At 42.5% G+C, this 288358-nt stretch overlaps 4 protein-coding genes, 1 long non-coding RNA gene and 1 pseudogene across 16 annotated transcripts in view; 2 read left to right on the top strand and 4 right to left on the bottom strand.

Annotated features, from left to right (window-relative positions):
- Window positions 1-26310, top strand: part of Pld5 (phospholipase D family, member 5) — a 355705-nt gene extending 329395 nt beyond the window's left edge. For 3 of the 6 annotated variants that reach the window (XM_087580311.1, XM_087580310.1, XM_087580312.1), the window contains exons 7-10: window positions 4489-4625; window positions 8945-9113; window positions 13732-13846; window positions 24217-26310. In XM_087580311.1, the coding sequence (XP_087436437.1) occupies window positions 4489-4625; window positions 8945-9113; window positions 13732-13846; window positions 24217-24473 (678 nt within the window). In that variant the 3' untranslated portion in view covers window positions 24474-26310. The remainder of the gene's footprint in view (window positions 1-4488; window positions 4626-8944; window positions 9114-13731; window positions 13847-24216) is intronic. The other 3 variants (XR_015635137.1, XR_015635138.1, NM_001191674.1) reach the window with 2 other exon arrangements.
- A 2250-nt stretch (window positions 26311-28560) lies between these two features.
- Window positions 28561-73048, bottom strand: Becn2 (beclin 2). 2 transcript variants are annotated; one of them, NM_001398868.1, is given in 3 exon segments: window positions 28561-28796; window positions 70214-72358; window positions 72471-73048. In NM_001398868.1, coding segments are annotated over 2 exon segments (1287 nt in total). In that variant the 5' UTR covers window positions 71461-72358; window positions 72471-73048; the 3' UTR covers window positions 28561-28756.
- A 10674-nt stretch (window positions 73049-83722) lies between these two features.
- On the bottom strand, window positions 83723-106343 carry Exo1 (exonuclease 1). 2 transcript variants are annotated; one of them, NM_001107198.2, is given in 15 exon segments: window positions 83723-84035; window positions 86477-86670; window positions 87700-87801; window positions 90928-91498; window positions 92687-92930; window positions 95265-95490; window positions 97690-97783; window positions 98451-98638; window positions 99571-99783; window positions 100769-100906; window positions 102151-102274; window positions 102814-102933; window positions 104151-104327; window positions 105835-106046; window positions 106278-106343. In NM_001107198.2, coding segments are annotated over 13 exon segments (2511 nt in total). In that variant the 5' UTR covers window positions 104312-104327; window positions 105835-106046; window positions 106278-106343; the 3' UTR covers window positions 83723-83899.
- A 27-nt stretch (window positions 106344-106370) lies between these two features.
- On the top strand, window positions 106371-208006 carry LOC103692325 (uncharacterized). Of its 2 annotated transcripts, XR_015635672.1 has the most exons (10): window positions 106371-106465; window positions 107137-107236; window positions 111899-112056; window positions 122720-122860; window positions 131755-131880; window positions 155461-155585; window positions 182006-182098; window positions 183412-183555; window positions 186616-186778; window positions 207285-208006. It is a non-coding gene; the product is annotated as an uncharacterized LOC103692325 (long non-coding RNA). The 2 variants fall into 2 exon arrangements; XR_015635673.1 differs by lacking the exons at window positions 122720-122860; window positions 131755-131880; window positions 155461-155585; ... (2 more) ...; window positions 186616-186778; window positions 207285-208006 and adding an exon at window positions 113608-117730.
- On the bottom strand, window positions 167544-284499 carry Wdr64 (WD repeat domain 64). Of its 4 annotated transcripts, NM_001430829.1 has the most exon segments (28): window positions 167544-169331; window positions 171708-171818; window positions 173381-173461; window positions 175334-175439; window positions 177829-178017; window positions 183702-183811; window positions 184846-184904; window positions 186657-186762; window positions 188872-189008; window positions 189831-189867; window positions 190690-190759; window positions 191905-192006; window positions 196752-196882; window positions 208017-208193; window positions 211998-212173; window positions 214518-214641; window positions 217616-217764; window positions 220695-220821; window positions 226516-226655; window positions 238469-238548; window positions 250332-250466; window positions 253013-253227; window positions 255579-255689; window positions 257361-257390; window positions 262008-262111; window positions 264581-264683; window positions 276231-276361; window positions 284092-284441. In NM_001430829.1, coding segments are annotated over 28 exon segments (3267 nt in total). In that variant the 5' UTR covers window positions 284237-284441; the 3' UTR covers window positions 167544-169250.
- Window positions 183420-183600, bottom strand: LOC120096392 (U2 spliceosomal RNA; annotated as a pseudogene).
- Window positions 284500-288358: the final 3859 nt, after the last annotated feature.

Genomic DNA, 288358 nt, shown 5'->3' with positions numbered 1-288358 from the left:
AATCATTAGCAGTTACATCCTGTTTTCCCCTCCCTAGGCCCTGGAAACAAAATCTTGTCTTTAATGACTGTTTTGTTTTGTTTTGTTTTTAAATTTCACCTAGCAGGTTCCAAGAAGTTCTTAGCATGGCTTTGTGTATTTATAGGTAACTCCTTTGTTTCTCTTTCTGGCTAAATAATATTGCATTGTAAATATGCCGGATTTTGTTTGCCTGTTGGTTGGTAGACGTTTGGTGTTCCTACCTTCTAGCTCTGTGCATATGGCCCCTGTGAACATTCATACCCAGGATTCTATCTAAAGACCTTTTTTCAGGTCCTTGGGGTTTACAACTAGGAATAGAATTGCTGGCTGATGATCATTTGCTTTCCAAGTGGGTTGTACCCATCTAAAATCCCACCCTTCGTGTGGCTGTGTTCCTGTAAACACTTATTATTTCTGTCTCATGTTAACCATCCTGGTGGGCATGGTATAAACATCACTGTGTGCTGATTGCATATTTCAGTTGTACTCAGTGTCCAGTGGGAGATCTCCTAGGGAGGTTCTACATTCTATATTCTATACATTCTCCATAACATTCTATTCCATAACATTCTATACATTCTCCCTTAACAAATGGGTGATTTGTGAACCTTTTCTCCAATTCTGTGGGTTTTTTTAAAGCCTGTGTTTGGTTATATTTCAGTGTGTATGTTCCAGAAAGATAGTGTGAGCTTTCTAAAAACTAGGAGACCATTACGAACTATCAGAAACCTACTAAATTCTCTACAAAGTGCATACTGAATGAGTGTGCAAAATAAAATATGCCTACATCTAGCACTTACTGATCCAAGAGAAAACCCAAATTAAGCCAGACACGGGGTGCCTCGATAGTTCATGATGGGGAAAAGTCAGCTTAAACATAAACTGGGCTCTGCAGTCCCACCTTCTACTTCAACTGTGGAATAAAGAAACACTCCGAACCAGGCTTCTAGAATATGGAGGGGAACATAGAAGCCGCCTCTGCACAGTGGGGACTAGTGAGCATCCTAGCCAAACAGTACATCATTCTTTGTGTTGTTATAGATTAAGGAACATTTAGACTGTTGATAACAGTAGAGCCAAGCCTCTGGGTGCAAAGACATTGGTGTAAACAATTATGCCCTCCCTTAATGAACAGATGAGAGCCTGCCAAACCCCAAGCATCGTGAGGCAAGGGGAACTCAGGGAAGACTAAGGCATATAAATACTAATAAAGATGTCCACGTGTGTTGGGGGAGGGGAGATAGCATGAAGGAACGTTCCAACTAGGAATGAAGGGAGGTTGGGATGAGACAAACCTGTGACATTTATCACTTCATGAAATACATTCATGTTCATTTCATGGCTACTTACTGGGTCTATAATGTGATGATGTGTGCATGGTACAATGTACAGGAGCTGTACAAAAAAATAGTACAGCCCAAGAGCTGGCAGATAGTCAAGCATACCAACAAATGAAGCTGAGCCACGTAGAGGGTGCTAGAACGAAGCTCTACAATGCACAGTGCTCACCTTGACCACTAACACATGCCAATGGCCTAGACCTGAGTCCGGAGCGTGACAGGCACTTGGGAATATCTGCTGATCGAGCAACAGCATGCCTATGACCCAACCAGGGAGCAGGCTTTCCTCCTCTTCAGTCCTCAGAGCATACCAGTGTAAGCCAGTGAGACTTTTATTAACCCCATTAAGAAGTAAACTAGCTAGGCCTGGTGATGCCTGTAGTCCCCGTACTTAAAAGGTTGAAGGATTGCTACAAATTCAAGGTCAGCTCAGGCTACAGGGGGATTTCCAGGACAGCTGTGGTTACACAGTGAGACTCTGTCTCATGGAAGGAAGGAAGGAAGGAAGGAAGGAAGGAAGGAAGGAAGGAAGGAAGGAAGGAAGGAAGGGAGGGAGGGAGGGAGGAAAGGAGGGAGGGAGACAAAGGTGTGGTGGTGGTTAAGGTGAGAAGGGAGACGAAAGGTAGAAAGTGTATGCTGACATTCATTCTTGGGCTGAGTGTGAAGTCTGGCCTAAGTCATCAATGCTCTCACTCTCTCCCTAACATCAGGGCACAGTGGCCTTCAAACATCCCTGACCAAAATGTTCTTCTCTACAAAGGCAACGCCCAGTTTGTGATCCCAAGATGAAATTCAGGAAGCTCTTAAGTGAAACGAACCCCTGGGTGTTTTGACACATTTCAGAGCCCAGGGACCTCTCCAGAGATACGTTCCTCAGCTGCTCCATGGCACCCAGAGGCATGCCTAAGACAGACCAAACAAGGCCGAGGAAATCAAATCATGCCCATGTATGATTTTAATGATATAGGAGAATGAATAAGTACCCCTAAAATCAAGCTAGAAACCGTCTGGCTGATGAGAGGCAAGAACAGGCAATTATATCTCTGAAAGTGATAAATAAAACAGGAAGCAAAATTCCGGAGGTGGATTGTGGGAAGGGTTGTGCAAGAGTACAAGTCACTCAACACCACTGGACCTGACTGAAATGGTGAAGACGGGACTGGGGATATAGCTCAGTGGGAAAGTGCTTGCCTAGCCTAAGGAAAGCCCTGGTTCCCACCAGCCCGGGAATGGAGAGACAGGAAGAATAAAGGAGGGAGGAGGAAATGGTAAGAAAGAAAAAGAAGCATATGGCCTGAGAAGCACATAGTCAAGAGAGGTAGCCTCTGACTGAAGATCTAAAAGAGAAGACATGGGAGACGTACACTTGAGCTGGAATTTAGAGAGCAGATCCAATGGGACAAACGGGGAAGCATGTCATCACGAGGGCCCAGCTAAGCAAATGTCCAGAAGCAGAGGCACAGCCATGGGCTGGGGACATAAATGGGGTAGAATAACAGCCAAGGGTACTCATCCCTGGGATAGAGAGGAGTTCATCCTGAAAGCCATGTGTACCCTTTGGTTAAACGCAAGGCAATGGGTTATATAACCATGCTTTTGATTACCTTATTGGGTTCTTTTACCTACCATCTTTCTCTACCCTTACCCCTTCCAACCCCCCAACAGTAGGTGGGAGAGAAGGAAGGTTAGAGCATAAATGGGGTGTCTATCTCATTAAACTACTTCCTGTTGATTAGGGGCATCAAGTTCCTTGGGCAAGTCTGATCATCATCAGGGTGTCCAATTTCTTCTCCCAGTCTCTTTGCTTGTGACTACTTGACAAATGCAGCTACAGAGGGAGCTGCCTCCTTCAAAGCTCTGACATTTTTATACCCTCTCAACAGTACCCAGAATTCCAATGTAAATGATCTTCAGCTGGCAGAATCATATCCCTGCCAGAGCACGAGACAAATCACAGTCAGCTGCTGTGGACAAACAGAAGCAGCCCCATATCCCACACCTGGGATTAAAACAGAAAATATATTCACATAAATAACTGAGATTTTAAAGAAGCCAAAATATCACTATGGGTTAGGAAGAGCATTTGCCATCATAAAGTCTCGACACCAAGGACTGAATGGTCCTGAGTAAGAGGATCTAACAGACTAGAAGCCCGAAGGTACAGAAATTCTGTGTTCCAGTGCGCTCTCGCTCTCCCCCCGCCTCTCTCTCTCTCTCTCTCTCTCTCTCTCTCTCTCTCTCTCTCTCTCTCTCTCTCTCTCTCTGTGTGTGTGTGTGTGTGTGTGTGTGTGTGTGTGTGTGTGTGTGTGTGTGTGTGTGTGTGTGTGTGCTTAACACAGGCAACTTCTTGTCAGATAAAGGCAGGACTTATAGGAAATACTCTTTTCAATCCTCCCCACTGGGAAAATAAAGAACGCTCTGAAGTATATCTTCCTCTTGCTGTACCAACTCCATCTAAAGACAGCCTATTTTTATGAGAGTTCAGGTGTATGAAAAGTAGCTCCAGCATAATTTTTTCTCTTTCCTCATTTTGCTGATGTCTGGCAGAATATCTGTTTCCTCAGCCTTTCTTGATGGATTTGGGCATCACGGTAACTTCCGTTTTCCTTGGAGGGTTGTTGATGGCATTCTATACAATCAGCACTCCTCTTTCTGACGCTATGAAAGATCCAGGGGAAAAATAAGATTTTTTGAATTTGTGTCCGGAATATTTTTATGGCCAATATCACTTCCTAGATGAAATGAATTTCTAAAATAAATTTCTTACTATATGTGTACATGTCTATAAACAATGTTTTAGAAAAATTATCAGCTATATACAACAGGGAGGGATCCTAGAATCATGTAAGATTAAAATAGGTTACTCTCAAAGTAGCAAGACCTGCACTGGAAGTAAAAATTCCCTCTTGAGAAAGACTTCAAGAACTTGAAACACATCCTGCCTCAGTTTTGACAAAACACAAAATATCTTTGTTGTTATCTGATCAAGAAGCAAAAAAGGTTTAAATACCATGTAATTAACGATATTCCAAGACCTACCAACACAAACAAAAAGGCACTTTAAATGTTTTTAACGTGTAAATGCCTATAATTCAGCTCTAACATCTTGGGTTTTATATCTTCACAGAACTCTCCCAAACTCTTTTGCCCTAAAAACAGAAGCTTTGACATTGATGCCATCTACAGCGTGATTGATGATGCCAAACAGTATGTGTACATTGCTGTCACGGACTACCTGCCTATTTCCAGCACGAGCACCAAAAGGTCAGGGACATTCTGACCCGTACAGTGCAGTCCTCAGGCCTCTGGGCCCTGAGATGCTGCCATGCTGTATCAGGAAGGTACCCTTCCAGTGGGCTTCGTGTGTATCCGCAATTTTCCCATCATGCCTTTCTTCCCCCGATGGATCCAATTTAAATGTTCAGGGTCTTACTCCACAGGAGTACATAACTAGTTTATCCTGCAATCATAGGAACAGTATCAGAAAGATTAGGTTATTAATAGAAAATTGTATCCCCCTGTGCCCTCAATGTGAAGGTGAAGGAGTTTTAAAACACATGCTTTTGGACAGCTCACCCTTCCTAATGAGAAGGCTATCGAATGAAAAGGCTATCTTTACAGTGAATGGCTTCTCAATTCCTGTTTGATCACACAGTAACTTGGAAATGATTCAGGGACAGAGGATACTACACAGCTTCAGGGAGAGTAATCACACATAATGCTCAACCACACCCAGGCAGTCCCTCTTTGCGGACTGGAAGGGCAGATCTTTGGGTGCTCGTCAGTGTATTCGACGATTACGTTTAACCAGGAAACGCTTTCCAAAACGCGTTTCTGACTGCCAATGAAGGCCTTCGTCATCCAGAAAATTATAATTTTAAAATAGCCATTTAGTTAGCTTAAATGATTAAGTGCACCAAATATTACTTGAATGCTTTTTCATCTCGCCAATGCCACATATGTGCAATATGTAGCATCTTTATGCAAATGGTTGTAAGACTGCAAAAAGCCTGCCAGAAACGCGCCACTCGCTCTATGACAGTGGGAAAGCTTTTTGAGCTGTAAGAGGCGTGACAGAGCTACTTTAAAACATTATCTGCCTTTTGAATGTTCATGGATTTTCTCACACACTTTTGGCTTTAGGCTAAATTTTAGATGTCCGATTCCCTCTGGAAACATAACGTGGTGCTTGGTTGTCCTGTAGCCAAGGAGGGTGGGGCTACGTTTATGGGGTTCCAGGATGATGATGGCCAAGACTAAAACTTTGTTCCCTGGCCTCCCAAAGTCCCTGGCAAAATAAGTCTTCCATAGGGTGGGAGGTTATGGTGGGTTGTGGTGCACACTTGGAACCCCAGACTTTGGGACGCTGAGACAGGAGGTTCATGAGTTTAAGATCATCCAGGGCTAAATAGTTTAAAACCTGGCTAGGCTACAAACCTTGTCTCAAAGAAACTAAAATCTTACAATTAGGGGGAAATGCAAAGAATGTTAAAGAGCCAGAGAAACTGAAACGTTGAAGAACCAAACTGAAATCTCATATCTTAATTATTTATCATTCTAGCTGTTATTTAGTTGTGTGTGGCGGTGACATCACGAAACTCACTGTTTTGTGTGCTAACCTTAAAAAATTAATTAAAAAAAAAGAACAATTTATTCACCTCAAATATAGAGAGTCAACAAACCGTAGAAAGTTTCCACCAAGCTCAGCTCAGCAAATAAATAAGATTATTTGGGGCTACCTACATGGACGTGGATGGAAACAAAATAAAATATCAAACCTATACTCACAGCTTTTTAAACAAAAGGGAAATGTGGAGGTCAGACATTCAGATTATAATTACATTCTTCTCAGTCCTATGAACGAATGTTATTGAGAAATAAACTGGCCTTGTGTTTACATAACCCTAAAAGAAAGGGAGATTCAAAGCGAATTCGGTGTGTTTGTAAAACTAATTAATACCTTCGACTAAAAATTTAGTCTCTTCACTGCCAAATACCGAAATGAAAGGTGGTAAGTCATGAACTCTTGAGTGAGAAATTATCTAAACATGCATTGTCTGTTGGGAAGAGTGTTGGAATTTCTGCCTTCCGGGGTAGCAGAGAGTCTGATGATAAAACAGTAAACCCTGCAAAGAAACAAAAAGAGAGAGAGAGAAGCCCAGACAGAGAGCCCTTGCCTAACATTTGAGAGGCTCCAAGTTCATCCCCAGTACCACAAACCAATAGTGACGGCCAAAATAAGGAATGAAAGCAAGGCGCAATGGCAGATGCTCATGGAGGAGCCATGGTGAAACCTGTTGCCTTGGACTCTAAACTAAAAAGTTATTTTTTAAAATTACATTTTAAAAAAAAAGCAAAAAGCAAAAAAATCCAGAAAAGCCAATCTCAGTTGTTCCCACAAGAGCAGACAAGCACTCTTTCTTTCTGTGATTCATTGCCTAGCTCTCAGCTTAGAGCTGTCCCTGATTAGTCTCTGCAGTCATGTGACACACATCTTTCAGAAGGAGATAAGTAAATGTGTGAAGGACAAGGAAAAACGTGACCTGATTCACCTTTAAGCTTTAGTACCCCTCTCCTCCTGCAGTTTAACCAGAGTCTAAAAATATCACATGGAAAGTTCCAGAAAAAAAAAAAAGCAGTTTGTGGAGGAGGATGGATAGGATCAAAATATATTGTATGAAATTCTCAAAGAAGTAATAAAACACTACTTGGAAAAAAGAATTTATGAGTTTTAAATCGATGTTATTATAGTATATTATATTGCTAAAATTGTGCGCTAAAATTGTGCTACTTCATTAGTTGTTAGTGCCAATTCCTTATTTGCTAAGTCTGCACATTGAAGAACAGAGGTTTTCCAAGGCTCCCCTTGAGGGGTAGATCCTCCGAATGTGGGGAAACTACCATGCTAACTGCTTTCATTCGTGGATGAATTAAACGGTGTCTGTTGACAAGTATGCATCTATGATTAAAGCATGAACATATGTGGTCCCAGAAATGCCATCTGACGAGAGCAGAGGGGTACAGAGAAGATTATTAGAACACAGATATGGGTATACATAGAGAACAGGACCGTGAAAGGCACCCACGATGCCATGTCAAATTTAGAGGTGAAAGGGACAATATGAGCAAGCATCAGGAAGGAGGAAAAGGCCTGCCAGGTTCAGTGCTGAATCGCAGAGTCTACTGTAAGGTCCTGGGAAACCACACTGGAGAAGAAGCAGGGATGGGAAGCAGGGGATGGGCATGGAGGAGGCTGCTTGCTAGAGAGTCTCCTGATTCTGGGGAGACTATGGTGTTCCAATGGAAGGAGTAACAGGACCACACTTGCTCTTAGACAGTCACATTGGTGGTCACAGAGATTAGAGCTGAGGCACAGGAACCCATGTAGAATACAAGGCTGAGATGACCGTTCCCAGCAGTCCCTGGAAATTGACAGAGAGAATTCTAGCACCACCCAGGATTTGGGTCATACAAAGCTCAAGAGGAAGGTAGAGGAGCATGTGTCCTATAGGTGGGCTTAACTGGAATTAGGTTGTCCTGGCAAGAGAGACAAAGAGGAGCTGAAGGAGCCAGAGATCATAAGTCTCTCACCCACCAGGACTAAAGAACAGGATGCTGGTGATAAGAGAGGAAGCTTCCAGGGTGTGAGGGTCAGATACAAGCAGTAGCCCCCTGGAGGGACTGTGGTTACAACACTGACAGACTACAGTGCCTAATAAGATGGCCTGAGTCCAAACAGCCACTATGCCTAGAACTGGAGCAGTATTTGGAGTACTTGAATGAGGAAACAGAATCCCTACAAAGAAATGAGAGAAGACAGCATGATTTGAGGCTCAGTTAAGACAGAACAATATCCTGATTTGTCTTACCATGACTCTTCTGAAGTGACTTGATGGAAAATAGGGCGAGCAGAAGGCTACACACACCTTAAGTGAAGGGACCAAGTGGTAATAGAAACATGGCAAGAGTCAAGAAGCCATGCCTTCTGGAAGAGTCCGCGTGGGAAGAGGCTTAGGTGATAGAGGAAACTGATGGAGGATTTCAGCATCCAGCCCAGAGGAGGAAGACAGGGGAGCTATGGAAGGCTGGGTTGGGAAGATGGCGCTAAGGAGGATCTGGAGCATGGGACAGCTCAGATAACCAAACAGAAGACCACTGGAGACTGGGGGGATATCAAAGAATGGATATCAAAGAATACACGTGACATGGGAATGGCATGACTTCCAGGAGGAGTACACGAGTCTCCTAGCTGGAATTCTGCTCAAAAGCAAATGCTTATACCATAGTGAGGCCTGAATAGTGTTTGAAGGTATAGTGAAGACCACCCAGAGTGGTGAGTCCATCTGAATACTAGATCCATATAGCTTCATCCTGGGAACCTGAGACTTTCTATGAGGCAGCAGAAAGTCCCAGAAAAGTTTCGTCTCTTGGTGCCTAACTCCACAGCCTTGTGTTATCAATCTGTCCTGCACAATGGTTGACATGTTACAGAATAAAGTGATGCACCAAAATGTGCAACAAAACATTCCGTTGTCTTGTAAAATTTCCTTCACAAATTGTTTCCTTCGTTTGTTTCTCTGCAGGACTTACTGGCCAGATTTAGATGGGAAAATAAGAGAAGCATTAGTTTTACGAAGCGTTAAAGTCCGGCTGCTCATAAGCTTTTGGAAGGAGACTGATCCCCTCACGTTTAACTTCATTTCGTCTCTTAAGGCTATTTGCACTGAAATAGCCAACTGCAGTTTGAAAGTTGTAAGTGTTATATTGACTGGATTATTATAAATAAAGGGGGCTTATTCCATTCACCTGTCTATAAAAGCTGTGTGTGTGCACACGCATGCGCACACACACACACACACACACACACACACACACACACACGCACATGCTTATGCATATATACAAACAGGAAGGGGGTGCACTGACAAAGAGCTGAATACATCCATCAATACAAACTGACCCTAGCCACTATCACGCTGGTCCAGACTCCTGGGCTTGCTCCAGTCTCTTGTGTCACATGTTAATCCACCTAGAGGAAAGCAAGGTGGGGAACTGCTGGTTCCTTGTTTCTGTGACTTTTGTCATTCTTGTGACAGAAGGCCTGACAAGAAGCAATTTAAAAGAGGAATGGCTGATCCGAGTCCACAATTCCATGGTGGCTAGGACTCATGCCTGGGCATGAACTGACCGTTTGATTTATTACCTCCTGCCCTGTCATGAAGTACAGATCTGGAACTGTTTCTAAGGATAAGGTGTAACACATAAATCGCACTCCTGGCCATAAACCGACTTCCTCAGATAGGCCCTCCTCCTAAAGGTTCCCATCCTCCCAAGAAAATACCACCCACTAAAGACTTAAGTGTTCAGACACATGAACCCATGGGAGACATTTCACATTCAAACCACAGGGCACATGAAATGTGTGAACTCAGCGCTCAGGTTCGCCTTTGAGTTTTCTGGCCTCCTCCCCTCAGGACCTTTGTGTGTGCTTTCCTCTCCTACAGTGCTCTCTTTCACCTTCATCTGACTGGTGAGTATTAATCATTTAGGCCTCAATTTTCAAATCGAGTCCTCTATACACGCAAGGGCTCCATGTTAAGGCCCCACTTTCTGGCAGGCCTGTGCTTCCTCAGACATTTGTCCACATGTGATGACAGGGTCTCTGAAGAATTCGTTTTGAATCAGCTTCCAGCAAGTCCCTGACCGATCGTATCCCAGAGACAGAGGGGAGAAGTGGGAGACTTGGTGGGTGGGCCTAGAGGTGTATGCGTCCTTTCAGCTTTTGTTCTGTGACAGACATGGTTCACAGGGAGATATCAAAGGGTAAGGAAGACTTAAGAGTATGTCTAGAACAGTAGCTGTGCCCGACCTGGTCAAAAGAATAGGCCTGAGAATTATCCTGGTAAGACAGTCTCGGCACCAACTATCTGTTTCCTTTCTTCCCACAGAGAGCCCTAGAATTTCCATTCCTGCTTCTGTAAAACTCTGTACTTAACTGTTTAGTTTGTAAAACTGAAGCGGACACCCCCATGTCCATGAGTTGACAAATCATTGTAAGTGTTGGAAGTATGAAAAACGGTCTGTGGTTACTACCAATCATCTGTCTTGTAGGTCAGATTTTAAGGTATATCTGACATGGCCACAGTATGGATGCTAACTGGGATGCAAAGTCAGATACTGGGGGCGGAAGCAGAGGTTAATAACAGGGAACCAGTCAAGGTCTAAAGACCGGCCCAGCAGTGTTTGATACTTCTTCCTAGAGAAGAGAATGCTGGGGTTGATTCAGCTCAAGGACAGCATCATTCAGATCATTGAAGTGGCATTCAGGACTCCAGGGATGTCAGATGATGCAGAAATCAGATGTCTAATCACTGTTCCTAATGCCTGGCACGAGGCTAGAAGTGTTCAAACTATATGCTAAACTGGTAGATTCATAAATGAAAGACAGTGAAAGAAAGGGGCTAGGAAAGGAAGTGATAGGAAAGGTCCTATCATCAGCGAGGAGAGAAAAGAGAGCCTAGAGCAATGCCCAAGTCTTCTCCCCACTGAGTCTCACTGTGGCTGTGTGCAGAAGCATGGATGAAAACTTGTTTAGAGGAACCTGGGCCCCATTATGAGTAGCTATGCCCCTAAAGGAAATGCCTCTCCATTCCCCCATCAGTCACAGACTGCATATAAATCATCAGGGAAGGGTGGAACCACACAATAGCATCCCCCTAGACCCCTACCCTCACCTCACTTCCAAAACAGTGTCGACAGACCCAGTTTTATGGAAATTTTATGCATGCTATCACAACTTTTTTTTTAAATTTTAAGGATGTGTAAGGATGTAACAATCATGTCATTGCCCCAAAAGTAAGGCTTTTCCACCTCTCGTCTCCGCTTCTTTCCCCAGCTCTTAGACTCTTTCTCATGTTCACTGTGCCTTGGAGGATAGGTGTCCCATCTGCTAGGCACTTAATAGTCATTTCTTCACTTTGACCCAATTATGAGTCTCTGTATTAACTGCTGACTACTGCATAAAAAATGCTTCACAGACCAAAGCTAATAGCAACACTAATCTGTGTGGGCAAACATAGCTATTTAGAAGGCAATATGATAGGCGCATCATGCTTGTTATGCAAAACAAAGGCAATAGCTTTCCTAATAGGGCATATGGCCTCCCAGAACATGAGCCTTTGCTTGGGTTTACAGTACCAGATGTGGATGGATTCCCTCCTGTGGGTCAATCATTGCCCAGAGTTTCCCTAATTGTCTTCTATGATCTGGTATTCCCACTGTGTATCATGCACCCTAGAGGTCAGTGAGGGAAATCACAGGGTCTGCTGTCAAGTTTATGACGTTTCCAGGAGCTGTGCATACAGCCTGGCACATTCATTCCCATGGTTACTCTTGACCTCCCTTCATCCAAAGTCAGGGGTCCTCCCCGACTCTGTCGCTTCCTGATCCACCGCATGCTTGAATCTAACCCCTTGCATCTGAAATCCTACAAGGAAAGAAAAATTCATGCAAAATCCAATCAGCTTCACCATTTGGACACAGATGGTCATGAATCTTGAATAAGCCACACATTAAGAGCTCACTGTTGGCCATTTTATAAAACAGAGGCCATGTATTTTTAAATGTCAAGACAAGCCGGGGTGGGAAGACAACTTATGGCCCCATCATCTAGGACACAGATGGCTACCGAGTACTTACAAGAAAAGTAGGGTACAGCAGCTTTGGAGACAGTATCTCTTCGGGAGGCATGGAGCCCTGACAAGGCAGATAGATGACCTAGGACCGGGCTGGATGATCTGTCCCTGGAAAGTAGATGATTACATCACCTACCTAGAGGTGGCTTGGTGTCATTGAGGAAAACAGAAAGAGAGACTGCTGCTTGGAAGACTGTCACAGTTCAAGGCTACAGAGATGGCTTAGAAAATAAAAGCATGTGTTGCTCTTGTGAAGAACGAGAGTTCAGTTCCCAGGACCAATATGAGGTGATTCAGGTGACTTACAAAACCATGTATACCTCCAGCTCTGTGGAATTAGACACCTCTGGCCTCTGTGGGCACTTGTACTTCTATGTACACACCTACACTTCAACATACATACATACATACATACATACATACATACATACATGCATGCATATATACATACACACAGATAATTTTTTAAAAATGTAATCCAAAAATATATTTATCATGGCTGACTTGAATTAGTTTATTTAATAAACCACCCAATTCTTTTTGGTCTTTTTGCTTTTCTTCCAACTCATTAGGAACTCTAATAATGTCAGAGACTCTCATCTGCTTTCTGCTACCTCACCAGTCTCCCAGGTAAAGCTCAGAATAGAGTTTGGGGGAACATCTGGAACCTTAGTGATCACCAGATCACCCTCCCCACAGAGGGAATCATAAGGCTAGATCAACTCTCATTATCTCTCTGAACCAAATGGGACAAGGAGAGTCTGAAATTATACAAAATCATCCATGAAGACTCATCTACCACAGATGCCCTCTGCCTCTTCCTTCCACATACAGAGGCTAGGGCTGAAAGACATTCTAGAATCCAAGTTCTCCACTGCAGCAAAGACCGGAAATCCTGGTCTCCAATGTGTGTCTCCTGTAAGCTCAGCCCTCCCAGTCCTATGGGCTCATTCACAGTGGACACTTAATCCAACATTGACCAAATTTCCAAAGGCTTTCCTCTCTATAGCTCATTTCCCACATTCCTCAACTTCCTCCATTTTGAGTCTTGGGTGAATTAGAATCATCATCATCATCATCATCATCATCATCATCATCAGAGTCACACTGACATTAGAATTACATATTTTGAATTTGTGATTTTTTTTTGTACTCGCCTATTCAAAAAAGTCCTGTGGGTTTAGGTGTTCCAATAGAAACTATTTGTTCTTGTGGCGAAAATCTTTTTTGACCTTTGCAGATTCTCAGATGAATCAGCTAGTCATTGACATAATGTATGTACTGGGTAAGAATATTCATTCAGTTCGTTGTCATGCATGACACAGAGCGCCTGGAGGCTGCTGTCAGTGCCAGTGCGCCCTGCTGAATAAGACCGTGAGAATTAAACAGCCTTCCATCCCTCACCCTGCTCAGAAAATGAATTTTGTGTTCATTTGTTAGCATTGCTGAGTTAATTATAGAGCTAGTTGAACATGCTAATTTTCTTTGTTGTTGCCTATATGGATGGAGAGTAAAAATAGCTTCCTCTATACAAAGTAACAAGAGTGTCATTTTAATAACCCAATGTGAGGTCTATTGTTGATATTTGGATAATGGACTCCTTTGTGCTTGTGAACAAGACCCAAAACACTCTCAATTGACCAGCTTTGCTTTCTTACTTTTCTTTTGTCTTACAGAAATTTTTTGATCTGGAAAGAGAGAACGCTTGTGCAACAAAAGAACAAAAGAACCAGACCTTTCCCAAATTAAACCGCAACAAGTACATGGTGACAGATGGTGCAGCTTACATTGGTAGGTGTGGGGACTGAAAAGCCCCTCAGGGGTCACAGCAGGACGGTAGGGGGAGGTGACTCCTTTGAACATCGATGAGGTTGTACAGGTAAGAAGCAGGAGGCTGGAGCCAAGAGCTCTTCAGCCCCATAGACCCTCTCTCTACTCCGTGGAAGGACATGATGGAAGACAGTTGTCCATCTACATTCTGCAGACATTCTCTGGTCCGTTTGGCTCATTTTATAAGTGAGAAGGCAAAGGGCTCATCAGAGGTGAGTTCCAGCATGGGACAAACACAGCACTCATTTGCCTGTCTACAGTGTCATGGGATACCTTGTCTCGGGGTTCTGGGCAGCAAAGACCATCTTCTCCTGACACCTCTGCCATTGTCTAAACATCTAATGTGAAACAATTCCCTGGTGCTCCCTGAATTTCAGTTCGCTGATTTGTAAGAGGAAGCCGGTGTTAGTTTTGACTTCACCGGGTGACGTTTACATGAGAGATAATATACACACAGCACCTGGCATGCAGACGATGCCCAATTGACGCTAGCTCTGACTACTGAGGCAATAAAGTTCCAAGGGCATACATCGCTGCATTGGCGGGATTATTCCAGGTCTTCACAGCGTGTGGGAGGTAATTCCTTCACTGGAATTATCACAGATAGAGCTGACATTGTCTATAAAAAGAAGACATTCAAACCTGAGGAATCGGGGTGATTATTACATCACAGAGGTGAAGCAGCAACCTCAGCAGAAAGTGTTTGTGGGATGCAGGAATGAATATGGGATCCATATCAATTATTTCTCAAGTTCCATGGGTGCGCGCACACACAGATACACACAATTAAAGGTGAAGAAAAATTTTTTTTAGAGAAGATTTTTGCCAGGCAGGTGGTACACACTTTTGAACTCAGCACCTAGGAGGTAGAGGCAGGTGGATCTCTGTGCGTTCTAAGCAAGTGTGTAGTCTTCATAGTGAATTCCAGAACTGCCAGGACAATATAGAAAAACCCTGTCTCAAAAAAAAGAAATTTAAATGTGTAAGTTTCTTGACTGTCCTGGACGTGCTTTGTAGACTGGGCTGGCCTCCCTTGAATTCAGAGATACACTTGTCTTTACTTCCCAAGTTCTAGCATTAGAATCATCAACCCCACTCCTGGACTTCTGGTTTAGTTTGGTTTGTATCTTTGAAGCAGGGTTTCTTTATGGTGTCTTCTCTATCCTGGAACTTTCTCTGTAAACCAGGTTAGCCTCGAACTCACAGAGATACGCCTGTTTTTACTTCCAAAGGCATGTACCGTCACACCAGGGCTAACTTTTTTTCTGTTTGTTTGTTTTGTTTTGTTTTTAAGCAAGTGAGAAGGAGCAGGGAGATGGCTCAGCAGTTTAGAGCACTTGATGGTCTTGCAGAGAAGACCTAGGATAAATTCCTAGAATCCATGAAGGGGACACAATATCCATTAAGTCCAGTTCTTGTGTATCCATAGCCCTTTTCTGACCTTTGAGGACACCAGGCACATAAGTGGCACACATATATACAAGGAGGCAAACATTCAAAAATATTAATAAAGGATAAACAACCGTAAAAATTTGAAAAGCAAGTGAAGAAAAACCACCAAAATTGCTTACTAAAAAAATAGAAGCCTCTAGCTGAATTATCTAAAACTTGGGGATGGATTCAAGTGTACTCAATGGCTTAAGACCCAAAATCAAGATATTCTATTACAGAATTTATTAAAAGTAAGGTGTCCTGTGTACACTTAGTGACTCTTTAACCAAAGAGGAATACAGAACTCAACCAAGACGAGATGTGGGTTGGCAGTAGTTTGTAAACTAATGTTTATTGGTCTTGAAATGGCTCACCTGATATCCAGACTTTTCTTGGACAAATTAAATAAGTGTTTTAGAATCAGAAACAGCTATATTTGAATTACAGCACGGACACAAACTGGGAGACAGTAGCAATCCCTGTAATCTCTCAGAAGTCTCAGTCTCCCTATCTGTGAAAGGAGGATAATAGCATCCACCCTTCTTTGACGGTGATATGGTGATTAAATGGGATAATATATGGCTCCAAACATTGACTTTGAGATTTTAGTAAACATGGGATGCTTACTCTCTTCTTCCTGAGCTAAGACATTATTAAGTAACTTCATTTTATAGACAATCGTTTTAGCAAAACACTGCTTCCCTAGAGAGAAGAGCCCCAATTCAAAAACATTTGAAGCATGTCAAAAGGGAAATTAACCAAAGTCTTAAATAATTTTTAGTATGCTTTGAGATGTCCTAAGTCATTTCTTAGATACTCATTGGTAATGTGGAACCAAACACACACACACACACACACACACACACACACACACACACACACACACACCCAGGGCATAGGAGAACAGCTCCATTAAGTTTGTATGAGCCTTCCAGAATACTCTTCTTTTTTTTTTTTTTTTTGTTCTTATGACCATTTATTCAACTATAATAAAAAATTCCTCAAACACTGACTGTTTAACAATGTTATGTATTCTTGCATTTAGAACTAGAGATATTTTATTCTACTGTGACATTTCTATGTATATTGTCTTCATCTCTACCACATTCTATCTCCCATCACCTAGGGATGTACTTCTTCCTTTTGGTCAAACCAACCCATTGCCAGACTATAGAACTGAAAACCTGAGAACCAGACTTCTGACTTTTGAATTCCAAGATTAGAAGTTCATATATAAGGCAATAAAGAAATACTAGTTTCCAGAGTACATCCTCTATCCTCTGTAGTTGAGGCATACTTTGTGCACTGTGCAAAATGGAAGAATGACTCAAGCTGTATTGAGGATCATGAAGCACCAAAACCAGTATTCTACCAGCAAAATTTGGAAGATGAAGAATCAACAAACAAAAGTTTCATAGCAGCAGAGGGTCATCCAGTGGTTTCATTAGCTCTTCTCACTAATTAAAATATATCATCTAGGTCATAAAAAGATCAAGGTTGGTTAGCTGTACAAATGTAAGAATTATAACTGAGGGCACAGCCATCACAGAGGACTGAAGAGGTTATAATTCATTGAAGGAGTTTGGTTTTCTGAGACAAAAATTTATTTATCACATCATTCTTTAGAAACCACAGGATCATTCCAAGTAGACTACCTTTCACACTTGTTCTCCTACTCTGTGAAGTTTAGGAATGGAATCATTTAAGTTGCATCTAATAAGGGAAAACAGAATGAAAGGTATATTTCTAAAAAGCATTATGCCTTCTGATTATGCCTGAGACTTTAGGAAGCATATAAATTTTAGCTCTGTCCAGAACCAAGTAGACACTCATGATCTGCATATTTTAAACAGTAAAGTCAGAAATGCTTGCTATGGAAGCTTGGGGACCTGAGATCAGATCTGTGTGACCCATGCAAAAGCTGTGTATAGAGAATTCATCTATAATCCCAGGAGTGAACAGGAAGAGATGGAAAAAATCCTTCAGACTAGCGGGCAAGCTAGTCTTACAAATTCTTGGGCTCCATGTTCACTGAGAGACCTTGTCTCAAAATCTAATGTGAAATACCATAGAGCAATGAAGATATAGACCTGATGGACAGTAAACACACGCACACACACACACACACACACACACACACACACACACACACACACACACACACACACACCAGTATTCTGTCTGAAAACAACTGCTGTTTCATAGACAGACAAATGCCACCCTCTCTGAAGTTTAGGCGCATGACATGCTACTAATATTGGTACACACAGGTCAAAGCATGACCTCTGCCCTTGGTTCTATATATTCTCTTTAAAGAGACAAGTCTAAAACTTTAAAGATACCTATCCTATAAGACAGAATTTTGGTTGTGCTAATGAAAGAAAATATTTTGAAAATGATTCATAGTGTGTTAGTAAAGGAGGAGAAAAACAATTAACGTGGATGAGGGTGAGGACCCTAGAGGCTGAAGTTTCAGGCTCTTGAGTAAATGCTACCAGAATCCAAATCTTGATCTTGATATTCTTATAAAATCATAGTTGTATCAGTTACTTGAATACAAATTGCCTCAGTTACCTTATTTCTAAAGAAAGAGAGAGGAGACTTTTGATCCCCTTGTTCCGAGAGAATTTGTAGATGAAATTTGTAGCATATAAAGTGTCTAATATATGTTAATTATCACTCTTTCCTAAAAAGCATTTTTTTTAAAAAAAGAGGCCTAACAGAATTTGTAAGTAAAAATTAGTGTGGTAATTTATTACTGGTGTTCAATAAAATATTTGTTGACAGAATATGCTCAGAATCTGAAGTAATAAAGAGAGTGTAAGATTCCCCAAGGAATAAAGTCTCAGATTTATATTCCTTTCATGCTATTAGACATCTGCCAATTTCCAGGTAATGTACTAAGAAATTTCATGCATGCAATTCCATTTAGATTTCTCAACAATGAGCGGTTGTGAGCTTGTAATATTGTTACCATTTATGGAGGAAAACAATCGTATCCAGGGCAGTGAACTGATTGCTGTCAAGTCCCATATTGTAAAAAGGATTGGCTATAGGTTCCTTGAATCACAATGTAGAACTTTCTGACATAAATACTCCTCATTCAGAAAACAAATGCATAGCAAGAATAAAACTTATAAAAAATAAAAGATTTAAGAGATGGAAGTGAGTCATTTTCCAGGAAAAAAAAACCCAAAAACCTGTGCCTATCTATCAATATAGGGACACCAGACTATAAACAAGTTAACATAAAAGTGAAAAAGAGGAAGAGGCTGTTCAGGCAAGACACGGTTAACACACATGAGTAATGTGGCAGGAATTAGGAGAATCAGATGGAGACATCAAACGAATGGTACTTTTCAAGTGGCAAGGATAATGATATTTATGAGTGGAGCCATATTGCCTCAAAAGCTTTGTTATAGAAGGTTCTAGGAATTAAGAACAAGTCATTCATGAAGAAGGGTGAGTGCGTGTGTGTACATGTGTAATACATGCTCATGTGTGTGAAGTTGATTACAAACATACAGAGCTAGAGGCAGACCTTGAATATCCTTTCTACTGTCTGTACTGTATCATTCAAGACAGACGCTCTCGCTGAAGCTCTGCTAGGCTGGCAAGCCACTGAGTTCTGAGGAGTATTCTGTCAGTGTCCTACATTTGACCTTAGAGATTCAAGCTAACCTATCCAGCTTTCATCTGAACACCAAGGATTACTCTCAGGCCCTCAGACTAGCATACCAAGCATTTTATGCACCAAGTCATTTCCCTGGCCCATGATATATTTTTTTTTCCTTTTTTTTTTTTTTTTTATTAACTTGAGTATTTCTTATATACATTTCGAGTGTTATTCCCTTTCCCGGTTTCCGGGCAAACATCCCCCTCCCCCCTCCCCTTCCTTATGGGTGTTCCCCTCCCAACCCTCCCCCCATTGCCGCCCTCCCCCCATAGACTAGTTCACTGTGGGTTCAGTCTTAGCAGGACCCAGGGCTTCCCCTTCCACTGATGCTCTTACTAGGATATTCATTGCTACCTATGGGGTCAGAGTCCAGGGTCAGTCCATGTATAGTCTTTAGGTAGTGGCTTAGTCCCTGGAAGCTCTGGTTGCTTGGCATTGTTGTACCAGAATACTCTTCATACAGCATGATCTTTCTCATTTTAAATTCTCCAGAATGTATCTGAGTTAAGCTCGGAAATTTTGCTAGGAAGGTACCTGAGCCATTAAACAGCAAAGAAGGGGTGGGGAGGTTAACTGAAGGTGCTGGAAAAATGCCCAAGGCTGCCTACCAAGAAGGTGAGCTCTCTGGCGCTCTAAGATACACACATGCACATGCACAAGATGGGGGGGGCACTACATTCTGAACACTGCAACCTTAGTGTGCATTTTGGGGAACTAAAATAGTCTAAAAGGATAAAAAGTAAAAAAAAAAATTATAACCCAGCTTCAGAAAAAAATTATGAGAGCATATGTCACCTTGAAGGTCCGCCAAAATTTTTGTGTCAGCATGAAGCTTCCCCGAGCTGTCGTGAAAGAAGCGAACTAAGGCATTTAAAATCCGCAAACATCCTGCTCTTGGCTCATTCTCTGTATGGCAGGGAAAAGGCTAGATTTACAGGTTAAGGTCCCAGACTCCTCACCCCCCTCTGTCCTCTTTTCTCAGAGATGCTCCTTTGTGCCCCTTTAGTATTTACCTTGTGTGTTTCCTCCAGAAAATTTGATCTGCCAGTGCATATAGCAGAAATCTCACTATGGCAGCAATGCCCCAGAGCCCGAGCTGAGGTCACTGTTCAGGGTGAAGTGGGCAGTAGATGCCCTTAGGGTCAAAGGTGAAGTGCAGGATCTGGAGTTAAGTTTGGCTTTGAACAGCAGCTCCAATAGTTGTCTGTGAAGCCATGACACGTGGGACAGCTGTAGGGATGTCTGTGAACGTCTCCTTTCTTGTGGCAAATCCCTCCCATCATACAAAATATTATACATAAACACAAGTACTATGCTTTGCCCAAAGTAGACAGTAACTCATAGTTGCTCTCCCCTCAGACTCCCTTGCAGCTTGACTACATCTGCTAATGTTCCAGACTTTTAACCTGTTCTCTGCCCACAAAGTATCAACCTCCTTCTTGGAATCTGGATCTCTCTTGAGGGCATCTCTCATTACTCAACGCACAGCCTCTCCTTGACACATTAAGCCAGGGATAGAAATCCTCCTCCCTGGTGCTTGTGGCACTGGGTGTGAAATCCTAGTGTGCTCATTTTTACCATCTGTGTTCCAGTGACTCTTTCTTTCCAGAACTTCTTGAAGGCAGGAACTTTTATTTTAGTTTTATATCTAGCTTCTTAATATCAGGCCTGGTAGACATTGGGTATTCAGTAAACAACACAGGACAAGGAAAATCCAATAAATAACTAGCACTGCCCCTACTAAGGACAGATGTTGGTTTTGACGCCAAAGAAAAATGCATGGGAGGCGAGTCATTTCCTGTACCTTTGTTTTAGCTGGTGTTCTATGGCTGTGAACAGACACCATGACCAAGGCAAATCTTACAAAGGAAAGTATTTAAATTGGGAGCTTGCTCACAGTGTCACAGGTTTACTCTATTATCACCATGAAGGACAGTATGGTAGCACTCAGGCAGGTATGGTGCTGGACAAGTAGCTGAGAACTTTACAACCTGACCCTATGGCAGCAGACACGCAGAGAGAGAAAGACACTGAAACCTCAAAGCCCACCCCTAGTGTCTTCATTGGTGTTTCCACCGCTGTGAAGAGACACTATGACCAAGGCAACTCTTATAAAGGAAAACAGTTTTATTGGGGCTGGCTTACAGGTGCAGAGGTTCCGTCCATTATCAAGGCAGGGAGCATGGTGCTGGAGGAGCTGAGAGTTCTACATCTTGTCCTGAAGCAAACAGAAGACTGGCTTCCAGGCAGCTAGGAGGAGAGTCTCAAAGCCCAGTGCCACAGTGACACACTTCGTCCAACAAGGCCACACCTACTCCAACAAGGCCACACCTTCTAATAAGTGCCACTCCCTGGATCAGGCATATTCAAACCACTACATCTAGTGACACCTCACCTTCAACAAGGCCAAAGCCCCTAAACCTTCCCTGACAGCTATCCAACTAGGGACTAAGAATGCAAATATGAGCCAATAAAGGCCATTTTTATTCAAACCACCTGAACCTTAGAAATGGATTCAGCACTAATGACATCACCATTTTCAGCCTCTTCTGCAATGATCCTGATTCCTAGTATGAGAGTATGTGGTTAAAGAAAATCACTCCCAAGTAAGGTCATTAAGGTAGGCATTAATCTAATGTGGCCAACATCCTTTAAAAACAAAACAAGGGCTGGAGAGGTGGCTCAATGATTAAGAACACTGACTGCTCTTCCAGAGGTCCTGAGTTCAAATCCCAGCAACCACATGGTGGATCACGACCATCTGTATTGGGATCTGACGCCCTCTTCTGGTGTGTCTGAAGAGAGCAACAGTGTACTCATATACATCAAATAAATAAATAAACAAATCTTTAAAAGAAAAACAAAAACAAAATAAAACACAGAGGAACTATGTACACATGGTGCTTCATGCCTGTAATCCCAGCCCTCAGGAGGCTGAGGGAGAAGGATTGCTGTGAATGTGAGTCCAGACTGAACTATGTAGTAACATCCAGCTTCAAAAATAAATAAGGAAGAAGGCTAGATAAGGTGGGGCACAGAGGAAAGATGATATGGAGCGACAGGGAGGAAGGAGCCACCCAGAAGGAGAGGGAGTTGGAACGCATCCTTTCCATCCTAGTTGGCTTCCCTGTTCCTGTGATAAACACCCTGAGCAAATGCACTTTGGGAAGGAAAGGGTTTGCCTCAGCCTGCAGATTGTGGTCTGTCATAAAGAGAAGCCAATTCAGGCACTCAAGTCAGGAGCTCGAAGCAGCAACCGCAGGCACAACACTGCATTCTGCCCTGATCCTGCCAGCTACCTTTCTTGTCCAGCTCAGGCCCCCTTATGGAGGACGGTGACGCCCACGGTGGGCTGGGCCCTCCGACATCAATTTGCGGTCAAGGGAATGTCCCATAGACATGGCCAGAGGCTAATCTGATGGTGGTAGTTCTTCCTAGAGGTGTTAAGTTGGCAACAAAAGTTAGCCAACACACTTCCTATAGTTCTCAGAAGTAACCTACCTTGACTTTTGTCTCCAAAGTCAGGAGAATACATTTCTTCTATTCAACCAGCTAGTTTTGGGCAATTTGTGAAAACAGTTCTTTTGGGCATATACCCAAAAGATGCCTCAACATATAAAAGAGACACGTGCTCCACTATGTTCATCGCAGCCTTATTTATAATAGCCAGAAGCTGGAAAGAACCCAGATGCCCTTCAACAGAGGAATGGATACAGAAAATGTGGTACATCTACACAATGGAATATTACTCAGCTATCAAAAACAACGAGTTTATGAAATTCGTAGGCAAATGGTTGGAACTGGAAAATATCATCCTGAGTGAACTAACCCAATCACAGAAAGACATACATGGTATGCACTCATTGATAAGTGGCTATTAGCCCAAATGCTTGAATTACCCTAGATCCCTAGAACAAACGAAACTCAAGACGGATGATCAAAATGTGAATGCTTCACTCCTTCTTTAAATGAGGAAAAAGAATACCCTTGGCAGGGAAGGGAGAGGCAAAGATTAAAACAGAGACTGAAGGAACACCCATTCAGAGCCTGTCCCACATTTGGCCCATACATATACAGCCACCCAATTGGACTAGATGGATGAAGCAAAGAAGTGCAGACCGACAGGAGCCGGATGTAGATCGCTCCTGAGAGACACAGCCAGAATACAGCAAATACAGAGGCGAATGCCAGCAGCAAACCACTGAGCTGAGAATAGGTCCCCTATTGAAGGAATCAGAGAAAGAACTGGAAGAGCTTGAAGGGGCTCGAGACCCCAAAAGTACAACAATGCCAAGCAACCAGAGCTTCCAGGGACTAAGCCACTACCTAAAGACTATACATGGACTGACCCTGGACTCTGACCCCATAGGTAGCAATGAATATACTAGTAAGAGCACCAGTGGAAGGGGAAGTCCTGGGTCCTGCTAAGACTGAACCCCCAGTGAACTAGTCTATGGGGGGAGGGCGGCAATGGTGGGAGGGTTGGGAGGGGAACACCCATAAGGAAGGGGAGGGGGGAGGGGGATGTTTGCCCGGAAACCGGGAAAGGGAATAACACTCGAAATGTATATAAGAAATACTCAAGTTAATAAAAAAATAAAAAATAAAAATAAAAAAAATATTATGTTAAAAATAAACCAAAAAAAAAAAAAAAAAAGAAAAACAAAAACAAAAACAAACCGGCCATCTATCCTAGCCAAGATGCTAGTCCCGCCCTGGGGGATGCCTTGCAGTCTCTGTAGGAATGCTGTAGTCATATCTTTGGCTTCCGCTTTGTCTCCATGCTGAAGCATCTCTGCATAATAATGTTTATACATATGGATTCGATGTTGTCTCTTTGAGAAGGTAGTAATTGTTCACAGGATTTTTAAGTGTATTCCTATATATTTTAAATGTTTCCATATTTAGTGTGTCTTGTGAACATCAATAAGAAATAACATTTACAGGAAAGGAACAGCAGATTTCTTGTTTTGAGTTTCGACTTGAGCAAAGCTGAAGAAAATGCCAAAATAATATGCAAATATTAATCCACCATATGTGGAGTTTCTTGCTATTTTTTTCCCCCTTGGGAGCTGTCAACACGATTCTCGGTATTCCTGGTGTTTATTTTATTATTTATTTATGTGTTTATTTTTTATTTATTTTTTAATCTGTTCTGCATTTCATTACATTGGGAATTTTCTCAGCGGACCGTACCTTCTCATCATAATTTCTTTATTTGCAGGAAATTTTGACTGGGTGGGGAATGACTTTACCCAGAATGCTGGCACGGGCCTTGTCATCAACCAGGCAGATGTGAGAGACAACAGGAGCATCATTAAGCAACTTAAAGACGTGTTTGAGAGGGACTGGTATTCACCTTATGCCAAATCTATACAGCCAACCAAACAGCCGAACTGTTCAAACCTGTCCAAACTCAAGACTCCCTCCAACCAACCTGCTATTTACAACACCACAGGGAGGGAGCCCCTGAGTGTATAGCTCACTAAGAGACAAGCAAGGCTTCAGACCAAATGCAGGAAGGACTAGAGGAAAGACAACGATTTGTTACATCTTTTTTTTAAAAGGGGAAATTAAAAAGCACACTTATTAAAAATGTTCTCTGAATGACATGTAATATCTAGCTACCAACATCTTAGCACTGTATATTAAATTTAAGACTTTTGTATCTATGAGCTCTGACAGAGAATGTTGTTCTGGCGTAGGAGTTAGTTTCTAACGACTGCAAACACATTTTACCACTTGGTTCTTGTCTCCTGATTCTTACGGTTTTAGAACCTTTTCTGCTGACCCACCTGCACTGATTTTAAGAAGCATAGCATGAGGTGAGCTCTTTCCTTTAATAGTGCTGACCTCTGGGATTAGAGGAAAGGAGGAGAAGACATAGACAGAACCAAGCACCTGCCTTGATACATCATCTCTGAGACCTATCCAGGCAGCTGAGCACAGGCGTCCTCATTTCACACCCGCCTTCAAGACTCCTGAAAAACACTCCTTTTTGTCCCCTTGTTCCTTGTCTTCTGATGCCAGGCTGTTTTGGGTATCAGTGCTAGTTAGTTCAAAGAGTGTGAATGTCTGGGGGAACGATATATGAATTCCCCAGAATATATACAAAATGGAAATCAGTCTTTCACTTTCTCCTTTCAATTACGTTTCTCCCATCCCAAATTGGTTACTTTTAAAACACACACACACACACACACACACACACAAACACACACACACAACATATAACACACACAACATACAACACACACACAAACACACACACAACATATAACACACACAACATTCAACACACACACGCACACACAAACACACAAACACACACACACAACATATAACACACACACAAACACACACACAACATATAACACACACAACATACAACACACACACAAACACACACACAACATATAACACACACAACATTCAACACACACACGCACACACAAACACACACAACATATAACACACACAACATACAACACACACAAACACAAACACACAACATATAACACACACAACATACAACACACACAACATATAACACACACAACATACAACATACACAAACACAAACACACAACATATAACACACACACAACATACAACACACACACAACATATAACACACACAACATACAACACACACAAACACAAACACACAACATATAACACACACACACACACACATATCCTTTCCTCAAGCTCGGAAAAATGAAGTGTCCCTGCTAGTACCCGGCAAGCCATTAAGTCTGCATTTGGAGAGCAGTCTCACATTTGTGTTTGGTTAATAATATTATAATGGAAAGGTCCATGCGTCGGTGGATTTTAATTTATTTAGAATTATTATGCTGTTAAGAGTATGCCAGCAAATGTTTATAATAGAGCTATTTAATATACCTTCTGCTATTTAATATACCAAATGCTTTTCAGACAAATGCAATTTAAATACTGTGCTTAACATATTTTACTAAGAAACAGAAAATATTGGATTCTTGTTCTATAATGTCATTGTGTGTTGTTGTTTTATATCTATATAATATATAATCCTGTATTAACGGAGACTGTTGCTACATGAGAGGTGTGACCTCTTCAGGGCCCAGAGCAAATGGCCAAGAAGCCTACACCCAGTATGGCTCCTGACTCCATGCTCTGAACAGAGCCCTTCCCTCTTTGGCCTCGGGTTTCTATTGTTAATGTAGACAATAAATACTCACCTACCTCGCGAGGATGCTGTCATGGTAGGCGATATTTCTAAGTTGTTTTTGAAATCAAAAGAACCTATATAAATGCTAAGCATTACGTTGCATAATCTTTTTCTTGAAATAATCTCTGTGGTAGAACCAATACCAGGCCCTCCCCGCAGGGATCCAGAGGGAAAAATAAAGCCCCTTCTATTTGCAAACACGGGTGGTGTGAACGGGGCCCCTGCGGGCGGAGAAGGTTGGTCTGAGTGATGATCCGAGTGGTAGATATTTGAATGGAGCATTCAGTCTGGTCACCGTGACATAAATAATAACACATAACTAGATGCTGTGCTGCAAACGGACCATTAGCACCAGTGTGTACATGTGTTTTTAGAACAAGGATGAGCATGCTCACTATTTAATCTCTCGAGACTTGGGTTTAACAATGCCAAAGAGATCCTTACTCATAGGTTTACTGACTCAGAATGGCTGTGCCCAGTCCTATTGATCGTACCTGTTCCTTTCCTGCCAGAGTCCCCTGTCACCTCACTGGGTGTTTAAAACCAATCACAGGAGCTGGGACAGTATCCAGGCATGGCAAGCATGCCTTTAATATCAGCTCTCAGTGGGACAGAGGCAGGAAGGTCTTTGTGGGTTAGAGGTTACATAGAGTTCTAGGACAGCCAAGGTTACATAGAGAGAGGCCCTGTCTCAAAAAAACAAACAAACAAAAATAATAGAGGAGAGAATAGAGGAAAGAGAGAGACAGAGACAGAGACAGAAAGAGAGACAGAGAGACAGAGAGAGAAAGACAGACAGAGACAGAGACAGAGACAGAGCATCTCACGAGAAAGCTGTGATTTCAGGGTACCAAGTTTTTTGGGCTGATCTCTGTGATATTGTTCATTAATAATGGCCAGCCCACAAGACTTAGTATTTTCCACATACTCCATCCTTGAATTGGGTGTCATCCTGGCAGTTGTCCAAAAGTAGTTTTGAGGATAAGTTTCGAAGGAAGGAAGGAAGGAAGGAAGGAAGGAAGGAAGGAAGGAAGGAAGGAAGGAAGGAAGGCAGGCAGTGGTTCGAGGTGGAGATAAACCTGCCTGTTTACTCTTGAACAGACAAAGGGAACCTGGGTTGGTCCAAAGGGGAGTCCAAGGTACACTTCAAAGGATTCCTTGTCAATAGTCTCATGAGACAAACAAAGGTGTGGGGGCCTGGGCCCTTTCCCTGTTGCTGTCTTGGGTATTGTGCAACAAGGAAAGAGAACATTGTCACTTTCAAAATGACCAGCATGTATGTCACTTATTCCCAAATCCACGAGCATGGCAGCCCTAGGCATGTGTCACAGGTATCACATGTGCCACACACCAGCATCAGTGGAACCCTGCCTGAACCGGTAACCCATATCTGTGCCATCACAGCTAAGCACCTCACCCACCATGCAACACTCTCCTTCAGCAGCACCCAGGGAAATGAGCCCTGTGCCGAGTGCCCATCTGTCCCCTGAGAGAATGTGTGATTCTGGAGACTCTCCTCTTTTGGCAGAATGCTGTCCTACAAAGGGGACCTTTAGCCTTTAGACTTTAGGTCTCTGCTAGATAAATAACTAGCTTCCATTCTTCCACTTCAAGTAGCCTAGGATCTACTTCTCAAAAACACTCTGAGACCACTTATAATTTGGGGATATATATCCTGATGAAAAATATGAAGGCAATTACGAGCCTACATTTTTTTTTCCATGAACATTCTGGGGGCTGTTCTACAAGGGGATGGAGACCAAACACAGTTTGAGATACATTTTGGGTGTCTCCACTACTAACAGTAACTTAGTGCCTTATTTATTCTCAAACATTGGCTTTCAAAATCCAGCAGTGACCCACCATACGGGCCACATCTGCTCACTTTGGAGTCCAGTATGGCCTCAGACAGACCAACTGGTTGGAAGCAAGCATGTGGAACCCACAGTTTCTATGCATCCCAGTTTTCTCAAGACACATAAAACGTATCCTCCTCTCCAGTCATTGGCACACTTTCCTATGCCTGTCCTATTGGCTTCCCCTACACTGTCACTGGCTACTCATACATGAGGTCACAGAACCAGCAAGCCACAGAAAAGGAAGGGGAATGTAGAATTGTAGCTACACTCTGCAAATGCTATACTTTGTGAGCCTAAAAATGACAGAACTGAGACACACTGGAAATGCCCCCAGCCCAACCCCCACTCCCATGCTGTCTTTAAGGAGCGTGTAAGAAATGCTACCAAGGTCCTGTGGAACATAACGTGAAAATTAATGTCTTTGAGTCTCACAAGCTCAGCAAGAGAAATGAAAGCTGTGTGGAAGCTTCTGCTTTTGTGTTGCTCCAGGCACTGTGTCCCTGGAATCTGCTCTGCTTTATCTGAGACTCTGACACCCTTCGATCACATTCTGTTGATTGATCTTACTCTTTGAAAGGGGTGTTTTATTAACGCACCATTACTGGCTTGTCAGGAGTATCTCATTGAGCATGGGATGGGCAGAGGCTCGTATCCCACTGACCTGTCGCTCTTCTCGAGTGACCTGGATTCCTTTAGCGTGGGATTTCTATTTGCTTGTAGAAACTTGTAGAACTAAGTTCCAGAGGGAGAAAATTAAAAAAGAAAGAGAAAAAGAAAGACAGTGAGAATTTCTTATAGAATTAGATCCAGGGTCCATCTGTCGCAGGAATTCTATCCTTTTGAAATGAATATTTCTGCCCTAAATGCGTGACTCTTGTAAGGGTTTCTCTCTCCAAATTCTATTCCATTACTTTTAAATTCCATTATTTTAAAGTTATTTTTAATTCCATTAAATTAAATTTCAAGTTCCATTATAATTAAATTCCAATATTTTAAGTTGTTTAAAAATCCCCTAAGTTTTAAATTTAAATATCTTAATTTTAAATATTATTTCTTCACATTTTCATGTGAAAATGTGCCTTTCTCCCTACATAGAGCTCCTGTAATGAAAATACAGTTATTATTATTGTTATTATTCACACTCCACCCTACCAACAGCCCTGTGGATACTGTAGAGTTTCTCCTTGCCTTTGAATTCCCAATGAACTGCTGTACTCTGTTATAAGCATTTTGACTGACAGCATAGATTGGATAAATTTATTCTGTATCCCTCGATTTCCAGTTTGCTATGGAGTCACACCCTTCCTTGTCCCCTTATAACCCGTTAACCAGAGAGCCGCCTGTCATTTCTAACCTTAATGAAATAAGGGAGGCTACCCTCAACCCCAAGCCTACGTTTTTCATTTGAGAGAATCCCCACCTTTGAATGAACTAGAATGCATTGCTTTTTATGGTAACTAGATGGGTATTCTAAAGAAGTTTCTCAAAACTGTGAAATTGAGTCCTCTTATTTTTGACCCTCGGGCAGTCTTATACTTGGGGTTGTAAAAGTTCACTGATCACTTGGCTTCTGTTGGAAATTAACAAAGAGAAATGTGATGTATGAGGAACTGCATACCTAGGATCCCAGAACTTAGGTGGTAAGGAGTCAGGAATTCTGTTATCTCTATCCACATAGCAACTGCAAGACAAACCTGGACTACATGAGACCCTGTCTTGCAAAATGGCTGTGGGTGAAGACACGCAACATCAAACCTAAAACCTGAGTTCAACCCCCAGGACCTGCAGGATGGAAAGAAACACTGACTCAGCAAACTACTCTTTGACTCCTACAAATGTGCCCTGGCACGCATGTTTGTGTGTGGTATACACATGCATATATGCACATACACACACACACACACACACACACACACACACACTAAATTAACAAATAACAAACATTTAAAATAAATAAACATAAAAGGTAAGAAATGTAAGATTTAATAAGTTCTCTGAATTTTCTTTTGTTATATGCAACTACTGACTTAATTCTGGTCCAAGGGACATTTGAGTTTCTAATACACCCTTATATAAACTGGATAAACTTATATCTGGGCATATCAATCTTCAGACAATTAACTAAATTGGTCAATAAAAGGCTGAATGGAGGGGGGCTTTATAGTGATCAATTCTTTTATGTAACCAAACACTAAGGCTTTCTTTTCCAAGCATGAGTATCATAAAACTTTCTCATATTGTGAAGCTAGCCATTTCTTTTCCCCTCAGCTTGATCTTGGAAGGCAGGTCCAGCTGTAAACAATGAATAAGGGAACTACAGTTGACCTGCAGAGCTTCGACCACTGTGGAGTTTTTCATCCAACAACCATCTTTGCAATACTAATCCTATCTGATGATTTAAACAAAAAAAAAAAAAAAAAAAAAACAAAAAACAAAACAGTTTGTCACCAGGATGTAAAGACTTTGAGAGAATAAGCAATCACTGTTGAGATGTCATATAGACCATATCCTGGACTATAGCTGGTTAGGAGCCTATAGTATTCACCCATTGCCCTATCTCAGATCCATGCCTCAAATCTATAGTAAATACACCCGTGTCTTGTCTGCAAAGTCCCTTTGGTTTCAAGCTCTGTTTGCAATGCTGAGGATCAAAGCCAAGACCTTGAGGACACTAACAAGTGTTCTGTCACTGAACTATACCCCAGCCCCACTGAACCCCATTTGGAGTCTGAAGTTTAGAACTTATTCTGAAAGACATCTAAGCCATCAAACTACCTTTGTACGAACCCCCTTTCCAATTTGCCATGCAGAGGCTGAAGAAGCTATCCCATTCAAAGAACCCAAAGCACGTAGTACAAAGCCTTGCTTGGGAACCACACGGAATACATTTTTGTTTTTCTATAGCAATTTGGATGCATGGCAGGACTTACTTCTGAAGGAAGGTATTCACACATGCATAAGGTGAGCGCCCTTGTAGGGAGAAGTCTAAGGCACACTTTCTTCAAAGTTGTCATTTGGGGTTTTAGCAGAGACTTAGTAAAGTGGACTTTCTGAATCTACAAGTCAGTAATCTTATTTGATCAGCTGTGTCTGGGTCCTATAGCTCAATGGTTTTTAAAAATCATGATAACATAGTTCTATAGGAATATATGCAGTTAAGTCATAGCAAGGTAAAGATTACTTATAATTCATTTTTATTTCCCTTAATAGGAGCATTAGTAAAGGGGGTATTGTTTTACAAGATGGATAACTGGGCCACAGATCTACTGAAAACTTAATTCAACTCAACTCTACCTTCCTCCACCCCACACTGCCATAGGTAAGAAATCCTTAGGTACAGCAGAAATACTGAGCAGACAGACAGGGTTGATTTCTAGTCCAGAACGTTCTTGTGTGGCTTCACAAACCGTCTTGGAAGCAATGACCTCAATCTCCAGGACCAAACATTTTGAAATTGCATCTGACTCTCCAACTTAAATAAAGATGGACATTATAAAGGTCAACTCAGAATGTCTAATTCAATGACATTCATGGAACAATGGCTTCACCTACACCTCTATCTTCTTTTACTTTTATTTCTTTATCAAGTGCATAGATGGCAGGCAGCATCCAAGACAAACAACCCCAGAACGGTGATGGCAAAGCTTCAGAATCCTCATAGCTCTGTGGGAGTATTTTCTGCCACTGGAAAACAAAGATCTTCAGCTAGCAGCATTACAGCGTTCTGTTAGTTTCTATACTCCAAAGCAGGACTTAAGTTTCCTCCGGTGATCAGGCAGACCTCCATGCAGGAAATCATGTTCTCTGCCTTGAGAGCTCCCAAGACTGACCACAGCTGCTCACCTTGCTTCCAGGGACAGATTGACAGACAGGGCAAAGGGAAGCCAGAGAAGAGATGATGCACCCAGGAAGTGGCTGGCCTAACCGTCTGAGTCTCAGTATGAGAGATAGAAAGTAAGCAAGAAGTAGTAAGATGCAGCCAAGGCAAGCCTCCCTCCCTGTGTGTCCATCTTCAAGTAGGAAAGATAGTTGTGTCTACAGAGACAGCCAGAGTCCCCACTGAGTCGTCATTACTATTCTTTATTACTGATGAAATGACTGAGTCTTAACAAGGACTTTGAACTTGGTGGGCACTGGGTTGTTTTCCTATCTTCTTTACTTTCATATGTATTGGCATAAATAAACTCATGCTAACTGGCATATTTTAACTACCTGTTTATTCTTTGTGGTCAAGAGGCTCGTGATGTAGAATGGAATGAAGTGAAAACCGTTCTTTCTTTATTTCTGTTTTTTTCCCTTTTCTTGTTTTGTTTTGTGTGATTGGTTAACTGGGAGGGTGGGAGGGGCTAGCTTAGTGCTCACTGCACAGCACAGGCTGATATCAAAGACAGGACAATCCTCCTGCCTCAGCCTCCCAAGTGTGGGAATTACAGTCAGTGCTACCTCACCAAGCTTGTCTCCCTAAACAGCCTCAATGTAGAGGTAGAAAAAGAATTAACAGTGAAATGTGACCTGTTAGTCATGGGTTCCTGTCTAATTGTCTTAGTGGCGAACCATGCTGATCTGTCCCCTAAGTATTAAATGTCAAATCAATAGTAACAAAAAATGCTAGACTCATGAAGATGAATTAGAGGCACAGAGCACAGAAAACATGCACACAAGCAATAACTCCATGACAGAAATTGTTGGATCAGTACTCAGGAGATAGATTCTACCTCTTCTGTATGGGTATGTATGGGTTCGAGGCCATCATCATCAAATAATGAGTTTCAGGCTAGCCAGGACTGTAAAGATAGCTCCTATCTCAAAAGAAAGAGAGGAAGAAAGGAAGGAAGAAGGAAGGAAGGGAGAAGGAAGGAAGGGAGAAGGAGGGAGGGAGAAGGAGGGAGGGAGGGAGGGAGGGAGGGAAGGAGAGAGAGAGAGAGAGAGAGAGAGAGAGAGAGAGAGAGAGAGAGAGAGAGAGAGAGAGAAGTTGTTGGAATGGAAGAGAAACTGGAAGTCTTGAAGCATCGGCCATTACTTTCCTCTTGAGGGCAATGCAGCACGAAACACACACTGAGTTAAGTAGAGGCAGATGTGTGACAAATTTAGATGATATTTTTAAGGATAAATTCTAATGACTAAGTAAATGCAGAAGATGCTAATAATATGCTAAATATTTGATATAAGTAATTAGTTTACAGGACTTTGTAAGAGACAGAAGAGAAAGCAGTTTTTAGAAACCAGACCGAAGAAGAAGTGGGGTTACCAAAAAAAAGTGAGCTTGGAAGTGACTTAGAAGAGACAGAAGAAGTCTTGGCAAGGTCACCACACATAGAATCTGGCATTGCTGTAGCCCAGTGCGACAAGAGGTTGGTAAGATCAGAGGTCCTAGAGTTAAGTTTGTCTCTCTAGTGAGTGAGCACACACTCAAAAGTGAAAGACGGTTATGAGCTATTGTCTTATTCTTTTTTCTTTTATGTTAGGATACAATGACCAAGGGAGAGCATTTAATTTAGGTGTCATGGTTTCAGAGGGTTAGAGTCCATGGTCATCATGGCAGTGAACATGGCAGGCAGCTATAGTGCAATAGCTAAGAGTTTACTTCTGATCTACAAAGCACAGGGTAGAAAGAAAGAGACAGGTGAGAATGGCACAGGCTTTTGAAACTTCAAAGCCTGCCTCCTGGATATGTAGTATGTGTGTGTGCAGTGTGTGTGGTGTATATAGAGTGTGTGTAGTGTATGTTCATATTCAGCATATGTGTATTGTATGTCTGTGTATATAGTGTGTGTATATGTTTCGTGTTTATGTTTTATTCCTATGGTAGAACACTGATACAGATGGCTATAAGCAGACTCAAAATCTTAATCACCAAAACCACCCACAAAAGATATTTTTCTCAAAAAAAAAAAAAGATATTTTTCTCAATAGTGAATATTTACTGTGAGTCAGCAAGAGTTTATTAATCAGGTCAAAATAGACCCAACTCAACAGGAAGGAGGTTGCTGGAGGGGCTTATATGCAAACAAATTCTCTAGCCAGGAAATAACATAAGTCACTTTTGCTGAAAATATAAGGATCTCACCCAGAATGATACCACGAAATGCCACCTAACAGTCTAACAGTTCTAAAATGGTAGAGAATCTGTGGCATTCAATGAGTACTCTGACTAACTCACACTGTTAACGACAAAACACAGACTTATTTCTTTCAAGGCAAAATCAGGGGGACAGACAGGAACAAACATTTACAATCTCTATTAGAAACACAGATTTATTTTATTGGATGATTCCAGGGATCCAAGACTGAGGGTCTGCATCAGGTGATGACCCTCTTGATTGGCAGAGTCCCAAGAGCAGTGTCATTTGACCGAGATAGCAAGCAGGGATACATATTTTCCTAAGAATGATTAACATTATAATTCTGGAATGAAGAATAGACAATGGGTCACCCTAAACTTCCATGTCAGTGTAATAGTAAAAGAAATTCCTGCTGGAGGCAGCTTGGCAATTACAAACTAAGTCTGACTCTTCCAGAGGACCCAAGGGCAACTCCTAGAGCCAACTGATCTGTAGGCTTATAAATGCCTGGAACTCCAGATCTTGAGGATCTTCTGACCTCTGAAAACACTGAACTTATATTCTCTATACACTAATTTCAAAAAATAATAGAAAATAAAATTGTTTTTAAATTTGTAAAAAAAAATGCTACACTCCTAACATGTTTGACACATCAACCAGATTATTTTATCATCATCATCATCGTAATTATATTTTTATTTATTGGTTTGGGGGCATCATGACATATGCACCTCATGAGAGGATTATTTCTTAAACTCTGTTCTCTCTTTCTATAATGTAGTCTTGGGAACTGAATTCAGGTTGTCAGCAATGACAGCAAACACCTATAACCACTGAGCCATCTCCCCAGGGCTTAGCACACTTAATAATTAGGCAAGAGCAAAAATAATCATGAATGTAAGGAGTTAAAAAAAGTTCTTCATTGTCATCAGGAATTCATTTAAGTCAGTGGTTTTCAACCTTCCTAATGCTATGACCCTTTAATACAGTTCCTCATGTTATGGTGACTCCCGAGCATAAAATAATTCTTCCTAAATTATTTTCTCGCCACTTCTAAATGCAATTTTGCTACTGTTATGAATTGTGATGTAAATATTATTTTTCCTGGTCTTAGGCAGCCCCTGTGAAAGGATCATTTGAGCCCCCAGAGGGGTCTCTACCCACAGGTTGACAACCACTGACTCTTAAGACCTTGGAATTCGTTGACATCTAAAATAATCAGCAAATAAGAATGTGAATGAGAGTTGGGTATGGTGGTGCACATCTTCAATTCCAACACGAGAGAGGAGAAGTGGGTGAATTGGTGTGAGTTTGAGGTCAGCCTGCTCTACAAACTGAGTGCCAGTACAGCCAAGGCTGCACAGAGAAACTCTGCCTCAAAAGAAGAAGATGGGGAGGAGGAGGAGGAGGAGGAGGAGGAGGAGGAGGAGGAGGAGGAAGGAGGAAGGAGGAAGGAGGAGGAGGAAGAGGAAGAGGAAGAGGAAGAGGAAGAGGAAGAGGAAGGAGAGAGAGACAGAGAGAGACTGAATAAAGAGGAGTGCTCTCCACTGAGCTTTGGAATTGCCCTGAAAGCCTTTCCACATAAGAAGCCTCAGCCTGTCCTTGACTTTCATGAATCCATCTCTCAGTATGTGGTACTTCAATGTGTCACTTCCCTTTACTGATCACTAATTTCACCTGTAACAAACAGCTTATTCTCTATCAAAGGTAATCTGCCTTTGAGGCTAACAAGGGCTCAGCCTAGTAAAGGACCCATAATTCCTGAACCTCCTCCTTCCACTTTGCATTGATTGTCCAATCACATCAGAATGTGAAATCAAGCTTGCCAATGGGAGGAGATGAAGTCATCACCTACAACAGGGATAAAAGAGGCCATTCTGGACAAGCGTGTCTGTCAGCTTGCTTCGGGTTGTGGGACAATCTTCTTTTTGACCTATTTTCACGTTGTATGTTCCTTTGTCCTTTTCCACAACGACTTCACTAACTAAAACCTCTACATCTTCAACTGGAACTTCCCTGCCAACTCTCTTTTTAAAAGCAAGAGTGTTCCGTTGGTTTAAATTGTTAATTCCTTTGGAGATTATCCCAGGAATATGAGAAATCTTTTAACATTTATTCTCTAAAAGAGTTATTTGTTTACTCTTCTTTATCCCGGGCTGGATTTAGGAGATAAACATGAAACAGGTTGTAGTACCTCTGAAGTGTGGCGTAGCACAGAGGGGAGAACCATGTGATGTAACTAACATCTATTAAGCACCAAGTCTCAACAATATTCAAGCTGTTAACGTAGAAGAGACAATAATTATGAGACCTTATCTGTCTTCAATAGAATTTATGCCTTAGCAGAGAAACCAAATTAAACACAGAGCCTATATTGAAGAAATAAATTTTGAGAATTTTCCTACCACAGTTTCCTGACCAGTTTATCAGAGTGTAAGACAAAACAATCTAGTCCAAATAAATGTTTACCCAGTGTGGTGGTCTGAATGAGAATGGCCCCCATAAGCTCGTATATTAAAATCCTTAGTCCCTAGTTGTTGGCTGTTTGGGAAGGAATTGAAAGTATAGCTCTGTTGGAGGAGGTGTGTCGCTGGGAGCAGACTGGGGGTTTCTGAATCTTCCTACCATCCCCGGAGTCTTTGTCTCCCGCTTACAATTTTGATGTGAGATCTCAGATGTTCCTGCCATCATGTCTTTGCTCATCATGGACTCTAACTCTCTAACACTCAATTAAACACTCTCTTTTATAAGTTGTCTTGACCATGATGCTCTATCACAGAAATACAAAGTGACTAATGACCCGGGGTTCTCATGTAGAAAGAGTCTAAGAGAACAAAATACTTAAGAGCATAGCCCTCCATAAACCGTCCCATTCTCTACTCACAACCCTACAACCTCCACTGTCTGAACATTGTTATATGAAGTGTCCAGGGCAGGTACTGGATGTAGTCCTCTTTAGAATTCAGGCAAGGGAAATTTTGTATTTTAAGATGGTTTCATGTATCCCAGGCTAGCCTTGTAATTCCTATGAAGCCAAGGATGACTTTGAATTTTTTTTGTTCTTTTTTCTCTAACCCTGGAGAGCTGGATTAATAGGCATTTGATGCTGTGGATCAAGACCAGGGCCTTGGTCTTGTGCAAGCTGTCTGGCTCTTGAGCTATTTCCCAAGTCCTACGTTCAGAAACTTGGAAGCAATAAAATGACTAAAGTCACCAAGTCAACAATGAACTGGTCATTCCTGTGTTAAAATATTCTTCCTCAGGGATAGAAATATTGACTGGTTTAAATTCTGGCCAACTGACTATGAATAAATCCCCTTGCCCTGTTTGGTATAATGTGTTCATAATTGACATTATTCTCAACTTCTGGCATGGTGGTTTGAATAGATATGACCCCCATAGACTCTTGTGTTTGAATCTTTGGCCCATATAGAGTGGTACTATAGGAGGTGTGGCCTTACTAGAGTGTGTGTGGCCTTGCTTGAGGAAGCGTGTCATGGTAGAGGTGGCCTTGAGGTCTCATATGACCAAGCTATGCTCCGTGTGACAGTCTAGTTCTGCTGCCTCAGATGAAGATGTAGAACTCTCAGCTCCTCCAGTACCATGTCTGCCTGTGAGCTGCCATGGTTTCCACCATGATGATAATGAACTAAACCTCTGGACTGTAAGCCAGTCCCAATTAAATGTTGACCTTATAAGAGTTGCCTTGGTCATGCGTGTCTTCCCAGCAGTAAAACCCAAACTAAGACATCTGATAAGTGGTTTTAAAAATAGCATAATATTCACTACATCCAAACCCAAGTGGAAAAAGAGGGCAGCTATTGATTTACTTATCAAATATTTACTTGCCATGTATCCTGCCATGCTCTGAAGTGAGAGCATATGACAGATAAAATAGTCTCTCATTTTAGAATCTGAACTCATTGGGAGGAAAGTAAAATAAAATACTTAAAAAATGTAGCCAGGTGTGGTGATGCTGGCCCAGTGCTTTGGAAGCAGTGGAAGGTGGGTCTATATGAGTTTGAGAACAACAGCTTGGTGCATGTACTGAGTTCCAGTACATGTAAACCAAGTTTACAAAGTATCTAAGACCCCATCACCAAAAAAAAGGGGGGGGAGGGAAGGAGGGGGAAAGGAAAAATAAGGCATAAAAAACATGTACCATTTGCTGATTAATTCTTTTTCAAAACTCAACTGAGAAGCTGAAGAAAATAAAGTTCAGTACCACAAATGCTTGAATACCTCATGGTATACTAATACAGGATGCGTTTGTGATCAGGAGTTAAGCAGGAGGAATTTGGAGAGAGGAATCAAGAATCTGAGCCATTTTGTCAGCTCCTACGCTTTTGGGCAAGATACTGCTAAGAGTAGCACAGAAGGAATAGGAAGAACCTGAAACAGACAAGCCCTAGAAAGTTCTAGGTCCTCTGCTCTGATGAGTTCTAGGTGATGGTTTCCATCCGAACTGCTGCTGCTCAGTCATGTGTAACAGCAGCAAACAAATTAATATTCTATCTGGAAAACTTTAGCAGTCAGAACCTTTTGGGTTTTCTTTCTCCCTGTTTTTGTTATTGTTTTGTTTGTTTGTTTTTAGTGTACTATGTATGACACTCAATGAAAAGTTACTAAGCATTCAAACAGGTAAGACCATGTGCCGAAAATATAGGAGAAACAGTAAATAACAAAAAGAAATCATCAGTATTCAAGACGATGAGAGAATGCACACAGGCTACAGAATGATTCTGTTTAATGTGTGAGAGGAACTAAGGAACAAGAACATTTTAGTAGAATACATGGAGAGAGAGAGAGATGGGGAAGGAGGGAGGGAGGGAAGGAGGGAGGGAGGGAGGGAGGGAGGGAGGGAAGGAGGGAGAGAGGGAGGGAGGGAGGGAAGGAAGAATCAACTATATGTTATGGCTTGAATCTTGAGTGTCCCCAAGTGGCTCACATCTCCAGTGATTATCTCCTGAGTGGTGCTATTTTGAAAGACTGGAACCTTTAGGAGGTAGGGCCCATCTGGAGGAAATAAATCACAGGGGTGGGCTCTTGAAGGTTATAATGTATCAATGTTTCTGCCTAGAGCTCCCTGCTCCCTGGTCTGCTGCCATGTAACTAGTTAGCCATGGCTCACCACTCCTGCTGCCATGGTGACATTCTGTGTTGTCAGCTGTGACAGACTGCCACCTTCTGAAAGAGACACAAAAATAACTAACACACTCTGGTGAAAAATTAAATTTGAGACTTCACATGTAGAAACCAAAAGTCACAACCCAACAATAACCAGAGAAAATGCCTACAAACTTCAAAAAAAAAAAATTAACAGTGGAAGCCTGGTGGTGGTGGTGGTGGTACAAACCTTAAATTCCAGCACTAGGGAGGCAGAGACAGGTGGATCTCTGAGTTTGAGGCCAGCCTGGTCTACAGAGTGAGTTCCAGGACAGCTGAGGCTACGCAGAGAATCCAGTCTCTGGTTGACAGGAGGCTGAGGCAGGTGGACCATGAGTTTTGAGTTGGAGACTTGCCTGAACCACTGTATAGTAAGATGCTGCCTCAAAAGAAGAAAAAATAGTATGATTAAACTTTCACCAACACAAATCTGGTGGATGAGGAAAGGAAGAAGTAGATTCAAATTATTTTAATTACTTCAAACCATTAAGGGAAAAGAAAAAAACAAAACTATTATTTGTTAGGCTTAAGGAAGTAGGTCAGGGGCAGAAGATTATCCCATCACTAGCAGAGCAAAACAACAACAGCAACAACCACCACCACCACCACCACAACAACACACCAAAAAACACAAAACGAAACAAAAAGCTGAGCCCAGAGGGATGGGGTGGGCATAGTGGCACATACCTTTAATCCCAGCACTTAGGAGGCACAGATCTCTGAATTTGAGGTTATATTGGTCTACACAGAGTACCAGGACAGCCAGGGCTACATAAAGAGGCCCTGTATCGACGGTTTTCATGAGCAAGGTAAGTGAAGCTGGGCACACATACAGCACCACCCACTCAGGAGGCTGATGTAAGCCTGGACAACAGGGAGATCCTGACTCAGAATACACAAAAGTAAATGGACCCAAATGAAAGCTCATAAATGCCAAAAAAAAAAAAAAAAGAAAGAAAAACAAGGAGATTCAACAAAAAAGACCTAATATGTGGGTCTATCCTTTGAAAACTGGACAATATAAATACATGGGTTATATAGAGAAAGATATAAGAAGAGAAAATTTAAAGTCACATCATCAAGGGCATTGGTCTAGAATGAAGGTATTGATTGAGTTCAGATTTTAATAAATCTCTTCCCTTGGGCTGAGGAGCTGGCCTAGTCAGTAAAAGCTGCCAAGTATGACGGTCTGGGTCCATTCCATGAACACACACATAAGTTGTCCTCTGACCACATGCACACCCTGATACATGTGCGCACACACACACACACACACACACACACACACACACACACACACACACAATAAATAAATAAATGTAAAAGTATCAAAGATGCATATAATAACACATGTAAACATTCAATAAACAGTGAAAGGTTAAATAGCCAATAAGCTAATAAGAAGACAGAAGGTTTAAGAATAATTCATTCGGGGACTGGACAGATTCTTCAGTGGTTAGCGGCATTGCTACTCTTCCACAGTCCCAGATCCATTCCCAGAGCTCACACTGGGAGATCCACTTCTAAGTCCTGCTGCAGGGAATTCAACATCCTCTTATGGCTTTCATGGACAGCTCTGCTCACATACACAACCCCACACACAGACATGCATACCACCTATACACACAATTACATAAAAATAAATTATTTAAAAATAATTATTTAGAAGCCAAGGATAGGGGAGAAAGGATGAAAAACTGGGTTGTATAAATAAAAAGCAATAGACAAATGGTAGCTTAAAATCAAATTGACCTTTAATTATCTTTTATTTTAGACAGAAGAGATACCTATCTTCTCTAAAAGATAAGAGTTTCTAATTGTTTTTTCTTTGTTTGTTTGTTTTTGTTTACTAAGACAGACATCTTAATTTCCCCTGTGTAGCCCTGGCTTCCTGGCTTCCTGGCTTCCTGGCTATCCTGGAACTCTTTGTAGACCAGATTGGTCTTAAACTCAGAAAGATCCACTTGCTTCTGCCTCCTGAGTGCTGGCGAGCCCTCAAGTGCTTCTAGTTCTACCAGTTAAATCTTGACCATAAGCATCCGGTTCCTGGGGACTTCACAGAAAACTGTTTCTCAACAAATGAGAACTTCAGGATAGAAGGCTGCAGAGAGAGCGTCTCAGTCATAGATCACTGGCTTACTTAACGTAAGGCTCTACGCAGATGTCAGTAACCAGGGTAGAACCCACGCAGAGGCTGATGTCTCCCCTCCCCCTCATCCCCAATCCATTTCCACTTACGGTCTGTGTGTGCACTTCCATAGCCATCCCAGTATTATTTATTTGCTTCCTTGCATTTCCATGCCATCTTTTCTGGTGACACCCTGCTCCTACATCTACTGACACCTGCTTACCTTGGCTTCCAAACACCCTCCCGTCCTCCCAGCGCTCCTTCCGCACTCCTCCAGACAGTGTGTGGTGCCTGCCACCATGCTCCTCAGATGCTCAACCACACCCTCCACCACACAGCTCCCCTCAACGCAACAGTGGCGGGGCAGAAGGCAGTGTCATTTCTCTGATCACTTGGGGCTCACTGCATGTTTGTGTGGATACAACCAAATCTGGTCATGAGAGCGACAGCAAATTATAGCATTGGCAAAGATTTGGATACTGGTTTTGCTACTCTGTATAGGCTTCCATCTATTAACTAACTCCGCACTTCGGTTTCAGCTGACATCCAAGCATCGTGAGAGACCTACTTCAGGCTTACGGGTCTTTCAGTCTGCACACCACATCACTCTTGTGGGATAACAGCATGCAGCATTCCTGAGACTACGCATCAGTCTCTATGACTAAGTGTTTTCTCTTGAATCTTTTCCACTATCATTCGTCAACAAGTACTCTGATTCTGCAGATAGTCTCACACCTAATGTCAACTTTACTGGTTTCTTTTTTCAGCAGATGGTTTGTTTCTAAGTAATTGCCAAGCACTTCATTGACTAGATGTTTGTCCTTCATCTCAGGGTCAATTTGGATGTCATTTTCACCCACATGAAGGTTCAATTGCCCCCCTCCCCTGCTTCCATAGTCAATGCTGTGGCAAGGCTCCTATGCACTTCAGTCGATTGATATGCAGGTCCCTGGTGCCACCTCAGTCAGTAGGCTAATGGCTGGGAATATGGGAACATCACGATGGATCCTGTCACTCTTATGATGTTAAAAATCACTCTGGATCACTGCCTAGCAGTAGAATGTTTATTCTGCTACTTCTCTCCTTTTCTCATTCTTTTCTGTCCCATGAAGGGGAATGGAGTGGGGAGCAGAAAACCAGAGAGAAGAAGACATTATTTTTAACCCTTCGCTATCAGTGGCTCCGTTCCCTTCCAGGGCTGTTCAACTCTCATATGGCTCAAGAAAACCGAGAATTTCAAGTTTCACGGGACTCTTAAATTGGATCCAGCCACTCAGAACCCGTTCACAAGTACCCGCATGTGTCACCAATTAAACGATTCTCCAGAGTGGAAAGAGGCAGGGTCTCTTCCGGAAAGAAGCGGAAGTATGTTGCCTCTGCCCTAGACTGTCTTCCGTGAATCCTCACAAACATGCCCTGAGTAGGAAGGCTGGAAATGAAGACAGAACACGCTCAGATATGCAAAATAGTCAGATGCCATGTGGCATTTTCAGGAAAATAAATACAACTGGAAATCCTTACATTAAGCAAAACAAGCCAGAGGCACAAACACCATATGTTTGGGGCTGGAGAGATGGCTCCGTAGTTAAAAGTGCCTACCATTCTTACATAGCAGTTGCCAGCACCCTCACAGTGGTTCCCAACCATCCATAACTCTGGTGCCAGGGGATCTCATGCTTCTTCTGCCCTCTGCAGACCCTGGCATGCACATGGTATATAAACATATATGTAAGCGAAATGCTCATGTAAATAATTTCTTTAAACAAATATTTTTCTAAATACCATATGTTCATATATGAGAAATACTTTAAGGATGCCAATGGATCCAAAACAAGGAGAAGAGAGCAAAAATAAATATGTTATTTCTTAATTTATTCTTTGAATTCCCCCTCACTAAAATATAATATATCACCAGACAATTCCATGCTGTCTTCGTACCTGTGAAGCATCCCACTGTACCAAAGGCTCGCACAGATGCAGGATGTAGTACAACTTTGAGACGCGGTACTTTTTGTTAGCTTTGGTTTTCTTAAAATGCCACATTTTTTACAGCATGACAGACCATAACACTATTTTTGTGTCCACGCAGGAACTGGGCCAGTATCCACACACTTTATTTTAATAACCTACTATATAATAGGTGTTAAAATCTATTACTGGGTTTTTCTGATGGAAAAGTTTAGAAATGTGTTGCAAGAAAAGAATTTCTATTTTCTCCTTTGAGAAGGAACTGAGGACTTTCTCACCACAGTCAAGCTTCCATGGTAAAAAGTGGTTGGATCTTGAGTGCCTCCCTGTGACAAGGACTACGGGACACAACTTTTTCTTCCTTTTTTTTTTTTTTTTTTTTTTTTTTTTTTGGTTTGTTTTTTAAGACAAAGCTTCTGTGTATATGTAGCCTTAACTGTCCTGGAACTTACTTTGTAGACCAGGGTAGCCTCAAACTCACAGAGATCCACCTGCTTCTGCCTCCCAACTGCTGGAATTAAAGGGTGCACCAATATTGCTGGCAGAACACACAAAGGAGCCATACAGAAGGTACAGCAGCCTCAGGGGAAATGTTGGGGTTGGTCTTGTGCGCTGTGTGTTCACGTGCTGTGCTCTGTGCCCCGAGATCGGGTTGCAGTCTGGACTTGGGCATTGTATTGACCCATGTGCTGTAAAGAATGCTGCTTCCCATAGCCTCTGATTGGGTAATAAAATGATAGAGCCTGTTGTGACTGGGCAGGAGACACATGGAGCAGAGCAAACACAGCAAGACTCAGTTGGCAGTAACATCCGGCCTACGGAAGAGATGAAAGTTAGAATAGCTCATAACCTGCCCAGTCTAGTTTGTTAATAAAAAATGCCAAGTATACATGTCCTTTATACAGGAGTTCCATAAAATTACTTCAATGGTTCCCAGAGTAGGAAAACCCACAAAAGCTCGCCATAGCTTTAACACCATGAGTCCCCTTTCTGACCAATAAGAACCCAACACAAATGGTTCCGTTGGGTCCCTTATCTCCTCCCTGAGTCCTGACAGCCCTGCCCATTCTCACAGTAGACAGAAGAGAGGGCTCACTTACAGATGTGATGGAACTCAGCAGACCCCAAAGTCCCTCCCTCTTAATCCGGAAGCTGCATCTCAGTGTATGTCTTGGAGGATGGGGATCTATTTGGCGGTTACTTGGGCCTCTGTTCCCAGTGAGTGACAGACACAACTGTGACTGCACTGTTAACTAAGGCATGACCTAGTTTAAGAAGATACCCTTTCCACATGGGACAGCAAAGGGAAAATGGGGAAGGCACTGGAACTTTTTCCGCATAGCTGTGAGGCCTAGAAAGTCCAAGATCAAAGTCCTGCTGGTTTGGTGTATGAAGGGGGCTTGCTTTCTCATAGCATCCTTACATATTAAAAGGAGCAAAGGGGCCTCTGTAGCTTGATTCTTAAGAACACCAATCCTGTGCACGTTAGCTGCTTGTCATGCTGTTGTCATAAAATACCCAACCAATGCAACTTAACTTTAAAAAAGGACTTATTTGGGCTCACAGTTCCAAGATGCCATCCATCACTGCAGGAAAACACAGTGGCAGGAGCATGAGGCAGCTGGTCACGTTGACTCCACACTCAAGAAGTGTGAATGGGCAATGAATGAATGGGTTTGCTCAGATCACTTTCTCTTTGTCGTGACTCTGCCTTGACTTATGTGGTCTGAGGAGGGGTACAGTATATATGAGGGAAAGACTGGGGAGTGAGGGGCCATCCACATGGCCATGGTCCCGTGTCCCAAGCTTTCATGTCTGATGGGTTAAATTTTTTTGGTGTAGTCTTTTGGGTAAAGAACACCCACAGCACTAAACTATAAGAAAGATCCAGAAACTTATTGCTCCCCAAGAATGAATTTTAGTAATCTTGCTTCTTAGTTTGTCATCAGATCTCTAAGGGGAAGAGAAAATGTTGCTTATGATTTCCTTGGGAAGGGATTTTAGCTGCGTGGGGTAGGGCAGTTAATTTTAAAAAGTTATGAGGGTGGAACCCTAGTAAAGCAAAAGCAAAATAGTCCTACAAAAGAGAAAGAGGCATCTGGAACCTCTCTCCCCACCACAGGAGGCCAAAGTGAGAAGATGCTTCTGCACAAGCCTGAGGGCAAACCCATCAGCAGCCTGATCTTGTACATGCAGTCTCCGGAACAGAGTAAAAAGAGACGCTCACATTGTTTGAACCACCAAGTCCATGTATTTTATGTCAGTCCAAGGGAAGAATTGACACAAAGCCACCCTTTGTGTCTAATACCAACTGCAAGTTCAGGGGGTTCCCAAACTATGTTCAGTAACTCATTAGAAGTACTCAGAGAACTTAGTGAAGGATATTGTTGTCTGTGATATTGCTGCAGGGGAAGACAGGAATTAAAATCAGCCAAAAGAGGAGACCCATGGGGCCTCTGGAACTGGCAGAAGGTGTTTGCATCAAGCAGTCAGCATCTTGTGATTCTGACAACTGAGAATGGAAGACACAGAGGAAGGATGGATGCTTGTTTTTTCTCATGCAGTTTTGCATGATTTGGCTGATTATAACAAGTATGCACAGATCCCTCCCCAACACATTGTTTCAAAACAAAAGTCCCAGAGCTGGGATGGGAAGGAACTGCCCACTATGTATCTGTGGCTTTTAGCTTAACATTTTCTGATGCCCAGAACCCAAATTATTATTAGCTACTCTCCTGGAAGATTTATGATCTCCAGTGCTCAATGGTGTGTAGCAACTATTTACTCAGAGTGACTGGAAGACAAATGAGGGAAGAGAGCCTGGTTGTCAGACAGGACAGATCTGTACAAGAAATAACTTTTCTTGTCTACCACCTACCCTGCCTTGAGGCTTGCTATACAACACACTTGTGCAAAGGTCACATTTACTTCACTGTAAGTACACCAAGAGGGTGAGTCGTCTATGCATACTGATATTTAATGCTGAGAAAATAAGTCTAAAAATACAACCTCAGTACATTCTAGAGTTTCAAAAATATTTTCACGCATTTTATCTCAATGGCTCTCATGACAATCTCTTGTGTATATTTAATGACAGACATTGCTACTGTGTATAAACATTACTATTTTGCATATCAAGATGAGGAATCAAGGCCTGGAGAGATGGCTTAGTGGTTAGGAGTGCTTGCTGATCTTCTAGAGGTCAGAGTTCAGTTCCTAGCACCCATGTCAAGCAGCTAACAACCTCCTATAACTCTAGCCCCAGGGGATCTGATGGCTTCTGACCTTTGTTGGCATCTACAAATATCCAAATGCATGCACCTAAACACACACACACACACACACACACACACACACACACACACACATGCACACACACACATACACCCACACATACACGCACACACACATACATGTACACACACATACAAACATGCACACACACATACGCACACACAAATACATGCACACGCATACACACACAAATACATGCAGACACACACACACACACAAATAAAATTTTAAAAAGATCAGAAATTGTGGAGAAACTAAATAAGAGAAAATGTGGGCACATTTTTTATAATTCTATATGCACTTTACTATTGAGTAAATCGTGTTAAAAGCACTTATGTGTAAACCAAAACTGTCTTCTAATTTATTTCGCTATGAAGCAGTTCCCTTGTGCAAAGTATAATTTCTGGTCTCTATTAAGCATGTGGTATATACCATGTACTGTTGCTAATCCTCATCTGCAAGGAAAACCTTTTTATCTCCAGTTAAAAGATAAAGTGAGGTTCTGAGTGACTTTCTGCTTTTCCCAAGGTTATACTGTTTAGTGCTGCTGTGTTAATCGACCTTCTACCACTATAACAATGTACTTGAGGTGGTCAAATTAAAAAAGATGAAAGGTTGTTTTGCCTCGCAGTTTTGGGGGCTCTGGTCCAGAAAGAGTCAGCCTTATTGTTGGATCTGTGACAAGATAGAATGACATGGTGAGAAAAGGTACTTGTATTCAAAACTTGTATTTGGTCAGGGACCAAAGAGAACAAAGAGACTGAGGTTCCACAGATGCTTCAAGGACATACTCCCAATGACTTAAAGACCTGCCAATCATCCCTGACTACTCTTAAAAGTAGCACACACTCCCAATAGCACACACTAGGGGCCAAGCCTTCAACCCATGACTCTGAAGGACTTAAGAGATTTAATTCCACCCATCTTTAATTTACAGACTAAGTTTTGTTTTTCATCCTGAAATTCCTGCAGCTGATAGGTTCTAGTATTGTTAGAGCAAACCTCTCTCCCAAAACCTGTTGCATTCCAATGATCTGTTTTCTAAGATCCATTGTCTGAGTGTCTGTCCTTTGAATAGAACTGCTAGTGATTTCTCCTTTGCCATGTTTCTAGCAGCTCCTGTTGCACTGGATTCCCTCTAACCCGAAAAATGGTTCCCAGAGCGAAACTGAAATCGAGTCTTGAGATTACACCACATTGATTTCTTTCTCGTCTAATAACTATCCATCCCACCTACTCATTGCACTTGGGGCTGCATCAATAATCCTTATGTTATTTAGAGGAGGGAAAAACACTTGAGTAGAAACAATTTATGATGTTTTGCCTGGTCACTAACAAAGACAGATGAGATGTGGGACAATGCACTGGGAAGACAGACAAATATGCAGGAGCACTTGGCTCCTGACCTTGGACTCTCCACTCTGTAGATGATAAATGATGATAAAGTGCCCATGTGATGCACCTCCAGCGCCCAGTGATAATCAGATCCTGAACTCACCAGACTCATCCGTGTTGTCCCAAAATGGGAACTGAGCAAAGAACCTGTGACTCCCTCTCCCACCTGGGGATGGTCAGCCAATATTGGTCCACAGGGGCAAATGGAACAGAGATGACTGATTGGAGGGTGAAGGGGGATTGGAAACCCTGTGAGTACATGTGGTAGTGACAACACACTGGGACCAGCCGTGGGGAGACAGATCAAGTCTGTCTTTGAGTGATTCAAGGGTTAGTTTGGGGGATGCAGGGTAGGAGCATCCAGGATGGGCAAAGGTCATTGGCTTTAGGGTACGAGATGCCTTGTTAGCATGGGGAGACAAGCCAGGAATCTCAGGTGCTAGATGCACAAGCTGTCAGGAGAAAAGAACCTGTAATCTAACTAAGGCTAACTGACGCAGGGAAAGACATATGGGGAGTTTTGAGTTTCCTAGACAAGGTCAGAGAAGGGGAAGCCCTGCTGGTAAAGGGAGTTCAGAATTCACTATTTTGTGCAGGGCCCAGAAGCCTACCTGGACAATGGTAGACTTTGTCCTTCATCAGCAGGACAAGAAGAACCCTCAGTTTTCTCTCCACCCTTCCACTTATACCCTATCTATCCAACTCCACCCCCTCAAAACAAAAATCTTAAAGTGGAGAATTTACTAGATTCGGGGCTGGAGAGATGACTCCGTGGTTAAGAGCACTGTCTGCTCCTCCAGAGGACCAGGGTTTAGTTCTCAATACCCACACGGCAATTAAAACTGTGTGTAACTTCAATTCCCCAGACTCCAGTGCCCTCTTCTGCGCTGTGTGGGCACTGCATACTCACAGTACATAGACATACATGCCAGCAAAGCATACACACATAAAATAAAAATAAAATATTAAAAAATGACTAGATTGTTTATGGGTTTTATACAGGAGATCTATAAAACCCCAACTCTCAAACCAAAAGGCATGTGAGATGAAGTCACACACCACTTTTGTCAAATGCCAGCATCACAGTGTGGCTCTGGAGGGATCCTCTGACATTATCAGAAGCAGCACTGAAAAAGCCACAAAACCAGAGTTCTGCAACCAGGCAGCTACCCCGTAACAATAGAGGAAGTGAGGATGAGGAGTGTGTGTATCTGCAAGCTGCTGTGTCACCTGGAGCTGAGCACTACAGTGAGTCCAATGCACCTTTTTGTTTGTTTGTTTGTTTTGTTTTTGTTTTTTGTTTGTTTGTTTGTTTTGATAAGCAAGGCATAGGGCCTTCACTACTCAAGCAGTGTGTTTCAATAAAACCCAAGTGACACTGTCACCCCTCGGTATCAGTGTGATTGGCTCCCGGACCACCCTCTTCTGCATATGCATAACCTACCACAGGGCTTATGTATGGCCAATGCCTGGCCTTCCACACACTGGAACCAGCTCTGAATAACTGACCATTCCTAACAGGAAGTAAGGGATGTCAAATAGCTGTTATTCTGCATCACTTAGAGACTGATGAGGACAGATGCCCTGTTTGTTAAAGTGTGATATTCCCCAAACATGTTTACATTGAAGGATATTGGATCACACTGTGGACTGTGAATCTGTGTTATTTGCTGAAAAGAAAAAAAAAACTGTTTCTAGTTGTGGTGTGGCTCAGGCCTTAGTACTCACCTTTGATCCCAAACAATGAAGGTAAAGCTGGTTTGTAGGAGGAAGCAGCCATGTTTGAAGAGTGTCTAATTGAGTGGCAGAAAAAGTGACAAATCAGAGAAAGATTTAACAGAATAAGATATTCCCAACTCTCCAGAGGGAGGAAAGGGATGCTCCTTCAGGGAGAGACAAACAGTGCAGGAGGAAGAGTATCATACAGGAATACAGTAGAGTTCATGGAGAGCAGTACAATAGAGTGGAGACAGAGAATAGAGCAGCACAGAGAGGGAGAAGGAGACAGAACAAGTCGGAGAACGAGGGGCCAAAAGATTAGAAAATATTGCTAGAGTTAGTTTGAGGCCAAACAGAACAATTCAGGAGAAACTGAAATAAGGAAGCCAGATTGAATCAGTGAGCTGAGAGAGGAGTTTGGGCCAAAACAGCTGAGTTAAACCAATCAGAGCTCAGAAAGAACTTAAATGGGTGAGCTTCTTCAGCAGCAAGTCTCAGACTGAAAACATTCTAGGCCCAGATATGATTGTACTGAGGCTGGAAACTTCCAGGACTAAGCCTAAGTTAGCAGACACAGGACATAAGCCTTGAAGGCAACAATTAAAAGGCAAATAAAAGCTACTATTACAGTGATCCACACTTGAAACCACTGAGCCATCTTTCCAGGCCCTGAATTGTGTTTTATGTTAGAAATTGGGACTAGAATTTCTGTTAGGGAGGGAGGGAGAACCATTTTTGTTTCAGGAAATACCTGAGTCGGCAACGTGGATGGAGAAGGTGAAGCTGTTGACATTGGATCAGCAACATCAGTAAAAGCCACATACAGGCAGAACTAACTGTGACACAGAACTAGAGAAAAAGTAGTTTTTGAAGGAGGATTAGTTCAAAGTGGCTATCGCCCTTCCTGGTGCAGGGTTGGGATCAGCATTGCAGCCACACTGGCCCCTGGTGGTTCTTGTTCTTTACAGTAACCATTTAAAATACTTTCCCCTAAAACACCCACATCCCCTTTTCTAGATTTGTTTTCCTTAAGTTACTGATGGCTTCAGATAAGGATCCTCTCTTCTACTTATATGCAATGCTATGGTTCTTGTCTCCCTTGGTCTCCTCCATACTTGGATTTTTTTTTCTTTTCATTGTGATGACTTCATCTTGGACCCATTTTCATAATGCAATTAATGTTATCCTCATTAATACAGTGATGCTGAGTCAGGTTAGGTGGTGTACCTGTAATCCCCAAACTTCAGAGGCTGAGGCTGGAAGACCATGAGTCTGAGACCAGTCTAGGCTACAGAGTGGGACCCTGTCAAGATCAGTCTTAGTTAACTGTCAATGTGATACTGACTACAGTTCCTTAACAAGAGAATCTACTGGTTAAGGGATTGCCCAGATCAGACTGGTCAGTCTGCAGACAAATCTGTGGGGATTGTCTTGATTGTTACTTGATGTGGTGAGACCCAGGCCACTGTGGACAGAACTACTGCCTTGGCTGGTGGTCCTGGGGTATACAAGAAGACTAGTTTAAACATGGAACTTGGGGAAAGCCAGTAAGCAGCATTCCTCCATATTTTCTGCATGGATATCCTACGTGGGTATTTTCCCTTATTTCCATCAATGATGGACTGTAAGCTATAAGCCAAATAAACTTTACTCTGCCCCTAGGTTGGTAATGGCCATGGTATTTGCCACAAGAACAGAAAAAAAGTTAGAACAAAGTCCATCCTTGACCTCTCCTTTTCAGAGGTTCTTTCAGATCTCCGTGCTCTTCCTTGGAGCGCTTCCTTTTGCATGTCCTATCTTCCAAAGCCACTTTCCCTTCCATTGACAACCTGCTCTGTATTCCCAACTTCCTCCCACTTCTACCTGCTTTTAGGCGTGGTCTCACTGCACAGTCTGTGCTGGCTTCAAATCCATGATCCTCCTGGCCCGGCTTCCTGAGAGCTAGGTTTACAGGTGTGCATATTGTGTCAGGCTCCCAACCTCTTCTTACTACTTCCCACCTCTAGTCTTGTACTTCACAGTAACAGGTAAACTCTTCATAAAACACTTATCTATGTACCGAAGTATCTATGTATCTATGCATATATCATCTATTTAGCTATCATCTTTCTGTCTTTTATCAATCAATCATCTATCCATTCATTTATTTATTTATCTCACTTTATACCTCTATCATTTCCTGGCCACAATGAGGTGAGTAGTCCCATTGGCCAAATACTTTCTACCAAGTGTTTCTGTGTCATAGATCTAAAAATTATAGGGCAAAGTGAGGACTGAAACCTTGAGCCAAAATAGACTTTTCAACCTTTAAGTTATTTGCCTGTGTGTGTTTCGTCAAAGTGATGGAAAGCTGCCAATGCTTTCATTATTTCCTGATTTAAAAATCCTTATAAATCTTTGTCAACTTGTTAGAAACCGAGCCTTATTTTTAATTTTTGCACTCGTGCTCTTATTAATGAATCTGCATGAATTTTCTTGTCTATTAGCTACTTTATTCCATCATCTGTGAATAATCTTTCCATATGCTTAGCATTTCTCTTATAAATATGCATAAGCTCTTTATATATTAAGGTTATTATCGTTTGCAGCAATCATTTCCCCAGGTTATGATCTGCCTCTCCTTTCTATGTGGTTTCTTCTAATTAAAAGTCATAGAACCATATTAAAGCCACATGCTTCCAACAATAACAATTCAACAGGTATTTTCAGCGGCTGTCACGTGTGATTATCAGCAGTTCCTCATGAGTTTGGTCTTTCTGATGTGGTGTCTATAGTTTATAAATCAAGCCCCTAAGAGCAATTCAGAGAATTCAAAACACGAGGCTAAGGCTATCACTAGGACTCTAAAAGTCATGGCTCAGAGATCTTCTGATAGGCAGTTATAAAGCTGGACCTCTCTCTCTCTCTCTCTCTCTCTCTCTCTCTCTCTCTCTCTCTCTCACTAGACAGACACAGCTTGACCAGTGGACCCAAACTCCTAGCTGTATGCCTCTCCTTTCTGAAACAGACAGTGAGAAGGCAGTCTTAAACCTAAGTAAACAAACAAACAAAATTAAAAAGCCAACCTTACTTTAGAGATTTAATTGAACTTATAGCTCTTCCTATTTTACATTTAGTGTGTGCCTGCCTGCCTGCATGTGCGTGTGTGTGTGTGTGTGTGTGTGTGTGTGTGTGTGTGTGTGTGTGATGTTAACATGCACAAGCACTCCTGAATGTGCAGTCTGTGCCCCCATGATGCATGTGTGAAGATAAGAGAACAACTCAGGGAAACTGATTCTTTCTACCACATGGGTTCCAGAAACTGAACTCAGATCATCTGGGTTGGTAGCAAATGCCTTTACCCACTGAGCTGGCTGGCTGGCCCAGATTTCCTTAAGTAAAAGACAACTTTGCCTTGCTAGGTGTGGTAGCACTTGCTTATATCCTAGCATGCCATGTGGTGATTGTAAGGTTAAACTGAGCTGTATAAGAACCTGTGTCTGTCAGGCAGGTGGTGGTGGTGCACACTTTTAATCCCCCCAGTAGCAGCTGAATCTCTATAAGTTCAAGGCCAGCCCGCTCTACAGAGAAAGTTCCAGGACAATCCTCTCTGAAACATCCTCCCCACTCCCCCGAAAAAAGAATCTGTGTCAAAGAAAGGAAGAGAAAGATTTGATGCATGCTTGCATACAAATCACTAAATTCTCTTTTAAAGAGATTTTAAAAGACCAATTACTGTGATAATTTCAGCTTGTGTGTTAAATTCTCATTAAAAGTGGAAGGTTGCTGTCATGTGCTCAAATTCAGGCAGCCACTATGATTAATAAGGAGAGGTTGAATTGGCCCTTAAGTAACTAGGGCTCACTGCTAGTATGGTGGTTGATGTTATTTGTTACCTTGGTAGAATCTAGAGTCACCTAGGAAACAAATCTCTGTCATATCTGTGAGGGAGTTTTAAACCGGGTTAATTGAGGTGAAAGGCCCACCCTTGGTGTGCCTGGCACATTTCATGAGGCAGCGTTCTAAGGAAAGTAGACTGAGCACCTGCATGCTGCTTCCCTAGGTGCCTCAAGCTCCTGCCGCTGTGATTTCCCCACCTTGATGGACAGTTCCTCAAACTATAAGATGGAATAAGTCCCGCCCCCTTTTAAACTTGTGCGTGTTGGGCGTTTTGTCCCAATGACAAGAAGAGGAATAGCACAGCTGAATTCCTGACTGTCACAGCGCATGTGTCTTTACACCCCCTTTCTATGAGCACTGGGTTAGTTGGCAAAGCAGAAATCCTAATCCTCCTCTCAGTGGCGTTGTGACGATGAAATGAGGTGACATTTGAGGGGCAGACAGTGTTTGTTCATGGTTAGCTCGCAGCACCTCTTCTTTGCTAAAGATAGATGGACACAGCAACATGAAGGGGTCGGGCTTCTACCTTAGTCACAGTCTAACATTCGACAACTAAAACCAACACAGATGTCCATCAGTGAATGAGGTTTCCTCCTAACAGACTTATCACAAGCTGGAGCTATGGTTAATATACCAAAGCCATGGAACACTGGCCCAAGGAATGCCCCATTGGAGAGCAGGCTGCTTCACCCCCACGTCCCACAGGATAGAAGAAGAGTTCACACGTATAACACAGACATGCACACTCACACACATGCACATGTGTGCACACACATGTGTTTATTATTATTAATGCATACCACAGATATAGGAAACATCCAGGTCACTATGGAAGAATAAACTGGGTGGGCTTGAATTAGAAATAGTGAAGTCATTAGAGTAGACTCGGTCAGAGAGAAAATGCCTATACTGTAGGCCTAAGGCCCAAAGCCACTACAGTAATGGCCCTTCGTAACTCCTACAGTGACAAAGTCTTTCTAGGTAAAATGGAAGGCATGAGTGTGTGTGCTGTCTTCAGCTTTGTCACAGTAGCAGGCAGACATTTGAAACCTCATGGGGTCTTCCCACATGCGGAAGTTCTTAGATTAAAACCCGAAGAAATGTCAACAGCCGCATGGCTAAGTAGACGGACTGAAGAGTCTGGAGGTGGCAGGTGAGGTTGGGGCAGCTAGAGGAGGTGTGTGTGGGCAGCACTGGGTGAGCTAGCAAGTGTCCGGGGGCACATGAGCCACCTGCAGCCTGTTCATCCTTCTGAAAGCAAGGGGAGGAAGGTGTGGCAGTCCACCAGTAGCTACTTGGCTGACTGAGGTGGGAGAATCACTCAAACTCAGAGTTCAAGACCATCCTGAACAATCTAGTGAGATTCTCAAACAAAGCAAAACAAACAAAAAGCCCAAGCAAACAAAAAAATATGGAATATAGCATCTGGGGAGATGGCTCAGTGGATAAAAGTATTTATTACTCTGACAGGAGGCCTGAGTTTGGTTCAACTCCAGATCCATGAGATCAGGTATCCTCTCCTGACCTTTGAGGATGTGGTCGGTTTGAATAACAATGGCCTCTAAAGGTTATATGAATGTTTGGATCCCAGTTGGTGGAACTGTTCAGGGAGGACTAGAAGGTATGGCCTTGTTGGAGGAGGTATGTTACTAGGGGATGTGCTTTGAGACTTAAAAGCCCACACCAGGAGTTGACCAAGCCAGCTCAGTCAGTCAATGGGTTCTCCAGGAAGGGAGTGAGGACTGAAAAGAAAAAGACAATTAGACAACACTATAACATGACTCCAGCCAGTGCTGAGGCTGTAGCGGGTTTATTTTTTTCCCAGTCTACTTTTACAGCATTTTAAATACATGCAAGTAATAAGGTCAGTTCTAGGTCAACGAACAGACAAGGCAATAAACACAGATAGCAAGGAACAAACAAGGCAATGAACGAAGTCCCATGATCACTGTTTCTAGGGGCTTATCAGGGTGTCCAAGGTAAAAGAAATGTCGCCTTCCTCAGCTGAGTTTACCTTGAGCTTTGTATTAGCCCAAATGTAAATATTTTTATCTGAGCCTTCTTCCCTGTCCTAGCCCAAAGTCAAATTCCTGCCTGAGCTTACTTTCTTGTCCTGGCCCAAAGTCAAATTCCTGCCAAGTTTCTAGAAGTGACCCCAAAAGCTCTCCACAGGAGTCTTGTGCTCTCGAGTTGTGCTTGTGGATGAGATGCAAGCCCTCTGCTATTGCTCCAGCACCATGCCTGCCTGCCTGACACCATCTTCCCACCATGATGGTCATGAAACTATAAGCAAACTGCAAGCTAAAATGCTTCCTTCGATAAGTTTCCTTGGTCATGGTCTTGACAGCAATAGAATATTAGCTAAAGGCAGAGGTCGCTCACACACACATGCATATGCACACACATACATATAAGTATAAAAGAAGTGAACAATGTACAGTATAAAAAGTGTAAACAATGTGGATAACAGTATAAAATATTTATTACATACTTGCAAATATACATAATAGAAAGGAAAATGAGCAAATGAAAAAAAAAGAAAGAAAAGAAAATGAGGTTTAATTCTGAGAATGGCATTATTGAAACGTTGCTGAATCCATTCCAGACTAACCTATTTCTCACCCCTAATTTCTAATACTTAAAAATGCAAATGAAGAGTGCAGAGCCAGGCTTGGTGGCACATACTGAAAACTCCAGCTTCCGGGAAGCTGAGGTGGAGAATCAGAAACTTGAAGATGATTTAGACTGGGAAAAAAGAAAATGAGTGAGGGCGGGGGGGGGGGGGGTGAAGGGGAGAAGAAGGGGAGGAAGAGGAAGAGGAGGAGGAGGAAGAGGAGGAGGAGGAGGAGGAAGGAAGGAAGGAAGGAAGGAAGGAAGGAAGGAAGGAAGGAAACCAACAGGTAAGGAAGACCTCCCATCATTATTATATTATCAATTCCAAAGCCAACCCAACTACAGGTGGTTGGAGCCTTTGCCTGCCCATCCTCTCCCCTTTACAAATGAGTAATTAAAGTAGACCTTAATAGGAAAGAAGAACCTGGACGGCCAGTGCTTTCCTAAGTATAGCCAGAGTAACCCAACCCCAGTGAAGTCCGGAGTAACAGTTCAGGAACTTAGCGTTGAGTATCAAGTGTGGTGCGACATCTAGTGGTGAGAGCCGCTAATTCCACGTCCCTCTTGACTCCCATGCAGTAGGAACAGTGTTCTCCAAGGACGCCAGAAAGCTTTGAGCAAGTACTGCCTATAAAATGCCACTCTGACGCTGAGGGAGATTCAAAGGTGAAGTGTGCTGCCAGCGCTGCCTTTGAAGCTTGCAGACCTGGTAGAAGGTAGATAGAGCAGTCTTTAGCTATTTCAACACTGGGCAGGCGCTGGAGTGCTTGCTAACTCCGCCTCCTAGGAATGAGGGAAGCCCCGGATGGAGGGAGAGATTCAGGGTTCAGCAACAAGCTAGTGACTGTGGAGACCTTAGTGTGGGTGATACACAGGAACACTCAGTGAGGACAGAATAGTACTTTAGTATGTATGTCCTATTAATAAAAAGTATTCAATTAAAAATGTCAAAATGTATTTGTGAATACGTACCCATAAGCCTGGCACTTGGAAGGTTGAGACAGGAGAATTACAAGTTTCCAAAGTTGTTGAGAAAGCCAGGCAAACTGAATTTAATCCCCAGAACCAAACTAGAAATAGAGAAGCTGGGCAGTGGTGGCACTGGGGAGGGAGACAGAGGCAGGTGGATCTCTGTGAGTTCAAGGCCAGCCTAGTCTACAGAGTGAATTTCAGGACAAACAAGGTTAGTTTGTCTAAAAAAAAAAGTCAAAAACAACAAAAACCCAAATAAATAAAAACAAAATAAATCTGTACTTTGTTATGACTAAAAAAAGCAAGTCAGGACTCTAAATTGAGTGTTTGGAAGATGTCCCCTGCTCTCGGAGATGTTCAGTTGCAAAACAAGGAACAGAACCTGATAGAAGCTATCAACTGGGATAGAGAACATTTGAGAAGGAGAAGTGAACCAGGCAGCACTGTGTTCACAGGAAATGTGCCTGGCGAGATGGCAGTATACAAGGAAACACCAAATACATCCGCTCACACGCAGGCACAGAGGTGCAGAGGCGGTCCCGGAAGAGGGGTCGGTCAATTTACTAAGTGTGTCTATTTGCCCAGAATGGCTTGATCTTTGCCAGTTTGGTTGTAGGTAATAATAAAGAATTTTCATGTTTGGTGTATGCATGTGCACTTGAGAGTGAGGGGTGGGGGAGAGAGGAAGAGAGGGAAGGAGGGAGGGAGGGGAGAGAGAGAGAGAGAGAGAGAGAGAGAGAGAGAGAGAGAGAGAGAGAATGAATGCGTGTTTGGAAACCAGAGGTCAACTACAAGTATCTCCTCTTTTACTCTCCTCCTGATTGATTGATTAGACAAGGTCTCACTCACTACAAGCCTGAAAGTCACTCTGTAGGTCAGGCTGACACTGAACTCATAGAGATCCAGCTGACTCTACCTTCTGAGTTCTGGGGTGAAAGGTGTGTGCCACATGCCTGACTTCTACTGTTTTGTTTTGTTTTTTTTTTTTTTTTCCCTTTGAGACAGGGTTTCTCTATACAGCCCTAGTTGTCCTGAAATTTGCTCTGTAGACCAGGTTGGCCTCGAACTCAGAGATCTGCCTGCTTCTGTCTCCCTAAGGGCATGGGCCACCTGGCAAAATTAGTTTGCTTTCATTTTTAATGTACATTGGTGTGTTGCGTGTATGTATGTCTGTGTGAGGGTGATGGATACCCTGGAACTGGAGTTGCAGACCATCTGGGAGCTGGGAGTTGAACCCAGATCCTGCAGAAAGAAGCCTGTACTTTTAACAGCTGAGCCATCTCTCCACCCCTCCATATATATTTTTACACAGATTCTCTCACTAAACCTAGAGCTTGTTTTCAAATTTCTAATTATTATTCACAAATACATTATCCTACTACTTTTGCTTAAAACAAAAAACATAAAACAGGGACTGGAGAGGTGACTCACTCATAGAGCCACTCCCTGCTCTTGCAGAGGGTCAGAGGTCAGTTCCCTGGACCCCTTGTAGCAGCTGATAGCTCTCTATAAACCCTAGTTCCAGAAAATCTTAATGCCCTGTTCTGACTTCTCTGGCACAGACATATAGGTGTGCAAACACGCATGCAAGCAAAACATCCCCACACATAAAATAAAAATAAATAAACAATGTAAAAGTATATAAGGAAAAGCCAAGATTTTAAAAGGAAATTCTCCTTGGGAGACTGCTCAGCTCACCCTCTTCAGTGGTGCTAATGACCCTGTAATGCTCTCCCCCTGGCTGGGTCCTGCACACCCTCATTATCTCTCGCAAGCCCCACTGATGGTTGGCTGAGAATAAGCCAAATCCGATCACGATCCGCTGAACCCACGAGCACGCTCAAAGTTAAATATAAATGTGTACCTGGTAACAGTGCCCCTACAGGAAAACCTGCCTTAGGAGAAAAAAAAAATCTTCCCTTGAACACAGTTAAGGCAGCAGACCGGAAGGAAACAGGTACAGCATGAGCACTCAAGGTGTGGGAGTTAAACCTAAAGCCTGCAGAAGGAAACAGGGGTGGTGTGGGGCCCTGAGCTGGAGAAGATGCTAGGGACGGTGAACTGTGGGGACAGATACTCAACTGGGGGTCCTGGCAGGGATCTGCACTTGACTCTGAGTATGAGGAGTCATAGTTAAGATTTTACGAAACGAGATTTGTTTCCCTTTTTCCACCCTTTATTTTACTGTTCCAAAGGAGGTTTTTCTTTCTAATGTATTGCATTAGTTAGTTTATTTATTTATTCATTTATATTCGGGAGAGGGATGCCATAGTGTGCTTCCTGATGTCAGAAGACAATGTTCTTTCCTTCCATCACGTAGGTGCTGGGACCTGAACTCTGGTCTTCAGGCTTGAGAGCAGGAGCCTTTATCCGCTAAGCAATTTTGCCAGCCCTCCAGGAGAAATTCTATAGAGAACAGATGTGAATATCCCTGCATCTCTCATTTCCTTTTTGCACTTAATCTCTCCTTATCACAGAAGCTTGGAGACTCCTGATAAGGCACACACAGCTGAGTGGGGTGTGGGATGACATCAATGACGGGAATGAGGGCCTTTGCCACCTCCCATGCCTTCCCTCTTCTCTTCTCTGTGTTCCTGCATTCTGTTACCCTCCGCATCATTCTGTGCCTAAGCAGAGTGCTGTTCCAGCACGCACAGAGCCCTGGGTTTTGTCTCTAGGATAACATAAGCCTGGCATGCTGGCACCCACCTGTAAGCCCGACACTGGAGGAGGAGGAAAAGGAGGGGGTGGGGAGTGGTGGTGGTGGTGGCAGCAGAAGAAATGGATGTTCAAGATCATCCTGGACTTCACAAGGAGTTTGAGGCCAGCCTGAGCTATATGAGACTGTCTTATCCCAAAAACTTTTTAAAAGAAAACTTTTAAGTAAACAGCATATGGTAGTGAAACTACAGCTGTTGCCATGGTGATACATGAGCTAAGACACAGTCGAAGGAGCCGTACCCAGTTGCACTGGGTCTTCAGACTTAATCCACGTTAATCCATACGCATGCGGAGTGTTCTGTCTTCAAGGTCAACACAACAGAGTAGCTCAGCCCAGGGATCTGCTTATTCTGTTTTCTACGTAGTCATGCAAATCATACCATGGCTACGGCTCCCTTGATTGTAGACCCTTAACTCCACATCCACCCGCCTGACCCCTCACCAGCTGCAGTCACCTCACTCAAAGGCACTCCAATCTAACCATGACTGATACCTATCATCAACTTGACGCTAGCCCAGTTTTCCAGGCAATTGAACACCGCTCTTGCAGCTGCTGCCCTAAACGCACTGATTACAGACGCGTGGCTTTCCCTCTGCTCCGAGCTGTCAGTGTTACCCTGTTCCCTTATTTCCTTCGTAACATTCCCACAGTGTCTAATATTTCAATCTAGTTCACCGCCTTCTTAGGCCAAACTTTCATTTTTCCTTCCCACACCCATTTCCATGCTCTGCTTCCTGTCTACACTCCATATTCCCATCCGAACAGATTACTTTCAAGATAAAAAGTTAACCCATTGTACTTGAACCCATGGACTCAACCTTAGAACAGCTGGTGGGATTCACTGGAGCCCTTCACCCCCTTTTGCCTGGGGGTCTCTTGGGACGTTCGGAACTCTTAACTCCAATGCCTTGGATTGCTTAAACATACAGTGTGCCTCTTTGTTCGTAGGCTCTCGCTGCCCTCCTCCTCAGTCTCACCCCTGCCTCATATTTCCAACCTCATCCCTGCTTTGTTCTGCCTGGTTAATAAGTTCACATCCCCATGCCTTCAGAAAACTTTCTCCCACATTTCTCTATGTCTAAGGAATTATATTTCCTAGCAAATCCTGCCCTAGAACCTAGACATCTCCTCTCATGACTGGCTCAGCTGTGTGTTCCCTTGGCCATCTCTGCCTCCCCAGTCTACTGCAGGCTTTTTGCCTGAAGCCAGAGACCACGCACATGTTTTGTCATCATCTCAGAATCTCTGAGGGTATCAACCACAGGTAGGCAACCACTAGTTTAGAAGGTAGGTGTGACAGTCTATGCATAGAATCCCAGCACTTAGAGATGGAGGGGAAAGATACCACTTTCACCACTTCAGGTTGCTAAAAATTACTACTCCTCTTGCAAAACGAGTACATTTTCAGTGTCCTCGAGGGTTATGTAGACCCTGAGTATAGTAGGAAAAGCCCCTGGCTCTCAGAAAAGCAGACTTAATTCTTCTTTTCTGGTTGCTTGCAGAAAGGCCACTACCAGAATCAGAATATCTTTCCCTTCACATGAGTTTTCCTTCTTCCTTCTCTCTCTCTCTCTCTCTCTCTCTCTCTCTCTCTCTCTCTCTCTCTCTTTCTCGTTCCATTTGTGTCTGAAGGATTAGTCAAGCACGGAATGCTTCCTTTGCCAGTGTATCATTTTCCACCCGGGGTGGTTGGGATTGGAGTCAAGAACCAACAGCTGCACAGCTGAGTCAGGGAGGAGAGGAGCCAAATTCTCTGACTGTGGATGTGGGATCTGTGAAGCCAATCCACGGCTCATGTCCCCTGGCAGTAAAGACCGGAATGAGCCTGCTCAGCCCCAGTCTGAACCACTCAGGGATTATATAATAAAAGAACAGTGGCTTGATCAGGGCTTGGTGTATTCAGGGGGCTATCAGGCACACAGTAGGACCAAAGTCAGAGAACTTGTCAGCAAAGGAAGAGGTTTCCGTGCATGTGACCTCGAAATCCTGGCTCTGCCGATAAGAATCCTGCAGGAAGTGCTTTCCCAATGACCGTCATGGTGCCACTTGAAGCTAGCATGAAATTCTACAGTCCAAAGCCTTATCTCTTGGAAAGGTTTGGTAGCATTTGGCCTTGAGCTCAAATCTCACCATCTGTGTCAAGCTGATCAAAATACTTCAACCCTCTAAGCTACAGGTGCCTTTTCACCACCCCAGGAGAATTAAATACTAAAGTGTATTGGCCATCCCAGTGTGTAAGAGGAAGCTCTGTGAATGCTACCTGATGACCTGGAAATGATTAATTAGAGCACGTGACAACAGTGGTTTCGACTGAGGTCCCGGCTGCACTGAAAGGAGCTCTAGTGAAATAGGTGGCAAATGGTGGAAGGAAATGCAGTGTGTTTTTTTTTTTTTTTCCTTTTCTTTTTTTCCGGAGCTGGGGACCGAACCCAGGGCCTTGTGCTTGCTAGGCAAGCACTCTACCACTGAGCTGAATCCCCAACCCCTCAGTGTGTTTTAAGAACTAAAAACCAGGGGCTGGGGATTTAGCTCAGTGGTAGAACGCTTGCCTAGGAAGCGCAAGGCCCTGGGTTCGGTCCCCAGCTCTGAAAAAAAGAACCAAAAAAAAAAAAAAAAAAAAAAAAAGAACTAAAAACCAGAGTCATCATATGTATTGCGGAATTTCGGGTCTAGGGCTAATGATGTTTTCCAGACCAGAATAGATGAAATCATGTAATTGTAATTGTGTGATGAATCCCACAACTAAATGCAAAGTAGAAAACCCAGAGGGCCTCCTGGCAGAGACTGCGCTCATGGTCTGTAAGTACAGAATACACAAAGGTAAGGATCAGGCCCAGAGCATAGATGTACTAGCAATAGAACATTCAGGAAGGCTGGACTCTCAAACTAAGCATGTTTGCTATGCCAAGGTCAGGGTACTCAGGCTGGAGCATTTTGGAAACTGACATCTGGAATGGATACATCCGGTCCAATACCCCCGGAAAATCCTGAGCCCCAAAGTTTGCTTGAAAAATCTGCTCTGTGCTGTACAAGCCATGGTAAATCCTTTCCCTTCGCCTAAAATCATGAGACTTAGAACACAATATATGTCCCTGTGTAGAAGATAGCCCATCTCTCCTCCTGGACATTCTACTAACAATTAGGTTCCATTAGGTTAGGACATAAGCCAGTTGCATAAATTGTACCTTAAATCTGGTAGTAGGAAAATGGCCAGTTGGAAGGCTGGGCACATCCTTCTCATGTGAGCTGGAAGACCAAACAATAAAATGTGTGTACCCCAGGAGCCTAGATTGGGGTTGTAATGGATGAGAGGTGTCAGTGATGGGAAGTCATTGATTACAGGGATAAGTTCTTTATAGATGAACATTCTCCCATAACATGAATTTGCTTTACTGCCAAGAAATAGAGAAGATGCTGTTGCTAGAGTAGTGGCAATGTGGGTCTTGGAAGCTCACCTAAGCAGAAGCCCCCACTGCCACTGCTACATATGGAGTACCTGTTAGAGAATACTGGGATGGCTTGAATGTGCTTGACCCATGGGAAGTGGCACTGTTTGGAGGTGTGGCCTTGTTGGAGGAAGTGTGTTACTGTGGGGGTGAGCTCTGAGGTCCTATATGCTCAAGCTGCCCAATTCAGAGAAATTCTTCTGGCTGCTTTCTGATCCAGATGCAGACCTCTTGGCTCTTCCAACACCAAGTCTGCCTACGTGATGTCATGCTTCCCACCATGATGAAACTATAAGCCAGCCCCAACTAAATGCTTGCCTTTACAAGAGTCACCTTGGTCATGGTGTCTCTTCACAGCAATGAAACCCTAAGACAAATACTAATGTTACTTCAGGCATGGGATGAGTAACTCTAGATCTTGTAAAGTGATTTCTTTTCCCACCCATGTAAAAGGGAACTGAAAATGGTTTGCGTTTACTTGGGTCAGACTGTGACTTACTGGGCACACTCCAGGGCTGTGTTAACTTTCCCCACCTCTGCATACTACAATCCAAAGAGATATAAAATTCAAGTGGGGAGGGGGGTGGATGAGGGGTAAAGAGCGAAGGAATGTGTTAAACTTAAGGGCCATTTGGAAAACTAATATAATAGAAGCTTCCTAAAATATACATATATGAAGGCGATCTGAATGAAACCAAATAATGGGGGAACAGGCTGGAGAGATGGCTCAGTGGTTAAGATCACTGACTGCTCTTCCAGAGGTCCTGAGTTCAAATCACAGCAACCACATGGTGGCTCACAACCATCTGTAATGAGATCTGGTGCCCTCTTCTGGCCCGCAGATATACATGCAGGCAGAATGCTGTATACATAATAAATAAATCTTTCAAAATTTTCAAAAAAAGAAAAAGAAAATGTCTTATAGCTGGATCGCACGAAGGTATTTTTTTCTGTTGAGGTTCCCTCCTTTAAGATAACTCTAGCTCGTGTCAAACTGACATAAAAAATAGCTAGGACAAAAAAAATGATCATCAAATACAAGAAAATAAAAAAACCCAGAGCAAAGCGTAGGCGGGATCTGTGATGAAGACTCAGAGGAGGCCATCTCTCATGAAGAGGAGCTGGTGGTTGACAAACCTCTGTGAAGCAGTTAAGTCTCAGAGAAGCTGCGCTCTCCCTATGGTTCCTCAGTTTCTCAGTGGTGCTTGGGCCTGGTGCGTATCCCCATTTCCTTCCTACGTGTCCTGTCTCCTGCTCTAGGGATCTCCTGGGGATGGCTGATGGATATCTATGGTAGTTTGACTAAGAAATGCTCCTTGTAGGTCCAGGTATTTGACTACATGGCCCCAGTTAGTTAAGTAATCTTTAGAGCAGTGGTTCTCAACCTTCCTAATGCTGCGACTCTTTAATGCAGTTCCTCACCTTGTCGTTCCCTCCAACAATAAGATTATTTTGTTGTTATTTCATAACTGTAATTTTGCTACTGTTATGAATCATAATGTAAGTATCTGATATGCAGGACATCTGATATATGACCCTCAAGTTGAGAATTGCTGCTTGAGGAGTAAGCCTTACCAGAGGAAGGCTGCCACCCGGGACAGGCTTCGAGATTTTGTAGCTTGGCTCTATTTCCTGTTCCCACTCTTCTTTCTTCATGAAGATGAAAATATGATCGGCCAGCTCCTTGCTTCACGCTGCCCTGCCTGTTGCCACATCCCACTCCCCACTGTACCCCAAGATAGAACTCTAACCCTCTAGAACTCTAAAACAAACTTTCTCAAGACAGAAAAGTGATAGGCACCATCCTTGCCCTCTGTGATGTCCAAGATCTAGGCAGCTTCCTCCTTCAAGCCTCCTTGACATATGTCAGACTCTTTATCCAGACACATCTTGCTGCTGTTCTCTGACCCAGTGGTTTTTGTCCTTGAATTGACTCTGAACTTAATGAGCAGACTGGGGTTCTTCACACCCACCTGAGTGTCTGTGGCCAGCTCTGTCTGATCCTCTTGAGGCCAGCCTTCCCTACTTCTCTGGCTTTCCTGGGATTCCAGCTTCTAATATTGTGTTGTCATACAGCAAAGACAAGGGTCTGACTTGGGTGAGCTTTTGTCTCAAAGGCCCTCCCTGATGCAGCTTCCTCTCACATCATAACTTCCTTGGCTGGTGATTGTAAGAATGGCTTGAGCCCCTCTGTTGGGGTTGGCATTGCTCATTACCACACAAACCTCAGAACATAAAGCAAACGGTGACCATTGCTGCATACATCTCAGAGCCTGTGGGCAAAGGGGCTAGAGTGAGCTTTTGTGTCATGTGCATGTCTCCGTGCACACGGAAAGCTAGACTCTGCTCATGTGTGTATAGCAACTCCGCCATGAAGACACAGAAGACTCGGTATTGACTCAAAGGACTGACAGCACCAACCATCTGGAGGCATTTCAGACTCAAGCCCAAGCCCAGCAGGACTGAGGGCTGGAGTGACTCCAAGAGGCTTCTCAGTACAGTGGCTGGATTCCAAGTCCTTTAAAGTGACAGCTGGAGAATGTGTGACCCAGGAAGGCAGGAGAATAGCTGGCCTGTCTATAGGAGACAGTTTCAGACCACTCTTAGTTTGGCTACAGTCTTTCTTTTCTTAGCACCCACTCACATAACCAAAACTAATTGGCCATTTGCACGTTATAGATTGTATCACTCTGCATTTAGGTTTATGATTTTGTTAGGTTTTAGCTGAGTAATCCCCTCCTTGCAAGCCATGTGTTTTAAAACTAATTCCACATTCCCTCTGACCATCTTCTCATCTGATCTTTATTTTGTAGCTTCTGAGGGTCATGTTTCTAAGTACACTCTCCCAGCTCTGATTTATATAAAAAAATGACTATCCATTCTGTATTCTCACAGTATGCTTCTACATGAGCTTTTGAAGCAACCATAATATATTTGAGTAACAGAAGAGCGTGCCCAGGTCCTGACATTTTCTCAAATGCACAAGCAGTTGTCAGTGTGCATTTACTGACTGATCTCTCCATGAACTGATCTCCATGATCTCTCCATGGATTCACTGAGTCTGTGTATCTATTTCAGCACCGTGCCAAAACCAAGAAAACCACCTTAAGACCTCGGAACAGAGCTGTTTAGGGAGTTTATCATGGCACCCAAGAAGGTTGAATGCAACTTAGATAGCAGGCCATCCGACCTAGACCTATTTATAGATTTTGTTCTGCAAGACTTTTCCTGCCGCTTAACGGAGACATACATGAAGAACGCACTTCTTAGGTCAAAAAGCATTCATAATTGTGATCTTGCTGTCCCAAAGTTTCCTCCAAACCTGAACCTCCTCATCTTTCTTTGCTCCTAAAATTTGTATGGAAGGTGTCTAATACGTATTGGTTTCTTTTTTTGTTTTGTTTTGTTTTGGTTTGGTTTTGGTTTTTTGGTTTTTTTTTTTTTTTTTTTTTTTTTTTTGCTTCTTTTTTTCAGAGCTGGGGACCAAACCCAGGGCCTTGCGCTTGCTAGGCAAGCGCTCTACCTCTGAGCTAAATCCCCAAACCCGGTTTCTTTGTTTTTTAAATTAATTTATTCACTTTACAGCCCCATTATCAGCCCTTCCTCTCCTTCCAGGATCCCCTCACTCAAATCCTCCCCTCCATTCCACCTTCCCCTTCTCTCTTCACTTCCTGTATTGTCTTCCTTCAATGGTGGGAAAAAAACAGTGGCACTTGTATTTAAAACTGCTTTGAGGTTGGTTATAACCGGACTTACAGAAGTCAGACTTGGGTTATGCCATACCCAATCTAGGGCAGAAATTCCAAGTTTTTATATATTATACACCCGGGCAAATAATTCTTAGTGGTGAAATGTTCTATAGCCTCCCTGGACTGCCCTGACTGGGGGACACAGGCTGTACTCCTATCGTGACACCAAAAGTGTCTCCAAACACTGTCAAGTGTGCTCTGAGGGGAGACTGAGGGTTTCTAAGAGTCGAGAGACAAATACCAGGATGAGAGGATACCTGGAGAGAGCAAGGGTTTTGGCATCAGATGGTCCTGAATCCGAAAGGGTCTTTGCTCCAAGTCTAACAATTTTATTCATATATTAATAAAAAATTCTACCCAGGTTTCAAAAAAAAAGAGAAAAAACTTTCTGAACAGGCTATGTGAGACCTGCACCCTTTGACGAAAAGTTACCCAGTCACTTGTATTTCCTTCCCAAGTGGTAAGAGCATCTAGCTCTTACAGCTCCCTTTGTCGGTCCGTTCAGAACTTGTTCGGAACTGACAAATACCACTAGGGGGCGGTCGCGACCTTCTTTAGGTTTAGGAGAGCCGGTTTGTGGCCCTCAATTAAAAAACAAGTTAGGTATATATAAACATCATAAAGATTGTCTCTAGCCAAGTGGAATACGACATAAATATTGCGGGTGCTGGCTAGTTCAGCTTGACACAAGCTAGAATCAGAGAGGAAACTTCCTTAACTGAGAAAATTCCTCCAAAAGATGGGGCTGTGGACTCCGCAGGGCGTTTTTAGTTAGGGAACCATTAAGGGTGTGTGTGACATCCTTGGCCGGGAGGTCCTAGGTTCTGTAAGAAAGCCGACTGAGCAAGCCACACGAGGCAAGCTAGTAAGGAATGGCTTCCACATCAGCTCCTACCTCCAGGTTCATTGACTTCCTCCAGTGACGAACAGTGATGTGGAAGTGTAAGTCAAAAATACCCTTTCCTCCCCAACTTGCTCTTTTTGCCACCATATGGTGTTTCACCACAGCAATTAGTAACCCTAAAAGATGGAATCAACAGAATAATAAATGTTTGCGGACACTCTGTACAACCGTGGTGGGCTCCTGATGCGGCTAAGGTAACCCTCACACAAGGGGGCGCTCGACTTCGAATTAAAGGTTGGGGAAGTGAGAGTCTAAGACTACAATAGCGAAATGAGGGTAAGGGTGAAAACAAGGAATCTCTGGCCCCTGAAATAAGTACTTTCCCAGATATGGATGTGACTTTATCAGTATAGGATGCCTCTGCCGAAAGATAAAGTTATAAATGAGAGTTCTTCCCCGAGCGCCTAGCAAGGAGTGTACAACCACTAGCTGAGGCGCTAAAACAGACTAGAGTTCTTGAGTTCGAGCAGGCGCTGGCTTGTAATCCTTCAGGAGATGGTATCAGCAATAGTATCAGGAATTTCCAGACCTGAGTTCTACCTAGGGCAGTTGGAGCAACTTAGAGAGACCCTGTCTCAAAAAGTAAATCGAGCTGGAATTCAGATCTTTCCCATTCTGCAAGCTACCACATTGGTTTTCCTTTCTTTTTCTTTTCTTTGTAGTTAAATTAAAAACAAACAAAAAAAAAAAAAAAACAGAGTCTCACTTAGGTAGCTCTAGCTGGCTTGGGCCTGGAACTTACTATGTAGCCCAAACTGGTCTTGAACTCACAGAGAGCTGCTTTCTGAGTGCTGAAGTTCAAGCCATGGACCATCATTCCAGGCATTAATACGTTCAAGAGACTCTGAATCAAACAGTGGAGGATCCAGATATGGTGGCACTGCCTGTAATTCCAGCACTGGGGAGACAGAGGCAGGCAGATCTCTAGGCTAGCCTGGTCTACATAGTGAATTCCAGGACAGCTTAGGGCTATGTAGAGAGGTCCTATTTTATAAAATATAATCGTTTCTCTGATTACGCATTTTTAGACATGTTAATTTCATTTGTGAGATGAAGCTGGGGGAAAAGTGATGCTGATTTTGTAATCAGCAGTCTTGCTTCAGAGTAGTGCAATTGTCCCCACTTGACAGATAACCAGACATGGACGGATGTCTCCCTGGAAGGCAAGTCCTTTTCCATTCCCGAGCTACTTTCTCTGAACCCTCTCACTTCTGGGTAACACTGTGGTAGGGAACAAATGGCCACAGTGAACCCATCTTTTGGCACTGCCTAATTAACAGATGCCTCTCAGTTGTCGTGGCACATAAATTCCAGCATAATAGAGGCGTAAGCAGCATGGCAATGTTGAATTGCCACCAGGGTAGCTTGAGCTTTAAGGCATCTCTAGTCTCTACACACACACACACACACACACACACACACACAGAGAGAGAGAGAGAGAGAGAGAGAGAGAGAGAGAGAGACTGAGACAGACACACATACACAGAGACACGCACAGAGAGGCACACACATGCACACACAGTCACACTTCTCACTTTTAATCATTTGAGAAAATGACATTTATTGAAATCATCTTAGAGACGAAAAGGGAAGGCTTATACTATACAACAACAAAAGTCCCTGAACAGCCCCACTCCATGACCTGTGCCCCTCAAAGGTCCACTGCACACAGTAGCCACCACAGTATTCATCAGGAAGTTCAGGCCTCAGCTGTCTTCCCCACGACTCCTGGAGATTCCTTCTCCATTGTTTCTAATGCAGGGGTATCTTACGTCTTCGTTGGGTTTTTTTTTCCCCCCTGTCATCTTGAACACCTGGGTGTAGGGGAACAAGAGAAAAAGATACAAAGGAAAGAGGGGAGTGTAAGGACAGCAGCAGTGACATCTGGGTCACCCTACACGTTATTTTAAAACCCATTCTCAGTTGGGGCACACAATCCGGGCACTCGGGCCTAAGGCAGTGGTGTCACCAGGGGTTTAAGGCCAACTCCAACTCTGGAAAATCTGTCTCAAAAAAGACAAAATGGAATCTTTCAATCACAAACATGTATTGTTGAGTCGGACCGCCCTATTTTTACAGTACTTTCGAAAATACGTTAATTCCAATCAAAAATACGTTAATCCTAACAGTACCTTGAGGAAGCCCAAGCAACAATCAACTTCAGGTCGGCAAGCATGAACTTCAGAGCCCTCGACCACTCCTCCTCTGTGTTCAGATGGGTCCTGATGGGGCAGCAGTCCCCGCTGTCTCCGATGTCCTCCATCACCCCTTCCAGCGGATGGATCCTGTAGGGCAGGCAGGGGTATCGCTCGTCCTTCTCAGTCTCCTCCACAAACTGCTGCAGACAGTCCAGGAAGGCCTTCATCGCACAGTCAAACGTGTTATTCAAGAAGACGCTGTGGTTCCCATCGGAGAACAGCGGCAGCACCTCATCAGCAGTCAAGGACTTGAGATAGGAATGGTCCCCCAAGGGCACCAACTGATACCTCTGGAACTGCAGGCCGGCCATCTTGGACAAGCTGAAGAGCAGTAAGGCTGTCTGTCCCCAGGCGGCATTGATCTCAGTCCACCCCACCCGGACCGCGGGGAGGCAGCCCAGCCTGAAATTGTTGATCATGCCCAAGGGACCGTCATCTGAAATGGTAAATGTGGCGTCGAAGATGCTGGTCTTTCTTAAGTGGCACAGCTGACCCAGGGCGTACTGCAGCTGGTTCTCCACACTGCTCAGCTGGTCCGTCAGCTCCAGCTGTTCCATCTTCAAAACAGAATAGCTGGCCCTGTGCTCTTCATTCTGTTGATACAGCTCCTTGCTCTCGGCCTGGGCTGCTCTGAGTTCGGCGGCTACCCTTGCATGATGGCCATCTAGGTCTTCTAGCTCCTGCACCAGCCTTGCCTCCTCCTGCTCCAGACCCGACAGTTCAGCACGTAGCTCCGCGTGTAGCGCCTCCGTCTCCTCCTCACTCACCAGCGACTGTCTCTCCAGGAAACCTTGGTAGCTCTGGTTGTCAGATGCAACGAGAGTGAGTTGGTCGTCTAGTTGCACCAGAAGATTGTCGGTACAGTCCACGCACAGCGGGTGGTCCACCACCTTTTGTTCCGAGAGGATTTCGAAGATCTCTATGGTGGTATTTTGGACAGTGTGCAAAGTTCTCACGGAGACAGACTCACCAAGCAGAGTAAAGGTGCAGCAGGCACCTCCCTGGCACGTCCTGCCACCGTCAGAGTGGGCTCTGTGAGAGGTCCTGACCCGGGACTGTCCAGAAACTGGCATCTCTGTGGGGAGATTGGCATGGTGCTGGACTTCCAAGGGCCCCCCCTGCTGCTGTAAGAGTTTCAGGGGCTCATTGCAGCGATGGCACAGGAAGAGGGCGGGAGACATCCTGGAGCTCCACACTCCCACCGGAGCTAGGTTTCTTTCTTTAGCATATTTGGGAACCGACCTTCCCTCTTTACCTTATCACACCCCCCTATTGGGCTACCTGTTGACCTATAGCATCCTTCGGGCCAGAGGCTCTCTGGAAAAAAAGAGGAAATGCTGCTTATCTTGTTTTTCTCCTTGAAAGTTTTTAAGACACACCTTAAACTATTTATAACCGTAAAACACTTTTTGCGTTTACGGTCATCTTTAGAAAAAGTCTAAACTGGGTATAATGGCACATGCCTGGAATCCTAACATTCGAGGTATAGAGGCGAGACCTTGAATTTGTTCATTTATGTATATTTGAGGTGGAGTTTGAACTCTCTAGGTCTGCCTGACCTTCACTTGCCTCTGCCTCCCAGGCGACGGGATTAAAGATTTATATCGCCACACCCACTGAACGTTGAATTTGTCGTCTGCCTAAACTATACAGTACCCGGAGGACCTGGAGTGCATACTGAGACCCTGCCCTAAAAGAAAAAAGAAAAGTCCAGGTGTATTGACACATCCCTGTGATCCTAGCATTGTTACCAGCTTTAGCTCCAGAGTAACAGACGATCCAGGTTCAGGGAGACTGTGACAAAAATGAAAAACAAAAAGACACAAGTGCCTGTATTAGCACTTGGAGAGTAGAGGCAGAAGGATCAGGAGTTTAAGCCCAGCCTGGGTTCTAAGCTGCCCTATCTCAAAATATAAACTCAACAAGAAGCCAGTCATATCAACCCAACTCCAAGGTCCAGACTGCCAGCCTCTCTTCCTGCCTCTCCACATGACTTGATTTTAGTTCACCAGTGAGTCATACTTCCCACCACCCAAATTGCTCTCAATTCCCTTTTAAAATCAGGATTTTAAAATATATTTATTATGGGGGCTGGGGATTTAGCTCAGTGGTAGAGCGCTTACCTAGGAAGCGCAAGGCCCTGGGTTCGATCCCCAGCTCCGAAAAAAAGAACCAAAAAAAAAAAATATATTTATTATGGAGGGAACATCAAGTAGAAGTCAGAAGACATCTTTCAAGAGTTGGTTATCTTGGGCTGGAGAGATGGCTCAGTGGTTAAGAGCACCGACTGCTCTTCCAGAGGTCCTGAGTTCAATTCCCAGCCACATGGTGGCTCACAACCATCTGTAATTGGATCCGATGCCCTCTTCTGGTGTGTCTGAAGACAGCATATACATAAAGTAAAGAAATCTAAAAAAAAAAAAGAGTTGGTTATCTTCTACCGTACAGAATCAGACTGCTTTCACAATACAGTCAGCATCCTCTACCACACAGTACTATGACAGGCATTCATGGGAAATATTCTCATTCAATTCATGAAACAAAAATAGCCTGGAGTTGTGCTTTTTACCATCAGTTTAGCCATGGACTAAAACACCAGTCAACACTGTAATCCCATATACTTCAGAAAATAAGGTGGGAGGACTGTGAATTGAAGGCCAGCCTGGGCTACATATTAAGAGTGGACCTCAAAATTAATGAATTCCTTAATAAGAGAACGGGGGGGGGGGGGGGCAAGAATTATCAGTTCTATTAACCCTTCTGACCTGTTGAAAATATCTCTGAAGTAATAAATAAAAAAAGAGTCTCTAAGTTAATTATAGAACCTCTTCTTCACTCAGTCAATATTCCAGAGCCTGGGGGCTGGGGATTTAGCTCAGTGGTAGAGCGCTTACCTAGGAAGCACAAGGCCCTGGGTTCGGTCCCCAGCTCCGAAAAAAAAGAACCAAAAAAAAAAAATATTCCAGAGCCTGCTGGGCAGGCTAAAAATAAACAAGGCTCAAAACCATAGTGGGGCAACCACTTGCTGTGAATTTAGCAGGAGCAGCTGCAAAGGCATTTGAAGCCTTTGTGCTCCAAGAGTTGGGCAGGATGTCCACAAAGATCGCCTTTCCTTTCCCAATGGTTTTCCCCAAAGGGTTAAATTGCTTTCAGTGTCACAGTCCCTGCACTATGTGAAGGATAAAGAAAACTCTGTGGTGAGATCTACACTCATTGATACTGACCCTCCATTAAAACTAACAACAAGCCCACCATGCCCTCAGTGGTGAGGACTACACCCATGCATACTGACCCTCCATTAAAACTAATAGCAATCCCAGCACGCCTGACTAAGTTTGGATCTTCTGAGGATAGTTCCTCAGAAGGGAGAACACAACAATCAGGGGAGACGGACAGTTTGGTTCTCTTTCAGTAGAGAAGTAAATGGAGCTAGACTTGCTTTTGAGAGAAGAAACCCCTTCTCATTTCTAATGGACACTGTCCCTGCCCACCCCACTCCACCCCCGGACCCCCAAGTCCTGCCTTCTCATTCTTACATCCTCAGGCTGAGGAGGAGGAGTCAAATGAGGAGGAGTCAATGAGATCTCCATGGGCTGGACAGTGACCCTGGGAACAGTTTTTTTCTTTTGCTTGCTTGCTTGCTTGCTTGCTTGCTTGCTTGCTTGCTTTCCTTTCTTTCTTTTTCTTTTCTTTTGTATTTTTTTGAGTTGCTGGTGCCGAGGAAGATCACAATCCCTCACTAATTCCCTGGGTCCTGTTGCTGAAAAATTCTGTGAGGAATTATCTAGTCACTATGTCCTCCCAATTCCTAGATCTTAAGCCCACTGTAGTCCACCTCTGTCCTCACCACTCCACTGACAACCCTCTTGCAAGACCACAAATGTTACAGAGTCACTAAGTTTAACCTCAGTCAACCAGGAAGCAGAGCTTGACCAACAATAAAGAAGAGGGAGAAAACACTGTGTGACAGTCAGACACAGCGAAGCTGGGTGCCTGCTAGTCAGCTGGAAAGAGGCAGATGCAACTGGCTTTTGAGAGGTGGTTTCCATCTCTCCAACCACAGTCACTATGTGTGTGGCCAACCAAGCAAGACTACATGGGAGGAAATTTCCAAATAAGGTATGGTCAGGAGGTTGATTGCAATGCCTGCTGGGAGGAAAGGACAGAATGAGAAGACAGTAAAAGGCCAGTGGATCACAACGAGGATTAGGAGTTGAGCTGTTAGGGCTGGAGAGATGGCTCATCAGTTAAGAGCACTGGCTTCTATTCTGGAGAACCTGAGTTCAGTTACCAGCACCTACATGGCAGCCCACACTTGTCCATAACTCCAGTTTCAGGAGATCTGACACCCTCACACAGTCACACATACAAGCAAAACAACAGTACACATAAAAAATTGAATTGTCAAGATATATGATAGATATGTGAGGTTTGGGGGTAGAAGAAATGAGAAGGACGTAGAATTTGTCTTCCCATCTGCCATCTTCCATCTCTGATACAAACAGCCAATCTTTAGCAGCTCCTGATATGATACTAAAAGAGCCAGAGTTGGGGCCAATCTGGGGCCAGTGGGAAAATTCCCACTATAAACCTCGGAACACAAGGACCCCCTCCCTTCCAGGAAGACAAAAGCTGGTTTAGTTCCTGGAACTGCTGCAAGCCAAACTATCACACGAAGTTACCTGACTCCCAACTAAAAGTCTTGAATGGTACACTGAGTTGATTTGAACGTTGTTTTGCTCCACTAAATGCGCAGAGTACCCTGCTAGTTACCATTGTGCAAATTCTGTCCCAATTGTTTGAATTCTGCCCCAGTTGTTTGCAAGGTATATAACTTCCTATTAGAGTCTGCTCAGGGTCGTCTCCCCTTGAAGTGGGATGACCCTGACATGTCTGAATGATTAAACTCCTCTTGCTTTTACGTCGACCACTGCCTCCATGGGTCTCATTCAAGAGGTCCTGGAGGAGGTTCAATTCTAACCTCACAGTACGTTGTTTGGACTCAGATAGCCTATGATGGTAACTTTATTTCACTAACAGTTTACCTAAGAACTTGATGCTCAACTTGTGTTTGGAAATGAAGGAAGCGAAAGCTCTCTTATAGCACAGCACCCACAATCAGGCTGTGTTCAACTAGACCCAATGGTGCTTAGAAACAGTTCCCTTGCCAGGTGTGTCAGTATGCCTGTAATTCCAGACGAAGGCCAGCCTGGGTCCAGAGACAAAGCAGGAATGAGTGAGTGTCTGTAAAAGGAGGCAGATATCGGAGAAGGAGGTGGGGGAAGAGGAAAAGAAACAGTTGCTCCATAAGGGCAGCTGAGCAGTGAGGATCCACAGGCACCTGTGCTGAAGGAAGGCTTCTCGGGTAGTTAAGTGAATATCTCGTTCCAGAGAGCATTATCATTCTCTTCTCATGACTTCATGTATCAGCTTCCGGCTGGCACTAAGCAAGGGAAGCTCCAGCAGTCTCCACGAAAAGTGTCTTATCTGCCATTGTCTTGGAGGAATCTGCAACTTGTCTTGGAGGAAGCCAGTTACTGACTGCCCTGGAAGTACTTGGCTACCAAAGGCCCTTATATTCCCTTCCTCCCTGCCTAGCTGAGGTTTAAATAAAAGAATTGGGATTTGGAGCAGGACTGTGTATAATTAGTCCCAGTCCCAGGGTGGCCCCATCTTTCACTGTCTCAGTCTATGTCCTGCAAAATCTCTATAAGATATTGTTGGGTATTGTCAGCTCACTTAGTAGGAAGAATGTTTGTCTAACATGCAGGAGGCCTAGGTTTGGCACCCAGCAGCACAGAAACCAGGTTTGCTGCAACATGCCTGTCAGGCTAGCGCTCAGGAGGTGGAGGCAGGAGGATTAGAAGTTCAAGGTTATTCTCAGATGCATAGCAAGCAGATTAGGATGTAAACAACTTGGCCTCCAAACGAACAAGCAAAAAGGAAGGTCTTGCAGCTGATAAGAAGTGGCTTCACTCCTGAATGGCTGTCATTGCCTGAGGGGACAATCTGGGCAGCTCTCAGATGCAGAGTATAGCCTGCCCATTTTAGATTACTTCCTCCTCTCCGGGCTGCTTGCCCTAGCCTGCCAGACCTTGGTGTTCCTGCAATCCACGGTGACTGCCGAGTTAGGACAAGGATTCTTTGTGGCTTCAGCCACAAAGGGGATAAAATAGGTTTGGAACCACTGGTTTTTATATAGTTATAGAGTCACTCTGTAAGTGATTAACATGCCTGTGTATGAGGGTAAGCAGATGGCCTGAAGTAACACAGAAGGGTGTCAAGTGCGAGCAGAGATGTAATCTTCCATCCTGCCCTTAGTTAGCCTGTAGCTTTTAAATCTTTTAAATCCTACGCTCCGTCCAGAGGGAGGTTGGTTTCTTGGCCACTCCCAGGTGCATCTTTGGATCTTCAGGGGTTTAGTGAATCCGAGTTCTGTCTGCAAGTACAGCCCAGTGATTCTCCAGCAGGTGGGTACTACAGCCCTTACAGCGCTGAGGATCTCCTGTTCCCGCCATCCACCTTTCAGGACTCTAGAGCGTCTCTGATGTCTCACCTTTGCCACCCATAGCATCTCCTGGGCCACAGCCCACCTCTCAGGTCCTCACACTGCTTTGAACACACTATGTTATCCCGGAATACCAGAGCAGAAAGGCTGCTGGGGACTAGGCACGGGGAGAAGCACATGTCGAGAGTGGAAAGAGGACAGGACAAGAGAGATGGCTCAACTATTAGAAATGCTTACTGTTCACAGAGGACCTGAGTTCAGTTCCTAGCACCCATAGCAGGAGGCTCAGAACCACTTATAGCTCCTTCTCCATGGCTTCTCAAGGCAACTGCTCTCATGCACGCACCCACATCATACGTGCATGCATAGACATAACTTAGAAATAAAATCTGTCGAAAACTGGAGAGAGCTGAGTGCTACCCTTGCAGCACGAACCCATGAGAGTTTGGTGCTGGGTGGGTGGGAGAGAAGTTCAGGGAACTGGACTCTGCATGTGGGTTGATTCTGAGTGTGGGAGCTAGTGCATTCTAACAGTGCCCAGATAATCTCTCTCTCTCTCTCTCTCTCTCTCTCTCTCTCTCTCTCTCTCTCTCTCTCTCTCTCTCTCTCTGAAAGGAGTGGGTAGTTCAAGATATAATGTCTTTATATAGTCTTGGCTATCCTGGAACTCACTTTGTAGGTCAGGCTAGCCTTGAACACAGATATCCACCCGCCTCTGCCTCCCAAGTAAGTGCTGGGATTGAAGGTGTGTCCGCACTGCCTGGCTCGGACCCCGATCTTAGTCGTACCTTAATACATGTCCCCGTGATGGAAGTGCCCTTCAGGCTGGAAAACTCGGCGCGCAGTTCAGCACCACCTGCCTGAATGAATACCAAAATCTATCAAATCTATCGAAGTCCATAATTCTGGAAACGTCCAAATCTACTGACCTTGTTTTTTGGCTTGTGTAGTTCCACTTTTGGTTAACTGTTCTTGTTAACCGAATTATGTCAACCCAGAGCATGGTTTTTGTGCTTAAAAGCTCACCCTGAGAAAGGCTTGAGGCTACATCGGTATCCTGAATACCCAGTGTAGTCCTGAGCTGCCTAATAAAAACTTTTTATTGTTTAAACCCATGTCTGAGCAGTCTTCTCTGGTGCATATCCCAGGACAACAGGTGATGTGTGTGATGTTTGTAGGAGAGGTGGCTGGGTCACTGCAGCTTTTAAAATAACCATAGGACTGGCCTTACCTTATCTTCTACTCTCTAGATAGATATGAACTTGCACACAGACGGGGCCAAGTTCCCATGAAATGGCCATGTAAGGAAGCCCTGGGAAACCAATCTTGCTACAGTTGTCCATGGTCTGCCCTTCCTGCCTAGCCCCAGCCTAGCTCGGGGAAGCCTCATGGGCAGACTGTGGGGAGGATGAGGAAAGTGTTAGCTAGCCTGCATAGCTCACCAGCAGGAGGTAGAGATTCAGATGCTGCAGCCCCGAGAAGGACCAGAGGTAAGCTGGCTGCCCAACTGCTCTGGTCAATGACCTTATCCCTCTCCCTCCCACCCCCCCATCCCCATCTGACCTGGTTACCAGTGAGGGCAGGACAGCCTATCTGTAGGGGATCAGAGGCCTGGGACTAAGTGGCCTCTGGTTAATCACTAGCCTGCCTGGGCCTAGGGCTTCCCTCTAACCTTTGTGGTCCAGAAGGGACTTCGGATCACACACTGTGGTACACAGTGGCCTCTCTTACCTAGGTTCCCTCTCTTTCTTCCTTGCCCAGTTCAGCTTTTTGAGCCCCAGCATCCAGAGAACTTCTGACCTCCGGTGTAGGCTTTCATCTTTACACAGAGCAGCAGGCCCCAGGCTTGTGACTAATGGCCTCTGTGTGATTGCTTCTAAGAATGGACACATGTTTGGCCACTGCACCCTCTATAGAAACTGACCCTTGCAGCCTCTCTAGAAACTTAATAGATTTATAGTATGGACTACTAGTAACACCTGTCATTTACCCCAATAGATACAAATGTAATACCAACATGTAATTGATATGTATATCTATATCTATATCTATGATTCTTTGGAGGCATTATCTCCCAGTAGGCTCACCGTCCCTTTGCCTCCTCAGTCTCCATGTAGCTGGGCTTAGCTATACAGCTGGTGTTTTGTTTTGTTGAGAGAGGGTCTCCCAATATAGCCCTGGCTGTACTGAATTCACTATGTAGACCAAGATGACCTTGAACTCAAGAGATCCACCAGCCTGTTTTGCAAGGGCTGTGATTAAAGGTGTGTGCTACCACACCCACCAGCACACTACACAATTTCTTTTTTTTTTTTTGGAAGCAAACAAAACAACTTTTACAGTTTGTTCTTACCTTGTGTCTTTGAAACCCCCTATGTATTTTGCACTTTCCCTGCCCATCTCAGTCCAGACCGTCCATCTGACCGTCCATCCTGCAACACTCCAGGGTCACTGGCAGTAAGGGCAGCCTGAAGGCAAGGGTGGAGATGGGGGATGTGTCTTCTCTCAGAGACTAGAATTCTGGTTTGGGAAAGTTCTTGGGTGTCCCTGGTTCATGCAGGTATTTAGTTTATTTTTGATTTTACAGGAGCCCACAATTGAATCTGACTTTGAATTTCAAAATACTTTTTAAAAAGATTTGGCAATTTTAAAGAGGTTGAAATGTTAAATTGTCGTAATTTGTAGACTATGGGACTTTTAAAGTTACTTATGATTTTAATGTGGGATCTTGGGGACGAAAAAGAAAGGAAGGACTGTGTCTTAATAGTGAGGTGTGTGTGTCAAGTTGACAAGGGGTCAATTGAGCTGGCTAGTCTTATGTCAACTTGACACATACCAAAGTTATTTGAAAGGAGGGAGCCTCAATTGAAAAAAAAAATGCCTTCATAAGGGGCCAGACATTTTCTTTTCTTTTCTTTTTTTTTTCTTTTCTTTTTTTCAGAGCTGGGGACCGAACCCAGGGCCTTGCGCTTGCTAGGCAAGCGCTCTACCACTGTGCTAAATCTCCAACCCCCAGACATTTTCTTAATTAGTGATTGATGAAGGAGCAACCAGCTCATTGTAGGTGGTTCCATCCCTAGGCTGGTGGCCAAGTTCTATAAGACATCAGTAAGGCTAATCAAGCCAGGAGGAGCAAGCCAGTAGGCAACACCCCTCCACGGCCTCTGCATCGGCTCCTGCCCTGTTTGAGTTCCTGTCCTGACTTCCTTCAATAATGAACATGGAAGTGTAAGCCAGATAAACCCTTCCCTGCCCAACTTGCTTTGGGGTTTCATCAAAGCAACAGTCACCCTAAGACACCACCTAACAAGCCAGTTTGCAGTTTTGAAAGTTGAGGCTCAGCTAGTAAGGTAACTAGCCGGAAGTCACATAAGGAAGTAGCGTGGCAGAAGGCAAAGAGTCCCCTTTAGCTGGAGACCATACACAGTGGGAGCTGGACAATCCTCTGCTGTTCTTACTCCTTCCCATCAGCTAGAAAGGGAGCTCAGGGTGAGCCCTCAGGGCTGACCCAAGCCTGTAGCTGCCACCTCGTCCAGCCACACCTATATTAGATTAGATGAAATAGTGCCTCGAAGCCTTGAGATCTTTTGGCATTTCTAATTAGTTCTTTTTTTCTTCCATTTAGTTATTTTGTGGATATCTGTGTGCACACGTATGTGTGGAGGTCATGTATGGAGGTCCGAGTACCACTTGTAGGACTCATTCTCTCCTCTGCCTTGGGGGTTTCCAAAATGCCTTGGTGGCAGGAGCCGGTACCTGCAAAGCCATCTCACAAGTCCAGTGTTTGATCTTTCACAAAACTTGAGCACCTTACGTGGTGAAGGCATATCTAACCTTTTGATATTGTAATAAATCATTTATTATCTACAAACTGCCCAAAAAAGTTACAGAAAAAGCAACCTGAAAATCTTGGGCTGGAGAGATGGCTCAGTGGTTAAGAGCACTGACTGCTCTTCCAGAGGTCCTGAGTGCAATTCCCAGTAACCACATGGTGGTTCACAACCATCTGTAATGGGATCTGATGCCCTCTTCTGGTGTGTCTGAAGACAGTGACAATGTATCCATATAAATCAATCTTTAAAAAGAGGCTTACAGTTTTGTGTTGGGCTGCATTCAGTTATTCTTAGTCACAGGCAGCCAGAGGGCTACAGGTTAAGGCATCTGATAGGCAATGAGGGACAGACTCTTTTCTTTAGATCCTAACAAGGAAAAGGTCTTAGTAAAGGTCTTCCTTCCTCCCTGTTAGCACAGCTGACTTCACGATGGAGGTTGGAAAACTCAGCACACCGACAGCAGTACCTGCCAAAACTAAAACAAAGCCCTAACCCACCTAGTCTCTAAATGTACTAGCCTTGCTTTTTGGTTTCTTCTGGCTAACTGTTCTAGTGAATTGAACTATGTCACCCCAGAATTATGGTTTTTGTGATTAAAAGCTCGCCCCAAGAAAGGCTCAGAGCTACACTGTGATCCTGAACACCCAGTGTAGACAATGGCTGGCTAATACTTTCTATTGGCTTAAACCCTTGTTTGAGTGGTCTTCTCTGGTTAATACCCACTATATTGATCCTCTCCATATCCAGCACAGAACCTGTTATCTCTAAGCTTCTTGACTGTAGCTGAGCATGGAACTGGTCAGCTCACAGCGCTCTATAACGAGGTAAAACCTGAGGGCTTCGTTCAAGTTTCACCTGGGAAATTCGCTGTGTGCAGTAGATGAGAGAACCATATTTAATTAGTGAACCCCAGCAGTGACACCCCTTGAAGCCTTCCTCTTTTGGTAATGCATTTTAAAAATATATTCTCCCTGAATTAATAGCAGGATCTCAAAAACTGGCTCTAAACTCAGCATGTAGCCAAGAAATGACCTTGAACTAATAATCCTGCCTCTGCCTCCCAGGTGGGGATAACGAGTGTGTCCCCTCTGTGTGGGACAAGATGGATATTATTATTGTTATTATTATTTATTGGGGTTTAGAGACAGGTTTTCTGTTTAGCTCTGGCTGTCTTGGAACTCACTCTGTAGCCCAGGCTGGCTCAACACAGAGATCCACCTGCTTCTGCCTCCTGTTTGCTGGGATTTAAAGCATGCACCACCAGGCTTGGTGTGGAGAAAGTTATTTTAATTCAGGACAATAGTTATTCACGAGAGACTTAGGTGCTACATTCATGACTGCAAGCACTGAGAGGTGCCAAGGACTGATTTTGCCACTCTCTCTCCATCTTTATAAGCACTTATAGCTTCCTAGGGAGAAAGGGAGAGAGAAAATACAGCCAAACAAAACCCAAGGCAAAGCTTTAGGTGTAACCTGGGATGAGATGGATGAGGGTTGGGTATCCTCACAGTGGAATACAATCCGGCCAAGCCAGAAACGCCTGGCCTTACCCATGTCTACCCTCTTCTGCCCACGCATACAATGGCTCAATGAAACTTCAGAATTAAGAATGGAGATGGGGAGATACTGGCCATGTGAAACTTTCTCTCATGGACTCATCTTGAGTCTATACTCCGGTGCCTGAACTTTAAAATCTGACCTACCTGAATTTTCAGCCTTTTTCTTGTCTCTTCACAGTGACACTTTTATTCACAAAGTTTCTTTAAATAATGGTTTATAAAATTAAAAATATATAAAATTTAAGGAAAACCTGGATAATAACCCAAACCAGAACTTTCCTTTTTATTATCAGAGGACTTATGCAGACTTGCTGGGAATGCTCACTAGACTAGGGAGGACGGAGATCAGAAAAGACCTGAGCCACACAGCAAGTCTGAGAGGTTGGTAAGGACAAGTGAGTCCGTCTCAAAACAGGGGTGGCAAACCTTACTGTTCCATCAACCTGCTCATGTCCCTTGCTCAGTGTGGCCCAATCCCCACACCTGTTCTTGTGAGCAGGAACCAAACATGGACACCAGTGGTCCAGAATAAGCCACAAGAAGCCACATTCAGAGGGACTCTGGCTGGCCTCAGTCCGTCCTGTCTCCTGCTGTGGCCTATCCTATGGCCTGTGGTCAGTAACTATGGAACAATTTCTATTTGGGGACTATGAAGACTGTCATGGGAGCTGTTAATGGGGCTTGACTTGTGCAGTGACTTGGAGACTGGAAAAGGTGGCATCGCCACTACCATCTTGCTATTTTTTAAAGATTTTTTTTAAATGTCTGTTTCCAGCCTTTCCCTCTACCCTCAGGGACAGAGCTCACCTGTCTGTCCACGGATGGGAGCCATCTACAACTGCCTGCTTGGCTGCTGCCAGTAGAGAACCCGCCCTTCCTTGACTGACACTCGTCATCCTTCCTTGATGGTTCCTTTTCCATGCTCTATAGAACATTTTCCTGGTTTCCTGACATTGCAGAGATGAACGCCTGTAGATGGCATCTGTCTGACAGGACTGCTCATGGTGGGGCTCAAACCTGAGCTTCAGATTAGGACTTTCCAAATCATCCCCCCTTTAAACATTCTAAGTCTTGTCTCTGCTCTGTACCACAGATGCCTTCACTATGCCTCTCCTTCTGGTTGTACTGGATTGGCCCGGGTGCGGCTGTATCTTTGCAGAATGCACTGACCACAGGCTCTGCAGCTTCAGCATCTTGCACAGGGTTGAGTAAATGCTAAGGAACTTCTGGGCCGTACTTCAGAGGTACACTGAGAGCTTCGAGACCTAAGTGTGTTACCAGTGTGTTACCAGTCGTAAGCAGACAGAGCCCCTCCTACTGCCCTTCTATCCCAGCAACAATGTGATTTCAATGTTTCTCTTAAAGGGCAGACAGAAAAGGCAGCTGGAGGGACTGGAAGCTGGTGAGTCATCTGTTCTTGGGTCTAAGTGGCTGTAGACATCTGTGGCTTTCGAGTTACAATATAATAGATGTTATACTACAAGGGAGAGTCCTTTAGATTGGTATCGATGCCAGGAGATTTGCCCAATTAGCATTTCAACTTCCCAGAAATGTCAAAGACAGATTTATTCTTCTATTTAGCTTTCTATGAAAATATAAAAAGCTGAGCAAAAGAAAAGTCATAAAGTTAATATACAAAATGTATCCCATTTAAAAAATGGCACTGAGAGTAATACATCTCTCCAGTTGATAAGATTTTCCTGTAGGCAGCGGCCGGCAGTTAGTGAAATATTGCTCTCTGAGCACGTGCACACTCGGGCTTGTTAAAGATCTCATCTTCTGTCTCTGGAGTGAGTTGGATATTGTCCTTGACTGGAGACAGGGGCTTCTTACAAGAAGGAAGCTTTTCAGAATCTCTGCAAAAATATAACAAAGCCAATTTGGTTCAGGTACTGACGATTAGAGAAACAACAACCCAAATGGTAAAAAGGGCACATAAACCCTTTAAACCCGTCACTGTGTCGTCTATGTCAGCTCCTAGGGAGCACATTCAAGGCTTCACTCAGAGTTCTTCCAATATACTTCTCTTCTTTGTGTCTCTTCTGCTTTTAAAACCACCTTCATGTAGGTGTTAGTCAATTAACACACATGCACGCACGCACACACGCACAAGCACGTATATACACACACAGTACAGTAGCAGAACCAAGAATGCAAAAAAATATATATATATGAATATACAGATATATTATTCTTCTGCTGTTGCCCCCCACGTGTTGGATTACAGGTGTGCATTTAACAGTTTCCTTCAAGTTGGCCATGGATGAACATAAACAACAAGGCTAACAACTGAGCTGTATTTTTTTCTTTTTTTGGTTCTATTTTTCCGAGCTGGGGATCGAACCCAGGGCCTTGCACTTCCTAGGCAAGCGCTCTACCACTGAGCTAAATCCCCAACCCCTGTATTTTTTTTAAAAAACAAATTAAACCAAATGCCCTTCTGCTGGATTAGTGCTCTACACACACTAAAAATCCTATTATGAAAATAACACAGTAACATTTTGTTTCCTATCAAGGAAAATAAAGAACCACTTAGTTATTTTCCCAATAGATCTTTAAGATCACTGTAATGGTTTCTTCTAACACCAACTCTATCAGGTCCCTACCCCCTCAAGATGTGAGTCCCTCTCAGGAGCTTTGTAAGGTCAATTACTTTTATGATATTTGGATTTTACCTTTCCCACTGTGCTCACATCAATAATACCAAAGCAGAATCTGGTAAGACTGCAGAGGCAGGAGGATTTCTGTGAGTTGAGGTTAGTCTACATAGTGAGTTCTAGGGCAGCCCGAGCTATACTGTGAGACTCTGTCTCCAAAGGAGAAAACACAAAAGGAAAGCAATTTAAGCCGGGCATGGTGGTGTAATCCCACCACTCAGAAGGCAAAGGCAGGGGTTTCAGCCAGGCTCTCGGGTCTGCCTGCCTTCACCTCCCAATGCTGGGGTTACAGGTCAGGCAACCACACCCAGATTTTATTAGATATTGAGGGTTCACACTCAGACCCGCATCCTCACAGACAAGTGTTCTCAGCGAGATCCACAACCCCATTTTAAGGAACTTTCCACAAATCTAAATCTATTGGCACACTTCTAACATTCATATGACATCCATGCCATAGGATGTGTGTGGAGGTCAAAGCATAACTTATGTGAGCTGATTCTTTCCTCCCATTATATGGGCCCTGGGACCAAACCCAGATCGGTAGACTTAGAGGTGAGCATATCTGATGAGCCATCTCAATGGTGCCTTTAAATCAACCAGTAAGTCTAACTTTTTTTGAGACAGGCTATTTATCTAGTTTTCTTTCTTTTTTAAAGATTTGTTTATTTATTTTCTGTATATGAGTACACTGTAGGTGTCTTCAGACACACCAGAAGAGGGCATCGGATCACCTTACAGTGCTTGTGAGCCACCATGTGGTTGCTGGGAATTAAACTCAGGACCTCGGGAAGAGCAGTCAGTACTCTTAATCCCTGAGCCATCTCTCCAGCCCCTTTATTTTTCTGTGTAGCTTGTTGTCCTAGAACTCGCTATGTAGACCAGGCTGGCTCAAGTCTGCCTTCTGAATACTGGGATTAAAAGCATGCACAACCACCAGACAGTTTCTTTTACATTTACGCATGTGTCTGTATCTATGAATGTGAGTGCAGCAAGCGGTCCCGAGGCTAGAAAGGATGCAGTACCCTTTAAAGCTGCAGTTAGTTACAGGAAGCTGCAGGTTAACCAACGTGAATACTGGGGAGCAGGAACTGAGCTCAGGTCTTTTGAAAGAGCAGCAGTAAGTTCTTAATGTAGATGCTGGAGGGATGGCTGAGTGGTTAAAGAGCACTGACTGCTCTTCCAGAGTCCTAAGTTCAATTCCCAACAACCACATGGTGGCTCACAACCATCTGATCTGATGCCCTCTTCTGGTGTCTGAAGATAGCTACAGCGTACTCATATATATATAAAGCAAATAAATAAATGTTAAAAACATTCTTATTGTATATAACAAGTACTGTTATAACAAACGGGCCCTTTCTATAGGTGCACCTAACTGAAGTACTTCTCCTGTTAGGTTGCAGAGTCAGTCAGAGAAGCAGTTTACAATTAAGTTTATCCCCCGTCAGCTCCTGCCTAACCCCTTTGCATTCCAGTCCTGAGCAAGGAGAAGGAAAGCAATGTCTGCTCTGGAAAAGAAGCTCCGCGCTGGATTGGGAGCTGAAGGTGAGAGACACGAACTGACTGAAGGCAGAGAGAGCTGGGGACAGGGCTGCAGAAGACAGTGTTCTGATTCAGAAGGGAACCAGGAAACTCACTTTTTAAACCCAAAGTTTTTCCAGAGCTCGCTGATCTTTATCTGCAGTCCTGGCTTGTTCTCGGCATCATGGTGTTTTCTCTTCTGGATGCTTCCTGGCTTCTTGCTCAGGCCACTGACTCTGGCAGGCACCAACGGCTTGATCTTGGTTGCAGACAAAGAGTCCATAGAACTAGACCGACAGAGTCCAGGAACCTGAAGACAGATCGGAATTTTTGTTACTTTTATTTTGCTTGTTAGAGATGTGGGTTTCCCCAAATGCCCAAATTCCCTGCGTTCTAAAAGAACTGCTTTTAACTCTTAGGTGTTCTTTATATACCATAACAGGAAAATAACCCACACGCAATGTAAAGATGACCTAACATGTCTACTACAGAAACTATCAGGTATTACTTTGTTTTCCTTGATCACACTTAATGGTACATCTTAGACATTCTTGCATTTCAACAGTAAACCGAATTGTACTTTAGGAAGTTTATCTGTAAGTTTATCTGCTCTGCCACTGTGTGAAGGTTGCATAGCTGTCCGTAGTTGACTTACACTTCCTGATAGATTTGTTTCTACTCCATGGCTGATGTTTGTTGGTTTGTGACAGGGTCTCTCTAGATAGTTGTGGCTGTCTTGGAATTCCGAGTTCTTCCTGCCACTGCCTCCCATGTGCTGGAATTAAAGGCAAGTGCCAGCACACTGGGACTTTAAGGCTAATTTTTGTCCTGTGCATAGTAACACTGTTTCTCAGAATGGAAAGGAAGGTGTGTAAACAGGTCTTTAAAAGTGATTAATCTGGCAGACTGTACACAAAAGTCGAAAACTTAAACAGAGAGAAGCCCACAGCTCTGCCTGGGTCCAGAGTTTAGGATTTTGGAAATACTCGGCAAATCATTATCACCTTAGGAACAGCCAGTCATCCCATGACCTCATTCTCAGGAATTAATTAAAAATCTTAGGGTAAACAATTATGATTATGTAACATATGCAGAAGTACTTGTTACTTACATGGAAAAAGCCTTTTAGGAAACAGAAAACAAATTCCAATTAACACATAAAGCACTCAGTTAAGTGCAAATGCCATCTGAAGATGCTTGAAAACGCATTTAAAAAAAAAAAAAGATCAGAACACAGGTATTTTAATTTTAATTTTCGATTTTTGCTTGTTTTCCTTTTTTTGGCAAAGATTACACACTGCTTCTGAAATCTGAAAAAAAATAATTCCAAATGTTTTACCTTGTTCCGCCCAAGTATGTCTTTCTTTGGAAAGTGAGGTAAGTGTTGCTTGGAATTCTGACTTCCTTGATTATCAAGTGACTTATTGTTACAATCCGATTCCTAGATTGCCCACATGGAAAAAAAAATTTACTTGGGTTTTTATGACATCATCCAACACTCAACAAAATATGCAAAATGAGAAAGAAATTCAGATAAATAACACAATTTCCCAAAAAGACATAAAAACATGGTTAAGAATAAGAGGCAATGAGTTAGAATGGAAAAGAGACTTGTCAGTTTCACTGAAGAAAGTACCAAAACATCTAACCTGAAGGAACAATCTATAAAGCACACACTGAAGGCTTGAAACCTTATCAGTCACTTCAGGAGCCTGTGAGATGCTGATGCTTATCCCCAAATGGGACATCGTTCTCAGTCCCCAAGCCATGCCAAGAGTCAGCGAACTCCTCAGAAGAGGAGGCAGAAAGTGCAGGAGGGGGAGGGAGGGGATGCTGTGAAACGCTGCCTGGCCCTGACATGGCTGCCACACAGCTCACAGAGCTGTGTAAACCAAGGCAGCAGAAACCCCAGAGCCGCCTGAAATGGTCCCAGGACCCACCCGTCCCTCTACTGAGAAGCTACTGGCAGGTTCCAACTCCCAGAGGGGGGTCAGTCCCCAGGCTGGGACTCTCCACCTAATGTGTTAAAAAGATGGACTTAGGAATGTCGGGTGCCAGGATGGAGTACGGGAGAGACGGGGTGAGGGAAGGTATATGTCGATCACATTTCATTATATGTATGAAACTCTCAAAGACTAAAACAAAACACATATGCTGAACGACAGGGGCTGGATTCTCCTGCAGTCCTGGCAACAGTTCTCAGTCGCTGACCACAGAAAGGCAAACCAGCACAGTTCTACGTCTTAGCTGTGTTGTAAAATGGTAAACACTGAAAACAAAGGCACATCTTCCTTCCAGGTGGGCCTACTCTGACATACTGTGTCAAATGCTTGACTTACTGTAACACTGACTGAGGGAGGGCCCTCTCTGCCTCAGCTCCATGCACAAGACTCTCCATACAGTGAGAGTCCCCCAGTGTTTACTCCCATCAGCAAACAGGAAGGTCGGGAAGTGGGGACTGTACTTGGCGCGTCTCTAAGGTCTCCTGTATTTCTCTTGGAATTCTGCAGTGTATCAGGACCTAAGAGCAAGAGAGACTGCCTGTGTCTTACTGAGTTCTCTGCTGTAGTCAACAGCAGTGGTGTTAACCGGTGAGTTTTGCTTTTGGAGACAAGGTCTCTCTTACTCTATAGCACTAAATGGTCAGTGACTCATACCCAGACCAAGCTAGCCTCAAACTTAGAGCAACCTTCTCACCCCGCTTCCTAACTTAGGAGATTATGGATACACAGTCACACCCATCTTAAGTGATTTATTTTTCAGACAGGGTCTTGGCGTATAGCCAAGGTTGTGTACTAATTTGCAGCCCTCGAAGAACTGCACCAGGCCCAACTGGCTGAACAGTTCTCACAAGAGTGTCATGAGCAAGATTCTGAGATTAGTTAAGTTGCTGCCTTTTAACAATGAACTTGTCACGAAGGCTCCAGTCCTGAAGGTCTAAGTATACAATGAAAGAACTGATAGTCAAAACAAGGCCCAAAGACAGCAAAAACAGAAAGGAAACATGGTTTGGGAGCATCTGTAAATCCAAGAAATAGTAAGCCTAATCGTATGAATTCCATTTTTGAGCATTAAAGCATCTCTCCCAAGTTGTTCACCGCACAGGGTGGCCAGGGGACAGTCAATTAATGAATCGTCCCTTAGTTTTTTGCAGGGAAAGTTCTATTTCTTTTCTTCTTTAGTTGTGTGAGACAGGGTCTTGCTATGTAGCCCAGGAAGGCCTCAAATTCATGATCCTCCTGCCTCACCCTCCCTAGTGCTAGAATTTCAGCATATATGCTCCCATCTGGTTAGGTCCCTATCTAACACCACCTCAGGGTAGAAGACATTTATTCAAGAAGACAGAATGGCTCTCAGCATGAGCAGCCAGCCTGTGTGAGCTGAAGGACCTCATTGTTCAGCTGAAAGCTCACAAAGTGAGCTGGAAAGACATGCTCTGGGGAAAGAAAGCCAAGCCCCCCTCCCCGCAGGAGCTCAGATGCTCGCAACATCCTCCATACAGATGCTTCTATGGAAAAATGGCAGAGAGCTGGCCAACTGTCCTGGTAACTCGAAAGGGCCCAAGAGGCAACATTCCACATGGTGAAGGTTCATTAAATGAAACAAAGACTTCCACATTACAGGACAAAAGTCAACACGGAGGAACTGAAGACAAAGAGAAAGAGAGCTGGTGAGGTGGTTCATTGAGGCCACAGGGCCTGACAACCAGAGTCCAGTCCCTAGGATGCATGTGGGTGACAGACAGCACCAACTCTCTCAAGCTGTCCTCTGATCCCTCCTTGTGCACCAGGGAACATGTCACCAGACAGACAGCCAGACAGACACATACACATGCGCACGTGCGCTCATAAGCGAAATAAACCTAAGTTAAAAAAGAAACAAAAGGAATGAGAGGCGGAAGTGTCAATGGCAGCCAACGGCAGTGCTGGCTGGCAAGGTCCTGAAAAAATAAACAATGTCAATCCAAACGTGTAACCTGATTCCAGTTTTCTCCAAGTTAAAAGAATTACTTCCACATTTTAATGGCTTTTTCTTTTTTCTTTCTTTCTTTCTTTCCTCTGTAGACCAAGCTGGCCTTGAACTCCACCTGCCTTTCTTCCCAAGCCCTGGATAAAGGTGTGCGCCATCGCTGCCTGGCTGATTCTTTTCTTGATTGAATCTGTCCACCGGAGTTCTGAGTGTGTTCAGGCTAGCGAGATGGCTAGGCTGGTAAAGTGAGTATTTTCTCAGGCTATATGCATTACTACATGCCATTCAATATTGAATATTGTTGGGCATCAAAGTTTTGCCAAACATTACTGTGAATTTACAACTTGGTAGTTCTGCTGGAGTCTTAAAGAGCTGTGAGCTGCCATGTGGGTGCTGGGAATTGGATCCAGGCTGTCTGGAAGCGCAGCCAGTGCTCTTAAATCCTGAGCTATCTCTCCAGCCCTGAACACAGGAGAATTTTAAATAAAAGTTGAGGAAAACCAGTTCATTTCTACATGATGGCAAAATTTCCTCAACTGTCTGGTCAACACCCATTTTCCCGTGTTTGAGAAAGCAAAGACTTCAGAAAGAGACTTACCTCTGAGTCTGAGTCCTTACTGGAAGGCTGCGAGAGGCTTGATGTGTTTAAGCTGCATGTGGAGTCTATGCTTTCCTGAGACCGTGAGGACCAGTCCAGCTCATGCAAGGACTGAGACTTGTCACCCAGTGTCCCACTCTTTGAATCACATACGTCAGTGACTGCACAGGCCTCAGGAAGACAGGCGGGGGGCTCACTCTTTCTCCGGAACTGCTGCAATGTAGTTCTCGTTGAGGGACTTGGAGTCCTTGAAAATTCCCCGAGAGTTCCAGACCAACTGAAACAACTTCTTAGTGTCCCCAGAGTGGGTGGGGACATGGTTCCCAAGAATTTGCTGGTCTCAGAAGACTGAGCCTCATCCTTAGGAGACCCAGTTGCATCGCCTGGAATGTGAGTGTTTGGACTGTGCGTCCCATTTGTGACAACTGGCTTTTGTCCTCCTGTGTCTGGACAGTCCAATGCTCCAAGGAGGCTGGTGGTGGCTTTGCCAGTGGCAACAGTTTCATTTGGAGGCTGGTTGCTTCCTTTTTTTGGTATGAAGTTGTCAAAATCTGGAGAACTGCAAAAAAACCTAACAAGAAACAGGACGATGGAAGACCTTAAGTACTTCAGGGTCTACTCCCAAATCTATCGAGAGTCACACATCTACTTTCATACACAAGGATCTTGCATTTTAATTGAGGTTTATTTTATATTATACTTTCTTTTGACAGTCTCTCTACATAGCTTTGACTGTTCTGGAACTCAATATATAGACCAGGCTGGCTTCAAACTCACAGATATTTGCCTCCCAAGTGCTAGGATTAAAAACTTGTGCCACCATGCCAGGATATATATATATATATATATATTTATTTATTTATTTATAATAACTACTACATTTTTAGAAACTTATTTACATAGTAACACAGAGCCCAGGATTCTTTAATCCTTATATCTGGAAGATAAGAGACGGGGAACTCTGAGTTTAACGTAAGCTTGGTCTACGTAATTCTACATCAAGCAGAAAGCTAAACAAAACAAAAATCAAACGCAAATAATCCTCTGCCTCAGTTCATAGCTGCTCTTCCCCAATTAGTCTACGGTGTTATTTAGTATATTTCTAGACCTTAAGAGATAAACTGAACTATTTATAGGGAAAATATTAATATTAATGAAGGTAATTAAGACAGATCAGACCTCAAAATACTGTAAGAGGAGAAACATCGAAAAAGGAAAACAGAATCCTAAAGGAACAGAATCCACCAGCGTGTATCTGCAGGAGCTAACAGTTCTTTTGCACTTTGATTCTCTGTGGAAGATCACAGAACTGACGGGTGTGGAAGGGAACAGCAATGCATTCTGGTCTGAACTACTATGGTGTAGTGACTCCTGCAGAACACAGAACCTAAGGAAGGAGCCTCCGGCAGGTCCGTGAGAATCTTCAGACTTAACTCTACATGTGGCTGGTAACATGTCGTGGGCTAGAGTCCTGAACCAGAAGACAGGGAGCTGGGCAGGGGTCCACTGGTTTCTTCTTCCTGACTGTAGGTGCAATGTGACCAGCTACCTCCCGCTCCTTCTCACAGACATGAGGTACTCTTGAAACGTGACTTGAGACAAACCTTTCCTTCTATAAGTTACTTTTGTCGGGCATTTTTGTCGCAGCAACAGTTCAAGTAACTGAGGTATAGGACATCTACGAAGGCCCACACGCAGCAGGCTTCTACTAGCTAGCTTCAACGGCCCGAACTCAAATGGTGCCCTGCAGCCACCATACCTGCTTTTGGTCCCGGGAACCACGATGGCACCACATTCTTCATTCCTCCTCTGTAAGAATGTTGCGAATTTATTCCTCGTTCTAGACGGGGTATGTGCATCTGTCTTGTGAGCAGTCCCACCATCAGGGCAGGGTACGGACATTTCAGAAGAGTTGGGTGAGGTGCCATTCCCACAGCTATTTTCCCTGATCTTCTTTGTAAGTGACGAATACTGGCTCAACAGGTCATCTTCAGACAGCGCTTCTAAAATAAACAAAGGCCCAGGTAAATGGCCGGGCGTCTTCCCTTCCTGGTTATCTGCCTTGGATGGTACACCCCAAACCCTGCTGCCAAAGGCAAACCGTGCTTTTTCTCCTGCACACGTCGAGCAAGGATTCTACATGCAGCTACACATTTAGTCCAGCTTTGGGTTTTGAAAGCTACACCTCATAAATTATAACTGAAAAATGATTACCTTAGCTCTATTTTACCATTTTCCAAATTTAATGTCAATTAACATTAATGTCAATTATATCCATGATTTCACATGAAATTATACTAGTAAGATTTTAGGGCATAATAGATTCTGAATGACTACATTTTTGTTTAAGTGTAGAAAAAAACTGGAGGGCAGCTTATATATAAAGCTATGATTAACGATGGAAAGTTTTTAGTGCTCCAATACAACCAGCCACCATTTACTGTTGTGGTTTCTGAGGTAAGTGTGACTGTGTTCCAGCTTGGCTCTTCATTACCAAGCTGGAGGCCAAAAAAGGCTGCAGGGTCAAACGTAAAATGCAAAGGTGACAGCCTAGGAAAGCAAGAACATGACAGTGCAGAGGACTTTAAGCGCAGCTAGCTGGAACTCCTAGTGTCTCACGGGGTCCCAGTGACAGCTCCTGTTACCTCAAGACAAGGATCTGTAGTGAGTTGTACACCCTAAGAGACTGAGTCTAGAGCTCCAGATTCCCGGACTTTCTCTAACTCACTCAAATATTTTATACACGAACACACTGTAATGAAAATGTAAGACACAGGGGCCACAGTTTCAACAACTACACAGAAGTTTAAAATGTCACAGCACCTGGCTCCAACAGCACCTGGAGAAACTCAACCCAAGCTCAGCCCGTAACAGAGAAAAGGATAAGCAGGCTAGCGGGAGTGATCAGTCTGTGCAGCAGGAAAGGCAGCCTGGAGCAGGCACCAGTGCACCTGACCCGTCTGCAGGAGCAGAGCACACCAACCACCACACCCACTGTCATGGCTACGCCACGACCAAGGAGCTCGATTCCATCCGACGCAACCCAATAGAAAGGAAACTTGCAGCCTGAAGAGAAATTTCCTTGGGTCACAACTGCTACCTCAAAATATCTGAAGGGCGGGGCTGGGGATTTAGCTCAGTGGTAGAGCGCTTACCTAAGAAGCGCAAGGCCCTGGGTTCGGTCCCCAGCTCCGAAAAAAAAGAACCAAAAAAAAAAAAAAAAAATATCTGAAGGGCAACAGGGACTGGCTTAGTCCAGTATTGGGGGTTTCAAACTACAAGACATGAGTCAACTGCACTGGGTTGGTAAGATGGCTCAGTGGCCATTTGCTATGCAAACCTAACGAACTGAGCTCAACCCCCAGAACCCATATAAAGTTGCACAGAGAGGCAGAGTTGTCCTCTGACCCCAGTGGTGCATAGCGGCAAAACTGCACTCCCCACACATACAATAGTAATAAATAAAAATAAATTAGCTGTATTTCTAATTCTATATTGGCATGGATTAGAACTGAAATATCATCTTCAAGAGGATAAAAACATCTGAAAATATAAGAATAAATTTGACAACTGATTCTCAACATCTTTATACAGAACAGGAGATCTGCCATTTGCTCTGAATTATTGATTTAGTTAGTTAAATCACCATAGTTTTTTTTTTTTTTTTTTTTTGGCACCTTGCTTCTAAGGGTGTAGTCTACCGTGTCTGCACAGTTCCTCTGAACTTGGTACAAACAGAGGACTCCCTTTTCTTAGAAGGGCTTCCTCTTCTCTGCCTGATCTGGGGAGCCTGAACCCCAATATTCTCCCTGAGCAATGTCACATTGTCTTTGGCAAACTTGTAAGTTTAACTTCCTCTTTCCTGATAAGAACCCACCCAGACAATACCTGGGATTCCTGGACTGTCTCTCTATACAAATGAGGCAATCACAATACATTAAACTCTAGCCGATGAAACATCACCCCTAAGAAGAGCAGTTTCCCACTCTTCAAAGGGAAGTTCATATACAGCCAAGGCTCACCCTTACTACGGTAAGAAAAGTGTGTTTAACAGGAGACGCAGAGTGAGCGCCCAGGTAAGGGGTGCAACATGTGCAAGGCAGCTACGTGAGAAAAGGGAAACTAGGGGCCAACAGCACAGACAATGGCACTGCCATAACAACTTGAGGAGCATGGGGTCTCATAGTCCACCTTCCATCTCCATCATCTCTAAATAGAAGAGTCACAAGGGAGAACTAACGGGCTAAGTCAGGGAAAATGCAGTTAGGGCTTAGAAAAGACCTCTGAGAACTGACCAACAACCACCAGGATTTGGAAACCATGACGTACATACATACCATTTCTTGGTCTCTTCAACACGCAAGGCTTCCTGGGAAGATTTAACCCTTTAGTACTAATCACTTGTTTAAGGCCCACAGTACTTGGCTTTTCCTTCAACTGAGGAGCATGGGAAACACTATTCACCTCAAGTCTAGGACAATAATTCTTGTGCCAAATGCTACTGGCGACAGGTGACTTCTGACATGCTTTGTCATTCCAGCTATGGCTTCTTGAGTGGGCTGGCTAGAAAAGAATAAAGAAAAGGTAACTTGAACAGGAGAAATGACCATTTCCCCATGTCTGCTTATAGTAATGTTCAATTACTGTTCAAAAAAAAACTTCTGAGGCATGTTTTCAAACCAGTCACCCACTTACTCAGAAATCTGTTTAATTCTATTACTATTATTTTAAGATTTATTTATTTATTTTATGTAGATGAATACACTATCACTCTCTTCAGACACACCAGTAGAGGACAGGGCATCAGATCCTATTATAGATGGTTGTGAGCCACCATGTAGTTGCTGGGATTTGAACTCAGGACCTCCGGGAAGAACAGTTAGTGCTCTTAACCACTGAGCCATCCCTCCAGCCTAAAATCTGTATCATTTTATTGATCTGTTTGAGGCAGGGTCTCCTGAAGTCTAGGCCTCCTGCCTCAGTCTCCCACATGCTGGGATTACAACCATGAGCTCCCAAGTCTGGATAGAAATTTGTTGAGTTCAAACCAGAACAATCTAGGTTACAACGTTCGAGTTTGTATCTGACTCACCATGCTGAAAAAGAGAAAGCTGTTCTGGTAGACATTGAATCTCCCATAAAACTTTGGAGAAAGGGCTTAAGCCAGTTAATACCCCAAGGTAACAGTTTCACTGATAGATTTATGATTACAACTGTTACCGAAGACTGCTAAAAATGTTGGTAATGCTATTACCATAGACAAAGGCAGACAAGACCAGAAAGTTAAGATACAGAAAATTGGGCTGGGTGGTGGCACACTCCTTTAATCCCAGCACCTGGGAGGCAGAGGCAGGCAGATCTGAGTTCTGCACAATGAGTTCCAGAACAGCCAGTTATGTAGAGGGACCCTGTCTCAAAACACAAAAAAGAAACAGAAAAATCTTCTGAATGTCACATGACCAATTCCCAAATGTACTAAAAACCAAAAAACGTCTTTTTGCTGAAAGGAAAAGAAAAAAAAAAAAAAAGACACCATTTAAATCACGTTCTGAGGACTGACAAGGAAGGTTAACTTAAGACTGGAGAACAGAAAAACAGCCTCAGCAGTGTGGTTCTCAGAATTAAATCCCACAGATGCATTTACTGAGAAAAACAGGCAAGAGAAAAAAAAAAAAAAAGACTAGAAACCCACACTCGAGGTCAAATAATTTGCTGCATAACTGACTTCCCTGTGAAAAGAAATGGCATAGACTTGAGTTTCTGAATCATGGCCATCTCAGCAGCTCAGAACCCAGTCACTGCAATGATTTGTGTCAAAGGCCTTCAGCATCACTGCTGGTGACATCACTGAACGGCTAATTCAGATGTGTAGATAAAAACACAGCCAGCACTCTCCAGACTTTCATCTCAGTAATGACTCCCAACAATAAGATAAGTTAACGCAGGCTCTGTGCATAAATGGCCAAGCACTATATACACGTATGCTGTCCTCCAAGAACAAAAGGAATTACAGTAGCAAAAAGAATGTGTTAAAGACATAAACATGACCTGAAGAGGTGGCAGACGGTAACGGGACACCGAGTTGTAAGGCGCGTATACAACGGAGACAGCAGTGAGGAGTTCAGACACACAGGCAGGGGGAGCTCAGAGTACTTGACAAATTAGCCTAAGAGCTCGTACTCAAGGGTCATGTTTTAGGATTCAACAGTGCCAAGTGCCAGAGTCTGAGTGATGTAGGATGAGACAGAAGGTGCTGACTGTATCACACGCTGGTCTTCAAGATAGCAGGAGTCAGTCTTTACTACTAAAGAGCTAAGACACCTGTACCTTTAAGAGATAACTTCCTAGGATCAAGTTAATAACTTTTTAAAGTAATTGGCTAGATGGGGTGGCACATACCTTTAATCCCAGTACCCAGGAGTCAGAGGCAGACGGAGTTCGAGGCCATCCTGGTCTACATAATGAGTTTCTCGATAGCTAAGACTTTACACTGAGAATCTGTCTTAAAAGAAAACCGGAAAGACAAGATCTCACTGTATAGTCTGGGCTAACCTTGAACTTGTGGCAATCCTCCTGTCTCAGCGCACCCAGTTCTGGGATTACAGATGCCTGCCACAACACTAGGTGAAGTCATTTTCACGCACACTCTGCATAGTGCTGAGTACAGAAGTACTTCACAGATGCTAAGCAAAGAAAGACCTGTCTCAAAGTTCTTGAGACAAAACTAAAACATGCTTTTATGTAACAGCTGTTAAATGTTACCATAGTGTCCGGACTGTAGTCATCAATCTGCTCAAAAGTATTTATATCTCTATTTCCAAGTGCTATTTGAAGAGCTACGGAATCATCGACATACCTAGGTTGGTGAGGTTAAGGAAAATGTCCCCATTAGCAGGCAACAGAACCATACCGCACTAAGATATGAAAATGCTCTCTATTATCAGAGAATCTTCAAGGTTTATGGTGTACATAAATCCCACTTACTGCTCACATCAGCACCACTGAGACAAGAAGCAAGGTTGCTGGCCTGTGTCTCTGCAGGACCTACCCACCTTCCTGAAGGGGAGCCTGAGTCAACCCCTGCCCCCCACATTTCCAGAGATATGGAGAGTTCTAGCTGCTACCTAAGGAACTCAGGCCCCTGCAGTGCCCGAGTACTGGAGACCAGTGGCCCTGGAAGGAGCACTGTGCCCTGGTGACTAGAGACCCTCTGAGCAATCAGGCTTCCCTCAGCAGCTCTCGGGTGGACACCTCTGGTGTGCTTACTCAGAGCACCTGACCTGCTGTGGGGGCTGTCAATTCCACTGGAGCAACCACTTGCCACCACAGACAAGCCTCAGGTTTACACTCAATTTTCACTACCACGGTTTTTTCAAAGATAAGTAAAATAGTACAATCTGCCCCATGAAAAATAACACCAATTTCCAAGGTTTTTTTGTCTTTCTTTTCCAGTAAAGGCCACTACTACTGATAACGTTAATAGAATAAGTGAAAAATTCAACCACACGGCTCAGAAAGGATACTGCCCAGCGTACGTGAGTGTTTCGGGATTAACGTCGTCTCCATAGGCGTTCAGAGGGATAAGCTTCCTTTGGATGGGGTCGAACACTAGCTGGTAGAGGAAAGTGTTGTTGGCGCGAATAAACCCTGTGATGTAGTCCTCTGGCACCGTTATGTTCATCTTGAGATAATGCCCAATTTTCTTGATAACCTAACAATGGATATACCAGTACAGGTAAAGCTAAAGACAGGAGTGACACTGGAAAGTCCACACCTGACACTGGAAAGTGAGGCAAAACCCAAGTGCTTTTGTCTACACTAAAAAGACTTAACAGAAAGAAAACACCACACCACATCACTCAAAGCTCTGATCTTATAATCGGTTTTGTACTGCTCGCCCAAATGCCAAACATCCAGCTTATGTCAAGTGCACACGTCCAGTTGTTAAAACATTTAATTCAGAAAAAACAAACAAACAAACAAACAAACAATAAATTTGAGAAATAAAGAGTTAGTTCAAGGCCATCCTTAGCTACATAGTAAGTTCAAGGGCAGCTGGTATTCATAAAACCTTTTCTCAATAAATCTTTTTCAGGGGCTGGGAAGATGGCTCAGTGGTTAGGAGCACTGACTGCTCTTCCAAAGGTCCTGAGTTCAAACCCCAGCAACAACATGGTGGCTCACAACAACTGTAATGGGATCCGATGCCCTCTTCTGACCTGTAGATATATATGCAGAACACTGTGTATATAATAAATAAATAGATCTTTAAAAAAAAAAATCTTTTTAGGGGTGGGGGTGAGGTCTGAGATGATGCAGGAGTCAGAGTGATGGCTTGGTGATTTCTATTAACATATAAAGAGCTTTTCATTTAGTGCATGTGAATTAATAGCCACATTTCTGCTTACACTTCTAATTCAGTATATTGATAGCTATAATCCACATAAACAAAAATCCCTACCACACAAAACTTTTAGACCAGAAGCCGGAGAACCATTCCCAGGTACTAGGACCCAGGAGTCAAAGTTCTTATTTAGTCACTTTCCCCTTCTGTTAACACTCACAGGCTTTAGACAGCATTTAAAGCCCAATTTGAACTCCTGCAAGTGAACTGTTGCCTCACAAAGTGAAGGTCTCTCCTACCTTCACAATGTCGGGGTTGTTGGCCAGTCTCAGGACTTTGCAGGCCTTTGCCAAGCCGATCCCACGCAGGGAGGCCAGGTAGTCACAGCCCGACAGAATGCACATGTACCGGAACTTCTCCTCCGTGAACACATCCCCCAGCTGCTTGCACATGCCTAGCCGTGCCTGGTCCACTTCCAGTCCATTTCCAAACTGATCCATTTTTAAAATCACCTTCACAGAGGAGAAATGGTCAATGCCCAGAAAGACACTTTAGTGCCATTATCTAAGTCACCACAGTAAGTCTAAGGAATCGTTCTGCTCTGCGCTGCAACATTCCTATTTTACTTTTACAGTGGTCAACCTTTGATTACTGGTACTGAGGCAATATCTGTTTATTGCAGGATATATGGAAATTTAAAAGAACCTAAAATTGTCCACACCCCATTTATCTGTCACCCAGTGTAATATTCTGATGGCCATCTTGCAAGCACTCTCTGAAGATGCATATACATATTATAGCTGTTATCAAAAGGTATACACACACCTATAGCTTTACCTCTTACTCTCCGCTTAATAGATCACTGTAAATTTCATTATGTTCATTTATACATTATTTCTAAATAACTGAGTAATACCCCAGTCACACATAAATTAGTTAACCAAACCTAATAAAAAATGTAAGGCCTGTGTTATTAATATTAAACAGTAAAGCTGGCGGCACGGTCTGGGGAGGAAGGAGAACGCAAGTTGAAAGCCTGCCAGGCTACAGTATGAGTCTGAGCCCCGTTAGGCAGCTTAGAAATTCAGTCAGAGCAGAGTAAAGAGGGCTGTAGCTCCGTGGTAAGGAGTTCTTGTCTAGCAGCCAGGACGATACACAGAGTCAATCAGGAGATGAGCTAAACACTAAAGAATCCATAGGCTGGATGCAACTTAGTGGGAGACGCTTGTCTGGCATGCGTAAAGCCTAGTGTTTGATCACCAGCAACCAAAAAAGCAAACCAAACCAAACTCCAAATGGTAAGAGAGCTCTCAATCTGGAAGAGCACAGAGCCTAAAGCATCAATTAGCAACAACAAAAATGAACGGTATTTAAAACAAAAATCAAAAACATAAAATGTAAGTCACAGACATTAAACAGGTACTCCAGGAGAGGAAGGTTTTAGCTCAACACCCACAGCTCTCCCCAACACCATGTGTAACTGGTGCAGTGCAATACCTTCTTACAGCCAAACGCGAGGAGGTCAGAGTCCTCTGTGATGACGGCTTGCACAATGCCAGCTTTGTTGAGGTAGGCCAACTGAGCGTCAGCTTCATAGGGAGCCACGAGGCAGTCCACTCCCAGGGCCCGAGCAGCCTGTAAGAGACCACAGTGAACAGAACCACACATGACCTGGGGACATAACCTGCCTCCAGTCACAGGTGAATACAACTTTCCAAAAAATGTTTCCTTTTAAGCAGAATACTTCTACTTTTACTTGTAAGAGTCCTGCCTTGTGCATGATGAGAAAGAAGGACTGACAGCCAACGCTGTCCTGACCTCCCTGCAATCGTGGTATGTGCACGCCTGCCCCCACCCCCACCCCACACCGTCACCCCCCCAGAAAAATCAATTTATAAATTGAAAAGAAATTATGTTATATCTTTGTGGTGGTGTAAGCTAAAACGTTCAATACTTTAAATTATATCTTAAGAGTTGTTATATCCTGAAAGTATGTAAGATATGTGGTTAGACCTGTCCATGCAATTTTCCTTGTAAATGCTGCAGACTGCCTTGTCAGGAGACAACTGTCTAACACAGTGCAGATAAATTCTAGACCACCGCTGCTGCAGCTACACGAGGAGGACATCCTGCTGCCTTTCTCCTTTTTCTCTTGCTCACCGAGTGTTCTCTTGGCACCTCTACTTGTGTCCAATCGGTTTGTCCTCTGCTATACATGGGACTCTCTCCAGGGGCAACAGAGAACATGTAGTTTCTCTGTACCCCACTGCTTTCCAACTCAGCCATCATTAATAGTCAAAAGAAATGTCCACATGATAAAGAAGCATGGGGTAAGCCTTGGGCGTTTATTTTAGCTCAGAACCAGGCAGCAGGACACAAAGAGCTGACCCTGGCTTTAAGAAGCAGTTTCAACACAAACCTAGAATGAGGAAAGTGGGGTCTGGGACTAAGAAGCTTCTCAGCAGGGCCAGATTACACAGGTTCTGCACAGCCCCTCAATCTGCGACCCCTCTGGCCATCATTTGAAATTATAAAACAAAAAACAAAAACAAACAAACAAACAAACAAACAAACAAAAAACCCCTCGAGTTGATGGTTAAACACAGATGTGACCAGTGGCCTAAGAAACCAGCCCACGGGCATCTGTCAAATCCACACACAACATCCCAAAGTGGTGCAGGCAGCGATGGGAGTATCACTTTGCATCCTGACTCCTCCTGCACTGACGCCCTCCTTCCTCCCTTTCTGACATCTGCCCTCTACTTGACAACAATCTCCTCCCCTGCTTTCCTTGCTGTCTCATTAATAAACGACTTACAAGCAGCTCAAGTGAGCTTAGCCATTTGTTCTTATGGCTTGGCTGTTTCTTACGAACTCACTTTTATTACTTTGTGGGCCATGGCGTGCGTAATGTTGACAGAGCGAGTGAAGCACTCTCGGGCTTCTGACACTTTCCCCTCTCGAAGAAGCTGCTTCCCTTTAAGAAGGTTGCTTTGTCGTCTCCTGAAAGGGAAAACACGACTAAATATAAAGAACCACCTATGGGCAGACTCAAGAAACAAAAATAAAACATGTAAAACAGCAGTTATAGTAACTTTGCTAGAATGGCATATCAGTCCAGACAAGAGTAAATGAGGTGGGCTCCTCCTCCTCCTCCTCCTCCTTTGGAGACTAGGTTTCATGTAGCTCAGGCTACCCTTACTCTCACTAAGTAGAAGATGAGCTAGAATTCCTAACCCTTCTGCCTCTACGTCCCAAGCACTGGGACCTCAGGCAGCATCACCAGTCTAGCTGAGCACGTGATTAATAAAGTGTGCAAGTGGTGCAGCACAAGTGATAGGAGATTCCCCACAGCCTTGTCTCACATCAAAAGATAACAGTTTTAACACGTGGTAACAATGTAACACAAACAGAACACTTGAGGGAATCAGTTGATGTACCATGCTATACACAAAATTAAGGCTTTAGAAATTTGGTATCATATGGCCGACAGCATCTGGCCTTCACACAGCTTAGCTAGATGTTAGTAGGAAGTCACTCACTCTCTTCGAGACCGCTCCACTTCCTTTTTAGAAGGTAGAGTACATCCGTCAAATACGAGAATCGGCTTGACCCCATAAGAAAGCAGCATATTAACAAACTTCATACAAAATCCTACATACCTACGGGAAAGAAAAGGAAAAAGCATTTGTGTGCTTTGAGTCTCTTAAACTTCTATATTATTATTATTATTATTTTGCTTTATTTAAGACCAGATAAAACAACTATAAAGAAGAATTTTGTTTTTTGCCACTAAACTTTCCAAAAGAAACAGAATTAGATGGGTTCAAATCCCTCTGTGAATATTTAGAAGACATGTAGTAGTAGTCAGGAAGTTATTTGATTCTTAGGCCTTTCTCAACTGTAGATGAAAAGGTTTTGATATCCTTCGATCCTCACATTTTATTGTTGTTCCAAATACCTTTTATTCTTTCATTTAAAAGAAAATGGTTTGAAACATCTCAAATCTATTGGAAAGTTTTAAGACTACAACAAACACTTGACTCCTTCCACAACACCTTATCACACCCAAGAGATCTGACAGTATTATTTACCATAGGAAATTTTGTACACCCTGCCAAGAATGTCTCTCAGAACCAGAGATCTCTTGGTTAGTGTTGAACAACATGGTGCTCAGGGTATCTGGTTTTCACCACAGTCCACGGCAATGTGTGAGCACTGCCAACATGCATCCAGAAGATGGGAAAGAGTGGATACGGAGCTCCTGAGGGAGGACACTAGTGCACCATGCCGTTACTGTTCCCAAATCCGGGATCTAATGGCACTTAAACTCTTCTTTCAAACCAAAGGTACTCACTTCTGGGAACACATGCTGGGGACAGTGACAAGGACGCTGCACAGAGAAGAGTGGCTACAACGATTAACTATCAGAGCAGATGGGAACAAGCAAGGAATTGTAGAGCTTTAAAGCAAAAGTACTCTTTCTCTAACTGCAAAGCATAGAGCACCAGGCGCCACTCACTCATTTTACTTCTAAGTCAGCACACATCGATGTCAACCTTTACAGTGTTTATTCATAAGTGTTCATCATTAGCTTATCCCCAAATTCCAAAGTGGTGACCATTTCTGACTAACACTGCTATCCCACAGGAAGACAAAGTAAAGCAATTCATTGTACCAAATATGACTTCTAAGTTGTCAGGGGAAATTTTTAAATCCATAGTAGATATTAAGCATTTTAGTTTCACATACAGTTTCAAAAAAAAAAAAAAAAAAAAAGCACATCCAAAACTAGAAAATAAGTTTTGTTGGTTAAGTTTGTGGTTGGAAAGCACGTCTTTCTAGTCCTTAGACAAACCAGTATACATTCCAAACCTACCTATCCGTAGGTTCCCCTTTGGCTAGCTTTTCAGCACAAGCAATAGCTCCTTTGTGAAGCCAGCAGTAGGTGTCCACCGCCACTGCCTGTCCTTTGTACTTCTTCACATTAACGGGTTCAGAAGCTTCTTTGATGAACTGAAGTAATCCTTGAATCCCCATGGTTCCGCCAGGTTAACTACACGATACAAAAGGAAGAAGGGGGAAACAAAACATTAAAGCAAGGCCTATCGACCAAAAAAGCTTTAGAAAAAGAAATTCAGCCTGGAGTCTAGGACTGAAACTAACATGACCGGCCCTCTCCCCGGAACTTCTGTAGCTCGGAACTTCATCAACCACCAACACTAACCTTAACACCACCAGGGAGTTCCTTTGTGGCTACTCTTTCCAAAATGCTTTCATACTTATAATCCCAACAGTCCTAGGCACTTGGAATTAGGCATTAAAACTTCCGAGTCAAAAAAAAAAAAAAAAAAAAAAACTTCCGAGTCTCTCCTTTGAAAAGGATAGCATTATGAGCCTATACAGCTGCATGCTACGGTATCATACATTCACCCTATATTAAAGGGCCACATCCAAAATTCAGTGAAGTTTGGAGAAAGACAGAGATGTCAACTGAAAAGCAACCAGAATTATGGGAACAGATCTGTCTGTGCTTTTATATGGCAGTAATCACACACCATCAGTATGGCTTACTCCAAACAATACTCTGGTAATTAGCCCTGGTGGCACCTAGGGGTAATTTCACCAGACTCACTGAAGGCTATACCTTTCAAAGCCACATGCAACAGCGTCTCTGTACAAAACAGCTTCAAACAACAGCAACAAAAAAACTTATAATCTCAGCAATTGCTTGACATTTCCCAATACAAGTATCTCTATCTAAGATCAGGTTATTTGTGTTGCTCTGTGTGTGTGTGTGTGTGTGTATGCAATGAGTGTGTGGGTTCACACATGCAGAGATCAGAGCAAGGCAGTGGGTGTCTTCCTCTATTGTTCTCTGTCTATCCCCTTGAGGCAGGGTGTTATTGAACCATCAAGGCCCAGTGAGTTCTTGGGATCAACAATCTATGCCTCCCAACCGCTGGGGTTACTAACAGGCAAAGGCGCACAGGGGGATTTGATTGGGGGTTGGGGAGCAGGGCTGTCTAACTTGGGTCCTCATGCTTGCAAGAGGAAGGGATCTTACCCACTGCAATTATTCTTTATGTGTACGATGCACATGTGGTGGAGTTTGAACTGGAGCACGTGAAAGGCAGTTCACATTGAGACAGTCCTTTAGCTGTTTGAGTGGCATATGCCTGGCTAGAAGGGCCTTAAGCTGAGCTTCCTGGGATTTTCCACTGTTTGCCTCCCCTCTCTCAGCAATGTGGTCACAGGGGCAGGCACCTGATTCAACAGACCGGAGATCATGTTCTTAAAGACTACATATGGGAACAGAGGTGCCCTGTGGACACGAGAATAAAGTGACAATGCTCTTGGCTAGCAGTCCTGACACTTCTGAGGTTCATTTACTTTTAAGGCCATCATGCCCATTAACTATGATTCCCTAGACGGGGCATCAATTCTTAATTTCAGGCAATTTGGGTGCAGGTGGGTCTGTGTAAAACCAGTCCACTACGTTTAAAAGACAGCGTCTCTAAAACGTGGTTTCATGCACACTGAGGGAAAAAAGACATAATTACATTTCGGGAAATTTCCGTAAGTTCCTTCTAGGCCAAGTAAATCTCGAATAAATATTTCCTCTTTAGTATAGTGGTGACTGAGCGCCATGTGGCGCATCAACACCAGAAGGTCGCCGGTGGTACCCGAGGTAACAGCAGCAGCGGCTTCACTTGTCTTCCGAATAAACAGGCATGGCCCGCAAGCCCATTCCAAGCGCCGTGGCTCCTCAAACCTGCATATGAAAGGACACATACAAAGAAAACTCGTTGCTCGATACCAGTGGAGGTAGGGACACTGGTCAGGCCGCCTCTGCGGATATCGGGAGACCCGGCTGCTAAGGAAGTTGCGAGCCGGAGTCCACCGCGCGCTCCACGCTCACTTCCCGGAGGTCCGGGTCTCGCGCCGAGGGGCAGAGGACAGACGGAGCGGAGCCGCGGGGACCCCACCCAAGGGGCTCTCTCACCTGGGGTTCAGAACACCAGCGAGCTGCTGTAGCTGCAAGCGCAGCCATGGACCTTTCAATTTGCGCGGGATCGAGAGGCCCCGCCCAGCGGACATGACGTTCTTGGGCGTCCAGAGCATGAACCTCCACCTCCCGTTTTCTAGAACCCGACCTTCCTCTTATCTGGGTCCTGAGCCCTTCCTTGCAAGGTAGGAACTCTGCCGCCAATGGCCAATGCCAGCTCGAACTCGGTGAAGCTAGAATCGAAAGGTCCGCTTGTCTGTGAGGGGAGGGGGACGATGGTAAAGGGGCTGGCGAGAGAAGAGACCCGCGCCCCGGAAGTTGCGTTCTCGCCGGTGCTGTTGGGAGTTGTAGTTCTCCTTTGATCAAGACGTCGGATCCAGGAACAGGCGCTCTAATGAATGAATGCCCAACTTGGTTTCAAACTTGTTTTGTTGTTTTAAGCCTGGAAAAAGAGCCCGGCTCATTTGTTGGTCCCTGGTCAACCCCACAGTCTTTCATCTCCGAAACGTCCTCACCTCTATGCAAATTGAAGTTGAGTTTTCTACAAGGCTTTCATGTTGCAATAGTATGATTATAAGCTGCTCTTACTCACTTTATCCATTATCTGGCCCTATCCCTGATACGAGTTGGGAAAATGTTATTTTTACAACTTAACAACTGAATGGCCTTATGGTTCACAGACATTAAACCTTGCATATTGTTGACTGTCTTGGGTCACATTTCCTAATGTTATCAAGGAAAGAAAAAACCCTCTGGTTTCACTTCCTCTTAATGGACTTTTAAAAACGCACTATTTTTAGAAGTCACACAGCCAAACTGTATTTAATTTAGTCTCTCACTGTCTTTGCCCCAGCAGACTCCTCTGACTGAAGCTATCTATCTGAGTGTGATATTAAGAATCTTCCCGCCCATGTCCTTGGAAAAAAGCTGTTCTCTCTCTTGCCCTCCATATAAAGGTACCATTTGCCATCCTCCCTGCCCTCTGGGTTCACCTTTAATATCCTAACAACTGAGTGAATTAGTTATTATTGGGGAAAGGAACTCAAAAGACACACGTTGATATTTTCTGTTGGATTACTTTTCTTTAGAATTATAAAACACCAAACACCCATTAATATACAAATATTAGTCAACACATAGCGGCTAGTGCACCAGTAAACGAGACCACTACCTGAGTGACCCTCCATATGTTCCCTCAACAAGTCTCTAGAGAATGCCCATGTCTGCAGCCCCGAGAGAGCTGGTCTTTGTTGAGGAGCTACTCCATCTAACTTTCCAAGTAAATCTTTTTCTTTGCCCAAACGAACTGCTTTTAAATCATTAGATTTTCTGAGTGAAGCAGTGAGTGTGGACTTACACTTATAGAAAATTCCCAGATCCGGCTAATGTCTTTTCTTTGTAATAAAATACTGTGGTAAAAAAAAAATGTGTATATATTCAACTTATGTAAAATTTAAAATGCATATTTTTAATTAATTAATTAATTTATTTTTATTGAATATTTTCTTTATTTGTATTTTGTTTTGTTGTTGTTGTTATTTTGTCTTTTTTTTTTTTTTTCTGGAGCTGAGGACCGAACCCAGGGCCTTGCGCTTAGCTAGGCAAGTGCTCTACCGCTGAGCTAAATCCCCAACCCCCTAAAATGCATATTTTAAATATGCCTATTTTATAACTCATAGAAGCAGAAGGATAGTCGTTTAATGTCAAGAAATCTGCACACATATGTGTATGAAGAAGGAAAAAAATGGGAGTCAAGAATGGAAATATTGCTCTTACCCTGTCTTACTTCTCTCTTACTCTTTGTTCTTCTCTGTTCTTGCCCCCTTCCCCTCCCCTTCCCACATGCCCACGACCGGATGCTTTTCCTCTCTTCTTCTACTCTTCTCTTATTAAACCTCTCCACATGAGAAAAAAAAAAGAATGGAAATACTGGGCTGAGAGATGGCTGAACAGTTTATAACTGGCTGCCTTTCCAGAGTACCTGGGTTCAGTTCCCAAAATCCTCATGGTGACTCACAACTGTCTATAACTTCAGTTCCCAGGGGTTCTGATCCCTCTTCTGGTCCACCAGGCACCAGCCATCCATGAGGTTTATAGACATACATGCAGGCAAAACACCCATACACACAAAATAATAGTTTAAAGAAAGCAGGGCATCCTGGGGCTGGAGAAATGTCTCAGTAGTTAAGGAGGAACAGAATTTGATTCCAGCACCAACAATGGATGGCTCACGACCACCTATACCTCCAGCTCCAGGGGATCTGACTCTTTTGGCTTCTGTGAACACCCACCCAGATACTCTCTCTCACACAGAAACACACACACACACACACACACACACACACACACACACACACACACACACACTTAAAAATAGGATAATTTATTTTATAAAGCAGGATATCCTAACACAGGCTTGCAACTCTAGCAGGAGAGTCTCTAGAGGAGACTAAGGCAGCAGCCTGAGTTTGAGGTCGCCCTGAGCTGTATAGTGAGACCTTGTTCAGAAAAGAGGCCTTAACAACCTAATGGAAGAGGATGGACAGAGAACCAGGAGGGATCTGCAAAATCAATGTAAATAAGGAACAAATGCACCTCTCTATTTCCCGGTATCCACTTAGGTTGACTTCTTAGCATTCATAGAAGTAAAATGTAAGAGGAGATTGTGTAATGTTTATACCACTCATACACTGAAAATAGTTTTGCCAAATATCTTGGATTTGGAGGGAATACCAAAAAGCATTCTCCTAAAGTGCTGGTGGTTCAAACAGACAATCCTTGCCTGCAAGACAATGTGGAAGTGCATGCAAAGGACATAAAAGGAAAAGATGATAAAAGTTTTTAATTCTGCAATTAGTCTTCAAGAGATTTATCCTAAGAAGATTGCCATTTCAGAGGATAAAGATGTAAGTGTGGGGTTGGGGATTTAGCTCAGTGGTAGAGCGCTTGTCTAGGAAGCTCAAGGCCCTGGGTTCGGTTCCCAGCTCCAAAAAAAAGATGTAAGTGTGTCCTTCGTTTACAGTAAAAACAGAGATAAAATATTCAACAGCAGGTGGAAAGTTAAATCAGTCTGGCCCACTTACAGTGAAAGAATGTAAAGTATGGCATTAATGCTTAAGAATGCTCAGGAAGGGGTTGGGGATTTAGCTCAGTGGTAGAGCGCTTGCCTAGCAAGCACAAGGCCCTGGGGTCGGTCCTCAGCTCCGGGGAGGGCAGGGGGCGGGGGGAAGAATGCTCAGGAAGTCATGATTAAAGAAGAAGCACCACACATTTCACATGAACTGTACACCAAAACTTATCAAAACAAGTTCATATACATTAAAAACAGATAAAATGAGCTGGAGGGATGGCTCAGTGGTTAAGAACACTGGCTGCTCTTCCAGAGGTCCTTAAGTTCAATTCCCAGCAACCACATGGTGGCTCACAACCATCTGTAATGGGATCCATGCCCTCCTGTGTGTCTAAAGACAGCTACAGTGTACTCATATATACTAAATAAATAAAAAATTAAAAAATTTAAAACAACAACAACCAAAAAAATCAGATAAAATAAGGAGTCAATATTTCTAAATAGTAGTATGACAGATTTTTCTTTTATTCCTTCTCCATGCATTTGTGGTTTTTAATCAGGCAGTTAATTAATATGCTGTATGTGTGTGTGCTTGCTTCTCTCTGTGTATCTTCCCTTCCCCACATTCCCCCCTCCCCGTGTGTGTGTGTGTGTGTGTGTGTGTGTGTGTGTGTGTGTGTGTGTGTGTGTGTTGGTCAGAGAACAGCTAACCAAGTCAGTTCTCTCTTTCCACTATGTAGATTCTGGGGATTGAACTCAGGCCTTGAGGCTTGGTGGCAAGTATACATGGCCCCTGAGCCATCTAGTCAGCCCACAGAAAATATTTGAGTTCTGCTATAATTAGAAAATAGATACTCGTCTAGAGGTCAGTGGACATCTGGACTCGTGATGGATTGGTGACATGAGAAGGAAGGACATGACATTTGTTCCAAGTGTCGTCCTACCTCAGATGACAATAGTCATTGCTGGATGTGTCTCTGTAGAAACTGTTCTTTAATAGCTGGAGCTTTATGTAATACTCAGGAGGAAAATATAAAATAGAATATAGAGGTGGGCAGAGTCACTACTGCCACTGCTGGATGATTTCTAAGGAGCTATGGCGTGCAAGATGACAGGAACAGACTGTTCTGTCCTGAAAGGTCATCCCAAAAATAAGGCATTGATGACAGAGACTTGAGCACCTTTTCGAGCATGAAGGTGTATAACAGAAGCTATAGTCTCTACCCCAGGGGTGATTTCTAAGTAGTTCTCACTGTTTCTAGGAATCTCTGTACAGCATTTCACCAGTGCAATTTACAGATACTCCTGGGTAGCCAGCATTTAAGTCATTCTATCATCTGAAGAGCTAGTGAGGATGGGATTGCAAAGATAAAATGTCACAGAGGAAAAAGCACTTCTGTGTTGTCCAAACTCAGAAATGTTTAAATACGTTAGAGAGTCCATACTGCCTTATAGGAATCGTGGAAAATCTAATCAGGTGCCTAACAGACACACTGTGTGGACAGTAATTTAGTCTCCAAAGTACAGCAATAGCTCAGTGTGGAAAGACTAGCATTGATGGTGTGTAAAGCAAAGGAAAACAACGTGGAAACAACTCAGGTAGCCAACAAACTCAGACTCAGTTCTGGGGAAGAAAGGGAGGTTATCTGACCCAGCAGTGGCCTATGGTCCTACCAAGGACACTCACTGGGCATCACAAAGACACAGATGAGCAATGCCATGCCACAGAAGAAAAAGAGATTACTGAAAGGAGGGAGGTAATGTGGGGGATATGGAAGTCAACCTCATGAAGGAAAAAGTGGGATGGAGAGCGAGGCACCTTGGGCTCCCACCACTCCTTGAAGAGTCCTGATCTCCCTTACATGGCATTAGATCTAGGATGGCTGCTCCCTCATGGAAGTCTTAACAGGTCTCTCTCTCTCTCTCTCTCTCTCTCTCTCTCTCTCTCTCTCTCTCTCTCTGTCTCTGTCTCTCTCCTTCTCCCCCCCCCTCTCTCTCTCTGTCTGTCTCTCTGTCTCTGTCTCTCTCTGTCTGTCTCTCTGTCTCTGTCTCTCTCTGTCTGTCTCTCTGTCTCTGTCTCTCTCTGTCTGTCTCTCTGTCTCTGTCTCTCTCTGTCTGTCTCTCTGTCTCTGTCTCTCTCTCTCTTTCCCTCTCTCTCTGTCTTTCTCTCCCTCTCTCTGTCTCTCTGTCTCTGTCTTTCTCTGTCTGTCTCTGTCTCTCTCTGTCTCTGTCTCTCTCTCTGTCTCTCCCTCCCCCCTCACATACATACACACACACACACACACACACACACACACACACACACACACACATCCTTCATCCCACTTCTGAATTACCTCATCAGGTAGGGTTTTTCTTGGAGCAAGGTGACATGGCGGCATGGTGAGATAAGATTGGCCAGGGATATAGGGGCTTGGGATTGGCTTAAACACTATATAAGCTTGTGCACTGCACAATAAACTCAAATCTGCATCCTGATGCTAGTCTCTGGAGTCTGATTCCCTGGATTCCTCATGTGACTCCATTGTCTTTCACCCTCCCATTCTAGGTCCTAATCCCACAAGGGAAAAAGAATAAGGAAGTATGGCTGGACACTGTGTGAGGGCTCCTTCCTTCCCTGTCATGGATTAAACCCTAATCATCCAAAGTCAGGAGAATTGAGATGAGAAATATGCATCTCCAACTGAGGCACAAAGGTTCCCGGAGGTCAGTGTGTTTCATAAAAATGTGTTTTCTCAAAGATTGTTTCTGAAAATACATGTATCGGCAGCAACAAGCTATTATGACTTAGAAAAAAATTGAAAGCTAAATGAGACAAACGCTTTAAAAAATATTCAGTTAATATGGGAAGTTGGTTCACCATAAAACAGCTTAGAAAAAGAGCAGAGAAATGCTGTCTGGTGTTCAGATGGAAAGATGGCCCATAACTCAGGCCTGTGACTCCCCTGTCTCAAGATTGTTGGAATCAAATGTGATGGTGGCCTTGAGTGATGTGGTTGACCCTGGAAATGATCAGGACTGTGAGGCATAGTGGCTCTCAGAAACATCCAGATCCTTGGAATAGGATCACCCCACCCTTCAATCTGCTCTCTGCCTCATTCCTCAAGCATTAATAAGGATTTTCCATCTACCAGACTACTGGATTGTTCACCTGGAGAGCCTTCCTGTGAAACACAATCCCCAGGGTTTCCGAAAATGCCATCCGTGTTCAGACATTACTTTATGCACAGCAAACAAAAGAGAAATTTAATGTAAAATGGCAAGTTTCTCTCTTGGTTCCAGATATATGAAGAAAGAGCAGCAACACACATTTTTAAGGTAGATGAAATATGACAAAACATCATAAAGGATAAAAGGATGAAATCAATATCAAGTCTTAATGATATTACTTATTCCCTTTTATCAATCTCCGCCAACACTCTGGAGAGAGGACCGAACTGCTGAAGAAGTTGAGGGTGTATTTTTTTTTAGAATTTAGCCATAGGCATTTATTGACTCATGATTCTGGAGGCCAGAAGCCCAACGTCGGGATGTCAGGAGGGTTGGTTTTTCCTGGTGCTGCCATGAGAGGTCTGTTTGCTCTTTGCTCCTGACTTGCACAGGCAGAAAGGTGAGGATGTACCTTAGAGGTAGGGTATTTGCCAAGCTTGAAGGAAGCCCTGGGGGTCCAAGAGCCAGCGCAGCATACAAGGAGAAGCATACAAGGAGAAGCATACAAGGTGTGCATGCCTGTAGTCTTAGCACCCAGGAGTTGGAGGCAGGAGGATCAGAAGTCCAAGGTCACTGTGTAAGCCATATTGGGTTTGAGGCCATCCTGGATTACATGAGGAGTCCCTGTCATAAAATAAAATAAAAGAATAATAGCTGGAACCTACGGACATATAAACCCAAACATGCATATGTAATCACGAAAGAACAGTAGAAAGACTGGCCCCAGATGTCTTAGTGCAAATACTTATTAGATTTTAAATGGCAGGATTAAGGCATGTGTTTATCCTCTGCTCTGGAAATAGAACTGCTGGCTGAGTAAGTCCCCCAGAGGCAGAAAGGCCAATAACTGGACAGAAATTCATTATGGTGTCATTCTGAGAACAGCTGCTGCATACAGATCCTGGCACTCAGCACCCTGCCCGGTGATCAATGTGACTCCTTCGTGCCTAGGAGCCTCTCCATCTTGCATTTCTCCTCACTAAGCATTCAGCTACTGGTTGTCTCACTCACGCTGTTGATGTATCGATGTTTGTTTCATGGTTCCAGGTTATGTTTCACTGAGGTTTCAATAGCAGGGTCCCTTCTGGCTATCTGCTGAATGAACGTCCTTCATCATCTTCCCTCCTTGGAGCTCTTACTCTGATAGCCCATCGCAGCTCTTCCATTAAATTCAAAAGAGCTGTCTTGTCTAATATTACCTAGGACGGAGTCCAAAGCTCACCAGGAAAATGAACAGCACTCCTTCAACGTCAGCATGTGTGTATTAACATTGACACACCAAGATGTATGAATTCCCCTGAGCTGAGACAGAGCCCTACCATCATGGAATCGTTAGAAACATGTCTGCCGCTCCGGGTGCTTTCCCAGCCTGGAACATTGCATAGTTATTAAGGATCTCACCAAGGATGAAGAATTGGACAGATGCTGTGGTTTGGAGGGAGTTTGTTCCCCAAAGGACTCGTGTTGGTCTGCAACATGACCGTAATAAAACATTGTGGAGTCTCTAAGAAGTGGAGCTTATTTCTCTGCCTCTGAGGTAATTAGGCCATCTGTGGTGCTGCTTAAGGAAGGGACTTGTGGGATGCCCACTAGTCCTGAAAGAGTTGTCACAAAAGGGAAAGACTGGCCCCTCCCTGCTCTCTGGCCTCCTGAGGTCTCACCATATGGCCTGTTCCTCTAGCATGCGTTTCCACTATCGTGCCATTGGCCATGCTGTAATGCAGCCAGTCCTTCACCAAAGGCGACTGGACCATGGCACCATAGTCCTGGATACCCAGAACAGTATGTTAAATGAGGTTCTGTTCTTTGCAAGTCATCCCTCCTTGGATATTTTGTCTCAGTGATGGAAAATGGACAAGGCACTTGAATATGACCCCAGACGACCTGCACCATTTACTTATGTTGACTTGTTGGAAAAAGAATTTTGAAGGCCAGAGTCAGAAAGCACAGAAGCATTATAGATGGTATTTCTAATCTGGAAATAAATAACTCAGATCCGTCAATAATAGAAAGAATGACTTGTACTGCATTTACATAATGGAGTGCTGTGTAGGAATGTAAAGAGGAAATTTACAGGTTCTCTAAATAATATGGGTATATTTTCAAAAACACTTTTGAGGTAAAAAGGTCAAATGCCAAGGTCTAAGGCCATAAAATCCTCCTAATTCCATGGCCACTGTGCCGCTACCGACTGGATCTGAGTATTCCTTCTCCACTCCGGATGTTCCCCGTTTCCTAGGTAACTGGCTCTAATTTATCATGGTGAAGAATACAGACTCCTGGAATGAGGCAGGTCCAGCTTGAGTCACATTTTACTCACATCCAATAATAGCCTTAGACCATAACAACACCTATTTTGCCTGGCTTCAGTTTTTCTCTTGCAAAAGAGCCAATAATAATAATAAAACATGTTTCTCAGATTTGCCTTGAAAATCCCGTGAGGGAACATATGCTAAGCATGGTTCTAAATAAAAGTTGATTCTTTCCTTTTTTAAATTCCCAAACCTTGTTTTTTTTTAAAAAAAAAAAAAACTCGTAGAAGGATTTGGTTAACTGATAACTTTGAAGAAGTTAATGTGGCCCCTTTGTGTCTCTGCCTCCGAATAGTGGCTACCCAAGGCACTGTGTGTAGAGCTGAAACACTGCCTTCCGGTCCCTTTGCACTCCAGCTGTGTCTCCTGTAAAACTGGGACCAAAAATGCAGCAACACCAGAGGGCGCACACGAGCATTAAATAAGTGTGACATTTGTATGACACAGAGACGGCTTCGCCATATGCCTTCTCAAAAATATATTTTTGGTGCCAGCCACATTAATTTTCAGAAATATCACTTGGTGTTAAGATGTTATGTAGTGATTCTATTTTCACAGTAGAAAAAAAAAAGGCTATTAAAATCATCTTCACAGTAAACGGTAAGAACCAACTCTTATTTCTTCCAAACCTTATATTCTACAGTGTTTGTATAATACTCACATAGATAATGTTTAGGTTAGTTTCCCTGAAAAACACTCTTACAAGTAGCTATCTTAGTCAAACGTCTAAGTTCTGAAAATGCCGTGAATGTTTTATTTTATTTATTTTTGAGACGGTGCAGTGGCCAATGCTGATTCTCATCTCAATAGAATCACCTCAGAGGCGAGGCTCTGAATCTGTAAGGGATTGTCTAGATTAATTTAACTAGAGATGGGGAATTCCACCTAAATTATGCGCGGCACCATCCTGTGGCCTCAGATCATGGTCAGAAGGAAAAGGAAATAGAGAGCGGAACACAGCATTCACTTCTGCTTCCTGCCATGGATATAGTGTGTTAGCATGCTTGGTTTACACAGTGCTGGGAATCAAACTCAAGGTCTTATGCCTGCTAAAGCAAGCACTCTAACAACTGAATTACACCCCCCAGCCCATCTGTGACTACTTTAGATTCAGGCTATTGACTAATTCAAATGTTTATTTATTCATTCTGTCAACATGGTCAACAGACAAATAATTAAAATATAAAATATGTCAAATTACTGTATGTATCATGGAGAAACATAAGCCAGAGAGTGGAAGATTTGGGTGACTCAAGCTAGGATTAGGATCTTCCAATTTAAAATGGCGTGGACAACTAAGAGACTGACTCACCAAGAAGGAGCCCATTGACAAGGAAGGGCCCAAGATAAGTAAAGGACATGCCAAGCGGGCATCTGTTTGAAGAGTAACCTCAGAGGAAGGAATGGAATCTGCAGAAGCCAAGCCGTGAACGTGTCCCAGAATGGCCGAGGCCAGCCTGGCTTCAGCACTACCGGAAGTTGCCGGAAGTCAGTATGGGACAGGGTGTTTCTTGGTTAAGTTTGTGACTCCTTCGCCAAAGAACGGAAGATCAGGGTTCATAAAGATTTGCAAAACCAAGGCGATAATTTTCTTGGAGCAAAGAGATAATGCAGGTTAAGATAGAGATAAGAGAGAAACACCGTCAAGATGGCAGCCGTGAGGCTACTCAAGGGCCTGGTTATTTCTTGCCCCATGTAGATGTCTCTGTAACGTTTCTATTTGTAAAACATGCCTTCCTCATTTATTTGTAGTTATTTTCATGGTGGCTAAAGGTCCATGAATATGCGTCTGTTTCTAAGCTGTTCTGCCCCCACCGACCATGTATGTGTTCTTTAAAACCCACGCTTTCTTATTGCTGTGAGTTCTGTATTTTGCCTATGGACAGGACAAGTTTTACCCTTATTTTTAAAATTAAACGTATTTATGTACTTGTTTATGTATGTTTGTGGACGCCTGAGGAAGTCATCTTTCTCCTGCTACCGTGTGGGTTCCTAGGATCAAACTCAGGTTGTCAGGCTTGGCAGCAAGCACCTTTCCCTGTTCACCCAGCTCACCAGTTGTTTTCTTCCCTCTAAGGGCTGAACCAGCTAGCGACGTATCCGTTCACAGACACATTTTAGAATAAGTTTCTGTGGTTTCCCTGAAAGAAGACTTAAAAGTTTAAATGTTATTGTTTTGTACTTGGGCGAATTTAGTTACTTTGGAGAATTTAGCATCTTTGTACAATTAAATCAACCCATTTAAACTCATGTGCATATGGAATCATCAGCTCTCTATACTTAAAATATCCCCCTCGCCCCACTTCCCTCGCCAGCAGACTGGGCATGCCAGGTTAGATCAGTTTTGACAATGTGTTGCTTTGCCTCTGTAGTTATTTTGTCTTTAAAATGTTCCTGGTTGGTTAATACTGATGCAGGAGAATGCTGTATTTTCAAGTGAACATTATGTACACTAACTTGTGGGAAAATATTGGTTCACACAGTTTGTTTATTTGTGAAAGCTCTTTATATATTAAGAATGCCCACTATTTATATGTCATGATTATTCTTCCCAGTTTGGATTTTTATCTTTTGTATTTTTTACCTTTTAACCCTTAAATTGACCAAAGGGTCAATTCTGTTGATAATAATATGTGATTTCCTTCCATTCATAAATTTTGCATATTTGGGCTGGCTGGAGAGATGGCTCAGCGGTTAAGAGCACTAACTGCTTTTCCAGAGGTCCTGAGTTTAAATCCCAGCAACTGAATGGTAGCTCACAACCATCTGTAATGGGATCTGATGCCCTCTTTTGATGTGTCTGACAGCGACAATGTATTCATATAAATAAATATTTAAAATTTTTTGCATATTTGGCAAAATGTACTGCATTTTGTTTTGCTCTCTTCTGCCCTTTCAATGTGTTTTCACCAAATACAGAATGTCAGACTTGCCAAAGAACTGTGTTTTCACTCTTGATCCACTAGGGGCCAACACTCCATTGAAAAATTCTGCTGTGCTGTCCTGAAATTTGTATTTTTTCTCTCTGAAGAAGAGAGAGGAGGCAGGCTAAACAAACCTAGCAGAAAATTACCAATTTCCATTCAAATTAGATAGGTCCAAAATGAGTCAAATTAGATGTCAGAAAAGTCTAAACAAAATCCATAAGGTACTTTTGAAGGCACGAAGTCATGTAAGGAGCCAGTGTTGTTTTGAAATGGACAAAAATAAAGATACAAAATATAAATAGGATGACTTAAAGCTTTGTTAAAATTTAACTTAGAAGGAAAAAGGACTACAGAATAAACGTAACTCAGAATCCACACTAAGCCTCAGGGAATAGAGAAGAGGTAAAGAAGCAAGAACAGCTTTTCTTCCTTTCCCTTTTCTCTGCCACGCCAGATGTGGGGCTAACCTGCTCCTACATCCCACAGGATTCTCGCACAATTTACCGAGGAGAAAACAATTTTCAAACCCCAAGCAACACAAAACAAGAGGGGGTGGCTTCAATTCAGTGAGCATCAGTAGACAAGGCTGCTCCCGAGGGACTGAGCTAGCCCCAAGCTGTGGATAGAAGGTGATTTTTCTCTGAATCCTATTAACATTCTCAAAATCATATTTATCACATGAAAGGAGACAACGGGGGAGCGGGGAGAGGAAGGGGAGGGAAGAACTTGATCAGACCAATTGGCAAGGCTACAATTCTCTTATTTGTGAAAACCAAAACATCAGCTTTTTTTTTTTGAAAGAGTCCCTTACGTATAGATGGCTTCTTATATTTAGGTCTGGTGTGAAGGGATCAAACAGCCCCCACGCAAACTGCTATAAAAAGCAAGTACTGTGGTTACAAAGGTGCACATGTCAGCTTGGGACTTGGCTTCTGAATACCCTTCTTAAGTAGGACAAGTACGTCATATCAGATATGAGAACTCATTCCATAAAAGGATTTATTTTTACATCAATTAAAATAAACGTATAGGCTGGGGAATGTAGCTCAGTTAAGCAGAGTGCCTTCCCAGCATGCATGAAGTCCTGGGTTTAATCTCCAGCACAGCACAGATCACAACTGGAGGCTTACACCTATAATCCTAGCAGTCAGGAGGTAGATGCAGGAGGACCAGAGCTTCAAGGTCACCAGGTATTTAGAGTGAAAGGAAGCCTAAGTTAGAGACCCTGACTCTAAAAACACAAACAAACAATTGATAACAAATGTGTGCAAATAATACATCTTGATCATCTGTACCCCAGCTTCTCTTTACTTCTACCCTGGGCACCGTAACTCTCTCTTCTCACCTCCCCATGAAGGAATAATCTTTAAAACTAAAATATGTCATGAATGTGGCCAATAGAATAAGAAAGTACTTTCAAATTAATTCCCTCTTTTGCTGCTTTTGATTTAGTACCTGCACATGCATTTAAAATATTTAGCCATATCATAAATTGCCTCATAAGATTAATTTACTTAATTCTCAAATAAACTTTATCTTTTTAAAAAATTATTTTTATTTCATGTGCATCAGTGCTTTGTCTGAATGTATGTCTGTGTGAGGGTGTTGAATCTTCTGGAACTGCAGTTACAGACAGTTGTGAGCTGCCATGTGGGTGCTGGGAATTGAAGCTGGGTCCTCTGGAAGAGCAGCCAGGGTTCTTAGCTAAGCCATCTCTCGAGATCCCATAAAGCACAAAAAGTGATTTTCTTCTTTTTAAGAATCAGGCTGGGGCAGGAAGGTCACTGGGAGCTTGAAAGAAGTCTCAGCTACTTACTAAGTAGGCTCTGGGCTGGCCTCAGTTTGGGCTACTGAATTCCAGACTTGCCTTCACTCTGGGTTACTAAGTGAGACCCTCATGCGCGCGCGCGCGCACGCGCGCGTGTGTGTGTGTGTGTGTGTTTGACATAAAGTCTTCCATTAAATGAACAACCAGGACTGACTTATCTCCTCTCCTATTGGAAGGCATTTGTCTCAGTTTTCAGTCAGTGCTGGTTACAAAACCCAAAATGAAAGCTAAGCCCACCAAACAGTTCTGCAGATTTATGTGTCTTATTTGGCGTGTCATTTTAGAACGGATACCTAAAGAGAAATTGACAGATGAAAAAGGTATCATTTTAGTTGAGTTTCCTTTTTCTATAACAAGACATAATAACCAAAAACAATTTGGGGAGGAAAGGGTTTATTTCACTTACACTGCCTTTAACAGCCAGTCAGAAAGGGAAGTCAGGTAAGAACTCAAGCCAGGCAGGAACCTGGAGGCAGGAGTTGACGCAGAGGCCATGGAGAGGTGCTGCTCACTGGCTTGCTTCCCATAACTTGTTTGGCCTAGGTAGTACTGCGTTCAATGGGCTGCATCCTCCCCTATCAGACCAATCTCCCTTATGAATATTGATGTAAAGATACTCAATAAAATTCTTGCAAACTGAATCCAAGAACTCATCAAAATGATCATCCATCATGATCAAGTAGGCTTCATCCCAGGGATGCAGGGATGGTTCAATATACGGAAATTCATCAACGTAATCCACTATATAAACAAACTAAAAGAAAAAAAAAACCACATGATAATTTCATTAGGTGCTGAGAAAGCATTTAACAAAATTTAATACCACTTCATGATAAAAGTCCTGGAAAGATCAGGAATTCAAGGCCCATACTTAAACATAGTAAAAGCAATATACAGCAAATCATTAGCCAACATCAAACTAAATGGAGAGAAACTTGAAGCAATCCCACTAAAATCAGGGACTAGACAAAGCTGCCCACTCTCTCCCTACTTAGTCCATATAGTACTCGAAGTCCTAGCCAGAGCAATCAGACAATGAAAGGAGGTCAAATAGATACAAATTGGAAAGAAAGAAGTCAAAATATCACTATTTGCAGATGATATGATAGTATACTTAACTGACCAAAAGTTCCACCAGAGAACTACTAAGCCTGTTAAACAACTTCAGCAAAGTGGCTGGGTATAAAATTAACTCAAACAAATCAGTAGTCTTCTTCTACTCAAAGGATAAACAACTGAGAAAGAAAGAAATTAGGGAAATGATACCCTCCACAATAATCACAAATAACATAAAATACCTTAGTGTGACTCTAACCAAGCAAGTGAAAGATCTGTATGACAAGAACTTCAAATCTCTGAAGAAAGAAATTGAAGATCTCAGAAGATGGAAAGACCTCCCATGCTCATAGATTGGCAAGATTAATATAGTAAAAATAGCCATTTTGTCAAAAGCAATCTACAGATTCAATGAAATCTCCATCAAAATTCCAACATAATTCTTCATAGAATAGGGGCTTATCTCTGGGAAACCAGGAAAGGGAATAACATTTGAAATGTAAATTAAAAAAATCCAATAAAAGAAAAAGAAAAACAGAGAAGAGAAGATGTCCCTCAGTCTTGCCTACAGCTCCATCTTTTGAAGGCCTTTTCTCAGTTGAGGTTCCCCCCCTCTCAGATGACTCTAGCTTGTATAAAGCTGACCTAAAACTAGCCGGCACAGGTATGGATATTTTGATATGCCAAGAATATTGCACTTGTGTGGATGGTACCAATGTATAGTTTCACCGAAGGGGTTCTTTCCCACCGTGTTTCTTCCAAGATTGACTTTTTATCAAATATTTTGTTCTTTCCCAAACTGATGGGTTAAAAAATACTTATCGTGATTTCATTTTATGTTTACTTAATTAAGATAAGAGTTTTGTTTCAAACTTTTAGCTTTAAAGTGATGTGGAGAGAGAGAGATGAATAGGAAGGGACCCAATGCTTGGTGAAGCGTCTAGTGCAGTTGGATAACTTTAAGGATGTTTAGTAAATCTTTGCTGTAAGCATCCTTTACTACATACCTTTCCATTGCCAGGGCCAGGTGGTTTAAATGTTCAATTGGTTGACATTTGCAGCTCGCACCCTTTGTGCTGGGCTCTCCTGGGCTGGAGCTGCTGACGGAGCCATCCATCTGGACTGCCAGTCATTATGACAGCAGGGCTACTTTGAACTCTGTGGACACCTTGAGGAAACTCTATACCAGCTATAAGAAATACCAGCTTCCTTCCGCATCCCAAACAATCTCCCTTTTATTTTTTAGAAACTATTCAGAACTCAGAGCATAGACAGGGAGAAGAGGTGGGAAAGGAGGAGGGGGTGGAGGAGAGAGGATGAGAATTTATCAGAAAAAAAAAGTACTGACATCTTGGCAGCCATATACATAACAAGAGCGTAAATGAAAGGGTATGAACGTTAATGTCTGGTCAACCTTTTGCGTTTTGGCATCTCTATTGACCTTTCTAATGGAATCCTCCAAATTGCAGCAGACACGGTCAAGCCCTGTGATGCATCGCTAAGACTGCCGTAGGGGCAACTGGTGCAGAGCCCCTCTCTACCCTTCCTGGGGCAGGCGACTTCTGCTCGTGGGACAGTCATTCCGGTCTGTTTCTTATTCCTCCCTAGCTGATGACAAAAGAACTGTCACAGACAGACTCTTAGAAAGGGGAGGTGGGAGGTAGGAGGTCACCTCTGGACCCCACTGAACCTGACTTGGGGATGGACTGGCTGTCGGTATTATCAGGGTGGCCAGGACTGTGGGGCTTCCTGTCTCTTCCCCACTGAGAAGAGTCATCTCTTCTTGCAGGCTGTGTGGGTTCTCCCTCTCCTCCCGGGTGCTCCTCCATTGCTTGGCTTTACTTGAAGTTGGCATTGCGCACTGGCAGGCAGCCTGCTCCTCCCCTTGACAAAGAGCGTTTTTGTATTCGATTCATAGCCTGCTTCTGAGTTTATTTTTATACTTAAAAAAATTGGGTATCAAATATTCCATGTGTATTCAAGCATTTCTCTTAAGCCAATGACATCTCCAGACCTTTTTAATTCATTTCACATAGGTATACAGATGGCTGATGAGAGGGACAGGAAGAAAAGAATAGAAATTGGCCAGTTAAAGAATCTTCACTTCATAAGTGGGTTTGCACAGTAATCGCTCAGACTGGCTATTGTCATTTCATCAAGAAGTGAAGACAGCACGTGTAAGTACTCACCTTTTCAGACTGTGTCCATACTGTGATGCATTTCATCAGCTCTCACTGATGGGAGTTTGGCTTGTTTGCTAAAATGTATTACATTGGGGCTGATGGTAGAGCATTACAGAATACCCCTTAGGCTCCAAGCCCTAAGTTTACTCTCCACACCACTTCAAGACACTGCCCAATGAGCTCCTTTTAGTTCATGGTTTATTGTCAGAGTTGAGAACAAGAACAGAAACAACAGCTTCTGAGCTCCTGCTAGACCTACATCTGAGCTCCAGCTAGACTAGCATCTGAACTCTAGGTGGACCAGCATTCGAGCTCCAGCTAGAACAAGAAGTATTCTAGTTAGAGCAGAAGCCATCATGTGTCAGCCAGGGTCAGGGAAGAACTTCGGTGATGACAGTCATCATTTTGATGGACTTAACATTAAAAGCTACAAGAGCAGGGCTGGAGAGATGGCTCAGAGGTCAAGAACGCAGTCTGCTCTTCCAAGCATCCTGAGTTCAATTCCCAGCAACTACATGGTGGCCCAGAACCATCTATAATGAGATCTAGCTCCCTCTTCTGGCTTGCACATGAATATTTATATATATATTCTCACAAGTAAATAAATAAAAAAACCAAAAGCCCCAAAAGCAGTCAGGTTTATAACATCGGAACAAGCAGGAGAACACTAACTACTTTTATCACCCCACTACACTGATAGCGATACTACCACTAACAGCGTTTTATAAACGTTTTCACTGTCCTGGGGCCAGAACCATCTAACCTTGTCCAGATAAATTTGGAGTGAGATATATGAGAGCTATTCTTATTTTACCTAATTCGTTTTAGAGTAACTGGGGGAATGAGGTGAAGCAATTTCTTGTCTAAAAACCAGCCTATTTATTTCTTTTATTAGATTTTTAAAATAAATTATTCTCTTCTCATACACATCCTGATCCAACTTTTCCCTCCCTCCTCTTCTCTCAGCCTCCCCCCTCCCATCCACTCCTTCTCTTCAGAAAATGTCAGGCTTCCCAAGGATATCAACCAAATATGGCATGTCAAGTTGCAATAAGACTGGGCACCTCGACTCATATTGAGAAAAATATCCCATTTCTTATCCGTCTCTCCCTAGCTCTTCTTTTTAAAAAATAATATTTACTCTGTGTGTGTGTGTGTGTGTGTGTGTGTGTGTGTGTGGTGTGTGTGTGTGTGTGTGTGTGTGTGTGTGTGTGTGTGTGTGACATGCTTGTCTATTTACCACAGATGTGCCTGGTGCATCTGAAATCTGTAGATTACTATTAGGTCTCCCAGGACTGGATGATTGGGAATCACCATGTGATGCTGGGAATCAAACCCAGGTACCCTATAAGAGCAGCTAGAGCACTTAACTACTGAGCCATCTCTGCAGCCCAGTTTCCCCAATTCTTTACACCCCCTTTTCCCTAGGGTCACTTCCTAAACCACCATACCCATTTCATTCAAATTTATATTAAAGGATTCTAGAAACTGGTTGGGCTAAGACAGATTATGGAGAGAATGCAAATTCTCCAAGGAAACAAAAACAAAATAGACTCAACTTTATAAGTCATTAGGAAATTGGAAAGTAATACAACCAAACGGAAATCTGAATAGGTGTTTTAATGGGAAGTTATACACTTCCAAGTGGTTTCTCATTTCTTATTTGTAACTGATAGGAAATTAATCCAATCAATAACCTTCAGAATATCTTATAATCCATATAATTTAGACTTTTGCAATACTGAAATGTTAATGTTATACTAAGAAAAACAGCAGAAAATACTTGGTGTGGTGGGTTTCAGTCTAGACTGTCCTAAAGTATTTAAGGTTTTACTTCCAGACTGGTAGAAACAGTAGCAGGTGGCGCCTCAAGGGAGGTCTTTCAGTCACTGGAGAATAACCCTAAAGGTGCCCATGGAAAATTACTCTTTCTCTTTCCCCGCACCTCTGTGTTGTGAGTGGTTGTCCTCCCATGAACTGTGATGTCCTACCACAAGTCCAGCCCATCTGTGAACTATAACTTCCCAACTGTGAGTTGAGACAAGTTTACTACCTCAGGTCTTCCTCACGTTAATGGATGATGAACCTACCTGGTTCTTTTCTTTTTTTTAATTCTTCTCTCACACATTACATCCTGATCATAGTTTGTTTCCCTCCCGCCCTCCACTCTTCCCAGCACCCCCACAATCTCCCGTCTCCCCCAGATTCACTCCTCTTCCATTTCCCTTCAGAAAAGAGCAGGCCTTTCAGAGATATCAACCGATATGGCATAGCAAGTTACAGTAGGATTAGACACAAACCCTCATACCAAGACCAGACAATGCAACCCAGTAGGAGGAAAAGGGTCCCAAGAGAAGGCAAGAGTCAGAGACACTCCCTGATCCCAGTGTTAGGAGTTCAACAAGAACAAGCTATACAGTCTTAACGTATATTCAGAGGACCTAGCTCAGACCTATTCAGAGTCCATGATTGTCAATTCAGTCTCCGTGATCCCCTATGAGCCCTGCTTAGTTGATTCATGTTATGATCATGGTGTCGTCAACCCCTCTGGCTCCTACAATCCTTCCCCTTCTCTTCCAAGCACACCTGATCCTTACAGAATAACAATTGTCCCAGAATAGCAGAATGATGTAAAAGTGTATTTCGAATCATCTGCTAGATCAAAGCAGGAGAGACAGCATAGGCAAAGTATCAATGTGGAATTTCAGTGGCAGGTAGAAAGAGCCTCAGGAAATGGGGCTGAGAAGTGAGGAGTTGGAATTGGAGCCTGAAGGCATAGACTCCAGAGACCGGATTCTCTCAGGAGTTTCAGGCAACCTTTTCTTCTCTTCGTCCCAGACAAAGTAGTGTTCCTCTGACTCTGCCGAGAGGCTGATACAAGGTACAATGGATAAAAGATGCTAACCAAATGCTGTAAAAATAGGAGCTCAGCCTCCAAGGATACAATTGCCTCTCACTGAAAAAACTTTAACACTGGAAAAGAAACATCAGTTGATTGTAGTTTTAAACATTCTGTGTAAATGTTCTCCCACACCCCCTTTTCTGGAATGCTCCTTTACTCTTATTCTGCTTCTTCCAGTAGGTCGCATCCTACTTCTCAGCTCCCATTCTAAAATCCTGGTACCACCTAATCACCACCAGGAAGGAAACGCACAGTGTGGACCTGTGACTGTTGTTTTCCTCCTTAATGTATCCTTTGATGCCACTTTTCACGGCTGTTTGCCAGACCAAATGTTCGTGCTGCCATCATAGTGGCCTCTGGGAAGATGGGAAGTATCCTTTCCCCTTCTCTATTAATCTCTGACACCATTTCTCATCGGGGGAGGTGTCTCTCTGTGTCCCAGGCTGTCTTTGAACTTCCAGGCATCCTCCGTGAGGCCCCCAAGTGCTAACACTACAAGTGGGAATCAGCATACCATCGTTTTCTTTAGCCTTATGACTCCCGTGTTTTTTAGACACTTTAGGCCAGCCTCTCTTCCTTTTGACTTGGTCTTTGGAATCCAGGCAGTGTGTTTTTTCTATCAGTCTAAGGAGGAACCCAAAGAGCATGGCTCTCTGGGGCTTCATTGGTAAACAATCGGAGCAACACTCGATGTGCATCCTTAAAAATCTTCCCTCGCAGCCTTCCTAGGCTTTTTGAACCTGAAATGTCTTGGCCCCTCTTTCATCAGTTTAGCAGCTGGCCAATGCCGGTCACAATGCTGGGTCTAAACAACTAGTTCCCAGTAGCCCTAAAAGAATTGTTTTGGCTTTGGAACTAGGAATGAGCTCCAAGGTACCAAGTCTTTTATTCATTCCTGAATCTGGGCCCACAAGCAGACAGAGGCCTCTAAAGCATCAGAGATCCCCCTCTTTGATGGGTCTTCAGCCCTTCACAACCCTTGAGGAATGGCTTAGTTATTTCGGAGACCAAGTAACTGAATGAGGAAGCCAGAGAGACAGCTGCCTTTTTATATTTTTTCCCCAGCTGTATGTCTAAACCATCTGTGGTGGTCTGAATGAAAACTCTCCCCATAGACTCATGGGAATGGCACTATTGGGAGGTATGTATTTGTTGGAGTAGGTGTGCACTTATTGGAGGAAGTGTGTCACTGGGGGTGGGGCTTGGTGGTTTCAAATGTTCAAGCCCAGTGTCTCCCTCCTGCTGCCTGCTGGTCTGGATATAGAAGTCTCAGCTCCTTCTCCCCCACCATGTCTTCTTGGATGCCACCGTGATTCCCACCGTAACAATAATGTAGTAAACACCAATTAAATATTTTTCCTTTATAAGAGGTAACATGATCATGATGTCTCTTTACAGCAATTGAAACCTTAACTAAGACACCATCTCACTATAGCCCAAGCCACATGGCTCTTACTATGTAGCTCAAGCTGGCCTTGAACTAGTGACTCTCCTAAAATCCCAACCTCAACAGCTGTGATAACAGGCATGCACCACCCTCTCCAACTCCATTTTGACTTTCCCCATACACCTCAGTGACTGATTATGCATTTCTTCTCTTAGACAAAGAAGTCACAATTATTTCCTAAAGAGATATTGGAATGTAAACAACAATACGATTTCTGTAGGACTGTCCCCTCTCCTGACCAGTCCTATGCTTAGCTCTCCCTCTAAGAAACTTTACACCCTCTGACTTAGATTCTCTCGGGTTTGCTTGGAAGGGAACCAGGACCCCTGAGAGAAAGGATGCTCTCTCCAGGCAGACAGCTACCTGGTTGAGTTTTGCTTCTGCTTTCCGAAACACACCTGAAGCTGCTCTGACCATTAGTAAAGCCCCAGGATTCTTAAGTTGTGATAGAAAACGCACGTTATCAATCGACCAGCATGGTTTTATTTTCCTTTTTTGCCACTGTAAACAATAGCTGAAATGTCACGGCTGACATAGATGAAAGCTTGTCAACAACTAAGCCTCGAGACCAAGAACTGTTTGCCTTCCCCTTAGGTTCGTTGTGTTTATTTGGTAAAGGGCAGCATGGAATGAAAGACAAAGAAAGGCAGACACCCGAAAATTATGTGAGACGCGACCTCTGTAAGACAAGAACATGGCAGGATGACTGACTAGGTGAAGAGAAGTTGAGAAATACAAAAGAATATTTATATGTAAGTAGGCATGGCATGAATATTTGTATTTTCCTAAGTAGCTTCACATGAACTGCATAATCCTCACAGACCTCTATGGCATAAGTGTTAACTGCAGTTGTTATATTGTAAATGAATTAACTCATGCACAAAGGCATGGCTAACTTTCCCTGGACCATTTATCTATGAAACCGAGATCTGAACCCAGTGCAGGTGACTGCATAGCCCATCTTCTTTGCCACAAAGTCTAGATTTAGCTCTCTGAGCTGTGAGGAATGGGAGTTTAAGAAGTTTCTCTGAGAACTCAGTGCCACTCAAGGACAGGGATCTGGTATGTTTGTGTGCAGGGGCGCCTTGTGTGATCTCCTGAGTCCAGTACATGCTGACAATGGTTTCTCAGCTCTGGAATGGATTTAGAACTGAATTTAACCGGCAACTTGAATAGAGGATGAGGACTGTGTTACTTGAATTATTTTGTAGACAACATCCAGTCTGTCCCAAGGCCCAGGTGAATTTGAACCTTTTTTTCTACGACTTTAACTTTTGACTCAGTCTTCCAAGTGACGGCATTTAGTATGCCAGATCATGCTGCTGCCGCCTTCAAGGGCATAAACAGTAAAACAACGGAAGTCCAAGTGACCACTCCAGCAGGCCACTTCCTCCGACGTGTCCGCTATTTATAACTGTCCTCATTAGAGAAATCTTTTGTTCCATGTGGTCAGAACCCTTTTTATCTATCCCTTCCCGAGTCTCTGGTGTCCTTTATTCATCAATGATTAAGTCAGTATTGCTTGTTCCAAGTGAGGAACTGAAACACAGAAATCGAATTTCCTAGCTGAGCAATGTGTCAGAGTCATTGTGTGTGTGTGCCCGAGCAAACCATAAACTCATTCACGGTGCCCTGACATCACAAGACTTTTCGAGGACCATCAGGGACTTGCGGCTCCTTTCTGTCTGTTGAGAATTTTTATTAGCACCTGCGTCTGTGCTCCCATCTTCCCTATGATTTTTTTTTCATTTCTTGTAAGAAACAGGTCTAAAGGCAGATACTCTTTTTAAACATCAAATGTAGTCTTCAAAGATGTTTCCATAATAAGAACAGTAATGCGGATGGCGTGTAGCTATAAAGCCCATTTTTAACTGAGACACCATCTTGTATTACTTAATAATATAAAAGTGGGGACCGGTAATAGAATCATGAACCCCCCTTAGCTAGACTCTTTCATCTCTTCTTCGGGACATCTAAACCCTGCCAATTCTTTTGCATCTATTTTCTTTCTGCTTTTGAATAGGGTGTGTATCTCCTGTAAACGCTGGGATGGTCTTTACTCAGATTACCAAGCCCAGCTTCCTTTTCTCGGAGGCCCATGCCCATGATGCCTGCCACTTACATGAAGAGGTGTTCACCTGTCAGGATGGGAGAGGCTCTGTGCTGTGTCACCTGCACTGGTCTCCTTTGCTGTTCCTCCAGCGCTCTGTTACTCCTACGTGCTGCTGGCCCCTAGGTGATACGTACCTAAAAAGCAGAGGTCAGTTTAATTTCCGGGGAATCTCTATTTTTCTGCAATAGTTACCTGCACAAATTCATATCCCATTTCATCCTTTATCCAGTACTTTATATGTCTGGCTAAAAAGTTGATGTCTCTGGCTGGAGAGATGGCTCAGTGGTTAAGAGCCCTGACTGCTCTCCCAGAGGTCATGAGTTCCATTCCCAAAAACCACATGGTGGCTCACAACCATGTGTAATGGGATCCAGTGACCTCTTCTGGTGTGTCTGAAGACAGTGACCATGTACTCATATACAGAGAATAAGTAAATCTTAAAAAAGGTTGCTGTCACGAATAAATACATGAACTTGGACTACCCATGGATAGGTAACTAACATTTTGGGGTGCCAATAGTGTAAAACTATCTGAAGTATGTGGTCAGGGAGATAGGAAGGAAATGCCAGACATTTCCCTCCTATCCAAATGCCCTCCCTCCCTCTTTCCATTCCTCTTTCCCTTCTTCCTTTCTTCTTTTCTTTTCCCATGAAGATTGAACTTTAGACCCTGTATAGTCTAGGCAAGTGTTTTACTGATAGTTATTCCTTAGCATGTTTTCTCTGAAGTACTTCTAGATTAAAAGAGAAAACAATTCATACAATATGCAACAACTTCTTTACAAAATGAATATACCCACCCTGCACTTATACAAAATTTAGCCACATAAATAGAGTCTGATTGATAACCAAGTGACTGAACCTTGGGTCACCTTTCCTTCTGAATATGTGGAATTCCAGCCAAGTTTCTGCTGACATCTAGCAAAAGTTATAGTTATCCTCTCCCCACACGTATACACAGATGGTGTAATCGTAGTGGGTAGCATATGCCTTCCGTGTTAATCTCTAACAAAATTCAGGAGGTTCATTCATTATGAAGAATACTGCAATATGTCTTTCAAGGCAATGAAAACCATGGGTGGAATCTCAGACTCTTTTCTATTCTACTTAATCTAGGGATCTTGCTAATTGCAGTCAGACTTGAGTTTTCCTCTTGTGCTTTCCTAATGTTTGCTCTTATCTTTCAAGAGAACTCTTTTCTTTGTGCATGTATATGTGTATGTGTGTTCATGTGTGTGGGTGTGGGTGTGGTTGTGGGTGTGTCGTGGGGTGTATGTGGAGGTCAGAGGGCAGTGTTGGATGCTGGTCCTCACCTTCTACCTTGTATGGGACAGGGTCTCTTGTTCTGTGCATTGGACAGCTGACTGAGGAACTTTCAGGGATGCTCCTGTCTCTGCCATAGGTGTGTGCAGTTACAGATGTGTACTGGTGCATGTGGATTATGTAATTACAGATGTGTACCACTGCATCTGGATTATGTAATCACAGATGTGTACCACTGCATCTGGATTATGTAATCACAGATGTGTACCCCTGCATCTGGATTATGTAATCACAGATGTGTACCCCTGCATCTGGATTATGTAATTACAGATGTGTATTACTGCATCTGGCTGCATGTGGGTTCTAGGGATCCCAACTCCGGTCCTCATGTTTGCATGGCCTTACTGACTGAGCTATCTCCCCAGCCAGAACTTAAAACCTTTTAAAAAGTGTATATGGGTGGTTTTGCCTGCATGTGTATCTCTGTACCATGTGTGTGCCTGGTGTCCACAGAAGCCAGAAGAGGGTGTCAGATCCTGGGTGTCTCTAAATGTCCCAGAACTGGACTCACAGATGATTCTGAGCCACCATGCGGATGCTAGGAATCGAATCCAAGTTCTCCAGAAAGGCGGCCGATGTTCTTATCCTTTGAGTCATCCCCTCAGCCTCAGAAAATTTTCTTTTTGTCCTTAAGACAAGGTCATGCCATATGGCTTCAATTCTCAAGTCTGTGTTCTTGACTCAGCCTCCCAAGTGTAGTGACTGTGTTTTTAATTGTTCTCTCTCTCTCTCTCTCTCTCTCTCTCTCTCTCTCTCTCTCTCTCTCTCTCTCTCTTTCTCTCCCCCCCCCTCTCTCTCCAGCACTTATTGCTATGTAGCACCTGAGCTTCCTGGGAATCTCTGTTGAGGAGACTCTTTCATTGAGATGAAGGATGTCTATCACCTTTACCACTGTCCCAAGTTAAAGGAAGAACAGAAATCATCAACTTTATCTCATTTCCCCCCTGCCACTTTATTTCTTGTTTTGACAAAGTCATTTGAAGGAGTGGCCATGACTCCTTGACCCCTGTCCACTTCTGCAGTCTCCCGTTCTATCCTTGAACAGTTTGCATCTGCCCCTATTACTCCAGGTTTTAGCCTATCACATTCCTCTTGATTTCTCAGAATCTGCAGTCGATGAAGATATAGAACTCTCAGCTCTTCCTGCACCATGCCTGCCTTGTTTTATGCCTGCCTGGATGCTGCCATGTTCCTGCCTTGATGACGATAACGGACTGAACCTCTGAACCTGTAAGCCAGCCCCAATTAAATGTTGCCTTTTTAAGAGTTGCCTTGGTCATGGTGTCTGTTCACAGCAGTAAAACCCTAACTAAGACAGAAGTTGGTACCAGGGACTGGGGTATTGCCGGGATAGACCTGACTGACTATGCTTTTGTTTGGAAGAATCTGGATTTTTGTGACTTTGGATTTGGAAAGTAGTGGAATGCTTTAAATGGGACTTAATGGGCTATTCTAGTAGGACTATAGAAGACTTTGTTACTGAGAATGATTTGAATTGTGTGGACCTGGCCCAGGAGATTTCAGTGGAGAATTTCGATATCTGGCCTAGAGAGTGTTTGTGTGGTATTTTGGTGAAGAATGTGGCTACTTTTCCCCTTGTCTGAAGAGTTTGCCAGAGGCTAAGGTGAAGAGACTCAGATTAATTGCATTGATAAAGGAAGTCTCAAAAATGCCCACCATAGACTTTGTTCTCGTTAAATCTCATGAAGAGCATTTTAAGCTAGCATAGCAAGCTGGGAAAGGAAAAATATAAAATTTATGGTTTGAATTTTAAAGGAGCAACAGGAAGTGAGATGGAGCTTAATCCTGTGTTCAGGGATATTAAATTGAATTAAAGGAGTAGTGACCTTGGGGCAAGATTCCCACCCACCTAAATTTAGATCCAGGCAAGGTAGTACAAACCTTTAATTCCTGGAGGCAAAGACAAACAGATCTCTGAGTTCAAGGCCAGCCTAGAAGAGAGCAAGTTTTAGGTGAAGAAAAACTAAAATCCAGACTTGGTGGACCACATCTTTAATCCCAGTGCTTAGCAGACAGGCATACAGATCTCTGAGTTCAAGGTCAATCTCCAGAGCAAGTTCCAGGACAGCCAAGCTTAGACAGTGAAGGAGGTGGAGAAGAGGAAGCTGGTGACAATGTAAGAGAACAAAAGGCCATGTTCCATCTACTACAAGCAGCAGCTTTGTCCATGTGGCTCTGGCTTTAGAATCCAGAGAGGGGACTGCTGGGGCAATTGATGCTGGTTAGCCAGAGCTAAGAAATGGTGATTGAGAAGAGACAGGCATCACTGAGATGATTTCTTCTGGGATAGTGTTTTTTGAGGGGACAAAAGAAGCTGTGTTGTACCTCATGCTGCAGCTGGACTTGGTAATGTGTAAGAGTCACCCAGGTGGTACTGGTTTGAAGGCATGAAGGGGTCATGAAGAGCAGCCGAGGCTGGGCACTGTGAGAGGCCATGGAAGGCCATTGGTGAAGGTGCAGCCTCAGTTGTAGTTGATGGCCCAGGACTGAAAGGGTCATGCAAAGGATCTGAGGCTTGGCACCATGAATAGATCCTGTGAGAAGCAATTGGTGAAACCTAGTTGCAGCAGAAGATCCCAGCGTATTAGAGATGCCAGACCCGTGGGATGATCCCCAAGAACAACAACAGCAGTGAAGTGGATCAACCTGAGCTTAGAGTGCTACAGACGCAGAGCTGTCAGCCCTTCAGAGGAGCCCAGAAGAGCACGTGTGGATCCCACACATCAGAACAATAAACTGTAACATTGAAGATGCCAGAGCTGTGGGCTGTGGAGGAATGCTGCTAACAGAGAGTTGGACCAGCCCAGGAAAAGAAGTTTACTGCAGTAAATAAAGATGTTAGTTAAATAAAGGAGTTAGAGATCTGAAAAACTGCTATGACATCAGTCATGGAAATGCAGTGTTTGGAGTTTGCCCATCTGGTTTCCTCACTTTTTTTTTTTTTTATATGTGGGTGCACATGTATGTTCACCAGGGTATATGGAGGCCTGATTTTGTGCATATTCTTTCTTTTTTTAATTTTTATTTTTTATTAACTTGAGTATTTCTTATACACATTTCCAGTGTTATTCCCTTTCCCGGTATCCGGGCAAACATCCCCCTCCCCCCTCCCCTTCCTTATGGGTGTTCCCCTCCCAACCCTCCCCCCATTGCCGCCCTCCCCCCACCAGTCTAGTTCACTGGGGGTTCAGTCTTAGCAGGACCCAGGGCTTCCCCTTCCACTGGTGCTCTTACTAGGATATTCATTGCTACCTATGAGGTCAGAGTCCAGGGTCAGTCCATGTATAGTCATTAGGTAGTGGCTTAGTCCCTGGAAGCTCTGGTTGCTTGGCATTGTTGTACATATGGGGTCTCGAGCCCCTTCAAGCTCTTCCAGTTCTTTCTCTGATTCCTTCAACGGGGTCCTATTCTCAGTTCAGTGGTTTGCTGCTGGCATTCGCCTCTGTATTTGCTGTATTCTGGCTGTGTCTCTCAGGAGCGATCTACATCCGGCTCCTGTCGGTCTGCACTTCTTTGCTTCATCCATCTTGTCTAATTGGGTGGCTGTATATGTATGGGCCACATGTGGGGCAGGATCTGAATGGGTGTTCCTTCTGTCTCTGTTTTAATCTTTGCCTCTCTATTCCCTGCCAAGGGTATTCTTGTTCCCCTTTTAAAGAAGGAGTGAAGCATTCACATTTTGATCATCTGTCTTGAGTTTCATTTGTTCTAGGCATCTAGGGTAATTCAAGCATTTGGGCTAATAGCCACTTATCAATGAGTGCATACCATGTATGTCTTTCTGTGATTGGGTTAGCTCACTCAGGATGATGTTTATCAGTTCCAACCATTTGCCTACGAATTTCATAAACTCGTTGTTTTTGATAGCTGAGTAATATTCCATTGTGTAGATGTACCACATTTTCTGTATCCATTCCTCTGTTGAAGGGCATCTGGGTTCTTTCCAGCTTCTGGCTATTATAAATAAGGCTTCAATGAACATAGTGGAGCACGTGTCTTTTTTATATGTTGGGGCATCTTTTGGGTATATGCCCAAGAGAGGTATAGCTGGATCCTCAGGCAGTTCAATGTCCAATTTTCTGAGGATCCTCCAGACTGATTTCCAGAATGGTTGTACCAGTATGCAATCCCACCAACAATGGAGGAGTGTTCCTCTTTCTCCACATCCTCGCCAGCATCTGTTGTCCCCTGAGTTTTTGATCTTAGCCATTCTCACTGGTGTGAGGTGAAATCTCAGGGTTGTTTTGATTTGCATTTCCCTTATGACTAAAGATGTTGAACATTTCTTTAGGTGTTTCTCAGCCATTCGGCATTCCTCAGCTGTGAATTGTTTGTTTAGCTCTGAACCCCATTTTTTAATAGGGTTATTTGTTTCCCTGCGGTCTAACTTCTTGAGTTCTTTGTATATTTTGGATATAAGGCCTCTATCTGTTGTAGGATTGGTAAAGATCTTTTCCCAATCTGTTGGTTGCCGTTTTGTCCTAACCACAGTGTCCTTTGCCTTACAGAAGCTTTGCAGTTTTATGAGATCCCATTTGTCAATTCTTGATCTTAGAGCGTAAGCCATTGGTGTTTTGTTTAGGAAATTTTTTCCAGTGCCCATGTGTTCCAGATGCTTCCCTAGTTTTTCTTCTATTAGTTTGAGTGTGTCTGGTTTGATGTGGAGGTCCTTGATCCACTTGGACTTAAGCTTTGTACAGGGTGATAAGCATGGATCGATCTGCATTCTTCTACATGTTGACCTCCAGTTGAACCAGCACCATTTGCTGAAAATGCTATCTTTTTTCCATTGGATGGTTTTGGCTCCTTTGTCAAAATTCAAGTGACCATAGGTGTGTGGGTTCATTTCTGGGTCTTCAATTCTATTCCATTGGTCTATCTGTCTGTCTCTGTACCAATACCGTGCAGTTTTTATCACTACTGCTCTGTAATACTGCTTGAGTTCAGGGATAGTGATTCCCCCTGAAGTCCTTTTATTGTTGAGGATAGCTTTAGCTATCCTGGGTTTTTTGTTATTCCAGATGAATTTGCAAATTGTTCTGTCTAACTCTTTGAAGAATTGGATTGGTATTTTGATGGGGATTGCATTGAATCTGTAGATTGCTTTTGGTAAAATGGCCATTTTTACTATATTAATCCTGCCAATCCATGAGCATGGGAGATCTTTCCATCTTCTGAGGTCTTCTTCAATTTCCTTCTTCAGTGTCTTGAAGTTCTTATTGTACAGATCTTTTACTTGCTTTGTTAAAGTCACACCGAGGTACTTTATATTATTTGGGTCTATTATGAAGGGTGTCGTTTCCCTAATTTCTTTCTCGGCTTGTTTCTCTTTTGTATAGAGGAAGGCAACTGATTTATTTGAGTTAATTTTATACCCAGCCACTTTGCTGAAGTTGTTTATCAGCTTTAGTAGTTCTCTGGTGGAACTTTTGGGATCACTTAAATATACTATCATATCATCTGCAAATAGTGATATTTTGACTTCTTCTTTTCTGATCTATATCCCCTTGACCTCCTTTTGTTGTCTGATTGCTCTGGCTAGAACTTCAAGAACTATATTGAATAAGTAGGGAGAGAGTGGGCAGCCTTGTCTAGTCCCTGATTTTAGTGGGATTGCTTCAAGTTTCTCTCCATTTAGTTTAATGTTAGCAACTGGTTTGCTGTATATGGCTTTTACTATGTTCAGGTATGGGCCTTGAATTCCTATTCTTTCCAGGACTTTTATCATGAAGGGGTGTTGAATTTTGTCAAATGCTTTCTCAGCGTCTAATGAAATGATCATGTGGTTTTGTTCTTTCAGTTTGTTTATATAATGGATCACGTTGATGGTTTTCCGTATATTAAACCATCCCTGCATGCCTGGGATGCAGCCTACTTGGTCATGGTGGATGATTGTTTTGATGTGCTCTTGGATTCGGTTTGCCAGAATTTTGTTGAGTATTTTTGCGTCGATATTCATAAGGGAAATTGGTCTGAAGTTCTCTTTCTTTGTTGTGTCTTTGTGTGGTTTAGGTATAAGAGTAATTGTGGCTTCGTAGAAGGTATTCGGTAGTGATCCATCTGTTTCAATTTTGTGGAATAATTTGGATAATATTGATATGAGGTCTTCTATGAAGGTTTGATAGAATTCTGCACTAAACCCGTCTGGACCTGGGCTCTTTTTGGTTGGGAGACCTTTAATGACTGCTTCTATTTCCTTAGGAGTTATGGGGTTGTTTAACTGGTTTATCTGTTCCTGATTTAACTTCGATACCTGGTATCTGTCTAGGAAATTGTCCATTTCCTGAAGATTTTCAAGTTTTGTTGAATATAGGTTTTTATAGTAAGATCTGATGATTTTTTGAATTTCCTCTGAATCTGTTGTTATGTCTCCCTTTTCATTTCTGATTTTGTTAATTTGGACGCACTCTCTGTGTCCTCTCATTAGTCTGGCTAAGGGTTTATCTATCTTGTTGATTTTCTCAAAGAACCAACTTTTGGTTCTGTTGATTCTTTCTATGGTCCTTTTTGTTTCTACTTGGTTGATTTCAGCTCTGAGTTTGATTATTTCCTGCCTTCTACTCCTCCTGGGTGTATTTGCTTCTTTTTGTTCTAGAGCTTTTAGGTGTGCTGTCAAGCTGCTGACATATGCTCTTTCCTGTTTTTTTCTGCAGGCACTCAGCGCTATGAGTTTTCCTCTTAGCACAGCTTTCATTGTGTCCCATAAGTTTGGGTATGTTGTACCTTCATTTTCATTAAATTCTAAAAAGTTTTTAATTTCTTTCTTTATTTCTTCCTTGACCAGGTTATCATTGAGTAGAGCATTGTTCAATTTCCAAGTATATGTGGGCATTCTTCCTTGATTGTTATTGAAGACCAGTTTTAGGCCGTGGTGGTCTGATAGCACGCATGGGACTATTTCTATCTTTCTGTACCTGTTGAGGCCCGTTTTTTGACCAATTATATGGTCAATTTTGGAGAAAGTACCATGAGGAGCTGAGAAGAAGGTATATCCTTTTGCTTTAGGATAGAATGTTCTATAAATATCCGTTAAGTCCATTTGGCTCATGACTTCTCTTAGTCTGTCTACATCTCTGTTTAATTTCTGTTTCCATGATCTGTCCATTGATGAGAGTGGGGTGTTGAAATCTCCCACTATTATTGTGTGAGGTGCAATGTGTGTTTTGAGCTTTAGTAAGGTTTCTTTTATGTATGTAGGTGCCCTTGTATTTGGGGCATAGATATTTAGGATTGAGAGTTCATCTTGGTGGATTTTTCCTTTGATGAATATGAAGTGTCCTTCCTTATCTTTTTTGACGACTTTTAGTTGAAAATTCATTTTATTTGATATTAGAATGGCTACTCCAGCTTGCTTCTTCTGACCATTTGCTTGGAAAATTGTTTTCCAGCCTTTCACTCTGAGGTAATGTCTGTCTTTGTCTCTGAGGCGTGTTTCCTGTAGGCAGCAGAATGCAGGGTCCTCGTTGCGTATCCAGTCTGTTAATCTATGTCTTTTTATTGGGGAGTTGAGGCCATTGATGTTGAGAGATATTAAGGAATAGTGATTATTGCTTCCCGTTATATTCATATTTGGATGTGAGGTTATGTTTGTGTGCTTTCATTCTCTTTGTTTTGTTGCCAAGACGATTAGTTTCTTGCTTCTTCTAGGGTATAGCTTGCCTCCTTATGTTGGGCTTTACCATTTATTATCCTTTGTAGTGCTGGATTTGTAGAAAGATATTGTGTTAATTTGGTTTTGTCATGGAATATCTTGGTTTCTCCATCTATGTTAATGGAGAGTTTTGCAGGATACAGTAACCTGGGCTGGCATTTGTGTTCTCTTAGGGTCTGTATGACATCAGTCCAGGATCTTCTGGCCTTCATAGTTTCTGGCGAGAAGTCTGGTGTGATTCTGATAGGTCTGCCTTTATATGTTACTTGACCTTTTTCCCTTACTGCTTTTAATATTCTTTCTTTATTTTGTGCGTTTGCTGTTTTGACAATTATGTGACGGGAGGTGTTTCTTTTCTGGTCCAATCTATTTGGAGTTCTGTAGGCTTCTTGTATGTCTATGGGTATCTCTTTTTTTAGGTTAGGGAAGTTTTCTTCTATGATTTTGTTGAAGATATTTACTGGTCCTTTGAGCTGGGAGTCTTCACTCTCTTCTATACCTATTATCCTTAGGTTTGATCTTCTCATTGAGTCCTGGATTTCCTGTATGTTTTGGACCAGTAGCTTTTTCCGCTTTACATTATCTTTGACAGTTGAGTCAATGATTTCTATGGAATATTCTGCTCCTGAGATTCTCTCTTCCATCTCTTGTATTCTGTTGGTGAAGCTTGTATCTACAGCTCCTTGTCTCTTCTTTTGGTTTTCTATATCCAGGGTTGTTTCCATGTGTTCTTTCTTGATTGCTTCTATTTCCATTTTTAATTCCTTCAACTGTTTAATTGTGTTTTCCTGGAATTCTTTCAGGGATTTTTGCGATTCCTCTCTGTAGGCTTCTACTTGTTTATTAATGTTTTCCTGTGTTTCCCTAAGGGAGTTCTTCACGTCTTTCTTGAAGTCTTCCAGCATCATGATCAAATATGATTTTGAAACTAGATCGTGCTTTTCTGGTGTGTTTGGATATTCTATGTTTGTTTGGGTGGGAGAATTGGGCTCTGATCATGCCATGTAGTCTTGGTTTCTGTTGCTTGGGTTCCTGCGCTTGCCTCTCGCCATCAGATTATCTCTAGTGTTACTTTGTTCTGCTATTTCTGACAGTGGCTAGACTGTCCTATAAGCCTGTGTGTCAGGAGTGCTGTAGACCTGTTTTCCTCTCTTTCAGTCAGTTATGGGGACAGAGTGTTCTGCTTTCGTGCGTGTAGTTTTTCCTCTGTACAGGTCTTCAGCTGTTCCTGTGGGCCTGTGTCTTGAGTTCACCAGGCAGCTTTCTTGCAGCAGAAAAGTTGGTCTTACCTGTGGTCCCGAGGCTCAAGTTCACTCGTGGGGTGCTGCCCATGGGCTCTCTGCAGCGGCAGCAACCAGGAAGATATGCGCCACCCCTTCCGGGAGCTTCAGTGCACCAGGGTTCCAGATGGCCTTTGGTGTTTTCCTCTGGCGTCCGAGATGTGTGTGCAGAGAGCAGTCTCTTCTGGTTTCCCAGGCTTGTCTGCCTCTCTGAAGGTTTAGCTCTCCCTCCCACGGGATTTGGGTGCAGAGAACTGTTTATCCGGTCTGTTTCCTTCATGTTCCGGCGGTGTCTCAGGCAGGGGTCCTGCTCCTGGGCCCTCCCCCACGGGAGCCCAGAGGCCTTATACAGTTTCCTCTTGGGCCAGGGATGTGGGCAGGGGTGGGCAGTGTTGGTGGTCTCTTCCGCTCTGCAGCCTCAGGAGTGCCCACTTGACCAGGTGGTGAGGTCTGTTTCCCACGGGGTCTGGGAGCAGAGAGCTGCTGCGGGCCGGGCTGGTTTCCTCTCTTGATTTGGGAATTACAGTTAAATGATTGGACGGATCTCAGAGGAGACTTTGAACTTTGGACTTTTGACATTGTTGATATTACTGTAGACTATGGGGACTTTGGAAGTTGGACTAAATGTACCTTTAAAATTATGCTATGGCTAGATGTGGCCCCCATAGACTCATGCGTTTGAATAAGCCTATGGTGGCCAGGGAGTGGAATGTGGTGGTTTGTATACGTCTGGCCCAGGGAGTTGCATTATTGGGAGGTGTGGCCTTCTTGGAGTAGATGTGTCCTTGTGGGTATGGGTTTTAATATCATTGTCCTAGCTGCCTGGGAGCCTGTATTCTGCTAGTACTCTTCAGATATACATAGAACTCAGCTCTTCCTGCACCATGACTGCCTGGTCGCTGCCATGTTCCCACCTTGATGATACTGGACTGAACCTCTGAACCTGCAAGCCAGCCCCCATTAAATATTGTCTTTATAAGGGTTGCTTTGGTCACGGTGTCTGCTCACAGGAGTAAAACCCTAACAAGTTCTCTCCTTCTACCTTTATGTGGGTTCCAGGTCTTCAGGTTTGCAGCACAGATAGCTGCGAAGCCAGCTTGCTCACCCGAAAATGTATACCTCCCTCTGTCCCACTTCTTAAGACTATCACAGAGATGTTTTCCTCGGTCATGAGCACGATAAAACAGAATCGAATAGGAGAGTGTTGAAGATATTTTTCACTATACTCAGCATACACTGCTGTGACTGAGCAAGAGCGAGCCATTGTATTCAACACAGTTGGTGAATCAAATGAGGAAAAAGTGTGATTTCTCTCTTTTAAGGGCATCTGTATTCTGACTCACTCAGAACCTGATCACATTGTACATGGTGACTGGAGTCAGTGCTCACACCTCAAACTTGTCTGCACATCGCAATCACCCTGGTCTCTACAATAATAAGGCTTCTCACTGTGACAGTGAAACTGGAGTATAAGCGAGTGGGCCTGGGAACCTATATTCCCTTCTGAACAACAGCAACAAAACAACAAAATTTCCCAATATGATACAGGATTTAGTTTTGTTCGTCCTTCCCTGAATCAGAGGAGTATGTCAATGCTCTTGATACGGCTTACACTCAGGTCACTGTCACTCAGTGCCTGGTTTTATTTCACCGCCCACTCCCTTACTTTTTATAATATTTCAGTGTTCCTCACACTATGCCCAGCATTCAGTGGGTATTATGTAATATTCATAATATTTAAATTTCAGGATTAGCGTAACCATGTTCCCTTCCTACCGGCATCCATTCACAAACCTGATCCCAAGTCATTCCAGCGTGGAAATCAGATAAAGTACACGAGGGAAAAGACAGAGTTCTCATTCAGGATAAAGACGTGTTCCTTTTCCCTGGGTTTCAATTTTAAACTAAACATTCCCAAAAATCGTCTCACTAAACATGGAGACATCAACATGGCTTTTTAATTCTAAAGCCAGAAACTTCCTGCTGGCCAGAGGGCTATCACAGGAAAAGATGATAGAGAAACTAAGAGGGAGTCTGAGAGCAAAGTGTGGGCTCTTTGAGCCTTTTGAGCTGCAGCCACTCTGGGTAGACACAGGCTTTTCAGGATGGTGAAACCGCTCTTCATGATACAGTGATGATGGATACAGGGAACGTTCAATGTAACACTCCATGGTTGCTGGTGTTTAGAATCAGCATGGAAACAAACCTCTGGGCATGTTGGTGAAGTACTTTCTAGATTGGCTTCAGGAGGTGGGAAGACCAACCATAAATGTAGGGGACATTGAACAGTGGGTTGAGGTCCTGGGCTGGGTCGAAAGGAGAAAGGAGGTTGAGCCAGTGTTCCTTGCTCTCTGCTTTCTGTCTCATATTCAGCGAGGCCAGTGGTGTTAAGATCCTGCCATCACACCGTCCCCACCGTGATGGACTGTAGCCTCAAACCATGAGCCTAGACACCCTTCCCTTCCTCCGGCTCTTCATCAGGTATTGTGCTTCAGCAAGGAGAACAGTAATGGATGTAACAATGGGCTCTGAGGGATGGGAAGTCACATACATTCATGGGCTGTGACAAGCTTCTCTCCAGGGATGGCAGGGAGACAGTTAATGTGTCAGAGCAGGTGGATTTCGGGAAAAAAAATCCTCTGCAGCTTTTCTTCTCAGTTTTGTTGTGAATCTAAAAGTACTAAAAATCACACACACTTACACACATACACACACAAACACTCACGTTCTCACATACATATTCACACATAACTCACACATGCATGCATACCACGTCCTTACATACACACTCACAAACATACACAGGCACTCACACAATTCTCTCTCTCTCTCTCTCTCTCTCTCTCTCTCTCTCTCTCTCTCTCTCTCTCTCTCTCTCACACACACACACACACACACACACACACACCAGATGTTTACCACAAAAGGACTGCATTAACCTTACAAAAAATATGACACAAAAGTGTAAAAGAAAATGAAGTAGAAAATCTGGAAAAGGGGAACACTTGTGGGAGAATATAAAGAACGAGCGTTCTCTGAAACAGCTGTGAGGCACTACAGGTGATGCACACCTGCAACCCCAGCACGTATGGAGTCTGAGGCAGAACGTCATGAGTTCAAGGTCAGCTTGGGCAATTTAGCAAGACCCTATCTTAAGAAATGAAAATATCAAACGGTTGCTGGGGGAAGAAAACATAACTCAATCAAATATTCTAGGTGTTAGAGGGAGGAGGGAGCAATCTCTAGACAGAAGTATTACAGTGTCAGTAGATCAAAGCTGATTGGTTTTGTGGAGCAAGCATGGCTTTTCCTAACCCCGAGACTTGAGGGAACATGTCCTCTTGAGTAAGAGAGTCTGCGTGTTGGGATGATCACCCATCGTTGTGTCTCTGGAGTAAGTGAAGCACGGTGTCCTCTTTGTTCTTTTGTCAGCGTCCTCCTTCAGTTTAGATCCAACCAAGGCAAAGCCAAAGAATTACCCAACTTGGAAGTCTGAGTACCCAGATTTCAAAGTGCATGATGTAAATTGTCAACTGCTCTGCTAATAGGCAAAAGGAGAGACCATTCAGGTTACACTAGCAATATTATAGACAGCCACAGCATGATTTTAAAATGCAAGGATCAACTTGCTTTATATTGTACAAAAGAACACCTTGATTTAGTCCTTCTGGCTCTAAGCTTTCCTGCAAGAAAGAAGCGGTGATGATTGCCAAAGGCACTCTCTCTATCAGGGAGGTAGCTGAGGCATCAAACCCGAAGACCCGGGCTGGAGAGATGGCTTAGCGGTTAAAAGCACTGACTGCTCATCCTGAGTTCAAATCCCAGCAACCACATGGTGGCTCACAACCATCTGTAATGGGATCTGATGCCCTCTTCTAATGTGTCTGAAATATATATAATAAATACTTATATATATAATAAATACTTATTTATAATAAGTATATATAATAAATAAACAAACCTTTAAAAAGAAAAACCCAAAGTTACCACAGTTTTTGTTTTTCTATGTGCCATTTGATGACCCATTTGTTTACAGATAACAAAAGGCTCCTTGAAGGGTTGACTGTCCTGTGTTCCTCTTCTACTTGGCCCAAGTAAGAGACAGTTACTAGGGGTCAGTTACTAGGGGTGGCTGGGCTGCTGAATAGAAAGATTACAACCTGCCTTGTTTGTCCTTTTCTTTCTTCTGCTTTTACTCAACACCAGGACATTGGAAATGAACCATTTAGTGAAGGACAAATTGTTTCTTCTCTAGTTGCTTTCACTGGTGTGTGGAAGCTAGAAGACAAAACTACCTCAGCTCGTACTGAGCAGCCACCGCATACCGTGTCCATGGTATCACATCAGCAGATCACTGGATAGCTTTCGAGACATGGTAGTCAAATAGAGGAGAGGACACCCCAATTTTCCAGACAGGAGAAAACGTCTAGGATTGGGATATTAAATAACGTCTCAGATGTTAGACAGGTTGTAACTTGCCACAAGAAGGACTCTTAAATTTTTGTTTTCAGTGCTGGAGAGATGGCTCAGCACCTAAGAGCACTGCTGCTCTCCCAGAATTTCAATTCCCAGCACCCACATGGCAGCTCACAACTGTAACTCCAGTTCCAGGGGATCTCACATCTTCACCCAGTCATACCTGCAGGCAAAACATCAATGCTCATAAAATGAATAAATCACTAAAATTTTTTCATATACATTCACTGAGCATGGCACTGTGTTCTATAAGTACATTTTCTTACAAGTATATATATTTTTCCTTGTGAATATCTCCCATATACCCCATATTCTCCTTTCCTACCCCCTTATCTCCCTGTTAGTTTCCTCTGTCCCCTACTTTAGCTTCAAGTATTATGAAATATATGCATATATGTCCTTTTATGATATATGGAAGAAATATTTGATATTGATGTGCATGTGCTGTGTTGACATGGAGTCTTTTGAGTAAATGCCCAGGAAAGGTGGGGATGGGGCCATAAGGCAGACCTAATTTTAACTTGTGGTTTCTTCTCCAGGCTGACTTCCACAGTGCAGGATGAACTCTTCCCAGAAATTCAATTCCAGTCTCTTTGCTTGTCTCACTGCTTGCTTGATACATTTGTAAAGCTGCCACCCAGCAAATATTTATGGATGCCACTCTGCCAAGCACATCACTAGATCTGGAAGATTCCGAGTGTGATCTAAGCAGAGCTTTGACTCTGATCCCGATTACCTTCCATAGAAGAAAAGGCAGCCAAAGGCAGAGGTGGTCGGTGAAGGGTCCTTAAGAAGGGGGAAGGGGCTCCTTTGTAAGCATATTTTTTGGGCAGAGATCTAAAGAGAAGTGTGGAAGTTCCATGAGGAAATGCTTCTCACATATGCTGACCAAAATGAATGGCTCTTTTGAGACTTGTGTTTGAGGGTGTGTTGCGGCCTACATATTTTGGGTATTTTTTTTTGTATCATGTAAAAATAGTCATCAGTGATTATTATCACATTGGTAATTATTATGAAGTGTTCTCAGCTTGGTGGGAGTAAAATCTGCTAGACTGGAATAAATTTAATTATGTCCTCAAATGTGACAAGATAAGGCAAAAAATATCCTGGCCACTGAGAAGAGGGTGGGTGGGTTTGGCCTGGAAACTGGAATGACTTGAATCACAGATGGGATTTCAGGATGCTATAGGATAAAGATAGCCAGCATCATGGCTGATATTTGTATCCTCCGTGGCGTTTATTCTGATAGCTCAATTCAATAAGCCTGTATAAAGTATAAAATTGCCTTACCCTCAAAAAAGTTTGTAGCTTAGTGCTCGCTGACTGTCTATCATGTCTGTCTGTCTGCCTGTCTGTCTAGTCTATCATCCCTACTTCTGTGTGTATGTGTGTGGTATATACATGTGTTCTCTCTCTCTCTCTCTCTCTCTCTCTCTCTCTCTCTCTGTGTGTGTGTGTGTGTGTGTGTGTGTGTGTGTGTGTGTGTGTACGTGTTCGGCCAGAGGTTGATGTTGGATGTCTTTCTCTACTGCCTTCCATCTTTGATTTTGAGACAGTGTCTCTTACTGAACCTAGAGCTCTCCAATTTAGCAACACTGGGTGGTCACTGTGGTGATTTGGATAGGCATGCCCTCCCCACGGCCCTCCAAATTAGTGCATAGGGAGTGACATTATTAGTCCAACAATGTCTTCTTCATACGGAGGAGCTGAGAACTTTTGGCTGCTCAGTCCTTGAGGCCGGATACCTCAACAGTTGCAGAACCACTGGTCTGTGGTCCATACTGGGTAGCCAGGTCGTACCAGAGCCAGCAACTGTGACATCAGGAGAAACAATAAATGCACCCAGGAGGTGAAGGTGAGGAGGCTCAATGTAACCATTTGCCCTTGGCTCTCTTCATTCACTGGAATAAATAGCTTAGTAGAAGGGTCTCCCTGGTCATTACCTTAGGAGATTAAAAATAACCATTCTCATCCTGGTTGAAACATAATTCCATGTACCTCACCCTTCTGCTGCTTTAACAAATTAACAGAATCATAAGGGTTGAAAACACTGGAGGGCTGGAGAGATGGCTCAGCGGTTAAGAGCACTGACTGCTCTTCCGGAGGTCCTGAGTTCTATTCCCAGCAAACACATGGTGGCTCACAACCATCTGTAATGGAATCTGGTGCCCTCTTCTGGTGTGTCTGAGATAGCTACAGTGTACTCATATAAATAAAATAAAAAAATCTTAAAAGAAAATAAAGCACTAATTATCTTAAAAGTTTTTCAGGTCAGAAGTTTAGAGTGAATATTATGGGGCTAAAAGCAAGATGGCGGCAGAGCTCATTCCTCCCAGTGGTTTCAGGAAGCATCTACATTCGTGCTTTTCAAGCTTCAGCGGGGTGGGGGCTGTGGAGGTCAACCTTGTGAAGGAAAACGTGGGATGGAGAGCGAGGCACCACAGACTCCTGTGACTCCTTGAAGAGTCCTGATCTGCCATACATGACATTGGATCTATGATGGATCCTGGAAGACCAGTGAGACAGAAAAAAGGAACCGAGGCCAGGATGGTAGCTGCTTCCCCCAAAGTCCTAACAGGTGACAAGGCCCTTACCCCTTCTCAGTTGCCTCATCAAGCAGGGCTTTCATTGAAACACAGGGACTGTGCAGGAAGATATGATTGGCCAAGGATTTGCAATTGGCTCAAACATTGTATATAAATTTATGCACTGTGAAGTAAACTCCGATCTGTACTCTAACGCTGGTCTCCAGAGTTTGGTTTCCTGGATTCATTCTGTGACTCTATCACCTCTCACCCCCATCCTTGGTCCTGTTCCCAGACAGGGGAACCCCATATCTCTTGGACTTACAACTCCATCATTCACCTTGAAGCATCTCCCTGCAGCCTCTGCTTCTGAGATCAGCTCTCTTGCTGCTATTGGCTTAGAAGTTGTCTCTCTCACATGAACCTTTGTGATTTAGTTGGGCTCACCTAGATAATCTTCCTGTCTCAGAGACCTTTAATCCTATCCAAGAAGTACCACATCATATAACATATCAATAGACTGTTGATTGAGGTATGGAAATATTTGGGAAAATAATTCTGTATATGCTTCATAGTGTTACTTTAAAGGCATGCTGTATTTAGTTGGTAAGTAAAATCTAAATAATTTTGATACTTTTCTTATTTATTGATGCAAGAGGGCACACTATGAATGTGAATGCCAACAATATCAGTAAGGATGGTGATAAGAACAGCATACCTTTAGTTCTGTTGTTTAGTGATGGGGCACTGAGCACTCTCATGTAAATTAACACGCTAATTCTCACTACAACCATAAAAGCCAGTGGTCATTCAAATGACAAGGTGGGTGAAATGCCACCTGACATTTTCATCCTGTCCTCAATTCAGTCCCACTTAGGATGCTGCTGAGGAACAAGGAGGCATCACTACAATTCCTTTGCATGGTGCTATAATTCTACCGTGAGTTCTACTGACCTCAACATTACTCATCTGGGGCCCTACATGTCACCCTCTTGTCTCATCTCTGTTCCCAGCTTTCTTCATCTTGGCTTGTCCTATCACCCTGTTTTATTTCCTAGTCCTTTTTTCCAAGCTTGCAGGAATGTTCATTCCACTGTAAACACTCCCTTTTCTTAAGACAAGCATATGTGTAATAGTCAGGGTTTTACTGCTGTGAAACACCATGACCAAGGCAACTCTTGTAAGGAAAACATTTAACTGGGACTGGCTTACAGACTCAGAGGTTCAGTCTATTATCATCAAGGCAGGAGTGTAGCAGCATCCCGGCAGACACGTGCAGGACATCTTCATCTGAAGGCTGCTAGCACAGTACTGGCTTCCAGGAGCTAGGAGGAGGGTCTTAAAGCCCACACCAACTGACACACCTACTCCATGAAGGTCACACTCACTCCAACAGGGCCATACCTTCTCATAGTGCTACTCCCTGAGCCAAGCATGTCTAAACCATCACAGTGGATCAGATGTAGATGAGAACATATTCCAGGTTCTGTCTCTTTTGTCCTTTCAGAGATCTTTCTCTATTACCCTCATATGAAATGGTCTTTGAGACTCTGTTTTCTTGCTGCATCATCTTTTTTCCTCCTAGTCATGCTGTTTCCTGAACTTTTAGCACTTGTTCACATTGGCCGTGAACATCTGGCTCAGGGTATTTTGGTATAATGCTGTGGACAAATAATTGATCTCAGAACACTAGAGCTTATTGATCTCAGTTTTAATGAACTTCAACATCAGAAACCATTACTGAGGACAGTAATCTTTTCACTGTGGTTGCCCATGCTTTGTAATTACCTAGAATTGGTTCATTTCTATACTCTTAAATTTCATGAGCTCACTCTGCCCATAACCTGTGACTTTCTTTTGAGACAATGTCTCTTCTTATGTCCTCAACTTTGTAATTCTCTTGCTCCAATTTCCTGAGTGGTGGGACTAGAGCTATGGACTTCCATACATACTTATCAATCTCTCCCCGCTCCCTTCTTACGTTCTCTCTCTCTCTCTCTCTCTCTCTCTCTCTCTCTCTCTCTCTCTCTCTTTCTCCCTCCCTCCCTTCCTTCCTCCCTCCCTTCCTTCCTTCCTTCCTTCCTTCCTTTCTTCCTTCCTTTCTTTTATTCCTTCCTTATGCTCTCTTCTTTCCTTATTTTGAACTGGAATAGAACCAAACACTTGAACATGTTATTTTTTTTTATTTATTTATTTATCCGTTCATTCATTCATTCATTTCTTTTTTTTTTTTTACATTTTTTTTATTAACTTGAGTATTTCTTATATACATTTCGAGTGTTATTCCCTTTCCTGGTATCCGGGCAAACATCCCCCTCCCCCCTCCCCTTCCTTATGGGTGTTCCCCTCCCAACCCTCCCCCCATTGCCGCCCTCCCCCCACCAGTCTGGTTCATTGGGGTTTCAATCTTAGCAGGACCCAGGGCTTCCCCTTCCACTGTTGCTCTTACTAGGATATTCATTGCTACCTATGAGGTCAGAGTCCAGGGTCAGTCCATGTATAGTCTTTAGGTAGTGGCTTAGCCCCTGGAAGCTCTGGTTGCTTGGCATTGTTGTACATATGGGGTCTCGAGCCCCTTCAAGCTCTTCCAGTTCTTTCTCTGATTCCTTCAACGGGGGTCCTATTCTCAGTTCAGTGGTTTGCTGCTGGCATTTGCCTCTGTATTTGCTGTATTCTGGCTGTGTCTCTCAGGAGCGATCCACACCCTGCTCCTGTCGGCCTGCACTTCTTTGCTTCATCCATCCTGTCTAATTGGGTGGCTGCATATGTATGGGCCACATGTGGGGCAGGCTCTGAATGAGAGTTCCTTCAGTCTCTGCTTTAATCTTTGCCTCTCTCTTCCCTGCCAAGGGTATTCTTGTTCCCCTTTTAAAGAAGGAGTGAAGCATTCACATTTTGATCATCCGTCTTGAGTTTCATTTGTTCTAGGCATTTAGGGTAATTCAAGCATTTGGGCTAATAGCCACTTATCAGTGAGTGCATACCATGTATGTCTTTCTGTGTTTGGGTTAGCTCACTCAGGATGATATTTTCCAGTTCCAGCCATTTGCCTACGAATTTCATAAAGTCGTTGTTTTTGATAGCTGAGTAATATTCCATTGTGTAGATGTACCACATTTTCTGTATCCATTCCTCTGTTGAAGGGCATCTGGGTTCTTTCCAGTTTCTGGCTATTATAAATAAGGCTGCGATGAACATAGTGGAGCACGTGTCTCTTTTATATGTTGAGGCATCTTTTGGGTATATGCCCAAGAGAGGTATAGCTGGATCCTCAGGCAGTTCAATGTCCAATTTTCTGAGGAACCTCCAGACTGATTTCCAGAATGGTTTTACCAGTCTGCAATCCCACCAACAATGGAGGAGTGTTCCTCTTTCTCCACATCCTCGCCAGCATCTGCTGTCACCTGAGTTTTTGATCCTAGCCAATCGCACTGGTGTGAGGTGAAATCTCAGGGTTGTTTTGATTTGCACTTCCCCTATGACTAAAGATGTTGAACATTTCTTTAGGTGCTTCTCAGCCATTCGGCATTCCTCAGCTGTGAATTCTTTGTTTAGCTCTGAACCCCATTTTTTAATAGGGTTATTTGTTTCCCTGCGGTCTAACTTCTTGAGTTCTTTGTATATTTTGGATATAAGGCCTCTATCTGTTGTAGGATTGGTAAAGATCTTTTCCCAATCTGTTGGTTGCCGTTTTGTCCTAACCACAGTGTCCTTTGCCTTACAGAAGCTTTGCAGTTTTATGAGATCCCATTTGTCAATTCTTGATCTTAGAGCATAAGCCATTGGTGTTTTGTTCAGGAAATTTTTTCCAGTGCCCATGTGTTCCAGATGCTTCCCTAGTTTTTCTTCTATTAGTTTGAGTGTGTCTGGTTTGATGTGGAGGTCCTTGATCCACTTGGACTTAAGCTTTGTACAGGGTGATAAGCATGGATCGATCTGCATTCTTCTACATGTTGACCTCCAGTTGAACCAGCACCATTTGCTGAAAATGCTATCTTTTTTCCATTGGATGGTTTTGGCTCCTCTGTCAAAAATCAAGTGACCATAGGTGTGTGGGTTCATTTCTGGGTCTTCAATTCTATTCCATTGGTCTATCTGTCTGTCTCTGTACCAATACCATGCAGTTTTTATCACCATTGCTCTGTAATACTGCTTGAGTTCAGGGATAGTGATTCCCCCCGAAGTCCTTTCATTGCTGAGGATAGCCTTAGCTATCCTGGGTTTTCTGTCACTCCAGATGAATCCGCAAATTGCTCTGTCCAACTCTTTGAAGAATTGGATTGGTATTTTGATGGGGATTGCATTGAATCTGTAGATTGCCCTTGGTAAAATGGCCATCTTTACTATACTAATCCTGCCAATCCATGAGCATGGGAGTGAACATGTTATTTTAAACTCCCAACCTCAGTCACTATTCTCTCTCTCTCTCTCTCTCTCTCTCTCCATAAATTTATTTTTTGACAGACTCAGACATCATGCAGACTTCAATCCTTAAATCCTTGGGATTTAAGGATGATCATGATTCCAGGAATGTGCCATCACTTCAAGCTTCAAGCTTTCCTCTTGCTTTCCAATGCACCTTGGACAATAATACCAGGTAGTTCATGACCACTCGTTACCCTAGATGGTCAATATTATTCTTGGTTCACTGTCTTTCCTAACAGCTTATGTCCATAAAGTCACTGCTCCTTATTCTTCGGATTTGTTTTGCATAATCCTCTGGCAGATTGCAAGCCTCTCATCTCTGCAAGAGCCTTAGAGAAAACCCAGTGACTGTAGCCAGGAGCCATTCTTGTAGCTATTACAAATTCTTGTTCCTTAAAAATCAACAAGACCTGTAATGCTATATGAGCCCATTATATCTAGATAAAGCTCTGCATATAGATTTCTTCCACCTTTGATGAATATACAGGTTTCCTCATTACTATTAAAACAACTACCAGAACTCTGCCACTACTTTACTTGGGATTGTACTAAGAGAATCATTCATGGTGTGGACTTTGGAGTCAAGTAGATGTGGGTAAAATTTTCAGCTTAGAGTTAGGGATTGGCAGAGCAGAAGAGACCACCAACACTGCCCACCCCTGCCCACATCCCTGGCCCAAGAGGAAACTGTATAAGGCCTCTGGGCTCCCGTGGGGGAGGGCCCAGGAGTGGCAGGACCCCTGCCTGAGACACCGCCGGAACCTGAAGGAAACAGACCAGATAAACAGTTCTCTGCACCCAAATCCCGTGGGAGGGAGAGCTAAACCTTCAGAGAGGCAGACAATTATTTATAGAGGAACTTTAATCCAACAACACATTATTCTGTTTGAAATACAGACAAGCCTTTAATCCCAGGAAACAGGCAAGTAGATCTCCAAGTTCAAGACCAGCCTGGTACAGACCAAGTTCCAAGTACAGAAAAGCTTAGGTCCAGGTGTGGTGGCACATGCCTTTAATCCTGGCACTCAGGGATCATTGAGAGGTAGTGTGGTGGATTTGAGTTTGTGGCAGTTCAGTTCATGGAATTTGGAGGCAGATTTTACTGGGACAGTTTACAGAGACTGGTTGCAGGGAGAACAAGCTTGACACAGGTGAAGACAAAATGAGCCAGAGAGTGAGAAGGAGCCAGAAGATTAGAACAGATTGCTTGAGTTAGTTTGAGGTCAAGCAGAGCAATTCAGCCAGAAGTTGAGAGAAGTCAGCTTGAATCAGTCAGCTTAGAGAAGAGTTTGAGACAAAACATCTGAGTTGAACCAGCCAGCCAGAGTTCAGTAAGAGCTAGAAAAGGTGAGCTTATTCAGCAATAAGTCTCAGAGGCTGAAAACATAGGCTTAGATTAGATTGCAAGGAGACTAGAAGTTTCCAGGACTAGGCCTAGGTTAGCAGACACAGTAAGCCTCAAAGATGACAATTGTATCAGGGAAATAAAAGTAATATTTACATTATATTATCTCTCTGAACCTCTGTTTTCTTGTATACAAGTGGAGATAACAATATCATTGAATAAAAGTATACCTAGTGATTAACACAGCCTGGGAAAATGAACACTGTAGTCAAAATAAGCCCTTTCTGTCTATAAATAATACTTTAAATATTATTCATATATGTATTAATATAAATATAAATAAATACATGAGTATTCATGAGGGAAGCTGAGCCAAAGCGGCAGAAGTTTTCTTCAAGCTCCATCCGTCATAACTAATTCATCTTTAATGGTACACATATTCTTATTGTTCTGTTATGCAATAGAAGATAAAAATGTTCTCTGTCACCTGAGGGTGAAACTTAATAGTATACCATTTTCCTAGAATGTGTGAGACTCTGAGTATAATCCTTGTATGTATGTATGTATGTATGTATGTATGTATGTATGTATGTAGAGAAGGGGAGGCAGGGAAGAAGAAGGAGAAGAGGAGGATGGGGAGGAGGACGAGGAAGCTGAGGAGGAATTGTCTCAGGCCTAAGGCCAACCCTGCCCTATGAAATCTTACTAGTATCCCCTCTGCCCATCTTCAGTTTCTCCCAAGCACCCTCCTTCACTTTCTCACAGATGTGCCTCACTTCACTTTTTCTTTCTGCCCTTTTGTGATTTACTTTTCAAAGTCTTTCGATAAGTCCCAGCCCCTCCCAGCTCCAAAGAACCCTCTAGCTATTCTATATCCAGCTCTTCTATGTTCACAGCCAAAATATGTTATTTTTAATGGAGAAATATAGGCTGGATGACTCAACATCATCAGAATCATGAAAGAGCTGGAGGAAAACAACACCACAGGCCCAAATGGTTTTCTTTCATTTGACTTGATTTCGTCACCAAATTGAATTATCACATGGTTTCTTCCTTGAAAATCTCTTTTGAAACTCATGGCTTCTAAAATGTGGAAATACTCTCTGGATTTTTCCCCCCTGTGTCTCTGTTTTAATTCTAAACATACTTTCTTTTCTTAATGATTTACTTATTTTATTTTATGTGCATTTCTGTTCTGCCTCTATATATGTCTGTGTCAGATCTCTTTGAACTGGAGTTGCAGAGGAGGAAGAGAAGGAGAAGGAGAGAGGGGAGTATGGGGAGGAGGGAGAGGAATTGTTTCAGGTCTAAGGCAAACTCTCTGTAAGCTGCTATGTGGGGGAGCTGGGAATTGAATTTAGGTCCTCTGGAAGAGGAGCCAGTGCTCTTAACCAATTCTCCAGCTCCAGTTCTAAGCAAGTCTTAGCCTGTTAATGTTGGCATTTGGGGGGATCCTATTTCTGCTGCCACCACTTTCTGCACTCTCCCTGAGACGAATTGGTACTCCCCGATACCAGTATGCCTAACACTCCGCTTCTGATGCTCAACTCTCTCTCTGGTCCAGAGCTCCCCCAAAGTATGAGAATCTGGAAGGACATATCACCACCTAAAATAACTAGAATTTCATGGATAGTATGTCAAACAACATGAAGGAGGTTCTAAAAAAACAACATATTGCCCTGAAAGCCAAAACAGATAGAAGCCTGCACTATTGGTAGAGTCAGTAATAAGTAAAGGATTGGGGTTTTGTGTTTTTTTTGAAGTTTTAATGTCGTGTGTGTGTGTGTGTGTGTGTGTGTGTGTGTGTGTATGTGTGTGTGTATGTATGTGTGTGTATGTGTGTGTATGTATGTATGTATGTATGTATGTATGTGTGTTTGTGTGTGTGTACACTGTGTGTGTACTGTGTGTGTGTACTGTGTGTGCGCAGTGTCCATGGAGGCCAAAGAAGGTTTTGGATCTTCTGGAATTAATTACAGATGGTTGATGAGAGCTGCTGTGTTGAGGCTGGGAATTGAACTCAGGACCCATGGAAGGCCCTGAGCCATCTCTCCAGCTCCTAATGAAGATATTTTATGGAGGTGATGTAGTTGTTCAAGTTTCAAAGATATTGGAAATCTCCGATGGCATAGGATAAAGAAACCATGGGAAAGGTTAAAGCCTGCCTGGGGTGGTGAGTAGCTGAGTAGCTCAGGTTACCCAGGACTCCGATGTTGGGTGACCTCCAGAGGGGTTCTGGGTTCTTGTATCCAGAACAAAGAACTGAAGAGAGCAAAGCAAGGAGATCCTTTATTAATAAAGTACCCATTTCCCAGGAGGGAAGATGGTCATAGCAGCGCAAAGGACAGTGATGCGCAAGTGATTGAGGCTTTTTGGTCACACAGGAGGAGCTGTTGAGGGGCAGTCATTAACATAGTGAGGGCTTGTCCATGCGTGTTCTACTTCTGCTACATGTGGTACTTCATACAACTTCAAGTATTGAACATATCGTTGGCATCTTAGATTTCCACACAGCTGTGTGTGTTTAATGTTGTAAGGAGCCATAGATGACCTGGAGGTAGGGCAGGAGGTGAAACAATAAGGATTGAGAGCTACTCAGCATGTAGAATGGGGGCTTGTGTGGTGGCAACATTTGATTTAGCGAATGTCCTCAGCATTCTAGTGAGACGCTTGCGTTCCATCCATCTGATCAGAATTCTTAAATAGCACATCAATGTGCCTGTAACATTTCAAACATAGAGAAGCAAATGCCATGGTTGTTATAATTAATCTGACTTTATACATCTTAGTAAAAAAAGATTACAGCCCAAATGTGTCCTTTTTCACAGAAGAACCTGCAGTTAACAACGTGAGTAGCTCTCTCAAATTGCATCATTCAGGAGCAAACACTAGGTAAAAGGAGAGTTTACCTCTGCAGGTTTGGACACATGCAACAGTTGTCAACATTAAGCATGAGAACAGTTTTATTACTTTTTTTGATGTTATGACAGATGGATAGTTCTAAAGACTTTTGTTCTGAAAGATAGCACCACTTTTGTTTTGATAGAACAAAAGGTGGATACGACCTCTTAATTTCTCATTGTGCAGGACAATATGGTGACTACCCTCAGGAGAAGAAACTAAAGTTCTCAACACCCAAGTGGTGTGATGGTCTTGGCGTGCTCATCCGGAGTCTGTCTGAGAAGACAAGATGGCCACAGAAGACAGAGACGGTTTGTTCATGTGCTTTGCCTTGATGTGTTCTGGGAGTTTGTGCACGTTATACAAGCCATTGCTTCTGAGGCTCAGCAGAGTAGGCAACCAGGGAACAGAGAAACTAAAGACCTGAACCTGGTGATGGGGATACAGGCTGCTTGACTGTCAGGAGAGCCCAGGCTCAGGGACAGCGCGCACACTGAAGGCAGACACACTAAATGCTGTGGTGCCTGGTACATCTAGCCAGCTTTTCTGTGCAATGCCTGGCTGCTGCCCCAGTTCTGCTCTCCTGTAGCATCTATCTACTGGTAGCAATGCTGAGCCGGAATTGCTTCTTTGGGTCTCTCTCTGGGTTCTGTTTGTTCCTCTGGTTTATTTGTCTCATCTTTGGGCAACGGTGTACTCTGGATCATAGTGACTTTATCGTAAGTCTTAAGGTTGGTTCTCCGGCTTGGCCATTTCCCTCCAATATAGTGAGAGTTCGTTTTGCCTTCCCATGTAAACCTTAGAGCCAGTTTGTGGGGCTTCCCAAAGCAACTTCCTAGGATTTTGGGAGTATATCAACTCCTTAGAGGTTGGGAAGCACTGACACCTGGGTAATATCAAGTCTTAAAATCTTTCCAGTTACTTGGCTCTAGTCTGATGCCTTCCTTCTTGAGCTTTGCCGTTCTTCATATAAATCATTTATGCGTTTTGCTAAGATTTATACCCAAACATTTAATTTTGGTGGGCATTAATGGAAGTGGGTTTGTGATTCTAATTTCAATTCTGTCTGCTCCGGGGTGATATATCAAAAAGCAATTTACTTTTGTGCATTAATCTTGGGTCCTGCAACCTTGTCGGCCGAGGGATGTTTTTTGTTAATTCTATTGAATTTGATTTTGATTAGTGTTATCCTGACTAAAGAGACTGGGCATCTTTTCTCAGAGGTGTTGGTAATTTGGATAGCCTCCTTGGTGGTGTGTTCATTCATACCAATTGTTGGTTCAGTTGGACTGTCCGTATTTTACTTACTGATCTGTTGGCATTCTGCATAGATTTTTGGGTCTTCCATTTCAAATTTATAGGTGCAAAAAACTTTACTCTTAGGCTTGCTTTTCTCCCACTTTCATGAGCATATTCTTGGGGAAAATGGATTTTTAACTCCAATACAGCTTAATTTATCTTTTTTTTTTTTTTTTTTTTTTTTTTTTTCCCCGTCAATGTTTTTTTTTTTTTTTTTTTTTTTTTTTCCCGGAGCTGGGGACCGAACCCAGGGCCTTGCGCTTGCTAGGCAAGTGCTCTACCACTGAGCCAAATCCCCACCCCCCCCTCAATGTTTTTATGTATCTCTCTTTTTCTGTGCTGATGCTTGGTTGAGCCTAGTGCCTTGTACATGGCAAGGCAATTACTCTGCCACTGAGCTATATCCTCAGCCTATTTGTGTGTGTGTGTGTGTGTGTGTGTGTGTGTGTGTGTGTGTGTATGTGTGTGTGTGTGTGTGTGTGTGTGTGTGTATGTGTGTGTGTGTGTGTGTGTTGTTGTTGTTGTTGTTGTTGTTGAAGAGTCCTTGCCCTGGGCTCAGGAATACATTTTTAAATTTAAAAATAACTTCATATCTTGCCTTTTATATTTAGAATTTTGGTTATGTGAAATTGAGTTTTTAAAAAGATTAATTTCCCCTGTGTGTGGATATGAGCAAACACTGGTGTGGGTGGCTGTGCAGGCTGGAAGGAGGGCTTGGTCCTGTGGAGCTGGCGCTAGAAGCATTATGAACTGCCCCCGTGTAGGCGCTGGGAACTGACCTCAGATCCAACGATAGAGCACCAGGCACTCAATTTCACAACCACCTTTCTAGCCCTCACGATCCTGATTTCTGTGTGTGATATTAGGTAGGAAGCATCTTCATTTTATTTTCAATATAGCTAGCTGTCCCAGTACTGTGTATTGAAAAAGTAACCCTTCTTATTCTGTGGCACAATGCCGTGCTAAGAGGCAAGTATCTAGACGTGTGTGGAGCTGCTCTCTACACTTCCTATGTCAATCCACTGGTCTATTTATGCATTTTTACTCTAATTAACTCACGCTGCAAACTGCTGTAGCTTTGTTATTTATTTTACCTCTTTAGGACTTTTCTTTTGAACAGGATCTGTGTAGCCCTAAGTGGCCTGAAATCCCCTTGGTAGATCAGGCTGGCCTCCCCTCCCAAGTGCTGAGATCAAAGGTGTGCACCACCATGCCCAGCTGCTGTAGCCGTGTATTAAGTCTGATATGTAACGAAGCAATTACATACTTTATGCCTTGTCAAAAGCATCCTATCTAATGTTGGCCCTTTATATGTTCTTTTTCTTCTTACTCAGTTGAATTTATCCAGACATTAAAAAAAGGATGCCCCAACATATAAAAAAGACACGTGCTCCACTATGTTCATTAGCAGCCTTATTTATAATAGCCAGAAGCTGGAAAGAACCCAGATAACCTTCAACAGAGGAATAGATACAGAAAATATGGTACATCTACACAATGGAATATTACTCAGCTATCAAAAACAATGACTTTATGAAATTCGTAGGCAAATGGTTGGAACTGGAAAATATCATCCTGAGTAAGGTAACCCAATCACAGAAAAACACACATGGTATGCACTCATTGATAAGTGGCTATTAGCCCAAATGCTTGAATTACCCTAGATGCCTAGAACAAATGAAACTCAAGACAGATGATCAAAATGTGAATGCTTCACTCCTTCTTTAAAAGGGGAACAAGAATACCCTTGGCAGGGAATAGAGAGGCAAAGATTAAAACAGAGACTGAAGGAACACCCATTCAGAGCCTGCCCCACATGTGGCCCATACATATACAGCCATCCAATTAGACAAGATGGATGAAGCAAAGAAGTGCAGGCCGACAGGAGCTGGATGTAGATCTCTCCTGAGAGACAGCCAGAATACAGCAAATACAGAGGCAAATGCAGCAGCAAACCACTGAACTGAGAACAGGACCCCTGTTGAAGGAATCAGAGAAAGGACTGGAAGAGCTTGAAGGGGCTCGAGACGCCATATGAACAACAATGCCAAGCAACCAGAGCTTCCAGGGACTAAGCCACTACCTAAAGACTATACATGGACTGACCCTGGACTCTGACCTCATAGGTAGCAATGAATATCCTAGTAAGAGCACCAGTGGAAGGGGAAGCCCTGGGTCCTGCTAAGACTGAACCCCCAGTGGACGTGATTGTTGGGGGGAGGGCGGCAATGGGGGGAGGATGGGGAGGGGAACACCCATAAAGAAGGGGAGGGGGAGGGATTAGGGGGATGTTTGCCCGGAAATCGGGAAAAGGAATAACACTCGAAATGTAAATAAGAAATACTCAAGTTAATAAAGGAAAAAAAAAAAAAGGAAGACGTGGACAGGGCATTTGGCTCAGTTAGTAAAGCACTTGACTTGTGAGCCTGAAGACCCCAAGACTGATTCCTCAGAGACCACATGAAAAAGCCAAATGGGGAGGAATACGTTTTGTAATCCTAGCAGTGAAGCAGTGAAGAAGTAGAAAGATGTAGACCTCTGGGCCTTGATGATCAGTCGGGGCCTCGCCCACTCAGTGAGCTCTAGGCCTATGAGAGGTCCTGTCTCAAAAGCAAAGGTGGGCAGTTCCTGAGTAAATTATACATGAGGTTGATCTTACCTTCTCAGGCATGTGTACACATGTGCACATATACCACATGTGTGCATGTGCTTGCACACACACACACACACTCACACACACACACACACACACACACACACACACACACACAAAGAACTAATCTGACCCAAGACCTGACTCACTTCCAATACTGATCTATCAAGGTGGAGCTCCCACAAAATAAGGAAAATTCAAACAGGGTTTACCTTATATTTGTAGGGAGCCATTCTGAGCTATACAGAAGCGACATATATTACCTTATATTGAGCCTATCACTCCAACACTACCGCACAGCTAGACCGGTCTCTCAGCACATGAAATTTGGGGGTGGACATCATATCTAAACTGTATCCATGGCCAGGGCTGTGATAGTTCACAGAATAGCCACACACATATCCCATAGTTTGTAGTCATGCTCCTCTATCAAATGACTTTACAGCAGGGACAACAGGCTGTGGCTTCTGTTCTCAGCTTCCTGAGAGCATCTGTGAACCACCATGAGCTAGCCTCTTTACTGGTGAGGGACCGCACCGAAACAAGAGGTCCGGATAAAAAACCATCACTAAACACAAGATGTCGAGGGAGGCCATCCAGACCAAACAGCCACTTAGTGCATAGTGTGAGGGATAGAGGGGAGACTAGGAGATGCCCAGCCAGGCCCACCCCAGATTGCTACCTGTAGTTGCAAGTGAAGTGATTATTGTTAGGGCTTCTTTTTGTTTTTCTTGTTTTTAAGCCATATAAGAGATAACACAGAAGTAAGATCTTTCCAATGTTGATTCTTCAAAGCTATGAGCCCATATGTTTATTTGAATTCTTATAAGCTTTCTTTTATTTTTTCTCTTAAATGTTATATCAGTGTGACTTGTTTCCAAGCTTTTATTATGGGAAAAAGCAATATTAAGTGACATTGAAAGAATTTTATAATGAGTACCTACATACCTCCCACCTAGAGTGTACAATTATATGATGTCACTAGATTTGATCTGTTACAGATTTAGTCCATTCCAACTGGTCATATCGTAAATTGAATTTCAAAGTAAATCTGGAAAAAGCCAATCATTCTGACATGCATGTCGCTAACTGGAATATTTTAATGTATACAGAAATATCAGTTTTGAGGTGTATACATACCCATATGGTCCAAATTTTCCTACAATAAATAATATTACAGTTATTCAAGAAAATTTTCTAATTCTCCTTTTTAATACATCTGTCAACTAAGGGATATAGCAGTGGTTAGAAATGCTTGCCTTGCCTTGCTGATACTGTGGGTTAAATCCGCAGTACTATTTTAAAATATCACACAATTAATCTGTAATAACTGCTCTAAAAGCCACTGCTGCTTAATTTTTTCACTTTATGTAAATAAAAATAAAATTTATACTGTCTCAATCTTTAAAGTTGTATAGGTAGAAACATGGAGACTGAATTCTACATTTAGGAATAGGTCACTGAGGGAAACCGGTTGTCTACGCACTAGACAGGGCTCATTCATTTTCTTTAGCCTCACAGAGTGGCAAATGTGCTATGAGATGCTCTGTTTTATGATGGATGTGCACTCATTTCTTTCTTTGTTGACCTTGGCAAATCACACAAGGTCCAGTTGCATTAAACGGGACCTACATTCTGCATTTCTCTCCTCATCTCGTGCTTTCTTCATCTCCAATTACTTGACATCTTGGCTTGACTTCTTTCCATCATGTTCCTTAACCACTGACTCTTGGGATTACATCTGTACTCACTGAAGGACGTATACTTCCAGTAGTCAACTGAAGTTTGAGGAGTTCCTGCAAGGGGTCTGCATCGCTCCAGCCCATGGATGGTACCCACGTTGTCACACCTTCCCTTCATCTGAGAGCTCTTGTCTTCTTCTGCCAAGAGTCTCTGAATCAGCAGAGTCCACTTTAGATTCTGTGCTAAGTTGATTTGAAGCTTTATCCTGATCTAGCCAGGCACCTGGATGTCCACTTAAATCAAAATCTAGATTTGACCAGGTCAGTTCATGTACTCACTGCTGCTGTTACTGGAGAACATCCATAATCACACAGGAGCTGGACTCTCATTAGAATAAAGGGGAGCACTTGAGATATATCTGTCTGTCTGTCTGTCTGTCTGTCTGTCTGTCTGTCTGCCTGCCTATCTATCTATCTATCTATCTATCTATCTTCATCATCATCATCATCATCATCATCTATCTCTTTATCAATTATCTCTCCATCATTTATATTATTTTCTGTCTGTCAGAACCTGACAAATAACGGTGTGGGTGCTGCCAGCCAACCATTGAACTAAGGACAGGGACCCCAATGGAGGAATTAGGGAAAGGATTGAAGGAACTGAAGGGGTTTGCAACCCCATAAGAAGAACAACAATATCAACCAGCCAGACTCCCCCAGAGCTCCCAGGGACTCCACCACCAACCAAAGAGTACACATGGAGAGAGCCGTAGCTCCAGCTGCATGTGTAGCAGAGGATGGCCTTATGTGGCATTGAAGGGAGGAGAGGCCCTTGGTACTGTTGAAGGCTCGATGTCCCAGTGTAGGGGAATGCCAGGATGGTGATGTGGAAGTGGATGGGTGGGCTGGGGAGCACCCTCATAGAAGCAGTGGGAGTGGGGAGGGAATAGGGGGTTTGCAGAAGGGAAACCCAGAAAGAGGATAACATTTTGAAATGTAGATAAATAAAATATCCAATACAAAAGGGGGGGGGAAAGTAAGATAAAAAAGTATTTGCTTTTTAAAAGGTGTATCTCATGGTTTTCTGAGTCTCAAACTTTTTTCTTTAGCTAGAATAAACTTAGAATGGTATTTCCATCCACCTTGTATGCTTGCATCTGCCTTTGTTGTATTTTCAGTCTAATTTCTTTCCATGTTTGTAACAAAGCCTCCTATTGTTTTGTTGAAAAAAAAAACCAAAACTTTAAATGTAAGTAAAAACATTTAACATGTAACTGTCTAGTTTGTTTCTCTTATCTTAAAGAAGTTTCTATTGTAAACTGTAAGTTGACTTTAGATGTGTGTTGGCTACTTTTCTGTTGCTGTCTTAGTGTTTTTTTTTTCTTTTTCTTTTTTCTTTTTTTCCGGAGCTGGGGACTGAACCCAGGGCCTTGTGCTCTACCACTGAGCTAAATCCCAAACCCCGCTGTCTTAGTGTTTTACTGCTGTGAACAGACACCATGACCAAGGCAACTCTTATAATAACACTTAACAGATTCAGAGGTTTAGTCTAGTATCAAGGCAAGAGCATGGCAGCATCCAGGCAGGCATGGTGCAGGCATAGCTGAGAGTTCAACATCTTCATCTGAAGGCTGCTGGCAGAAGACTGATTTCCAGGCAACTAGGGTGAGGGTCTTAAGCCCACATCCACAGTGACACACCTACTTCAACAAGGTCACATCTCTTAATAGTGCCACTCCCTGGGCCAAGCATATACAAACCATCACAATTTCTGTGATAAAAGATCAGAACCAAGAGCAATTTAAGAATTTATTTTGGCTTATGACACCTCAGGGCTTGTGTCCATAATGTCCAGGCTTGGGGGAATGTGCATGACAGGAGGAGGAGGAAGCCAAAGGATCACATTTCAGCCTCACACAGGAAACAGAGAATAGAAAGTGGGGCAAGGCTATTAAACCCTCAAAGTCTACCTTTATAGTTAGGCACAAGAACGAATGCTGACACGGTTAAACTCAAGCCCACGAAACCACTCTGGACCTAAGCACAGCTTGTCTGTAGCATCTGTGGAACAGTCACATTTGATCTAAGCGGTTTTTTGTTGTTCCTTCTATTTGTGTTTGAGACAGGGGTCTCACTGTGTAACCCTGGCTCTCCTAGAAATCACCATGTAGACTAGACTGACCTTCAAAGTCATAGAGATGTGCCTGCCTGACTCCCAAGTGTTGGGGCTACTTTTTTTGGCTGCTTTATTGGGTTCTTATATGTAACACCCATCCAACCCTTATTCTACCCCCAATCCTTTCCAACACCCCCAACAGTAGGTAGGAAAGAAAGAAGCTAGAGGGGAAGGAGGGAATAGATTTTACACTATTTCCTGCTGATTAGAGGTATCTGATTCCTTGGGGTAAGTCCAATCTCCGTAGTCAAGATTTCTCCAGCCTGCAACCCAGTAACCGGAAAAGCAGCAACAGGAACCCCAGCAGCAGGGGAAGCAGGCACTTTGGAGTGAGCACCCCCTCCCATTCAGGGATCTAGCATTTATTCCCCCCTCTAAAGTCCCCAGAATTCCAAAAGTAAACTATCTGCAGCTGGGCAAAAATCATGCCCATTCAAGTGCCTGAAACAAATCATAATCACCGGCTGTGCAGCCGACTCTTACCGCACACCTGGGATTAAGACAAAAACGTATTCATGTAACATAACTAGTTTTTTATTTTTTTTTTTAAGAAACCAAAATTCACACCACACCCGAGTGCTGTGATCGAAAGTGTGTGCCACCATGGCTGTCATGTTAAGGGCTTTCATTCCCAGTTAGAGTCTAGAGTGAGGGTTTGCCTTCTCATGTTTTCTATCATATCTCAGCACTAGGAAGGACCATGAGGAGGAAACCATTGTTTTAACTAATGGTTAAACATCAGCTTTTCATGTTTAAAAGAGAGTCACAGAAACAGACTCTTATGGAACATAGCCTTTTATCTCAAAGCCTCTGTGGTGTGTGAGCCACATCTACGCCAGCATCGGTATAGTGACTGCTTTCATTAGAGAACCCCTGGCTGTCTCGACATGTGCCTTGCTTAGTCATTGTTTTGCTGATGAGAACTAGGCCTTTTCCAGTCTTGAGTCACCACACGTAAAGTGATTGCGAAGATCCAGTCTTCCTTTGCTTTCTTGATCTCAACTGTGATATTAATATATCACGCCACCTTCCTTCAGGCTGGTTTCTCTTTTATACTTCTTTCTGTCCTTTTATATCGAACAACTTAGTGCCACAATGTGGGATCAGTTCGTTACTTTCAAATTCAGCCTCCGACAAGTTCTAAGAACAGGAGTAGAAGGCAGCTAGAGCCTTTGCTGACAAGAAGTATGACAGGAATGGACTCTAACCCAGTTGTAATGCTGTTGTTACTCTCTGAAAGTCCTTCAGCTAGGCTTCTATACTTTGAACTGCTCTCAGCACTCCAGTCTTCCAGGCTCCTGCTAGAATGGCCCGGTAAGCTCTGCTTATAGCCTTCAACCATGGCTATCATCCACGGTCCACCATATTTCTTCAAATAAACCATAGTAATGTTCTTCAGATCCATGGCCCACTCTCTGGCACCAACTTCTTGATTACTTTTTTGTTGCTGTGATAAAATACTGTGGTCAAAGTTACTTATGAAAGAGTTTATTTAGGCTTAGGGTTCTGGCTAGGAGGATGAGAGTCCATCATGGTGAGGATGCATAGCAGCAAGTGGCAGGCTTGGTAGCAGCAGGAGGAAGCCAAAAAATCATGTTTAATGAGATGCACAAGGCAGACAGCAACCAAGATATCGAAGAGGGACACCAGTGTCAAGTTCCTCTGGACACCACCCCAAAAGAGTCTAAATGACCTCTTCAAACAGTATTAAAACCTGGGGGGTCCCCAATGTTCAATATCTGAGCCTCTGGGGGGACATTCTCTTTCAAACCACCACAGACACATCTTTTGTGACAGTTTATTGTTTTTTCTTTTACGAATTCTGAAAGCTAGGTTGAGTATACAGTCTTCTAAGGGTTACGTAAGTCTTGGTATATTTAAGCTTACATCTGTAATATCAAAGTTATAACATAAAGAGGGGTGGCAGGGTTGTGGAAAGAAGCTCACTTGAGGTCACCATTTATATTAGACTTTGGGGCCCTTAATGGGTAGTTTCATTAGTTCATTAGGAGAGACGGCTTCCCTGTGCAGCATGGGAGGCTAGGGGTTGGGGTAGGTGAATTATGCCAGCACAGCATAGGAGGAAAGAGCTTTGAAATGCCCAGAACGAAGAGGATTTTCGATAAGTTTCAACGGGGTCATGCAAACATTATACCATAGGGTCTACCCTGGGCTTTATGCCAAGAGGTGCAGAGTCAGATACTTGGTGGGATCATAAACTCATAGCTTCAAAGAGAAGCTGGGCTTCTCTTCCCTGCTCCTCTCCTCAATCTGAGTGTGCCGTCAGCTCTTTGTCCTAAAGGATAGACGGCAGGTATGTGGCCTGGTTTCAGGGCTGGGATGTGGGGAGACAAAGCTAGAAGGTTTGAGAACTGATAGCCGCAGTGCATTTTCTAGTTATTCAATCCTTTCACGATTCTTTCCATCTCTTTGTTTATTCTCAATTCCCTCCTGTGTTTGTCCAGTCATGTGTTGTTATTTTCCTGGCGGTTTCCATAGAGATGATCCCATACACTACTGACCTATCAGAACTGAAATAATCATTAATCTTACCTTCTTCCAGGCAATTCAAGAGCCTCAAAAATTATAACTGTCTCTTTCCACTTTTACTTTGTCTGTGTGCACGCGTGTGTATGTATGTGTGTGTCTGTGTGCATGCCATATGTGTGAGCTTCCTGTGAATTCCAGAAAAGGGCCTCAGATCCCCCTCGAGCTGGGGTAATAGGTAGTCGTGAACTGCTCCGCATGTATCCTGGGAACCAAAGCCGTGTCTTCTGCAAGAGCACTAAGCTGTCTCTCAGCCCCAGGCCTGTAAGCTCTTGCCTATCTTAATCTCCAATGCTGCCGCTTCATCCCATTGGTGTACCGTGGGGCAGTGATGTGTTTTCCATCCCAGTCCTCATCCTCTCCGTCTCTGAGTGCCCAGCTCTTTTCCTCTGCTTAAAGCATACTCTAGTATTCTCTCTAGCATGCGTCTGTTACTGTTGATTCTCTTGATTTTTGTTTGTCAAAACCTTATTTAGCATTTGGCTGTCCTTCTGAAGGATATTTTTCTCATGGTCGGTAATACTGAGTTGGCATTCGGTTTATGTCAGGAGTCTTTTGTTTCCTTCTTTGGCTCAGTGCAGAAACTGGCTGAAGAAAGTCTACCTGTGTAATGTACAAGGATGCTGTGCCCTTCATTCTCCCTTTATTGCTTCTGTAATCTTTTTTTTACCATTTGTTTTAGCACCCTTTTTTTATGAAGTATACAAAGTCACACTGATTTCTTCTACTATCCAGCTCTTGACTGCAATCGGCATTTCCTGAATTTGGCAGGTATCACATGTCATGATAGAGAAATAATGAATTAATGGCAGCCTTGGGTGGCTTGGGAAAAGAAAAATGCAGCTTATTAGGAGAAAGGACCTTGAAGCCACTGCTTAGCCTCGAGATGGGAGGAGATATGTGGAAGTAAAACCAGGATGGAGCCATAGAGGGAAGGAGAGGCTTCCCTTGAAGCCTGGAGAGGAGCATCAGTAAGGGTGAGAAAGGGTTTCACTAGCTTTTTCTTTAATATCACTATTCTATTTCCTTAAGTACATTTTGTTCATATTTTTGTCACTATTGAATTAGAATCCCCTACATAACACATAATTCTCTTACAGAATGGGAACTCAAAATTCCAAAAGGGACTTTTCCCCTCTGGTCTTTAACCAAGCAATGAAGTGATGCTTAGGGAAAGTAGACTAAAGTTGTTACCATGGCAACACTTTTATTACTCAAGGCTCAGAATCCTTTCCTGAAGAAGCCCAGGCTACCTAATTCTCCTGTTTCAATTCTGCTAGTTTCCCCCATGCTTTGCGTTTAATAATAATTAACTGATAATGTTTTGTCAGACTCCTTATCAGTCGTATTCCAATGCTTCTGTTTTTAACATGCAATTGTCACTAGCTAACATTCTGTTAGCTGCTCTGAAAGACTGACATTGTTAAAGAAAAGCTCCTCTTTTAGCCTGTCTTCAAAATGTCTCTTCTTTTATGTTCAGGTCAAGAGTTATGCTGTGAGCAGAGCAATCCCAGAGGCATCTGCCCATCATTTTAACTCTTTAAATGTGTGCTTGGCATGATCTTGAGCCCCAAACTATGGTATCTGTGTACATAGGCTACGTAAATAATGTATCCATGACCCTTTAGTTTGATGAGAACCTTGCTTTTCTCTATGTGATCCCAGTCATAAATCCCACTCATTATATATTTGCTGTACTTGTTTTGGTTTCATGGTCGCCAAGTTGAGAACCCATTGCGCTTGGTGGCAATTTGTCATGTGGTTAAAGTGCTAAGATCAGTTTCTTAGAGAACAAGATGAGCCTCAGCAAGCTCTATTCATCTGGACCCATTTCTAAAGCAACTAGAAACAATTGCTGACTTAAAGAAACTCTGGATATTGTTTCTGTTGACAAAATACACAGCCCTCATCTCAAAGGATAAACAAGTTTATTCCAGAGCCAAATATAAGTGGCCATGGTCCAGAAGCACAGAATCAGGTTTCTCCAAATATCATGTGCTAACAAGGCAGCAATATCATGAACTTTTACAGTAACAGGGCAAAGAGAGTCATAAACTAACCCTTTTGGATAGCTTGGTGGGTACATGTGGTATGTGATTTAAAAATGTCCCCGCCAGTAGGTTCATCTATTTGCATGCTTAGTCCCCAACTGATGAACGTTTATAAGGGTTAGGAGGTATGGCCTTGTTGGAATAGATTTATCCTTGCTCGAGGAGGTAGGTCAATGGTAGTGGGCTTTGCATTTTTCAAAGCTCAGGCCAGACCTAGTGCCTCTCTGCCTGATGCTTATGAATCAGGTTGGAAAGGTCTCAGCTACTGCTCCAGTGCCATGACTGTCTGTCTGCTTCTCACCACGATGATAATAGACTGCCCCTCTGAAACTGCAAGGGAAGCCCTCAATTATAGGCATCCCCTTCTTAAGAGTTGCTTCGGTCATGGTGTCTTTACACAGCAATAAAACAGTAACTAAAAGTACATCAGGTAGGCAGGTTACAGCAAAGTGGGGGGGGGGACTCAGCTTTAGGCCTTAGATACATCTGACAGCATTCTTAGCCCTTTGATTGGTGGAAACTAGGGGTCTCTCTATATATTCCAAAGGATGCGCCTACCTAATGGCCACAACAAACATAGGGTCATGCAGAGGACAGTTAATGGCCATAAAGGAAATTAGAGATGTTCCTAAGATGATTGGCTCTGGACTTGCAACATTTCAACCTCTCCATGGCACTGGGTTTTAATCAGCCAATCAGCTTCTGTGGTCCACAGCTCCAAGGTGACACTACCCCTGCCCCCAGTGAAGCAGACACACTTTAAGAGGCTTGATTTCTTCCTCCTCCTTCTCCTCCTCCTATTTCTTCTTCTGCTTCTTCTTTCTATTTCTTCTTCCCCCTCCTCCTCCTCCATTCCTCCTTCTTCCTCTTCCTCCCCCTCCTCCTATTTCTTCTTCTGCTTCTTTTCTATTTCTTCTTCCCCCTCCTCCTCCTTCTCCTGCTTCTTCTGCTTCTTTCTCCTCCTCTTCCTCCTCCTCCTCCTTCTCCTCCTCCTCCTTTTAATCTTTTAATAATAATTTCCCTGGCAGATCTGGAGACTGAAGCAAGATAACCTTAAATTCACTCTCCCAGATTAATTTAGTGAGATAGACCTTATCTCAATACAGAGCTGCTAATGTAACTGACTTGCCTAGTACGCTAGGCCCCTGGACTCAAACCCTAATACTTCAAATAAACAAAGGACAGCAACAACGGTCCTCTACACACAACAGGACACACACATGATTTGCCTCTTACTGCACACACTCTAATTCTGGTTATGGACTGGGGTGAACAGGTGGAGGTGCTAAGCTAATCACCGCTAACCAGATCATTTGGGTCTACCCAGGCTACTGATTTCCTTTAAGTCCTTGTGTGATCTTGTTGACAATGATGAGAGACATTGCCCATTTGTTATGTTTTTCTACGTGTAAAATGTTGGTAAACTGGCTGCAGGCCCTGTGAGGTGTTCAGAGCTCCTTGAGCAATCTCCATTACCAGGATGGCCTGATGGTGTGGCCATTCTCATATTGACTAGATTGGACCTTGTGGCCTCCTGTGCAGCAGCCAGTTCTGAGGCCTCGTCTTCACTTGTTTGTGGTTGGGAAGAAGGACGAAGCCAGATTTATCTGTGGGACAAAATTCCTTTTCAAGCTTTTCCTCCGTGACTGTGGAATAAAGGGCACATTGGTTAGTAAAAGGAATTATAAACTAGTGCAATTTCCCAACTTCCACCACCAAAGATTTTTCTCCTCTTAGAGAAGCAAGGGAGTGATTTCAACAATCCTGTGCATCTCCAGGCAGAAGAAAATTGACAGGAGGAGATGGGACTCCCAAGCGTAGAAAAAGTGCTGAATGACTTAATAACGCGCTTATCCATTCAAGGACCCATGTCCACAAACTGGAAAGGGTCAGCAAGAGGATCTATCACACATATGAGTACAGCTCAGAACATAACAAGTGCCAGGCTAGCCAGGGTTACATGGCACAACTTTGTCTCAAAAGCATTCCTTGGGACACTGAGATGGCTATGCTTCTAACAGTGCTAGCTGCATAGGCCTGACAACTTGAGTTCTGTCCTCAGACCTCACTGTGGAAGGCAAGAACTGACTCCTGAAGGCTATTACCTGACCTCCACATGTTTTCCACGACACACACACAGATAAAAAATTAAAACCCATAGACAGATTCATCGGTAGTCACATTTGATCAGTATTTATGGGATACCAGTTGGATAGCAGACATTCCTGAGACCTCTCTGGGATTTGCTTATAGAATTTTATAACAAAGAGAGATGAGAGGTAGAGAGACAGAAAGCTCTGGGGCTCAGCCTCTGTCTTCAGTTCTTTTAGATCTGAACTCTAACAACTGAGCTCTCTCCCAAGATCCCTGAGGATAATTTTTCATCTAAAATAAAATCGTGAGAATTTTTACCACTAGGTTTCCTTTGGGGTATGTTGACATATATACCATCTTCAATGTAAAATTTTCTTCTGCGACTGGATGTTTCTATAAACTTTGGTTGGTTGGTTGGTTGGTTGGTTGGTTGAGACAGGGTTTCTTTGTGTAACAGCTCTGGCTGTCTTGGAACTCACTTTGTAAACCAGGGTGGCCTCAAACTCAGAGACCTGATTGTCTCTTCTTCTTGAGTATTGGGAATAAAGGCATGTGCCAGCACACTGGGGCTCTTTATTTGGTTTTTATGGTGTGTAGGGGTTGAACCCAGAGCCTTGCACATACTCATTAACTGACATGGAGTTACCAACCCCTGCCCCTCTAGCCATGATAATTTTTAATTCCATTATGCTGATCCTTAAAAGTAGTCATCTTCATTTCTAAGCCTAGTATTTCTGCAGAAATAAACTTATATTTAATGTTAAATTAGATGAAAATGTAAAGAATAAAAATATGGGGAACTAAATATATGAATTGTAAAACCCAACAGAAATGTATATACACTTTACCTTTTACTTTTGGGTCATTTATACCATGCTATTTCATCTGTTCCTTACAACTAAAATCAAGTATTGTTTTTATAGAAAACTCCTCAATTCCCATAGATCTTTGTTTAGTAACTGACAGCATGGCTGATGAATGGAACTCATCCATAGTCCCACTCAGTGCAAAGCTGACAAAATCACAAAGACATTTCAACCTTCATTTAATACAAATGTCTTTTTAAAAATGGTTATTGTTGTCAGTGTCTGTTATCAGGTACCGAGTTAGCAAAGGACAATAGAAGCCGCATGCTGGACTACATCCCTCTCCTAACGTTGGACATACAAGGATGATCAATTAGATAAGGGAGCACAGGTTAAGTTAGGCCCGTGGAAGCTTCTAGTGCTACTGGAATCAAATCAGATCACGAAATCTGTGACGGGAAAGATCTCAGGCTTATCATTTAATTAGCATGTGATCTTTGATACCAACTCCCCTCATCTAAGAAGGACCTCCCATTTCCTTCTGATTTAACTGTAAACATGAGAGTCCTTTATAATAAGAACACTCTGAAATTTAAAAAGCACTACATGTTATTTTCTCTTAACACATAGGGATGAACACTGCTGCCAAGCTTGATGATGTCAGGGCTCCCACTTCCCGCATCCCAAAGTGAGGGCAGTTACTGTTGCTCAGACACGTCACATCCTGTTGGCTTCTAAAACCACTTACAGGACTTATTTGGAGATGCATCAGGATAGCCTCATTTGTTCAGACTCACAGGTTGTATCTGATTTCCCAACAAACATATGGATTTTATCTCACTGAGCTAAACACATACTAGAAATCCTTGAAAATATGCACTGAAATAATTTTAGGCTTAGAATGTTTTGGGTGAAAAAGAAGTAATTACGAACATACTCTGTCTCTGTCTTTGTGTCTCTGTCCCCACCCCACCCCCTCACACTCTCGGTCTCTCTCTCTCTCTCTCTCTCTCTCTCTCTCTCTCTCTCTCTCTCTCTCTGTCTGTCTGTCTGTGTGTACAGGTGGGTGGGTGAGTATGTGGGTATGGAATTAGGGTACTCTGTGGGATGCATGTAACTTACTCCACCATGACCATGAGTGCTCTTCTTCTTCGAATGAACGCCCTCCAACGAATCTCTTTGTGCTTCAGAGCCAATGAGGGGAAGGAATCTTAGACTCGTGGGACTTGGTACCTGCAAAGCACACAGACTTCTTCAAGCAAGTTTAAAGTGTTTATATCTGGAATGCAAACCTGAGGTAGGGGTGTCGCAGGAGAAGTGCATTTCTTCAAACCATACACCTCTTTTGGATATCCAGTGTTCTCTCTGTCTTTCTCCCTGTGTTAGTTTGGTTTTTCTAATTTTACTTTTCAAAAAAAAAATTTATGTGTTTATGTGTGTGTTTCTGTGTCCCATGTGTGTGTTATTGGCATCTTCAGTAGCCAGAAGAGGGTGCTAGATACCCTGGAACTGGAGCTACAGGAAGTTGTGGGCTGCCCTATGGATGCTGGAAATTGAAGCCAGGTCTCCAGAAGAGCAGCAAATGTTCTTAACCAACGAGTCATTTTGCCAGCCCCATGCTTTTGAAATTTATGTATTTCAAGCTAGCCTTGAACTCTATGAACTCTACACCCTTCTGTTTCTGTCTTCCTAGTACTGAGTACTGGGAATTTAAGTTTCTCTCCCTCCCACCCTCTCTCTGTACAGAAATGTTCAGGTATATGTGTGTACTCATGCTTATGGAGGCCAAAAGTTCATCTCAGTTTTCCTCCTGATCACTCTTTGCTTTATTTACTGATGCAGGATAATTGGAGCCTGCCATTTTGGGCTGGTCTAGCTAGCCAGCTTGCCTAGCAGATCCTCTGCCTCTGGCTTTTAAGCTTTTACATGAGTTCTGAGGATCTATACTCTGGTCCTCGTACTTGAATGGAAAGTACTTTACCCACTAAGACATTTCCCAGGCCTCTCCCTTAGTTTGTGAGGACTGGTCTCTTATTGAGCCTCAAGCTCATTGATCAAACTAGAATAGTTGCTGAAGAACCCCAGGGATTCTTCTATTTCTGCCATCCCAGCACAGGGATGACAGACACACTCTATGGTTTTTTTGTGTGTGTAGATGCTGGGGATCCATATGTGTATGGCAAGAACTTTAATGACTGAACTATCTCCCCAGCCCTTCACTGTTAATTCTTGGTCACTGTCAGCATGGTGGTTGTTATCTACTAGGGTGAACATGTCCTTATAAAGGTAAGTAATGCTTAAGACCTATGTTGATATTGAGTATCATATTTGGTATTTGGCTTATTATTTCCTGGCTGCATTCATTAGATACTTAACACTGGTTACTTAGGGCGGAGACTTGGATGATGGATTTGATGACTTTTGGGCAGATGATAGCATAGGCATAGTGATGGAGCATCCAGTGATACTCAAGTTGTGCTGGAATATAGGGTCAGGATGGGGAGCATGCAGTAGAAAACAGGGTTCAAGCATTTGACAGAAAGTCATAGAAAGTTTGTATGCTCCTCTAAGGCATCTGGGTTTTATCCTGAAGGTATGAAGTGCTAGGTCAAAGTTCAAAGTTACTCTTCTGTGCAACAGCAGAGGTGAACAATTCAAGCTGCATGACCCAAGACTTGCCTGGGACAGGAACCCCTACATCTACGGAAGTATTTGAGGGCTGATTGTGTCAGTAATGAGAAGTCAGATTATGTGTTGTCCTGTTACCATTTTAGTTCTAGAAACTTCTAACTTACCCTGTATATAGGCAGAGAACCAAAAACAATCCCTGCCTCTCTGTTTTCTGTCATGAAACCTTCCAGAGCATATCGGCGAATCTATAAAACAAAGCAATATTCATTGGAAGGGACACTTTCTATCCATCAAATATTCATCAAAATATGGGGATCAAACCTGACTCACTGATATAGATATTAGGCAAGTGGTCTTTTGATGATAGATTAGGGAAAGAGGCTGCCCCAATGGAAAATTGGCTGAAGTGACATTGGCACTGAAAACTATGTGTCAAAAGGAAATGATAAGAAAAGTGAGTCGCTTAATTAGAGACACCAAGTGAATCACATCTCAACTCAACTGGTGTGGAAGCCTGTTCTCTCACTGGACAAATGAGGTGGGACAATAAGAAGGAAAGAGAAGGGGCTGGGGATTTAGCTCAGTGGTTAGAGCGCTTGCCTAGGAAGCTCAAGGCCCTGGGTTTGGTCCCCAGCTCCGAAAAAAAGAACCAAAAAAAAAAAAAAAAAAAAAAGAAGGAAAGAGAAGAAATTTGGTATATTCAAGTGTCTCAAGTACTCTACAAAGCCTTTCTAAGGATGCAAATCAATTTATTTAATATTTCAGTTATCTCACCTTTGGTTTGGTGTGTGTGTGTGTGTGTGTGTGTGTGTGTGTGTGTGTGTGTGTGTGTGTTGACTTTTGGGACAAATCTTTCTATGTAGACTAGGCTGGCCTGGAATTCACTATATAAACCAAGCTAGCCTTCTGCCTAGCATTCTTATGCCCATCTCCTGAGTTGATGTACACATAGTAGGGCAGGGCTTTTTTCAATCTTGCCAGATACTGCACATTGATCTTCAGTGACTTTCCTACCAGTTTGTATGACTGCCACTTTGGTTTGCCTGAAACAGATTAGTGTCTGTGGTATCACCAGGCTATTTAGACCCTGGAATGCCCAACATGGAATCCCATAGTGTTGTTGAAGTGCATTTCTCTGTGTACTAAAGCAGTGTCTTTTCACGTGCAAGTACTTTATTTTTAGTGAAATATCCAAGCCTTTAAGCAGTTTTTGGACTCTTTTTCTCATTTATTTTTCAGGGCTTTTTTTTTCTTTTTTTCATGTTTCATGTACCAACTTTTGCTCATTTATGAGTGTTCTGAAGATGGGGTGAGTTTGGAAAGGTGAAGGCATGTTCTGCCTGTGTCAAAGATACCCTAGCAGAGTCGCATGATAGGGACAGAAAGCTCAGAATGACAGCAAGTGTGATTGGTAGACTGCAGACCATGGGGCAGTCTGGACTAGAGTTTAATTCAGCCAGCTGTGCTTGCTTTATTTGTTGGTGAGCCAGAGGAGTTAATTAATTAATTCCAGACCTCTGGCTTCACACTATACCTATCCTCTAGCATGGTAAATAATAACAGTTCATTTTTTTTCTCAGACTGCAAAGAAAACAAAATGTGCCCAGGAATGGACACTCACTGCCAGGGACGTTAGAAACGGAGTGATTGCCAGCCCTTAAATGGGGGATACTACACATGGTCTCTACGTGTGAGGGCAGAGGTGCTCCTGACTTAAGTGTCCCCAGGGCAATCATTCCACTCCTCGGAAATACAGAACCTTCCCCACCGAGTCAGGGGGACCTGTGACCACATGTTTAGAAAGAACCTGCATTTTTTACTTTGATGAGGCAGGTAAGGGCGTACACAAAATGAGGATTGTGGGTTCCCCGTCCTCCTGAATCTCTTAAAAGAAACACAGCTCCAGTTACACTTCGATTTCAATCCATGAGACTCACATGCTGCTTTCCTTTCAGTTGGTTTCTTACCTACACACCTATAACAATTACTTTGCATTGGCTATGCCAAAAAAACATTCTGGCAGTTTTAAAAGAGCAACAACAAAGAGCTAGCATTACAAGAGAATATTTAAATTAAAAAAATTCCAAAGCGAAGGTAAGGTTTGTTATCTTAGCTACCTTTGGAGAAGAAAGAGACTTGAAAAATTTAAAATCATGTTGCACTTCAAAGGGATTGGGAGGTGAGCGTTTGAAAAGCAAAGACATGGAGCTCATTTTTTTCCATCTGCATACAAAAATACAAAAAATATGTCAAGTACATAGCTATAACCTTCATTCCTTGCCAAATCATCAAATATCCATGTGTCCTCCCTCTCTGCTCCCCACATTGCCTGACTCTTATGGCACCAGTCTCAACGACACTCACTCTACCTAATTCTCATTCCATTTTGCCTCCTAGATCTCCCTCTAGGGAAACTATAGCGATCTCTACTCTTCCAGAATAGTCCAGGTCATTAAAATCATCAATTGTCATTTGGGAGGAGCCTTATATAGTAAAAATGGGGGGAAGTCTTATAAAAGTCAATGCTTGACTTTTGAATGGCCTTGGGAAGTTCACTCTACAGTTAAAACTTATTTATGTATATTTTAGAAAGTCATAACTGAGCATTAAGAAAACATTTACAATGAAATCAATAATATATCTCGAGAAGGATCATTCTAGGTTCAAAGAGAAAGCTCAGTGGGTGAAGGTACCAAGCCTGATGATGCCCAGTTCAATTGCTAGGATCCACAAAGTGGAAGGAGAGAACTGCTGTCCTCTGACCTCCACAGACTGCTTTCTTGCATGTATTCTCTGTTCCTCCCCCACTCCCCAAACAAACAAACAAACAAACAAACAAATGTAACAGAGTCATTCTGTAGAACAAGGCTTAATTTGCAATACAGAGCAAACTTAGCTTTTAAAAGCACAATGTAAGCACAAATCATACATTTAACATATCTGAGTTTTGACGACCCTTTCATGCTTTGGTATCCACAAGTTCAACCTGTCCCCTGTGCTCCTAGTATTCACTACTAGTTTTTCGGAACAATTTTTTTTTGAGTGCTTGTTGGGTACTGGCATTGATCTAAGAACAGGGGACATGAAAATGCATTAAGAAGACTCTGGTCCTCAAAGGACTCATGCATAAAAATGACTCACATTCACAAACTAGAACACATGCTCTGAAGTATTAAGATACATGGTGGTTGATATCAATTCAGCAGAAGCTAGAATCCCAAGGAACAAGCTTCTGGGCACAGCTGGGAGGGATTGTGCCTATTAGGTTGATTGAGGTGAGAAACCCTACACTAAATTATTCCATGGGCTGGGGTCCTGACAGAACACAAAGGAAAAAGTGAAAGAATTAACATTCTCTGCTTCAACTTCTTCAGGTTCCTGTCACCACAACTTTCCTGCCAAGGTGGGTGGTACCATGTAAGCGTGAGCCGAAGCAAACTCTTCTTGAGTAATCTTTGCCAGGGATTTGGACATAACAGCAAATAAGAGTAACTAACACAAGATACATGGATATTCAAGTCTGGAAAATTAGCCCCCCAATAGGGCTAATTATCGCTTGTTATTGAATCTGGCCACATCTCAATGGATTTGGTTCTACAAGTCTATCTCGTATATTTTAGTCAGACTCCAAGCTTTGAGCTTCCTGGTGTTGCTTTTCAGTCACCTGGAGACCTTCTCTGTTTTCCCCAAGCTGGTTGTGTTTTCGAGTCCTGTACTTTCTGACTTTTAGCTTCAATATTTTTTAACAATTAACTAATTTATATTTTGTGTATATGAATACACTGAACTTTCTTCAGACACACCAGATGAGGGCATTGGATTCCCATTACAGATGGTTGTGAGCCACCATGTGGTTGCTGGGAATTGAACTCAGGACCTCTGGAAGAGCAGTCAGTGCTCTTAACCACTGAGCCGTCTCTCCAGCCCTTCAATTCTTATTTACAGCATTTTTGGCATTCCTGGCACTAAACAATGACATCCGGTCTTCCTACTTTGACTCACTTATGATTCTCCAAAAGGACTTTGTCTTTGACAACTGCCTCAAGAGGCTTCCAGCTTGCCAGATGGTTATAAGCCACCTGGAAAGGGAACTAAACTATGGTCCTATATAAGAACAGTAAGTGCTTATCACCACAGAACCACCTCTTCAGTTCATGTGTTATGGTGGTGTTTGTTTTCTTTATTGACAGAGTTTTGCTAGGTAGCCCATGACAGCCCTGCAGAAACTAAGATTGCAGGCATGAGCAGCTGGAGACCTGGTTCTATTAGACTTTCGTAGCTTCATCTACTATATCTCCCCCACTTCCTCCCTGGGCTCCACAGGTACGACTATATCATATCATGGTCTCCTTTTTTTTTTTTTTTTTTTTTTTTTTTTGGTGCCTGTGCTGACACAAATGTCCTTTTTGTTCTTCTTTGGCTATTAAGAATTAGAAGTTTCCAGGCCTACTGCACTGAATCATAATTTTTTATTTACCCATTTCTCCCTTCCATTGGGACGTCAAAATTATTGAAAAGTCTTGATTTTGAATTCCCCATTCTACCACAGTGCCACCCCCTAGTAATAATTTAGTTCTTGCCTGTTCATTTCAAGAAAACTGAATGTTCTCACCTTTCACGGTCAAATATCAAAGGATATTCATATTTTTGCTTCTTCTCTGTGAACTTGCTCTCTTCTTTAATCTCTACGGGATACTCATTAACATCACAAGGCAAAATGAAGTCACTTATTTGGGATAATTCAAACATTCTTCGTTGTCCAAAATACCCACAGTAATGACCACTGGTAGAATTCCAGAGCCTGGAGGAGAGGCAAGGAAGAAAGAGGAATTAACTGGGTGGTCAGAAGAAATGAGCTTGATTACAGGCCATAGAGCATATGGATTGCCTTGGAAAGTTCTTTCAGTAGTCTTCTCCCCAAATGCTATCAAGCTAAACATATGTCAACCTGTATTTTGGAACTCAGGGCCTCAAGCATACCAGATAACTATCCTGTCACTTGACTACACTCCCAGCCCTTAACATGAACATTTTTATCAGTCAGAATTCTAACCTGTAACTTTTTGGCATTAACCAACTTGAACTTTTGCCTGCAATCTTTATTGATGAAAGCTAGAAAACAAGAAAGACATCTCCCTTCAAACAACCTTGCTACCACAGGCTCGTCAGAGCCCAGGCTGAGAGTTTGTGAGCTAAGTTAGGTCTTACCATGGCTGTGTTTCATCTGTCCAATTAGGAAACCATCAACGGAACTCATGAGAAGAGAGATCTGGGGATGCTTTTAGTGATACTGAGTTCCCCTCACATTCCAAGCACAGCTCCTCCTCTCCGAAGTTCACAGCTGAGTATTGAGGAAGAATGCTAAAGGAAGTTCTTTTCTACCCATTCATATCATTTCCCTTTCCATTGGCCCCATGAAGCCTCCCCCAATTTGCTCAGGTGATTTAAACTAATGTAGAAGGAATGTGTCTCTGTATCTTACAGAGGGATGTTTTGTGTCTTCATTTGTTTTTGTTAGTTTTTTTTTTTTTTTTTGGAAAGCCTGGTCCAGCTACCCAGGGATTTAGAGGAAATTCCTGGCTAGACAAGGCTACACCATGAGATACTGTTCTTTCTGTGTTAGCCTCTCTACAGACATCTCTTTATGTCTTGGTTTCAACACTAACCAGGGTTTCTGCTGCACTGACTGAGAAGGAGATAACCTAAAGGGACTAAAATTAGATTCTACACAGTTCCGGTGGAGACTACCTCAAGGGTGAAGCTACTAAAGGAAGGGAAAAACCCGGCTATCCAGATGAGGCTCCTCATACATGACATGATCTGAGGATTTACCATGAGTATCTTACATATCTCCTATATTTTAGTCATTACTAAAGTAGCATGGCCTTCCCTCTGTTGTTACCAGTAAGGGAACAGAGTCATCAGACACATTTATAGCAAGCCCTTTAAACAGGAAAGTAAGAGGGTTAAGAGGCTAAATGAATTCTGCTCCAGACCCATACTAAAGTGACGTGCTCGCTGGCCTCTCAGTGTTTCCTATTCCTCATGATTCTGTCCCAAGTGAATAACCCCACCTGACATCCTGAACCTTAGACACGGACCCTGAGCCACCACGAGGCTTTCAATTTCCTGTCCAATGGACCAGGCTCAAGTCTCAATTATGATTTTTTTTCTCCATTGAAAAGTTATAATCACCTTATAAACAAGATTTAGAATGTTAGAGTGCGTGTCTGTTGAGAACACGGCAGCATATATTAGCCGAAGGATGTGGCTTACTTACAAAGGCAGCAGTGCTTTGAGACAGCTATTAATAGAGGTGAGCTCTATGAATCGAGTATCTGGAGAGTGTTCCACTTAAAGGGATCATAAAAATAATTTCTCCAGGCCAAGGACGACTGACTTGAACAGTACACTAGTCTAAATGTCTGTGTCCCACTAAGTCATGCAGAACTCTCATTACTAATAGGAAGGCATGAGGTGTTTAGGGAAGTGTTTAGGGCATGAGAATTCCACCTTCATAAATGGAACTAGTGCCTGCTTAGTCTATTTCTCTTTTCTATAACTGACTGCATGACGTATTGAGAATGAGAGATTCAAAACTGGATGGTCCTATAGGGTGAGGTCCTCCACGCTGGTAGGGGCTCTACAGAGTCCCAAGGCTGTCCAGCAGCATCAGGGGATAAGGGAGACTTATTCCTACCTGTGACTTTTATCCTTTAATTTTTTAATATTTATTGACCCCCCCTCTCTCCCTCTCTCTCTCCCTCTGTGTGTGTGTGTGTGTGTGTGTGTGTGTGTGTGTGTGTGGAGAGGGAGAGAGAGAGAGAGAGAGAGAGAGAGAGAGAGAGAGAGAGAGAGGATGTTTGTGGTCTGTGATATGTCTGGGTGCATGTGATGTGTATATGTGTAATAAGAATGTGTATGTGTATATGATGTATGATAGGTGTAATGTGAAGTATATGTGTGTATGATGTGTGATATGTGTCTATATGTGGTGTATGATGTATGATATGTGAAGTGTGAAGTGTGTGTGTGTGTGTGTGTGTATCTCTGTGTCTGCGTATGTGTCTGTGTGTATGTATCTCTGTGTGTGTGTGTGTGTGTGTGTGTGTGTGTGTATGTGTGTGTGTGTGTACATGGGTTCTTGTGTGGAGTTTAGAGAACAATTTGTGGAAGTTGCTTTCCTTTCTAGTACGTATGTTTTCAAGCCCAAACAGACCATCAGGTTTAGCAGCAGGCGTCTTTACCCTCTGAGCCATCTTGCCAGCCCTCTCTTTTTTATGAACCACAGTCTCATCCAACAACACCCTACCTTACAGCCTCATGTCTAAAGCCTTGGTTCCTTCTTAAAGAATCCTCACATCTAAATATCACTGTCAAATTAAGTTCTTACTCTCTTAATGCCTCACTCATGTCAGTGATGAAATTTTAACAGGAGTTTTAGAGGGAACATTTGAATTTTAGAAGTGTTCCTAACAAAAGAGTTCTGATGGAGCAGTTTGACCCTTTCCACTGTGTCACCATTTAGAGATAGAGAATATGCCCAAAGACTAATGTGTTGGATGTTTCGTCTCCAGTTGTGGCGCTAGAGAGAGTTAATGGGATCATGCAGGTTCTGACCTACCAATGGATAAGTTCACAGTAAATGGGTGGCAAGGAAGCGTTGTATAGTTGTAGTGGTCCCTGGTGACATACATGCCTTTGAAAGTCATAGGCCCTTTCTGTGTGTGCTTCTCAGCCTCTAGAAGTGAACAGCATTCTTCCACCATGCCCTTCTATCAGGAGGTTTTCTCTCACTGCTGGCCTAGAAGCAAGGACACTACACCACCTAGGACTGAAGTCTCTCATGCTCTAGGACTAAGAAGCACCTCCCTGATGTGGCTCAGAGGGAAAAGGCACTTGTTGCTCAGCCTGATGACATGAGTCTGATCCTCTGAGTCAACAGAAAAGTGAAACGAGAGAACTGACTCCCCAATGTTTTCCTCTGATCTCTACATGTGCCATCCCTTGAGCATGCACTTGTATATGACACAGACAGACAGAAAGACACACACACACACACACACACACACACACACACTTTCTCACACAATGCCTTCACACATATGCATGCTTAAAACCTTCCACCTTTAATTTAATTTAATCAAACATTCTGTTGTAATAATGACGGAAAGCCGGTACTAAGTTAGGAGTTAGGCAGGTGACATTTATGAAGAAGGGAATAAGCTCTAATTGTTCAGTCTGCTGATATATGATCTTGGACATTCCAGTCTCCAGAACTATGAGCAATATATTTCTCTTGTCTGTAAACAAGCCATTTTATAGCAGCCTAACAAGAAAGACAAGAGAACAATGCTCATAGCAACAGAGGCTTCTATACCTGTGGTTGGTGTGTATATGTGTGCACATGCACTTGCATGCATCCGCCAATACATGTTCTACAACCTGCATCAAACATTTCTGTTGATGGGTAGGTGAAAACAAGCCTGTGTAAAGACCAGAAGACCAAGCCCATGTAAAGACCAGAAGACCAAGTTATTAAAGGCATTTGTAATAGTACTATTTCTTTCCTACAAATAAAACAACAGGTCACTTTTTTTGATACAAGAAATAGCTCTACATATTTGCTCCCTCTACAGAATCATCTTGATCTTGATATTTCTAAAGTTCCCCTGGACCTTCCCATATTATAGTTCTTTAGTGGCTTTTATCTGGAATGACATCAGAGTTCCCCTGGTTGTACATGGCAGGTCCCATTCTCCATGTTGATCTCTCGCTTTCTCTTTTAGTTGAAGCTCATGTCCTCTTGATTTGGCCTGCAACATGGCTTTCAACTTAGCCATTTATTTACAGTCTAAAACCCACTGGTGGCTTCTTTAACGGTAAGTAAGTATTCAAATTTATAGCAATTTCTACTATGTCCTCAACTGAAACCCCATCAATCATCAAGCCCACAGAGTTAGCCAGGATCTGTTGAATTTTAATTCAAGAATCCTGATGTTGTTGTTGTTGATGATGATGATGATGATATTTCTTCCTTTTAATATGTATTTCAATTGGTCTCATGTTCTCAAAGGCTTACTAGATTTCCTTGGTATGGTCTAAGTCCATTCTTTTAAGAACACGATTCATTGCCATGTTTTAAAAACATTTCAGGTGGGCAGCAGTTTGTCTCTAGAAATGTCATGACATTTCCCTTCCTTTTCTTTATATATGTCTATGTATTTTTAGTATTTTGGGTACACATGCTTAGCATTGATTATAATTAATTAGCTAAGTTCAAGTAAGTAGGTTCTGTAAAAGTCAACCACACTGAAATAACTAGCCTAGTTCCCCCTCTCTCTACTCAGTGATCTTTTGTTTGGGTGGGGCTCTCTTCCCCTTCTATTATTGTTTCTTTCCCCTTCCTCTCCTTTCTTCCCTCCCGTTTCTGTCCTCCTTACCTGTCCTCTCTCTTCCCTTTATACTCTTTTTCTTCCTTCTTTCTCCTCTTTTCTTTCTCTGTTTCTTCCTTTTTTCCTTTTTCCTCTTTTTCTTTTTCTGTTTCTTCCTTTCTGTCTTTCTATCCTGCTTTCCTTCTGTCCCGTTCTCCCATTTCTTTCCTTTCTTCTTCACTCTCCTGCTCTCCTTTCTTTTCTTCTCCCCCTTCCTTCATTCCACTCCATCCTCCCTCCCCTTCCTTCCCTCTTTCTTTCTGATAAGACTTCTCAGTCTGGCTCACAGTTCCTGAGCCTAAGTGATCCATGCCTCTGTATCCCCCAAAGACCTGGGACTACAGCTATGCCATGCTCCATCCGGATACATGTCCTTTCCTAGGACTATTTTTTTAAACTTTTGACCCCCCAGTCTCCTTCTGTAGCCTTCCCCAGATTTGAGTCTAGTTCTCTGAGCTGCCTATCCTGTTTAATCCTCTGAAATAATCCTCTAAAACCTAATTTTACTGTAAATTTTTGCCATAACTTTTTTTTAAAAGTGGTGTTTGCTTAATGAATCTGTGTAAGAGCAAACATTACAAAAAATGATTTTGAGGTTCATGTTTCTGCCCCCTTTTTTCATAATGGAGTCTGCATGTCCATGGATATAGAAAAAGAATTCAAATAAGTGATAACCTTCTCAAAGCTTCTTTATATAACTTTTTGGTTTATGTAAAAATTTATTCTAATAAATGTACTAAAATTGTGCTTTTTTTCTTAAGCCCCACGAAAGGGGTGTACCAACACCAGAGATGTTGTAACCTCAGCTCATGGAATATATGGTGCAAGCTCCGATCCCATCTTCCAGATCCCCAATCTGTTTGCTCTATTGTCCTCAGATAGAGGGCACATCAAATATTAAACTGGTAAGAATAGATAGACACCTGATCTTAGCCAAAAGGCCGACAGATGACCCCAAAAGCACTGCATCTTAACTAAACACATCAACATTAACACCAACTCTGACTGTGCTCATGCTAGAAACCTAGAGGATGGACCCATCTGAGTTTACCTCACTGAGCCATCAATGGAGGCGGTAAGCACCAGCTGCTTGTCTTCAACGTAGATCACTTGAACAATCTCTAAAGAATGGGCACGCCAGGAAAGCAGCTGCTTGAATTTCTAGATGGCAACGAAAAGATCTTGGGATGAATCAAAATACAGTCTTAAGCTTTCTCATCGAGGAGTTACATTTATGAGTGGGTAGGAGAGACAGTGATTAAGGCTCTGCTCTGATGAGCTTTCTCTGGCTTACTGAGGTGCTGCAAATAGCCCAATTTTAGAGAAGTATTGCTCTGCACATACCCCTGCTGGAGAAAGAGCTCATATATTTATTATTTTGTCATGGGCTTTAGTGGATGGCTGGTAGTTGTAGAAGACACAGTGAAGACCATCAGGAGCGAAGGAAAGCAGATCTGGGAGGTGAAGGTTAAGGATGAAACTGACCAAGCGATTTTTCTTACTTGCAATTTTTCTCTAGGGAAAGCATTGACTATGCTCTTCTTTGCATGGGATATGGGGTAGGGGGCATTTGTTGTATAGTATTGGCAAAATACTTTATAAAGTATTAGCTTATTCTCTTTCAAAAGCATTGTGAGGGTCAGCTGATACCTTCTTTAACATTTGTCCTCAAGTTTGGAGCTCCTAAGGGACTTCAGAAGACACTCCCACAGTTTGTTCTGCAGTAATATATTCGCTATGTTTCTCCCTACCCACTGATGGACACACTAAGATTGAAAATCCCCTGGACTATCTACTCAGGGTCATCTCTGTGACCAAAGTCCTAGGAGCTTGCAGTTTTCCTATGTGTCTCCTATTCCTTGAGACCTTAGAGGGTTAAAAATAATTTCTTCTGAGTTTCTTAGATCACTAACTCAATTTTCTGTGGCTGTTCTTAAATGGCAGGCTAAAACTCTGCAGTTTCCTACCTCCTACTGTTTCAAAGCTGTTAAAGGACAATGGATCACCCAAGGGTCCTGTCTCTGTAAGATAGCATCCATCCAAGCACAGGCTGGGGGCATATAGCTTAAATTGCAGTAGAGTCGGTCCTTGGAGGGTACTGGGGCCACTTGAATTTCTATCTTCTATATTTCTAGGACAACGCTCAGCACACATGAGATGATTTCTGTATTTATGTGGACAGCTAAAGTTCATACCTTTTCATCGTGAGGTGGATCCATGAAGGAACCAATATTGCAAAGGATAACGTGTCCTTCTGTATAAAATTTAAACATTGGAGACCTTCATTAGATATTCATAATATTTAGGCAAACACTCCCCAAAATGACATGTCATTTTGATTCAGGCACTTATATTAGTAGATAGAATAGAATCTGAGAAACCAGATACAAAAGAAGGAATTTGGAGTCTAGGGATCTAGCTTGGTAGAGAGCTGCTTAGCATGTGAGAAATCCTGGGTTTGATCCCCAGCACTGCAGAAAACTGAATGTGGCAGCACATCCCTGTAACCTTAGCTCTCAAGAGCTAGAGGCAGTATGACTAGAGGTTTAAGGACATCCTTGGTTATGTCACAAGTTTGATGCCACTCTGGGCTACATGAAATCCTATCTCAAATTTTAAAAAAAGAGAAAGAATGAACAGCAATATTATTGTCTCATAAAATAGAAGGGGAAGAAACACTTCCAAGCTCATTTTAATAAGCTAGGATTACCCCAATAACAAACCCAGATATAAAAAATCTAACAATAAAGGAGAATTATAGACCAATTTCCTTGTTGAACATAAATGAAAAATTCTTGGAAAAAACCTTGCAAATTGAATTATAGAACACATCAATAATACGATTAATATGATCAAGTTGGCTTCATTCCATGGATAGATTGATGGTTCAATAAAAATATGACAGTGAACAAAATTGGGCTATATAAATGCACTCAATGACAGAAATCGTATGTTCATTTCAATTGGCACTTAAAAGGCCTTTGAGAAAATCAGCATCTCTTCATGATAAAACCTCTGGAGAGACTTGGAATACACAGAACATATATCCAGATAATAAAACCTAATGTAAGGAAAAGTAGTGGCCACCATGATGTTAAATGAGGAAAACTCAAAACATTGTCACAAAGATCAGGAACAAGACAAGGGTGTTGACTTTCACCATTTCTAGTCAGTATAGTGCTTGATGTCCTAGCTAAAGCAGTAAGACAAAGGAAGATCAATGGGCTATAAATAGCAAGAGAAGTAAAATTATTCCTACTTATAGATGATATTATATAAAAGAGATCCCAAAAATCCTACCAGAAACTTCTAGAATTTCAGCACAAGAAATTATTTGTAGGCTAAGCATGGTGGCTTACACTCAGAAGGTAGAGGCAGGTTGATTTCTGCGATCTCAAGGGCAGCCTGGTCTACACAGTGAGTTCCAAGCCAACCAAAGCTACATAGAAAGACTCTGTCACAGAACAAGCAAAACAAATATTGTTTGGCCCAGGTCCCTTGGATGGGGGCTAGAGTCCTGAATCCTTCCCTGAGGTAGGGATATACAGACATTTTGAATGAGCTGATACCCTGGGACACGCCAGGCAGCAATCTGCAGCTGTGTACACTCTCACAATCCTGGAGCCTCAGCCTCCAGAAGGCCCGGCAGATTCTTAGAGACTAATCTGAGTCCTGAGGATGTCCTAAAGAAGTGAACACTATGCAAGATGAAGGATAAATTCACTGGTGCCTTCAACTGCATTTAAAACTTGTCCATGTAAAAGACTACCTTCATAAGGACTCAAACTCCTGGCCCTGGAGGACAGACAGGAAGAAGGGCACATGCCACAAACATAGAAGGTTGGCTTTCGTACCCACCCTGCTGTAGCTATAACTTTCTCACCGTGAGCATGCCTCTTGGAGACTTTCATTTGTCTCTGTAAATGTCATGCGTGTTTCTCAAGAGCTATTTTTATATCATGCAGGTTCTTAAGACGCAGCTTAATCGGTCAGAACAAGGACTTACCCACGTTCCCAGCCAGCAGTATCCTGCAGCACGAGTCCGTGTACAGTGTCGTCAGCGAAATGGCAGAGTGCTTCGTGAAGGGCAGCATGTCTTTCAGAAGCTTCCCCTGAATAAGGCACAAGGTAAACAAGGCTCCTATGACAATAAGTTCTATAAAATCCCAAGATTGAAGATGAATTTCACTCTACTTAAGACACTTCAATTTTTATCTCTACTACTAACAGGATTTTCTCATCTGTACTAAAAATAACTTGATGCTATCCATGAAAACTTATTACTTTGAAATGAAGAGTATGGGTAACTACTAGTTGATTGTTATCCATTTCCTCTTTTCCTTGTGTTTTCCATGGGACTTTTCATGCAATTCCTTGTGCGGGATTTCAAATAGATACTTTCTCCTTACACAAACATTCCCTTCAAAGTCAAATACAACTGCAGGGTGACATAGACATACTTACCTGCTAGGAAAACATACCTGATTATTGAAGCAACAAAGGATTGCAAAAGGTTCGAACCAATATAAACTATTTTGAGTGGTATAAGCTAGCCTTTGGAAGGACTTCCATAGCATGATCTCATTGGAAAATCAACAGCTGTTCTCTAAGACTCCTTGGATATTGTCTCTTCTGCTTCTCTGTTTTCTTCACCACAGATAAAAGGCATTTCATTCCAAGATCATCTGGGAGACAGTTTGTGTTTTCAAACCTCAGGACTCATTACAAAGCTAGAACCTGTGGGCAGACTGGCACGGAGCTAATGGACAGCTTTGTGTTCTTGGGTCTTGGAGTGGGCCACACAACACTCGCTGTCATCTCCTGGGTCCTCTGTAGAAGACTCACCACAGTGTTCACATCTCCTTGGGTCTCCCAGAGTTTCAGGCTTACAATGGCTCATCCAATTACAAACCCATCTATCTCCTGCTTTGAATTCTTGTTCATTTTTTACATTTAGTGTGTGTGTGTGTGTGTGTGTATGTCTCTCTCTCTCTGTATGTCTGTGTGTGAGTGTGTTTGTGTGTGTGTCTGTGTGTGTTTGTGTATGTCTGTTTGTGTGTGTGTTTCTGTGTGTGTGTGTGTGTGTGTGTGTGTGTGTGTGTGTGTGTGTGTGCTGCATATGTGGAGCTCAGAGGACAATGGACAACTTTGTGGAACTACTTCTCTCCTTCTACTAGGGTTTGAGCTCAGGTTTTCATGCTTGTGTGGCAACTAAATTTTACCCACTGAGCTATCTCACTGGTCCCTAATTTGTACTTTTAAATTGACATGTGCACCCCCTCTCCCAAATCACTTGAACTCTTTTGGCAAATTAAAGCTACTGTTTTCACAGTAAAAAAAAAAATTTAAGGACATTCAAAGTGATACAGTACCATCTTTCAATAATTTATACCATTAAAGTTTTATATTAGGGTTCAGCCAGTAAAGGGGCTTGCTGCCAAGCCTGGTGACCTACATTTAATCCCTGAGACCTACATGGTGGAAAAAGCGACTCTCACAAGTTTACTTTTGACTTTCTTATTACTATCACGGCAAGCATGTACACATATGCATATATAATTACACATATACGCAGATACATAAGAAAAATAAAAATATTTTAAATGCTATAGGTCAGTATTCTTTTATTCTGTTTTATGGTATGCAAATACAAATGTGTAGGTAAGTGTGTGTGTGTGTGTGTGTGTGTGTGTCTAGACCAGGGAACAACCTTGCGTGTCACTCCTCAGGAACACCATTTACCTTATTTTGAGACAAGATCTCTGCCTGGCCTATAGCTTGTCAGCTAAGTTAGAATGTCTGGTCAGCAAGCCCAAGGGATCTACTGATCCCACCTCGCCAGCACTGGGATTATAAATGTACTCTACCATGTTCAGACTTTTTTATTTTGGATTTTAGGGGTTTTACTTATCTCCCTACCTCCTTGCATCCTTTTATAGAACACATCATTAATGACATCTTACTTAAATATCCAGAAAGTTATTATCAATTCACAGCTGAGGTTGGAAGATTTGAAACTGTTAACAGTTTTGATGACCTAATGCCGTTAGTGGTAAAATGGACCTAGTGTATAGTTTGGCAGTAGTCAGTGATAGGCTGAAAAACCAGCTTTGGCTGCAAGAGGGAAATGTTTGAATTGAATGCCATGTGGAAGAAGGCTGCAATGTATGACTCTCCTCTTCATCATCCCACCCCTTTTGAATCCCAGCCAAGACCACCACCTCCAACGTCCACAAACGGAGGTGTCCATCCTCGTGTGCAGTGACCAGGAGAGGAGGCTGTGGTTCCGCAGAGCTGGTGGACGCGGTCTGTTTCTTGCTCACTGACTGCTGTTCTGATCCCGTGTCTGTTTGCTCGCCTAGTAAGAAAAACTCGTGAGCTCTGCTGGTCTTTGTAATCCTCAGGGTTCCAAGTTTTATGGAATACCAAAGAAGAGATGGGAGGGAAAGAGCAAAGAAGGGTTTTCTCAAAAAAAAAAAAAAGTTAGCTTAAACTTGAGAAGACTCACCAGGACAAAAATAGAAAAGTATCTGTACAATGGGGATCCTGGATCACAGGAAAATCTAAAAGGTTTGTTTGGGGTCCTATTTTAAATACCTCTAGAAGGTTCTGCATGTGGTGGCTAAACCTTGTGCAAGTTTTATAAATCCAGCATGAGTTTTAGTAGAATGCATTGGAGACTAAAAAGTTCAGGATTATTTTGGATTTTAAAAACCAAGAATTAGCGTAGACAGCATCATTTGTTTTTGTCCATGTTGAGAATGATTCTGAATGTCATCTCTTAAAATGAACATGTATCAAGAATAGAGGGCTTCTTGATGACATCTTCACACATGTATCGCATATATAGTAGTCATATCTACTCTACATGACTCTTCCACATTCTCTCTCCCTCCCATTGATGCCATTAAAAGGCCTCATTTTAGTAGAGATCCTTCCCTTTAGACTCCCAAGACTCCCAAACACCTCAATATTCAGTTACATAAAGAGCACACCAAGACTACTGTATCACATGAAATCCCTGTTGCAAAGGATCTGCCTGGTCTGGGCTGGAAGCTCTGTGGTAAAGTGCTTGCTGAGGATGTGTGAGGCCTCAGTGACACAAAGAGAAAGAAAAGACTCAGCCTTTTGATTCTACAGAAATGAGTTCATACTGACCTTTGACCTCACTCATACTGACCTTTGACCTCGGTGTCATGTATACTTTGCTTACTTCCCTGAATGGAGAAGAGAGAGAAGACAGTTCTGAGACATTGCAAGGGAATGAGGTCTACTAAGCAGGCAGCTCCCGCAGACAGCTGAGCTGGCATTCCTAAGTATTAACGTTAAAAGTCACTTACAAATTATTTCTTTGAAATACTGTAGTGCAGAGCTTTTCATAGTCATAAATGGAAGAGCTATAAAACAATGGCATCGCCTGGGGGCTTGCACTAGTGACAGTGACTAGTGACCAGTGCATGCCCAATTTTTGGTGTGCCCAACTCTTATTTTACAGACAACCATACAGGTGCCTTTGTTCCCCTGATCTATTGACAAGGAAAGAGAAACTTCTTTTTAGTGACAAGGTTAGACTGAATCTGGAAGTACAGCAAAGACTTAGATTTGGGCCTGGCTCTGCCTGGCTTTTCTATCCATCCAGTTATGTTTTCTTTCTACCACACTAGTTCTAAATAACTTTTGTGTGAAAATTTGACTTAATAAAATCCTGATTGGAAAAGCACTGCAAAAAAATTTGTGAAATTGGAACCGACAACACAGAAGACCACTGCATTATATTATGGACCATGATCTAATTATACCACATGTGAAGTATAATAACATAGAAGAGATGCTCAAAATCACTAGATTATTTTACAAGCATAAAAGCAATGTGTTTAAATTATTAATACACTTGTTTTATATTGTTCACATATGGGAAGACCTCGGAAATAAAGTTCTTCAATGTAGTCATTGAATTTTAGGGAGAACTAAGATTTCACATGTACATATAGATAGTTCCTGCTTACAGCAGGAAGATGTTATCTCTGTGTCACACTCACCTTGCTACTCTGTGGACCCTTGCTTGAGTCACATTGGGTTGAGGAGCATATGGAATCCTGACTTGATCTCCTGAAGAGGGATGGAGGAGACACAGGATGGAAAGGTCAGATAATCCACAGAACCCAGAGTGCCCTCTACCCACTTTCAGGAGGTCATTTCCTCCTCATGTGTGGAAGTGTTCCACTCGCTAGCCCACATCCTATGCAATGATTGCTCACTGGTTTGGTGTTAGAGGTGGAAAATGCTATGACACTGAATAGGTATGGGGGCTGGCTGGGTCTAGAAACACAGGCCTGCCCCATCTCTCTACTAATGCTAGATTGACACATTGATTTCCCCATACTGAAATGCAGGGGCAGATGGTAGTAGTAATGACAATCCTGGCTAACTTCATACACTGTGTTATTTTTTCTGGCCTGACCCTGTCTCTTCTCTTCTTTGTGGGAATGGGCTGAAAGCTAGCTTATGTACAAAGAACAATCCTGATAAGATTCTCCAAAGAATTTTGATTCAATTTTAAGACAATGTATAAAGAAGGTGTTAGACTTGGACTCACCAACAAGCAAATCCCAACTATAACATAGAAACCTTCCATATCCCTCTAGAGATTTCTTTAATATTGTTGCTTAAAACTACAGACTTCTAAAGCAAAGATAAGTAGATAATAGAATCAAACAGTTTAAATTAGACATTTAATAAAAAGTCCTCTGCTTGCACAGGAGTGAATGGGATTGCCCATTTCTACTGGATAGACCATGGGACCTGCAATATCATTTCCATTTGTGCCCTCTAAGTCCTAAATTTGCTGCATATCTGTGCAGATTGTATTAGATTTAGCTAAAAGTATGATCCAATGAGCATTTCTCATTTCTTCTACTGTGGAAAAGGGAGTTATGAGGCCAACATGGTAAGGGTTCACACAGGGAGGCTGCCATGTCAAAGGTTTACACAGAGAGAGCAACACTGTAAAGGTCCACATAGTGAGGGTGACATAAGGGTCTGCACAGTGAAGCTGACATGGTGGTAAGTAAGGGTCTACCCAATCAACATGTCAGGCCCATAGAGAATATGACAGTGAGGAAAACTGAAATGAAAGAGGTAGCTCGACACCCATCTTCCTTCTGCTGTCCCTTCCTTCATGCTGGGAGATGAGTTGCTAACCTCACCTACCTGGGATCCAGATAGTACTACGTGACCACAAAGTTCTGAGTTACCTTACACATTCGGGAATTCGGAAGAGGAACATTATATCATTAATTCGAAAGCGTTTGGGATCCAACTCGGGATCTGTAGAGAAGCAATCCTCAGGCCGGTATCTGAAAATAAGCACATCTTTGCCTAGTAAACTGTGCCAACTAGGAGTCTCCCCTTACTTCCATTGTCATAATTCCCTGAAGATCTAACAACTTCAAATGTCATCGCTGTAAATGAAGTGGAATCCTGGAGGGATTGAGTTCGGATATGCCTTTCTTCACTAAAGCTGTGTAGAACCACATGGCTATCAGATGACCTACAAGTCTTTAATCCAATTAATTGGAGCTGATTTTCTACCTATAATTCAGTGAATGTCTAAACCTGTAGAGGAACTACCAGGAAGTTTCATGCAGTTTAAACAGAATTCTACTATGAACATATGGAATGATAGAGTTCAGTGAAATGAGGTGCCTTACCCCTGGAGCTTATAACTGTACCCCACTCTCATTGCTCTAGTCTTCAATGGACCCAGATTCCTTGGAACTTCAGGTCTTGAGAATAGAATAGTAGTCTCTAACCACCTACACTAGACTCTATGATCCATCTCTTAAATATTTGCATTCCTCAGGAAGAACTGACCTCCTAGCAATGTGCCCTTTTCCTTTAAGGGAAATTACTTCTGTTAATTTGAGCTGATGAGTGACTGCTTAAAATTTGGACCTGGAACCTCCTCCAAGAACCCATATTTTAAAGGCTTGCTCCCCAGATCAGTGCCCTTGTGAGGTGTTGAGCTTTTAAGAGGTGGTGCCTGGTCAGAAGTTTTCTAGTCATTTAGAAAGTAGATCCTCGAGAGAGATCTGGCAACTTCTCGTCTTTCTTTTTATTTTTTCTCTCTGAGATGTTCCAACTCTGATCTGATGCCTCCTCACAGGCCCAAAGCAACAGGGTTAGTTGATCACTTGACCCTCTGAACCCATGAGAAACTTAGGGATTTGGTACAGCAACTGAAAGGAGACTAACTGGGTGGTACAGGGGTCTTTCATGATGGAAGCAACATAAAAAAAGAAGCTTGAGGATTTGAGGGCATTTTTAGCTCAATGGTTTTAGATATTGGTCATTAATCAGGAAATAGATTATTAATTAGCAAGAAATGTTACTAATTCTTAACCCTCTAACCATAGTGTTCTTGAGAGAGAAGGGTTCTTTCTCTCTAACTGGTGAAGGAATAAGACAAAATGAGGTGTATTAAGAGATTGTACGTTGGAGAGATGGTTCAATTGGTGAGGGCACTTGTTGCTCTTATGGTAGTAATCTGTTCAGCTCCTAGCACCCATATGATAGCTCACAACTGTCTGTAAATCTAGTACCAGGGGATCTGACACCCAATTCTGGCCTCGGTAGGCACTAGACACACAGGTGGCGCACAGACATACATGCAGAGAAAACTCATATACGTGTAATATTGTATTATAAATAAAACAGTAGAAATGGCCTCCACCATAAATATAGGAATAGCATTCAGCTTTAAAACCAGTTAAGCTGGGGCTAGATTGCCTTACACAGCTCTGGGTTAAGCTACATCTTTTCCAAAAGACTGTAGTGATTCTAAATAAAAATATGTTCTATGTCTGCATATGTTCTATGTCTGTTTGTAGATATGTAGTAGCCAAGGAACAGCCTCTGTGTGTTCCCCTGGTATAGGACCCATTGTTTTTAAGACAGAATATTTCATTGGCCTCGAACTTGTCAAGTAAGTTAGGCTGACTGGTGGCTACTGAGCCCTAGATATCTACTTGTCCCCGCTTCCCCAGTGTTGGGATCGTAAGGGTGTACTACAGTACCTGGCTTTTTATATTTAGGTCCAGAGTTGAACTCAGGTCCTCCTTCATGCAGTGTAAAGTATATTTCCTCACTGAACAATCTCCCAGGACCCTACTTCTGTAAAATAATTGTCTTCCCATAGAAAAGGAACACTACTCACCATAGCTGTTTTCTTTTATTGAGCACTATCTTTGTATGTATTCCTTGGCAAAATGCCAGGTACTTAAGCAAGAAAAATTGCTACCTTGATTTGGAAATAGCTCAGGACAGCTGTCCCCTCTTTTCACAGTGGCACTGGCACTGATCTTTTTCATATATCTTCTTTGCCTTCTCAGTAGTGAGTCAAGCACAAACTGACACCTTCAATGTGAGAACTGTTCATAAGATTATGAGGAATTGTCTGGTGAGTGTAGACATAGGTATCAAATGACAAGCATGCAGTGCAGAAGAAAAGCCTGAGGACAGGTACTGAGTGTTATGATGGGGCCAACTTTTGGTGAAAAGATGCATGGTCTAGGTAGACCAGTAGGAGATAATGCTCTCTAGAGGTAGCGATTTCATACGTGCTTTCCCCTTTTTCTTCTTCCTTTCCATTCTTCTCTAAGCTAAGTTTGATTTTTTTGTTTTATTTAAGATTATTGGGCATTTTTATCTGCCAATAATTTTACAAACCTCCTTGATATAGGGTGTCCATATAAGATCCCAATATATACCTCCAAGTATACAAGTTGAGACAGCCTATTATTTACAGTTTAGCCATACAGCCATTGGTTCTTTTAAACCAATGTCAAGAGCACTTAAAGATGATGGTTAATCAGGGAGGATAAAGACTCTAATCATGATCCAGAACATTTCAATGTAAGTGGTTGAGATCCAAGATGCACTGGCTACATTTGCCCATGATAGAGCCAGCAAGTAAATTGGATATGCTGACCTGAATGAGAATAATATTCTTTTACAATATTTATTACTATTTGTATTTGGCAAATAAGTAGAATTGGTGGCACTAGGAATACAGAGGGAAGAGAAGCTTGAGGGAGGGACAGAGGTCAGGAATTGTGAGGCTTGAAGTGATTGGGGAGTGATCAGATTTCCAGTACATGATTGGATATGCGTAACATGAAAGTTTGTAGATATTAGTGTGTCAAGTTATTACACATTTTAAATATTTGTTGGGGCTAGAGCTATGGTCCAGAGGTTAAGAGCACTGGTTGTTCTTCTAGTGGACCCAAGTTTGATTTCTAGCATCCGCATGGTGGCTTACAGCTGTCTGTAACTCTAGCACCAGGGATCCAGGGTCCTGATCTGACCTTTGCTAAGCATCAGGCCAAACACCCATATAAAAATAAATAAAATTTAAAAAAAATAAAATTAAAACCATTTATTGATGTCATAAATTTAAACATGGAAGATCAGATATTTATGTAAAGAAAAATATCTTGGATATACAAATATTTATGGTTTTTCTGTGTGTAATCATGGAAGTTAGACATTCAGAACATAATGTGCTTATGAGAATAACCTCCAGGAAAATCCCTCCTTGAAGGTTATCACCACCATTCCCAACACCTCTTTTCTTTTCTTCTCTTTTCTTTTTTAAAATCTTTATTAACTTGAGTATTTCTTTTTTTTTTTTATTAACTTGAGTATTTCTTATATACATTTCAAGTGTTATTCCCTTTCCCGGTTTCCAGACAAACATCCCCCTCCCCCCTCCCCTTCCTTATGGGTGTTCCCCTCCCAACGCTCCCCCCATTGCCGCCCTCCCCCCATAGTCTAGTTCACTGGGGGTTCAGTCTTAGCAGGACCCAGGGCTTCCCCTTCCACTGGTGCTCTTACTAGGATATTCATTGCTACCTATGGGGTCAGAGTCCAGGGTCAGTCCATGTATAGTCTTTAGGTAGTGGCTTAGTCCCTGGAAGCTCCGGTTGCTTGACATTGTTGTACTTTTGGGGTCTCGAGCACCTTCAAGCTCTTCCAGTTCTTTCTCTGATTCCTTCAACGGGGGTCCTATTCTCAGTTCAGTGGTTTGCTGCTGGCATTCGCCTCTGTATTTGCTGTATTCTGGCTGTGTCTCTCAGGAGCGATCTACATCCGGCTCCTGTCGGTCTGCACTTCTTTGCTTCATCCATCTTATCTAATTGGGTGGCTGTATATGTATGGGCCACATGTGGGGCAGGCTCTGAATGGGTGTTCCTTCAGTCTCTGTTTTAATCTTTGCCTCTCCCTTCCCTGCCAAGGGTATTCTTTTTCCTCATTTAAAGAAGGAGTGAAGCATTCACATTTTGATCATCCGTCTTGAGTTTCGTTTGTTCTAGGGATCTAGGGTAATTCAAGCATTTGGGCTAATAGCCACTTATCAATGAGTGCATACCATGTATGTCTTTCTGTGATTGGGTTAGCTCACTCAGGATGATATTTTCCAGTTCTAACCATTTGCCTACGAATTTCATAAACTCGTTGTTTTTGATAGCTGAGTAATATTCCATTGTGTAGATGTACCACATTTTCTGTATCCATTCCTCTGTTGAAGGGGATCTGGGTTCTTTCCAGTTTCTGGCTATTATAAATAAGGCTGCGATGAACATAGTGGAGCACGTCTCTTTTATATGTTGAGGCATCTTTTGGGTATATGCCCAAGAGAGGTATAGCTGGATCCTCAGGCAGTTCAATGTCCAATTTTCTGAGGAACCTCCAGACTGATTTCCAGAATGGTTTTACCAGTCTGCAATCCCACCAACAATGGAGGAGTGTTCCTCTTTCAACTTGAGTATTTCTTATTTACATTTCGATTGTTATTCCCCTTCCCAGTTTCCGTGCCAACATCCCCCTAACTCCTCTCCCTCCCCTTCTCTATGGGCTTCCCTTCCCCATCCTCCCCCCATTACCGCCCTCTCCCCCAACAATCATGTTCACTGGGGGTTCAGTCTTGGCAGGACCAAGGGCTTCCCCTTCCACTGAACACCTCTTTTCTTTAAGTATTGCTTGTTATATAAACTCTTACGCAGCAAAATGTCCTATTCCTTAGGGTAGATACAACACTTACATTTCTTTGACAGAGGCCGCTATGAAATTCCATAAGATAATCATGCCATTTAAGGTTCCAGACACTATCAAATTAAACCCCTCTGTTTGAAATACATCAATGCAGTTCACATCCGTATTGGTGGTAGAACTCTAAAGAAAAAGAACATAGATGTAGATTGGTGGGAATGCATAGTCAGGCTAATTAAAAATGTTATAGCTACATACTGGAATCAACTGCAACTTCAAGCAGTGTCATAATATGTTCAAAGTCACTGAGTATGAAATTTACTACCCCTCCCCCTTTAGCATTAGAAAATTTAGCTTGGATAATTCATTGAAACAATAAAAACATCCTCCCTTCTCTTCTGGTCCCTTTTGATTTAACTTTTATTTACTCTACTCCACTATTAGACTCTCCTCTCTCTCTCTCTCTCTCTCTCTCTCTCTCTCTCTCACACACACACACACACACACACACACACACACGTTGTCATCGTCATCATCATCATCATCATCATCATCATCATCATCATCATCTTGAGAAAAACAAAAAACAGTCCACATTAGCCATTTTCACTGACAGGCCAGTCCTTCAAGTCCATCTGTCTATCCAGCTTCTGATGCACCATACTTTATGGAAACCTTCTAGTTACACCATCTAGTAACACATGCTTCTTTGCAGTTATCCTCTCTTGGATATTTGTTGAGCATCTTAGGTTCTTGGAGTGCAGATCTAAATATAGCATCTGCGATATGAGATATGTATGAGAATTTAAAGTATGCATATGAAATGTTAATTACTGAGCAATCTGAAAATGTTGAATTAGAGACATGTGCAAGGCTTGATAGGGGCACAATGACATCTACTTAAGATGGGCAGACTCTTGCTTTTACAATTCTCCATGTTCTCCCCTTCCTGAAATGCCTTACACTCATGATAGAGGGCTTTCCTGATTTTGCTTGTATTCTCAGTTGGATCTTGGACATTCCTCAATGCTGAAAGCTTGGCCCACAGCCTGTGGCACTATTGGAAGGAAGATTCTGGAGCTTTTTAAAAGTTAGGCTAAGTGGGTACATGCCTTTCAAGGGGATATTGTGGCCTCTCCCTTTCTCCTTTTCTTCCTCAGTTTTGATCTTTCTGAATAGCAGATTCCTCTGCTCAGAGTTTCTACATGACCCTGTGACTACTGGATCAAAGACTTTGGACTGGAGCTTCATACAGAAAAATTAATCTTCCTTTTAAGTTATTTCTCTCAAGGAGTTTGTCCCAGTGATGGAAAGCTGACTGACACAGCTTGGGACTCATCACCACCTGGTTTTTCTGTTTTAGATTTAAAGCTTTCTTCTTCTGTTCAGTTTTTAATACTAATATCTTTAGTGTTTACCTCTTGCACATTTGTCTTCCCCTTTTCTTTATTCTGGTTCTGGGCAATCTCCATGCCTCCTGTTTTACTAATAACCTCAGTGTTAATGTTCTAATAATCTAGTCTAATTCTCTCTCCAAAGTTATAGGCTTGAACACTTAATATTTAGTTAATATGTCTAAGGCACCAGCTCCTTTAAGCACATAGTACTTTCCTTCATCCTTCTTTCACCATGTGAACTCCACCACCAATGAGTTCTACTAATTTTACTGCTTAAGTTTTTTTGAGATCCTATTTTTTTATTTTATGTATATGAATGTTTGACCACATGTACCTGTATGCCTTGTTCATATAAAGCCCACTGATGCCAGAAGAGGGCATTGTACACCCTGAGACTGGAGTTACAGACAGTTGTGAGCCTACGTGTGGGTGCTGGGAATCAAACCCTGTTCTCTGGAAGAGCAGCTAGTGCTCTTAACCACTGAAGCCATGTCTCCAGCTGTCACTTAAATATCTTTAAAGCCTTCTTTTCCTTACCCTCTCTACTATCATGACCATTTCCCTTTTAAGCCTAACAATAGTCTACTGCCTGGATCTTTGGATGTTAGCCTTACTCTATTTACTCTATTCACTTAAGCAGAACCAGGGGTGAATAACCCATAACACAGTTCTGATTGGCTCATTCTTTCATTAAAGTCCACCTCTGAGCTCCCAGTTCTTAGGCTCATGAGTCCATAAGTTCTATCTTTTCATTTCCATCTTCTGCCATTCTGGTCTCTCTTTCTTTGCACTGAGATACTTGTTATCTTTCACAGATCACACAGTATCTTATCTACATGATACGTTTTATGATCCTCTTCTCCTTTTGGCATTCCTTTTCTCTTCTTACCTCTCTTTAGAAACTCAGCGATTACATATTTCAGGAGCTCCTCCAATTTCTGGCACTCCAAGAGGCTGGCTGTACACCTACACTTGATCTTAGCCAAAAGGCCGAGAAGCGATGGCTGTACACTCTACCTGTCTTGGTATTCCTTGTGCAGAGAACAGCACATGATACACACTAGGTGCTTAGTCAAAAGTACTTCATAAACAAAAGCCTTTTATGAAAAGTGTGTTTCTGTACAATCTAATCTCTTTCCTAAGTGACTTTGAATTTTAATGTAGGTTATTTTAATGTAGGTCACCACAGGATGTGTTAGGCTGTTAATTATGACAAATACCAAAGGTAAGAAAAGAAAACCAGAGATAATTTAAACTTGCATAACGTCTTTCTCTCAAGTGCATGTATGTGTGTTCACTATTCATGTATACGATTGCATATAGAAGCTCAAAATTGACACTGGGCAATGTTTTCCCCAATCTCTCTCCATGTTAACTGTGGGAAGTGTTCTATAGTTGAACTTCTAGCTTTGATAGGCTAGCTAGCCAGCTTTTTCTAGGGTTCCCCTGTGTCCACCTCCTGAGTGTTAGGACTACAGTTGGCTGGTGTGCTGGCTCAGCTTTTCATGAAAATCTGAACTCTGGTCTGCATGCTAACGAGCAAACACCATCTATTTAGCCATCTCTCCAGCTCCATGTCTGTGGTAATTGACTAATTTGTCATCTTATTTAAAGAGGTCATTTTTCACTTGTATACTTGACAAGTGCCTTGGTTCGAACTCACTGTAGACTCATCTTTCTTCTGTTGTTAGCTAATATAGTGTTTCATACAGCATACCGGTATCTCCAAACCCAGTTCCAGTGACAGAGTTGGAAGAGGTAGGTTGGAATTGCTCTCTGAGGTGTTGAGAATTATATTAATTTCAACACTCTTAATAATAAAATCTCTTATTGAAACTTCCAATGCAATCCAAGTTCAATGCTATGCTAACATTTGCTTCAATATGAGGAAAACAATATCTTCTTTATATTAAGAAAATCCAATAGATATGTTTCAAATTCTATAAGACAAGTTGCATAATTTCCTTGTGGGTTACATTACAGTTAGTTCACTAGTTATGGGGGAAGAGCCTGAAGGCTTCCTTTGTTTGGTCCTTTTATAACATATTATCTTGTAGGTTTTGTTAACTTTGGCCTTGAAAAACTGAGAAGCAGAAATACTTTAAGGTAATATTAGAGTATATCAATAAAGTCAGTGAAGATCCATTTAAAACAAAGACCTAGATGTTTTAAGAACAAAACAAAACAAAACAACAACAACAACAACACAACAGCTTCCTTCTCTGTCCTTAGCCTCAACTTCAAACATCTTATGTAATTCATCCTCAGATGTATACGCCTGCAAGCAAGTCACAGAACTAGCTTTTTGAAGAGACTTTCTATCAGGTCATTTATTTCAATAGACACAGATACATCTGAAATCTTTTGAAAGGTGTCTGAGCTCTAGTAGTAGTAATGAATGTTTTTCTGGTCATAAACATTTCAAGCATCCTGAGATAATCCTGTGGGAGCAAAGGAGATGTGATCCTGACAAGTCCCATGACATGGGTCATGTTTCAGAAACATGGTGCTAAGTGAGGGCAACAGCATCCACTGTACAACGGGAGTCACTGTTGTGACAGTGAGAAACAATTTACACTGAAAAGAATCAGACAGATAGGTGTTCATGTGGCAGGGATTAGGTCGTATGTGGATTTCTTCAAGTTCACTGATTACTACACTTACATCCTGCTAGGTCTCATTTTATTAAAGTCCACCAAAGTCAACTCTGCAAAGCCACACAGACATTTCTATGTGTTCACTGTATTATTTTTTGAATATTTTATGATAAAATATTGGGAATGAAACCCCAGGCTGATCTCAAACTCCTGACCATGCTGCCTCAGCTTGGTCAGAGGCTGAGCTGAAACTCGGGGGATCCCTGGTTCAGCACCAATCAGAATTGGGAGAGATCTGCATTTTCCAATGTTATAGTAAGTTAGGGTATTTCCTCCCATCGGTCCCCTTATAATGCTGAAATTTAGAGAATAACCTGAAAGAAAAAAGTCCTAGGGAGGGGTTGGGGATTTAGCTCAGTGGTAGAGCGCTTGCCTAGGAAGCGCAAGGCCCTGGGTTCGGTCCCCAGCTCTGAAAAAAAAGAAAAGAAAAAAAAAGTCCTAGGGTGTCTGTTCCTTGTATATATTTCAAAACAACTATGCAATAGCAACAGGTACACTCATGATTAGCTGAATGTTTCAATTCTCCAGCAATGTGAGAAGCACAGAAAGACCCAAAACTAGAAAAATAGAAGATGAAATTTGACTGACTGGTCTTGAAAAATCTAGGAAACAGTGTATGACAGAGATGACATGCTGGACTGTGCCTGTAATCTGAGCTCTAGGTATCCTGAGGAAAGGAGGAGAGTTCAAGACCAGTATGGGATGCACAGTGAAACATTTTCTCAAGATAGACAAAAACCAAAGCAAAAGAACACACACACACACACACACACACACACACACACACACACACACACTCCAACCACAAAAGTCTATAATGATGTACTAACTGGGCAGAAAAAGTGAATTGTTCTTTAATATATATATGTTTCTAATGTATGGGGGGAGATTTGACATACAAAGGAAAAGACAAGTTGGATAGAAAAATACAGATGGCCTGGAGAGATGGCGCAGTGCTTAAGAGAACTGACTGCTCTTCCAGAGGTCCTGAGTTCAAATGCCAGCAACTACATGGTGGCTCACAACCATCTGTAATGAGATCTGATGCCCCTTTCTGGTGTGTCTGAAGACAGCTACAGTGTACTCATATATAATAAATAAATAAATCTTTAAAAATATAAAAAAGAAAATAGATATAATAAATACTCCATGAATGAACAGAGGATATAACAAATGAATGGAGTACATAACAAATATTCCATAAATGAATGGAGGATAAAACAAATGCCCCATGGGAGAAGAGAGGACATAATGCCCCACAGATGAACAGAAGATAAAACAAATGCTCCATGGATAGAGAAAATTCCCCATGAATGAACAGGAAAGGATGCTTACTTACAATTTACAAGAAAAATGCCACTAAACTATTATCTGAGTTTTTTCATATAAATTCGATTTTAAATGCTTGGTAAGACTGTGGTGGAATACACCCTTGTTCACATGGCAGTGGAAACGCAGAATTATATAACTCCATGTAGGAGAATTTGTTACTATCTAGGAAAACACAATATTTATATTTTCCTTGACCAATTTCATGATCTCCTGTTTTTTATTTAAACTTTTGATCCACATTTCACCTGAATTTTTTCAAGGTGAGAGATTATGAATCTAATTTCACTCTTCTGCATGTGGCTATTCAATTTCCCCAGCACAATTTGCTGAACAGGTTTGTTTTTTTTTTTCCAATGTGTGTTTTTGGCAGCATTCATAAAAAATGGGGTAGGTGTAGCTTCGTAAATGTCTGAGTCCTCCTTCTGTTGGTCTACATGCTTTTATGCTTTTCTTTTCTCCTTTCTATTTCTTTTCTTTCTTTTCCTTTTTCTCTTCCTTCATCTATCCTTCCTTCCTTCCCTCCCTCCCTTACTTTTGTTGTTGTTGTTGTTGTCGTCATTGCCATGCCCTTCTTGCAATTGTTGCTTTGTAGCATCGTTTGAGGTCAAGGGTTCGATGCTCTCAGAATTGCTCCTTCTTCTTAGCACTGTTTTGGCTGTTTGAGGTCTTTTGTACTTAAACACGAATGTTTTTATATTTGTGCAAAATTTCAATGAATAAAGTATTTGGATTTTGATAGAGACTATATTGAATATGCATTGCTTTTACAGTGTGGATTTTGCCAGTCCATAAACATGGGAGAATTTTCCATCCCGGTTCTGCATCAGTTTACTTCAATGTTTTAAAGCTTTTGGGCCAGATAACCTTTCACTTCCCTGGTTATTTCTAGGTGTGGTAATTTGAATAGGGATGTTCCCCATAGACTCGTGTTTGAATACTTGGCCTATAAGGAGTGGTACTATTAGGAGGTATGGCTTTGTTGGGGGAAGTGTGTCACTAAGGAATGGGCTTTGAGGTCTCAGAATCTCAAGCTAATTCTGTGCCTAAGGACGAAGATGTAGCTCATCTTCTCCAGCATCATGTCTGCCTACATGCTGCCATGCTTCCTGCCATGGTGACAGTGAAATAAACTTCTGAACTGTACACCAGCCCCAATTAAACATTTTCACTTATAAGAGTTGCCTTGGCCATGGTATCTCTTTACAGCCATAAAACCCTAACTAAGACATAGGTATTTTCTAAATAGTTTCATTAATTCTTTGATACTTTCATACAATTTATTTCTAAGTATTTTAATATTCTATTGTGAATGGGAATATTTCCCTGATTTGTTGGAAAACTAGTTAATGATATAGAGAAGGCTGCATGTTGATTTTTGTACCCTTGTTGAAAGTATTTTCCAGGTAAGATCTACTGGGTTATTTAACTACAGGATCATGCAAACAAGGATGTTATACTTCCTTCCCAAATTGCATTTCTTTTCTTTTCTTTTGTTTGTCTTATTTCTCATGAAGTAGAATAAGGTAGAAAAGACCAATTATTAGATACTGACTTATTGATTTATTTAGTGATTTGCAAGAGTTGATGCAAGCTCTACAGGCAGCGGGAAATGAGCTGTGACACACAGAAAACTCAATTCAGCACCACTTTGCCAATGCTGAACCTAGACTTCTGGAGTTTGACACCAGGCTGTTTACTGTGAGCGTATTTAAATACAGTACAATTTAGAAAAATGTTTTCCGGTATAATACAGTCCCTAGTGCACAAGGAGGCATAATGACATTGAAATTCATCTCAAAGTAAATGTAACCATGAAGATGGGCTCTAAGATCCTAAGAGCTTAAGAGCTTAGGATCTGGATAGCTTAGGTTAACAGGTTATAAAGTACATGTGACATCTCTCCTAAGCAGGGGTTGTAATGACTGAACATTAATATAATGGGATCTAGGATAAACATTCTGGGGGATCTAAGTGATGTCTGGCCCTACAGATAGCAAAGGCCACCAGATCATTAGCAACATCAACTATCAGCCTTTTGGGTGGGAAACAGGTATTCATTTCCATCACGGAGGAGATAACCTGGTGTCCAATGCTTATCTGTGAGCACCCATGCCTTCTACAGTGATTCAGGAAACAATGGGTTGTTGCTCTTAACAACCTCCTGACTGTCATATAGCCTCTTTAAAAGATGCTTGCTTGTTCTCCCCATCTTATGGTTTTAGAGTATAAAATGAGAATACAACTTAACCTGGGATGGAATCCTCTCAGGCGGTATCATAGCTTTGGTCTGCCAGTGAAATCTCCTCCCTTTTAGTCTTATTGGTGTAGAATGTTTATCCCAGACTCTTGAAACACCAGCTAAGACTTTAAGGACTATCTTTGCCTCCCTCCTGATTTTAGGGAAAGTGTTCTCTGGCTTTCTTTAGCACAGTGTTCTTTGTGAAATATTACTTCTATTGCTATTTTCTACAGGGCTTTTGTCATGACATGATTATTGGACTTTCCGAAGACCTCTCCTGGGTGGAGTGATATGAATCATGCTATTTTTGTACTTAAGTCTATTTACATGTTGTTTTACACACATGTACTAATGTGTATTGACTCAGTCTTGCACCCCTGATGTGGACCCAGCTTGGTCATGGTGTGTGATGGTCTCCATCTGTTCTTCAGTATAATTTACAAGAATCTTTGCAACATTTGTCAGGGAATTGTCCAATGGTTTTCTAGTTTTGTGACCTGATGTTAGTATCAAGGTGACATTGGCATCACAGAATAAGCTTTGTCTTGCTCCTTCCCTTTCAGTTTTGGGGAAGGATTTTCAGAGTATTGATGTTAGCTTGTCCTTAAAGATTTAGTATAATTCAGCAGTAAATTCATCTAGTCATGCATGGGCTTTTCTTTGTGGGGAAACTTTTTATTACTGCTTTAATCTTATTGCTAATTATAGATCTGTTTAAGTTCTCTTGATTTAGTTTTAATAAGTCACATGTCTAGGAATTATTTTTTCTTAGATCTCCCATGGTTTTTGTTTGTTTGTTTGTTTGTTTTTGGAATATCTGTTTTAAAAACATTCCTTAATGAACTTCTCATTTTCTTTGCGATCTGCTATAGCATCCTTTTTTGGTTCTAATTTTACTGCTTTAATTCTTTTCTCTCTTCCTTTTGGATAATTTGGCTGGGAGTTCATGAATCTTTATCTTTTGTTTGGCTGGTTTAAAAATGTCTGAATATGAGAGTGATGATTGTACAACAACTTAAACACACTCAAGGTGCATAAAAATTCTGTATAAAGCTTATAATTATTTTCAGAATATATTATTAAGTGAAATAAATGAAAAGTAATGCATATAAAATATTCTATTCTTATTTAAAAAGGAAGAGAACTAAGTATGACTATTTTATTAACTAAATATGACAATCTTTAAAAATAATACCACAGACTTAAACCCAGAACTTAGTACAGGAACAAACGTTAGCTATTCAGCTTTATAAGAGAATGAAGTGATAGGTAAAAAAAATAATTAGAATAGACTTTGTTTTGTAACTCAGGCTAGAAATGGTTATATAAATTTAATTTTGTAACTATCACATGTTTTGCATAATACAAGGAAAATAATTAAAAATAAATATATTAGGGTCAGCAAGATGCCTCAATTGATCAATGGCCTGAGTTTAATCCCTGGAATCTTCATGGTGGGAGGAAAGAGCTGACCGCTGGCAGTCATTTTCTGACTTCCACAGGTGCTCTATGCAATCATACACAGATATATACACAGATGCAAATAAATAAAAATTTAATAAACAATAAATTAAAAAATGAAACGAGTAAATCTAGTTGGTTAGCACAAGGAATTATCTTAAGTACTTTCAAAACACTTAGTTTGATGGTACATTCCAAGTCACAAGCACCCTGAGGCCAAAAACTAGTACTGAGGAAAGTCTGAACTATGTCAGCAACCATCTTGTGGGTGATTTTATTATTCACCTACAGTTACACTCTACAAGAGCCTAATACAAGATAAAGAGCTTAGGCACCACATGGCTGTATTAAATAATGATCAGCTAAAAGATGCAAGATTTTCTGTCAGAAAAAAGTATGAAATCAAACAAACGTAGCAAAAGTCATTTACTCTAAAACTTCAAATTGGGAATATCAGTGTTAAAGAAAGATATATTTTTCTGATAAAACTTTTTCCCTGGTATTATCTATTGAAAAAGCTATTTATTACTTCACTGAAAAGCTAAAAAAATCCACATACTGTATACATATATATGTATATATTGTATGTATATATTGTATATATACATATATGCATACACATACAACATAGAAATAAATAAAGGAAAGCTATTAAAAGGAGAAAACCGTTAGGAAGGAAAAAGGTAGAGGAGAAAGCTATGGGTATGTTCAAACATATGGTATACTTAAGTAAAACTAAGTATAGCTATTTAGTCATTATAAAACTAATCATTTTATAAAAAGAATAGATCCTAATAATCTTTACAACCATTTCATTTTAATTGTACCCTAGTGTGGCCTCTCATTCATGGCAATCCCCAGGTTTCAGCCTTCTCAGTGCTCTAATTACAGGTGTGAACCATAATGTGTTATATAAAAATTGTTTGAAAATAAAATTTATGAAATAATATTGTTGCAGAAAGGAAAATATCTAAAGTTGTGTGCAATTCACCAGATCACAGGAAATGGGGAAGATTCTTATGCGGCACCAGGAGGATACAGTTGGCAAAGCCTAGTGGGCCATGAAAAGGTCCAGTTTTTTAAGTACGTAGATTCTTAGGGAGGAAAAGACATTTCCTCTTAAAAGTTTCTTTGTAGATCTGTTAATCCAGGATCTTGTTTAGTCCCTGGTTGAAACAATGTAAGATCAAGCTTATGAAGAAAGCTGTGACTCTGGCTTGAAGAGCAAACATGTTATAACACTAAAATTTTTTTGTAAGTTATATTAACTGTGTCTAGAGAACAACGATGTTGCCGGTTTTTAAAGAATCACTGTTATTTAGCAATATCTGCTGAAATAGTTAAGGCTGAAAATGAAAAAAAAAATCTGGCCAGAAACAAAACAAATTTAATGCCTATAAGTTAAGTACTATTTCGTGTAGTTTTGTTTATTTTTTTATTTCTCTATGACAAAAAATTTTAAAAATTTAAGGAATTCAACTTTTGACACCACTCCACAGGAGAAAATCCGTGCATGGTTGAAGAGATCCTAGACCCTGGGGTTGAACCTATGGTTTTTACTGTGCTCACCAGACACAGTATCAAACGGCCTTCTCAATTCACATCTCTTTACATGGAGTTAGAGCAACTCTCACATTTCATCAGCAAAGCGCCGTTGGATGATAGTGCAGAAACTTGCAAACCGCAGGAACTTGTGGAGTGCTCAGCCTCCTGTGGGGCATCTGCCTTACACCCCCTCCTCAAAGCTCAAGAACCATTGTGGCAATGGAGGCCGAAAGACTGCAGAGGCCAAAGATCAGGGAGGAAGAAAGTGAAAGCAGCAGCACGACAGGACCACTGCACATGAACTCGCAGCAGCTGTTGTTGAAGGAGCAAGATCAATCCAGTCTCCATTCTAAGGAAGGGGAGGGGTTCACAGGCCTCACCCCTAACTGAGGAAGAAGGGACTGGTGATTGGCTTCTGGAAGAATGGGGGCGGGGAGAATCAATTTTCTTCAGGGCATGGTTCCTGGTAGGTTAATAACCATGCTCTAGCAGATGTATACACTCAGAAGTATTCGAACAACATGGATTACTAAATTAAAAAAAAAAAAAAGGCACAACGTTAGAGGATAGGGAGGAAGGGGTAGATCTGGGAAGAATTTTGGAGAGGAGTTGAGGTGACTATGATCGAAATACACTGCATGAAATTCTCAGTGAAAATATTTTTTTAAGAAAGAAATCGAACGTACAGTAGTTTGTTGAGAAATGCTTTTCTGGACGATTAGCTCGACGTCTGGGAAAGGAATGCCCATTGCCCTTTCTTTAGTTGACATCTTCAGATGCACAATATGGCTCCCGTATTGTAGGTAAGGCATGGCATTGGGCAGCTCCCATATCACCGTGAGGATGATATCATCTTCCTTTCCCTTATGAAGAAGAAATTCAGTAAGCGGGGGGGGGAAAAAGGCTCAATGAAATTGTTTCCTTCAAGCTGTTTTTTTTTTAAGTTTTAAAAATTTTTAGTGGTTATTTTATTTATTTATATTTCCAATGTTATCCCCCTTCCCAGTTTCCCCTCCATAAGCCTCCTTCCTCTCCCCTTCCTCCTGCCTCTATGACGGTGCTCCCCCACCCACTCACCCATACCTGCCTCAGCACCCTAGCATCCCTCTATGGCCTCCACAGGACCAAGGGCCTCCCCTTCCCGTGATGCCTGATAAGGCAATCCTCTGCTACATAACCTGCTGGAGCCATGAGTACCCCCAAACCCCTAGTGTACCCTTTGATTGGTGGTTTAGTCCATTCGAGCTTTGGGGAGGGGGTGGTCTGGCTGGTTGATATTGTTGTTCTTCCTATGGGGTTCCCACAATCCTTTCTCTAATTCCTCCATTGGGGTCCCCATGCTCAGTCAGATGTTTGGGTGTATACATCCGCATCTGTATTGGTCAGGCTCTGGCACAGCCTCTGAGGAGAGAGCTGTACCAGGCTCCTGTCAGTAAGCACTTCTTGGCATCAGCAATAGTGTCTGGGTTTGGTGTCTGCAGATGGGATGGATCCTTAGGAAGGGCAGTCTCTGGATGGCCTTTCCTTCAGTCTCTGCTCCACTCTTTGTCTCTGCATTTCCTTTTGACAGGAGGACTTCTAGATTAATATTTTTGAGGTGGGTGGCCCCATCCCTCAACCAGGGGCCATACTTATCCACTGAATATGATCTCTAAAGGTTCTGTCTCCCCTTTGTTGGGTATTTTGGCTAAAGTCCCCCCTTAAAAAGAATAGAGCAAACACTGACTGGTACCCCATTATTCTGCACTGTCAACTCACAAGCATGGTGCTCCACTCAAAGCCTAATTTTCTTTGCTTCTCACTCTCCATGGTAACCAGCACCCTGAATCTGATATCAGGCATGGAAGTTTCCATAGCTCTGCATATACATGTCATCTCTGTATCTCTGCTGGTTAGTCTGATGTCAAACTGATGCAAGCTTGAGTCCTTTTAGAAGAGGGAACCTCAGCCCCCCACCAGACTGGCCCTGTGAGCAAGCCTGGAGGGCATTTTCTTTACTAGTGATGGATGTGAAAGACCTACCCCATCATGGTTGAGGCCACCCCTGGGCTGTGGTTGTGGGGCACCATAAGAAGTCAGGTTAAGCAAACCAGTCTGAAGCACTCTTCCGTGGTCTCTGCTTAACTTCCTGCTCTGAGTTCTGGCCCTTACTCTCTTCAGTGATGGACTACAAGCTAGCTGTGTTTGTATGTGTGCATGCATGTTGGTATGTGTACACGTGTGTAAAAGCATGTGGGAGCCGAAGTCAGGATCATCCTCAGTGGATCTTCCACCTTATTTACTGAGATGCATCTCTCAATCAAATTCACTTGTGCATATTTTTATTTGCTTTTGTGTTATGATAGTTATTGTTGGTACTATTGTTTTTTTTTTTTACTTTTGTATGGACATAAAAGCCAAATATTTTAAGGCTGGTCCTTTTGCTAACAGAACAAGGATTGTTCCAGAATGAAAAGTGGCCAGGGTAGAGCAGAGATGACTGTTGTGGGAGGGAAGACAGTGAGCTGCGTTCTTAGTTCTAGTGTGGCCTAAGTCTTGGATGACCAAATTCCTACGTTTTTTGGCCTTTATTTTTCTTCAGTCAGTGGATGGATAAAAATCTCTTCCATTATTTAAAGCCTTTAGATGTTAGATGTGGTTCTGAGGCTTCTATTCCCCCCCCTCCCGTGTGTGTGTGTGTGAGTGTGTGTGTGTGTGTGTGTGTGTGTGTGTGTGTGTGTGTGTGTGTGTAGAAATTCCTTTGGTCAGCTTTGTTGGGGTAAGAAGAATTTTAGCAATGACCAAGCAGTGTGATTTGGGGTTCCAACAAGGCTTCAAAGCTGTTGTTTGGCCAGGGTTTAGATCCTGAGGCCTCTCATAATCTAAGTTGCTAAGAGTCCAGTCTGCTATGAAAAACTCTGCGAGTGAAAGAGACAACGGTCTCAGTGAGGCTCCCTCGGTTCCACTGCTCATTGAGATTTCGTCTGTTTTACATATTACATTGTCAACTCTGCAATGTGAGACAGGAGGTTTCCTCAAATAGCCCTCACATCTTTATTACTTTCTCTCTTTCAAGAATTTCTCAATAGTTTAGTCTTTCAACCTTTAATGAGCATCTACTATGGGCAGGGTAAGAATTTGGATACAAAATGAAGCATCCCGTTCTCACCAAGCTTAATCTAGGGCTCTGCACAGAGGACAAGAGTAGCCAACATGGAAATGGTTAGAGCAGATCTCAAATCATTTTTGATAGGTGACGGCCCCATGTGTCCCAGTCTGACCTTGAACTCATTCTGTAGCTGAGGGTGACCTTGAACTTGTGACCTCCTGCTTCTACTTCCTGAGTGCAAGGATTATACCTGCCACCACCCCCAGTTTATGTGGTACTAGAGATCAAACCTAGGGCTCTGTGCATGTATAAAGCAAGCAGTCTGCCAACCAAGCTGCACACCCCGGGCCCAGAATCATGGTTCACTTTGCATCCCTTCAAGCACTGTGATTCCTGTCATTGTGCTGATTGATCATGGCAACTTCCAAATGGCACCATGTGGCACTGTGCTTTATCCGGGGTGCCAAGGCAGTTGTCCACAGCCACACCGCAGAGTACGCACGCAGACAGCAAGGGAAGAATCCACTGCCTGGGGACGATTTTCCCTCCTTTCTCTCAGCTTACAAGGATATTAGTCATGCCAGCCAATGTCAGTGCTTCAACACTGAAATTCTATGCAAGACTTACTTTTCTGATCTTAGCTTTCAGAGAACAACAAAGGCAAGGTTAGTCCTTGAGGTCTGACTGACCCGGTGAGGGCCACACTGCCAGGATAAATGATGTTGGCTTCTTTTTAAATCCGAAGAAGGCATTAGTATTCCTAAGCGGTGATAGACTCTCGGGAAAAATAAATTAGCCCATTTCAATCCTCCCCAAACAGCCCTGAGCAGATTGCATCGTTAACCTTAAAATACACAAAGTAATTTTAGTGAGAAATGGAAAAAAGCGACGTGAGCGTCTCTGAATGTTTTATGGGGCTGTAAGGGACATAATCTGCTGAGGGACCTTCCTGAGGAGCAGAGGATTATTGTCAAGGGGGGGTGTGAGCAATGCCAGCAGTGGCTGATGTGCGTGTCACTTTGATCTTTCTGACACCCACTTTTAGGGGCTCCCGGATGATGCTGAAGCAAACATGTGATGGGTTGGATGCTGAGCCTGGGTAACTGTGCTTTCCGGCACTTGCCCGGACTTGAGTCAAGTTAGTAGGGGCATCATAGGACAGTTGGTGGATAAGCACTGTCCTCAACTGACTGGGAAGAGGGAGTTGAATGGGGGCAGAGATGTAGCTCAGTCCGTACGTCACTTGCCTAATCTGGTTGAGGCTTTAGACTCAAGTCCTAGCAGCACACAAATTGAGCAAGCAGGTATGGTGGTGTTTGCCCTGGGGAGGTAGAGGCAGGAGAACCAGGAGTTCAGGGTCAGTCTGGGCTACACAAAACCAGAGAGGAGAGAGTGAGAGGAAGAATGAGAGATTGAGACATATACACAGAGATATACCGAGAAAGAACACAGGAAGTGGCAGAGATATGGAGAGATGGAGACAGATAGACAGAGGCAGAGACACGAGAGAAAAGAGGATCACCATGGATGTCCCCCAGGAGGACCACCCGCAGTGCAAACATGGAAGCAGGGTTCACACCTGGACCATCTTGATAGTCCCGTTGCGCTCCAAGGCAAGGATGAAGTGCTGTTGCTTCACTTGGGACTTGAGGAAAAACAGGCGCAGCAAAGCGTGTTCCTCCTCCACCCAGTCTTTCCCTTCGGGCATCATTTTCATCTCCTGCCCACTGCCAAAGTCCCACAACTTAACTGTCCCTGAGGGCATGGAGAAAAAGTACCTGTGAGTAAGACAGTGAGCACACAGCCTGACTCAGCCCAGGGGACAGTGATCCTGTTGAAATGTATCCTGAGAGGTGCATTTCTGTGGGCCTTGGTTTGTCACAGGCTGATCAAAGAAACAAGAGGCACTGTGTGGTGTCTTGAAAGCAATGTGTATATGCTTTGGTTTGGATCAGTTCATCCCCTGCCCCCCACCCCGGGCCTTAGTGTTGAAGGTTAGGTTTCCAACTTGGCTTCTCTCAGCCTAACATCCCCTCTCCACATCTCCACATGCAATGATGTGACTGTGTGGCCCCTGCCAGGCCACCCCCATTAGCAACATTCTTACCCCATCCTTTATTTGCTCATTACCAACACCAAGCATTCAATATATCCAGGATGCTCTCTGCACAGCAGCAAGAACTACCCAGGGTACTCTGAACAATGGTAAGAACTCTGGCTTCTAAAATGAAAACCACTACCTGCCCTCAATCACTCTATAGTTTGTAGGAAAGCAATAAAAAGAAATTGTCCCTAATGAGCACTCAGGAAGGAGACAGAGACAGACAAAGCTTGAGGCTAGCCTGGTCTACATCATGAACTCTAAGCCAGCCAGAGTTGTGAGGTGAGACCTTATCTAAAACAATAGTCATCGAGTTCATCAGACTCACACTCCTTCCTGGCTTAGGCAATCACTTAGACTTCCTCAACTTGAAAACTCTGACTGTCCAAGCAAGGCAGAGACCAGTGGGGGCTACTTCTCAGTTGCTCCTGAGGGAGTTAACAGTGAGAGGAGGCTGTAGGCGGAGTCGCCCTGAGATGCTAGGAATCCCACTTTCTAAGGTGCCTTAAGTCCCAGATCTCTGCCACCTGAAATTATAGACGGCTCATCAGCATCAGCTGAGGTGTCTTCGGAGAAACCAAGATGGCAGGACTAATAAGATAAAATAACACACTTGCATGCAAATAATATTATTGCTAGACTCATATGGGGTCACTTGCCTGACGTCAGGGCCGTGACGCTGCATCTCCAATACTAGTAATTTTCATATGGATGTGGTGTGGCAAGTGCCTGTGGCGCGCATGGTGAGGCTGCTTTGCTCAGCCATGCTCGTCAGGGAGGAACAGTGTGCTCTCCCACACGTTATGGGCTGATGCGCTCTCACACCTTGGCTTGGCATTCATGACTTCATCCCTGCTGGGCTATCTTCTGTTCCTATTTTCAAACGTCCGACTTTCACATCGGATGCCCACTCATTCCATCAAATGCTTCGTGAGGAAGCATTTATTTATCAAATGTACCCTGAATAAATATATTCTGCACAGTGCACATAGTCGGCCACAGCATCTACACTAGAGCAAGCAGATCCTTTGGGGGTGTTCAGAACAAGATGAGGTGGAAAGGTGGGGCAGTCTGCCAGTCTCTGGTGCCTGCAAGTGCTCCACAGAGAAAGAAATAGGATACACAGTCACATCTGAGTCCAAAAGTCCCCCAAGTTTGATGTGATTTCATGGAACCTAGATATAGAGATATATCCAGTACAGAACTCTAGGCATTCTATACCAAAGCTAGAAGGGTATTTTGCATGGTCTCTGAAGATACTGTGAGTAAAATTATTGTATGGGTTGGGATTGTAGCTCAGAGGTAGCATATATGGGTAGCATGCACAAGGCTCTAGATTTAATTCTTAGTGCACATAAACACACATATGTACACACACATGTACATACACACACTTATATACTATACTATGGCAGCAGCAAGAGACCCCAAGTCTAATGACTGCCTTTTAGCTAACAGGATGACAGAGGCATCAGGACAGAGTAAGTCAGGGCAACACAGCTATTTCCCAACAAAAGTTTCAATGAGGTGGCACACGTGAAAGTCCTTTCAGTCCTGAGGACAGTGTGACGTGGCTTTCCATAATGTATTAAATTATTGTAAGTAGTTAGGCACGTTAAAACTGAAAATGTCGGCGGGACTCTGTGGGCCAGCGTCCTGACTGATGTGCTTAGTGATGAAAATCTTTGGTTTGTATTTTTTATAACTAGTTTTTAAAGTTAGCATAGAGCAGTGGGTTTCATTAGGGTATTTGTATACACACATGTCATATGTGAAAAGCTTTTGTGCACTATTGTGCCAGCCATGCAAATAGGATATAAGTTACTGGTTTGTTTTTGACATCCATATTAAGACATTGGCGGCCGTGAAAGAGAATTCATTGATATTCACTCAGGCATGGCCATCCCTCGGGAGTGTCTGCATGTCAGCCTCATTCACACTTTCCCTTAACCCTCTAAAACGTAGGCGGAGATGTCATACTGGGAACACGAGTCTCACCATTATATGCTCCTGTGGCAAAAAGAAACCCACTGTCATCAATAGTTGCGCAGGTCAGTTCAATACTGAAGCCATGAGGGTCTAGAATTTGGTATATTTGGAGACCGGTCTCAAGTTCCCATACCTATAGACGAGAAAAACATCAGCAAAAACGAGTGTTTCATACATCTGCCTTTCATTTCTGAGCAAAGTTTTTTTTTTTTTTTTTACCATTTTCAAAAATTTCAAAGTAGTACTCTGCACATCTCACACCTTCCCTAGTGTCCTGCCTGGGTGTCGGTTTGCTCAAAGTCAAGCTGTGACAGATGATGCCTATTATCGGTGACTGTGTATCCCTGAGTGCATCTGCTGCATATCAGATAGCTGAGGCAGTCCCCAACCACAGGAGAATAGTCATGTGGAGGCTTTAGACAACTGGGGGACATGTTTTTTAAGGAGGTCTGCCCCTCAGCCCCTCCCCTTCCTCTGTTTCACTTCCTGACTACCACGAGGTGAGGAGTTTGTTCACTCTCACATCCTATCACGATGTGTTGTTTCGTCAACTGTCCAAAGCCACTGGGCTAATTCACCACTAACAGAAACCTCCAGAACCTTGTACTGAAGCAAAGATTTCCTCGTTGCAACTTGCTTGTCTTGGGTTATTTTGTCACAGTAATGGAAACCACATTATGACTATAAGGGTGATTCAGAGGTGGCAGCAGGATAGAAATACAAGAATTAATAAGTGCTCAATTAAATTCATAATGGCTTCAAGGGTTAGAGGCTAAAAGCGTGGTGAGCAGCATACTATGTGGATAAATCCTAAAGAAAGAGCTCACTGGTCATTTTAGGTAGTTTTGTGACTAGTATGAGACATGGTGACAGGGAAGGTGTGGTAAGCAACTGTGAAATGTATCATCTGTGAAACAGCCTGGCAGTGTCAGGAAAAGCCCAGAAACACCATGCTTCATCAACTCCTCCCGGTGGAAACATGCAGAGGGCATAGACCTGTACAGCTATGGTCTACGTCTCTCCTACTTTGTGGCTACACCATGTTCGGGTGTAAATTTTCTGGTCAGTGAGCAACTGAGCCTCCTGGCAGCTCTTGAGCTGGTGGGGGTAGGGCAGCACACTCAGAGGGCCAGAGGCAGAGAGGTGCACCTTTCTCCCAGGGAACAAGATAGTGGCTGCTGGATAGTAACAGAGCCAAGATCGAGATGAAGTCAATCTGGTCCAGAGGCTACATTCTCTGCCTCTGAGTGTTGTGATAGACAAGGTTCTTAGGGGGGAGGGAGGCATGCGGGTCCCTGAATAAATGGATCCTGAGATCACCCATCTCCAAGTCTGAGCTACCACCTCTCACCATCTAATATGGTAGAAAACCTTCCTTAGATACTTCTCTCCGTCATCTGTGGGGAAAGATAAGGCAGACCAGGCATAAGACACCTCACGTGAGTGTAGGGCAGGATTGACTTTAGTCTATTTTATCTACAGGAGCAGCAAAAAAAAAATCCTATGATAATTAACTAAATTCAGGGGATTCAGGTTTGAGAAAATCTCTAGCAGCTGACCAAAGAAGGTTAAAATATGAGAAGGAATTTGATGAGTTCCCAGAGGATGGCTTGCTTTAGTTCTCTAGGCCTCCTCTTAGTGCGTTCATGAGCTAACAGAATGGAAACCTTATATAGACACCTCCAGGTATCACGGCTAGATTTCAGTCATTGTAATGACAGACATAGTTAGCATGGCCAAGTAATACGTCACTCAACACAGCTATTGCTATTGACAGGGCTAGAGGTACAGAGCCCCAAGCCTGAGTGCACACGGCAGACACAGCCAGCCTCGTATTCTACCTTCATGCGAACAGTTAGTGGCTGTGGCAGTCACTTATCTCTGAGTCCCATCTTTCTCATCCTTAGAATTGAAGACTGTGTCTATCTGCCCCGACCTTTCATGAGATTTTAAATATCATAGAGTCAGCGGTCTTGGCACATAGCCTGCCAAGTTATGGTGAATGACTATTACATGTCTTTCCCTTTCTTCTTGCCACACACCCTCCAGTGAAATTAAAATACAAGCTGTATCTGTTGTTGTTGCTGTTGTTGTTCTTACTATATTTCCTTTGAAGTTTCTATTTGGTTCAGAGGGTGGAGACACCTGCCACCAAGCCAGTTGGCCTGAGTTCTAGCCCTGAAACCAATATGGTAGAAGGTGAGAACCAGCTCCTGCAAGTTGTAGACACACACCCCTTCCCCTACAAAATAAATATATGGTGATATTTTTAAAATTTCTATTGTGTCATCTGGCAGTATTTAATCAACCATGTGGCCTGAACTGGCTTGAAACACTCCATTGTCTATTTGTGAAAGCTTAAAGAGAGCTTCAATATATTGTCTCAGTCTGTGGACCACTACATATAAAACTTGCTATTTTACCTATAAGAAGAAAATGATTCGGCCGGGTGGTGCTGGTGCACTCAGGAGGCAGAGGCAGAGGCAGAGGCAGAGGCAGAGGCAGAGGCAGAGGCAGAGGCAGAGGCAGAGGCAGAGGCAGAGGCAGAGGCAGAGGCAGAGGCAGAGGCAGAGGCAGAGGAGGCAGAGGCAGAGGCAGAGGCAGAGGCAGAGGCAGAGGCAGAGGCAGAGGCAGAGGCAGAGGCAGAGGCAGAGGAGGCAGAGGCAGAGGCAGAGGAGGCAGAGGCAGAGGCGGCAGAGGCAGAGGCAGAGGCAGAGGCAGAGGCAGAGGCAGAGGCAGAGGAGGCAGAGGCAGAGGCGGCAGAGGCAGAGGCAGAGGCAGAGGCAGAGGCAGAGGCAGAGGCAGAGGCAGAGGCAGAGGCAGAGGCAGAGGCAGAGGCAGAGGAGGCAGAGGCAGAGGCGGCAGAGGCAGAGGCAGAGGCAGAGGCAGAGGCAGAGGCAGAGGCAGAGGCAGAGGCAGAGGCAGAGGCAGAGAGACAGGTGGATCTCTGAGCTTGAGGCTAGCCTGGCCTACCAATTGAGTTCCAGGACATGAAGGGCTACAGAGAAATCCTGTCTTGACACCCCAGCCCCACTCTACAACCTCCAACACAAAGCTGACATTTCACCTGCTCATCCTTTTCCTGCCTAGGGAGTCATCACACTCACCTTGATCACAGACTCTGAGCAGATAGTCAGCACTTGGTGGAAGTACTTGTTATAGAGCATGACGTTGACTTCTCGTTCGTGAGTGTGAGGAACCTGCTTGGTGTCCTGTATCATCCTGGTCAAAGGATACATGTCTATTACACTGGATCCTGAAGAGGAAGAGTGAAAGGAGAGCCGTCACAAGGATGGGTGGGTCTGATGGGGCCACCTTGTAATCCCACACTCTGGAGATTGGAACAGGAGGACCATGGGTCCCAGGCCAACTGAGTTGCATAGTGATATCACATATTAAAAACTAAGTAAAAAGTGATTTTTACTTTTACAAAAGCATTGCATCCCTAATTGTCAGTTCAGAAGTCTGAAATTGCACAGAGGACTTGACCCAACCATCTGGTCAGTGAGATTAGAGTATAAAAGGCCACTGCTTCAGCATTTAATGAGGTGAGAATACAGTTGTCTGCTCTAAAACATCTCTGACAAACACAGCAAATGTGATTCAGCCAGAGAAAAGCACTCGCTGGAGACTTCATTATCTTTCAAACCCAGGTCACTTTGACCTCCAGTTTCCTAATTTCATAGTCTGCTTTCCTCTTCCCTACTGTGCCTCACCAGTGTGTGCACACCAGTGGTGCAGTCCACCAGCCTTCCGCTGAATTGTGGCTTTCTCTGCCTGTGGAATTGGAGTCAGAGGGTTCTTCAAGCCAGCAAAAGATAACACACGCTGTGAGCATGGTCTGATTAAATATAATGAATGAGAATGATTGCAGGCCAGTGATTGCAACGTCAATAGTAAAATTAATTTCCAAATCACCATAATAATAGATGTGGTTAGCACGGCCAGGGTACGGGAAAGCAGTATTCAATCATTTTCCTAAGTGTATGACTTAAGCCTCAAAATCATATACCTGTCTGCTTTAGTTTAATGTATGGAAATACTGATGATATTATCAGAGCAAGCATTCTGTAGTTGTTTGTTTGTTTGTTTTTGAGACAGGGTTTCTCTGTGTAGTCCTGGTTGCCTTGGAACTCACTCTGTACACCAGGCTGGCCTCAAACTCAGAGATCCTCCTTCCTCTACCTCCTGAGTGTTGAGATTAAAGGCATGAGCTACCACAGCCCTGCAATTCTGTGGTTTAAATAAAAGCAGAACTTCTAAGACTAGGTAGCCTCTTCCTACCTTATGGATGAGGACATGAAGATGCCACTGTAGGTGCTGTGGTGACTTTCTCAAATAATTCCCAAGAACCTCTCAAAGTCTTAGCAGCATTTACTGTTTTCTTAAGGTGTTTAGATTTTATGATATAGACTATTCATTTGGAAATGTTCAGGTAATGCTAATATCACTGTCTGGAAACGTGACAGATGGATAGCCATCAGGCTCTCGGAGGCACACTGGGAGCTTCTCCGTGTGTCCTTTAACACATTAGAGAGAGTTAGCATAACAGGACTGGCATGTGGAGAACTGACACTTTCTATCTTTTTGGCTACTTGTACTACAATAACAGAAACAATGTAGGAAGGAAGGACAAATGCAAATCCGGGAGTCAGAAGTTCTGAGACTGAGTCTTAGCTCTGCTCTAACATTCTAGTCAGTTGAACTGTTTGAGTCTTAGTTTTGCCATTTATAAAACTTCAGTTAACAGTTCCTGCCTTAAAGGAAGGAGGAAGGAGGCATCAAATAGCTGTCGTCGTTGTCGTTGCCGCTGCCGCTGTCATCATCATCACCATTATCATCATCATCACCATCAGCAGCAGCAGCAGCAGATTCATGACCACACCAACAGCAACAATGTGCTCTACCAACCACTGAGTGAGAACAGTGCTGCTGTCCCACCTGGCTCAAAGCTACTCTACATGATGTCACTTGAATCTACACACAGATATGTACACTTGGTGTAATCCTGACGTCAAGCTGATGGCTGTCCTTTGAATGATCAGGCAGTACCCAGAGGTCGGTACTTCTGCAAGGAAGAACGCGACCCAAAGTACGCAGGAGTGGGAAGCACTTGTGGCTTTTCTATTCTCCATTTTCTTTTCTGCCTTGGGATTTGAATCCTTCAGTATTCTGAGGATCGTCGGGATGGAAGTGCTAAACCCAGTAATCGAGAGAGCTAGTGTCCGTGTTCAGAGGTGACATTTGTGTAAAGCCGTGAATCTGTTCATTTCAGAGGAGGGCAAATAAAGGAGAGGCATTCCCAACTGGAGCTACGTTCTGCTTTACAGGCTGGGAAATTATCTACTGAGCATGAAGTGAGAGAGTTCACTTCTAACCCAGGAAAAAGGAACAACTCGAAATTAAAACTAATTGCATTCCCCAACAGAGAAAGCACCAATCATTCCCCTGCCTTGATTAATCCCCCTGGAACTCAGAGCAGGTGGTCAGCAGCAATATGGTTAGGGAAAGCAATTGTGGTTAGTGTTCCAGAGGGCAGAGCTGCTATTAATATAGCCATCTTCTAAAAGCTAAAGTCTGTGCATGTGAACGGTAGCCAACCAAAATGGCTGACGGGGTTCTTTTTCTTTTCAGTGTCTGTGGAGAGAAAATAAACCCAAACAAAATGAAACATAAAACAATTTGGCATTGTGTTCAGGACTCATTTTTCCTGGGTTCTGCCCACCCTCCCTACTGTTCATTGTCTGGAAACAAGGGCAGTTGAGGAAGTTTGTATCCATCTTCAGAGTAACCAATTTCTTACCAGAACTGTCTTGCTTCAGAAAACAAGTTCATGCTGCTACCTTCAAGTGCCACTACCCCATGACAGTACCAATTTAGTGTACCCAAGAGTCAAACCGGAGACCTACACATAGCATCAACTCCCTTGCCCCTTCTTTCTGGTTCACCCGGGCCATGTACTCCTGGGTTATCATCTTATAGAACTGACTTGGTATTTTCATCAAGCTGAGGTTCATTTAACTCACATAGGATGATAAGACAGTAAAATTAATAGATTGTCACTTAGCATGGTTAGTCATTTCTTTTTCTGTGTGTGTGTTTTCATAGTAAGAACTCAAGAGCTATCTTTTTTTTTAAAAAATGTAAAAGACATGAAATTAATTAGTCAGGCCTAGGCCCTCATACCTGTGATGAGCATGCCGTGGTTAGTATCATATACCATAGCGTAAATCTGCATGTCTCCTGGTCCTCCCTGGCTATCGTGGAAGACTTGTAATACTGATAGAGTCTGTATATCCCACACTCGGAAGACCTGGGGAACAGGAGGGTTTGTACACATTGTTATGCTTTACCATCACGTCTTTAAAGTGGATCATGTTCTTCTAAACATAGACTGAGAAGTGATTGACACTGTGAGCGCACAGATGCTCTGATTCAACTTGGTTCTTGATTCCCACATTGGCATGGCGTAACCGACTACAAACCATTGCTTAAGAGTCTGTCTCTAGTCACTGGATTCCCCTCACGACTCCCAATATCCAGACGACAGAACTCATTTAGATGTCTATCAAGAGATGAATGGATAAAGTATGCTACGCACACAGAATAGGATTTCATACAGCCACAAGAAAATAGATGCCTCTGGACATCACAGTAAGTGAAATAAGAGACTGAGAAAGAAAAGAGAAACGACTCCGTATTTTTTCTTATAATGAACTAGACTTTAAATTGAGAGTGTGCATTTATATGTGAATGTAGGTCATAAGACTAGAAAAGGCGTCATGAGGGAGGAGGAAGAAATGTTAAGGGAAGTCAGTATCGGGGAAAGTAACAGGAGGAGAGGCTGTGGAACCTGTGTGCAGATTGAAATGGACAAGAAGAAAATACAGTGAAGAGGTGGATGAAGAGGCCGCTCTTTGGTGTTAGTAATTTGCTGGTGCCTTTGAGAGAAAAACTTCTAATATGGATGAGGTGATGGCTGCCTGCTGGGTTCTGTCAACAGCTGTAAGCAGGGGCTGGATTGTTGAAGGTGTTGATGCCAAAGCTTAGGAGAGCCTAGCGAGCCAGTCAGCCCTGGGGATGCTTAGGAAGAAAACAGAACCAAACTGTTCCAGAAGGACTCTGAATTGGTTTAAGGGACAAGCTCACTGAACAAATCTTGGGATGATAGAATGGAGTAATGATTAAACCTTGCATATGTACAAGTGACCATAAATTTCAAACAACAACAACAACAATAACAACAACAAAACAAAACTATTCATAGTCTGGTAGCAATAAGAGTAAAAATGTCGTTTTTCCAAACAAATCGGGAATGCAATAATTTAAAAAAGGATTCTTTTAGAAGTGGAAAAATAGTGAATTATGAAACTGATTAAACTTTGAGAATAAAGGAGTGGGGGACTCAAGTCATCAGCCACAAAACATCATAGAAAAAGCACAGGAGAAAGGCTTTGCCTGCAGCCCTCTGTGAGAAACAATAAGTAATAATAATAATAAAGGGGGCTTAGAAAAATGAAGCAATGTGTACCCAAGGCTGCACGCTCTGGTTCAGCGGGGGTTTCTGGCTCTCCTCCGGGCAAAGCTTCACGTCAGTTGCTGTTAGCCAGAGGCATTAATAACTCTTTTCTCCCCCTTGATGAGTGTTTGTTACAGAGTGAGCAGAGTGAAATATCTGAGTGTTAGGAGTTGAGCTCATATTCATAGAAAACAGTACAACACTCTAGACCAAAAACGGCTCAGCGTTAACAAGGCACTTGGAATTTATGCACATGCGGTGACTGGAGAACCAGGAGAGGGGCTTCTCAAATACAATGACCAATGGAAGTGCTATTAATATCACAGCAGAGCGCAGACACATAACAGGAAGATGGGTCATCGTGCTGCCCCGTAAGTACTCTTTAAACGGAAACATGGACATCGTGACACAGCACAAGTCTCATCATTAGAGCCCTTCTTCAGAGCCATGGTGTCATTTAGATGGGGTGAGCAATTTAGGAACAGATTAGTCTTTCGTGTATCAAGGAAGTCTGGGATTTGGCCTGCCTTTCTAAACATTACCAATGGCCACAAGAGGTTAACTAGTGAATCAAATCAGGTTGATTCAATGCGTTACACGATTTTACATTGTCAGGAGCCTGGAAACCTGTGAGGCAATGAAACCCTTTGAGAGATGTCATCATGGGAAGATGGTACATGTGAGAATTGGGGTATGTATGACTGAAGTACAAATGGATGGCAGGTGCTTGACATGGTCTTTATAGGGAATTCAACGCAAAATTGCGTATTGAGTTGTTACCAAAAAACAAAAGCAAACCAAAAATCTCTTAGTAATGTGGAATTGGGCTTGCTAATTTTATGACTGGCAAGGAAAACAATGAGGTGAAGACATCAGCACACACAGCCTTTGCACAGGCTCATAGTCCCCACTCCTATCTGAGAATCTGACAGTTGACGGCCTCTCAGAGAGGGAGAGAGAGTATTTTAAGAGTGTAGCACCTGGTATGTTATGAGAGAGAGAGAGAGAGAGAGAGAGAGAGAGAGAGAGAGAGAGAGAGAGAGAACACAAGCTGGAAGGGGAAGAGGGGTTAGATCTTAGAGGCTATAGGGGAAGTATGAACATATGTGTAGGATGAAAACACATTGTACATGTCATACATTATAATACTTCTGTTCTCATACACAGAGCTAAGCGAGGCTGCTTCCTTTCAAGCTGCTTCCTCATGATATCTACAAACACCACATAAACATGCCTGCAAATTCAGACCTCTGCCCTCTGTCCCCTTCAATGTCCCACTTATCTGTCAAGGTTTTATTCGTGTGCTTGCTTAAACTCCTTTTCCGGTTTTCCACCATTTTTATTGCATTCTGCCCTTCTCTGCTGTCTGCCTTTTGCTTTGTGAGAACAGGGTGACAGAGAAAGAAGCAAACTCGTGATTCATGACATGTTACCTCAGGATGACAAGTATGGCCTTGGCAAATTATTGCCTAGATCCCATTTTCCCCCACATGTACAACTTGTGATAATTGTGTGTGTGTGCGTGTGCGTGTGCGTGTGTGTGTGCGTGTGCGTGTGTGCATGTGCATGTGTGTGTGTGCGTGTGTGGTGATAGGGTTAGTAGGCACTCATTCTAATATAAAACAGTCCTGTAAGGTTGTAATCAAAAGAATTGGCCATGTACTTTGCACTCTGCCAAATATTTTGTATCATTGACTAAACGATAGTTATCAAGATTACATGGCAGATTATTTGGATTTTGATACAGTTATATTTTATATTCCACTTACCAGCAGGTGCTTAGGAATTACTTGGAAGCTGTATGAATATGCACCTATATTTCCTTCTGAATGTTTGAGGAAGTTCTATGTTTTATCTTTAACTTATAAGGAATGTATCTTTTTGCATATTACCCAGTGGTGATATGACTACATATGTGTTTTCCTTCATGGTTAGTTTGTCTACTAACTTGTATGGTGTGAATTGTGATTTACTCTTAAATTTTAAGTGTTAATCTCATCATATAAGATTATACACGTGCGCGCGCGCGTGCGCGCGCGCGCACACACACACACACACACACACACACACACACACACGCGCACACACACACTAGTCCTTGCATTATCTCTTTTGTTCTGTAGACCTAACTCTTTTTGCATATTATTCTGTTAGGTATTGTAGCTTTATCACATGTTTTCATAGCTGATTGCCATCTCTTAATTATATCTTCCGCAGAAATGATAGCACTAAGTTCCCCTCTGAATCCCATGACCTCACCAGCCACACTTAGCTAGCTATGTTTATCGTACCAGGCGAATCCCTCTTACTCAATGAGTCTGAAGTCCAATTCCCACTGTTGATTACCTCCAAGATGTGAGTGCCACTGTTGAATCACCACAGTATCTTGCCAGGCTCATGACTGCTGTGTTCTGAGGCCTTTTCAGCTTAGTAGAACTTCTGATTACTTTTCTCCCCTAGTGGCTTGCATAACTCCTTGAGATACTGTGAGAGTTTGTCTTCAAGGAAGAGGCTTATAGGTCAGTTCCAGCTCAATTCCTCTAGAATATTCTTTTGTATCAGAATCTTTACACTAACTACAAACTTGGAAAATGGCTAGCTAAACACTCCAACATCACTAATATGTAGATTAATTTATCGAATGGCATCTTTTACAGGGTAATATTCTGATGTATGAAAATCTTATCTTTCTGACGTATGCTCTTGAATAAATATATCTCAGTGGAGTTTCATTATTCATTTTATTCATTAATACCCATTCATATTTATTCATAATTGCTCATATCCATTAATAAGATACCTATTCATCTTGTATGTATGTGTATGATACATGTTCATATGTGTGTATGTATGTGTGTTTGATATGGGTGCACAGGTCAGAAGACAGCCTTATATGTTAGTCACTTTTTACCATGTTTGTAACAAGGTCTGGTTCACTACTGCATAATCCAGGCTAGCTGGCCTGTGTGCCTCCAGAGAGTGTCCTTTTTGTGTCTATCATCTTGCATAAACACTGGGGTTAGAGATGCTCATGCTACATATCTAGCTTTTACATGGGTTCTGGGGATTCAAACTCAGTATAACTTATAATATTCATAAACTTCTTTTTACACTAAACGGAAATTACTACAGAAATTCACAACTGATCAAAATACAGACAACAGACCATGGGTATCCAACACCAACTGACCCAACTACAGTACAATCCATACTGGAGACTTAGGAAACCGAGAAGAGGGAGGCAGAAAGATTGTCAGAGTCAGAGCCCTAGTCCTGCCTGTAAGACAGTGTCTTTTTAGGGGTTGGGGATTTAGCACAGTGGTAGAACGCTTGCCTAGGAAGCGCAAGGCCCTGGGTTCGGTCCCCAGCTCCGGAAAAAAAAAAAAAAAGACAGTGTCTTTTTATATATGTCAGGGAGATGTACCCATGGAATCCCAACAATGTGGTCACTTAAACAAGACCTGCACAATGACAACACTTGTTGACAGGCCAATTTGGATGGAGAAATCTCACAGGACTGCACCCCTGGATGAACAGCTAAAGCCAGTTAATGGCTGTGAAAGAGGGAGACGTGCTCTTCGGGGCTGAGTCCTGGTAAGTCATTCAATCCCAAGCAATTGGTTCTAACCATAAACACACACACACACACACACACACACACACACACACACACGCAACACTGAAAGCACTCAGCGGGTTGTACATATACACATGTAAATGCTTGTAGCAAAAAGTAAGTAGGAGTTTGCAAGGGGGTGTTGTTCAACGGGAGGAGTTGTGGGGGTGGAGAGAAGTAGGTCATGTAAATGTAGCACCCAGAAAAAATTGCAATTGCTATTATAACTAGCCATACTCATTGAACTTATTCTTCCTAAGACATTCAAATAGATTGTATTTAATCCAGCAAGAAGTATTTTACTAATATTCAAGATTCTCATTTCTCACATTTATAACTCACTTTTTCTTCTGTACTACTTTAAAGAGGACATTTAAGTAAGTTTCATAACAAAGAAAAACACAGAAGTCCTTGTTTTTTTCTAACCTTAGTGATGACAAACTTATCTAGAAATGGAGCCTCTGGTGTTTTACTACAGGGGAGAATCCTATCGTTTCTTCACCATATGAAGGTTATGTCTATCTTTAAACATGTCCTTTCTTATGCTATGGTCAACAGAAATAGTAGTGGCTGCTCTTCTCTGACATTTTTCTCAGCAGTCATCAGTTACTCCAGAGAAAAAATATGCATGCATGCATGTGTCCATGTATGTATATATGTATGTATGCATGTATGTATGTATGTATGTATGCATGCATGTATGTATGTATGTATGCATGTGTGTGTTCAGGTACACATGCATATGTGTATACTTGTATGCATGTATATGTCTGTGTATGCACATGTGTATATGCATGCTTATGCTGGGCCTCCATGTAGCTGACCTTAAGAACAAAGAGCTTCATTTTGGTTCCATTATTTTTTCTTGTTACCTTTGCAGAGGAGAGGCTGATGACATGTTGCTCCTTCTCGTTGTTTACGATCTCTGTGATGCTGAACATGTGTCCCACCAGCTTCCCAACTGGCTTAGTGCTGATGTTTGGGTGCCACAACCGGAGGACTTTATCATCTCCTAAAAGGACGACAGTGACAGGGGGTTTTGTATTCTCAAAGGTTAAAAGGTGTCTTCGTTTCATTCTGTGGCTGTAACAAAACACCTTGATCAAAGTAACTTAGGGAAGAATAGGTTCATTTTAACTGACAATTTCAGGTTTGAATCCATCAGAGCAGGGGCAGGAAGGAATTGGAAACAGCTAGTCCCAACACTGCGCCCTCCCCGCCCCCCCAAGTCAGGAGCAGAAAGAAACAGATGCATGCTTCTTGCTTGTCTAGCTTTTCCTGCTCTTCCTCCGTGGGAAACAGCATGACCCACTTTCAGGCTGGGCTTTCCCACTTCAACCACGGATCCCAATCGGTATGCTCACAGGCCAACTGGCCTAGGCAATCCCTCACTGAGAGATCGATCGTTCTTCCTGGTGATTCTACAGTTGTGGCAAGGTGACGATTAAAATTTGCCACCACAAAAAGCATCTCCCATTCAGTTAGATCCTGTCTGTTTTCCTAGCAAACCACAGCCCACATGTCCCCAGAGGCTTCCTTCTGTGAGTGGCTTGCGAGGCACTAGCCTTCTCTTGGCTCTGTCTTTGACAGTCGTATGTTCACATACAAATGTGAACTCTCATCAATATTTCATGAGTAGTTTTCTTGATTCAGTACTTCTCCGCTCTGTCATACGTGAATACATTATTTATACTTTATTTACTTCCAAGACATATTTCAGGCAGCTGGTCTTTTGTTTTTACAGCCTTAAATTATGCAAACATTATAATAATAAAAGAAACTGGGGGAAGAGGCAAACTGCTCACTCTCTCCAGCAGGGGCAAATCATCTGCCTTTCATTTTTCCATTTTCCTGCTTCCTACGGAGCCACAAGCACAAGCAATTTGTACGCAATTATTTTTGATAGCCTAGCTTTTGTCTTTTAATTGTGAAAATCTTCTGGGTACATAGTAAAACAATGAATCAGGATAGAAGGCTGACATTGTTGTTGGAAACAAAAAGCAAAAACCCAACAGATTTTCCAGCTTGCCCTTTCAAGCTCCAATTTCTAGTTCTGTTTCCTATAGGAAGTCATTGTTAACCATTTTTGCATTTTTACTGCACATGTGTGCATGAGTGCATGCATGCGCGAGAGCGCGCGTATGTGTGTGTGTGTGTGTGTACAACCACCTGTGCATGCCAGTGTGAACACCAGAGGTCAAGTTGAGGTGTCTTATTTTTGAGTCAGGGTCTCTCTGAAGCTCATCCTCTCAGGTAGGTGGGAGCCTGAGGAATATGGATGAGTTATGACAGTTCATCACTTACATACAGGATACAATGATTAGATCAGGATGGTATCTTCTATCACAGATTTGTGTCTCTCTGTATTGGGAACATTTTAAAATCCTGTCCACTGTGAAATATTCACTTAATTGCTTTCATTTAAAAACCCTGTCTATTGTTGAAAACAGTCAATTAACAGCTCTCAGGTATAGTTATGCTACTGTGCTTCGGAATGTTGGAAGGCATTCCCTGTGCCCAAACGTGTGCCTGTAACCATCAACCACCTGATCTCGTCCCTCCCTCCCCTACTCCCTTCTCAGGCTCTGATAGCTACTATCCTCTACCCTCTTTAAGACCAACTTTGAAATTTCCCATGGAAATGTACTATTTGTCTTCCGGTGTTTGCCTTATTTCATTAGCATGACATCTGCAAATTTGTCCACATTGCTATAAATGATGGCAAATTCCTTTTTTTATTTATATAGCTAAATAACTTTCCCTTGATGGTTCATAATCTTTTAACCATTATCTACAATGTATAATTCTCTGGTTCTGGATTTCCCCTCTTACTTTATTCATCAATGCTGTAAACAACAACAACAACAAAACCAAGCCCATCTGTGTGTTCACATTTGTTTCTTTCATTAGTTGCTAATAGTAAGTTTCCAGAAGTAGAAACATATTAAATCATGTTTATGACTTTAAAATGCACTGCCAAGTTGCTTCCCAGAATGCTTCTACCACAGCACAAGGCCAGTAGCTCTGTGGTCTAACCAGCAAGTGGACGCTGTGATTTAAAGTAAAAAACAACTTTAATGCAGCTAAAATAAAACATACATGCTGACAAGCAAACTCAGGTCCCTCTGCTTCTGTAGCAAGTGGTCTTATATGAACCATTGCCCCAACTCCTTCATCCCACTTTCTGTTCTATTATACTGGACACACATCTACATCACTAAACTGAATAATTTAATACTTTAAATCACTCAATCCTTAGGAGTTCGTGTAATATAAGGATGTTAGGTTATACAACTTCAAGAATATTGTCTTGGAATTCCATAATACTTTTATGATTCAGCTTCCAGGATGATAGTTAATGAGTTATTTGTGAAATAGAATATCCAATATCTTTAAAAAAAATCTATATTTTAAAAATCATTACACAATTTACTTTTTAAAAACATAAATAAGTTATAGCCATGCATTTGTGCCCATAATAAAGGCTGCTTAAAACAAATAAGTTTCAAAATAATATGACACGGGCAATGAAAATATCTTCCTTCTTAGTCATGTAAACTCTGAGCTCTTGTGTTTCTTTCACTGAAAATTGGTACCTGAACACCCAACTGCAAGGAATCCAGTTGGGTTCCCAAGAAGAGAAGTCTCGCACGTGTTGCAAAACTAGCCAGTTTCTGCATGCACATGCATGTGTGTGTGTGTGTGTGTGTGTGTGTGTGTGTGTGTGTGTGTGTGGCCCATAAAGGTGTGGTTGTGCGTTTTCATAGCGTGGGTGCTCACCTGCCTCAGGGCACTTGAAGAATTCAGAGGAGAACCTTTGGGTACCACCCTCTCCTTTCTACCTTGTTCTAGTCAGGGTCTCATAACCAGGGGACAGTCATATATATATATATATAAACCCTGAAATTCGACTGATCTGTTCTACTTGACCTACAGCACGCCCTTGTCTACCCACATGACTGACTTGCCTGTAAGCGCTAGATACTTTTTTGTTTAAGTAGACACATCCCTACTGAAAGAGCCAGCTAGATACAGGGAACAATTGGGTGACTTGGTAACTAGATATTCATAGATTAGCCAAATGTAATAGACACAGAGACTCCAGCGATTCCAATTGTTTTGCAGGGTCCCGAGAAAAACAACTGTACTATTTTCTCTACCCTTTCCATTCTCTCCCAATCCACTTCTTCAAGAATATACCAGAATACCTCCATACTTTAAAAAAATTCCCGAGTACCATGTCAACGCAACATCCCACTCCATAATCATTAGCTATTATTTATTTAAAATGGTCTACTAGGCTCCGTTTTGAGACAGCCCCTCTTCTGGCTTACAGTGGTGTCCAACCAGGTAACACATGGTAAGAGCTCATTAAGTAGTTATCGGGCCGTTATGACTTGGTTGCTAGGAGAGGTCACAGCTTAGAGGTTGAGTGTTAAGTGCCAAAGGATGGTGGCCGGGAGAACAGGCATTGGACCTTGGTTGGTTCTTCGCATAGTCCCTTTGTGAAGGTCAACTGTTTTTATCTAGGCACTTAGATCTTGGAGTAGCATGAGAAGGAGGCTGAAAAACTAAGACTCAGATGGCTCTTATTTTCTATAGACCGAATTGTGCCCTCTCAAAATCCATGTTGAAGTCATAATCATCAGTGTGGGGATATTTGGGGAGGAGGCTAGCTTTTAGTAAGGCCATAAAGATGAGGTCCTCATAAGAAGAGGACCAGGCAGTTTGCTTCTTATCTCCCCACCTCATGAGGAGGCCACCTATATATATACACCATGAACATGGTCCTTATTAGGAGGTGACCATATTGATACTTTGATCTTAAACTGAAAGCCTCCAGAACTATAAGATAATAAAATTTTGTTGTTTAAACTACAGAATCCATGGTATTTTGTTATGTCAGCTATATATATACACCATGAACATGGTCCTTATTAGGAGGTGACCATATTGATACTTTGATCTTAAACTGAAAGCCTCCAGAACTATAAGATAATAAAATTTTGTTGTTTAAACTACAGAATCCATGGTATTTTGTTATGTCAGCTAATCTTAATACAGCAATGCAGTATTAGAAAGTAGATAAGCAGGAAATTAGTTGTTTTAGATGTCAATCAAATTGTACTTTATTTTTTATTGGTTATTTTATTTATTTACATCCCCCTTCCCGGTTTCCCCTCCTCAAAGCCCTGATCCCCTTCCCCCTGCTTCTTTGAGGATACTCACCCACCCACTCCCAAGTCACCGAAGTGTTAAGAGCAACAATCAATCTTTATTGAGAAATTTCTACCCACATGGAAATTTGCTGGATCTTAAGGTATATAAATTCTAGATTTTATTCTTCCCCAAAATCTACTTTATTTTTTTTTATTTTTTATTTTTTATTTTTTTATTAACTTGAGTATTTCTTATATACATTTCGAGTGTTATTCCCTTTCCCGGTTTCCGGGCAAACATCCCCCTCCCCCCTCCCCTTCCTTATGGGTGTTCCCCTCCCAACCCTCCCCCCATTGCCGCCCTCCCCCCATAGACTAGTTCACTGGGGGTTCAGTCTTAGCGGGACCCAGGGCTTCCCCTTCCACTGGTGCTCTTACTAGGATATTCATTGCTACCTATGGGGTCAGAGTCCAGGGTCAGTCCATGTATAGTCTTTAGGTAGTGGCTTAGTCCCTGGAAGCTCTGGTTGCTTGGCATTGTTGTACTTTTGGGGTCTCGAGCCCCTTCAAGCTCTTCCAGTTCTTTCTCTGATTCCTTCAATAGGGGACCTATTCTCAGTTCAGTGGTTTGCTGCTGGCATTCGCCTCTATATTTGCTGTATTCTGGCTGTGTCTCTCAGGAGTGATCTACATCCGGCTCCTGTCGGTCTGCACTTCTTTGCTTCATCCATCTTGTCTAATTGGGTGGCTGTATATGTATGGGCCACATGTGGGGCAGGCTCTGAATGGGTGTTCCTTCAGTCTCTGTTTTAATCTTTGCCTCTCCCTTCCCTGCCAAGGGTATTCTTTTTCCTCATTTAAAGAAGGAGTGAAGCATTCACATTTTGATCATCCGTCTTGAGTTTCGTTTGTTCTAGGGATCTAGGGTAATTCAAGCATTTGGGCTAATAGCCACTTATCAATGAGTGCATACCATGTATGTCTTTCTGTGATTGGGTTAGCTCACTCAGGATGATGTTTATCAGTTCCAACCATTTGCCTACGAATTTCATAAACTCGTTGTTTTTGATAGCTGAGTAATATTCCATTGTGTAGATGTACCACATTTTCTGTATCCATTCCTCTGTTGAAGGGCATCTGGGTTCTTTCCAGCTTCTGGCTATTATAAATAAGGCTTCAATGAACATAGTGGAGCACGTGTCTTTTTTATATGTTGGGGCATCTTTTGGGTATATGCCCAACAATAAATTAAATTAATAAATTTAATAAATTAAAACAATAACATTTTTACTTATATATATTTTGTGTGTACATGCATGTAGGTGGGGTGGAAAGCATTTGTGTGCCATGGTTCATGGTCCTCTTTTTCTATTTTGTTCATCCCAGAGGTTGAACTCATGTTTGGCAAGTTTGGAGGCAAGCACCTTTACCTGAGGTAAAGCCATCTGACCCAATGAGCCATCTGACCCAAAGTCTACTTTTTTTTACGAAAAACAAGTCATGTGCTTTTGAACTGTGGCATTTCCTCTGTAGTGCTCCCCCTAGTCTCTCTTCCTGACCTTTGATGGAGTGAAGAGGTTTTATTCCCATGCTCTCTGGGCCTCAGCCTTCCACAGCACTGACCCTGTAATTGTGGTTGCTCGTAGTTTATATGGTGAGCACTGAATTAGTTGTTTGCGGTAAGGTTGACAAACAACATGTGCGTGTTTTTTGCCTGTTAAGTTTTAATGTGAAATCTAATGTATCATTTATCAGCTCTCTGAGGAGCTTGCTCTACTAGTGCAGTTAACATATACCACAGTTATTTTGTGAGAATAAATGAACTTATACATGTCTAACTGAACAGATCCTGATTTGTATAATATTGGGGGGTGGGGGGAGGGCACGGGAGAAGTTTCCACATGGACATGTGAAGTATGATTCTTGGTTCAAAGTATTTATAATCTAATATAGCCACAAGGCAAGTGTGAAATATTAAGAGATAAAGAGACAAGAGATAAAGTGTTCATAGGCAAATTCAAAAATGAATAATCAAATAATGATATCAAATGTAATGTATTACTTTTTTACCATTTATATCATACATTATAGTTCATAAGGAGTTGATTCTCTGTTGTGTTATTTTCCATTTAACTCATTCTCTGTCTTTTGTTTCCTCTCTCTCCCTTTTCCTAAGGCAGGATTTAAACAAAGCTACTCATCAAAGACAGGCTTTTCTTTCTTTTAGCAAACTCGTCTCTGCTGTCGTCATTCAGTCCTAGCTCAACGCTTTTGATGAAATGAGCTGGCTCAGATCACAGAGGACTGTGTGGGAGAGCACCCTGGTGTACAGCATCACAGTGGTCCAGATCACAGAGGATGATGTGGGAGAGCACCCTCGTGTACAGCATCACAATAGTCCAGAAAAGAGAAAACCAGGCTGAGGGCAAAGATAGTTGACTGAACCTTAGTTCCACTAGCTGACTAGCACAGCTTGTGGCAAATTGTTTTCTTTGCAGGGGCCTCCGTTGCCTCTTGTATAAAATGATGACTTTTCAAGATTCGGTCCTGCTCCATTTTAGCTCTGGGAAGACAAGGTTACTTCGGTGAGTGTAGAGAACAAGCTCACATTGTTATAGCAACGAGGAAGCCTTGGAGGGTTCAGTTCCATGCCTCAAAGTACAAATTCCAATAATGCAGTACTGTTTAACCCTCACTGCTTTTCACCAGCCACAGCTCAGAAGTACAGTATTACCAGGCACGTTCCAAGATTTGCCCCTCGGGCTCATAGGTACAGATAACATTGACTGCAGCATTCCTGAAGTAGGTGTTACTACTACTAGGGAAAGTGGGGCTCTCTGTGGAAGAAAGTCTGTGACTTGTGTACCACATGAGGAAGAACTTTTGCTTGCGTTCCCAGAAATGTATCCTGTACATGAAGCAAGGCTCTGGGCTGAGTCACTAGTCAATAAGAATATTACTCAGAGGGGCGGGATGTTTACAGTTGCTGAGAATTGGCAATGTCTACTTATAGAGGCTTTATTAACTGACAGTTCAAAAGACTGTGCATGGTGTAAAGTAGCAGTTGCTCACTGATCATACTACAACACATTTGATTCTTTCATCACAGCCTCCTGACCAGGGCTTTGCCTGTGTGCACTGTAGAGGAAACAGTCTTCCTTTGGCTACATCCGGAGTAGGCCTACTGTTTGTGTGGATGCTAACTGCGTCCTCATACAGTATGAGTGGCGCCGCCAGAATGAGCAGAAAGGCTGTGTGAGGCCACATGATATGGAGCTCTCGAGATATGCAATGCTTCAGTTATATCTTGCATGATCATCTCCATCCGTTGACTCAGGCTCTGCCTTGCATTAGTTCTGTCTAGACTTGTCTTATTTCTGTTATTAGATTTTGAATTTGTGAGGGTTAGGAACACAATCTGATGTTCCTAACACAGTCTGATGGTCCAGAGCTCTTCATCAATAACAGCTGCATAAAGATACTTGAATATAACATGAAAAAAATGCACACAGTGCTCCTCAGTTAGCAGAGGACGGAGACTGGAATGACTGTTCAGAACATTCCAGATGAGGTGCTTAATTCTTGAAATGATCAATGAAAACAACATTAACTTTTAAAAACAAATAATGTTGAACATTATTTGTTCAACAAATAATGCTTAGAAACTTAACTTTTGCTTACTTAGGTTTGTTGTTGTTTTTTTGTAAGTACCCAGTCTTGGTGGGCATCTGTTTGTTTGTTTGTTTCCTGAAGAGCTCCTGTTTTTACCAAGCTCATCAAGGGTCCTAGCACACTTACACAGGCAGCTGCGCTGAGCAGAACAGCACTTGTACATTCGTAGTCAGCAGCAGCACTTGCACATGGCTGAGTCACTAATCAGCAAGAGTATTGTCCCGGGGAGGGGATGTTTGCATTTTCTACCAATAGAGCCTCCACATCTGTGGGAATTCGGTAAGTCGTGCACACTGGAAAGTACTTGCTTGTCGGTCATGCTGCTCCACATTTGATTGCCTTCACAGGAGCTCAAAACCCCATAATTTATAGCATCTCTAAGCTGAAGTTGAGGATTTTGTACTATGGTTAACACTGAGGTTAGTGGCATCAATGCCCTTATCTACAAACAGTAAAGTCATTCCCAGAACTTTCACTCAACATTCTCCCTTGGAATTGAATACAAAACTATGCTTACAAAGAATTCTAAAACTGATATCCATAAAGCTTCGCTTTCTTTTGTGTGTGAGCATGGAAAGATAGTTATGATGAATGTGTCCTTCATGTTTGGCCAGCAACTTGAATACTGCTTAGTTAAAGCATTGGTTATGAATAGGATGCTAGGCCAATATTTTTATCTGATTACAGACATGCCCTGATGGGGCAGAATCTATTGCAGTTTAATTCTTAGACATTGCTATAGTTTGGATTTGGAATGTTCTCCTTGAGCCCTGTTTGTACCGCTGTTGAGAATTAGTGAAAGCTTTGGGAGGTGGAACTGAGTGGAAAGAAATGAGGTCATTAAAAGAAGACCTCCAGAAGAGACACTGGAAGCATGGCTCCTCTCTCTCTCTCTCTCTCTCTCTCTCTCTCTCTCTCTCTCTCTCTCTCTCTCTCTCTCTCCTAGATGCCATAAGGTGAACAGGACATTTCTGCCATGTTTTCTGGCCATGATGGTCTGCCTCTCCATAGGCCTATAGTAACAGGGCCAAATCACCAAGGGCTAAAGCTTTTGGAAGTGTAAGGTGAAAGAAACCTTCCCTCCCTTTAAATGGAATGTTTCAGGAAGTCTGTCACTTCAGTGAATGAAGATTAGCATGGTGTGCTCAGTGCTTCATCTGTCAGATCACTTCATGAATCACTGGCGCTCCCTCCACTTCCTTCTGGCTCGTAGTCTAGGCTTGGCACTGTACCTATGTACCCATTCCTAACAAGAAAAGATAAGGGATGACAACTATCAACTCAGGAAGAGGCTACAGGCGTCAAGAAATCATGATGCGATTTGCTCTCTATAGGAAGTACCAATCTCTTGCATTTGTTCTTGTGTTATGAAGTAGGCTTTGGTAGAGTCTCCTTTAATGGCCAGTGTAATGAGACTATGGGGAATGCAGACTATGGGAAACCAGATCATGGGATCTTGGAATTGCCACTAAGTGTTAGGAAACATGCTTCAGGTCCACTCACTGGTCTGCAGACGACTCTCCTTCATGCCTTCCTTTCTTTTCTTCATGCCTTTAGTTGAAGGTTCGCAATATTGCAGTCATGGTTGCCTTGTGCTAATTAAAAAGCTTCTTTCTCTTTGAAGGTGTAGTTTTCTATAGACTATCCAGTGATACTTGGTAACAATTTTTTAAAATAGTATTTGAAACATAAGCTAATTTCAAAAATGTATTTTGAAATGCTAAAAGTGCAATATAAATTTAACTGTAAAGTGTAGCATGTACGTGAAAACACAAGACTTACATTCTCAGAGATTACTCCGGACTGGAATAAGCATGTCTTAGGATTTCTATTGCCATGAAGAGACACCATGAACATGGCAACTCTGATATAGGAAAACATTTAATTGGGCCTCATTTACAGTTTAGAGGTTTGGTATATATTGTTATCGTGCCCAGGAAGTATGGCAGCATGCAGGCGGACCTGGTGCTTGAGGAGTTTAGAGTTCTGCATCTGAACTAGCAGGCGGCAAGAAGAGAGTGATGCTGGGCCTGGCTTGGACATCTGAGACCTCAGAGCCCACCCCCAGTGATACACTCCACCACCAAGAGTAGAGCTGTTTATACTTAGCAATACAGATACATCAGGAGTTCTATCTCAGTACTTCACTACCAAAGTGACTTTGCTTATACACTGTAAATGAATTGTATTGACATTTAATTTTAAATACATTTTACTTTAATTTTTTGAGGGGCACATGTATCACAGTGCACATGTATGCGGAGGTCAGAGGAAAACTCGTGGGAGTCAGTTCTCTCCTTCTGCCATGTGGGTTCTGGGATTGAACTCAGGTGGTCAGGCTTGGCCCAGGGCACCCCCAGTCAGTGAGCCATCTCACTGATCACAAAACTAATATTTATTGAAAACCTATTAGTGCTAGGCATCCATTCACTGTTTTAATTCTAAACATTACCATATGAAACACACCCCCAGTCAGTGAGCCATCTCACTGATCACAAAACTAATATTTATTGAAAACCTATTAGTGCTAGGCATCCATTCACTGTTTTAATTCTAAACATTACCATATGAAACACACACTTTTCTTATACATATTCTATAAGCAAGTAATATCATGAACTCCACTCAAGATGAGATTGAAGCTTTAAAGGGGTAAGAAGTCTGCCCACTGCATAGCCTGGTAGTGGATTTACACCCAGCCTGGCTACACAGCCCAGACTCATAGTCATCACTGGAGACGAGCAGAATCTGAGCCCAAAGCTTAGGACTGTCTTCCATCTTCCCATGAAGTTTCCCATGTTGCCATCCCTCCCCTTGCTCTTGGGAAAGGGCCGTTCCCATCTTCTACCTTACTACTCCTTGAAGTTTCGTATTCTTTAAGGTTCTGACCTTGGTCTCTACTGTCTACTGGCTTACAATCTACTGTCTCTGTCAACTGGCCCTTGACTTTTCTGATCAGAGACTCCAGGACTCCTTTCAAATTGGGGAGCTTGTGGTCTCACATAGAAAAAAAAACAAACAAACCATATCCTAGAAAAATTAAAGTCATGTTTACTCTGAAACACAATAGTAAAGCAGAGGAAAATTTGTTTCACATATTCTTGAGCTAAGGAAGGTAATTTTCTCTTATTTTTGAGATTATAATAAAATTATATTATTTCTCCCTTCACTTTCTCCCCTCCAATCCTCCCATATACATCTTTTTGCTCTCTTTCAAATTCATGGGTTTTTTCATTAATTGATGTTACATGTATATATAATGTAAATATAACTTGCTGAGTCTGAATAATGTTATTTATATGTAAGTTTTGGGAGCTGACCACTTGGTATTAGACAACCAGTTGGTGTGTCCTTCCCTAGAGAAGACTATTTCTCCCACTCTCAGCATTCCCTAGATGCCTGTAGTTCTTTGTGTAGGATTGAGGCCTTGTGGTCTTTTACCCGGTCCACTTTGGCATGGCTTTTATTGTTCAAGTTCAGTTCAAGAGTTCAAGTATAAGTAGTCAGGTTGATGAGACCATGGTTGGAGCTTCTGTCATTACTAAGAGATGCACCTCACAGCAAACTCCCTGATCCTCTGGTTCTGACAACCTTTCCAGCCCCTTTTCTTCAATGTTCCCTGAGCTTAGGTGTTTTGTAAATATATCCACAAGTCTGTGTTCTGACTGGTTATGGTTTTCTGCAATGAACTCCATCTTTTGCAAAGAGAAGTTTCCTTAGTAAGGGATAAGGACTGATCTCATCTGTAGGTGTAAGAACAAATACTTAGAATGTAGTTGAGAAATTACGCTGGTTCAGAAAAGTCATGGCTGTAGCTTCTCCTCCAAGGTCCATGACTTCACTAGCCCTGAGAGAAGGCTTTGTTAAAGTATGACATCATGTCCAATAGCTGAATAGAACAGGCAACATTTGAATTATTCTAGAAAGTGATTTCTGGCCATAAAACATAAAGAGAGTTCCTGTGAGGAAACCAGAATGGGAGCTGCCCTCTTACCTCCAGTGACAATCACATTTGCTTTCAAACAGTAGCAGAAACTATTGGCTCCTCTTGGCATGGCAAATTCTCTGACAGGCCTGGGAGACAAAATTAGATGTGAAACATTAATTGTAGCTTAGAAATAGAGTGTGTTTAATGGGCTCATTTCTAAATTGCTCATAAACCTATTTGTCTATAATAACTCTGATAAGTAGTGGCAGAATACTCACTGAGGCCCAGAACCTCTTAATTCCATGTTTTAATTTGGGTATTTATCAAAGTCCCATGGACTAAAGACCTTGAGTCACAGTGCATTGAGAGGTAGGAGAGCCTCTAATAGGTGGAGCTCAATACATAGGGGTTGGGATACATAAATACTCTTTCTTGCTTTGCTTAATGACTGCTGCTAGGTGATGAACAGTTTGCTCCACCATGCACCTTCCTCCCCCACCACCCATGCCACCATGACATGGCATAGCAAGTCCACAAGTAACAGCCAGGGCCAAATCAGCAAGAACTGAAACTTCCAAAATTGGGAGTCATAATGACCCATTTCCCTTTTGTTATTGATTGATCTGAGGTACTCTTAACAGCAGTGGAAAACAGACTGGATATTTAAAAACCATCCCTAGTCTGTCACTGTTACAAATACTGCTGATACACCGGATTCTGCCCTTGGGCCATTGTTTTCTGATTCTTGCTTGAGATCTGGGAACATGAATCTTGAATCAGTACTGGGCTATGATTGTTTTCAAATTCTCAAAATGTTTTTTAGTACTTTAGATCTTAGGGGAATGGGAAAGGGGGAATGAAAGTCTATTAAGCACTCAAAGTTATAAGCATCAAAGCAGGCACTTTATGACAGCTGACTTAAATGATTTTATGTCTATGAAAGTCTTCATTCCCTTTCACAGATGGGAAAACTGAGGCTAATCCATAGTCATAGAAACTTGTACTATCCCACCCCATAGCAAACTTATGGAGCAACGCTGTCCTCTTTGCTCTATAATGCTCTCCCTCTGAACTGGGCAACTAAGAAAAAGTAACGCTGGGAATTTGCTTGCTCTCCCGTGGGAAACTACCAAGTTGTGACAGGGTTGGAGACCCAGAGTGTATGCTACAACGGGACAGCATGTTATGTGGTAATTAACTGCACATATTCATCAGCTTCCTGGTACATAGTTCTAATTCTGAAAAATCTGTACAAAATAATAACCAGTACACCAATCGCTTCTGATATTAAAATTTTTCTTGAGAATTCCTTTTCCTGTCTTTTGGGGAGATGTGCTGATTCCCATTTGATCAGCTGACCAGTTATGCATTTGTATAAGTACAGCTTCATCTGAAGACCCATTATAGGAATTGCAGAAATAGGGAACATGTGGCATTAGGAATGGAGGAATCCAACTGTCCTCTTGTGATGGCTCTCGGGCGGCCGTGGCAGTCCAGGAAAACATGGTCACAAGTATCACTCGAGAAATCTCTTCAGCCTCTAGATTTAGCCTCAGAGAGAGAAGAGGGCGCAGCTGAGAGGTTCCTGGAACATCGGATAGATCAAGGAGCCCTGTTTGCTGAGGTGGCCTGAGTATTTTTATCTCCTTGCTTCCTGACTCTAGCTGTCATCAGCAGAGATGCAATTACCACCCACCAAATTCCAAGAGAGATGGTAAATATTAGGAAGTCCAGGATTCATCTGGAAGAGACTCCTGACTTGTGAGAAATAGATGCTCTTTGCAGCAAACCCTACACAGCTGGTTGGAATGTTAAACCTGTCAGGTAATCTGCCTGTGACTCCTTTTTTTTTTTTTTTTTTTTTGGTTCTTTTTTTTCAGAGCTGGAGACCGAACCCAGGGCCTTGCGCTTCCTAGGCAAGCGCTCTACCACTGAGCTAATTCCCCAACCCCCTGCCTATGACTCTTAAGGACCAGGTCTGTAGGACATTATGCACCATAAGAATGAAAGCTTCCTACAACAGATTTTTTGGGGTGTGAGGTGTGTGTGTGTGTGTGTGTGTGTGTGTGTGTGTGTGTGTGTGTGTGTGTGTGTGTGTAATAGAAAATAGGGATAACAAAAAAGTAAAAAAAAAAGAATGTGAAAATATTACTAAGCCAAGTCTTTTTTATAAGGTCACCCATACTACTGTGCCACACACAAAACTATTAATTCTCTGCCTAGAATCAAATAGCTATCTGGTCATGTTTTCCCTGACAAAAACTCAGCATCTGGTCTGAGATAAAAGACCAGATGTGGATCTCTGCACCATTCCACCCTCTGTTCGTGAAGATCTCTGTTGATGCCCCATCTCCTAAAAGCAGCCTCTCCTGAGCATCCCACTAAAACACTGAAAGGTCCTTCGACTCCATCCCTTCATTTCTACTGTTTGCTTAGCCTCTGCCTTTCCCACCAGAGCACGAGCCCCATGACAGCAGAAAGGGTCTTTGTTAATTATTCATTTTACTTTTGCGATTACATAATAATAAGTAGGTCATTTCTCCTCTCCCCCTTCCCTCCCTCCAAATCCTTCCCCATAGCCTTCCTTGATCTCTTTCAAATTTGTGGTCTCTTTTTACCTTCATTGTTGCTACATACACTTACATATGTACACAAATATTTCTAAATGTAACCAGTTCAGTCTGTTTGATGTTATTTGTATGTATGCTTTGGGGGCTGACCATTTGGTGTTGGAAAACCAAATGATTTGGTATGCTCTTCCTCGGGGAAGACCACTTCTCCTGCTCTCAACATTCCTTAGCTGCTTCTAGGTTTTCGTGTAGGGTCAAGGCCTCGTGGGCTTTCCCCCATCCACTGTGACACGTCTACTGCTGCTCAGCTCATATTTAGGCGGTCATGTTGGTGAGACTTCGTGGGTTCTGACATTCCCAGGAGACACAATCTCCCAGCAAATTTCCTGATCCTCCAGCTCTTTATCTTCCTGCATCCTCTTCTTCAGTGTTCCCTGAGTCTTAGGTGCGGGAGTTGTTTGTCGGGATATGTCTCCTGAGACTGGGCTCCACCACTCTGTGTTCTCACCGATGGTGGTTTTTTCTGTAATGATTTCTGTTTGTGTAAACAAAACGTTCCCTTGATGCAGGGCAAGGATTACCTGTGGTTATAAGGACAAAAATTATAAGTTGTACTGGCTTAGTAAAAGTGGTGGTTTTAGGTTCTTCTCCAAGATCCGTGACTTTGCTAGCCCTGGGTATTTGGCTAGGTTTCCAGTACTGGGTATGGTTTCATTATTGATGAGTGGTTCTTCAGTCCAATTAAAGAGCTGTGGTTACTGTCTAGGCCTGTGTGCTACTGTTGCACTCTTAGGGGTATGGTTTCCATGTTGGCCATTGCTGTGAAGCATCATACATGGGTAGGATTATCAACGGCTTCCCTCCTTTGGAAGCTTTCATGTACTTTCTGGTGCCATGAAATCTATTCCTCAGGGAGGAGGCCCTCAGGTCAGTTTTAGTTCAGGGGCATCTGGGCCATGTTTCTGAAGTGTATGGTGTTTTCAGCATTAGGAACTTATTTTCTACCTCTGGCGTTGGGGCAATAGCAAGCAATAGCCTGTTTGTTTTGTTGCTGTTGTTGTTTTGTTTTTTTAATGTATTCCAGTACATTAATACTTGCAACTAGATCTGGAGTATAATAGGCATACAGCAAACCTTAAGAGTTTATAAAACGACTGCCAGGCACAGTACTGCACGCCTTTAATCCCAGCACTTGGGAAACAGAGGCAGGTAGAGCTCTGTGGTTTGAGTCCACAACCTGGTCTACTTGGTAAGTTCTAGGCCACTCAGAGCTACATAGTGAGACCCTGTGTCAAAACAAGACAAAACATAACCACAAAAATAATTTTTAAAATGAAAGAGATCTCTCATTTATTTTTTTATCCTGTAGGTTATCAGTTCTGAAAAATTCTGAAGAAAAAATCTGTTCTTTCTCCATACCTGCCTCCATTGGTAAAAATTCCTTATTATTTTTAAAAATTCCCTCAGTTGATCTTTCTTTTTTTCACTTGATTTCCTCTAATCCATTCTCTAATTTAAAGACAAAGTGACCTTAAAAATAAAAATTTTTCTATGCCCCATTTCAGTGTGTGTGTGTGTGTGTGTGTGTGTGTGTGTGCAAGCGCACATACTCAGACAGGGTGGTCTTCCCATATCCTTGAGTTTAAAATTCTAGCTCTAGGGATTGGAAACATGGCTCAGCAGTTGAGGGCACTGACTGTTCTTCCAGAGGACCTGGGTTCAAGTCCCAGCACCCACGTGGCACCTCACAACTGCTTATAACGGTAAGATCTGACATCTTCATACAGACATGCATGGAGGCAAAACACCAACGCACATAACATGAAAATAAATAAGTTATTTAGGAAACCCTAGCTCGAGGACAACTCACAGCCTCTTCCTGTCTGCTTCGTTCAGCTTTACCCTTCCCAGCTCATGTTCACAGGGCTCCAATCTAGAACTCACTCCTCTCTTTCTCACTTGCATTTACAAATGCCATGTCTTTAAGACATCTGTTTGCCCACTCCCACCCACCCAATTACTTTGCCAGGCTAACTGTAACCAGTTTTCAAAGCTCGGCATACCTGGCATGTCTCTCCTCTAAGAACTCTTCCCCAGGACTGCTCATCCACCCTGCCTGGAGGTGCAGACAGCATTCTTGCTTGTTACATCTACACTGCGATGCTCATGGTCCTTTATGGGAATGCTTTATAAGGTGTTAGCGCCTGACCAAGGGCTTAGTCCTTTTCATCTTTAATTCACAGGACTCTAATAATAGCATCTTGGACATAGTCTCTCACTGCTAAACAGAGTATTCAGCTTGCTCTACAGCTTCCTTGGGAGTCGTGTATATTCATAGTATGCAACAATCAAAAATAGAATGTTGAATATAATATTTCTTACTTCCTTATAAAAACATAACCCAAAACAGAATTAATGTGCAGAAAACACAAAGGGCAATACGTGAAGGACTGCCAAGCTTCCCTTCCAGAGTCAGGGAAAGGTCAGAATAAGTCTCTAGTGTTGGTGTTATCTGTCCCTTAAAAAAAGCATGGAGTTTGTACAAAATAAATTAGAAAGGTTATCTCAGCTTCCAAACATTAACAAAGTCCCAACATGGGCTATCTAGGAAGCAGAAAGACAGTCGGGGTTACAGAGAGCTAAGTAAAAGGCTATGGGGAGCATGAAGTGGAAGGGTATTCAGGGACAACTCCATAAACTTGCTGTATGCAGATGTCAAAATATAGAAGTTATTGACATAGGGGGATGATCTTTTTCTGGAGAATATATGAAGAGAGCCTGGGAAGTAGAAGGGAGGAGGATAGGAAGATAACATATACTCAAAGAGTATGTTACTTGGGAGCAATACACACACTGGTGATTGATGGTGAAGGTAGAGGTGGGGATCATGAAGAACAAAGAACTATACAAGGCATACGTATCCAACTCGGGTAATGGACAGATACTGATGTCACCAGGCAAATATGGTATAGTCGGTATGTAATATGGTACAGTCTATATATACTGAATGGTGGTTCCTATATGACCATTTGAGTTCGAGGGGCTGTGGAGTCTTCCTGTCAAGCTAATGAACATGGACACTTAAGTCTAAATACCAATGTGTGGAAAAGACGCCTATCATGAAGGCAGTGAAAAGGAAAGGTTTTGGTGATAGAACTCTCAAAATGCCATTGCCTAGGGCAAACACATCATGAAGGCTCACATTTATAAAGAACGAATAGCAAGATACAAACAAACTCCTGGACTTCTAGAATCCAGAAAAACAAATTCTTCTCGAGTAAGATGAGCAATGCTCGTCTCCTGGGGCTTGATGATTCCCCAGGAGCAGGTTGGGCACCACCTAGAAGGCTGTGAGTGGAAATAGACACATCAGGTGCAGGCAGTGAATGGAGGTAGACATATCAGGTGTGGGCAGTGAATGAAGAGCTCTCTTTCCAAAGTGGCTTAGAGGGGAGGAAAAGATGTTGTACAATCATGAGGAGGAGCCTGTCGGCCAGGCAAGGTTCCTCAGAGCTAGACATGGTGGTGTATGCTCATCAGACTAGCCTTTGGAGAGTGGAGACAGGATTGGGAATTTAAGGCCAGTGTCTTCGATGCAGGAATTTCCAGGCCAGTCTGAAGTACACCATCACTCAGAACAAGGCAACTCAGATACAGTGGGGTAGTCATTACAGGTTGAAGGTAGAGAGTGAAAGAGTAGCGAGATCTTCGAGAAGACAGAGGGGTTTTGCAAAGTCAATGAAGAAACAGATACCTCGTCCTCTGTAATGAGGAAAGTGAAGTAAGGGTGACCATGGACAATCTTGAAGGTTGTTGTGCATCAGAAAGTCTCCCTTGAGGCCCTACATTTGTGTATCAGACAGAAGGATAGAACATGGCGTGGAGAGCAGGGGGAGGGGATGCTTGGAAGAGTCACTGAGGCGGGTGGTAGAGGAAGCAGATGAATGTCTGGAGAGGCGGCTGGGAGTGGAGGCTTGGGGCTCTGCTAAGCTAAAGGGCTGGGGTTTGGCTGAGTGATGTGGTGGGTAGTCATGGGTGTATACCACACACAATGGTGAACTGTGAGCTCAGGTGCCCAATGTAATGCCCAGTGAAGAAAGACAATGAGGGAGATGAGTGAAAGGTGAGATAACAAAACAAGAGGGCTCAGTAAGGTCACCTAGTGCATATAGCAGAACTCGGTCTTCAACAACAAGGTTCAGAGCTCAGAGATACTGATGCTGGGGTTTCTGAAGCAACGAGGTCTAAGTGGAGGGTAAGGACCTGTGATGCTGTTGCAGCCAAGTGTGCTGGTTAGTTTTAAACATCAACTTGCCACAACCTAGAATCAACTGAGGAGTCACTATTAATCAAATTTGCCTGGGGGCGTGTCTGTGGGAGACTGGCTTGATTGCTTCAGAAGAGAACCCAGCCCACTGCGGACAGCACCATTTCACAGGCTGGGCTCTGAACTGTATCGGAATACAGAAAGTTGCTACTGGTCAGGGTATTTGTCGGTGCAACAGAAATGGAACCAGAACATAAAGTTATTTGTTTCCACTTTATCACATTATCACTGGTAAGAGGCATCAACCCTTACCTTAGCGATAGTCTCTAAGAAGGAAGACATATAGTGTCTCATACCTCTAAGCCCAGATACAATGTGTTGTTTACACTGTTGTAACTTGTTGGGTAAAATCATGGCTGAATATTAATCTCTTCATTCTTTCGTTCTAGTTCATGCTGGTAGATGTCTGATCTCTTTGAGCTTTGCACAACGCTAGCCCTTAACACTCCTCTTACTGAGCTTCTGTATGCATTCCTCAAGTGTGCCAGGGTTCTTAAGGCACTGCTTGGCATTGCTGCTTATCTTCCTATGTGCTAGTGGGCTAGTAAGTATTTACTTTATATTTGAGGACTAGGATGGGAGAGAGCCATTACCTACTAGTGTTTGTAGGTCTCCATGAACTATTTTATTCCTATCATGGGTAATCCTTGAATACTAATTGGTAAAAGAAACAGAACTGTAGCATTGAATAATATCTATATTTTCTGGAGACAGAAAAATATCAAGAAATTAGCTGTAGACTATAGTAAAATAAATGGGAGGCAATAGGTTCAGTTTAGGATTTATTTTACCTTTGCTTTTTGATATAATTGGATTGCAAGTTCATATCATTTAACTTTTAGCCATAGCAGTATTTAGCAAAAGTTTACCAAACTCCTGAACTCTCAGGTGATGGGAGCTAGCTCTGCAGAATACGCCCAATCTCATGTCCACAGTTGGTTTTTCACTTAGATTTTTAAGCAGTTAGAGGCAAAGGTCACGACTTAAAGCTGTTGACTAAATATTTGTTGAATGATGGCTATCATTCTGGATGAAAGACTGCCTCATAGAATCACTGCATGCCCCAGCTGCCAATCACTTGTCATGATTGCCTTTGAAGAGCCCTGGAACTATCAGCACTGGTAGGTAATATTGTAGCTCCAAAATCACTCTCCTTGGAAATGACAACTAGACAAGGTCAAGTACAGTTACTACAAGACCACAAGGGTCTGGTATGGTTCCATATAGGGAGTGGAGGGACTCTTGAATGAGTAAAGTCCTTAGTTAATATGTATTTTGACATGGGCATAGCCTGTCGAAGACTACAAGACAAATTGGCCCATGAAATGAACAAAGCCATCACCCATATTATACCCAGGCTAAAAGGAAATGGCAAAGCTTTTCTTGGGAGAACGAGTGTGAGTGGTTATGAAGGACTGGCCAGTGTGCAAAGACTAGCATAGGCAGCTTCCTTCTCCAGGATGTTTACAGTCTAAGACTGCTCATCTGCAGAAACCCCCTACCACACCTAACTAATCCATTACTCTTCTTGTGCTGTAACTAATGAACATGCTAAAGATCTATATTGTAGTGTCAGTATCAGAGGACCCTACATGATCTCAACTTTACTGTACATGTGCCTGTATGTCTGTCCTTTCTTCTTTTTCTCACCACCAGTAGCCAGGGTTCCAGGACCCAAGTCCCATAGGTCAAGGCAGATATGTTTCACAATGCACAGCCATGGCTGTTGTGCAAGGTTACATGGCCATGTTATGAATTACCAACAAAAGATAAACATCAAATTGGATATCCAGTTGTGGCAATTTTTCAATTACTTTGTGTTTCAGAAATATATTTCCACAAAACACCAGCATGGACTCATTTGCAATTAATGATGTTACAGAAACTAAATAAAACTTTCTAATTAATTGCATCATCTAAATGACATTTGTGGAACTTGATCCAGTATCAGGGAATGAAATTATTTTTAATGTGCTGTGAAGCTTTTCAATTCATTTCTCAATGTGATAACATTATAGACCAAAATGAACATTTTTTCAGTTTCTAAGTAATGAATACAAAATATGGGTCTTTCAGAAAGTCTATGATTTTTTTAAAAAAAAGGAAAATGTAAGGTTGTCAGTCATCTGAGGGATGTGTAGTCTATTCTATTAAAATTTTAATTCTTATACCTTTACTTAAGCTTAGCTTAGAGTTTAAAGAAACTCTTCCTTGACATGGTAAGAGGTTGTTTTTGTTTTCTTGTGTTGTTTTGATTTTGGATTTGTCTTTTTCTACCTACTATGTATATATCAATTTTATGTCTTTATCTTTATTTATATAATATATATTATACATAAGATATATAGTATATATTTATACTATATTATAATAGAATATATATAATATATATTAATATGTTTCTTGTAAGCAATATAAGTTCTTATTTTGTTTGCTGTTGCTGTTTGTTTCTGTTTTTATCATTAGACAATTTCCATCACGTAGCTGTGGTGTTTACTATTGACATCTGAAGTAGTTGTTGACATTAAATTTCTTTCTACTCCATTCATTATTGTTTTCCATTCATTGCCCTTGTAGTTTGCTCTGATCTTTGTCTCCTGTTCTTTTTCTAACTTTTTGTTTGTTTTAACCGAGCATCCTCTGTGTTTGTATTTTTTATGCTTCTGACGCTTGTTCGTTGTTTAGTTTCTGTATCCATGCATGTTTGCACCACTCTTTGACTGGCTCATTTCACATCATTAAGGTTCATAACGATTGTTTTGTTTCTTGGAGCAGCAACTGTTTCCTCCTATTCCCGTCTCTCTTCCTCTCCTTCCTAAGGTTCCATACACAGCATACAAATTCACATTAGTGCAAGTAATTTATAATATAAAATAGTACTAACTTTCTCTGCAATCCCTCGTTAATCGCTTTCATTGTTCTTTGACTTGTGTACAAGTGTGTATATATGTACACGTGCTCAAAAATGTTGTTGATGTTGTGACAGGTGCTAATCAATTAGATCAATTAAAATTAAGAAAACAAAAGGCATTTTACCCTCAGTTTTTCTTCTTTTCATGCTTTTTCCTCTTATGTAAACAGGAATCTCTCCCCCAAGACATTTCTACACTTTAAAGAGCTTCTCATGGTATTTCTAGCAAGAAGGCTTACTCACAACAAATTCCCTTGACTTGTGTCTTAGAGAGTTGTAATCTTTTCCTTTCTTTCTTTCTTTCTTTCTTTCTTTCTTTCTTTCTTTCTTTCTTTCTTTCCTTCTTCCTTTCTTCCTTCCTTTCTTTCATTTTCTTTCTTTCCTTTTTTTATTCATCTTAAGATTAAAGTCTCATGTATCCCAGATAGACTTGAAACTGGCTCACTTACTGGAAGCCAAGCATCCCTTTGAACTCCTGGTCCTCCGCCAAAAGTACGGGGATTTCAGGAATGCCCTACCACACTTGGTGTTCTTTATATTTGAAGAGTCAGTATTAGTGAAGTACACAGACTTCTAGGCCGGTTTTTTGTTGTTGTTGTTTATTTGTTTGATGATTTTGCTTTTTTTCTTCTCAACACTAAATATTTTATAATATGTGTATACACACACACACACATATATTATTCTTTCTTGCTCATAAGTTATTAGGAAATATTTAACCAGATTGAACAAAAGTCAGATATTGTTTAAACTCACAATTAGAGGTATTTTCTCATCCCTAAAGAAAGATTTTCTTCAACTTCTTAGTAAAGAAAAAGAAAAGATGGAAGGAAGCGAGGGAGGGAGGAAGGGGGGAGGGAGAGAGAGAGAGAGAGAGAGAGAGAGAGGTTGAGCTCAATTGCACGTCCCTCTTCCCAAATGATTCTGACTTGTTTCAAGTTGACATAAAACTAGCTACCATAAAACTTATTCAAAAATATGTTACACAGGTGTATCATAAATTATATACCTATGAAACTTCTATGATATATCTGCCTAGGAACAAGCCTTCTGCCTGTCTCTCTGGCTATCTATCAGGGAGACTAACTCCCAGTGTGGGGGACAATTTCTTATTTAGTGATTGAAGCGGCAGGTGGTCCTGTGGGTGTATATGAAAGCAGGCCAAGCAAGCTATACGGAGCAAACCAGTAAACAGCACCCCTCCATGGCTTCTGCAGAAGTTTCTGCCTCTGGGTTCCTGCCATGAGTTCCCTGGATGATGACCCGCAAGTTGTAAGATGCTCTTCCCCTGATATATTTTTGGTCACTGTGTTTTATCACAGGAATCCTGACTGAGGCATGTTTCTTCACCTCAGAAATTTCCCATGTGACCATTTGAAGTTCCTATGCCCGTCATCAGCCTTAGGCATCTAGGGATCTACATTTTGTCTCTATAAATCCATCCTTTAAGGCATTTCAAATAAATGAAATTAGATCACACAGAGAGTTTTTAATCCAGCTCCTGTCCCTTAGTTTTGAAGTTTACCTGTTGTAGCAAATACCTTAAGAACGTTAAGAATCCAAATGCCATGAGAGTAATTAGGAAATATTTAACCGGATTGAAAACGACTCAGCTGTTATAGACTCACAGCTCTACAGGGACGCCAGCTGGTGTGTTTATCATAGATACACCATGACTGACTACATACGGATCCTAAGCATAGCTTGTTGACTAGCTAAAGTGATTCTGAAGTATAAACTTCATAAAACAATGTCTAAAATATAGACACAGATCTACTGGATGGTTGCTATGTATTAAACCAGTAAACCTTTTCTGCAGTGCTGGGAATAGAACCCGGGCTCTCACAAATGCTAGGCATGTTCTTCAGCTCTGAGCTACATCCCCAGTCCCCAGTAAACAATGATTGAGCAATGGCCGCTGTGAGGAGCACACATCATATTTAGATTTATATGACTGACTTTAATTTCTCCTGAGAGTCTAATCAGCCCTGCCAACCTAAGGGGACAGCTAACTTCTGGTGTTTTGGAAAACTGGTTTGAACATTACAAGGTTGTGATGGGCTTATCGTTGTAAATGATGAGAGTCCCAGAATGCTCATGCAGGCGCACTGCTATACTTACAAATTGTCCTCAATTCTCTTCAAGGATTCCAAAACTAAGGAATGGACGCTGTCTAAAGAGCAGGAACCAAAGCAATTGAGAGCTGGAACGAATCTGATTTTCATGACCCAGTCATTGTGCAGCTTCCTTTTAATGCTGGGAACGAGAAGGGGGAGGGCCGATATGTTAGACACACACACTTACAATGCTCGTTCCTTTTTCCAGTCAGCATTTCATTTAAATCGAATCAAACTGTAACCCTCAACCATGCTACGTCTACAGGTAACACCGCAGCCCCAGCTCCACACCATTTTCTGCTGGTCAACTTGTCTTAATCTAGCATAAGACAGTAACTTCACAAGACTCTTGTCACAACTTGAGCTCTGACTTCAGCAGTAAACGTGGGACTCAAGTTAAGTAGACTTTGGATCTCTTTGGAAACAAATCTGTAGATACTTATGTGAAGAGGGGTTTAACGGAGGAAGGACAGACCACCCTGAATGTGGTGACACAGTTCCATGGGCTGGAATCCTGGAAGAAAAGCATGAACCTCAGCACTTGTCATCCTCTGCTCCTGAGAGCACACATGGGACAAGCTCACGGTCCTGCCACTACGGAGGCCTCACCGTGATGGAGGTCTCACCGTGACGGAGGTCTCACCATAATGGGCTGTATCCCTTCTACTAAACCTAGAGTCAAAACAAACCCTTCCTTCAGTTAGCTTTTCAAATATTTTGTCACAATGACAAGAAAAGGAACTGGTAAGAAAGGAAAAATCTAGAAGGATCTGAGTGGAACATTAGCAATCTCATCCTTACTTTAATGAAAAACACTCTGAGCACTCACATATGATTAGCCTAAGATTCTGGCTATCACATGGCTTCTGGTAGAAGAACAGACAGGTTCATGACTCCAGGCGGTAAGTGGTGTACAGTACAAAGGGAAGCACAGTAGAGGAGAGTTGCTTCCCCTCCCCCAATCCTAGATTTTGTTTAATTTTCCATCTCTTGCTATTGGCTAATTTTCTAATTTGTACAGTGTTCCAAAATGCCACTGTTTTCTGGCCACATCTTTACTGACTCAAAATGAACAAAATCAGAGAATGTCAACTTCAGGACTGCTCTTATGAGAATTCCAAAATCCAACTGCCCTTCTAGTCTTACAATATTTCATTCTAATAGGTTTTAGGATCTCTTGTTGGAAGAAAATGACTCAACACTCAATCTACACTTGATTCTTAGATTTAACGGCATGGTGGCCGTCCAGCACTTGTCATCCTCTGCTCCTGAGAGCAGACATGCGACAAGCTCACGTACATTATGTCCTCAGGAAGCAGAAGGATCACATTCATTCTACCACAGTGAGTCCTTTAATTCCTCCCTCTCCCCTCCCCCTACCCCCATTCTTCCTTCTGACATACCTATCTAATGGGAAGAGGAACTGACAACAATCTATAGACTTTTCTGACAAGTGGCCCACCTTTTAGTGGGGAAAAGGTTATACACTCTGGGCCTATCGTGACTGAAATAAGCCCATCGCGTACAGAGCCGCACACCACACAGGGACTTCATAACACAGCTCAGATAGATGTGAAGGGTTGGAAATGGGGCTGTTTTGCTGACTACTTTATTCTTAGAGTTCCAGAAACAGGGCTAATCTTAATTCAAGGCAGTAATGATTATATTGAGCAAAGGTCATGAACAAATACATAAGTACTCAAAGAATAATAAATGTGCATATCCATGGAAGTACAATTGCCAGCTGAGACCATAACAAGGTGCCCTGTCCCTGAGGCTGAAATGACTGGCATTTGTGAGATGCTCAACTTGGGTTCTACAGTGAGGTCCACTGCAGAGGAGTACAAGCTCATAAGGACTGAGCCATCTCTTCAGCCCAGGAAAATTGTTTTTCTTTTTGATTTAATTGAACTTTGAGAATTATTTTTTTAACTGAACTTTGAGATTGATTAAAGAGCATCAGCTCCTTGTATCTCATATGGGTAACAAATATGTAGTATAGAATATTTCACTTTTTAAATGTATTCTTTTGAGATTTAAGAAGCTTGATTTGGTATAGTCAAATCCATCAAATTACTTCCTCTAAAATCTGCATCTGTTTTGTGTTTATAAACTTTCTTATTCAATTACTAGGAAGTTGTCTAGCATTTTCATAAATGCACATTGTATAGGGTTTTTTCAAGACCTCACTTTTTAACTCAATCTATCATATACCTACATATAAAACCAATAGATTTTTTTTTTGGTTCTTTTTTTCTGAGCTGGGGACCGAACCCAGGGCCTCGAGCTTCCTAGGTAAGCGCTCTACCACTGAGCTAAATCCCCAGCCCCAAACCAATAGATTTTAACTGCCAAAGGCATTTAAATGGAATTTGGGTACTAATTATGCCTTCCTTATTATCTCAGAAGTTTTCTCAGATGAAAATCATTTCTTCTTTTGTTTTTATATTTACTGAAACAAAGTCTTGCTATGTAGCTCATGCTGGCCTGGAATTCACTGTATAGCCTAAGCTAGCCTCAAATTCATGATTCTTCTGCCTCTGCCTCTCAGGGACTGGAATTGTAGATGTGTACAATTCCAGTTCCTTATTTAGCTTTGAGGGTCTTGCATCTCATTTCACTCTATGTGCATCTAACTGAATGTATATTATTAGAGCAAAGGGATTACGCATGAGATGCCCTTACCTTTTAAAGTTTTTAGAGTCAAGGACCTGAGTTTGTAATTTTTTCTTGGTTTTTGCCTGCTTTAATCCAAAGTCATCGCTGTTTACCGTGAACCTGGTCACAAACCCACCATCGTCCCCCAGGAGGATGTCATCTCTGCAGAGCTGGTCAGCGAGGGGTACCACGCACACACACAGCAGGCAATGGTCCATGGGCTTGATGACAAAATAGTGCTCCTGAAATCAGAAGAGGTATTAAATTAGTTACACTCTTACGAATACGTATTGCTGGGATCTTCACTCAGTAGCAGAACCCTTGTTCAGCATGCATAAGGTCCCGAGTTCCATCCCCAGTATCACACACACACACACTCACACATACTCACACACACTCACACATACTCACTCAGACAAACACACACACACTCTCACTCACATACACACACTCACACACCCACACACTCACACACACACATAGACACATACACACTGTGAGGGAAGGGATTAAGAAAAAAATTGTCTTCATTATTAATTTTTTTCTGTGCCGTTTCTCATTTTAGATCCAACAGTGATACCAGAATTTGGAAAGTCTAGGCAAAAATTAACCAAATTCAAGTTAAAGCTGTGAACTACCTTGGGTGTTTCATATGGAAAGAAGGGGAGCCACTCCCTTGGGCTAGGTGAGTATGGGGATCTTAGAAAGTGCTACCTGTGTGACCTGGCATGCCTTTTCTCGGCTTAGTAAGGAAATACTGAGCTGGCCTCAAACTCCCCATTTATTCTAGAGAGATCTTAAACCTGGACCCTCCTGCCTGTGTCTTCCAAGTGCTGGGATGCCTGTTTGTGGAATGCTAGGGGTTGGAACTCAAGGAGTCTCATCTATGCAGGTCTTATTCATGAGTTTTATAAGGAATTACCAAGAGAAAAATACTCGGATATGCGACAAGTCCGTGCAAGCTTACTCTAAACGGTTAGAGGGTTCACTAAGATAGACAGCTGGTATTGCTTTTCCAGAACTCAGTGTCTTAAGAGAGAAGAAGCGTAGACTAAAATTTCTGTGATTTATTCTCCGTAAGATGAGTAAGAAGTGACTTATTTAGAGGCCCATTGATCCATGGGCTAATGTGCAGTGACCACTAACGAAGTGCAAAGATTGTCCCAGGCGTGACTGTACAGGATGAGTCGGCCAAAGTTTCCCGCTCTGTGGAAAGCGACCCTGCAAGAAGGGAAGACAGGAAGCAAGATGGAGCACAGTGCCGTGCGTGGACAGTGGCCACTTTAGGTTATGTGGGCAAAGGTGAAGTGGAGTAGGGTGGGGGAGGAAACTGACGGAAAGAAAGGTAAAGATTAATGTCAAAGGGGGGAAGTAGTTCCAGATTAGAAAATTAATACTGAGAAGGGCAGAGAGGGAAAAGACCATGAGCCTTGTCTTGTCAAAAGGGAGCTGGGGTGTCAGATACAAGAACGTTCACAGAGAAAGAGAGGGGGGAGGAAACAAGAGAGGGGGAGAACAGAGAGGAGAAAAGGGAGGGGAAGTGAGAAGAGGAAGGATTTAGGAAGAGGGGGATGGACCCGAGGAGAATAGGAAAATGGTGGAATGCTGTGTGGAATGTAAGGTCAAGCCAACAAGGGCAGGAAGGAGGTTAGCAGGAGGCTCAGACTGAAGATTAGCTCAGCCGCTCTGCTGGGCTTGCAGGTCCCGTTACGTGGTGATACCCTATGGCTTCTATCTCCCTAGCAGTGCTCAGACATTGCATTACATGGTGATACCCTATGGCTTCTATCTCCCTAGCAGTGCTCAGCCATTGCGTACAGCAGGAAGGGCAGAGACATCTTTCTAAATTGAGGGCTACCCCAGGAAGCTAGCAGCGGGCAGGGGACTGCTGTGTTCAGATAGCCCATCTATGGTGTGGCAAGATGGGGAGAGAAGGGAATCCCCTAGAGATAAAGAACTTCCTCTGAGTTAAAAATCAAGTGTGCAGACTGAAGAGCCTGCACAAGTGTTGACAAAGTCCAGGGTGTGGGCTTTACGGTTCTGAGAAAAGTGATGGTTTCTGAGTAGCTACAGCCCCGTGGGACTTTATAAAGTATGCTCGCCTAAGGATGCGGGGCTGGCGAGAGAGGCTTTGGATTTGATAACAGGGATAAACAGAAAGATAATACTAGCATTTGTAGAAGGAGATAAAAAACAAAGGACTTTGATTTGGTGGCAGGAGGATCCCTGGAGCCATCCGTACCGGTAAACACTAAACTGAGCAGTGTGGAAAGACCACCCCCTGCCACCCAATCTCAGAAAACCAAGCTAAAACCCAACAGCAACAACAGAAACCAAAAGAATTACCCCTTTACTCTAAAAAAAAAAAAATGACAAAAATGAGACCTGAATGAAATTCTGAAATAAAACAGATCGGGATACTGATGCTGAACTCCATCGTAGTGGTTCTCAGTAACGTCTCTCACGTCATACCAGATACTCAAGACACAGTGGCCTGGGTCATAGCCTTACAGGTATCGAGCATGCGCTCTTCTCGCTGGACTCAAGCATGCGCCCTTCTCGTTGTTTGCTACTGTTTCTTTTGGCACAGTACCTGGCTGCTCCCTTGAGCTTTATAATCCCAGACAATAATGGTCCTCTCTGTGGTGGCCACGATTCGCTTTAGCTGGCCGAGGTAATCGCAGCCGGTAATCCAGGAGGTATCCTGATAGAAGAGCAGAGCGTTGGAGGGGATGAGGCTAAGGACGACACTCAAGTGGTGGAGCCCTTGTCTCGCATGCGCCAGGCCCTAGGTGTACTCTCTAGTGCCACAAGACAGAGAGGCCTGGGGGATTGGGAATCACATTTTCCTATGCTACTTCAAGGTATTAGATAGCAGGATGTAGGTTATTAACATTACAAGTTACATCCGGCAGCAGTCTACAGTGAATCCCCTCAGAGCGGCATACAGAAAGAAAGTTTCTCCAATCCACCTTGTTTCTTAGTATCCATTAGCTGGAGCCTGATTCAACTAGTTGGGAATTGCTTCTTAGAAGAGGAAGGGAGCTGGGCGAGCAGTCAACTCTTGCATGGTTCAGTAAGACCTTTTATTTACAGGAGCAACGAGACTCAGGGCTGTGATTCAGCCTGTGCTCCAGCCCTGCCACCTGCTAACATTTTCATCTAGAAGAGCTCCCGTAGTGCTCAGTGATCTATCTGATCACAAGCTGAGGCCCCTTAGTCTTTCTTGGGTCAAGTCTCAAGTCAGGAAGTTCTAACAGCATCAGATTCAGGGTCAGCTGAGACTAAGCAGAAACAGCACCCTGGATTGCCTGGAACGCCAGAAACTTCTACGCGGCTTGAACTTTCTACTAAACCATCAGGAGTCCTAATGGGTTAGTCTGTTACAGAAATGGAGGCTGAGAGGTTTCATAAGAACCTCGGCTCCCCTACCAGGCGATGTGTTTTCTGCTGTAGTTTAGTGTGCTCACCGGGTGTGTGCAAATAGGCATAAAACAAAAAACCCAAGCCTCCAGCATCCCCACCTCTCATAAATCCTCAAGGTAGGGTGTGGATCAGAAAGCAAGACCTTGCAGATTGCCATCTGATGCAACGTTACTACTACCCATACCAGGGACATGCAATAAATGAATTACAAGACTGTACTCGAATTTTTAGGGCATTCTCATGCTGAAAAAATGTTCTCAAATGATTTCCATGTTGTTCTCGTAATGTGGGGTGTCAATGTTGTCAAAACATCGTTTAATTAAAACGCGGAAGCTTTTAACTAAAATTCCAAGAAATAGCTAGTTTCCCAGCAATCCTCTGCAGATAGCTGAACTCCGGGAAGTAACGTGTGGGCCTTCGTTATTATTCAAGGCTTGGTTTCAGAGCCTAGTCAACACGTATAAATTTACAATTGTTAAAGATCATGAAAAACAAGATTTAAAAACCTTTGTGTAGGGTGTGCATTCATGAGTTCGTGTGTGGGTTTTGTACGGTGATGTGCGTGTGGAGGTCACAGGATGACCAACCCCAAGTGTCAGTCCTTACCTTCCTTTCTGTTGGAGAGAGTCTCTCTCTGATGCTGCATCTAGCATCCTCACTGAGTTGCGAGCCTCCTGGATTTCTCCCATTCCCATTCCCACCTTATCCACATAGAAGCATGGGGATAACAGACATAACTACAGGGTCCAGCTTTACGTGGATCTTGGGGGTTCAGACTTAAGATCTTATACTCACGTAGTGACCACTTTACCCACTGAACCCTCTCTCCAACCCTTCATAAGCAGATCCTCTTCAAGGAAGCACTTTGTGGAGATTTTGAGTACCTCTGGAAGAGCCATCATCCCAACCCTAACTCTGAGTTATATTTAAAAACGTTTAATGTACTCACTGTAACACTGGTGTTGGTCTGAACCCTCATCTGTGGGTAAACATAAACTCCAGTTAGAATCTCCAGTAAGAATCAGAAAGGTAGCCCACAAGGCCCCTGGCTTCATCTCACTCGTCATCCTACCTGCTGAGAGAGTTCCTCCTTGTGTCTCAGATTCACCTAGTTCTGTGAAATAGAATAACTTGGTTTGCAGAGAGCAAAACTTCTACCTCTGTGGCTTGTGCTTAGCTTAGCCATGGTGACTGACCTCTTGATATTATTATTATTATTATTATTATTATTATTATTATTATTTTGTCATCATTGTTGTTTCCATGTGCAATGCCTCATTTTCCCCCAGCCATTTGGAGAACCATTTGTTAGAAATTCGAACTAATATAGCAAGGAGGAGAGTGGGGTAAGGGATGCACTACACAGAACTGGAGGATGATATCATTAGGCAGGTGAAAGCAGGTACAAGCTAGAATGAGGCCTGTCTTTGGATGAGAAGGAAGGATGGGTGGGAGAAAAGTTTTAAGAGAGGGGAGGAGACTGGAACAAGAGAAGAGAAAAGCAGCAGAGAGAACATGCAGGCAGATGCTAAGATTCTTCTCTGGACATTTATAGGTTGTTATGAATATTCTCAAGGGGTGGATTGTAACAGGGCTTTGTATGTCTAGAGGAGCAAATTATATATTATCAATTGGATCAGAGGTTATTGTCTTGTGTGTTCTTTCGTGTGGCAATTTAAGTTCAAGAGAGTGTGTGGTGGCTAGAACACCAGTCTGCCACGGAATTGGATTGTGTATGTCTGGCATGGTGGCAACCTGCCTTGGGAACTAGGTGGGTAGAGAGAATGTTGCCAGGCTCAGAGAGTAGCCATTGGCAGTGTGATACAGGATAGAGCAAAGTGGGTGAGAGGCTTTGCTGGCTGAGATGAAGCTATCTATCTGATATCTTGGGGCGTTGTGGTGTCAGATCTAGTGCGGGGTAAAAGACAGCATTTATTTTAATTTTACAGCAACACAGAACAGGGTGGATATATGAACCATGTAGGGCAGGGAGGGCTCAGGGATAGTTTTTCATGGATGCTACAACTGTCTTTCATCAGAAAGAGTGCCCAGAGGCTCTACACTCAGGTTCTTATTTCTGGATAGGAAAGGAAAATAAAACTAGTGTTTTAAGGAAGATGTTTAAGAGCAGGATAGAGCACCATGTTTCCTCTCTTATTTCCTGTGGCGGTTAGCATCTTTAACCTGCAGAATTTCCTAGGTGGGTGCAACTGAGATAAATGAACTAGACCTGGGCGGTTCCCAACCTTCCTGATGCTGTGACTTTTTACTACAGTTTCTTATGTTGTGGTGCCCCTCCCCCATCATAAAATTATTTTCATTGCTACTTCATAGCTGTAACTATGCTACTGTTATGAATTGTAATGTAAATATCTGACATGCAGGAGAGTGGATATGGAGCCCTTATAAAAGGGTTGCTCGGACCCCAGGTTGAAAAGCACGGATAGAGATTAAGGTTTGCCTTCTTGGAGAATGTCTATGAGGGATTGTCTTGATTGGGTTGGTTGGGAAGACCCATCTTAACCACTCCCAGGGCAGGACTAGTCCCTGGGCAGGGATCCTGGATACATAAGATTGCAAAAGCAAATGACCGGCAACATTCATTGTTCTCCTTTGACAGCTGGTACTGTGTTTCCAGCTGCTTCCAGGATCTGCTGCACTGACGTCTCTGTCCTGGGTTGTAGCTTAAATTGTGAGGCAGAATAAGCCCCGCTTTTCTTAAGTTGCTTTTGTCCCAAATTTGTTACAGTAGCAGGAAAAGAAACTAAGATAGTCCCCTACATCCAACTTAATGGGAACAATTTAAGTTCTCTTCTTTCTCATCCTTACTGATTTTTAGTGTCTTTAATGCCTTAGCTTTTGCATGAATTTTCCAGTCTCTATCACCAAAAGTTTCCGTAGTTTTATTCATTCTTTCTCAGATAAGGTAATTATGTGTTTATCTATTAAAAGATATCTCGAGTTATTAATGACTGTTTTGAAAAAGTGATCTCTGGGAACAACACAGTGATTCAGGGGATTTTTCTCCCATAATGACTCACCCATGCTTAAGGAATGTAACATTTAAAATAATATTTTTTCTAATGTATCAAAGCTTAACATAATTTTAAAACAATCTTTTCTCTCCAGTCCCATTGTGTGTGTGTGTGTGTGTGTGTGTGTGTGTGTGTGTGTGTGTATGTGTCAGGGGGAGAGGAAGAATGTGTATGTCTGATATATGCAAGTGTGTGCAAGCATGTGGGTGCGGGTACACGTGCACACACCTGTGGATGACAAAGGAAGAAGACATCGGCTGTTCTGTTCTCTCAGTCTCCATCTATTTTCTTAAGTCAGGGTCTCCCTCTGAACCTGAAACTCTCTATTTTCAGCTATGCTTGCCTGGCCAGTAAACTCTCCAAAATCTACCGGTCTCTATTGGGCCCCAACCACTACATAGTATTGTGGTTATAGGCACAGGAAGTCATGTGTGGTATTTTCATGTAAGTACTGAGTTGGTCTTCATGCTTGTATGACATATGCCACCTCCTTATCCAAGCCCCCCTCCAAGTTACTTCCTTTTCTGTTTCTGTCTCTGTCTCTGTCTCTCTCTCTCTCTCCCTCCCTTCCTCCCTCCCTTTCTCCCTCCCCCCACATTCATTCATTCATTCATTCATTCATTCATTCATTCTGTTTTAGGATCCCATCATATTATTTGATAAGAAATAGAGGTGGGTTTCTGTGTGTTTGTAAATTTCCATGTGCTCAACTCTAAACTTCTCTGTGGTGCCTTTGTTTTATTGTGGGTGTGTGTGAAGCATCCTAGAGGAGCCACCTCACTTCCCTACAATCAAGGACCACTTTACAGTGCAGACCATCATTTCCCTCCTCACAGTGTTTTATAGATCTATCTCATCTTGGATGAGTCCTGAAGGCACAAAGGTCTGTATTGAGAAGGGAGCTAATGCTTTAAGGGGAGAAGGAAGGAGACAGAGAAGGGTTCTGTGTAACAGGGGTCAGTTTCCTGATCCTTTGTTTCCCACATTAATTTCCAGAATTTGCTGGATGCACCCGGTGAGGCAAACACATTAGAAATATTCACCCATTTTTTTAAAAAAAGAATTTTTATTTATTTTATGTATGTGAGTACACTGTAGCTATCTTCAGACACACCACAAGAGGGCATTGGGTCCCATTACGGATGGTTATGAGCCACCATGTGGTTGCTGGGAATTGAACTTAGGACCTCTGGAAGAGCAGTCAGTGCTCTTAACCCCTGAACCATCTCTCCAGCCCCTGTATTCACTTGTTTAACCAACACAACTAACTATTTTGGAAAGAAAAATCTATCGCTCTGGATGGGGTCTGGGGCTATAGACATTAAGTACCATACTCAGCTGTGTGTATAGCAGGCTATGCAGCAGGCTCTGTCCACACACCCAATAGCTGTGCCCAGATGGCCCCTGCCTAACAGTCTCATTGCCCTAGGTATGATCTTCTGGAAAACTCTCTGAATTGAGTGTTATTGAAGGACTAACATAGATTTTGAAAATTATGACTACTTCAAATACATTTTTCTTGTATGAATAAAGCCTGCCCTTGTCTCCAGTTAAAAATGAACTTGGAATCTTTACTCTGTGTGTTTACCAGCGACAGTGCCTCTCTTGTTTTCACAATGGAGATGTCATGTAGGACACATCACCACACAATCTGTTGAAATCTCCCACATATAAAAAATGGGGAAGCTCAAGATGTATAAATTTAGAAATATTGATCATAGCAATGTTTTGCATTTATATAAAAATGTATTACTAGCCAGGCATCGGTGGCGCACACCTTTAATCCCAACACTTGGCAGGCAGAGGCAGACGGATCTCTGAATTCAAGGCCAGCCTGATCTACAGTGAGTTCCAGAGTAACCAGTATTACAAAGAAAAACACTGTATTGAAAGCCACCCCCCAAAAAATAAACACATTTATTACTCATAAATATTAGAGTTTCTACTTCATCATTGAATTTGATCCTCATAGTGTCTCTCTGTCTTCGTGTGAAGACCCAAGGCTTATGAAGTTCCCTATTCAATATCGTAGAAAACCAGGTGCTAAACCTCAGACTTTGTTTGTTTGTTTTGAGACAGGGTTTCTCTGTAGGTATGGCTGTCCTGGAACTCACTGTGTAGACCAGGCTGACCTCAAACTCACAGAGATCCATCCTCCTCTGCCAAGTACTGGGCTTAAAAGTGTGCACCAAGCACTGCCTGGAACACCTGAGACATTTCATCTCCTCCAAGCCGACTCTCCTCAGAGGATTCCCTATTACTTGGCTAGCCCATGTTTAGGGGTTGATCTGGGAAATTATCCAAGTCAACCCTTCACATGCTGGATGCCATGTAAGTCATAGTAACACTCCAAGAAACACCACCAAGCCTTTCTCAGCAGTCAAACCTGAGACAAACTCAAGGCTCAGCAATTCCCTACTTACTATTGTATTCCTCGAGTCACATGGGTGCCTTGTTTTTGTGTTTGCTGAAGCATCGGGATAAATGCATAGATAAAACGAAACACAGGAAGAAAAGGGGTGAAGAAAGTGAAGGGGAGAGGGACCAAGATTCCAAGTCACCTGGCTGTTGAAGACTGTTATTAATCCTTTCTGAGATGCTGTTATCAATAAATCCAGCTGTGGGACCTTCACAATGCATTTGATCACATCTCGTCGTCTACTGCCTGTCAAAAGCATGATTAGTGTCAGCTGCCAGAGGTCCAAAAATTCATTTGTTATGGGTGTAAAACAAGAAAAAGAAAACAGCCAGCATTTCACTACAATCCCTGAGTTACTTAAAATTAAATAAAGCCCCCCCCTAAAAAAAAACAAAAACAAATCAAAGCAATGAACAAACAAAACAACAAAACCAAAACACACACAGTGCTGCTTGGCTTTTAATTATCCTTGGAGACATAATATGAATATAGAGTGTCTCAACTGAACATGGGCTATGAATTCTCAAAGAACTCTGGCACCACACCCAACATCCCCACTACCCCCACCCCTCCCAGCATATACACAGCACTATGGACACATTTCACAGAGAGTGGATTTCTAAACACCATTTGGAACCTTTCTATTTTGAGAGTTTCCTCATCTCTTAATGGCCTTTGCTTTGAAGTGTCACTGTCATGGTCTGCACAGACTAAAGTCCTAACATTATCCGAGGCTCTCTGTTGTAAAAGAACAAAACTGCCTTAATGCTTTCTTAAAGCTTCCTACAACATTCTGTGCATTTGGGGGAATAACACTAGACACTTTGATGCTCATGTGCCTACCCAATGGCTAAGGACAAAGCAGTGTACACACACTGCTTCTCAGTCAGTATGAGTTAACTCTTGTTTGTTTGGGTTTTAGCTTTGTGTGTAACCCAGGCTAGCCATAAACTCTTGCCATTCCTCTCGGCTGGATCTCCTGGGGTCTGGGACTATAGTCTGTTCCCAAGCAGGTATAATTTTTGCCATTGTAAACACTGAAAGGAAAGGAACAGAGTCAGTATTCCAATTACCAGGCTTTTCTAAGTGAAAAAATAGATATCCTGTGTCTGTCGTTCACCGTCGTGTCCCTAGCACTCAGGTATCCTATGCACACTGTAGGTACTGCTGTACACCCTCGCCCTGAAATGCAGTTTTAAAGGATGCCAGATGTAGCAGTGAATTTTAGCTACACCATGTTGTGTTCCTGGCTGGTCGTGCTTCCAGCCACCAGATCAATCTTTGGATTGCAAATAAAACACACACACACACACACACACACACACACACACACACACACACACAAGCTTATTTTTAATATGCCATCTAGTGCAATGGTTGGGTACTTCTAATCCTCTGCTGGCTACCCTAGGCCCAACTGGGGAGGTGGCCAGTGGCCACTTACCTGAAATCTCACATGGCTGGTTGGCTTTATCTCCTGCTGTTCCTATGTTCACCCTTATGGCAATCCCCGCCCCCCCCCCCCTGCATCCTAGCCATCAGAACTCTAAGGGTCCTGTCCTGCCTCTCTTTGCCCAGCCATTGACTGCTGGTATCTTTATTGATCCATCAAAAACCAATTTGGGATAAGGACCTTTAGTGTTTGAACACACAGATTCCCGATTTAATCAAAAAAATTAGAACCAAGCTCCAACAACCAGACTCAACCTAGAGCATTGACTTCATCTCAGAACATGGAATGAAAGGCTGAAAGACAGGCAACGGCTCTAGGCTTCACCTCTTCTCTTCCTGTGGTGGTTTGAATATGCTTGACCCATGGAATATGGCACTATTAGGAGCTGTGGCCTTGGTGGAGGAAGTGTGTCCTGTATAGGCAGTCTTTGAGGTCCCTTCTGCTCAAGCCCCCTTCCAGTGTGGAAGAGACCCTCCTGTTGGCTGCCTGTGTAAAACAGATCCTTTCTGCTGCCTTCATATCAAGGTGTAGAGCTCTCAGCTCCTTCTCCATCACCATGTCTGCCTGCATGCTATCATGATTCCCACCATGATGTAATGGACTGAACCTCTAAAACTGTAAGCCAGCCTCAATTAAATATTTGCCTGTGTAAGAGTTGCCTTAGTCATAGTGTCTCTTCACAGCAATAAAACCCTAAGATACTTCCTAACATTTTCCTACCTTGGAGTGAACAATGACAAAAACCCTAAGTGTCAACAGTGGAGAGGTTGAGAATACCCAAATCCCAGGGTCAGATATGAAAAAAAACAAAGGACACTTGGAAACTGGAAAGGACCTGAATTGAGCTAATACCTGTCTATGGCTGGCTCAAACTCAGTGTGGAGATAGTGTCTTTAGAAGAATCAAGGGTAGGAGCTTGGGAGGCGCTTTACTTGGGGACACTTCAAGAATATTGTAAAGACACAAAGTTCCTCCTGGTATCACTGGACATGTACTAGTAAGATGTCATCATAGAGAGATTTTGCTTGAAGCCTGAACCTTTCACAAGCTTCTTTTCTAAATCACATTCTGTAGTATCTTTCATAGCAAGAACGTGCTTTAGGGTTTCAATTGCAGGTAGTTTCTCCCCACACTATTTTTTTCTCTTGTGGGGAACTGAGTGAGGACCTGTAGGGTGACTATTTAGAAATACTACGTTCCCAATGCCCAGTTTTGAGAAAGATATTAAAATCCATACATATTTGGGGAAAAATGTATGTCACCTGAAATCACAATTCGCTGTTTCCTAGACACAAGAAAAACCATATTTTCTTCATCCATCTGCGAAGCAAGAGGATCTTCATCAGTGGAAAAATATCCAAAGATCTAAAATCCCGAAACAAGGTAAACATGAGCAGTGTATCAGAGCTGGCTGTCCAGTAATAACAGATTCTGCACTAGCTGAATTCAAAGTTTAACTGAGATGAAATGCACCTTGCTTTATGATGTCTGAGTAGAGAGTCCCCTGTAAATAAGCAGGACTTTGAAATTCAATACACTTTGCACTGATGATGTGTGATTTCTGAGGAGGCACTGACATTTTCCCCTGAGGAGCAACCATGCACCAAGTTTGTGTCCTTATTCCTGCTGTAAGATTGATGACTGTCCTGCCCTTGTTTGAAAATGAAATCAGCCTTCATCAGTCAGGGACTCAACTAGGATGTTGACCGTGATTATTCCTATCATCTATGAGTCTTGCTGGGTCAGACTTTTTTCACTCCAGTAAAAGGGAAGATTTTTATTTGATTAGCTGCCCATTTTCTAGACATTGCATGAAAATTAGCTACCTTGCTATAAGAAGATATTCTGAAATTAAAAGTCATCTTTGTGAATAAATCATCAAATTGTGAAGGTTTCAGAAATTAGAGGCATTTGAAAAATGTTAACAGCTGTAAGCCAGGCACAGTGACACAGGCCTGTAACTTCAGACTGCAGTAAAATATGTGAGACCAGTTTAAGACTAACCTGGACAACACAAGTCTGTATCAAAATCTACTAGCAACAAAATAATTCCTACTAACTTATTAATAAATAGAAATTTTCTTTTACTGATGACTGAGAATATGTTTAAAGGAATAGAGAATTTTGAGAAAAGTGTGTGTGTGTGTGTGTGTGTGTGTGTGTGTGTGTGTGTGTGTGTGTGTGTGTGCCTGTCTATGTGTCTTCCTCTATCATGCTTTATTTTTTGAGGCAGGATCTCATATTGAGGCTGGACCTCACCTATCCAGCCAGGCTGTTGGACAGCTCTGGGAATCCACCAGTTTCTGTAGGTCCAGCACTAGGGTTCCAGCACTCTCTGCTACTGTGCTGCCTATTATCTGGATGCTGGGGATTCAGAAGTCAAGTCACTGAACCATCTCCTTGCTCAACCACCTACCCTGCTGTATTATTTTTCTGCCTAATGCTACCAAAACAAATGCGCACAAACCTGACATTAAAGAAGGCCTCTTTATTAACCCATAGTTTCATTGGGTAAAGTCAAAAATGGATCTCAGAGGACTCAAATCTAAGAGATAGTAGAAAGGTGTTTTTACTGGAGTCTTTGGGAAGAATCGGTTTTCAGTATCATTCAGGTTGTTGGCATAAGGTTGATCTGCCTGCTCCCTGTCAGCTGTCACTGCCTAGATTTCCAGGCCTTCTACTCAGTCCTACACCCAAGTCCCCCCTTCTCAGCAACAGCAGAAGAATATTAAGGCTCCTCATGCTTGGAACCCTTCCCCCTCCTCTTCCTATTTTGTTCTGAAGGACTTTGAGCCACCTAGATTATTTAGGATAATCTTCCCATATTAAGTTCCGGTGATTAGTTCCTTAAATTCATCAGAAAATTCCTTTCATAATTACTTAGAATAGTGACTGATTGTGTAAGTGGGGACACAGACTGTTGGGAGGGAGGGCACTTTTGTATGCTCTCATTTTATCAGCACTATTCAGCATAATTAATGTGTGTTTGGCAGCCCATGTAACCTGAGATAAGTCTTGTGAAATAATAGTGGGGTCAAAAGTGAAACGACAGTGGGGACCACCAGGATTCCTCAGTTCCCGGTCAGTAAGTTCCAGTGTTTCTTGGAGTGGGAGAATTCTACACAGTATGGCTAATTCTGAACTGTGTGCTTTGTTTACAGTAACTTCAAATAGTTTATACACAGCCATTCACCCTGATAGGTCATTTCTGTAGAATCATTGTGGAGATAGTGATAATATGTCCAAGAAGAGATGTATGAAGAATTGTGGGAGCAATGCCCTCCTCAAGGCATGAAATCAAGTTCTGGTTCAATAGTCACAGGATCTCAAGCCAGTGTCTGGAGTTCTCTGTTCCTGAGTTTACCTCATCATCAGGAATGACCCCCCACCTCCTTAAATAAGGATGAGGCTGCTTAGATTTTATAGTAATTAGGGAGAGTGTAATATACTTGGATTGCAACAAGTGGCAGATAGGAACTCAGTTGATGTCAACATGTGAGGAATGGTACCCTAGGTTTCCAGGAACATTAAAGAAAATGGAACTGTTGTTCTCCCTGCCAACAAAAACCACCCACTCAGCACCTTTCCTGTTAAGCACACTTGTCAGTCAGTCATGCATTTTATCATACACATCCTTTAGTGTCATAGTCATGTGCATATACGTGCTACTTTTACTCCTGCAGAAATTACTGACTTTGACAAGATATGGAAGTAGAAACATGACTGGTCGAAAAGACCAAGGTGATGGGAGAACGGGGAGAGGCAAGAGACAGTGACAGGAGAGTGACTATGTTTCAAATACACCATACCAATGCACGGAAATGTTGTAAAGAAACCCATCACTCTGAGTCACTAATATATGCTAAGAAAAAGTTCAAATCAGATGACTGATTTTGCTACTTTCACTTATTACACGTTATTGCATTGCTTAATAACTTCTCAAGAAAACCAGTTGCATCAAATCATTGAAATCCACTCAGGAAATTTTTTAGATATGTCAGGCAAACTTCAGAAGAGATGGAAAAACTCATTTTGAAAGGTTATGTTTCAAGGGAGAAATTCTATGATCAAAGACAGGCATTTCTTATCATCTTGTGATGGATAGTAGCCTCGGGGATCTCCAGTTTCTTGAAATTTTAAAATTTCAGGCTAGAAACCATGTGATATAATTTGAGCACATTGCTGGGCTGAGTAATTTATGACTATCAAGAACATCATAAAAAAACATTTCTCAATAGTAATGCAGGCTTTGTCTTATTAAAAGAACGAGCCTTTTCTCTTACAAACTTGGGTTTAATTCACTTACCATTAAAAGGGTAGAAACTATTTCTTTCTCTATGTAATAAAGATTGGAGCTCATCCTTCATCCAGAATGAGTGAGTTCTTTCTGCACCAGTGCTTGGTCTTTTGCTCCATATGCATATGTAAGTATGGATGTGTGTGTAAGTATGTGATTGTGAGAATGTATTCATGTGTGTGTGTAAGAATGTAATGGTGAGAATGCATGTAAGCTGGGCCCAACTGAACTTCACTGGAAATGTATAAATGTGCATTTATTGAACCCGTGTGTGAAAGTATATATGTTTATGCATATTTGGCTATGTAAAAGTTTTTCCTTCTGCAAGCCCTATTCACTTCTCTTGGTTCAATAGAAGTTTATTGCAGCCAGAATACAGCAAATACAGAGGCGAATGCCAACAGCAAACCACTGAACTGAGAATAGGACCCCGTTGAAGGAATCAGAGAAAGAACTGGAAGAGCTTGAAGGGGCTCGAGACCCCATATGTACAACAATGCCAAGCAACCAGAGCTTCCAGGGACTAAGCCACTACCTAAAGACTATACATGGACTGACCCTGGACTCTGACCTCATAGGTAGCAATGAATATCCTAGTAAGAGCACCAGTGGAAGGGGAAGCCCTTGGTCCTGCTAAGACTGAACCCCCAGTGAACTAGATTGTTGGGGGGAGAGTGGTAATGGGGGGTGGATGGGGAGGGGAACACCCATAAAGAAGGGGAGGGGAGAGGGGGATGTTTGCCCGGAAACCGGGGAAAGGGAATAACACTCGAAATGTATATAAGAAATACTCAAGTTAATAAAAAAAAAAAGTTTATTGCTCCAAACTTCCCCCTTGCCTGACAGGCAAGAGGCATAGGGACAAAAGGGAAAAGGCTCTAGCAATTAATCCTCTACTTTATCTCCTGCTGTTTTAGAATGAGGTGCTAAATGCCAGAGACTGCAGTTTCTGGCCTCAGAGGAACACAGAAGGCAGGTCAGCTACAGTAGCAGAGCACAGTGACTTGCATAGATAAGTAAAACAGCTACAGTAGCATAGTAACTTAGACTTAGATAAGTAAACTTATTATTATACAGCAACCCTAACTACCTCGTAAGACAAAGCCTTACCCTCTGCCAACGCTCTTTCCCCTCCACTGCCTCCAGAAGAACCTACAAGAGAAAGAAGACCCCCACTGGGACTGGCCCTGGCAATTATCCTTTCTTTGGGCCCCTTTAAACCTTGCATCTTTGATAGAACAGCTCCAGAGCAGCCTGGAAGGCTTGTGGAAGTTGGCTGAGGCTTGAGGAATCTACAGGCTGGCCCGACAGGCATATTATGGCATATTATGACTCGGGCTGGAATCAGTTTGCAATGTGCTCCTAAAAACCTGTTCATAGACTTCTCTCTTGGTTCCCTTTCCTGTTGCTGTGATAAAATACTCTGATAAAGCAATTTAAGAGAGAAGGTGCTTGTTTTGGCTTACATTTCCTGCAGTATATAGTCCATCAAGGTGATGAAGACAGGGCAGCAAGCCGGGAAAGCATTCGGGTAAGAGCAGGAAGCCATTTGGTCACATGGCATCCAAACTCAGAAAAGCAGGGAAAGGAACAGGAAGCTGGACTAGGCTAAATAAACACAAGAGTCCCTGCCTCTTCCGTGACTCACTTCTGCCTAAAGTTTACACCCTTCTAAACAGTTGTACCATGGAAGGATCAAGTGTTCAAAGTGACTATGGGAGACGTGGAAATTACAACAGCTGCTTACCAGCAACACAGACTAACATGGTGCTGAGTGAAAAGCAGACCTTGTCTTTTCACTGATTAGCTATGCCAGTCTAAGGCCATCACACTGTTTGGATTTCTTTACCTCTAGTCTTTCTTATGATATACTGCAGGGACAGGCCTAAGTTATGTTTTTATTGACTAACATTTCACTGATGTAGTAATATACAATCTGCACCTAAACCACAGAAAAGAAAGTGTAGCTTTTTGTGGATTTATATTTTGGAATCAGATTTGCATAGCTTTGGCAGATTTTGGAAGAATCAATCCCACTCGTATTGCCCAATCGATGACTATTAGCTAACTAATAAGATGCCTCTTTAAATACCAGGTAATCGATAATGAAATGAAGCGAGCCTTCACCAGGTAGCGTTCAGTTTCCATTTTACAGAAGACAGCACCAAAGCTCAGGAAGGTTAGGTTGCAGGCCTTGAAATTGAAAAGCCCCTTCAAGAGGCAGCCAGATAGCTGGTGAGAAAGCAGTAGGCCAGTGACGGCAGGACAGCCCACATAGACTCCTCCAGCCTCAGCAAACTCCCACATGCACAGAGCACACCAGAGCCTGCTCCCATGCTGTTCTATCAAAACCACAAGATTTATAGGTCCAAGATGGGAAATGGCATCAAGAATTGGTAGACAGGAAAATTTAGCTGGAGACCAAAGCCCACTTTCTATCTGGCTTTAGATAAATCAATTACCTCTCCATATGTCCCTTACCATGGCAAGAGTATGGTTCTCTACAATCTGCATGTGGATCTGTTGTGAAGACTAACTGGGAACTGGGAATTTGTATGAAAAAAGAAGAAGAGATTTTATACATGTAAGGAGATTGTGTAAGGCTGGAAGTGGCAGATGTTGGGAATGAGGCTCTGAGAAGGAGCAGATGTTAGGGGTAAGGCTTCCATTCCTCCTCTACACAACTGAAGAGCTACACAGATTTACTTTACAATCGGATTCCATTCAAGATTTCAGTTCTGTGGAGCCCCTCGTGCACACCTACCCAGTATTATGTTTTATGGTTTGGCATTTACAGAGCATAGGAGTCCTGGGTACCTTTATCATATGTGATTTGAAGCTTGCATTTCCAAAACAACAGTCTTAGTCAGCCAAAATGTAAAACAATTGCTTCGTGTTCACATAGAAATGCATGACCTTCAAATTGAAGAAGTCTGTTGATATTGTCTTAGGTACATAGTTTGGAGACCCAGGGAGATGGAGGGTGCATTGTGAAGGAACTGGAGGAGGGGTAAATATGATCAAAATGCAGTGCATAAAACATTCAAAGAATTAAAAAATATTATAATTGAATAAAATAAATTCAAACAAGGTATAACCTCCAAATGCAAAGTTAGAGTCTTCTAAGAGATGCGAATGCATACAGTGTCTTTATCTTTTCACTGTTTGCTGGTAAAAACCGGACTTCAATGCTCAGGAGGAATTCATTCTACTCTTATTTTGACATTTTCTGTGATGTCCAATAGAAATATAAGCCACATATATAATATTATATCTTATAGTATGTACAAGAAATGTAAAGCCAAAATGAAATCAATTTTGTTAGTGTGTTGAAAACATAATTTAACATATGCTCAACGTTAAAAGTCTCTGTGAAATGTTTTTCATTTTTCATACAATGCTTTTGGAAGCATGCACTTTTTATTTACAGCATACCTCAACCTCAGATCACACTTCCAACATTTACAGCCCCATGTGGCAGACGGAAGCTCTACAGCATGGGGGTCTACAGCACCTAAGGATTCGATTCCCAAGTGGTATCTTTTCCACCACAGTTTTCATGTGGTTTTATTACTCATCACTGAAGATGAGTTCAGTGTTTTGCACTCTTATTCTGAATGTCCTGATGTGTGTGTGTGTGTGTGTGTGTGTGTGTGTGTGTGTGTGTCTGAACTGTCCAACTGGAGAGAATATATCCACACCTAAGCCCACCTGTGCTCAGGGTACTGGGTTTCCTTTCCTTATCTGAAAGGCGCTCTGAAGTTTCACTCAATGCATATTGAGTCCAACTTGCTATAATTGAAGCAACATCAACAATAATTCATAGTTGGCTCCATAGAGACAGGGCATCACTGCACCAAATTCAGTTTAACCAAGGTAAAAATCTCTACCAAAATCAAACTACCACTACCAACAAAACCAAACCAAACCAAACAAACAAACAAACAAACAACAACAAACATATCCCAAATTCTAAGGCATCTTAAAAACTTGGCCACAAACACAGGATGAAAATATCAACAGTGCAGCCTCTGCTAAATCATTCTCAGTGAAGGGAGAGCTGCAGGGGGAAAGGGAGAGAGAAGGAGAGGGGAGGGGAACCTGACAATCAGAAGCCTTCATCTTTGATCCCTGAGCCTTGGTAGGATTTGTATCACTCGCCATTTCTATATTCTGCTAGATTATATATTTTCATACATCCACTGGGCATAGCCAACCTCTCTGCACGTAGCTGTGTGCAGTCAAGGATAGCTATGAATGCGGTCCAACACGCAATTGTAAACTTACCTTCAGACAGGAGAATTTCCCTGCCGTTTTTGTAACTCCCATTGTGTGGGAAGCTTTATAGATAGCAGTGTCTCTAAATGTCACACGGTTGGCCACATCGGAGCTGCTGCAGTTCGAAGCAGTAGATTTAAAGTGTGTCCTGGGAATTTAAACTCAGACCCCAATGCTTGCTCACTGCTCATATTTCTACTGGACAGCTCAGAGAAGGTCAAGAGAGAAAAGGAACATTTTCCTCCTGACCATCAAAGACAGGTTTTTACTTGCAAACAATGGAAAGAGCAAGAAACCTCTTGATATAACAATGGAGCAAAAAACAAAGGTAAAATCATGTTTTCAGTTCTTGAGAAAAACAAAAACCAGACATACTGTGGAAACCTGCTGCACGACAGAATCTGTGTGCTAGTCTGTTACTAGCCAAGCTTTGCAGGCATTCACAAGCACTTTGTGGGAAGGGTCTCCAATGTGTACAAGGTCTTTGTGAGTTTTATTATCTGAAGCTTTTATGAGATTTGTTACATGGTCATTAAGGGTAGATACAAACTTTGCCATTAGTGTTTTGAACGTCCTAATGTAGCCGGCTGTCTGGTTCTGCTAAGTCATCTAAGCAGGGTGTGTATCCCAACCCCAGTCGGACCTTTGCTCAGGAAGACAGGTGTAAGGGTGAGAAAAAAGGAGTAAGAGGCATTGAAACTCAGTTACAGGAATGAAAGACTACTGTTTGGTTTGGTTCGGTTTTGCTTTTTGTTTTTGTTTTTGTTTTCCAAGACAGCGAGGGTGTAAATCCTGTCGGCAACCTGCGAACCTTCATTCTTCTCCAGAGAGTCCTCCAAATGAGAGAGGAGCTTTAGGAGACTTTGCATGAGAATTGCCAAGTACCATTTCCCAGACTCCTTGTCAATGGAAACTATACTGTAATACAGGATTGTGTTTTCTCTCTTAAATTGCTAAATGTCTGGTCATTTGTTCTAGAAGCATAAGGGAAACGGAAAGGAAAGAAAAGTGGAAGGAAAAACCAGACTCCTTGCCGAAGGGGTTTGCAACCCATAGGAAGAGCAACAATATTAACCAATCAGACCTCCCCCCCCCCCCCGCCCTCCAGAGCTCTCAGAGACTACACCACCATCCAAATAATACACAGGGATGGACCTATGGCCTTAACTGCATATGTACCAGAGGATGTTCTTGTCCTGCATCAATGGGAGGAGAGGCCCTTGGTCCTGTCAAAGCTCCATGCCCCAGTGTAGGGGTATGTCAGGGCAGAGAGATAGAAGGGATTGGGTGAGTGGGTTGGGGAGAGCCCTCACTGAAGCAGGGAGGGGGGCATGGGATATCAGGTTTCTGGAAGGGAAACTGGGAAAGGGAATAACATTTGAAATGTAAATATTGAAGATGGGATAAGAAAAGCCATCTATCTTGACCTCTAGGTGAAAAACACAGAATGTTTGCTGCAGATAGTAAACTGTTCTTCCATATGAGCAAGTCGATAAATGTCCTATTGTCACAGAATGTCAGACCTATACTGAGACTGGAAGAAAGCTAGTGTCCTTGGCTGTGGAGGCTTGTTCCTGATCACTTGTCTATTTCAACCCAAAGGATTGGATTATTAACCTCCTTTGCTCTGATAGTCAGCCTTCCAGTACCTATTAGTACACAAGCAAAGAACTCATGGGAAATAGATTATATCCAGTATACTTCTATAATTACAAAGCTGACACAACACACAAATAGAGGATAATCTAGTATCAATTACAATTATAAAGAGTGTTATTAGAAAACTAAAGTGCTAGAGACCCTTGGTTCTGGGAAGACTCTATGCCCTAGTGTAGGGAAATGCCAGGGTAGGGAGGCTGGAGTGGGTAGGTAAGTGGTGGGGGAGCACCCTCATAGAAGCAAGGGGAGGAGGGATGGAATAGGGGTTTTCCAGAGGGGAAACTTGGAAAGGGGATAACATTTGAAATGTAAATAAATAAAATAGTCAATAAAAAAAGATATAAAAAAGTAAATGTCAAATAAAAACCAATATTTATAATAATAATAATAATAAACAGGCTCTCTTATCAGTGACTTCCCTTTCATTCTTACTGTTGTGTGTGTGTGAGTGTATGTGTGAGTGTGTATGTGTATGTGTGTGTATGTGTGTGTATGTGTGTGAGTGTGTGTGTATCTGTGTGTGTAATGTATATGTGTGTATGTGTGTGTGTATGTCTGTGTGAGCGTGTGTATATGTGTGAATGAGTGTGTATGAGTGTGTGTGTGAGTGTGAGTGTGTGTGTGTGTGTGTTAAAGAAGAGGTGGCTGCTGGATTTTTATCAACTATCTTTTTTTTATTTTACTTAATCTTAATGATTTAGAGTCAGCAACCTTCTTCTGAAAAAGGGCAAGGCAGTGAATAGTGAAGGTTCACGGGCCATTCGTGTCCTTTCAAGGCTGTTTGCCTCCTCTAGTGTGTCTCAGTAGCAGGTGAAGAATGTGTGCCGATAATTGAGCCTTGCTGTGCCCAGTGAGCAGATTGTAAACCTGAGTGTGTGCAGCCATGGCTTTCCTTTGCGGCCTTCTGTTAAGATGATAGCATTGTTAGCCCCCTTGAGTTAGAAGGAATCTACTCATGGTGTTTTAAGACTGAACCATCCCCACTTTTCTACCTGGAAATTTTTTAGTGTTTAATAAACACTATTTAAAACTTTAGCATTTCTATTCATAAATAATATCTGCTTTTTGTTTTCTTTGTTCAACTCTGTTATTTTAGCCTCATAAAATAATTTGGACAGCTGTTCAGTTTTTAGCATATTAGTAAAATATTCACAGGAATTATATTCCTTTAAAGGCCACAGAAGTGCTTTTGTTTGTAATTTTTCCTAAAGGTAAATTAGTAACTTTTGCTAAGTACTAATTTCAGGATTTAGGCTATCTTGTATTACAAGTTTCTAAACTGTATTTATTTTATTGGAGTTCTTGATATGCTCTTTTAAGCAAAACATACAGTCAATTTTGTGATGGCCTATATGTAGTTAAACATAAGACAGAACTTTTCCCGAGTGTGGCATTCATCAAAATTCCACTTCCACATATCCATTAGATGCTGTGATTGCCTTGGTAAGAGAGGCAGTCTAATGAGACTTTGCACCCCTCCCTTTGGTTAGTAGTCTATTGAAACAGTTGGCTACAAAGAAAGAAATTTCCCTAGAAATCCCTATTTGGGGAAAGGGAAAAGCTGGGAGGCCTGGTACCAACCAGCAAAAGTGACCAAGTAAACCTCATCGCTTCTGCCAATGATTTGAATGTTCTGAAAACACACACGCACTGACAGTACTGAGAAGAAACATTATATTGTCAAATCCAACCAAGCCACTTAAAATCCTGATTGTTGTCAATGGCACCTGCCACCCAGGAAGTGATTTCACAGTGTTCTCAGGACTAGGTGAACCTCACAGGACAGACTAGGGCTTAGGCAATGACCCATCTGTGATAGGCAGGACCATACCGTGGTCATGACTGCTTACTTTAAAGCACCTCTTGTCTTCTACTTAAACTTCATATCAGTGTCCCCAAAGACAGAGTGGGGAGGTGTCACTAGACTCTTTTACTACTCTTTCCAGTGTGACCACTGTGAATAAATCTCAGTTCTCTGTTTTCCATGATCACTTATCTCTTTAATTAATGTGTGAGAGGTAAGTAGCTGACCCTAGCTTTTTAGGGCTGCAAGAAGGCAGGCTTTGATGCCAAAAAACTCTGGTAATGCTGTTCAATGTGATAGTAAAATATTTGAAACCATCATGTTATCTCTTGTCTATGAGATCTATTCAGATATGAGTGAGGCAGATGTTTCAGTTACTTGCGTGTTTATAATTCTTGCATCCGCCAATCAGAAAACATTTTCAAGAGCTGGCAGAAGTGACCAAGTAGACCTCGTCACTTCTGCCAATGATTTGAATGCTCTGAAGACACACACGCACTGACAGTACTGGGGAGAAATGTTTCATTGTCAAATCCAACCAAGCCACCTAAAATCCTGATTGTTGTCAATGGCACTGACAGCAGGCAACTCTCTGTGAGTTCAAGACCAGCCTGGTCTACATAATGAATGCCAGGTCAACTGGGGCTACATAGTAAGACCCTGTCTGAAAAAAATACAGACAATATACCTAAATGGCTGCCCATTTTCCTCACTTTCTTGGGGGCCATCACTATGTCTTTATGGCTGTAGACACAGTAATATTCTGTGTACACATTGCGGATTTAGCTTTGGTGGGGGTAACACTTTTAATCGCTTGTTCTGAGCAAAGTCAATAAGACCAGGGTTTTGAGTTATGTGCACACAAAGCAAGTACCTCACACCAGTCGAAAGCTGCATCCGGGTTGTTGCAGAGCTTCCTGTAAAAACATTTCACATCTTGATTTTTCACTTCAGGGCCAAAGATTTGCTGTACCGAGGCGTAAAACTTATCGTAATCGATTGCATCTGCAGTGGGGAAAAGTGAAGGAACATTTCCATCAGATCCCAAGGACAGAGTTTCACATTTTATATTCTCTTTCCATCCTAGAGTCTCATTTTGGCTTATAGATTGACTATCACTGTACCTTAAAGATCTTGTATTTATGAACATAACTAGGCCCCAGCTAGAATAGTATTCAATCCGAATAAACAATTTATTTTGGTGTTCAGGGTACTCTTCTGTTTCAGCTATGATAGAAATTCTGTGCATGAATACAAAGTTAAGGAAATCACTTTTTCTTGCTATGAAAACATTTACCAGTTCAGTGTTTCTTACAAGTTATCTTAGATCTTTGCACAAAGCAATTATTGGTGATCTGACATTATGTAAACTCTCACACACAGACATATGCAAAGACACACACAGATACACACCCACATAGACACACAACACAAATACACACACAGAAAAACACACATACCATGTAGACACACACACATGCATATACACACCGACACATAGACACATAGATACACATCAGACATACACCATATACCGATAGATACACACACAGACATACATACACACACTCACTTGACTTGAACCTTGAGTTTTGCCAAGTTTCTTGATGTGTTTGGATGAGAATACTAAATCTCAAGTCAAGAAAAAGTTAGAGAGGATTCCTCAAGCCATATAGACAAAATCCTATTATTTTGTTAAACTAACAAAAATATATATTGAATAAATTTCTTGCCAAGGCTTAGCTGTGTGTCAGAACTTAGACATTGGGCACAAAATGGGAAATAGGCAATGTTTACTGACAGCTAACATTTCCAGGAGAGAGAGAGAGAGAGAGAGAGAGAGAGAGAGAGAGAGAGAGAGAGAGAGAGAGGGAGAGAGTTGAGAGAGCGCTAGATTAAATATTATAGAAGTCTAGTCAACTCATTATGACTTTAATTAAAAAGGAGAGTTGAAATTGAGCCCAAAGCCCAATTATCTTTGGTTTAGTCTTTTTATAAAAAAATATTTATTTTATGTTTATGAGTACACTGTAGCTGTCTTCAGATGCACTAGAAGAGGGCATCAGATTCCGTTACAAATGGTTGTAAGCCACCAAGTAGTTGCTGGGAATTGATCTCAGGACTTCTGGGAGAGGAGCCAGTGCTCTTAACCACAGAGCCATCTCTCCAGCCTAGGTTTAGTCTTTTAAGTAGCCATTTATTTCCCAGCTGTTGTGATCTCTGTTAGCATTAGTAATCCTTTGGAGTATATAAGCAGAGCCTAACCTTCACTTACCCAAAAGTTAAAAATGTTATTAGATGACATCTGAGGCCCAGAGATTGCTCAACTTTCTTTTAACCACCTACCTGATGTTCCATTGATGTATTTGAAAGGTAGTTTGACTTATGGTTTTCCTGTTCTGTAACTATAAGCCTTCATGAAACTGTTATATTGAAACACAGTATTTGGAATAACCTAAAGCTTTCTCCAAAGCTCATGGTTACTTTCTCCCCAGGTCATTTGACTCTAGAAGGAACTATTTCTTATTCTCTTTAATATGAGAGATTTATCCTAGAGATGGCTCAACATATCTAAGCTAGTAAATGCAATAAGTCATATAAATGGACTTACTGACAAAAGTCTCCTGATTCTCTTAGATGAAGAAAAGGTTTTTTTTTTTTTTTTTTTGAAAAAATCCAACATGCTTTCATGACAAAGGTCTTGGAGGGACCTTCAGTGTAAAAGTGCTATATATGACAAACCTATAGCCAATGTCACCCCACATGGAGGAAAACCCAGAAGCAGTTCCACTAATTAGGAATGAGGAAAACCTGGAAGCAATCCCACTAATTAGGAATGAGACCCGGCTGTGTACTAGCAAAATGCAGTGAGTAATATCTAGAGCTATAAAGACAAAAGAAGGAGATTAAAGTGATATGAGTAGGAAAAGAGGTAGTCTATTTGTCCTTATTTGTGGATAATATACATAAGTGATTGCAAAATGTTTACTAGAAAATATCTTTTTTTTTTTTTTTTTTTTTCGGAGCTGGGGACCGAACCCAGGGCCTTGCGCTTCCTAGGTAAGCGCTCTACCACTGAGCTAAATCCCCAGCCCCCGAAAATATCTTTTATAAAAAGTGTCAGGAAACAAAATCAACTTACAAAAATTAGTAGCCTATCTCTATAACCAATAATGAACATGATAAGAAAGAGATCACAGAAACACTCCCATTTGTAATGGCCTCACAAACCTAATAATGAGGTAAAAGACTTCCAAATGAAAAAGACTGAAGAAGACACAGAAGTTGGAAAGACCTCTCGTGCTCATTGTTTGGTAGAATTCAGATGAAAATGACCATTCTACCAAAATAAATGTACAGATTCAACACAATCCCAATCAAAGTCCCCACAACATTCTTCACAGAGATAGAATTACCCACTCTTAAAATCATATGGAGGCACCAAATAACTGGACAAACAAAGCAATTCTGAACAAAAAGAACAGTACTGCATGGGTTATCGTGCCAGAGTGCAAACTAATATTACAGAGCTATAGTAATACAAACAGTATCATTCTGGCACCAGTGTAGACGTGTAGACTAATGGAATACAATTAATGACCCAAACATGAGTTCATATAATTACAACCCTCTGATCTTTTACAAAGATGTCAATGATACATACTGGGAGAAAGCACCTTCATAAAGTTGTTCTGGGAAAAGTGGATGTTCCCAACCAGAAGAATGAAAGTAAACATATTTATAGCCAACATCACCCTACAAAACTAGCAAAACTAACTTCAAATGGATCAAATACCTAGATGTGAAACCTGAAATACTGAAACTGCTAGAAGGAAACACAGGCAGCACCCTACAAGATACAGATGCGGGAGTTGGGGTTGTTTAATAGAATTCAATTTACTCAGGATTGTGCCCAACAATTGACGAACAGTAACTTCATAAAACCAGAAAGCTATACTAAAAAGGAAACAGTCAATTGAGTGAAGAAGGCCCACAAATAGGGAAGAATTTGGTCAGCTACACATCTAACGGAAAATTAATATTCAGAATATACAAAGAACTCAAAAAACAAAGAAGCGAGTAAATAAATAGCCCAATTTAAAAAAAATGGGCTATGGATCTGAACAGAGAATTCTCAAAAAAAGAAATAAAAATTACTAAGAAATATTTTTAAAAAACTGTTCAACATCCGTAGCAATCACAGAAATGAAAGTTCTGTGAAATGAAAATTGAAAATGAAAATAAAAACTACTTTGAAATTTCATCTCACTCCAGTCAGAATGGCTAAGATCAAGAAAACAACTGGCAACAAGTGCTGGTGAAGATCTGGGGAAAGGGAGACCTCATTGGCTATTGGTAGGCTTGCAAACTGACAAAGCCACTATGGAAATCAATGTGGGGAAGTATAAACAAACAAACAAACAAACAAACAAACAAAAGAAAACCACCATGTGACCCAGATATACCATGCCTTGCCCTATACCCAAAGGATTCAAAATCTACTTTACAGTGCCTTGTTCAGCCATGTTTGTTGTCTCTCTATCCCCCAAAGCTAGGAAGTAGAAACAACCAAAATGCCTTTCAGCTGGTGAGTGAATAAAGAAAATGTTGTGCAAACACATACATGAACATGTGCACAGATACATGCACGTGCAATGGACTTGTACTCAGTTGTAAAGAAAAATGAAATGATGAGATGTGTTGTAGTTAAATGGATGTTGCTGGAAAATATAGCAAGTGAAAAGACTCCACCCAGGAATACAAATGCATAATGTTGTCTTTTATTTGTAGATTCTAGCTCTGAACTGGAGTACGTAATCTGAAGTATCTGAGGAAGCCAGGAAAGTAGAAAGAAAGATGCATAGATGGGGAAGAGGAGGCTCTGGAAATGGAACAGTGGGGAAAATGGGAGGGGCTTTAAAATTGGGAGGGGAGGAGAAATAGAGGAGAGATAAATAGAACTAGGGATTTTTAAAACTCCACAGGATGATACTATTTTCTAAATTTATTTTAAATGTATATGTGTGTGCATATGCATATTTTTTGTTGTTTATTCAAAGGAGCTATAATGCTCTCCACAAGAGACGTGCACTATCTAACAAAACCTCTAGTGCCTGCTATGGGAAACCTCCTTCATGTTGTTGGTCTGAAGAATACAACCGTCTCCCCAAACATTAAACAAGCAAAACAAACAAACAAACAACTATTTACTGAAGACAACACACACTTTGGAAACAGAACTTGGAAGAATTGAGCTGGACCTGACCTGGAAGCCTTCTTTGGCTCTCACACACTCAGAAGATGCTATATGAGCTGTTAAGGGTAGAGGAGTACTTAGCCGTTCTACTCAGCTGTAGAGCCTATGAACCACGACAATGACTGGACCAGCATGGTATCCCCAGTGATGTAATAGTGGGTCAACTACCTTGGGGGTAACCAACAGCTGTGTAATTAAACTTAAGGCCCATTCAACACACCACACAACACACACACACACACACACACACGCACGCACGCACGCACGCACGCACGCACGCACACACACAGCCATTTGGCGATGTCCAAGACATTATTGTCACAGCCAAGGATGAGTGTGCTGCCAACATCTAGAGCCCAAGGATGCTGATGACCACCCCACAACGTGCATGGCTGCCCCACTTGCCTGCACACACAGAACAAAGAATTATTTAGTTCAAAAGTCAAGAACGTCATGGCTGAGAAGCCTTGGTGTAAAAATGACATTCACCTGGTTTCAAAACTTGGCAAATGTTTTATCTACCCTACTAGCCCTATTTGGGGGGGGATGTTTATGTAGCTATTTTAAAGACACATGTTCTATCTGGAATGTACCTGAATGGGGGGGGGTAGCATTTGGTCACAGGGTAATCTGAATTCGGCTAGGTCACTGGTAAGATCTAATAATGTAACCAGGACAAATCTCTGTAGTCTACGTAGCATCCCTTTGAGGCTAAACCTCTCCATTCAGACATTCTCTCCAATCTTAGCTCCTTACCTACTGTAAAGAGTTAACTCTTATCTTCCAATATCTATTAATCAATACAAACATATTTGGATCGTATTAGCAGCTTGGTGCAAGTTAGGATTACATATTTCCCTTTCTCTTCAATTCTTAAACCTTGTCCCTGAGACGCAGAAGGCCATTTGTCTAGCAGACTAGTTTTTATCTAATCTGAAAACTCCTGAAGCAGGAACTTTGCACCACAGATCTGGGATTGCAAGCTTTTGGGGAAAAAGCAAGGCTAACTTCTTTGTTTAACACGTGTTTAAGGAGAGCCTCCCGACACCAGGCTCTGAGCTGGCCTTATCTTTGCAAAACCTTCAAAACACTTACAGGTCAATGGTCAAGCGCAGAGTGTGTATTAACCTCAGCAGCCTAAATAAAGCAGGTAAATTCCTGGAGGCAAACAATAAACGCAGGAACAGTGTTGAGGATGGCTCTGCTTGGGGGAAATGTGGGAGTTTGTAAAAAGGTCGCATTCTATTTTCTTGAAAAATCGAAAGATGAGAGAGGGACTGGAGAGATATCCAAATCAGGAGAATGGCATCTTAGCCATTAAAAGTATGGCAAAGGAAACAATTTAATAACTGTGGACGTAAATCACAGCTCTTACCTCAGAGCTCTTACATGTTTTTGATCCATGTATGAGTGAGCATAGCTTGGGAACAGATTCAAGTTGCCCTGAATAACATATTCCAATATAGACTAGGTTAGCTTTCATAGTCACACAACAACACAACAACAACAGAAAGGTCATGTCTCAAGGCATTTTCCAACCCATTGAAAGCAATCTCAAAGCAGGCAGAGGTCTGCTGCCGCAGGCTTAGGGCTTTCTGATAACACTCTTAGCTTCGGATTTGGTGAAAGTCGGTGGCCTACTACCACAACCCAAAGGGTTTGTGTGATAGATCAGAGGGCACTAAGTCAGGACTGGTGCCTAATTAGTCAATTTTTAATATAGATTTGCCTTTTTTTTTTCTGAAAACTTCAGCTCAGGCATGAGGATGTAGTTCACTTGCTACAGTTGCAGTTTACAAAGTAAATAAGTAAACATTTTTAAAAAAGCTATGACATATATATTTAGAAATGTTGAAAAGTGCCTGGCAGGATTGAAGGTTGAGGCAGTGACTCACGGTCACCGAGATGGCTTGTATAGATTCTAAGGAGAGTTAGTAAACCAGGAACGTGGCAGAGGCAGAGGAAAAACTCTCTGTAGTAATATATCAGAAGGAATAAGTCTGGATGGAAGACTTCAGTAGGTGTTATAATAATCTGAGAGAACTATGGTTACATATTCAAAAGTAATACTAAACACATGGCTATGAGACTAGGCAGCTGGCATTCATGCCATAAGACTTGGGCAAGAACACACTAGGCAAAAACAAACAAACAAATCTCAGGACGAAAGAAAGAAAAAAGAAAAGCAGAATGAGAAACGAACAAAACCAGAAGAGAGTGTCAACATAGACACACAGGAGCAGGACTGGGGGAGGGAAGGAGGAGAGGGAGGAGCTTCGTAGAGGCCAGCCTTCCTGCAGTGAAATGGTCACATGGGCGGAAACGGGGTAACAAAGCCAGACCTGGTGGTGCACACTTGGCGTCCGAGCGCTGTACAGGCGGGCGGTGGAGGATATCAAGTTTCAGGCCAGCCTGGGCTACATAGTGAGATCCTGTCTAGACGAAAGAAGAGATAAAAAAGAAAGGCGACTTACTGAACTTGTCAACAGTATTAGGTATTGAGTATATTTTCAACAAAAATGAAGGAAGCCGGCCTGCAGTGAATGAGAAGAAAGGCGGAGATGCTGTGGGGGAAATTTATCAGAAAAGCAAACAAGAGACATGGAGGGGTAGCTTAAGGGAAGGGCATCAAGGACGAGACGCCAGCGTATATTTTTAGATTCAAAGGACAAAGCTGATGGAAAAAGAGACTCCTGAGGTTGTTGCTGCAAATTGACAGTATTGGAGAGGAGGGCAGGAGGGCTGCCTCAGGAAGTACTGGGCTAGAGGAAAAGGGAGAGTGAACAAACTCTAGGCTCTGTGCCTGGCTCTCTCCTAGGGTAGGAAACTTGGCTGAGAGGAGCAGAAGCCCCATCAAGGATTCAAAACCATGGTGAGAGTTGGGAGAATCAATTGTAGCAAGAGGTAAAACAAGCTGACTGGAGGGAAATTAAAGCTTTGTTGAGCACTTTATGGAGAGCTCAGCCAAGATCTGGAGAATATCCAGAAAGATCTGAAATCCTCTGACTCTTGGCTTGGGAAGGTGACTCCTCTCTACTTCCCATTGTCTTCACAAGCAAAGTGGACTGCATTTTATTACAGTTCTAGTGAGCCGGGTAACACAGAGACACAGAGGGCCTCCCATGTGGCCACTATGCTCTACTGAGTCTCAGGTGGGCCAGTGGCTGACAGTGTCTGCAGTAGAAGCCCTTAATGCTATTTAATCCAACTCTTTGTATTACAGATAAATACAAAAGGCTTCCTTGCATCTAGCTAAGTATGTCAGGGACAGAGGAGGAACTCAGTGTCTTGGGTTTTAAACTAAACTGCCTTTCTCCGATGACCTAATCAACAAATCCAGATGGACTTCTCCGTAACCATTCATCTTACCTTTTTGTTTGTTTGTTTGTTTTTTCGGAGCTGGGGACCAAACCCAGGGCCTTGCGCTTGCTAGGCAAGCGCTCTACCACTGAGCTAAATCCCCAACTCCCCATCTTACCTTCTTTGGGGATAAACAGGCCTGCTCTTTCTTCCTTTTTCTGGGCTGTGGTCTGTTCAACCAGTTTATTGAAGTCAACCAAGGACGCTTTGAAGTTGTTGATCTGCAGTGCAAGGTTGAACCGCTTCTCATCCCTGGCATCCATACAGATATAAGGGGTCTCTTATTTCTGCACGGAGGAGGAAATAATACTGCAAATTTGCTAATGCGGAAAAGCTTCTAGTTCTTATAACATGTCTCTGCCATCTCAACGTTTGCCCTAGGTCTCATTCCTCTGGTTTTTTTTTATCCCCGTCTGATAGGAACAAGGAGTAAGAGCTGTTCCTAGGAGGGTTAGCAGGAGGAAAGCTGAGGCCTGCTGCATTTCATAGAGGCAGGGGTGATAGTGAAGGGTCCTGACCTCACAATGTCAGCATTGGCCATCATGTGGACTTCACTAGGTCACAGTATCTGTGTAAGTCCCTGAGCAGATTGGGATCCACCTCCTGCAGGGTGTGTGTGTGTGTGTGTGTGTGTGTGTGTGTGTGTGTGTGTGTGTGTGCATCCATTGAGAAAATGGAAGGATAAAGGAAGGAAACTAGGTTTTACTTTCCTTGGAATGAATGTCTCTTCTCCCTCCCAGTCTCCTGTCTTCTTCATGGTACTACAGAGAGTTACGTTCACATTTTCCCATAGCTCTCCTGGATAGGGAAATTTGAACCTGTGAGGATGAAAGTGTATTTCATCACCTGTCTTCCTTGGCACCAATAACTATTTTTAGAAGTTGTGGGGAATAAAAACGTTTCTTTTTCCTCTTTATGCATTTACCTTGAGCTAAAAAAACGAAAAGGAGCCAAGGATAAGGAAGGTGTCCTTGTGAGGAGAGCTTTTCAAGAGGAACCAGTTGAAGAAGAAGAGGCCTTTCTGTTTGTCTCTTCCATTAATGCTAGCATCTAGCACCACTGAGTCCAAATGCTTACTTCTGATTTAAGTTGTGTGTGTGTGTGTGTGTGTGTGTGTGTGTGTGCATTCTAGTGCATGCTGCTGTAAAAGTTTGCTGCTATGTGTGCACAAGGCACAAGGAGGCCTGAGGATGAAATTGCACATTTTCATAATCGTTCCGTACCTTCACTTTTGATGTCAGATCTCTCTGAATCCTGAGGCTGTATTGACTGTATTTGGTGGCCAACAAGCCCTCTCCACATTTCCAGCTCCAGTATTCCAGGTGTCTAGCCCACAGTGCCTATCTTCTAACATGGGTACTGGGAATTGAACTCAGGACTTCCGTAGGAGCAGTCAATGCTCTTAACCACTGAGCCATCTCTCCAGCCCCAGTGCCTATCGTCTAACATGGGTGCTGGGGATCTCAATTCAGGTCCTTACATTCGTGCAGCAAACACTTCATCAACTGAGGTATGTCTCCAGCCCCCAACCCCTCTCCTACATCCCAGTGTTTTAGAAAAGTCTATTCTGTCTGTCTACTAACAGTCAATTTATGAAAACGTGAGAAAGATGGAGTCCCTTTTCCTTGGTAGTGTATCTTTTCAATCATCTTGAGCAATCCTGAGTTCAGAATTGAAGCAAATGGCATTAGGGGGCACGTCTGTGGTGAGCACCGGGTGTCCGTCCTTTGATTCATCTCTGACCGTGAGGTTTTAGGGGAGTAAATTTCTATAAACATGCTACATGGAGAATCTCTTCACTCTATTTATTCTTTCTTTCTTTTCTCTTTTATAGCTTTCCAAATACTACTTGGCAGCTTCTGGGAACTATCTTTCCTCCAATCCTCATCCATTCATTCGGCATTTATCAGACACCTCCTTATGCCAGCAGGTATGTAGGTAGTAGTGATACAGGAGTGAGCAGATAGTGTGAAATTATTGCTTACTGTATTAGATGTTGTATCTTCTGCAGCATTGGTCTTAGTCCATTCCTGTTGCTCCAATAAAACATGTCACGCCGAGTAATTTGCAAGCAGATACTGATTTCTCACAGTTCTGAAGATTGGCAACAGTGTAAGGTCCCGGCAGTCAGGAGCTGGCAAAGGCCCGTTCCTCCTACGGGAACTTTCTATACACTCTTACGTGGCGGGAGGATGTCGTGGAAAAACACTGTGACCAACAGCAACTTGGGAAAGAAAGAGTTTAGTTTATCTTACACTTCCACATCACAGTCCATCAGTGAAGGAAGCCAGGACAGGAACTCAGTGCAGGAATCTGCGGGCAGGAACTGAAGGAGAATCCAGGGGGGAACACTGCTTACTGGCTTACTAGTTGTATTTTTCTAAGCCTGCTGTCTTCTACAACCCAGCTGGACTGGACGCTCACACATCACCATTAATCAAAAACCTGCTCTCACGGCTTTTCTACAGGCCAGTCTAGTGGAAGCATTTTCTCAACTGATGTTCTTTGTTTCCCCCAAAAACCTTGTGCCAGGTTGGCAAAACAACAACAACAACAAAAAAAAAAGAAAGAAAGAAAGAAAGAAAGAAAGAAAGAAAGAAAGGAAGAAAGAAAGAAAGAAAGGAAGAAAGAAAGAAAACCAACCAAACAACAACTAACCGAGGCAGGGTAGCAGGTTGCTTTACGTCACCATGGCCAAACCCAGCTCCAGGAAGAAGCCAGCGAAGAAATCTCCTGGGAAGAATGTGTGTTAGCACCTGATGCCTGTAGCAGGGCTTGGATTCTTGATGTTACACAGGCCTGAATGGCCAGCCACTGCTTGGCTTGTCTGGGTCACTTTGGAGATGATCTATTGGGGAATACTGCCATGTCCAAAGATTCCACAAGCTCCTGTAACAGTGCCACCAGACAGGGACCAAGTACTGAAGCACACAACCCCATGGGGAATCACTCCCATAAATATCTAATTCTGAAATGTATAAGGAACATTTTTTATTAGCAAAGAAAAACATAATATGTGGTATCTTGCTTATTTCTATCAACTCTGCTAAAGGACTTTAACAATTCACAGGACCATTATAATAACTGTTATCAATTATCAAAATGTTAACTCTTTCCCTCCCAGGCTCTTAACTCCTTCCATTCAGTGCTCTTGTGTAGGCAATGTTCTGGACCTTTTAGGTGGATACGATAGAGGCCACCACTGCTCCCCTACCTCTCTATCCTCATCTCCTGTTATTCTGCTGTACTGGCTCCCTTGTGTCCCTCCGAAGGGGCAAGTAGAGCCCCACCCTGGCACATAGGTCTTGTTTAGAGCGCTCAATGCAGACCTGAATAACAGCACATTTATTTTCTCTTCCTGCTATTTTCTCTGTCTTATAATTATTTATGGCACTTGGCATCTGACGTCTTCTATATGAACCAATTTGATTATTATTGTCTTCTATCCCAACACCTCTAGAAAGTGAGCTTGAGGAAAAAAAGACTGTGCCAAAGAATGAATACTTTAGAAAAAAATATCAGAAGTCTTTCCTTGCTTCCGTCCTCCCTCCCTCCCTCCCTCCCTCCCTCCCTTCCTTTCTATCTTCCTTTCTTCCTTCCACTAACATTGCAATCTTACTGTAGTAACACTACTATACTGAGAACTCAGTGAGACAAAGAACTTGCTAAATGCTCGTAGAAGTCTAAAACAGAAAATTAGAAACGTTTTTCAGGGCAGGTGAGTTCAAAGTTCTTGTAGATGCTGAGTTCAGGTTAGAAGTTTTAAAAATAAGACAAAGATTTTCGAGGACGGCACACATTGCCTCTTGGTTGAATGTTCAGTGCAGCAGGGTATCAAACTATCTCAGCTGATTATTGAAGAACTTGGAGATGCGCTGAATCTAACACAGTGGGAGGGGCGAACACTCAATTCAGTTTCCACAAATCAGTCATTAGCGCCTATGACAGCTTCAGGTGCGTGGAGCTCGGGACATTTTTCTCTTGTGGGTAGTCGTTGGGGACTGCAGTGGAGACAGGGAAAGCAGGCCTAAAGAAGTGGTGCTCACAATCTATATTTGACTTGTACTATATTTGCATTGCTGCTGGGGAAAGGTCCAGTGGAAAATGTGTGCTGTTCTAAATATATCCTCTCTATACCGGCTAGATTTGGACTGAAGCCTTGGGGGCACTGCTCAAGAGATCACCTCCAAGGAAGCTCTTGGACAGGATTGTGTATCAGGATACTCCTACTGCAGACTGAGAAGGCTTGGGATCCAATGGGAGGGTGACTTGGGTGTCACTCTGATGCTATTTTCTTCCTTTTTCTGGGGCTCTGAGAGGGGCACCTCAGCATACTGTCACAAACTCTGGGACATATCATCTTCCAGCTCTAGAGTAGTTGAGTC

The sequence above is a fragment of the Rattus norvegicus genome, chromosome 13, assembly GCF_021556685.1.
Source record: "Rattus norvegicus strain SHRSP/BbbUtx chromosome 13, alternate assembly SHRSP_T2T, whole genome shotgun sequence".
Taxonomy (NCBI): domain Eukaryota; kingdom Metazoa; phylum Chordata; class Mammalia; order Rodentia; family Muridae; genus Rattus; species Rattus norvegicus.
The sequence above is the reverse complement of the archived record's forward strand: the minus strand, read 5'-3'. Positions and strand labels throughout refer to the sequence as shown.

What these genes read in the sequence shown, in the direction of transcription:
- Exo1 (XM_087581024.1), bottom strand. Translation starts at nt 104,311, where the DNA reads ATGGGGATTCAAGGATTACTTCAGTTCATCAAAGAAGCTTCTGAACCC. An exon ending in TCGCGTTTGGCTGTAAGAAG is followed by an intron (nt 99,784 to 100,768) that starts GTATTGCACTGC and finishes TCCTCTGTGAAG; the next exon opens with GTGATTTTAAAAATGGATCA. An exon ending in ACATACTTGGGCGGAACAAG is followed by an intron (nt 86,671 to 87,699) that starts GTAAAACATTTG and finishes ATCTGTCTTCAG; the next exon opens with GTTCCTGGACTCTGTCGGTC.
- Wdr64 (XM_087581689.1), bottom strand. Translation starts at nt 284,236, where the DNA reads ATGGATGCCAGGGATGAGAAGCGGTTCAACCTTGCACTGCAGATCAAC. An exon ending in AAGAGAATTGAGGACAATTT is followed by an intron (nt 238,549 to 250,331) that starts GTAAGTATAGCA and finishes TTTGTCTCCCAG; the next exon opens with GCCTGTCAGAGAATTTGCCA. An exon ending in TGCCACAGGAGCATATAATG is followed by an intron (nt 212,174 to 214,517) that starts GTGAGACTCGTG and finishes CCATGCCCTCAG; the next exon opens with GGACAGTTAAGTTGTGGGAC.